The sequence below is a fragment of the Mytilus californianus genome, unplaced genomic scaffold (genome assembly GCF_021869535.1).
Source record: "Mytilus californianus isolate M0D057914Y unplaced genomic scaffold, xbMytCali1.0.p SCAF_8, whole genome shotgun sequence".
Lineage (NCBI taxonomy): Eukaryota > Metazoa > Mollusca > Bivalvia > Mytilida > Mytilidae > Mytilus > Mytilus californianus.
The window spans coordinates 35,726,285-36,012,905 of record NW_026262734.1 but is presented as its reverse complement, the minus strand read 5'-3'; the positions used below and the strand labels follow the sequence as shown (position 1 = coordinate 36,012,905).

The 286,621-nt window shown below is 32.6% G+C and overlaps 7 protein-coding genes, 2 long non-coding RNA genes and 1 pseudogene across 11 annotated transcripts; 8 read left to right on the top strand and 2 right to left on the bottom strand.

The window, feature by feature from the left end:
- Positions 1-32,709: 32,709 nt before the first annotated feature.
- Positions 32,710-57,591, top strand: LOC127712343 (thioredoxin reductase 2, mitochondrial-like). The gene is made up of 17 exons (XM_052218711.1): positions 32,710-32,807; positions 33,772-33,837; positions 35,242-35,298; positions 36,135-36,279; positions 37,481-37,555; positions 39,916-39,994; positions 40,592-40,654; positions 44,536-44,606; positions 45,202-45,221; positions 45,811-45,902; positions 46,778-46,949; positions 50,040-50,185; positions 51,253-51,348; positions 52,089-52,181; positions 53,885-53,956; positions 54,211-54,305; positions 54,865-57,591. The coding sequence occupies exons 1-17, from the start codon at positions 32,723-32,725 to the stop codon at positions 54,986-54,988; spliced, it is 1,551 nt and encodes a 516-aa protein (XP_052074671.1). The 5' UTR covers positions 32,710-32,722; the 3' UTR covers positions 54,989-57,591.
- A 4,989-nt stretch (positions 57,592-62,580) lies between these two features.
- Positions 62,581-69,764, top strand: LOC127710934 (uncharacterized). Of its 2 annotated transcripts, none has more exons than XM_052216889.1 (2): positions 62,581-62,822; positions 67,929-69,764. In XM_052216889.1, the coding sequence occupies exon 2, from the start codon at positions 68,078-68,080 to the stop codon at positions 69,749-69,751; it is 1,674 nt and encodes a 557-aa protein (XP_052072849.1). In that variant the 5' UTR covers positions 62,581-62,822; positions 67,929-68,077; the 3' UTR covers positions 69,752-69,764. The 2 variants fall into 2 exon arrangements, with proteins under 2 accessions (XP_052072849.1, XP_052072848.1); XM_052216888.1 differs by lacking the exon at positions 62,581-62,822 and adding an exon at positions 67,362-67,514.
- A 14,186-nt stretch (positions 69,765-83,950) lies between these two features.
- Positions 83,951-89,999, top strand: LOC127712005 (uncharacterized; annotated as a pseudogene).
- A 34,181-nt stretch (positions 90,000-124,180) lies between these two features.
- On the top strand, positions 124,181-128,892 carry LOC127711351 (uncharacterized). The gene is made up of 4 exons (XR_007986648.1): positions 124,181-124,822; positions 125,808-125,883; positions 126,935-127,019; positions 127,481-128,892. It is a non-coding gene; the product is annotated as an uncharacterized LOC127711351 (long non-coding RNA).
- Positions 128,893-129,962: 1,070 nt separating this feature from the next.
- On the top strand, positions 129,963-132,213 carry LOC127712004 (uncharacterized). The gene is made up of 4 exons (XM_052218161.1): positions 129,963-129,992; positions 130,768-130,906; positions 131,567-131,689; positions 132,191-132,213. Exons 1-4 carry the CDS (start codon positions 129,963-129,965, stop codon positions 132,211-132,213), a joined length of 315 nt encoding a protein of 104 aa, XP_052074121.1.
- Positions 132,214-159,889: 27,676 nt separating this feature from the next.
- On the bottom strand, positions 159,890-197,829 carry LOC127713083 (centromere protein J-like). The gene is made up of 24 exons (XM_052219679.1): positions 197,721-197,829; positions 195,127-196,051; positions 193,529-193,726; positions 193,063-193,214; positions 189,491-189,712; positions 188,838-189,068; positions 188,030-188,123; positions 186,568-186,623; positions 185,516-185,860; positions 184,338-184,811; positions 183,156-183,244; positions 180,991-181,769; positions 179,976-180,070; positions 179,013-179,168; positions 173,927-174,030; positions 173,605-173,698; positions 168,399-168,572; positions 168,059-168,170; positions 166,997-167,354; positions 166,433-166,577; positions 165,628-165,768; positions 163,874-163,947; positions 163,297-163,492; positions 159,890-162,453 (listed from the first exon to the last, which is right to left on the bottom strand). The coding sequence occupies exons 2-24, from the start codon at positions 195,992-195,994 to the stop codon at positions 162,325-162,327; spliced, it is 5,286 nt and encodes a 1,761-aa protein (XP_052075639.1). The 5' UTR covers positions 195,995-196,051; positions 197,721-197,829; the 3' UTR covers positions 159,890-162,324.
- An 80-nt stretch (positions 197,830-197,909) lies between these two features.
- LOC127710706 (uncharacterized) lies at positions 197,910-207,726 on the top strand. The gene is made up of 5 exons (XM_052216643.1): positions 197,910-197,952; positions 200,755-201,299; positions 201,938-202,052; positions 203,693-203,838; positions 206,390-207,726. The coding sequence occupies exons 2-5, from the start codon at positions 200,761-200,763 to the stop codon at positions 206,583-206,585; spliced, it is 996 nt and encodes a 331-aa protein (XP_052072603.1). The 5' UTR covers positions 197,910-197,952; positions 200,755-200,760; the 3' UTR covers positions 206,586-207,726.
- An 11-nt stretch (positions 207,727-207,737) lies between these two features.
- Positions 207,738-211,807, top strand: LOC127710707 (uncharacterized). The gene is made up of 2 exons (XR_007986290.1): positions 207,738-208,215; positions 208,528-211,807. It is a non-coding gene; the product is annotated as an uncharacterized LOC127710707 (long non-coding RNA).
- A 7,704-nt stretch (positions 211,808-219,511) lies between these two features.
- Positions 219,512-266,050, top strand: LOC127713020 (probable RNA-binding protein 19). 2 transcript variants are annotated; one of them, XM_052219619.1, is made up of 27 exons: positions 219,512-219,623; positions 223,545-223,727; positions 224,925-225,050; positions 225,538-225,597; positions 234,251-234,407; positions 235,394-235,449; positions 236,122-236,403; positions 237,982-238,050; positions 238,597-238,675; positions 239,136-239,207; positions 240,928-241,019; positions 241,683-241,721; positions 243,283-243,358; positions 243,655-243,785; positions 244,363-244,423; positions 245,208-245,262; positions 246,339-246,435; positions 251,019-251,129; positions 252,358-252,558; positions 253,493-253,603; positions 253,955-254,056; positions 254,393-254,459; positions 255,293-255,428; positions 255,687-255,803; positions 261,517-261,622; positions 264,811-264,934; positions 265,802-266,050. In XM_052219619.1, the coding sequence occupies exons 1-27, from the start codon at positions 219,588-219,590 to the stop codon at positions 265,867-265,869; spliced, it is 2,814 nt and encodes a 937-aa protein (XP_052075579.1). In that variant the 5' UTR covers positions 219,512-219,587; the 3' UTR covers positions 265,870-266,050. The 2 variants fall into 2 exon arrangements, with proteins under 2 accessions (XP_052075579.1, XP_052075578.1); XM_052219618.1 differs by having other exon boundaries at positions 234,251-234,413.
- A 7,697-nt stretch (positions 266,051-273,747) lies between these two features.
- Positions 273,748-282,341, bottom strand: LOC127712213 (14-3-3 protein epsilon-like). The gene is made up of 5 exons (XM_052218518.1): positions 282,168-282,341; positions 280,040-280,239; positions 278,411-278,517; positions 276,639-276,982; positions 273,748-275,380 (listed from the first exon to the last, which is right to left on the bottom strand). The coding sequence occupies exons 1-5, from the start codon at positions 282,229-282,231 to the stop codon at positions 275,325-275,327; spliced, it is 771 nt and encodes a 256-aa protein (XP_052074478.1). The 5' UTR covers positions 282,232-282,341; the 3' UTR covers positions 273,748-275,324.
- Positions 282,342-286,621: the final 4,280 nt, after the last annotated feature.

Genomic DNA, 286,621 nt, shown 5'->3' with positions numbered 1-286,621 from the left:
ACTATTTAATTAGATAGAGAAACTTTGATTATAAGATTGAGTTGAAGTGTAGTGCAAATATTTGAAAAGTCAATTTTGCTGTATATATAGAATGCTTAATAAAAATGGGATATCACATGCTAATTTTTCGGAGAAGAAATTGTCTAAAAATTATAAAATCTCCATCGATTTTTCTTTAGAATTGCAACGTTAATTTTCCGTTTGAAGGACATGAAATAATAATAGGGTCATTCACTCCGGTTTCTATTTATTTACGAATTTGTTAACTAAACGATAATGAAAGCGTCGAAAAACAAAGTTTTGTTTTATTAAATTACTTTGGAACGTGACGACGTTACGCTGATAAGGTTATTTCGCATTTTTCACATAACTTTGATTGATGTTTACCGAAAAAACGAAGTTAGTGACCTTTTATATCACATCATTAAAACGGAAACTTATCTAAGAAAAACCTTTGCAATGTGTTTAGAGAAAGGATTTTGTAAAGATAGATTTTACAAAGATCTTCTTAGGTTTTACGTATATTTGATACAAATGTTGAACTCTTTCAGGTTTTTTTTTATTAATATTTTGAAAAGTATTAAAGTTAAAAGATCTTGTATCAATTTTCGGTTGTAGCTCAACATGTTTTAAGTTTCATGGAAAACTTTACCAACATTTGAATGACAATTGTTACATTTGTTTTGGTTTATAAAAATGTTACTATAAAATCCTGAAAGAATTGTTTTCATATTGAACATGTTGAATAGTATGTTAATACTAGTTATTATTGACAGGTATTCTAATAACGTTTTCGTCCTCTACTTACTATTAACATATAACAGTACTGATTCTGAAGTTAGAGATCTATCGCCACATGTCCAGCGAGTTCCATGCAAGACATCTATATCAAACGAAGGTATAGTTAACGTAATTGTGCCATGGTCACAAAAACAACTATCGTTTTGATTAATTTTAAATATGTAACAGTCTTCACCATATCTCATATGTGCGAAACATTGAGGTTCATTATCTCTTGATATATTCACCAATGTACCATATTTTGGAGGAGAATTGAAGCATGTGAAGGTAAAGTCCATTCCAGTAGTAGCGCTATCAGATGATGTCGTCAACAGAAATGCTACAAACAAACCTTTTCAATTAGTAACATGTATACACTTTTTTTATAGTGAAATTGATTAAAACTGTAGTAAAAGTTGGACACTTCCCATGCGAAACTGTAAGAAGATGTGCTTGCCATTTTTCTTGAACAGCTGGTAATTTCATCATTTCTTACATTCACATTCGGTAATGTATAAGGATAGAGGAATTTGCATGTACCAAATATTTTTCAAATATGGCAATCAAAATAACTTCTAAGACAGACAAGATACATCGTCCAATTCTGCTATTTGTATGCCTTATTACCAATCACACCCTATCATTTATCAGGACGTTATCGGTAATGGAAGAAGAAGTGCTACAGTAACCCTTCTATTACACTTTCTTCAACCCAAATGTTGGTGAGTAGTCGCTGTCCAGTCATTGTTTCTGTAATTTGGTTTGTTGACTATTTGTCTTCTTTTTTTCTGTTCGATAAATTGTTAAATGTGCTATTTGGGACATTGAATTCAGTTTTTAATGCTGTAATAGAAGCTTAGACAAAAGTTGAAATGAAGGTAAAAGACAAAACATACTGAAGTAGTGTGCACAGTATGGTTGTGTACTGACTAGTCTGTAAATATTTCATGATGTTTCCGAAAGTTGACTTACATTTATTATCTTCTTCGTTACTTTCCCCTCTTTTGTAATTTCCCCTTATTTACATGATCACGTTAATAATTCAGCATCATTTATTGACATATCTGTCAGATTCCGGCACAGTGTAAGTTTATAGCATATTGACAATTTGAAGAACTGTTTATTGTAAGCATACATAACATGTATTGTGTTTTGATGACGTATAAAACGTAGGGTAAATGGCAATGATGACAAAATATGCCACGTCACCAGATCATTTGTTTTATTGTTTCACAACCGTTTGTTATTACTTGTAAACACACAGAGACAAGATTACACTATAAAAATGTTCTATAAATATTCAAATACCCGTTTTGGTAATTTTTGTATGATTCATAGCACCCCCCTCATTTCGATATTTTTAAAGTATGGAAAGCAGTTTGTGTCATAATTTGCATACATAATTTTTGATACTTGTAGAGTTTTCAACACATTAAAAGCTGTACACACCAATTTTGACCCACGATTATGTTACCAAACTTGATATATTATTATTGCTTTTATTTTTTTATGTGAATGTATGGAACACAATTAGTGTCATAAGTCAACTTTGTATTTTTGTATGTTTTGGCAAATTGTTTTGATTGATAGGTTTTATATTGTGTTTTCATTTGTTCTTTCAGCTTTTTACCGTTCACTTTGGAATTATACTCACCTGTCATCATTTGTAATCATTCATTGAACACCAGCATACCTTTGTTATTCATGCTACCTTGTGTTAATAGAGTGGATTATATGACAATAAATATAACGGTTATCTTTAATGAAGTCCATTATTCAATGCCCAGCAAAAAATAGATGGGAGTCATTACAGTAAAAAGACTAAGGAGATTTACCTGGCTAGTGATGTAACTTACCTGGCATTCAAGATGGCTGGTATAGAAGACAATATTGACTCTGCATCAAGTACTACATCCGAGATGATCAACACTGCGGATACAGATAAAAGATTACGCACACTTACCGAGAGTGGTAAAGAACTTTTTGAAAACAAACAAAGAAAATTTCTGTTAAAAATGCAAATCGTTAAAAGTGACCTTCAGCTTTTAGCAAGAAACATCGAGCCATATTCTAATGAATTAACATCATTACAGGAGCTAAAAACAGAATTTATGAGTGGAACTGTCCGTTATGACACAATTTGTAAAGAATACTTAGATTTTCTTTCGAGGAATAACACTGCTGAAGGCATGAATGAGGTTCATAAACTATCAGGTGAAATGCAAGATTTTACATACTTTGTGGAAACAGAAAGTAGACGTATGAACACATTCATTAATGAGTTACGTGCCATAGAGAGAGAAAATTCCTTAGCTAGCAAAAGTTCTAGGAGAAGCCACTCATCAAGAAAAACACATAGTTCCTCCTCTTCATCAGTTCTTGCAAGAGAAAGGGCCAAAGCTGAAGCTGCAAAGGTGAAAGTTCAATTTGCAGAGAAAGTAACTTTGTTATTGAAGGAGAAAGCACTTCTTGAAGAGAAAAAATCAATAGAATCAGCAAAAGTCGAACGCACGAAAGCCGACATTGAAGCCGATTTAGACCTGCTTTCTCGACAGAAGGAAGCAGCAGCAGTTGAAGCAGAGGCTGAAGCCTTGCAAAATGAATGCGATGAAAATATGTCACAAGTGTTGCCTGATCAACCACCGCTTGATTCGAAATCAAAAACTGCCGCATATATTAATCATGTTCAACAACAAGTTAGTTCAATTCATATCGACAAAGAAAACACACATTTAACTCATATCGATCAAGAAAACACACATGTCAGTGGAACATTAGACCCACATGCCAACTCGTTCATTCCCAGGAAAAATGGTAGTGCAGAGACACATGTGTCAGATAATCATCCATATCCGAGTGATAGAACTCTTGCTACTGATTTCACACGTTTCTTGTTAAAACGTGATCTCTTAATGTCAAGGTTCAATATTTTCAATGATAAACCCGAGTATTATCCATCCTGGAAGGACAGTTTCAAGAAAATAGTTAAAGAGATTGATGCAGATTCAAGTGAGGAAATAGACCTCTTGTTAAAGTGGACTGGTCCTAATTCTAAAACACAAGTTCAAAGTATCAAAGCTGCGAACACTAACAATCCGTCAAGAGCTCTGAAGCTAATCTGGGAGAGATTGAATGAAAGGTATGGTAGCCCAGAGCTTATCGACAGTGCACTCAAGACAAAGCTTGCAGCTTTTCCTCGCATTACAAACAAGGATTATTTTAAGTTGTATGATCTGTCAGACATCTTGTCAGAAATATCATCTGTGAAAGAAAATGACAATTACAAGGTTATATTTTCCTATTTTGACTCGTCAATTGGTGTAACGTAAATCGTTGCTAAGCTTCCATATCAGCTTCAGGAACGATGGACTACTATGGCCGTCAATTATAACGATAAACACAAAACAATATATCCGCCATTTCATGTATTTGCTCAGTTTATTCAGCAACAAAGCAAAGTAAAGAACAATCCGAGTTTTTTATATGAAAGTCAACAGGCAAACACTGGTTTTAAGGATAAACTACCAACAACAAAAGGGAAACTTAATGATGTTCGTAGCAAGAAAACAGACTTTGCTGAAACAAAAAATGAGAGAAGTCATCAAAGTGTGGATCCGAGTGAGAAATGTTTGATTCATGGGACAAACCATACACTTAATGATTGTAGAACATTTAAAGCAAAGCCAATACAAGAACGTAGGCAATTTTTAAAGTTGAACAAATTATGTTTCGGGTGTTGCTTGTCGATATCACATTTTAAACGGAACTGTCCTAACGCATTGAAATGTGGGGATTGTGGAAAAACAGATCACCCTACAGCACTGCACATAAAAAATCGAGAGCAACAATCTACAGAGCCATCAGGTCATGGCGGGGAGCGTTTTGATGAGGAACACCAAGTTCAAACTCCTATAAAATCAGCCTGCACACAAATTTGCATGGATAAATTTGGTGGCAAATCTTGCGCAAAGATCATACCAGTAGAAGTGTATCTTAGTGACAATCCGGATAGAAGGCTAAAAGTATATGCTTTGATGGACGATCAATCGAATAGGACTTTAGAAAAATCAGAACTCTTCGATTACTTATGTTCTACGAGTGTCTCTGATTTTATCTTGTCAACATGTTCCGGAAAATCTCAAGCATCTGGTCGAAAGCTTAGTGGTCTAGTCGTCGAGTCAATAGATAAACAAACTCAATTACATGTGCCTGACATTTTAGAGTGTAACCTCATTCCAGATTCTCAAGACGAAATACCGACTCGGGAAGTTGTTTTGTTTCACCATCATCTCAATGATCTCGTGAACTTAATCGAACCTCTTGACGAAGAGTCTAAAATCTTGCTCTTAATTGGACGCGATCTCATCTCTGCTCATCATGTGCTTGATCAAAAAATTGGCTCTGAGAATGATCCTTACGCACAGAAACTCCCTCTGGGATGGACAGTTATTGGCGAAACTTGTCTCGGAAAACTACACCATCCAGAGGAAACCCGTGTTAAAAAGACATACTTACTTTCTTCGGATAGGATATCAATATTTCCACCGTGAACAAATGAACTTAAAATTGATGAAGTGCGTACACTTGAAGTTAATGAAACTGCATACGACAACATTGGAAAAGATGTGTTTATTCGCCGTCTTGATGATGATAAACCTGGACTGTCACGTGATGACAGAGAATTTATTGAATCTATGGATACAAACTTTTGGAAGGACTCAAGTGGTAATTGGTCCGCCCCACTACCGTTTCGACAAGATCGTCAAGTTCTACCAAATAACAGGAATCTAGCATGGAAAAGAGCCAAAGGTCTAGATGCAAATCTTCGCAAAGATCTTCAGAAGCGTGAACATTTCTTCACGTTTATGAACACAATTCTAGAAAAGGGTCATGCTGAGAAGGCCCCACATATCAACGATGATCAGGAACAATGGTATTTGCCTATATTCGGGGTTTATCACCCCAAGAATCCTGGAAAACTTCGTGCTGTGTTTGATTCCTCTGCACAATTCGATGGCGTGTCTCTCAACAATGTGTTGCTTAGTGGACCAGATTTGACGAATAATTTAATCGGTGTTTTGCTCCGCTTCCGAAGGGAGCAAGTGGCCATTATGGGCGATATACAACAAATGTTTTACAGTTTCAAAGTGGATGAAAAACACAGAGACTATCTACGATTTTTCTGGTACACCGACAATGATTTTGACAAGCCTCTAACAGTGTATCGCATGTGTGTGCACGTATTCGGCAATAGTCCTAGCCCTGCTATTGCATCATACGGACTTAGAAAAACTGCCATGGAAGGAGAAAATGAGTTTGGCTCCGATATGCTTGATTTTGTCACTAGAGACTTCTACGTTGACGATGGGTTAACTTCAAAACCTTCTACCGCTGAAGCAATTGATCTCATGAAGAGAACCAAGTCAGCTTTAAAGTCTATTGGTAACATTCGACTGCACAAGATATCTTCAAATGTTGAGGAAGTTATGCATTCATTTGACAATGACGATCTTGCAAATGGTCTTAAGGATCTCGACCTTAGTTCCGATATTCTTCCAGTACAACATAGCCTCTGTATGAACTGGGACCTGAAAATTGATACTTTTATGTACTGCATCGATAGAGATATCAAACCATATACTCGTCGAGGATTATTATCCACAATAAACAGTATATTTGATCCACTTGGATACTTAGCGCCAGTAACTATTAAAGGAAAATTACTGCTCAGGTCAGTTATGACAGGACATATCATGTGGGATGAACCATTACCGGAAGAGATTTACAACGAGTGGGAATCTTGGAGAACGTCACTCTTCGATTTGGAAAAAGTAAAATTTAAACGGATGTTTGTACCAACTTCATTTAGCTCAGCGAAAATAAGGAAGATCCACATTTATTCCGACGCATCCGAGAAGGCAATAGCCGCAGTTAGTTACTTACAACTAGATGACAATACGAATTTTGGTTTCGTTATGGGGAAGGCCAAGGTTGCACCCAATCACGGCCATTCGATTCCACGCTTAGAACTATGTGGGGCATTGCTAGCAACAGAGATAGGACAAACACTATCCGACCAGTTAGATATACCTTTGTCTGATATTCAGTATTATACCGATAGTAAAGTTGTACTAGGGTACATCTTCAATTCATCACGACGATTTTACAATTATGTTTCAAACCGTGTTGCAAAAATTCACACAGTGTCAAATTCCGAGCAATGGTCTTATGTACACACAGATGGCAACCCAGCCGATCTGGCGACTCGATCAATAATTCCTTCGAAATTAGAAAATAGAATATGGCTATCTGGTCCGGTGATAAAAAATGATGTCGATCAAACTCTTAAAAGCTTTTCTCTCATTAATCCTGACACCGATAACGAAATACGTCCTGAAATTACAAGTAGAAAAACAACGAGTCTCGAGGAGTTCTCCTTAGGATCACAACGATTCGAAAGATTTGGAAACTGGAAGTCACTCGTTAGATCAATTACACTGATAAAAAACTTTCTTGTCAATAGAATCTCAAAAGACACTAGGTGTCGGTTCAGGTATGCGGAGAAGTTCGTCGTTGGAGTGGTGCAAAACGAAATCTTTTCAGATGAAATCGATTGTATTAAAAATGGCAGGCCGCTCGGTGGACATAGTGCATTGTTGCAGTTAAGTCCATTTATCGACAATGAAGGCATTCTGCGTGTTGGTGGGCGTATCAAAATGTCAAATGTACAACCAGACGAAAGGAATCCGATTATAATACCAAGTAGACATTGGATAGCAACTTTGATCATTCGTTTCTTTCATCAAAAGATACAGCATCAAGGCAGACAATTTACATCGGGAGCAATACGAACAGGAGGATACTGGATAGTAGGTGAAAAACGTCTAGTTTCTTCACTTATTCACAAATGTATAACTTGCCGTAAGCTTCGCAGACCTACCGAACAACAAAAAATGGCTGACTTGCCTAAGGACCGTGTGATTCCAGAAACACCATTCACGTCAATTGGTATCGATACCTTTGGACCCTGGTCTGTCATTAGCCGACGTACGAGAGGTGGAGTCGCAAATGCAAAACGTTGGGCAATCATCTTTACTTGCATGGTCACGAGAGGTGTACATCTTGAAGTTGTTGAGGAAATGAGTTCCTCGTCGTTTATTAACGCCTTCAAGCGATTCATAGCTATTCGAGGAGAAGTAAAACTTATCAGGTCTGACAGAGGTACTAATTTCGTTGGAGCCACTGACCAACTAGGTATCGATAGTATCAATGTAGAAGATGGACCTATTAAGGAACATTTATATGATAATGGCATAGAGTGGCATTTCAATTCACCTCATTCATCTCATATAGGAGGTATATGGGAAAGAATGATTAGAACAACGCGATCAATCCTGGACTCCATGTTATCAAAACTTCCCGGAAAAGAACTATCGCATGAAGTGTTAGTAACATTGTTAGCGGAAGTGTCGGCAATAATTAACTCCAGGCCTTTAACATGCGTACCTACGGACGCAAATGAGCCATTACCTCTCACACCTAATCTTATCATCACTCAAAAGCCTAGTGTATTGATTCCAAAGGATGTGTCATTCGATTGTAAAGACATGTATTATGTACAGTGGAAGCGTGTACAATACCTTTCGGACGTTTTCTGGAAACTTTGGCGAGTGGAATACTTGCAAACTTTACAAGCTCGACAGAAATGGACTCAAGAAAGAGAAAACATTCAAGAAGGAGATGTCGTGTTGCTCAAGGACAATCAAGTTAATCGCTTAAGTTGGCCAATGGGAATAGTCACTAAAACATTCCCTAGCGCTGACAATTTAGTACGTAAGGTAGAAATTCGTATAGTGCGTACTGTGGACAAAGACTGTGTCAAACCAGCTTTCTTTGTTAGACCAGTGACAGAACTTGTGCTATTGTCTAAGAACTGGTGAATAGTGTAGTGGCATAAATAACATGCCAGACGGGGAGTGTACTAACTTGTCCGTAAATATTTCATGATGTTTCCGAAAGTTGACTTACATTTATTATCTTCTTCGTTACTTTCCCCTCTTTTGTAATTTCCCCTTATTTACATGATCACGTTAATAATTCAGCATCATTTATTGACATATCTGCCAGATTCCGGCACAGTGTAAGTTTATAGCATATTGACAATTTGAAGAACTGTTTATTGTAAGCATACATAACATGTATTGTGTTTTGATGACGTATAAAACGTAGGGTAAATGGCAATGATGACAAAATATGCCACGTCACCAGATTATTTGTTTTATTGTTTCACAACCGTTTGTTATTACTTGTAAACACACAGAGACAAGATTACACTATAAAAATGTTCTATAAATATTCAAATACCCGTTTTGGTAATTTTTGTATGATTCATAGCACCCCCCTCATTTCGATATTTTTAAAGTATGGAAAGCAGTTTGTGTCATAATTTGCATACATAATTTTTGATACTTGTAGAGTTTTCAACACATTAAAAGCTGTACACACCAATTTTGACCCACAGTTATGTTACCAAACTTGATATATTATTATTGCTTTTATTTTTTATGTGAATGTATGGAACACAATTAGTGTCATAAGTCAACTTTGTATTTTTGTATGTTTTGGCAAATTGTTTTGATTGATAGGTTTTATATTGTGTTTTCATTTGTTCTTTCAGCTTTTTACCGTTCACTTTGGAATTATACTCACCTGTCATCATTTGTAATCATTCATTGAACACCAGCATACCTTTGTTATTCATGCTACCTTGTGTTAATAGAGTGGATTATATGACAATAAATATAACGGTTATCTTTAATGAAGTCCATTATTCAATGCCCAGCAAAAAATAGATGGGAGTCATTACAATGGTTTTATGGTTCATTGTCAAAGTCAATTTTTTTTTTCATGAAAAAGGAACAACAGTTATTTAACAAATACAATATAAGATGATACCGTTTATCATTCGTTAGTCGAGGAGGATCAGAGCAGTTCTTATTATGAATATTTCTAATACGGAAAACCTGGACGCAGACAATGTCGGGTAATATTGTGCTCCGCGCTTTTTATGAATGTGCACGTTAATGTAGTCCTATTTTGAGTACCAAAATGGTAATTTGAGTATCAAAATGGGTAATGTCAATGCCCCTTCTCCGCTCGACGTAATTTTCCTAAAAGATCTAGAACATTAACAAGGTGCGCAATTACAATTGTAATTATCGTTAATAATAATAAATGATTATAATAATCAAAAAATATTAATAGAGATAAGAATGATAAAGGAAAATTTCCAATTTTGCTGATTGATTATTTATTCATTTTCGTATTCACAGGAAATTGAAATTGATAAAGTGTTTGACTGAAACACATATATTATCTTCCTTGTTTTCTAAATTGACTTTTCTTTCGAATAGATTTTCACATATACTAGTACGTGTACTAGCCGTTCCATACGAAAAGGTACAACGAGTGTTGTTAGCAGATAAATAGTGAAATGTTTTTGAAAAAGGATGTTATAAGGTTAACATTGTTGCTATTATGAATTGTCATACAATCGTAAATTCTGAATCGAATTCGTTAGTAAAACTGAAGTACGCACGTCCTCGCTGACATTTGTTAATTCAGCAAGTGCTAATTCGTAAATTAAACTAGGCAATGTTCGACTGGTCCAAAATCAGAGCATTCACATGTATCATACAAAGAACATATTATATGTATTATATGTCTCTGTTGATACCAACGCTATAAAAATTATACATTTCCAAAACACGTTTCACTGTATTTTTGCATTTCATGCATAGAAAATACGTAAAGGGAATGCATTTGAAGGTGAGATGGTATTGTCAGTTTGTTTTCGAATGATGAGTTTGAATATCCCTTTGGTATCTTTCGCCACTCTTTTCCATTTTCTATTTCTGGTTACTTGAATAAAGTGTTTCCATAAACGTCACTTAATAATTTTCCCCCTTTTTTAACCTGTGTACAAGCTTTAGTAACCATGTAACCTCAAGTTTCCAAAATATTCTATAGAAATCTCAAATAAAAAAATAATGGTGCTTTCAAATACCCAAGATATATGTTAATGACCCAGAAATGTTTTACTGTAATGAAATGTAGGATCAATTATCTACAACTGTCAAATTCAACGAAATATTTTTGTTCGACCTATTTTTGTATGCAACCGGATGTGACGTACTATGATTTGGTGGTATTACACCTAAAGGGAGATTTTATTTGGGAAATATCGTCGTAACTTTTAACTTTCATATTTGCAATTCATAATTCTGTCACCATTTAAAGGAAATTTTCTTAATTTCCTCAGTATCTTAACTTATTTTCCCACTTTTTAACGTTATCTTGCAATTATCTTCACAATTTATATAAAAAAAGTGTTTGCCCTCTCTTCTTATTTTCCATAGACGCTTGAGAAATGGACCCTTTTACATTTTAAATTCATTTAAAATAAATTAAAATAAATGCATGGACAATTGATAATGTATTTTAAGTCATTGATTACTAATTATGAATAAAAGAAACTTAAACTAAACAGATACAAAGCAACATATTTGAAGGCAATGTCATTTTAATAGCATCCCTCCCTTAACTTCACAATTTGGATAATTTTCTGTTTATCGTTTCTTTGTTGATTTTTTTAAAGAATAACATAGAATATAATTTGCATATTTGTTTTTCTTTGTATCCATAAATAATACATGGTCTTAATTATTCCAGAAAGATGACCCTTTTAGACAGTGGTATATTTTTAAAATTACTGTTTATTGAGCGAAGCTATTTGGTTTTGAAAATACATTCTATGGAAAGTGCGAATCGAGAAACCGTTTCTTGTGTGGAGTCGCGATGTTTTCTAATTTCTTTTTCAACAAATTGTTGGCATTCCTATGGGAACGAACTGTGCGCCTCTCCTTGCCGACCTCTTCTTATTTTCATATTAATCGGAGTTCCCTCAGACACTTGTCAAAAACAAGAAGATCAAAGAAGCTAGATTATTTAATTTTACTTTCAGATATATTGATGATGTTCTCTCCATTAACAATCCGAACTTTTCTGATTGGGTTCCATTAACATATCCCCCAGAACTAGAAATTAAAGAAAAAACAGACACGGCTTCCTCCGCCTCATTTTTAGACTTATACCTCGAATTTGACATACACAGTCATCTCAATACCAGAATCTATGACAAACGAGACGATTTTAATTTTAAAATTATCAATTTTCCCCACCTTAGTAGCAATATACCAACTTCACCTGCTTACGGGACATATATTCCATATCAACTTCACAAATAATACATGATGGTCTTGAAGTATAGATTCTGCGTACTGACGCTGTTGATCATCTTAATAACGTTTTAAAGTGTTCTTTTATTTGTCATTATTAATAATAATTTTACTGTTTGGTCTGTTTTTGTGATATACATTTGACGTGCCTCTGTACTTATGCATCCCGTCATTGTGTTGTTTGTATTATTTTTAATTTTGACTTGTGTGCTCTGTCCGTGTGACTTTTTATGTTTCTTTGATACATATGACGTGTCTCTGTACTTTAATCATCCCGCAATTGTGTTATTGTTCTATTATAATTTTTGCATACTTTGAACGACAAAATTATTTTATATCTCTATCTGTGTGACGTTTAAACTCTGACGTCAAACACGCTATTTTACGCCAGAGTTACAATGTTGAAATTACGATTCGGTCCCAGAGCTTAAAATTCCTCGATCCTTTATGAGTTGATTTGGCATACATAAATAAAATACAAAAATAAGTAAGCACTGAACGAGGTTGTTTTGTGCTTCTTTGATAAATATTTGTTCGTTTTTGTTGTGATTAAGATTGTGACACGGTGTTGACTGCTATACATATAAAAAAAAAGAAGATGTGGTATGATTGCCAATGACACAACTACCCACAAGAGACCAAATGACACAGAAATTAACAACTGTAGGTCATCGTACGGCCTGCAACAATGAGCAAAGCCCATACCGCACAACTAACGGGCTTATTTATGTACAAAAAATGAACGAAAAACAAATATGTTACACATAAACAAACGACAACCACTGAATTACATTTTTACCTATTATGACTGTTTGTTTTATTCACGCATCGTTGTCAATATAATGGAATTTGATGCGACTGTCCTAAACACAATTCCAAATACATTTTTGTACATTTGTGTGTGCATTTTTTAAAGATGTTTAATTTCGAAGCATGGTTAGATAGAAGAAAGTGTTTAGGATCATGTAAGCTTAGAAATTATTGTTTTTAAGTCCATAAAACTTTTAATTCTAAATAACAATTGTTGTATTGAAGACATGTATGTTTTAATGTGTTTACTTAGAAATGAGTTTTGATAATATCATAATTCTAAACACGAGTTTTCGGGCATGTCAAATACATGATCGCTGGAAAATGAAACTTACTTTAAGTAATGGAAAAGAAAAACCACCGAAAATTATATTTTTAATAAGCCTAGGTGGTCGAGTGATCTTGGGCGCTGGACAGGGTGCAGGCGGTGATGCCGCGATGTCACATAAGCAAGGGTTTGCTATCGCAACAGATCTAACATTGTTGGACTAAATTTGAGACGAAATATATACATATTATGGTGTGAGCCCTGTATAACCACGTGTTATCCGATGGATAATGTCTGTCATAATATATATATAAAACGTCTAGATATAAGTCAACGATCTTTCGTACGAGGGCGCTGAATCGTTACGAGTAACGATATCTATAGGTTGCACTTTGTAAATACAGCTGTCTCACAAACCACGCCTCTTTTGGGAGATATATAATATTCATAGATATTTTGTTTTGTTTACGTACTGGTTCCCAGGTATGATCTCTATGTTGCAAATCATAGAGACATAACTTGACCGTCTGTCATCAAATTTAAACGCAAAATGAAAACGTACAGAGCAGCTACGTATACACTACATGGAAAATTAATCAGTCTGATAATTTGCCTTTCAATAACGATTATTTTGATATTTTAATTGGACCAGTTTTTTTTATATATATATATACTTTTCTATGCTTAGTTGAAGTCATGTCAGATTGCTGCTTTGGTATATTTCGCCTCTCTTTTGTGTGCATCCTATAACTATAATATACACAGACTTTGCAGATATTCGCACATTACAATATTTTGGCCGAGCTCTACTGAAGGGACATGTAGTGTCGGAATGATAATCTGGTGCAGAAAAAATAGACTCGTTAATGTTATTACAATAATATCTTATTCATAAGTGTGCCAATCATAACCACAATACTAACAGAACATAAAATTATCACGTTTTGACAGAACTTTTTTTATCTAATTTTGATTTTAAATCAATCTTTGTCTGGAGATAAGACGGCTTGCTAGAGTCGTTCATTTGACTGTGTGAGGTGTATTATTACCTACGTATGAAATGCCAACTTCGGTCGGAATTTGGACGGTAAATCAAATGCTTCATGTAATGAAAGTATCACGTTCGCTGCAAGTTAAAATATCATTTTAACAACAACACTTTGAGGCGTGTGTAGATTGCCCATTGAAAGGTACAATGTGTGCCCTCTCATCCTTTTCCAGTGCCAGTTCAAAATAAAGTTCTTGCCTATAGACCCACTTTGCCTAGCCTTTTTATTCGATTTATTTCTAATTTTGTAAACTGAACATTTATCAAATATTCGTCACTGGACGTTACGCTTACAACAATCAATCAATTAATCAAAAAAATTAAGCTTTTATCTTATTTAAATGTCTACGGAATCCTGTTGGTCTCATATAGATAAAAAGTTAAGTTTTTAAAGTCTAGCCCTATAGAGATGTCAAGTCCAGCTATTAAGATATAAAGTACAGCGCTGAAGATGCAAAATCCAGTGTGGTAGATCTACAGTTTATAGCTTGGCATATAAAGTCCACCGACGGACATGTAAACTCCAGCGGAGCAAACGTAAAGAATAGCGCTGTAGATATATTAAAATCTAGCTGCAGATATCAAGTCAAGCGCTGAAGATATACAGTCGAGCCTTGTAGATATAAAGTCAAGCGCTGGATATGTAAAGTCCAACGTTGATGATGCAAGGTCCAGTACTGGAGATGTAAATAATTAAAGTCCAACACTAGAGATTTATAGGAAAGCGCTGCATATATAAATTCAAGCGCTGTAATTAAAAAGTCGGGCGTTGTATATATAAAGTCAAGCGTGTGAGATGTATAATAAAGTTCTTTAGATATGAAGTCAAGCGCTGAAGATGTTAACTCCAGAGCTGCAAATATAAAGTCTAGCGCTGTAGATGTATTAGAAATATAAGACTCGAGATGTAAATTTTAGCGCTGGATATGTAAAGTCGAGTGCTGTATCAACAACGTCGAGCGTTTTAGATATAAAGTCAGGCGCTGAAGGTGTAACGTCAAACGCTGGAGATGCAAAGTCCAAAGCTGTAGCTCTCAAGCTCGTCGCTAGAGACGTATAGTCCAACTCTGCAGATATAAAGTCAAGCATTGTAGATGTAAACTACAGCGCTATAATTATAAAGTCTAGCGCTGTTAATATAAAAGTCTAGCACTGTATATGTTACTCGAGTTGTACACTTTAGCGCTGGAGATTAAAGTCCAGTTCTGTAGATCATGAAATAGGCAATACTTGTTTAAGCAAAGCTACTCAAATTCATTAGGTATACATTTTCTTAAATTGTGAGACCGGGAATTAATGTAGGATGTGTTCTCTATAAATATAAAGTTGTGTTAAAATCGTAGTACATTATGTATTTTGGCGGTCATTTCGTAAATGGTGAGCAACAAATATTTGTTACACAGGAGATCAATTTGTAATAGCAAATTCGACTTACAATATTTTCATTGAAATCCTAGCGAAAGCAGATAATTCTCAAAACTTGTCATTTTCAACTTAAATTAAGTTTTACCACAATGACATGGGGATTCAATGTAGAAAGCATACTATACCTATGCTTCAACTTCGGTGGACAAAATTAATGAGTTTGTTTTCTGATATTTTCTTTTTACTTATCTTGCTATTTGTGTTTTGTTATTTTTATTTCTGCTTTTACTATCAATGTGCCGCCCGATATCATTTTAGAATAGCACAAATTCGCGTAACAAATGAAATTTTCAAGTTAGCAAGTTTACTTAAATTTTAAATGTTAACAAACTGACTTAAAACTAAAATTTCACTAAATATTGCTTTTAATCCTATGAAATCAAATCACAGTGGAATAAATAAATATTCAGTCACCTTTTCGATCAAATTTTAAATTAGTATATCTAAAATCAAAATCGCATTCCAAAAATTGAATAAATTAAAATACCAACGTGAAAACGTTTAAAATTGAATTTTAAAGGCGAAGTCATGAGTTATATGATTAAAACATACATATACACGTGTACGTCAGAGCAAACTCAGACTAAAACGTGTTCCGTATGAAAAGGTCAAAAGAGTATTTTAAGGAAACTGTACGGGATAAATAATAATTGAAAAATGATTCTGAAAAGGGATGTAATTCAATAAACATTGCTGTAATTATAAACTTTAATATGACAGTATATTTTTCATGAACATGTCAGTTAAAACGGGAGATAACACAGTCGTATCTGGAATCTGATATTTCTGATAATTCAGAAATGAACATTTGTAAATTGTAACAGACCATTTTTAAATAATTCGAAACAATTGCATTTATTTACGTGTATGATACCGAAGAGACAAAAATTCAACACTTTTAACAACTCTTTTCATTATCTGAATTTTTGCATTTCTTACAGCAACAAAAACGTAAGGGGACTGCAAGACGATTTCATTTTCTAGTTATTTTGTAATCGTCACGAATTGTCACTTAAAACGGAAACAGACACTTTCTGAACCGTTTCATTGCATGTAAAGACTTTTTATACGACAGTACAACCTTAGACTACTATTAACACATGTGGTATAGTAGTCTTATGTAAACGTAGAAGTTTACAAAAAAAAGGATAAAATCTGGTGTTTTTGAAATCGAAAAAGTTACGTTTTTATTATTAAATATAGTATAAATCAATTGCCGAAAAAAATAATCCGTTACTACTCTGTATGATTTGTGCAAGCTTTGTTCTTATTTTCGATACATTAACATTCTGGATTTATGTACGAAACTTAACCTACTCAGTGATAAATCAATATATTTGACAGAAATATGAAATCCCTCTCACCCTCTTTCCTTATCTAAAATAAAAATGTGGATTTTTTTCTAGTTCGTTTGATAATTTTATTGTATTTTTTGTTTGAAATGAGTACAAGAAAAAATACTATTTGCATATTTGATTTCTTGTATCCCACAACAAAAATGCATGTTATCACCGAACTGGGAAGACATTGTAATAGTTTGTAATTATTGTAAATAACATTTTGCTCCTCAGCTCCTCCCCCTTCCCCCCAAACCATAAATTAAACTGAGCAAGACCATTGTCGAAAATAATTCACTGATCAGTATTCATGACTTTATGGCGTATTTGATTGATTTTTTCACATTTGAAAATAAAAAAAATAATGTACAGTGCTGTAGATTACTTAATGTCATCCAATCAAACTACAATACCTGATACATTGCTGCAATGGAAAGAAAAAGTATGACAAAGCTGCTTTGACAAATGTCCAGCTTCTGCTAAGATGTAAAAGAAACTTCCTTAAAATACGGATGATGCATGTAAAATGTATTACTGGTTATAATCGTTAAGGTTTTACAATTGAAATAAAAATTTTCGTTACGTTTCAACAGCCACAAAATCATATAACTGATTTGTGTTGATGGGTGGATTTAAGGTAGCACTACTGTCAGACATTTTTACTCCAAGCAACGGTCTTTAAAAGTAATTTCTCAAAAACTAATCTATGGATTTTTTTAAATCTTTAGCTGTTTTTAAAATTGAAATATTACTATGTCTTCATCTATAGATAAAGATATTTTTGGTATGATCAAATTAAAAATATAGCTCATATACTGCATGCCAAAATAGTGTTCCTCAAACTTGGATGAAAATAGCACATTCCCGGTCAAATTGAAGTAAAAATTTATTTTCATCCCTTGAATTGACCATACACAAGCTACAAAACTGTGTTTCAGATTTTTGATAAATGCCTCGTTAGATGATATATTGATTTAACTGCTGGGTGCCGTACCTCGATTCACCTTTCATCTTAGGAGACCTATACATTCATTCAGAAACAAATTATCAAAAACCTGGGACACGGTTTTGTAGAAAATTCTCCCTTTGATCACATATATCAAATCCAAACCAAATAGGGTACCATAAAGTTCCTATTTTCATTCTTTGATAACAATTCTCATAAAAAAATGTTAGGAAAAATCACCTTAAAACTGATTATCCCCCTTTGAATCCCTATAAATGCAATATAAATATTAACATTCCTCTGGGAACACACATCGGTGTGTTCTGACACCATTATGTTATCAATAGAACCACACAGTTTTGTGTCTTTTACACACTTAAACTGTAATTTTACATTTTGTTGCACTGTGCATCCCTTAACAACACTAATTTAGCATTTGGCGAAAGTTTGACGTCACAGATTTGACCAACATCTGTAATGTAGTAATTAGATATGGTCAAAGCTATCTCCTGTCTAGACAGTCTAAGATAAGAGAATATGAAGAGTGACCAGCTGCATGTAATCAATATTTAAACATTATTCTCACTATGAAATATTAATTTTTTATTCATATTTAAAAAAGAAATATATTGTGAAATTAACTAGGCCACAGAAACTTAAGGAATGTGTACTAAAAGATATTTTCATACTAACTACTGTCCTCTACGAAATAGAACAGTAAATTGTAGTTATTGTAAAGTTTTAACCACATGTTAAGAATAAAAAACACTTTCAAAACTATCCAGGTGATTTGTCTAGAATAAGGATTGTTGTGAATGTCCCTGTTGCTACTGTCAGATTCAGAATATCAGATACAAATTATATTTGTCTTGGTAAGAACATTTTCAGATGCTTTCAAAGCTACTCTTACACATTAAGATTAATCTATATATGTGTTAGCTTTAGATTTTGTTCTCTTTTATATTTTCTTTGTTTACCTCAATAGTTATTATATAAATTACTTTTGATTGCAATATAATACGATAAGACCACATTATTTATCTTGTGGTCAGATATTAACAGCTGGACAGTTGGTATCAAACGATGATTAAAGGTTAGCTCCTCCCATATGCTCTTGTATGTAGAGTATTTACTTTGTGCCTTTATTTACATATTTTAATTATCAATGTACTTCCTGTTGTGACATGATAATGACTATGGGATTTTTACGAAATGTTCAGATGGACAAATACTTTAAAATAATATGATAAAAAAAATCATTAAACAATCTTTACACGACTGTATTGCTACCTTAATATAATGATTTAAACTATCATAGGGATTTTTTTATTTCTGCTTCGTCTGCAACTGCCATTATATTATGTGTTAGCAATTATACCATGTTTAAATTTAATTTCCCATTCCGGTACACATGTCTACACTTTTTTCTTATTTATCAACTACATTTTATTTTTTTTTTTTTTATTTTTTAATCAGAAGAAACTTACAGATTTTAAAATATTCAACATGACCGTTAATCTCTTTTATCTTTACCCGTGATTTGTTAGAAGATATCTTTATGGTAAGAAAAAGTATGACAAAGCTGCTTTGACAAATGTCCAGCTTCTGCTAAGATGTAAAAGAAACTTCCTTAAAATACGGATGATGCATGTAAAATGTATTACTGGTTATAATCGTTAAGGTTTTACAATTGAAATAAAAATTTTCGTTACGTTTCAACAGCCACAAAATCATATAACTGATTTGTGTTGATGGGTGGATTTAAGGTAGCACTACTGTCAGACATTTTTACTCCAAGCAACGGTCTTTAAAAGTAATTTCTCAAAAACTAATCTATGGATTTTTTTAAATCTTTAGCTGTTTTTAAAATTGAAATATTACTATGTCTTCATCTATAGATAAAGATATTTTTGGTATGATCAAATTAAAAATATAGCTCATATACTGCATGCCAAAATAGTGTTCCTCAAACTTGGATGAAAATAGCACATTCCCGGTCAAATTGAAGTAAAAATTTATTTTCATCCCTTGAATTGACCATACATAGCTACAAAACTGTGTTTCAGATTTTTGATAAATGCCTCGTTAGATGATATATTGATTTAACTGCTGGGTGCCGTACCTCGATTCACCTTTCATCTTAGGAGACCTATACATTCATTCAGAAACAAATTATCAAAAACCTGGGACACGGTTTTGTAGAAAATTCTCCCTTTGATCACATATATCAAATCCAAACCAAATAGGGTACCATAAAGTTCCTATTTTCATTCTTTGATAACAATTCTCATAAAAAAATGTTAGGAAAAATCACCTTAAAACTGATTATCCCCCTTTGAATCCCTATAAATGCAATATAAATATTAACATTCCTCTGGGAACACACATCGGTGTGTTCTGACACCATTATGTTATCATTAGAACCACACAGTTTTGTGTCTTTTATACACTTAAACTGTAATTTTACATTTTGTTGCACTGTGCATCCCTTAACAACACTAATTTAGCATTTGGCGAAAGTTTGACGTCACAGATTTGACCAACATCTGTAATGTAGTAATTAGATATGGTCAAAGCTACTCCCCTGTCTAGACAGTCTAAGATAAGAGAATATGAAGAGTGACCAGCTGCATGTAATCAATATTTAAACATTATTCTCACTATGAAATATTAATTTTTTATTCATATTTAAAAAAGAAATATATTGTGAAATTAACTAGGCCACAGAAACTTAAGGAATGTGTACTAAAAGATATTTTCATACTAACTACTGTCCTCTACGAAATAGAACAGTAAATTGTAGTTATTGTAAAGTTTTAACCACATGTTAAGAATAAAAAACACTTTCAAAACTATCCAGGTGATTTGTCTAGAATAAGGATTGTTGTGAATGTCCCTGTTGCTACTGTCAGATTCAGAATATCAGATACAAATTATATTTGTCTTGGTAAGAACATTTTCAGATGCTTTCAAAGCTACTCTTACACATTAAGATTAATCTATATATGTGTTAGCTTTAGATTTTGTTCTCTTTTATATTTTCTTTGTTTACCTCAATAGTTATTATATAAATTACTTTTGATTGCAATATAATACGATAAGACCACATTATTTATCTTGTGGTCAGATATTAACAGCTGGACAGTTGGTATCAAACGATGATTAAAGGTTAGCTCCTCCCATATGCTCTTGTATGTAGAGTATTTACTTTGTGCCTTTATTTACATATTTTGATTATCAATGTACTTCCTGTTGTGACATGATAATGACTATGGGATTTTTACGAAATGTTCAGATGGACAAATACTTTAAAATAATATGATAAAAAAAATCATTAAACAATCTTTACACGACTGTATTGCTACCTTAATATAATGATTTAAACTATCATAGGGATTTTTTTATTTCTGCTTCGTCTGCAACTGCCATTATATTATGTGTTAGCAATTATACAATGTTTAAATTTAATTTCCCATTCCGGTACACATGTCTACACTTTTTTCTTATTTATCAACTACATTTTATTTTTTTTTTTTTATTTTTTAATCAGAAGAAACTTACAGATTTTAAAATATTCAACATGACCGTTAATCTCTTTTATCTTTACCCGTGATTTGTTAGAAGATATCTTTATGGTCAAAATAGTCTGTATGCATGCAGCTTCTCTCCATAACGTTATTTATTTAAAGTTCTTCATTTCAGGATTGTGTGTTCATATAATTATTAGTATTGCTATAGTACTTTCTACTGAAGTGATACATCAAAGCTCACATTCGGTTTGTTCTGTGTTTTTATGCTAGTTTCTAGGCTAACTTTCACCAGCAACTCTCAAAGTGAAAGTTTGGAAATTCAACTGTACTTTTGGTATTTTTATTTCAAGTTAAATTGGGAGAGTCAAATTCAACATGGTCATCAAACTTTAAATTATTCAGTGAGATGACATCAAATACATGTTTATAACAGAAAATGAAGTTACACTGGACCTACAACAGAATGCAACCAAAACATACGTCCCTCATAATTTCTGAGACTAACTTTACCTTAGTAAGTTAAAACCTTACTTTTTTTAAAACTACAGAATTTTGCAGCAAAAAAAAATCTCAAAATGTACGTACCTCGTCAGTGGCTCTTTTAGTTATATATCTATACAATATAATGGTTTGTCCCTAATGAAGACATTTGGCGTTGACGACATATCTTTGATTGGCTCTTCGTATGTTTAATTCAGTGATTTGGTAATATCTAGATCAAATGTAACATCCAGGAAATTTGGGTCCTCAATGCTCAACCTCGTACGTTCTTTGGCCTTTTTTAACTTGTTTTATTCGAGCGTCACTGATGAATCCTTTTTAGACGAAACGCGCTTCTGGTGTACAAAATTTCAATTCTGGTATCTATGATAAGTTTATTTATAACCACTCTGTCGATGCCACTGCTGGTGGATTTTTTCTCACCGATGGTATCACCAGCCCAGTAGTCAGCACTTCTGTGTTGACATGAACTATCATTGATGTGGTCATAATCATAAATCAACTGTTATCAAAACTCTGAATTTTTCGAAATACTAAAGATGTTCTACCCCAGGAATAAATTACCGTAGCTGTATTTGACAAAACGATTAGGAATTTTAATATCTATATTCCAGCGATATATTTATAGGAAAGCGCTGCAGATATAAAGTCAAGTGCTGTTGATACAAAGTCAAACGTTGTAGATATAACGTCAAGCGCTAGTGATGTAAGTCAAGCGCTGTAGATGTTAACTCCAGGGCTGCAAATATCAAGCTGTGCTGTAGATATATTAGAAATACAACACTCGAGATGTAAACTTTAACGCTGGAGATGTTAACTAGAGCGCTGTAGATATAAAGTCAAGCGCTGTAAATATAAAGTTGTGCGTTGTAGATAAGTCAAGCGCTGGAGGTGTAAAATTCAACTCTGGAGATGCAAAGTCAAGTACTGGAGATGTTACGTCCAGCGCTGTAGCTCACAATATTATCGCTAAGAACATATAGTCCAGCGCTATAAATATAAAGTCAAGCGCTGCTATAATCGGTTGTGCTCATGCCACCGTGTCCGTTATACTGCTTCGTCAGTTAATAACACTTGGTTTTTAGTTGGATTATCAATCTTAGCAAGTGATTGATTTACCCATCATCCTCCTTTTGACGTCGACATTTGGGAAAAGCAGACACTTTTTAACCATAGAAAATATCTACATCAAATAAACATCAATCCGACACCTACATGTAAGTTGTTAGAAATTTTAAAAACTGTTTCAAATAGTCTTTATCAGGCATTTGATTATCGTTTATTTTGACTCGATGGTAACAACTGTGGAAGCATCAGGGAAACTTGGATTTTCAGCAGATGGCATGGTCAGGCTTTGTCGGCGTCCTGAGAGAAATAGTTTATTTCTAAATTTAATTATTTCTAAATTTCATTTTCGATATTCATTTTTGACATTTTGAATTAGTTTATATTGAGCACAAGACTTTTTATTCAAATTTAAACACTATTTTGGATAAATATAGACAACGCATTAAATTGTTAAGAAAGCTGGATTATTGAATACAGAATACAAAATATTGTTTGTATAAGGTGGATGGCAAATCTTATTTTTATTTTTATTTTTATTTTTTGTGCTTCGAGACTCGATCGTCCACACCAGAATCAGCAGATGTCTGTTTGTTTCTTTTGCATTGTTTTAAATTATATATGGTCATATATATATATTTATACATTTTATAATAGCTTGTCTTTTCTGTTTAAAATGCTAAGGGCTTCTGGTAGGAAGAGGGTGGTGCCTAAGGAAAGAGGCGACAATGTGGCTCCGGCGGCTAAGAGAACTGTTTTGCGTCTGAAAATTGGTGGAGATGCGGGTGTTAGGAGCAGATCTAAAGAGAGTCCAGTAGCAACCACCTCACTCAGTTCAGAGGTTGTGGCTAGGCTCCGGACACCACAACCACTACTTCTACTCAACCCATTACCCAATCAGGTAGTGTTCCAGTTTTTCAAACCATATCTCCGTGCAGTAAGGCCAGTGATGATTGCAGGAGAATATATTGATCTGGCCTTACTATTAGTTAATTCACAAGCCTCTTCAGGGGATAAACATAAAGTCGTTATTTCACAGGGAGAACTTTAAATACAACCAAGGCAGCAACAACTAAAGAATGAAACCTTTGGTAACTGGACAGATGCATTTTTGGTCTATATTAGTATATATTGTACTGCACACCAGCAGAGAATTACTCAAGTACCTGCATAGTATACGACTAGGCGCTTAGCGATGCGCACTATGGTGGTAATCGTTCGATGAACTATTTCGCCTCAAAATGTCGCAGGATCCAGCTGGTTCTTGGGCTGTTGTTGACCCTGAACTATGTCTGCTCTATATGATCCTCCGTCTGCTATTAGTGCGCCATTACGCACGGGGCACTTTAAATGGTAAGCGTGCGAAAATCGGAAAAAATCGATATTCGCCAAGCCTTCAGACTTTTAATCATAAATCCTGCAGATTTTGATCTTATGTGTATAATTATTTATTATTTAGATGATTTTACATTTGCTGGACAAGAGTCAAATAGTAATTGTGAGGTGTTACTGGAGACTTTAATGGAAGTTTGTAAGGATTTATATGTGCCATTGGCAGACAATAAAACAGTTGGACCTTGACGAACTTGACTTTCTTGGTCTTGATATTGATACTTTACGTATGTTGGTAAAAATTCCTGAAAACAAGGTAGTTAAGTTAAAGTCTAGTATTCAATACATGTTTGGTCGAAAAGGGATAAAATTGAAGGAACTAGAGTCAATTATACGGCTTAAACCTTAAGCTTGGAAAATCGTATTATTATGTCAAAATTAAGAGTTGAGATAGGATGATTTATTTTGGTTAGAGTTTTTGGAAAATTTTAATGGCGAATGCTACCTGCCAGAAAGTCTCTTGTTGTCAAGTGATACGCTTGAGCTGTTTACTGATAGTTCTGGAAATGCTTCTCTTGGTTGTGGTTCTTATTTTATAGAGCAATGGTCCCAGTTTCGATGGCCTGTCGAAATGTGGGAGAAGGGTTTCATGTCTGATATATCCTTTTTAGAGCTAGTGCCTATATCACTGGCCATGTTAATTTGGTTCCCTCAATTTATCAACAAGAAAATTTTATTAAGAATAAATAACTAAGCACTTATTTCGATAATTAACAAGCGAACATCAAAATCAAAGTACGTAATGAAGTTAATTTGTTCTCTAGTATTGCTATTAATGAGTAAAAATATTCGGGTAATAGCGTTTCATATTCCAGGCGCAAGTAATGCAATTGCAGATTCTTTGTCTCGTTTTTAGGGGATCCGTTTCCGTACATTGGCCCCAAAAGCAGATCAAACTCCATCAAACATTCCTGTGGAGTTTCATATGGTCATCTCGAATTTGAAGTAGACTTTCTAATAAACGATTCTTTGGCTCCTAGTACAGCAAAATTGTATACCAGGGCTTTAGAATTTTTTTAACAGTTTCAGGTCTTGCAAAAGTATGGCTTGCGCCCTTGTATGACATTATTGTTTTTATTGCATATATGCATAAATCGGGATTAGCTCATTCAACAATTAATTCGTACACATCAGGCTTACGATTCTACAATACGCTAAATGATTATGAAGACTATACTCAAACGTTTATCGTAAGGAAAATGATCGATGGGGTTAAGCGTTCAAGGTCGCCTCAGATGGACACTAGGCAACCTATTTCAATGGAGTTATTGCGTCGTATTTTCTGAATATTATCCTGTATCTGCAGTTCTGCATACGAGGCTAGGCTATTCAGGACGGCGTTTACCTTGGCCTTTCGTGGTCTTTTTAGTGTTGGTGAGTTGACAGTTAAAAAAATTAGCAATACATGTTCTGTTAATCATACTTTAAACAAGAATGATGTCAACACTTGCCAATTATTTAGAAGTTCATTTGGTTTCATCTAAGACCGATCAGTTTGGTAGAGGGATACCTATACACATTCCGAAGCAAGCAGACAAATGTATTTGTCCAGTGGTTGTATTGCCTTGCTATTAACGAAATAGACCTGTAGTAGAAGGACCGCTATTTTGTCATTTTGATGGTAAGACTTTGACTAAATACCAATTTTGTGCAATACTCAAAAAGTCACTACACGCTTTAGGTATTGAACATTCTCCATTCTCGTTGGTCGTATCACTCATTCAGAATAGATATGGCGACAGCTTGTGCCATTGAATGATTATCCGATTAAAGGATTAAAAGTTTAGGTCGTTGGAAATTGAGGGCATGTTTGCGTTACATAAAAATTCCCGTTTAATTTGTTATATATATTGCTGTAAGTTTCAGATTCTCTTATAAGTGTTTGGATTGTTGGGTCGTCAGTTATTTAGACTGTATTTGTGGAAGCAAGGCAACGCCCGGGAGCAGCTAATTAGGCTTTGAATAGGTTGGGAGTGAACATTTTTTGGCACGGTACCGGTGGATTAACTCTCTCTAAGATGAGGAGTTGCATTAGAATAATGCTGAGATTTGAATACCTTCCCAGCTATATTATAGTGCTAATTGGGGGAAATGATATAGGTAATATAAACAGGTTATGTACATTACCAGCTTGTCAAATTTATGTCATGCTTATCTAATATGTTACCTGAAACATCTTTAATTTGGTCTCAAGTATTGCCAAGATTGCAGTGTTGGTATTCGAACAATAAAGTGCAGGCGTCGGTTAAACAGCTCCATTGGTGTCCACATGACAAAACATGGACTCCGAGGCTGTTACGTTCGATATCTTGACATAAAAGCTACACATGAGCTCCTAGCAGAAGAAGGGTGCATTTAACAAAGATAGGAAATGAAATTTGTCTGAACATTATCCAGGGAGCCCTAGAAACAATTATTTCTAGTAAAACGGGTGGCATTACTTTTCCAGACGACTATTCTACACTTTGAATTTTTATAGTTGACTCACTGTCAGTAATAACTGTTATGTTATGATCTTGGTGAATCGTTTTATTGAAACGTCAGCACGTCAGCATTATTGATGCTGTTTTATGAATAATGTAAATAATTGTTTGTTGTTTAACAATTTACACTTTGTTCATTTATCCAAATTTTTCAATCAAATTTAGCTTATTAAGGCACAGATACGCGCAGTTCTCCCCAATCTTATTGGCGGTTGACAGTTCTGCAGAAGGCTAAAATTGTCGCAGCACCGTCAATTTGGCAGATTTCGCTGCGCTTAGATAACATATTTGCAGTTTACAGACTTATTTAAATCGTATGATAGGATTAGCCTCTGATTTCTAGGGTTAATAGCTTATCTTGAACTCTCCCTTTTTAGAAATGGTCTGCCACCTCGAACATATTCGGCGATCATCATATAACATTTTCAAAGACACATATGCATTTTTCTCAGTGAATTTTAGTTCATATCACAAATTGCATTTCATATGATAGTACATATATCATATTTGTTAATAAATACTGTGGCCTTTTCCTGCCAAATCTAATCATGTTATTTTTTAATGAGCATCTAAGACAAATATAAAGTCTAGCGCGGTCTTGCGCTGTAAATATATAGTCTAGCGCTGTAGATATATTAATTTAACACTTGCAATGTACACTTGAGCGCTGGAGATAAAGAAAAATAATTAATACTCATTTAGCAAAGGTATTAAAATTTATTTGGTATTAATTTTCCTAAATTTTGAGATCGGGAATTAATGTAGGATCTGTTCACAATATAAAGTTGCGTTAAAATCAAAGTACATTGTGTTCTTGCGTTTAGTTGTAATCTATTTCTGTCACGTAATGTTGTCATTTTAGCAAAACATAAGTTTTACCACAATGACATGGGGATTCAATTTAGAAAGCATACAATTCCTATGCCTCAATTTTGGTGTTTCTCAAAATGTTTGTTTTCTGTATATTTTCTAATGTTTTTTTTTACTTATCTTGCTATTTGTTATTTGTTATGTGTTGCTTTTACTAGCAATGTGCTACCTGAGATATTTTCAGACTAGCAATTTTTTTTTTTTTAAATTAGCAAGTTAACTTGAATTATAAATGTTAACACATTTACTTGAAACTATAATTTCTCTAAATATTGCTTTAAATAAAAAGTTAAAAAAAATCACAGTGTAATAAATTAATATTTAACCACCTTTTTGTGTTAATTTTGAATTGGCATGTGTAAAAACGAATTCGCATTCGAAAAAACGAAATTGAACATACCAGGATAAGAACGTTAAAAATGGAATAAAAATACGAAGTCATGAGTTATAGAACTAAATCATACACATGATACATATAAACTGTACGTCGGGGCAATCTCAGACTAAAATGTGTTTGCCCCGTTCCATATAGAAAGGTCGAAAGAGTATTTTAGATAAACTTTACGGGATAAATAATAATTGTAAAATGATTTTGAAAAGGATGTAATTCAATAAACATTGTTGTAATAATGAACTTTTATATAATAGTAAATTCTTTCGTGAATTTGTCAGTTAAAAAAGGAGATAACACATACAGCCCTCTCTGTTATCTGATAAGTCTGATAATTCAGAAAATACGTACCAGACCATGTTTAAATAATTCGAAAACAAAAGCATTTATTTACATTGCATGTATGACACCGAAGAGATAAACATTCAACACATTATCTGTATTTTTTGCATTTCTTACAACAACAAAAACGTAAGAATGCAAAACGATTTCATTTTCTGGTTAATTTTGTAATTCCGTCACGGACTTTAATTTAAAACGGTAGCAGACACTTTCTGAACTGTTTAGTTGTTTGCAAAGACATTGTATACGTCAGTACAACTTGCGACTACTACTAACACGTGTAACACATGACGAATGCAAAAAGTGATACAATCTGGTGTTTTTGAAATGAAAAAATAACGTTTTAATCGTTAAATATAGTATAAGTCAATGGCCTAATAAACTACCCCGTTTCTACTTCTTAAGTTTTGTGCAAGTTTTAGTCTTATTCTCGCTACATTAATATTCTGGATGTATGTACGAAACTTAACCTACACAGCGACAAATCAATACATATGACAGACATAACCCCTCCTGATTTAAAATTAAAATGTCGATCTTTTTCTAGTTCATTTTATCTTATATTGTATTTTTTTTTTTAATTGTACAAGAGAAATTGCAATTTGCATATTTGTTTTCTTGTATCCCACAAAAAAATACATATTATACCCGAACTGAGAAGACAGTGTAAAATTTTGTAATTATTGTAAAATTGATATTGCTCCTCAACTTCCCTCCAACCATGAAATAATGTCTTATTCTTATATACAGATTTTACAAAGTGTATTTGATGATCAAAATTTAATATATTTTATTGAAAAGACCCGATGAAGCGGATAGAAATCACACGTTTGAGGTATTTTCTAAAACAACGACGACCATGCTATTTAACGTAGTTGTACTGAAAGAATCATAAATATATAAATACTGAGCGAGACTATTGTCGAAAATAATTTACTGATGAACATTCATGACTTCATGACGTATTCTTTTTACATTTGTTAAAAAATAAAACAATATATTCTACTTTAAAATTTCATCCCATCAGCCGTCTAAATAATAAATTAAATCTACAATACCTGATGTATATGCTGCAATGGAAAGAAAAAGTATGACAAAGCTGCTTTGACAAATGTCCATCGTATGCTAAGCTGTGCAAAAAACTTCCTTCTTATAACTTGATTACGAATGATGCATGAGACATGTATGAGTGATTTTGATCGATAAGGTTTTACCGTTTAAATCAAAATCTCGTTACGTTTCAACAGCCACAAAATTAAATATAACTCATTTCTGTTTATGAGTGGATTGATTATAATGATTTAAACTATCCAAGGTAATTTTTTTTATTTCTGCTTCGCCTGCAACTGCCATTTGGGACTTTTATACGTATAATAGTCCCAGCTGCCATTAAATTTTGTGTTAGCAATTATACTATATTTACATTTAATTTCATATTTCCCGATGACTTATACTCATATTTCCTATTTTATTTTCTTATTTATCAATTACATTTTAAAGTGTTTTTTTTTATTCAGAAGAAACTTGCAACAGATTTGATATTCAACATTACCGATAATCTCTTTTATCTTTACCCGTGATTTTTTTAAACTTTCTGTTGACATAAGATAAAATGGACAAGATATCTTTATTGTCAAAGTAGTCGGTATAGCTACTCTCCATAGCGTTATTTATTTCAAGGTCTTCATTTCAGGATTAGGTGTTCATATAATTATTAATATTGTTATAGTACTTTCTACTGAGGAGATACATCAAATGGCCCAATTGGTTTGTCTTTTAGGGTTTTTTATGTTAATGTCTAGGTTAACCTTCACCAGTAACTCTCAAAGTGAAAGATCTTGATACCAGTAGGCAAAATCAACTCTTTATCTGATATCTTTTATTTCCAGTTAAATTAGGAGAGTCAAAATCAACAATATCATCAAAACTTTAAATGATTCAGTGAGATAACATCATAAGTATTACATGTTGATAACAAAAAATGAAGTGGACCTACAACAGAATGTAACGAAAAAATACCCTCAAAATTTCTGAGATCAACTTTACCTTAGATAGTTAAAACCTTACATTTTTTTTTAAATTGAACAATTTTTTAGCAAAAAAAAAGTCAAAATTTACGTACAATTTACAAGTACCTCGTCAGTAGCTCTTTTTAGTTATATCTTAAAGGTTTGTCACCAATGAAGGAATTTGGTGTTGACAACAGATCTTTGATTGGCTCTTTGCATGTTTAATTCAAGAACTTGGTCATATTTAGATCATAATGTTACATCCTCTACACAAAGATATATAATTAAAACATGGGGGAATATAAAAAAAAAGTGGAATTTGTCAATTTTGTTACAATAAAAATTACAAGTAGTGTCCAGTCATATTTCAAAATTACCCCCACCTTTTCACATTAGAGCTTTCCCTAGTCAAAACAATGCTATGAAAATGAAAATTGCTTCCAAAAGCTTTCAGCAAAAGACACCATCATGACGTTTTTCTAAGAATAATGATCGATGGCCCAACAACATCATTTAAAACATTGATGTTATTGTAATAACGCATTAAAAGAAGTGTGACAGGAATTATCTGACTTGGTATACTTGCAGAAACTACGGTGGGGGTTAAACCAGTTTCACGTGCACACAAACCTCTTCCAACTGCCTATCTAGACCGTTTGTCGTCAACTTTTAACACACAATAAAAAAACTGTACAATTTAGCTACCAAATATAGAAAATTGTTCAATTACTTATTTTTCCTTTGTCAATTATTTAGGTATTTTTATTGGATCAGTTTTTATTATACTTTTCTATTCTTAGTTGAAGTCATGTTATAGATTGCGGTTACTGATATCTATAATATACAGGTTGTGAAGATATTCGCACATTGCAATATTTTGGCCTCGAGCATCACTGAATTAAGGGACATTTAAAATAAATGGTACCGTTAATGTTATTACAGGAATATCATATTCATACCAATCATTAACCAGAATGAATTCTAGTGCCATGCAGTCCAAATTTAAATCCCTTACTGCTTATAGGCCTACTTTGCATAGCCTATCTATTCGATTTATTTTTGATATTTTATCTGAATATTTAAGAAATATTGGTCACTGGACGTTACGCTAAAATTAATTAATCAAACATATTAAGATTAACTTTGGCAAATGTCGGCACAGTTGGTCCTATACAGATAAATATTTATGGTGTTAAAAGTCTAGCGCTGGCGGTATAAAGTACAGCGCTAATTAAGATTTAAAGTTCAGTGCATCAGCAAATAAAACAATTATACTATGCATGTTAAAAACAGGTGTTTGGTATAAAACAAATAATATTGAATCACCGTAGTTAAAACAAGGGGGTAAAAAGGAATTTGGTTCAAATTTAAAACTAAGCATTAAAACACTGATAAGCATAGCCATTAAAACAGTTTTAGTTTTATAAAAAGATATAATAAATCTATATCAGCATCTGCATATAAAATAACATTTACTATTGTTAGTATTGTACTAAAAGTAAAAAGTAGATATTAAAACACTGATAAGCATAGCCATTAAAACACTTACAGTTTTATAAAAAAATATGATAAATCTATATACGCTTATTTATATTTACTTACTTACTTATATACAATTTTGAAATCTAAAATATAAAAGTGCAACAACACTATCTACACACTTTAGATGTAGCATCGTACATATCCCCATTTATATTAAGAACAAAACAAGTAATGATTTTTTTTTTATTTAGGAAAACATTTATTGTTATAAAATATTATTTTATTCTCTCGGGCGCTTGTTTTTCTTCCCCGAGCGCTTTTTCTTTTCCCAAGCGCTCCCGGGCGCTTTTTAGTAGGACCGGATGGTTTGCATGTTTTTTGTTTTTTGTTTTTTGTTTTTTCATCAAGGTATATTTTCTTTTAAATTGTATATGCGGTTTAACTGAATTTTGACATAATGCATAATTTCTGTGCAATCGTTGGTATTAATTTAAGACAATAATAGTATTATATAATTATAATCGCCTCTGCCATGATCAGCTGGCGATCTCATACCTACCCAAAGTTTTGGCATCATTAATAGTCTCATAAAAAACAGATGATTTGTCTGCTTCTTGAGAATATGGTTTTTAATTATTGTTAGTCGATAGAAGTTGCAACATAGAAATTCTTGTGGACAAAACTGTGCGAATTGTTGAATTTCGCGGACTTTTTTCAGTTTGGCATTGGGTTGTCTCCCATGTAAGATGTCTGCGCCCATAAGACGATGTTGCAGAATAATAAGAATAGCTGTAATACCAAAATCACGACAATATTCATCCACAGTTTCTGGTATGTGCCAAATATTTCACTATGTTGTAATACAAAATATTGTGCTAAACAACTATTGCGTTATGTAATTCAGACGAACTATTTAATTTGTGTCAAGGTCAACCCCCTTTTCCCTGTTAATTAAATCGGTCCTTAAAAATGGGTTTTATCTCCCTTTATGTAAAAAAAATAAAGATTAGAGATGCGCCAAAGTTAACTACTTGCCATCCTTATGTGAAAATGGGGGTCTTGGTTTTTTGGAAACGTGCCAAAACTGCATTTTTTAGCAAGTTTAGATTAAATCATTAATGTTCTTCATAACCAGGAACATATATATTGACTTAGATATATACTGTTCCCAGATAACCAAGAACATATATATTGACAGATATACTGTTCCCAGTTCATAACAATTGGACCAAAATGGATTTTTGTGCATTTTGTGTTTTAAAAAAATTGAAATCTTCTTTCCATTTTGAGGTAAAATGTATTTTTCATCGCTGCAGAAGATGAACACCTATTTAGTGGCGGATCCAGAACTTTTTGTAAAGGGGGTCCACTGACTGACCTAAAAGGGGGGCCGGCTCCAGTCAAGCCTCAGTGATTCCCTATATAATCAACCAAATTTTTCCCACAAAAGTGGGGCCCGGGCTGTTGAAGAATGGACATCTGCAAAAAGATATATGTATCAGATATCAGAATGTGAGTTCTTATTATTGCGATACTCATCCAATTGCATTATTTGCATTAATAAAAACCTCGCAATAATTTCTGAATTTACAGAACTCTGCAAGTCAATTAATTTGTATAATAGTACACATAATAGTACACATACGTTTAAGTAGATATAAGATAACACATACTACATCAGATAATACTCTTTCAATGGTAGTTTTATATGTGGTGTATTACTTAAATGTTATGCATGTTATGTCGTTGTATGTATATCCTTTAACTTTATGCTCTAGATGTTATTACATTGTAGGTAGAGATGTGTATGATTTGGTAGTTATAGGAGGAGGATCTGGTGGATTAGCATGCTCTAAAGAAGGTATGGTTCCAAACAGTTCAATTAACAATTTATTACCGTTATCCCAACTGTATTACATTGTAATTGGAATTTTATTATGATCCCAAGCAAATGAGAAAACTTATTTACAGCATTTAAGTTTTTAAATTGTATGCATCATTCAAAAGAAACACACTTACACAAACCTTCAAAATTATTGGATGAAGGCATGCATATATATATATATATATACGTAAGAATTCCACTAACAATTATGCTGCCATCATTTGTGTGAATGAAATAAAACAAATTTTGATATTGAAAATGAAAAATCATGAAAATTTTATACTGTCATAAAAGATGAATATATTTGACTTGGAGAATTCTTAATTTTTTAGTCCCCTACCGACAAAGTCAAAGGGGACTTTAGGTTTGCACTCCGTCAGTCTGTCCGTCTGTCCATCTGTCCGTCCGTCTGTCCATCCGTCAGTCCGGCAAATCAGCTTTCTTCACTTTTTTCTTCGTTCTTGAAGATATTGATTTGATATTTGGTATATATATATAGTTTTATCATGACAAGTTATAGATCAAGTTCGAATATTGTTCCGGTCTGATGATTTAGTCCAGAGTTATGGACCATAACTCTGGACCATATCTAATGTTAGAGTACTATGTTAAACCATATTTCTGTACAAAGGGAGATAACTCATTTTTTAAAAGACATTCTTTGTTAAATTATTTGAAGAATTTTTTGGCAGGTTTGTTTCTTATTTAGTATAAATTATTTTTCTGAATGCTATATACAAGATATATATAAAAAAAAAATGATGAAGAGAAATCCTTTAATTAGATAATAAATCATTTTTTATTAATGTATATATTTCAATACTTTACATTGTGTAGATAAAAGTTGTTGACATTTTATAGATAAGTTACAAATCTATATTAGTTTGTGACAAATGAAAGAAAAAATATTTGGAACTATTAATTATATTTGATTATAATTTGAAAATAGATATACACTATTAATCATATCTAATGTTTTTTCGCTCATATAATCAGTTTTCCACACTTTTTAGTCATGCTTGAACATATTGACATGATATTTACTTTTTGTTTACACCATGACAAGTTATAGAACAAGTTAGCATTTTGTTCCAGTAAAATGAATTTTTACCCGGTAGGGGACTATGTATTGCCATGCAATACTCTCAGAATGCTTGTTACTCCACATTGTTGATGCACTTTGATTTTTATGTGAAATTAATTTCTAGAGACTGTTAATTGGATATACTTAAATCAGTTACAATAATTTTTTTCCTAGTTTCCAAATCTTGAATGGTAATTTTGTTGTAAAAGTCTTTTGAACAGTTAATTTGTTGGTATTTGAAAATGTTCAAACCTCTACAAATAATTGAGTTTTAATGATATACTTTATTTTTGTAGCTGCCCATTTTAACAAGAAAGTTGCAGTATTGGATTATGTAAAACCTTCTACACAAGGTAATATTGATAGAGGCTTATCTCAGAATTGTTACAATTTTCATAATTTAATCATCTGTATTAAATTGTAATGATTTTTTCTGTAGAAAGTGGACGGGTTGTTTGAAAATTTCAATATTAAGTGGAACGCATATACTTAACTATATGACCATATAATGAGATATAAACTTTCATCTCGTACTCTGAAAGCCTTGTTAGATTCTGCTAGCTATATGAGTTTCATTCAACATTCAATAAATTTTATTAAGGCTGGTAGTTCCATGGTTTGTTGGATTTTTTTTTTTTTTACATAACAGCCTGATACTTTCCATGGTACAGTTCACTGCAACAAACAAGACAAATGAAATACAAAATACACTTACAATTGTACCTCTAAATAAAGTTGTTAGTCTGTGAGTAGAGGGGAAATAATTCAAGAAAACAACAAAAATAAATGGACCATACATATACATGTATAAGTGGACCATACATATACATGTATAAGTGGACCATACATATACATGTATAAGTGGACCATACATATACATGTATAAGTGGACCATACATATACATGTATAAGTGGACCATACATATACATGTATAAGTGGACCATACATATACATGTATAAGTGGACCATACATATACATGTATAAGTGGACCATACATATACATGTATGAGTGGACCATACATATACATGTATAAGTGGACCATACATATACATGTATAAGTGGACCATACATATACATGTATAAGTAGGGAAATATTCACTGATATTGTCTAACATCTTGTTTATTTTATGTTTTATGATACTAAACATCTCACCATGTTCACTAATTTTATCATCTCTGTTTCAAGGAACAAAATGGGGTCTTGGAGGAACCTGTGTAAATGTGGGATGTATACCCAAAAAGTTGATGCACCGGGCTGCATTGTTGGGGGAATCAATCCAGGATGCCAGTGTGTTTGGATGGAATGTTCCAACAGATGTACAGCTTGACTGGTAAGTGTTAACATAGGACCATATGAATGGAGGAGTCCATTAATGAACACTATTCAAAGATAGTCTATTCAAGATGGTTGAGTGTACAAAACTATGGGTGGAATGTTCTAACGGATGTGTAACTTGATTGGTAAGTTTATACATGGGGCAACATTGAAAATCCCAGAACATTTTATCCAATATATATATTTCTTTGCACCGTGCTGAAGGTCTCACTGTGACTTTGAGATGATGAACAGCAATAAAAGCGCTGTTACTTTGTTTTTTGTGTGTTTTTTTGCTGTGCATGTACTAATTTTGCGTCACGGATGGATATCCCATATTCTTTGTTTTTCTATTGTATGTATAAAAAATATCCAAATATTCAGTTTTGCTGAGTATTTAATTTTACATGCAAGTTATATACAGTATGGATTGAATATATTACCTTCTGGTGTCATGCAAATTACTTAGTCAATATTACATAAGGGCACACAAAATAATTCTTAGCTGCTCGGGCTTGTAAGCTGCTCAGGCTTGTTTTCAAATGTTCATACACACTGTATGGAAGCGACACAGGATATTAGTACTAGCTATGCGTAAAGTGGAAGTAAAATTTTGTAATCACAGGTAAGAATTTTTGCATTTGTAATTATTGCACATGTCTAAAGATTTGTAAAATGATATGTTAGGAATTGACCTGTTTTCATAAATCATTAAGGAATGTTAGACATCAGCTTAAATTAAATCTGGAGATAAAAAACTACCATCTAGTACCTGAAAAAGAAGAACTGATTACTACATATCAAGAAAAGTAGTCGGTTCAATGCTTCTAAAATTGGATTTTTCTTCCTTTTCAATTATTATCCGCTATATAAATACACAAGACTATAATTTTCCTAAAATGTTTTAAAAGTTATGTAAATCACAATGACAAAGTTTCAATAATGTATGGCAACTTATATATTGATATGTACAGCAGCTTGCATTTTACAACCTCTCTACACTTCAGCTAATACCAATATCCCGTGTTGCTCCCATATGCTGATACAAGGTACCAAAAATTACATCAGAACATAGGATATATTTTATAAGAAATGTTGAATTCTTTGATTTTGAAAAAAAATAAAAAGGTGCATATTTGCAGATTTTGAGTTGATAAGGGAGGGCCTGACAAGCTTAATAGTTCTTTACATTGCCTAAATTTTTACTGTTTCAACAGGAATAAGATGTCTGAACTTGTACAGAATTATGTCAAGTCTTTAAATTGGGGCCACAGAGTACAGTTGAAAGACAAGTGAGTAAATTGTTTCCATCTTTTCACAACAAATACCATGGGTTCATTATTATTCATGGGTTCATACATTGACTATGTTGACTAAAACACAAATTTAAATGTTCATTGAAGTATACTTTTTCTATAAGCTTGTATGTAGACTTTTGGCAAATCCACGAAATCAAATATCCACGAAAATGTGATTTTTTCACAATCCACAAAATTTTTACCAATAAACAAAAATGAATCCACTGTAATCGAGATAAATCAATAGTTTTTTTCTCATTTTTCACTTATTGAAATCAACCAAAACTGACCCAGTGACTGCTTGATTCACATGATAATTGTTATTGCCCTTAATAGATGGTTTTGATGACCTTTTATGATATTATCTTGAAAATCTTTAAATTACTGAGATTGTTTAAGCAATTTTTTATTTCAACAGGTAGTAAATTTTTGAATAGCTTATGTATCAGACTACATGTTTGTAACTGGTAGTAGGACTATTGATTTATAGAGGGTTGGACTGTGTTTATGTCAATGGATGACTTGGCAATAAAATGATGTTCGTTTGGAACAAAGTAATTTGTATTTACACTGTCAAAAAATTTTTTTTTTCTGTCATTGTAGACTTTTATTTGCAAAATCACTACCATTGTGAGTTTTATCAAAGGTTTCTTCTTTTCCCTTTTGACCAATTTTGCTTGTATGATGCAAGAGTTATGTCTCTCTCAAGTAAATATATCTCCCTCAAGCAAAGCTCTGATTCCTTGTCCAGATTTAGCTATACTGTAGGTCCTTTTTGGTTTGATCAGCTCTAAGTTTTAGTTTTTCAAATATTTTGGCCTCGAGCATGACTTAAGAGACATTAATTGTTGATGTTATTATGGATCTTTTTTGGTTTTCTATGAAAACAAATTATATGACTTCTGTGTGCTCTGTTTCTTAATTACCTCAAAAGCAAAAGTTAAAAAATTTTGAAATCATCACAATAGATCTTTACTGGGTAACAGTACCCTATAACTAGGGGATTGATAATCCATTAGCACTTAACATCTTAATTTTGGCTGGGTTTGACAAAGTCCAAAACTGGCTTATAGTATGATGAAGTCGGCTGATGATGTCAGACTAGTGAATGGTGGGTCACTTATTTCTGCAATCAACATTACCTTCATTTTTCAACCCAGATCCCTGAAACTTCACAGAAAGTTTGCATGCACTTTGATTTTAACACCTGTTGTTATGAAATTGTTTGGGGAAATATTTTTCCACTTTCCAGACTTTGGAACTAGTCTGTTGTCAGCAAAATTTACAAAAGATGGTACATGTACCAGTTTTTAGAAGTCAAATCTTCCTACAGTATTCAACTCAGATCCCTGACACTGCACAGAATGATTGCACACATGTTAAGTTGTGTGCCTGCTATTATGGAACTGTTTGAAGATTTTTTTTTTCATATTTTCCTGAACTTGGGAACTTACTGGTTAACAAAAGAGGATACTAATTTTGTGTTTTCAACACCTTCTACAGTTTTCAACCAAGATCCTAAAAATACATTGTAGTTGTGCACCTACTAAAATTGTATGGTGATTTTTTCCCCAATTTTTCCAGACTTGGTTTTTCAGGTTTTTGGTTGGGTTCGTGTTGCTCAGTCTTTAGTTTTCCATGTTGTTTTTTGTGTACTGTTGTTTGTCTTTTGGTCGTTTTTCGTTTTTTGCCTTGGCATTGTTAGTTTATTTTTGACTTATGAGTTTGAACATCCCTTTGATATCTTTCGCCTCTCAATGGAAAATTATTTTTTAACCAAGATCCTTGTTACTTTACAGAAAGTTTGCAAACCAATTGAGGTTTTGCACCTTCCATTTTGAAGTTGTTTAAAAAAAAATCCATTTTTTCTATTTAAAGTTTCCATATATTTAAATGTTCAATATAGATGGTTTTCCATTGTTTAAAAAAAGACATTCTGCACAACCTGGCAATTCCAGTCTATGATCCATTTTTATTATCAGAAAATGTTCTGAAAAGTAAGACATACAAACTAGACAAACTACAATGAACAACACAATGCACAGATAGCCCGACTTCGTACAGACACAGAAAGTGATGGGATTAAATCAGTTTTATGTGGGCACAAACCATCACTTTACCTTTCTAGATCTTATTGCCTAAATAACACAATAAAATACCTGCACAGTGGAGCTACCAACAGGATCAACACTAATTTGAACAAGAAAAGAAAAAAGGGCTCATAATTTTAAAAGCAGGGTCAAAATGTGCTCAATTCTAAAAGAAGCTCTAAAAGATGTGTTTTTTATATATAATATTCGTACATTGTATATGTACACAGAAATTTCGTTTTAACAAAAGTAATTTTATTGCAGAAATGTAGAATACATCAATGCTTATGGAACATTATTAGATGCCAACACCATTAAATATGTAGATAGTAAAGGAAAAGAGGTAGGTATAAATTTATCTTGAATATCTTTTTAAAAGTACCTATTGTGTCTGATATGTGATAGTCACTGTTCAGTGGTTTCAAAAAAGAAAGAGCATTAAAAATCTGCACGTCGTTGAAAAACAGACAACACAATGACAAAAGGAAAAATTACAAAAAGACAAAATCTACATATATTGCCATTTAAGGAAAGTTTTCCCACTTATTTGTGTTTTTGACATACAGTATTTCTTTAAAACCATAAAAGTTGAAGAGGAACTGTAAACAACATATTAAAATGATCAACAAAAAAGATCAACATAAATAAAACTGTCCATTGATTCCTTTATATACTTTATCCATGAAATGATTTTCTGAATTATCTTGAAAAACAATAATAGAGATCTAGAGAAACTGATTCTTGCAAAAATTATCAGCAAAATAAGATCTATAAAGAAGTCAACATAGCTGAAATTGTCAAAAATCAAACTTAAAATAAGTACTGGTACTATGTGAAAGATGCCTGCCACTGTTACTAGTTATTTTATTGATACCCATTTTTACCAGGTGAGTGATTCAGGTTACTATAGTCATTATAATAATTTTTATTATTATTGTAGAGGCTGTTGACAGCAAAGAATATAGTGATAGCTTCAGGAGGAAGACCACATATTCCAGATGAGGTGAGTTATAACCAACATGACCAAGGTAGAAATAAAAAAAATGATGCCAAGTAGTTAACAAAATTTTCTTTTTAAATATAAGTTTTGACAAAAAGGAGTTTAGTCTTGTTTTTATGCGGTCGTATATTGGTATGACGTTGGCGTCGTCGTCGTCTGGCGTCGTCCGGCGTTGTCCGAAGACACATTGGTTTTCGCACTCTAACTTTAGTTTAAGTGAATGGATCTCTATGAAATTTTACCATTAGGTTCAATACCACAAAAGGAAGGTTGGGATTGATTTTGGGGGTTATGGTACCAACAGTTAAGGAATTAGGGGCCAAAAAGGGGGCAAAAATAAGCATTTTTGTAACTTCCAGACATAACTTGTGTGTTAGTGTATGGATCTCTCTGACATTGTTCCACAAGGTTCCATATCACACAGGGAATGCTGGGATTGATTTTGGGGGTAATTGCCTGAAAATATTAGGAATTAGGGGCCAAAAAAGAGGCAAAAAAACAAGCATTTTTCTAGTTTCATCACAATAACTTGTGTGTAAGTGTATGGATCTTTCTGAAATTGTACTACAAGGCTCCATATCACAAAGGGAAAGCTGGAATTGAGTTTGGGGGTAATTGCCCAAAACGTTTAGGAATAAGGGGCCAAAAAGGGGCCAAAAATAAGCATTTTTCTAGTTTCCAGACAATAACTTGTGTTCAAGTGTATGGATCTCTCTGAAATTGTACCACAAGGTTCCATATCACACAGGGAATGCTGGGATTGATTTTGGGGGTAATTGCCTCAAAATATTAGGAATTAGGGGCCAAAAAAGGGGCAAAAAACAAGCATTTTTCTAGTTTCATGATAATAACTTGTGTGTAAGTGTATGGATCTTTCTGAAATTGTACTACAAGGTTCCATATCACAAAGGGAAAGCTGGAATTGAGTTTGGGGGTAATTGCCCAAAATGTTTAGGAATAAGGGGCCAAAAAGGGGCCAAAAATAAGCATTTTTCTAGTTTCCAGACAATAACTTGTGTTCAAGTGTATGGATCTCTCTGAAATTGTACTGCAAGGTACCATACCACAAAGGGAAGGCTGGGATTGAGTTTGGGGGTGATGAATCATAAGGGGGTTCAAAAAATTTGGGGGGGGGATTTTTTTTTTTTTTTTTCCTTTTTTTCTTTTTTTCCTTTTTTTTTTCTTTTAAAATTTTTCATTTTAAGTTGGTTATTTCTCTGTTTTATATTTAAAAGCAAATAATAATGATATGGTCGGAGATACACACCAAACAGGATGTGTAAATTATTATATAATAAGTATTGTGCAATAGCAAGAAATTTTCAATTGCACAGTATTGCACAATAGCAAGAAATCTTCAATTGCACAGTATTGCGCAATAGCAAGAAATCTTCAATTGCACAGTATTGTGCAATAGCAAGAAATATCCAATAGCACAATATTGGGCAATAGCAAGAAATTGTCAATTGTACAGTATTGCGCAATTGCAAGAAATATTCAATTGCACAGTATTGTGCAAAAGAAGATACTTCGTATAAGTTGCTTATTTCTTGACCAATTTCAATGGGGTTTTATTCTTGAATTCTTGGGGTTCTTAAATATGCTGATTCTAACCGTGTATTAAGTTTTTGGATTTTGGGCCCCGTTTTTAAATTGGTCCACATTGAGGTCCAAAGGGTCCAAAATTAAACTTTGTTTGATTTCATCAAAAATTGAATTATTGGGGTTCTTTGATATGCCGAATCTAACTGTGTATTTTAATTCTTAATTTTTGGTTCCGTTTTCAAATTGGTCTACATTAAGGTCCAAAGGGTCCAAAATTAAACTTAGTTTGATTTTAACAAAAATTGAATTCTTAGGGTTCTTTGATATGCTGAATCTAAACATGTATTTAATTTTTGATTATGGGCCCATTTTTGAAGTTGGTCCAAATCGGGGTCCAAAATTAAACTTTGTTTGATTTCAACAAAAATTGAATAGATGGGGTTCTTTGATATGCTGAATCTAACCATGTATTTAGGTTTTTGATTTTTGGGCCCCATTATCAACTTTGTCCACATTGAGGTCAAAAGGGTCCAAAATTAAACTTTGTTTGATTTCATCAAAAATTGAATTCTTGGGGTTCTTTGATATGCTGAATCTAACCATGTATTTAGATTTTGGATATTGGACCATAATAGGTGAATGTCCAATTTAAAATTTTTAAGTTCTTAGACCACATTCATTCTGTCAGAAACCTATGCTGTGTCAAATATTTAATCACAATCCAAATTCAGAGCTGTATCAAGCTTGAATATTGTGTCCATACTTGCCCCAACTGTTCAGGGTTCGACCTCTGCGGTCGTATCAAGCTGCGCCCTGTGGAGCATTTTATTCTTAGTTCGATAAACAAATGTGTAAGTATTTTACGAATTGTATGTTTGCCTATCGGATCTAGAATATCTTTCATTTATGTATCCTACCGTAGTCTATAATCGGTCATAACGTTGGTTCGTTCGGATTTTGTAATTGTACTTATCATACGGGAAAACTTAGCATTGACGTCACTACGCTAATACCAGCGTATAAAATTAGTGCAGAATACATTTTTTCTACACTTCTAAATAAAATGATATTTCTAAAGATATGTTTTCATTATTATTCTTAAGTATTGTACAAAAATGCAGATTTTCTAATGGTCATTTCAAACCTGACTTCCGAATGACTGAAAACATTTCAGAACTTAAGAAAACCCCTCTTCCGTCCTCCATTGCTTTGTTTACATTCCATTTAGCGTCATCAATCTTAATGGCAGCCCAAACAGGCAAAGAAAAACTTTGGGAAACAAACGATAATCATGCCATATTTTTGTTCAGGAATATAGAGTAGGTTAATAAAAAACAATATACATATATTTTTCATAAAAAAAAAATTTGGTTCATTATAAAGAGATCGATATTCTGACCATAAGTAAATATTCATATAAAATTCCATTGATGTCAAATTTCATGGCTAATAATGAGGTTTCCGATTGAATAAACCCCCAATTTATTGCAAACTATTTCAAAGCAATATCATACAAACAAATAATATAATTGCCTTGTACTAGAAAATCACCTAATTGACAGTAGAGCAATTTGATTTTATATAAAGATTCAATGTGTCACGTGGTTTTGAAGCCATTAGAATTTGAATGTAAACAAACCGGGTCAGCTGCCCCAGTATGGAACAACATCGTACATTCAGTGACTGAGAAACAATTATGAGTAACCATGTTTGACAATACACAGTAATAAAAAAACAAAACTAAGTCTACAGAAAAATAAAATAAAAAATGGTCTTAAGTGCACGACTTACCACCATTGCGGGATAATAAATGCAATATTTCTATCATTTTAATTTTAAGTCAGTATCATTATCAAAATGAATCGACAAGACTTGCACTGAATTTCTTAACATTCTTTTCCTAAACAGTTCAAGTTTCTTGTAGGTTTTGCCTTTACTTTCACTTTCAACTTCTATTTATAGCCTCATTAAGTATTAATATAAAACTTGAATTGCCATTCTTTCTATGAAGAAAACACTTAATTTCATACATCAAAGAATGGAATTGTTTTGAGACCACATGTATGCATATGTTGCATTAAGTTAGACATGGAATTGTTTGGAGACCATATGTTGCATTAAGTTAGACATGGAATTGTTTGGAGACCATATGTTGCATTAAGTTAGACATGGAATTGTTTTGAGACCACATGTATGCATATGTTGCATTAAGTTAGACATTTGTTAAGAAGTTATTTTTTCTTATAAAAGCTTTCATCTTCATGTTGTTCAGATAATTCAGTAATTTGGACCTCTTTGCCACAACACGTCAGTGATTAACTGTATACATTTTTCTGTAGATTCCTGGAGCTTTAGAACACAGTATCACCAGTGATGATATATTTTGGTTAAACAAACCACCAGGAAAAACGTAGGTACAAGTTACTGTGCATTCATTATTATTAATGGGGTATTAATTTCTTTTTTTTTTTTATGGGTAAAGGGTTAACTATGAATTGTTGTTTTCACACTTGTATGCAGTATTCTTCAGTACAGCAAAATAAATGAATCCACAGTGTTTGTTGTTTTTTTTATATTATATATATTTGTACCATTTCATAGTGAAATTTATCATTAATTTGCTCAAGCTTATCACATTTACTATGACCATGATGACAGGGGTGGATCCAGGTTAGGGGGGGTGCAAACTTAGATATTGGCCGAGCGGAGCGAGTTGAAATTTTTTTTGAGGTAAAAGTATCGAAATATTCTTTATTAAGCTGAGGACAACCCATGCTTTGCAAAATTTAGGGGGGCGAACACACGCCACACCCCCGCCTAAATCCGCCCCTGTATGAAACTACATGGAACAATCTCAGCGTTTCTCACTGTATTGTTAAAAAAATTTAAGAAATTGAATTACAAATTATGATGATGTTCATTACTTTTAATACTTTAATCAGTTATATCTAGTATAAATTTCATTTTGCAATTGCCTTGAAATTTTCTTTTTTTATATTTTGCAGATTGGTAATTGGTGGAAGTTGTATCCTTAAATTGTAAATTGTTGATGTGTTGTGGATTTTATGACCATATAATTTACAATTTTTCTGTTTGCATAATATTTATCATAAATTGATATGTTGATAATATCTTAATGTATACATAAAATAGCTGTTGTTTGATTTCCTTACATTGGGTTGTCTTGAAAGTAAAAATATACCAAATACAATATTGGGTGAACTGCTACCCTGCCTTCTAACCAAACTATAGCATTGTTCCTTCATTTAACCAGATCATTAAACAGGAGATGGCAAGTTCATATATATGTCCTGTTGAATATGTATGTGAAATAAGAGAGCTATTGATTGTCATTGTTGGACAAATATTACTGAAAAAACATTTAGATATCTTTTATTGATTCACAAATTCTTAAGATTTTAGGTTTTTGTTTCTGAGAATGATTGGTTAACATATCTTTGAGAAAAAAACTATATTTTAATTATCTGAATATCTCTTTGAAAATTAGTACTTTTTTCTTTCAAAATTGTAAGTCTCACCTTTTGAAATACACATTGTTTTTCCTATGAATAAATAGCAGTACAGTATGTGTTATAACCTTGACATCATAATAGATATTGCTTTGGAGTGTGGGGGATTTCTGACAGGAATGGGCTTTGATACAACTGTAATGGTCAGATCTATATGTCTACGACATTTTGACCAGGTATGTTTTTTTAGTAAATTTTTTAGTGTTATTATTAAGCACCTGTTGTTAGACAATTTAAATTAAAAATTTTTATCATATCTTCTGAAACCACAAGACTAATTTGAACCAAATTTAGCAGGAATATTATAAAGAAGGTCTTTATAAAGGTTTCTTATTTTGTTTCAATCAGATGGCAATATGGCTAATCAAGGCAATCTTTGATTCATATAACCTTTTTTTTTTTTGGAATATTCTACTCTGAAACTAAAAGGAAAAAATTGTTCAAACATAAAAGGGATTGATGATTGGAAGATTCTCTCCAAAAGTTTTATTCAATGAAGATTGGCAGCAATAGGCAGTAGAGGTGGCACAAAGTCCCCTTGGAAACCCTATGGAAAAATCCCATTTCACTTTCTCTGAAACAACTTCACTAATTTTAACAAAGCATAGAAGGTCATTTATGAAATTTTACATTTGATTTCAATTGGATTTAAAGCATTGCCACCTAAGGTACTTTTAGATTCTGATTGTATAATTTTCTTCATCTCCTTTCAAGCTACAGAGTCAATTGTTTTGAAACTTTAACATGTATAAGGGATTGATGAAAACAAAACAATCCAAAGCTTAATTTGTCAGAAATATTCTTTTTTTTTAATATTTCAAAATCATAAAGGAGCATAAGTCATTTCCCCAGTACAACATTTTCTCATTACCCTGTTTATTGAAACTGCCATGTTGTATCGCATTTCTCGCAAATTTGTATATCTGATTACCAAAATGTATCGCCAACATAATGTCCTCTTTCACATGTTACATCTGCCTCATATTTCTTACCAGGAACCTCAATTGAAAACTGTTAAAATATACATTTGAAATTTTTCCTTTTATTATAGCAAATGGCAAAGCTTATAGCAGACTATATGGAAAATCATGGAACAAAATTTCTGAAAAAGTGTTGTCCACAAAAAATAGAAAAATTAAGTGATGGTAGATTAGAAGTATTTTACACAGATAAAAAAGGAAACACATGTTCTGATATATACGACACAGTATTAATGGCTGTAGGTATGTATAAGTGATATATATGACACAGTATTAATGGCTGTAGGTATGTATAGTTGATATATATGACACAGTATTAATGGCTGTAGGTATGTATAGGTGATATATATATGACACAGTATTAATGGCTGTAGGTATGTATAAGTGATATATATGACAGAGTATTAATGGCTGTAGGTATGTATAGATGATATATATGACACAGTTTTAATGGCTGTAGGTATGTATAAGAGATATATATGACACAGTATTAATGGCTGTAGGTATGTATAAGTGATATATATGACACAGTATTAATGGCTGTAGGTATGTATAAGTGATATATATGACACAGTATTAATGGCTGTAGGTATGTATAGGTGATATATATGACACAGTATTAATGGCTGTAGGTATGTATAGCTGATATATATGACACAGTATTAATGGCTGTAGGTATGTATAGGTGATATATATGACACAGTATTAATGGCTGTAGGTATGTATAGGTGATATATATGACACAGTATTAATGGCTGTCGGTATGTATAGGTGATATATATGACACAGTATTAATGGCTGTCGGTATGTATAAGTGATCTATATATGACACAGTATTAATGGCTGTCAGTATGTATAAGTGATCTATATATGACACAGTATTAATGGCTGTCGGTATGTATAGGTGATATATATGACACAGTATTAATGGCTGTCGGTATGTATAGGTGATATATATGACACAGTATTAATGGCTGTCGGTATGTATAGGTGATATATATGACACAGTATTGATGGCTGTCAGTATGTATATTTGATATATATGACACAGTATTAATGGCTGTCGGTATGTATAGGTGATATGTATGACACAGTATTAATGGCTGTCGGTATGTATAGGTGATATATATGACACAGTATGAATGGCTGTAGGTATGTATAAGTGATATATATGACACAGTATGAATGGCTGTAGGTATGTATAAGTGATATATATGAGACAGTATGAATGGTTGTAGGTATGTATAGGTGATATATATGAGACAGTATTAATGGCTGTAGGTATGTATAGGTGATATATATATGACACAGTATTAATGGCTGTAGGTATGTATAAGTGATATATATGACAGAGTATTAATGGCTGTAGGTATGTATAGATGATATATATGACACAGTTTTAATGGCTGTAGGTATGTATAAGTGATATATATGACACAGTATTAATGGCTGTAGGTATGTATAAGTGATATATATGACACAGTATTAATGGCTGTAGGTATGTATAAGTGATATATATGACACAGTATTAATGGCTGTAGGTATGTATAGGTGATATATATGACACAGTATTAATGTGTAGGTATGTATTAATGGCTGTAGGTATGTATAAGTGATATATATGACACAGTATTAATGGTTGTAGGTATGTATAGGTGATATATATGACACAGTATTAATGGCTGTAGGTATGTATAAGTGATATATATGACACAGTATTAATGGCTGTCGGTATGTATAAGTGATATATATGACACAGTATTAATGGCTGTCGGTATGTATAAGTGATATATATGACACAGTATTAATGGCTGTAGGTATGTATAAGTGATATATATGACACAGTATTAATGGCTGTAGGTATGTATAAGTGATATATATGACACAGTATTAATGGCTGTAGGTATGTATAAGTGATATATATGACACAGTATTAATGGCTGTAGGTATGAATAAGTGATATATATGACACAGTATTAATGGCTGTAGGTATGTATAAGTGATATATACGACACAGTATTAATGGCTGTAGGTATGTATAGGTGATATATACGACACAGTATTAATGGCTGTAGGTATGTATAGGTGATATGTATGACACAGTATTAATGGCTGTAGGTTTGTACAAGTGATATATATGACACAGTATTAATGGCTGTAGGTATGTATAGGTGATATATATGACACAGTATTAATGGCTGTAGGTATGTATAGGTGATATGTATGACACAGTATTAATGGCTGTAGGTATGTATAAGTGATATATATGACACGGTATTAATGGCTGTAGGTATGTATAGGTGATATATATGACACAGTATTAATGGCTGTAGGTATGTATAAGTGAAAAAAAAGTACCTGTTTTGTGTGAAACATTGTTTTTTTTACAAAATGTTGGACTTGTTGAACATTCTATTTCAGTGGGAAATTTGAATAAAAAATTTGAACAAAGCATAAAGCTGTGCATCGTTTATTTTCTACCATTAAACCCAGCTATATTATTTTTATACTAATATGTATTTTATTGCCAAGTTTTGAGTTATTACTCTTACAATGTTCACAATTCATCAAAACTTCAAAAACTGCTTATATATACAGATAATTGTAAACCAAAAATTTAATACACTAAATTCTGAATTTTCTGTGTACATTTATTTTTTATTGTAATTGTTGAATGCTCCATACAATAATGCTATCAAAATTTAAAATGAGAGTTTATATTTTTTCAAAACCTTTCCCATTGCAATTTTTGCATTAATAAAAGCATCCCACAACTGTCTGAATAGATAAACAATGGATTCTTTAAATATATAACCCCTTTTGTCTAATTTGAGGTTAAATGGCACTTAAAACACATGCAAATAGCAAATTTTTAAATGTTCTTATACCCTACATGTTCTTTTACTCACATATATTAACAATGGAATGTTGCAGTCACTCAGAGAGTTATATTAAAAAGTCAAGTAATTTTTTTAGAATAGATTCAGTTAGACCAATGGTCTTCAGTGTTACAGATAATTTAAAAACAGTAGAGGGCTGTTTTGACCAGTAATGGCGTAATATTTTCCAGTTTATTTGAAAAAAAAGTCTTAGATTATTGAAATCATCAACAAACTCAGAAAAAAAAGACAATGTAAAATCTTGACTTTGAATCAGCAAGCAATATTGCAGATAAACATAAGAAATGACAGAAGAGAAGATAACTTAAATGAGTAGCATCATAAAAAGAAAATCATCTAGAGTGGACTTCTGTTCATCAAAAGCTGATATATGTGACATAGTTCCTACAATAATTTGTTTTATTAATCTACAATGGTGTTTTTTTTATTGTAGGCAGAAAACCAGAAACCTTAGGAATAAATTTAGAATCTGTTGGTGTTGTAACAGATCCAGACACCAATAAAATAGTAGGAAACCATGACAATGACCATGAAAGAAGTTCTGTGCCAAATATTTATGCAATAGGAGATGTCTTACATGTAAGTTTAAGGATTCACATTGGCAAACAGCATAATATTTCATTGATAGTGGAAAATGATTTAAAAAAACTTGTAAAAAATATTAAGCAATTTTATGTAAGATATCTTTATAGAATTGATACACTTATATATCAATTTTCAGTACAAGCAAACAATTATTTTTTACTCGGATAAAATTTAATGAAGAGAGATCAGATATAGGATATATGTTCAGACAACTACACAACAACAGAAGAAAAGAAAATATGTTATGCCAGACTCAGTTTTATGGTTAAATGTAGCATTGTGTGTTTCTAATATTTAAAGGCGACAAAAACCAAAGGTGTGATAGGGATTGTACAACAGTGAGTGTAATTTTCATGAAAGACTGTTAATTTACTGTATACATTTAATTTTTCATGCTGGGGTTATTTCCCTTATTTTGAATCTTGTAAAATGCACAAACATATCCCCTGCTCAATTAGTAGAAATCAACACAGTATTAATGTGAAAGTCAAAATAATCTTTTAATGCACTAATTTAACACCTATGTGAAAAGTTTAGGCATTGAAAACATTACTGTAAAAATAGCCAGATTCTACTACTTCATCCAAAAAATTTCAAAACATAAGGATTTCCAAATATTTAAATCATTCGAAAATTTAAAAGAAAAGTAACATATTCCACATGGTACAGCGGTAAAAAAAATTCCTTTTAATTTTCAAATGTTATGAATTTAAAAGCTCAATTCCTTTTCATCTTCGTCAATTTGTGTTCCTTTGTTGTGATGCCATGAGACATTCACAGTACCTCTTTTACAACAGCTACAAAGTTTACTATCAGCAGAGAAACTTGATTTAGTTTCAGAATTTCAATCAATAATTTTGTCAGAACAGCTGATTTTGGAAAATTATTAATTAGCATAGATTTGAGTTCAGGTCAATGTGTGTTCTCAGCTGGATAACACAACATACAAATCAAATATTTAATTATTTTGTATATTACAGAAAAGTATAACAATTTGTTTATGAAGTAAAATGACATAATATTTAAGTTTGAAATATTTGATAGTAAACATACATTTGCAGGACAGACCAGAATTGACACCAGTGGCCATAAAAGCTGGAAGATTGTTGGCTGAGAGGCTGTTTGGTGGATCCAAAGTGAAAATGGATTATGATAAAGTATGTTACTTTTGTTGCCTGCAAATAAGAAAAGATAAATTGTAATCACTGTAACAATTATTGTTGAAAGTCAGCAAGCCTAGTTACCCCCATTAGATAAAAGTTTCATATTTATCAAAATAAGGGCTAAATTAAACCAAATTTTAATTTGTGAAATTCTACATTTGGAAATTGCTTAAAGAATTGATAGATAACTATGACTCTTTAAACATGGCCAACTTTTATACTTGTAATAGCAAATATATATTTCACTTTACCTATATGAACCACATTTTGAATGAAAGATTTTAAGTCTAAACTATTTTATTAGCAAGCATCTGTCATATTTATATGCTACCATATTGGAACCTTCTTTTACTTATGACCTTGTGGGGAAATACATTTCAAATTTCTTATTGGTAGATAATTGGTCACATTAAAAAAAATTGCAAAAATTTCTGAATTAACAGTAAAAATAAGAACAGTTTTTATACCCCCGGTACAAAGGAGGCATATAATGGTTGTTCCTCAGTCTATGTCTGCATTTAGGTAATGGATTGCATCATGACTTACCTTTATTAAATATGCCACATCATTTCCTTTGATATTATATTAACAGAAGTAATCAGTGCACAGTAGCTCACAGTATATCTTGTTTGAACTATTGGTTTAGTTTGTAATTCAAAAAATAAAATTCAATTAGAATTGCATGCTTACATATTAAAAACGAAATTAGTGTTAACAAAAAGGTACATTTTTAGATTCCTACCACTGTGTTCACACCATTAGAATATGGTGTTGTTGGTTTATCTGAAGATGAAGCTATACAGAAGTTTGATGAAGATAGTATTGAGGTAATTCAGGAATAAAAATATTTTTGGCAAAAGTGAAATTTATGTTTTGTTCCTCTTTAATGCTCTCAAAAATATTTTATAAAATTACTGAGAATCAGAAATATTTGACTCAATTCTACCTTGTAAATATTTCAGAGAATTCAATTGGTCGTGTGACAGCATGGCTGACCATATATATTAAAACGCAGCTTTTACAAGAGTTATTGTTCTTGAAATGCCTTCATATAAGCAATATTCCAGTGTCAAATTAAAAGCTTATTCAGGACAAGCTAGATTTTTAACATGCTAGTTCACAAAAGGAAAAGTGGGCAGGAAAACGGGTAACCCTACCCAGACACATTATTCCTGACGAATGGTCTTTGCTCTTACTCCTAAATGCCACATGCTAGCAGCAAATACCATTTTTCAAGTCTTTGGTTTGACTCTGCCACTGTTCGAATTGACAACCTCCTGCACTTGAGGAATGCACACTACCACAACTTGAAATAAGATAGCATCCTTTTAAAGGTTAAAGTTCGTAATAGATCATATGGTTTGTTGAAAGTATCAGATAGTCAGAAGGATATAATTATTACACAGCCAATCAGATATCTGATGTGATATATACATGGTCAGTAAATTTTAAATGGGGACTCCAGCTACACTTTAATAAACACAATAGAGAGATTATGGTAGAAAGGAAAACAAATTTAATTGTAAATGTTGATGTGTTGATGCATTAACAGATGTTGAGCACATAGTATAAGCAATCCTTCCACCATATTCAGGACAATAATATCTTGTGGGATATACATAAAAAAGGATTACCAATCCATATGACACATTATTCCAAAAGCAAAATTACAGTCAAACCTGCCTTTACCGTCACCTCGTTTCAGCAGTCACCTGCCTCTAATGGTCACTTTCAGGCCCTCCAAAAGTTTTCTCTATATGATTTAACTCATTTCAGCGATCACCTGTCTAACGCAGTCAGCGGTAACCTAATTTTTGCACAAAACTTTAACAACAGTCATTAAAATGATTTTCGTGTTTTTTAACAACCAAAATATAATCATGACAAAAAATATATGTGTTCAGTATTGAGGTAAAAATGAGATTCGGAACCCGTTTGAAACTGAGATCACCCATTAGGGAATGAATTTGTGAATTTATCGTGTTCCACTCCTTTTATGTTCTTTTGAAAACCGTATCATCCCCTAATTTCTCCACAAATATTAACTACCAGTATTTTGAATGTTTTCTTTAAATTTAGGGTGCTGGGATCCGCCAATTTTTTATTTGTCTGCTCGCATGAATGATAACTCTACTGCTTGAAAACACTAAACAATTTTCCCCGATACTGGCCATGCGCGATGTCAGAATCAGATTTTTTTTTCAGAACCTCATTTAAAAGGTCACCTCTCTTGGGCGGTCACTTTTGATACTTCCCATGCGTGACTGCTTAATACAGGTTTGACTGTATATTGTTGTGGGTATGTTAATCTTTGATCTAATCTTACATAAACGCATAAACAAAGTTAAAAAATTACAAAAATAAATCATTGCGAAGTCATCTAGAAAGAGTTTAACACCTAAAAACAGTATCTGTGAAAAAGTTTGGTTTACAGTAACTGATTTATGGCTGTAGATAGAAACAGCATAAGTGCACATTTTGCAAACTAACAAATATCTTCAAATTTTCAATACAGTTCTTTTGATTCTAGGTTTATCATGCATTTTACAAACCACTTGAGTTTGCTCCAGTAGGGAGAGATGTGTCACAGTGTTATATAAAGGTATGTTGTATAATTAATGAATTAGCTGTGGATTTTAAACCTTTGCTATTCAAGCTAATGCAATACAAATGAACAATTAAGTTGATTACAAAATATACTTGTGTATACATATTTATGTGAATCTAATGTTGTTTTCTTTATTTATGAAGAAGTTTCCTATAGATATTATGTATATCATTATATTGTAAAATTAATAAAATATCAGTCACCAATTATAAAGTTTTATTAGCCATAATACCATGTTTCCATTTTAGGTAATATGTATGAGAGATGGAGGAAAAGTTTTAGGTATACATTTTCTGGGACCTAATGCTGGAGAAGTTATACAAGGTTTTGCTGCAGCAGTAAGGCAAGTAAAATATTATAGAAATACTCATTTATACTAAAAGTCTATATAAATGTCTTAGTAACATTAGAATTAATTTTAAAAAGTATCTGTTTGGCTCATTTTAGATAATAATTATAAGGTGCAGAGTATTTTCATTTTGAATACCATAATAAGATATGTGCTGATCTCCAAGTCAGGGGTCAAAAGCAAGCTTCCTGAAATGTGCCAGAAGGTCTGACTAGTCTAGCAATTAGTTGTTGGGTAGACAAATATATGCAACTCACCGGTCAAAAATGTCTGTAAGCATGAAGTGTGGTTCCATATTTTGCAGCCAAAATCCTATTTAAACATATTAGATACAGTTTTTTTCATTCCCATTATGGAAAAACAAAATATGTTTAAACTTTACAAGTTTTCTTTCCAATAATAAGGACAACAGGAAATCTCATTTCTTTTAGTTTTTTTGGAGAGAAAAAATTTGCAATAAAATTGATAAGTATTGGAACTTAAAATCATGCTGCAACTTTGTAAGATGACTATAATCTCTTAAAATACTTGTAAAATCAGACTTTGTTTTCAGGTGTGGAATTTCTTGGCACGACTTGTCCAGAACTGTAGCAATTCATCCAACTAGTGCTGAGGAAGTGGTTAAAATGACTATTAATAAAAGGTCAGGCCTTGACCCTACTGTTACGGGATGCTGAGGTTAAAGTTCACTCCTTTTACTATTTACTATCCTCTGATAACGTGAGAATCTCCTAAGTATTGCGAAAAATATTTTGTAAGTATTTTTGTATGAATTATGAATTTTTTTTATATATGTGCATGAACAAGAATTAAAAAGGGATATTTTATGAATTTGAATTAGAGTATGAAAGTGATGATGTATGTAATGTAATATTAATAAGACAGAGTAATTACCTTAGTTCTATGTAAGTTGCTTCATAGCCTGTGATAAGTTCAGAGGAGGCAATTGACCTTTACTTGCCATCTGCTATTTTTTTTTTTTATTATTAAGATTTTATTTCAACCATTAAAGATAGCACAATCTGATTAAAACCAGATTTTTCATTTTCTTTTTTTTTTTGCATGTGTAAGATCTGAAAACAACCAATATTTGAGCAAAAGCAATCATGTAACTTAAAAGAAAACTGGTGCTAAAATTTGTGTCTACTACTCCTTTTATATTTTGTTGTGTGTGTTCTCTTTTACACTGAACATTTGAGTCACATATATATACCGCATCTGGGACATTGGAAGACCGTTTCTTTTATTTATAGTGCTACGGTATTTGCTTGCAAAAAGTCTAATTGCCCTCAACCTTTAAAATCCCATGTAATTTTATAACAAATAGTACAAACTCCTTTCTTTCCAATTTTGTGTTCTGAAGAATTATGACTTTATATTTGATGAGGGTCTTTAGGGGGCCTTTATTTATGTATTCTTATTTTTCCCCATTTTTCTCTATTTTGAGCACCTCATTATTATCTATTCTTTATTTTGTTGCTGCAATTTTCTTTTATGAAATTGATGTCTTTGTTTTTCATTTCTGTTATGACTTTTGAAAACTTAAAAGTTATACATGTTTAGAGTTAAATTTGTGAGTATGTAGTAGAGGAGAAGTGACTTTTGAATAATTAAAAAAAAACAAATAAAATGTTCATTGTACATTAACATTAGTTAAAACATTTTCTTACTGAGAGAGAAAAGTAGAGTTTTGTGTGTTTTTTTCTTATATATAATTGAGAACATATGCATGCATGTCTGTTTGTGTGATAAAAAGTCAAAAACTGATCTTTTGTATTAAAATACTACTTTTCTTTCACTGATTCTAAAGAGCAGGATTCTTGTATTGCAATTTTGTATTTGTAAATATTTTGTATACCTTGTTTACTCTTTGTTATCAGAGGATGTGTATTAGGAGTGTATTTTTATTATTATATGTTTATCCTGCATGACAACTTTACCTTAAGGTGCTGCCATAGCAACAGGTATAGTTTGATGAAAGGATAATTCAAATTCAGCCAATCAAAATGTATATTTTAATTCATTACTAAATTCCTTTATTCTACATACTGTGGATTCATTTATTTTGTAGATTGAGGTCAACTTGCATTTTCGTCGATATTTGATTTCATGGCTTAACCAAAGTCTGCATACAAGCCTATAGACAATTTGTAATTCTTTGAAAAGTTAAATTCGTGGTTCACCTTTATCAATAAAATGTACGAAAAAATTGGGTGTCCCAAGAATAATGATAAATCCAGAGTATGGAATTTTCCAAAAGTTGCAATTTTTTGAATTCAATGAACAAATGATGGATATAAAAAGGTTCACTGTTGATTATTGGAAAAATGTCCTAAACAACTGATATTTATAACCCAATGTATCATTTTGCTATATTTAGGTTGTAATCATCTGTAATTGTCAGGTGTATGACCATTCTCATTTTACTGTCTCTAAACCCGATATTATGACATTTGACTGCATATAGTTATGTTACATTGTATTATAAATGTTTTGTAATTTAATCATGAGCAAATTTGAACATTGTTTGATACTTATTTAAGCATGACAAAATTGAGTTCTATTCAGGATTGTTATTGTTAAGTTGTGACTTTTTTTTCTTTCTCAGTGAAAAGACACTACATTTAAATATGATATTTTGTTTATTCATGTTTTAATATTTAATTTTATGTCTACTGCTGAATTAAATATATATATATATTTGCAAGTTTGAGATTAAATTTGTTACATTTTGTTAGCATTTAGATTATCTCATGCAAAGATTCTGGCTAAGAGATAAGAGCTTAAATATCTTGTGGTTTAAATATCGTTCCTGTTAGAATTTGGCTGGATGTATTTGTCAATTTATACCTATCCTTTCTTAAGACAATAATTAAATAAACATGATATAAATGCTTTTAAATTAAGCCCTCTGGTCTCAAAAACAATTATCTTTGTTGTTTAATTTATCCTGCTTGTTTAATATATTGCTTCTGTTATATCAATGTATTAAGGATTTTCTATTGTTTTTTTTTCAAATATAGAAGTAAATTTATACAATTACAAATATTTCTAATAAGAATTGTATGGAAAGTAAATTTGAAATACTTATAATTTTTTCAGAATATGTATTGTTTTTATGAAAGTTTTTTCAGTGCAAATGAAATATTTTTGTTTATGACTGATTATTATTGTCAGTGTCTGTTGTACATCTTTTTATACCTCTTATCTTTTCTTGAGATGATATATACTATTAAAAAGACTCTCTGTTTATTTAGTTTTATTAAAAGGTACATTTGTAGTTTCTGCCTTTATTGCCATCTAGTGACCACACATTGAGTGGCATAATACATTCTTGTACTGGCTTCTGTTCTTGGCCAATCTGTGGTTTGCGTCATAAGTTAACTAGGATATCAGTTTTATTCTTGCTTACCGATTAATTGCCTTGATCATTGTTTATCTGGAAATCGTGATGAGCAAGTTTATTTTTTCAGTGCTATTTCATCCAAATTTATTGTGATTGAAATTTTTTTATTATTTAAATGGATTGAATTATAAACACAGTAGTCCTCCAAATGACCGACTTACATCTTCGTGAAATAAATTCCAATGGTTTACCATTAATTAAATACAAAATACTGGTCACCAGAGACATGTATAGTATATATATATCTGTGGTAAGTGTGTAAATCTTTAACAAGGTATTTTATTATGTAATTATGTGAACCACTTGTTACTTTTAGAGGCAAGTGGGAATAAAGTTTTGTCCCTTGCAAGGAGGGACATGATAATGGTCTCTGTTTGTCCCTCCTTCCATCCATCCATTCGTCAATTCGTCTATCTTTTTTTTTAAAACATGTCAATACCTCTAGGCCATTTGACATACAGCTTTGATACTTGATAGGCTTATTTGTCTTCATATTCTCTTGGCCATACAGCTTTGATACTTGATAGGATTATTATACCCCAAACAACAAAGTTGTGTAGGGTATAATGTTTTTGTACTGTCTGTCCTTCAGTCCTCTGTTAGTCCCTCAGTCAGTGTTATCACAACTCCTCTGAAACCATATAACAGATTTTCATTAAACTTTGTAGATAATAAGGACATACTATTTAGATGTGCATATCTATACAACATTATGATTCAATTTTTTTTTTTCTCGGAGTAATGCCCCTTTCAACTTAGAATTTTGGCCTCAATATACTACTGCAACAGTTTGTCATCGCAACTCCTCTGAAACAACACAACAGAATTCATGAAACTTTGTAGATAATAGGGACATACTATGTAGATGTGCATATTGACAGGAGTTTATAATTTGATATTTTTTTAGGAGTTATGCAAGGGGGGGCCATAATGATAAACCCCATTGAACTTAGAATTTTGGCCTAAATATACTACTGCAACAGTTTGTCATCGCAACTCCTCTGAAACCACACAACCGAATTTCATAAAACTTTGTAGTTAATGAGGACATAAAATGTAGATGTGCATATTGACAAGAAATTTTTAAAAGTTGACTTTTGTAGGAGTTATGAGTCTTTGAACTTAGAAATCTGGTGAGATTTTGTTTGCCCAGTGGGGATTTTGGGTAAATGAGCGTGCTCACAAAGGATCTTTATTTGCCTTCATATTCTCTTGGCCATGCTCTGTCTTCAATTTGATTTGAACTTTATGATTAAACTGTGCCAGTTGTTTTCTTAAAAATACTTTTCAAGTATCAGATATATGAGTTTATATGTATCAACATATATGTCAGCGGTCAGTATATTTGCAGGTCATCTATTTTTTACCACTCATTAGCTTGAAAAAATAAAAAGATATATAAATTTTATAGAAAAAAAAGAAAGACTCATAAGTTCATCAGCAGTGTAAACCAAAAGAAAAGATATACAATTTATGACACACATTCTAAAAGAAATTAAACATGCAAAGATGCTGCAAAAAATTGCATTCCTTTAAAATGTCTTCCCATTCACAATCCAGATGAACCCAAAATGGTTAATTTCAACATTTGACAGGTATATTCGTTTGAAGTTTATAGATAAGTTTTATTCACCCCTGCAACATATGCCTCTAGGAACATAGTCTTTCTGTCTGAACCAAACATGTTATCATGTTTATCTATTATATAGTCATTTTTATAAATTTACTGTTTGCAAAAGTATGAATTATTCTAAATACTAAGGACTTTCTTATCCCAGACATATAACCTTAGCCGTGTTTGGCACAACTTTTTGGAACTTTTGGTCCTCAGTGCTCTTCAACTTTGTACTTATTTTGGCTTTCGAACTTTTTTGATCTGAGCGTCACTGGTTAGTCGTGTGTGGACGAAACGCATGTCTTGCATATTAAATTTTAAACCTGGTACCTTTTGTTAGCTATTATTCGTATGTTTCTCAGTCCTATATGTTCTCCCATTTATTTGTATTGTAGTCCTGTCATGTAATGTTGTCATTTTAATGTTATGTTTAACATTGCCATAAAAGCGGGAGGTTTGGCTAGCCACAAAACCAGGTTCAACCCACCATTTTTTTCTTAAAATGTCCTGTACCAAGTTAGGAAAATGGCCATTGTTGTATTAAAGTTCGTTTCTGTGTGTGTTGCATTTTAATGTTGTGTTTCTGTTGTGTCGTAGTTCTCCTCTTATATTTGATGTGTTTCCCTCAGTTTTTAGTTTGTAACCCGGATTTGTTTTTTTCTCAATCGATTTATGAATTTCGAACAGCGGTATACTACTGTTGCCTTTATTTAAAAATCATTACTCAACAGACTGTTCCAAAAAGCTTTTATACATGGTAGAATTTATTTGTTAATATACTCTCATATAACCACATACTATACCGTGAGTCATTTAAATTTCTGCATTTTTGGAAGAGTTCCAGGACTTGTAACATTTTTTGCCATATGACCTTTAAGCCAAAGGAAGAACCTGTCTACCTGCTTTTTTCGCCTTGTAGAAATAATGAATATTTGACATCGAGTCAGAAGGAATATTTTTACAATGATTGTGTTTGCAATTCCTAGATAGAGGCAAATGTAAAGCAAATCTTAAAAACAATAATTATTTTGTTCATTTGTAAATATATTTACAAGAGAGATTGGTAATTTTTAAAGTTGAAAACCTAAATTTAGAGTGAATCAAATAGCAAATACATATGCAGTTGAAATATTTTTGAGAAAGATTACTAATAAAAATGGAAACAATGGCGATCACATCCCTCAGAGCAATCAAGCTCTTTGATTTTGCACTTTGGTTGAAACCTGAAGGTTTATTTAACAATTTTAAGATAAATGGGTTTGCGGTTTAAATAAGGGATATTATCTAATGCATGGTGTTGACTGGCAGGCTGAATTACAGAACTTTCTAAGTTCCAGTATAACACTTATGCAATGTGTTGATTAAATGATTGATTGTTGGTTGCTTAACGTCCAGTGGCAAATGTTTTATGCATGTTCAGGACGATGTTGACTATACGTTCTACTACTACTATGGGGATGTTTTACAACCTTGACCCCACGAGGGCCTTACACTGTAGGTATGCACATTTTGTCTGTCATTAATAAAAGATTATTGCTTATTTATATCCTCCCAACAAAAATATACTGATTTTTTCACTAATGAGAGTTCAGTAATGTATAAATACTTTACTTGCTGTCAATAGTCGAATATACATTGATATACCGTGGTAAACAGTACCATCTTGACACACTTAACGTTGATTATGCACATCTCATCTGACTTTAAATTGTATTCGAACATGCGAGTACTGAACCTGAAAATTCCTCATTGTTAAATCTAAAACATTGTGGTTAATTTAATGGTTTTTACACTAAAATAAGATTAAAAAACTAATTAGATATTTCTTGCCATTTATTAAAATTTAACCATATATTGTTGCCATCAATTAAAATTTAACCATGTATTGTTGATATTTATCAAAATTTTACCATATATTGTTGTCATCAATTAAAATTCAACCATATATATTTGCCATTAATCAAGATTGTGTGCAAGTCAAACTTAGCTGAACTACGTTTTACATAAACGAACTATTGAAAAAAAAGAGTTATCATTAAAGGTGTTTATGTCTGTAGTAATATAAATACATCATTATTAGATATATTGAGGTTTACACTTTAAATGCTGCTCCACACAGTCGATGTTAAATTGCTATACTGTCTTTTAATGATCTGCAGTATATGTTATCCCAATTACATGATTCTAAAAAACTTTATAAAAAAGTGAAAGAAATACAATGCAGTTTGTGTTCTTATGTTGTGCTGTCACACCACCGTTACAGGTTAAAGGAGACAGTGAGCGCTCACAAATTTCTTAACGAACCTGTCCAAAGTCAAGAGCCTGTAATTCGGTGGTTGCTGGTTACCGTATTTGTTTTTCGTTTATTGTTTTAACATTAACCTATCCGGTGATTTTTCGTTTGAGGCGTTTCACATTTTGTCATGCCAGTTACTTTTATAGGTACGGTATTGGGTTTCCTCATTATTGAAGGCCTACAGTGACCTATAGTTGCTTACATCCTCGTCCTTTGGTCTCTGGATGATAGTTATACGCAACCATACCACATCTCCTTTTTGATAGTTGTATTATAAGATTGCAGTCGAATAAATGAATAAATCATGATAAAAGATATAAAGCTGGTTGATATATTTGTTTGTTAAAGTCCCAAAAAAATTGAAAGATTTGGCATTTGGTTATTTCTTCATTATTTAAAAAAACAAATGGAAAAAAATGATACATCCACAGACTTTCTATTTTGTTCCAGAGATCTGAAACTATGATTGTATAAAATATTATATGTTTCTGATGGTTCCTATCAAATAATGCATTGATTATCTGATTACTCTTTAAACCTATTAAAAACAATCAGAGACATAAATACATATCTCTTTAACAATAGATATAATCATCAGTCAAATGATTCATACTGAGATATTTTTACAAAATATGTTGACTGCTGTAATTCTTTTTATGTCTTAGTCCATGAATGCAATAGAGATTTGACCTACAGACCTGTAATTTCTTTACATGTTCATCATACATAAAATCCTTACAGTAGGTCTACAATAGAATTACTGATTTAATATGTAATGTGTTTGTTATACTTATCTGATCACGGATTTACTATTAAAATCCTTGATCTTATCATTATTTTTTAACAAGGTCACAAGCGATATAAATGCAGTTTCAAATTACTGACGTCTTCTTTAAATGATTGAAATGCTTCAATTACTTAAAGGGGTTATACATGTTCACTTTACTTTGGTGAAAACATGTTAATCACGAGTTGAAATAGTTTTCGTGGAATTTGCTAATAATAAAAGGAAATAAAAATATTTTGTGATAAAAACTTTCTTCTTCCTGTTAAACAAAGGTTTATCTGTTGATGAGGATTTTCAAAAAATACGTCCTTGGTTCAAGAAATGTACTCTAGTAGTAGATGCCAGTACTTGTGGAGACTGAAATATTAAACATGCTCAGATGAAAGTGTTTTTTTACTCTAGTGAAGGTAATGTACGAAATATAAATGTTCAGTTACATATCAAAAGTCAATGAATACGCCGCTTATCTTTACTCACGTTAGATTAAAGTAGATCCACAATGTCGTACGAAAAATTGAACTAAAAGGCACAAAAATAATAAATACAATGTTACTTTGTATAGAACCACACTGATTCAAACAACAAATACACTGGAAAAGATGTTTCACTTTCTGATCGACAACATATTTGTTGAGTATTGGGGGTTGGTATTTCAACAGATAGTGTGTGTTCCAATGTCTACTTATTGTGCGCCACTCCTGGTCGACTTGTTTTTATACTCCTATGAAACAGAATAACCACAGAACCTTCTTAAAGACAAAACGAAAAAGAAACTTAATAGGTTCTTTAATTTCACTTTTATACATATTGATGATGTCTTGTCACTCAATAACATATATTTGAATGAGTGCTTGCATCTTATATATCCAAGTGAACTTGTGATAAAGGATACTACCGAAAACTAAAAGATCTGCTTCTAACTTTGATATTTTCATCGACACAGATAGACGACTTCAAACTATAATCTATGACAACTGTGATGATTTCAACTTTCCAATTGTCAACTTCCTATTTATCGGCCATAATATACACTCTGCCCATCGTATGTCGTTCACATATCTCAATTAATACGCCACACCAGTGAATGTTCATATACGGACTTCATTAACATGATTGTGCTCTTTACACAAAAGCTGCTCTAGCAAAGTTAAGAAGAGGTCGACACTAAATAAGTTTAATGACCACCTTCACGAATTGATTGAGCGAATCGATTTTTCTGTGCATCAATGGTAACGTGGTCTTAGATCTTTAGATACCAAAATAGTCGTCTGATCAGTAATTTAACCGATGGTGTTCTATTGCCGATTGAGACATTTTAACTGAGTGTTGATTCGCATTGCGGGTGATGCACCCTGTCTCGCTTTTTTTGGAGTTCACGCGATCTCCTCAGTTTTTGTTTTCACCTGGATTTGAACCTTGATGTATTTATGAGAATTGAATATCGTTAAACTACTGTTGCTCGAAATTACCACATAAATACAAACCCATTGATACCAAATGTGTCGACAGAGTTAACATCTTATGTTGTGCACGAATTACTCGTTATTTGATACCAACGTGTTATCCAGAGGCAGAGTAAACATTTTATCTAGTAAATTTATGCACTAAGTACGACATTAGTTATCTTGTTAATGCATATGAATCATCCTTTTTGGAAAAATAAATTTTGATCTTTTGTTAAACTTCTTTACACGTATTGTTTTCAAGCTATATAACATATACGATCTACTTAAAAATATTAGCATTCTTTTATCATTAAAATATCATTACTATTTTATGGAAGTTATGTTAGTCAAGTTTACATCTGGTGCAGTTAAATTGGTACCGTTTAATGTGATTACTACTACTGGGTCGATTGTTTGTCCCCAAGGGTTATCACAAGCCAAAAACTAGTACTTTGGTATTGGCATGATCATACGGATATTATTTTATTCAAATTTGCTGTTGTAAAACTTTGGAAATCTTTGGAAATTAAGGAATTGGTCTCCCTTATGCAAGGTCATGAGTCATTCCTGGTTTGGCAATACTTTTGGTCCTTTTACATTATATCATAACTTCAACACTTCTTTTAAAATATTTATATATACATATATACATATATACGTGTGTAATAAATGTCACTGAAAGGACAATAATTGTCGAGATTCGAATCTGGTGTAGTAAAATTGGTTGCATTTAATTTTATGAACAGTAAACGAGTGAATTGAAGAAACAAATTGAATGCAAATATATATGTTCTTAATCTGTATTTTACTTTCGTAAGACCAAGTTGATGTTTATGAGTTTTTTAGTACAAGTGTACACCGTCAAAATGTTTAATGTCAACTGAATGAACTTTACAACAATCGATTAATATCTGTTCCTAGAAATGCAGGTTAGAATTTGAATCTAAAAGGGAATATATAACTTTAGAAAACCTTTTGCAATTGGGCGAGTTTATCTTTTCAAATTCCCTATATATACCATTTATAATTCCTGTAATATTTACAACAAAAAAGGCTGTAGAAATAGTAAATAGAATGTTGATCTTCTGAACGGAAATCGTCATTTGTACAAGATTTGCCTTAGAAAAGGACTGTATATTTTTAATAATTCTTAGAAATATTTTTCTGTAGCGACTCATTTAGAAATGTAAATTATATCTTGATTGCAATATAAACTTTTTATACGTGTTTTTATCTCTCTTTATATCTTGCAATGTAGCTGATAAAGCGCAAGTCCTGTTTTGTACTGCTGTCTTGTAATTTAGATTAAAGCTTCAGTAGTTTACGGATGTTCAAATCTCGAAAATCGATTTTAAAGAGACAATCCAAGGTAAAAACATAAAATGAGGGAATCACATGAACTTCAAAAGGAACGAGAACAGGTGCGTCGACATGCAGGTAAGCGTCTCCTGCTATACATGCATCATCCGAGGAGAAACTCATTACCGAGACAAATAAACCGTATGATTTTACACTTTATTGTTGTTTCGTCTAATTAATATACAAATGTTCAGTTGCTATTAGGTACACGATTCTGTCAACAGTAGTTTACTTATTTTTCGATATTGTAAATAGCATCAGCAAAATAATATTTTTGAGGAATAATTTTGATTTCAACATAGAAGAAAAAAGATGTGATCACATTGCCTACCCGATCAATTTAACATGTTTCTGTGGCCGTTAGATAACAGTTGCTACAAAATTAATTTCCTTTCTTTGTTGGAATAGTCAAGTAAATCTTGTTTTTTTTTTCTTATGTTGTCAGTCAGTCAAGTTCGTTTAGTAGTTCTATGTTCACTATTTGTATTTTTAAGCGGACGGTTTATATTAAAAGAGGAGTCGATTCGTTTGTCATTTTGTCCTTCTTTTGCATCCGCTACCGCTCCTGAACCGTTCAAAAGAATGTTTTGATACTTTCACAGAATCGTCCTAACACTACGTACTTTTACACCTTCAATTCTTTCTTTTCATTCGTTTTCCATTTCTTCATTCAAATAATTTTTATGGTTCACTTTGGAATTAGTTGGAATTTTCATATATGTACACTGCAGTACAAACTTGTATCCATGTTTCCTAATCCCCTATTCAGAACTCAGAAAAAAAAAGATGAGAGATATAAAAGGGAAATTCAAAAGTCAAGTTGAATAAAATCTGACATGGAAAAAAAGAATAAACGACGAAAAAACAAACCAGTCCACAATGCACTCTTTGATGTCTCAATGAGGAAAAGAGGACGGGAGTGTTGTTACGACAGTTGGAACATTCTCGTGATTATCTGTGACACAGATATTGCATAATGGTCAACCCACTTGTGAGAATTTTTAACATATAATGCCATTGTGCACCTCTCTTTGATTTCTTATTCGAATTACTACTCTCCTAAGCTTTCTTGGTTTGTCATTTGTTTTAATAGATTTTTTTTAATTTTTCATCTTTTGTTTTAGTCTGATCATACTACTTGAACTTATAGTACTTTGAACTTCAGCATCTACATTTGTACTTGTTTTTCCAACATTTCATAATTCCTTTCCATGAGTAAGTAATATATGCAAGGCGAGTTAGAACACTTACTTAAGGTAATGAAAACTTCTTTTCTTATTTTCCTTTTACTGTTGGTTAAAGTCTGACTGGATGTATACCTTTTCTTTGTGTTAATCTTACCGTTTTTAGTCTGGTATTTAACTGGTCTCATTAAAGGTTCAAGTTCTTAGTGCATTACATTTGTACAGCTTTCCCATGTATGAAATGAATATTGTGTAAACATTTTTTTTTTTTGTATTGGATTTTGGTTTAGATTTATGTTTGATTTTGATGAAATAAACAATTTATCAACTAATCTTATTTTTGGTACATTGTATATAAGTGTAGATTTCCGAAAATCTAAATGATCCACATTTGATATGAAGAAGTTATTATTTAGTTCTCTATGTAAGAGTGAGCAAACTTGTAGATTGCAATTCAGTTTACATTCTTTATTAAACGCTTCAGCGTTTATTAAAGAACAGCTAACCTTTTAACAACACTTTTTTCAGACAGGCACCTTTAATAGGTGATATGATTTTTAAGAGTTTAAAAAGTAGATCGTTAATTTACAAGTGAAAAGAATGGAAGAAGACAGAGCAGACAGTTAACTAGACTTTAAAATTATATTTTGTGAAATTATTTAAATGTAAAAGGTTTTAAGACTGTCACGTATTTATTTATTTATTTATTTATTTAATGAGCTTTCTTTAATAACTTCCTTATTATCCGATTACCTTTTAACCTTATATACATTCACTACATTTAAAATACAGTTCGAATAAATTCAATCTTACAGTAATGAGTGTATTGATTATGCGAACTCGATTAAATATTTGATCCCTTTATCCAATCGTCATTGGAGACGAAGACGGATAAGTAGTGTGGTTCAGGAGCCTCAGTAGTATATCCGTTTATTTTTGTATCGTCTTTTCCCTTGATTAACTATATAATAAACAAACAACAAGTAAATCTATTGTGCTAAGCCCACGTGTTGATACATGTAAATCACTTGAGAAACAGATGTGTCATTGTCGACAATCATGGCGTATTTTTCTCCGTCCGGATATTGTGTAATATTAATTTTCCCATTTGGTAAGTTAAAAGTTTAAAAGAAGTGTATTGATAAAAAAAATGTCATTGATTTGAAAGTGTCAGACTTAAGTGTTTGAGTTGTCTCACTTTTATTTTCTGTTATGTCAATGCCGTATGTACTCAAAAATAAATATATATACAAATATAGATAGATGCGAACAAAAGAATCTCGATTTAAGAACTATATGAATGGATGTCAAATTATTACTTTGATATCTCATGAATGTATAATTTCTATTAAAATGATACCTAATTAGTATGTGAGAATGCGATCCTTTTCCTATTCACAAAATTCACTCTATTCAAAGTACATTGAAAGTAAAACCAACGGTATTCAATATTGTTTATGAAGTTTGAGTTACGTTTTATGAAAAGGTTGTCACTGATTTGAATTTCAAATACTATTTTTTTCAGTTGAAAGATAAACTGGTATTATATCTATTTTGATGAGAGGTTTATTAATCAACAATCAGGCATCGATGAAACTATAAAATACCTACCAAGATATCATTTAAGTTTGATGAGGGAGGAAGTTAACTCGTTAGGTTTTCGTTGAACATCAAATGAAAATATTAGTTTTATCCCTCACTCAGATATGGATTATATTTTATTTGGTTCATGTTACAAAACCTTCAGTTATATTAAACAGACTTACAAATACAACGAAAACAGGTGTTATCGATTCACAAAATAGTTCAAAACCAGTGTTTTATAACCTTGACCGATGGCTTGCTAACCAAGTATCAAAAGGAAAGACTGTGCAAAGTATTACGATTATACCAGTTCTTGCTATTATTGCTTTTGTATGGATTATTTGCCTGCGCGTTTGCAAGTGGATGAGAGAAGACTCTAAATTCCATGAAAGAGGATGTAGTTATGACGTCACATCTTATGTTATTGTGACGCAGGAAGATCAAGATTTTAACGATTTGGATATATCGACCTCGCATCTGGTGTATGATACTGTTACTTCGAAGAAAGGGTTGCAAAATCGAATCGATCATAAAATGTACGATACGGTGACCTCGTATGCTTCGTTATTGAAATACAACACAGCTATGAATGCGCGAAGGAGTCCGACACCAGAAGTTCTAAAACCGGAGGTAACAAAAGGAACTGTTCAGAAAAAGGGCCGATTTTATATTGCACCAGTAATTGATAATTATGTACGCTTGAAAAATAGTTTGAACTCAAAAAAGTTGAAACACTCTCTGAAACAACCTAGTTTACAAATGAGGAATATTTCAGATTTAAGTTCATCAATGTCTTATGAAAACAGACAAATGAAACGTTCCCCACGACGTTCAGTGTCGGACAGTCGATTGTTTTCAACAGGTTCAGGAATTGATAGAACGAACAGACGAAATGTTTCAATTCAAGTGAAAAAAGGTGTCAGTAAATTGACATTCGAATCAGTTATTTTACGGGAAGATTATTCAACCAATAAACCTACAGAATGTTCAACTGTAAACCCAAACGTGGGAGACGTATACATACTTAATGATATTAAGGATTTAAATGAAATTTGTGACTGCCCAACCGCGATGAATAATAATAAGTTTCATACAACCGCTATGATACATGCGAATTGTTTATCTAACGAAGAAGAAATAAATCAAAATAGCAACATATCTGTGACAGAAGCACATAAAACATTAAAATCTCTTGGAAAGAAGAAAGAGAATAATAATGCAATATCACTCTTGGCGCTTTCCACAGACCTTGATAAATATAATGAAAACATTCCATCAAAAAATGGACGACAGTGCAAAACATGTAAAGAAAATACAGCAAATCCGAATGCTTGCAGTATTAACGTTAATAATAACCACCGAAACGAACAAATATATACCTCAAATTCAGAATTGTCTTCCGGATGTAAAACCACTGTCACAAAAATTCGTGACCATGAACATGTTGAGTGCCAATCATGTACAACGAACGATAAAAAGAATTCATATCGGATTTGTGAAAATTGTACTCCTACGTCTTCCAAATCTCTAGCAAAGGAACATTGTTATACAGGATCTAACATGCCTGATCAGTTTGATGGTTTACAACAGCAACCGTGTTCGTCAGGAAAAGTATTAAAAGAAGATTTTAGACGCAATGACGAATTTATTATGCAGAAACAAACCTCAGCTCCAAAAAATAACCATATTTGTGATGAATGCTCACAGCATAAGAATTACACACTTTCATCGACATTCCAAAATAATTCATGTCCATGCAATTAAATATTTTAAAGATTTTGAGATATTCATTTGCATATTTATTTTTTCATAAGTGACAACTAATTCTGTTCATCTTTCTAAAGGCGAAATAAGTGTTGGCCTATTGTTTTTTTTTCAAAATTACAATACATTTTTCTTTTATTGACCTTTTTTCTATCGTTTAACAAGCATGACCAGTTAGGTCAAACTTTGATTGAGTTCTTATTTGTGTAATTTCCAGTTGCTTAAATTGTATGCTGATCTGGACAAGAACATTAATTTTAAATCCAACCAACTTGATAGATTCTGAAGAGTATGAGGATGCTGCTACATATGATAAGTTCACTACTTCTTGATACGAAGTTTGTTTGCTTAACGTCCCAAATGAAAAATATATAATGCCTGTTCAGGACGAATTCAAATTAAACAATACTTTTATAAGTAGTTTCTTTAAAGTATGTGCAATTTGATGATGGTTAGCAAATTTACCGTTTCCCAGGGTCTTAGTGGGTAGTTGTTCAGAAAACACAACACTCTTAGCATCTGTTTCAATAACATCCTTTCGACCAGACAAAAACTTAATCTTACCGAAAAGCTCATCTAAACTTTCATTCAAAATGTTATTGTCTAGTACGATAGCAACTGTGTTGCAAGGAAAAGCTAAATATAAAAATCCACAAAAAATTCAAGACCCACCAAAAACAAATACTGACACACAACTACGTTACACACATATGCATATGTTAAATATGAGGCAGATTATCAGATGGATATTCAAAGTTATGATTCGAAGATAAAGACAACGTCAAGACCAATTTAAAAAAAACGCGAAAAAAAAACGACAAACACGAACACACTGCCCAGAAACCTGAACATTGAACACTTATTTACTAAATACAAGGTGAATTCATGTGGTCTGGAAACGTATGAAGTACATGTTCTACTAGTGGCACCCATCGTGTTGCTTCCTGCAAGTAAAAATTAGATGATATCACAATTGAGAATTGAGAACAAGTGCATGATAATGTGGTTATAAATTGAAAATATCTGTGGTCATCAGTGACAGAGGTATTCCCAAAACGGTCATGAAGGCGTCCATAAAAATAATCGAACATATTTTTTGAACTTTTCCACTACGATCAATTCGTTAAATAGCTTGTTAGTCCTCTATCAATGAAATTATGACAGGAAACGCGAGATATATACTCCATATGTAGGAGCTGCTGAAATGATACAATAGGGAAGCTCGCAACACTTCTTAAACCACAGACAACATTGAGAGATAAAGCGTGGCAATGCGAACTTGTTTATCTCTTAATTTGTGTGAAAATCTTTTCTTAAATCAGAGTAGACTTTTTATCCTTAATATGAACTTTGGATTACGACTTACCAAAAAAATATATGTAATTGCGACGAAAGTCATAGATAGAAGTCAAGAACAGTTATATAATTTGTTGTGGCAAGCAATCGTTGTTATATCTATTATTTATTTATTTTCTACTTCTTACATTGATTTGATCAAATCTTAATGATCAAATAGACGACTTCAATTTCCTTAATGTGAAGTTTTAACTATGTATAGCAACATATGAATAGAACTTAATTTCATATTGGGTATACATCTCCTAGTTAATGAAATATTCCAGAGCCAGTGTTTTCTATGTAGATTTTTGTTTTGCAAAGGGTTGCTTGTAACGAGAGAGAAAAAAAACTTAACCAGTAGTTCGTTATGGTAAAAATTGAAATCAACTCGTCGAAAGTTTTACCTGTACCATCATTAAGTCTTGGTCAAACGTCATAGATGACCACGAATATGATTAATTCGTTTTAATCATAATACAAGTCTTTTCCTATTCTGTTATTGGTATTTAACGACTTGTCGTCGATTTTGAACATCACTTTAAGTTTTAGATACAGCACAAAGGTAACAAAAAACTGACCGGTAACAACCGTTGCCGTATAGTTTTTTTCTGCACGAGTAGTCAGGTCAAGTCCGAGGCGAAAGCCGAGGACCTTGACCTGACTACAAGTGCAGAAAACTATACGGCTGGTTGTTACCATCCCGTTTATTTTGTTACTTTTGTTTTGTATATGACTTGTACGACGTTTTTAATTAGAAAGAAGTACAAATTTAAGACGATTACATAATTAAATGATTGAACACAAATAAAAAATATGCAGACGGGTTTATGTACCACGATGTTTGGAGATATTTAGTCTTTAATAAAATAGGGATTTTGCGTTAACACTAGCGCTTCTCAATTCTATCAGCTGTGTGCGAGTAAAATTATTGCTTATTCCTTATATACATATCAGTGAAGTAGGAGTAAATTGAAAAGTTGAGAAAAAGGGGCGACTTCTTAAAGTGACAAGCAAAAAAAAACCTTTAATCTATATTTTCTATCATAATAGTCTAATAGTTTAGAAATAAGGTACTGTCCTCTTTCGTAGCCACTTTATATTTTAAAAACAAAATAAATTGCCAAAAGTGGAAGAGAGGGGGGCTTATAGTTTTGCCCCTCACCTTTGTGTGTAATGCGGGTATAGTCCCCTTTCCCGGTTCCTATGCCCCTCGACACCAGGAAAAAAGCATAAATACGTACCCCCACCCCTGGGAAAAAAACAACAAAAATAAAACAAAAATAAAATAAACAACAAAAATATGAATAACAGATTGAAGACATTTGAAAAAATTAACGACGTATGCAAATGAAATAAGAAAGAGTAATCAGACAAACGTAAATACAGCATGTATTGTATAAAATCAATAAAATAAAGAACAAAAAATAGAAATATAAAAAAGCTGTTTCTCTTTTTTTATGAGGGAATAACATGTAATGACAAATAATTGATTTTGTTTCCGTTTAAAATTTTTGATCCACTTTTTTTTTTGCAGGTTTTTTTTTTTTCTTTCTTTTTGCTCATTACAGTAATGTGATATCGAGTAGACCCACGTATTGATCACGTGACAAATTTTTTTTTTTCATTTTCCATCCCTATATCCAAAATGGTGGTAGTTTATTGACGTTGAGACTGACTTTGTGCTATCACAATACGATGTAAGCAAATTCCTTGAACATGAAAAAAAGAGGGGAAATCCTCCGTACAGTTAGATTTAGACGATTTAAAGATTTCAGCTAAACTGCTAAGCAAACCCACGAGAGGTTTGTACATAGAAATATTTTATGGTTGCAGTTACTCTTGCAGTCAGTAACTTCGTAGACACTTTATTTAATTTCACCATAGTATGCTTTTTTATAAATATAATTTTTATGAACACTTTTCATATAAATTATACTTATAAATCAAGGTAATTAGGTCACAATGTGTACCATAAAGTACCTATGAACTCACTGAATGCACGAGTGACTCTATTCATAAAAAGTGTCCGTGTATCGTCATAAAATGTGTCCGTGTAACATTCGTTATTGTACTGTTTTTCTATAGCTATGCCGGGGGCAAAGTCGTACGACAAGACGATGGGTGATAAGTTGAATTGGATCTAACAATAGCATTCCCATTAACTACAAATAAAGGCAACGTTTCATATGGATTGTTAAATTATTAAAAACCAAAGACATGTATTTTTTGTCATTGCAGTAGCACTGATAATTGAAATAATGAAGCCGAGAAACTTTTTCTTCTTCACGTATTACATTGCAATATTTAGATAGCATTCTTATATTTCAGTTCAGATGTGTGCATTGATTTGTCTGTTGTTTATCAGGCGGCATGTTTTTGTGTTAAATTGCTTGCTAGTTTTTGTCTCATCTTGTTTATATCGGTCAGTTAGTGCTCTGTTTTTTTACATTTTTGTTTCCAATGTAATTTTGTTAGTCTGAGGCTGCCTTTAGGGAACGACCATTTAACTCCAAATGGGGTTATGGTTTTCTCCTAAAAAACTATTCTGATCCCCAATTTGATGAAGAAAAAAAATATTGTGGTCAAGCAGATGACAAAAAAAAATATTCTGAATCCAGATTTTCAGATAACCCTGGCCGTGTTAGGCGCAACTTTTTGGAAGTTTTGGTCCTCGGTGCTCTTCAGCTTTGTTCTTGTTTCGGCTTTCAAACTTTTTTCATCTGAGCGTCACTGGTTAGTCTTGTGGGGACGAGACGCACGTCTGGCGTGTTAAATTCTAAACCTAGTACCTTTTGTTAGCTATTATTCGTGTGTTTCTTTGTCCTATATGTTCTCCCATTTATTTGTATTGTAGTCATGCCATGTAATGTTGTCATTTTAATGTTATATTTAACATTGCCATAAAAGCGGGAGGTTTGGCATGCCACAAAACCAGGTTCAACCCACCATTTTTTTCTTAAAATGTCCTGTACCAAGTCAGGAAAATGGCCATTATTATATTATAGTTCGTTTCTGTGTGTGTTACATTTTAATGTTGTGTTTTTGTTGTGTCGTTGTTCTCCTCTTATATTTGATGCGTTTCCCTCAGTTTTAGTTTGTAACCCGGATTTGGTTTTATCTCAATCGATTTATGAGTTTCGAACAGCGGTATACTACTGTTGCCTTTACTTTTCCCCATACCATATTGTTAAATTTTAATTAATTTAAACTTTCTTTCTAGCGATAATCTGACGATTTCAAATACTTACTTGCCTTTCACAAAGACTTCATGAAACCTATTAAGTTAAGAGTGTTATTTCTATGTTGTTGTTTTGTTGTTTTTTTTTTTTTTTTTTCCTTCATTAGTTGTAGATTTAAATTGTGGTCAACCAACAGCTGTGGTAACCTTAGCTAGGTTCCTGTGTTATGAAGCACATTTGACCGTCCTTTCCAAATCATGTAACTTTTATTTCCGTGTTCAATTGTTAGTGGTCGTCCTGTTGGCATATGTACATTTGTAGCTGAACTGTGTAGGTTTTTTATCATGAGTTTTATCTTAAAGACAGGTAAAGGAATGACTTTGTGTGCATGTTAAAAGCGGATTTGTGAAGCATGTGTTGTTCGTTGTACGTCATTTTTTTTTAAATCTCACCTATCTGAAGTGTGTGTTATATAATGATGTGGGGAGTTCATATGTTCTTCCGTCCGTCTGTCTGTTCCACTTTTGTGAATTTTGTGAAACTTTCGCAATTTTTTACTGACATGATGCACTTTCACGCCTATTTAAATTTATCATCCAAATGGTTGTTGCGGGTTTTTCTTTGGCATTAAATGAGCTTGCTATATCCGTAACTACATTAAATATTTATATTCGTTTCTACTCTTCGTCCCCTAATCAGAATTAATGAAACTTTCTCAGAGCCTTCACTATATAATGTCAATCCGCACCCATAATTTTTTATCAAATTATTTTTGGGACCTTGCTTAGCAAATCATGGACTTTGTCATTGCTTTATCATCAGGAACTCATTGTGTATCCACAACTTCTCTTAAACCCCTTATTGAACCGTTCTCAGTATCTTACCCACAGACTGTCATTGCGCACCTATTGTGTGTTTTATCCAAATTACTTTTGATGTCTCCTTTATCAAATCGTTGCCTTTGCCATAATTTGAAAATAGGGGAATGTGGATATTATTTTGTGAGTTTGCTCGCAATACCTCCATTTTATCGGAGGAGTCAGTGGTTGGTACTTTTTGTGGTCTGGTGTACTGTCCAATAGTTTTAGAAATTCCTGTTATCCTTTTGATGTATTATTGCAGTTCCACATTGAACAGGAAGCAATACCAAATGTCATTCTACCGATGTTAGCTTGATACAATAATTAGGTATCAGTTTTGATAAGTATTCGCAAATGTTTTTTGGTATTACATGTAAGTCAATGCAAGAGCACTTAACTGTTATCTTTTGAATATGCATGAATGATACAAGAAAATTACACAGCACGAAAGTGACAGCTATATTTTTATTTGTTCTATTAATTGACAATTATATGTAAGGAGATCATACGTTCTAATTGGAGAACTGCCACCAATGATGCAATTGTTACATGACATGTATCATCATAGCTTCATGTAAAAATGTTTCGTTTGCATCAAAAGTATTTGACATTTACTAACGTCTTAGCTTATCGTCAGTCGCATTGTACAGTATATGATTTGATAATAGTTATTATGAAGGAAGTTAATCTGGCAAACTACAGACCTTCGTGTACAATTGAATACTAGTAACTTGAAATGTAAACTTTACATCATCAGTCCACACGTTGTTTGAAAAAAGAATAAAAAACCAAAGGGTAATGAAAAACCTTAAGTGTAAGAAAGACAGACACACAAACAGCTATCTACAAAACGATACAAAAAGCTTTAAAATTGTGCAACTCGAACCCAATAAAAAAAAACCTGTGGTAACCTTAGCTAGGTTCCTGTAGTAGAAACGAGTATTGGAATAAAATTGAGAATGGAAATGGGGAATGTGTCAAAGAGTCAAAAACCCGACCAAAGAGCAGAAAGTACCCGAAGGCCTCCAATGGGTCTTCAGCACAGAGAGAAAATCCCGCACCCGGAGGCGGGCTTCAGCTGGCCCCTAAACAAAAATGTGTACTAGTTCAATGAAAATGGACGTCACACTAAACTCCAAAACATATAAATGAACTAAAATCAAAAAAACATACAAGACTAAGAAAGGCCAGAGGCTCCTGACTTGGGACAGTCGCAAAAATGCGGCGGGTTAACCATGTTTTGTGAGATCTCTACCCTCTCCCTATATCTTTAGCCAATGTAGAATAAACAAGCACACAGCAATACGCACAGTAAAACTCAGTTTAAAAGAACTCCGAGTCCGATGTCAGAATAGGTAACAAAAGAAACTTAGCAAAATGACAATCATACATAAATGAACAAAGGACTACTAGCAGTTACTGACATGCCAGCTCCAGACCTCAATTAAACTGACTGAAAGATTATGTCTTCATCATATGAAAATCAAGCACAATCCCTCCCCTTAGGGGTTTAGTATCATACCATCATAAAATCTATGAGAAGAACATAACCCGTATCATGCCAACAACTGGTTTAAGAATAAATGAGTTTATTTCCGATGCAAAGACCCTATGAGTGAATCAATATTAATACCACAATATGCCATCTTTAATGACCTGACAATAGTATCGTAACTATATCCCTTCTGAATAAGTCTGTGTAAAGGTTTGGATAGCTTTAGAGGTGAATGTCGACATGTTTGTGCTTTGTATAGAATAGTACCATAAAATATTGGATGTGAAATACCTGAACGTATAAGATGTCTGCATGTTGATTTATATTTACGAATGATGTCCTCGTACCGATGATAAAATTTAGTAAATGTTTTGACTAGTTTGTGATATCGAAAACCCTGGTGTAATAATTTTTCAGTAATACAGAGGTTTCTTTCGTTGAAATCAAATACGTTGTTACATACACGAGCGAATCGAACAAATTGAGATATATAAACACCATAAGATGGTGACAAGGGAACATCACCATCTAAAAATGGATAATTAACAATAGGAAATGAAAAATAATCTCTTTTATCATAAATTTTGGTATTAAGCTTCCCGTTAAAGATATAGATATCAAGATCCAGGAAAGGGCAGTGTTCATTGTTAGTATTAGCTTATGTGTAAGAGAGACAGAAACGCAAACAACAATCCATTAAACGATACAAAAAACTTTAAGATTGCGCAACTCGAACCCAATAAAAAAAAACTGTAGGTGGACTCAGGTGCTCCGGAAGATTTAGCAGTGACTGCTCCGCTAGTGACACTCATTGCGCTGCTCTACTAGTGACACTCATTACGCTGCTCCTCCTGTTAGAAAACGCTGAATCATAACCAGTGAAAGCGTATTATACAGTAGTAGACTGGTAGAGGTATTTTGTCCAAAGTGAAGACATAAACAAGTTAATAATTAATGATCGGTACATGTAATCATTTTATCATGACCGAACGTGAAGGTTTGAAATTAAAATCAAGTTTTCACGACAAAAGGTCGATAAGACCGTTACATATAGAAACAGCACAAAGATTGAAAATATACTGACACTAAGGTTGCATATGCAATGCCCAAAGGCAAGGCTGACGTCAGACGATATTGAATGTCATAGCTGTTTATAATGTTTAGGTCTTGCTGTTTTGATGTTATGGTGAAGATTACTTTTTATGTCAAATTCATATATGCTCTGTACAAAATTAATGCTCAAAAATCGCATAGAATCTCAATAAACAAGGTTAGTGTCGTTCTTATAGAAATCTTTTACACATTTTTACTGTTTTAAAAAATAGTTACTTTTTTGACAACTGAATTCTTATCTATTCAGAGTGCTCATTTAAACTAATGATATACAAATATCTCTTAAAGTCGTCGGCAGACCTTAAATCTGAGAGCGTTTTGTGTTATAAACTTATCCATCATAAAGACAGTTCAGAAAAATGTTTTAAAACTTTAATAATTTTGTATCTTAGATTAAGGGCTTGAAATGTGTGGTATTCTTATGTTTAGAAACTTGTGGCTCCACTCCGGAAAAGGGTGTTAAACTATCTTTTTGTTCTGCCGCATTTAACATGAAAATATTACTGCGCTTTGGAAGACTATTTTCACTATTCTAAAAATTAAATGTTTACTTACGCGTATGGTTTTGTGATTAATTGAGTACTGGTTCGGAAAATATTGATTTATTGTTGTTTGCTTAACGTCCAGTGGCAAATATATCATGCATATTCAGAACGAAAACAAATTAACAATTAAAGCAACAGGTGGGTTCTGAAAAGTAGGTCGACCGGCCGGTAGAAAAAAGAATGGAAAGAGAAACTTTACCTTGCAACAGGCCACTCACCGATTCCTCTAAGAACTTTTATGGCGGATTTAGGAGGGTGGGGTGCTTTAATGAAGCTACATGTATGATTAATGCATGTAATTTTTACAAGACCCACTTCTAACGTTGTCTCGCCAGGGGGAACCTATTTTTTTCAAAATCCTGAATCCGCACCTGCAAAGAGCGTGAGACCTTCTGAACACGGGCATAATCTTGAGTAACCTTAAACTAATTTCAACAGGTGTAGATAGGGAGAGATGGAATTTGAGATTGTTGCGATTGAGACAAAAACATATAAAAAATATAAAAATATAGAAGAAATAAATTCGGTTCATGACAAAAAAAAAACCAAAAGTGTTACTGTTGTCCTTCAACAGTTATTATATGCAGTGAAGATCAAAATACTCATATCATTGCATCACAAACAAACACGGCCTTGTATGGAGAAACCCATGGTATAGACGGGAATCTGTTTAGCTGTGTAGAATGTATAAATTAACATTCTTTCTGAATGGGGACATTAAATCGCTAACTTCATACTAGTCATTACATATGATGGCCCTATCAAACATACCTTAATTTTAAGCAGCAGTCGAATTCCTGTCCTTTATACGGGGTCATCCAATGCAGAACTTATCTTTGATTTATTTTCAATTGGTTCTCGTCCTGAATATGCATGAGATATTTGCTACTGAACGCAAACATACAACAATCAGTCAATCAAAATTCGCCCTTCTTTTTCTCTGCTATCATGACCAGAAGATCATAAAATTACTATCTGAAATACAGAGTGAGTACATACTTAATGTAGTCTCACTAAGAACTAATTATTGACAAACAATCTCTCCCATGGCCAGCTGTTATTTGAAGAATAAACTTTATTTTACCGAACCATTAAATATTTCCTTTGCAATATATTGTGTTTTGGTCTTACGTATCTTAATGATATCCTTTTTCTACAAATAACTAGAAACTGGTCAGGCAATTTGTTGAATTTTGTTACGAAATTTAAGTAATTTTATGAAGTGACTACGTATTTTTAGGCATTTTATATATATAATGTCTGCCAAGGTTAGGAATTTTTATAAATGGTTTGAAAAATTACAAAATGTCTATATCTAAAAATGCCTGTAAGAAATCGGAAATCATTCTAAACTTTCAAAGATCTTCTCCAAACCAACTGTACTGGCTTTCCGTAGAGCAAAAAGCCTTAAAGACTTGCTGGTGAGAGCTGGGTTCTCCTCAGGCTCTTCGTCAGTGGGCTCTTGCAAGGGGTGTGGAAACAAACGATGTCTGAATTGCAGGCAAATACTGAATACCCAGACTTTTAACAGTCACTCCACTGCTACGGAAACCACCATATTTTGCGATGTTAATTGCAAGACTACAAATACTGTGTATCTTCTAAGTGTAAATGTGGTAAACAGTATGTTGGCGAGTTAGAATAGCCATCTCACAAACATATGAACGTCCGTCGTAGTGACTATGAATGTAAGCCAGACATTCCTCTCAGTCTACATTTGAGATCCCCTGGTACACTAAGGCAGATCTCAATCGACTGACTATTACCATCATAGACCACAACACTGCTTGGTCTAGGGAGGACAGACTCACTCGGGAAAGATTTTGGATAAGGAAATTAAAAACGTTGGCACCTAATGGGATCAATGAAAAGGTGTAGTTCTATTCGCGCAGTGCTTTTCATTTGCGTTGCATTAATACTACGCAGTCTCTGTTGTTATTCATTTACCTTCGTCAACTGAAATTCTAGTATTATACAAGTTTAAATTGCATGGTGCTATTCATTTGGGATGTATAAATAGGCAGCCACGGTATAATTACTTAACCTTCGTCAAAATTTAAAATTTGAAATTTTGAAAATTATACCAGTTCAAATCGAATAGTTACGCTATTCATTTGGGATGTATAAATACGTAGCCTCTGTTGTAATTTCTTAACCTTCGTCAAATTTGAAATTTAAGTATTATACCAGTTCAAATCGGTCAGTGCTATTCATTTGGATTGTATTTCTACGCATTCTCTGTTGTAATAACTGAACTTTTGTCACCTGTGATATTTTAGAATGGTACCAGTTCATATCGCACATTACTATTCTTTTTAGGGGTATATCTATGCAGTCTCTGCAAATACTTAACCTACGCAATTTTGAAATTTTAGAATTATACAAGCGTTGTTCGGTTTTTAATTGTACAACTGTAAAGATTGCTTTAGTTAAATCAAAATAGATCGATATTGTTCATTTTACATCATCGTAATCATACGAATGAAGGATGTGTTATCCGAAATATTTAAAGATACTTACATTTATCGTTTCCTTTTAGCTCACCTTCAAGTGAGCTTTTCTCATCACTTGGCGTCCGTCGTCCGTCGTCGTCGTCGTCGTTAACTTTTTACATTATGAACTTCTTCTAGAGAACCATTGAATGGAATAAAACCAAACATGGCATGAATGTTCCTTATGAGGTGCTGACCAAGTGTTGTTACTTTGTAGCTGATCCATCATCCAAGATAGCCGCCAGCGGGGGACTTCGTTTAACATAGGACCCTATGGACAATACATACAAATGTTTTCTTTTAGAGAACCACTGAATGGAATGAAACCAAACATGGCATGAATGTTCCTTATGAGGTGATGACCAAGTGTTGTTACTTTGAAGCCGATCCATCATCCAAGATGGCCGCCAGCCGGGGACTTCGTTTAACATAGGACCCTATGGACAATACATACAAATGTCTTCTTTTAGAGAACCACTAAATGGAATGAAACCAAACATGGCATGAATGTTCCTTATGAGGTGCTGACCAAGTGTTGTTACTTTGAAGCCGATCCATCATCCAAGATGGCCGCCAGAGGGGGACTTAGTTTAACATAGGACCCTATGGGAAATACATACAAATGTCTTCTTTTAGAGAGCCACTAAATGGAATGAAATAAAACATGGCATGAATGTTCCTTATGAGGTGTTGACCAAATGTTGTAACTTTGTAGGCGATCTATCATCCAAGATGGCCGCCAGCGGGGGGACTTAGTTTAACATATGACCCTATGGACAATACATACAAATGTCTTCTTTTAGAGAACCACTGAATGGAATGAAATAAAACATGGCATGAATGTTCCTAATGAGGTGCTGACCAAGTGTTGTAACTTTGTAAGCGATCAATCATCCAAGATGGCCGCCAGCGGGGACTTAGTTTAACAAAGGACCCTATTGGAAATATATACAAATGTCTTCTCCTAGAAAGCCGCTTAATGGATTGAAACCAAACATGGCATGAATGTTCCTTATGAGGTGCTGACCAAGTGTTGTTACTTTGTAGCAAATCCATCAACCAAGATGGCTGCCAACGGGGGACTTAGTTTAACAAAGGACCCTATGGGAAAATACAAATGTCTTCTTCTAGAAAACCGCTAAATGGATTGAAACCAAACATGGTATAAATGTTTCTTTTGAGGTGCTGACCAAGTGTTGTTATTTTGTAGCTGATTTGGCATCCAAGATGGCTGCCAGCAGGGGGAGTAAGTTTAACATAGGACCCTATAGGAAATACATACAAATGTTTTCTTCTAGAAAACCATTGAATAGAATGAAACCAAACATGACATGAATGTTCCTAATGAGGTGCTGAACAAGTGTTGTTACTTTGTAGCCGAACCATCATCCAAGATGGCCGCCAGCCGGGGACTTCGTTTAACATAGGACCCTATGGACAATACATACAAATGTCTTCTTTTAGAGAACCACTAAATGGAATGAAACCAAACATGGCATGAATGTTCCTTATGAGGTGCTGACCAAGAGTTGATACTTTGTAGCTGATCCATCATCCAAGATGGCCGCCAGCGGGGGACTTCGTTTAACAAAGGACCCTATGGACGATACATACAAATGTTTTCTTTTAGAGAACCACTGAATGGAATGAAACCAAACATGACATGAATGTTCCTTATGAGGTGCTGACTAAGTGTTGTTACTATGAAGCCGATCCATCATCCAAGATGGCCGCCAGAGGGGGACTTCGTTTAACATAGGACCCTATGGACAATACATACAAATGTCTTTTTTCAGAGAACCACTAAATGGAATGAAACCAAACATGGCATGAATGTTCCTTATGAGGTGCTGACCAAGTGTTGTTACTTTGAAGCCGATCCATCATCCAAGATGGCCGCCAGAGGGGGACTTAGTTTAACAAGTTCAAGAAAAGAAGATCTACACATAAGTCAACATGAGCAAAATTGTCAATTGACGCTTTGTTGGAGTTATTGTCCTTATAAAGTCATTTCCTACAATTTCAATGAATTTATTGGTAATTTCTGTACACTTTACAATCTTTAGAGCCTCTAGTTTAATATTGGTGTTGTTTTGTACACTTTTTCAGGCGTATATGTAATTTATTTATTGTGACAAAATCGTTTCTCATAAAGATCAAGTGCCCTCGTAAGAAAGATCGCTGACTAATATCTAGACGTTTTATATATATAACGTAACTATATTCTTGTTTCTCACGATGAAATGAATCCATTCGAAGCAATTGCCTCTTAGGATTATTCCCATTCGAATTAGATATTTCTCAATCCACATTTAAAAAGTCAAGACCCCTGTCATAAACCTCAAACGTTATCATCTTATCTCATATACATTTCTAGGAATACCATTGGTTAAAGGCGACCGCGTGAAGATCCTGTATATTTCATATGGGGTTAGCAGGACGTGGTTTATTTTAATACACAGTAAGTAGTGATGTTACGTCCCTTTATAAAAACAACACGGCGCTGAGGAAAATCTGAAACGTTTCGCCCGGACAACAGATGAAGAAATTGATGATGAACTATTGAAATAAATGCAGAAAACACATTAAAAGCGAACAAGTTGTTATTGTTTGCATTTTTTTTATAGACCAATGGAAGTAGGTTCTTTATATTGAAGACTTGGTCACTTTGAACGGCCACTAGTCTTAATGCCACATATGTTAATTAAGATAGTCGGTAAGATAAATTCGTTACACAGTGTGCTAGTGACCTAATACGATATATATGGGGTCACTAGCAGATTATGTAACTTATAATATCCCAGTGACAAGATTGTCAATGACCTAATATTTTTAATCTTTGTAAGTATCAGGTATTACGATACAAAATACGTGATAATAAGTATTTTCTATCATGAACACTATAACCGAAATAAATATACATGATTAAACGTATACATGTAATTAAGATCTATATTTGTATTTGAGTGACGAATCACACACCGACTATGTCCGACAACGAATCACTTATTCCAAATGCGTCTGATCGGAACAGTCACATAGGAAAAGCAAAAAGTGGAAAATGGTCGTTTGTAATTGTCGGTTCCGTTTTGATGTTGCATATGTTTTCGTATATTCTAAATATGTATGTGCTGAACGAATATGTTTACGTCACTATAATGAAAGAACAATATCCGAATGGAATGGACGAAGACACCGGAAATGGAACAGGGTGTGCAGTAAATACTAGTACAACTGCTTACAAGCAACAATTAAAAGTTCAAGAACTACAATCAAGATGGTCAATTTATTGCACTCTCGCATCAAATATCCCATCCATTTTCGTCAACATAAATATCGTGTCGTATAGTGATGTGTACGGGAGAAAATTATTTTTCCTGTCACCTCTTCTAGGAACAATGCTATTGGGATATACTTTGAAATAACTATGAACTGGTTTATTCCCTTTTTCATGGTTGAAGGTTGTGGTGGTCTGTGGATTGCATTACTTGCTATGACTCTTTGTTTTATATCTGATCTAACTGGAGGAGGAAAACAGAGGTCTTTTGCTATAGGAGTTATGGAGAATAGTTTTGAAGTAGGATCCTTATTATCTTCATTATTATCAGGGTAACTTATAAAATATACAAAAGGATTTCTTATTCCCGTGTTATTATCGGAGATCGCTACTATCTTTGGAATTGTTGTCATTTTACTTCTACTTCCGGAAACTCTTCCGCTTTCAAAGAGACGACCCGCAACTCCAAATTATACATAATATGAAAAAGATGACAGTATTTTACACGTCAAATATATCCTCTATGGCAAATAAATGGCTTTTTATCCTTGCGATCAGTATTTTTATACTAACAGATTTCGCACTTGGAAGCACGAACGTTACCATGTTATACGAGTTAGGTTCGCCATTCTGCTGGAGCAATGTAAGAGTGGGAAATTTTGGAACCATTGAGACTCTAATTGGATGTGTGGCCTGTATTCTAATGATTAAGCTGTTTCATTATTGTACTACGGATCAAGTCATTGCTCTTAGCGGCAGTGTGACCTCTGCATTGTCGCTGATATGGCAAGGGATTGCCTATACTAGCTTCATGTTGTATTTAGGTGTGTACAGCAAATGCTACAGAGTTATTGCTTTAATATTTATCAACAATAAATGTAAAAAGTACAATAATATATATTCCTAACCATTCTACTTTCTTCGGTTTTTAGCTGGTTTTTTTTGTTGTTTTTTTTTTGACCAAATTGTATTGTCTTAATATTATATTTGCGAAAACATATTGATTCATATGTAGGACTCGGAGATGCGATGGGGACACTGAAGTGCGATGGTCACACTGAGGTGCGATGGTCCGTTCGCTGATGTGCAATGGTCTATATTACACGTGATGGCTACAGATGTTCAATTATTATGAGCATTAAATAGTTGGTATATACATTTGCATGCGTTATTGTGTATATGTCCTAAGTTACAGTGGCATACTAAATGAGAGATCGTCCTCTTTGGGCGTTAACATGATTCATTTTATCATTACTTGATTTCTCTCATGCGTTCATCGTTTACCGTAATATTATAATACAGAGAGTCCGAGGTTGTCTGCGGACCCGTATGCATTTAGAGAATGCTACGCTCCATCGTACGTAAAAAAGAACATTTTGTACATTTCAAAAAAAAATCCGCTACAGAAGGTTAACTTTCCCCTCTCCTCTCTTATAGTATTAAACGTTTATAAGCCCCTTATTAACTTAAAAACCAAAAAAAAAATGCTTCTAACAAACAAATTGACTTCTACATTTATATGAAAAGCATTGGAAAAATAGTTTATGTAGTTCATCGCACTTCAGCGTTACCACCATCGCACTTCGGCGTAGCTATCAAGAAGATAGCGTCAAAATGCCACCATCGCACTTCAGCGTGATCAAAAACACACTTCAGCATCATCCATCACACATCAGCGTGACCATCGCGGTTCGGAGTACCATCGCGGTTCAGAGTCCTATATATATAATGGGGTTTTTATTCGTTTTCAATAGACACGAAAAGATGTTTAAATTAAAAAAAACACACAAAAGCCAAGCGTTGTGATTGTAGTCTCAAAACAATGACTTTTCTGTGAAGCAATATACTGAAACCACCAGCATAAGGGTGTAGATGGGATTTACAGAGTAGGGAATAATGGGTAAAATGTCCAGAATAAAGGTAAAAAATAAAGATAACAGAAAAATAGGCAAAAATAATTAAGAACAGAGGATAATGGTTTACTAAAATATACCGAATAGAGAATAATGTGCCAAATAAATAAAGAATAGAGAAAAATGGTATAAAAATTAAAGAATAAAGAAATAAGAAACCCTCATACAAATCCGGTTCTCATTTTGATGGCTAGTTTCCCCTTTAGCTACTCTCACACACACTATTCAGTCAGTGTTATATTCAACTTAAACCACAATTGTCATCAGTTACGAAGTTCTTCGGCCGCCATGTGTATGGACAAACTTAACAGGTGTATGGACAAACAGAACAGATGTATGAGCAAACAAGAAAATTCAAAAGGGACGAAAACCTTAACTTAACTTTTAGGTACTGTTGTTTGTCTGATGGTCTTTTCTTTTTTTTTTGTCATGGCGTTGTCAGTTTATTTTCGACTTATGAGTTAGAATGTCCCTTTGGTATCTTTCGCCTCTCTTTTAAAGCTTTTAGCCATCAAGACACGTAGTGATGTTACATCCTCCGGTAGTGCGAAGAGTTAATTACTTTGCATGTGGCATGCATTGTGTTGTTAATTGATCAAAATTTAAACAAAAATGAGATAAATTCGATGTAAAAAAATGAACAATTATATATGATATCATTTCCGTAAGCAAGACAATTGTTTAAGGGGGAAAAAGTTCATCAGTTACGATAGAACTCAAAAGTTTTGAAAGACAACAATACAAAAAGTTTGAGATCATACAATGAGAATATTTGTCTAAATTATATTTTAGTAAAATATGTTGGTTTTTTTTTTAATTGTTGTACCTGTTTTTGGTGTAGGTAGATTCTTAGCCATGCCAATGATGAGAGGTACAATGTCTAGACTAACACCAGCAGATCTGCAAGGTAACTTTAGCATTCAGTTCCTTCAAAGAATTCAACTGACTGCACATTTTTCAACCTATATGGGCAAATTCTTTTTGGGTACCGCTCAGTTTTTCTTGAAGATTAGAGCAAGCTGTAGATAGTTTGGTTTAGTGTTGATGTTACAATTACGAAACTGTTTCGAGATGAAATATCTGAGATGAAGTTGAAACATACATTGTGGCCTAAATGCATGATTAAATATATAAAAAAAAAATACAAAAATAAAAGAAGACCATTGTCAGTAAGACAACAATTAAACAATAAAATTCTGAAATGTGAACATTGACTATTAGCAGAAATTTGTTAAGGATGTTCGCTCCTCTATTTCAAATTAACAAGCTTTTTAACAGACTGTTATAAATTGATAGTATATAAATAATGGAACTTAAAAGGAAGAAAAAAATGACAGGTCCATGTCCTTGTTTTTGAGATATAATCAATTGAAAATTTGGCGTGAAATGATTCTCTCTAGATTTTTCATACATTTAACATTGGCACCTTTTTTCTTTCAAAAATTATGAAAAAAATAACAAGGATTTTATAAGATTTTCATAAATGGCTTTTTAAACTATATGTTATAAAATTATGAAAAGAAAAGTAGGGGTTTGCGGGCAAAATTTTTAATGGCACTACATGGATAAAACAAGAGGATTCCGAACATCTGGCAAAAAGTCAAAAACAAGAGTAGCGAACATCCTTAAAAACAAAAGAAAGCTAACGCTGCTGACTCTTTACATAACGTTAACTAGTATTGTCATTCTCTAAAGCCACTGATATATATTGGTGTTTACATGTATCAGGTAAACTGTAGGACAAGATAGTTTGTATTGCAATTTTACAGGTTCCTTATTTGGAAGCATTGCAGCAGTTGAAGCCACGGTAAATATGACTGGTTCAGTCACTGCTAATGCAGTGTATGGTGCAACAGTTGAGGTTAATAGGGGAATTGTTTTCTTTATGAACGCCGGGTACAATGTAATAGCCATTATTCTATGTTTGTAAGTATATATTTAACAGATGTTTTCAAAATGTGATCGCTAGATTTTGAGTGACATAAGTATAAACACAACTACAATAGGGTGGGGATGGGGGTTTTCAGAATGGAAAATAATTGGCAAAAAAATATAAAGAATATTGAAAAATAGACCAAAAAATAAAGAATAGAGAATAATGAGGTGCTAAAATATAAAGAATAGAGAATAATGGGCAAAAAGTATAAAAAATAGAGAAAATGGCCTAAAAATTTAAAGAATACAGAAATGAAAGACCCCCCCCCCTATCCAGACCATCCTACAAGTGCATGAGAATAAATACAGGAAAATATATAATATTTAACGGTTTTACTCCAGACCAGGAATCTGTGCTCTTAACGAGAGCTTTTAAACTGTCTATTTTACAGAGTTGTGTATTGCAATATGTCAACTATATTATTTCATTTTTTTGTTTCGTGAGTTCCAATTATTGAAATCACCCAACATCTCATTTTATTAATTATAGCAGACATCTAGAACGGTTAAATCTGTTTAGCAGAAACATAAAAACTATAAACAGCTTACAAAAAATTAAATGTCAGTTTCAAAACACTTCTATAAATGTAGTTCTAAGAGTTTTGTTATCGAAATATGAAGATAGCAATGGATAATAAGTCACCAACATAAAGAAAAGACAATGTCACTGCCGAAAAATAGTTAAATTTGATAAAAAGCTGACAAAGAGCCACCAGAACACTAAAGACGAGAAAACGCTAACCCACTTACTTCAAAAACTATACTCCCGTCGAGTAAGCAATTCCTGTTTCAAATAGAACAACTGACGGGTAACTCCAAATTAAATCCAGTCTTACTTAAAACCAGTTGTTGGCATGATACGTGTTATGTTCTTCTCATATATTTTATGATGGTATGATACTAAACCCCTAACGGAAGGGATTGTACTTGATTTTCATATGATGAAGACATAATCTTTCAATCAGTTTAATTGAGGTCTGGAGCTGGCATGTCAGTAACTGCTAGTAGTCCTTTGTTCATTTATGTATCATTGTCATTTTGCTTAGTTTCTTTTGTTACCTATTCTGACATCGGACTCGGGACTTCTTTTAAACTGAGTTTTACTGTGCGTATTGCTATGTGTTTCTTTATTCTACATTGGCTAGAGGTATATGGGGAGGGTTGAGATCTCACAAAACATGTTTAACCCCGCCGCATTTTTGCGCCTGTCCCAAATCAGGAGCCTCTGGCCTTTGTTAGTCTTGTATGTTTTTTTAATTTTAGTTCATTTATATGTTTTGGAGTTTAGTATGACGTCCATTTTCACTGAACTAGTACACAATTTTATTTAGGGTCCAGCTGAGGACCACCTCCGGGTGCGGGATTTTCTCGCTGCGTTGAAGACCCATTGGTGGCCTTCGGCTGTTGTCTGCTCTTTGGTCGGGTTGTTGTCTCTTTGACATATTCCCCATTTCCATTCTCAATTTTATTAAAAACTTTGAGACGTTATCAATCAATATTGATAATTGCACCAGATGTATGTTTCATTAGAATCCGTAATTTTGATTGCCTGACAACAATCGCGAAGCACTCCAATATCATATTTTATTTCCGTTTAAATTCCAACAGATATGTTTGCACGTGCTGTCCGTGACAATGTAAAAACATTGCATAGAAAAACAAACAAAAACTTGATTTAAATCTTAATTTCATGGTTGTAGCATAACAATGTAATTATAAGAATTGAATGCTTCTTTTTATAATTTTATAGGAGTGTGAAAGCCTTGATCGTGTGCACATTTTTTGTATGAAGCGCAGAATGAAGCGCTTCTGCGCTTCATACAAATTGTGCTTCGGTCTACCCCAATAAAATTATAAGAAGAAACATTTAATACTTATAAATATAAACTTTAAAGATCATCATGAATATCAACCATTCAAAATATTTGAATATGTATACGATATGTCAAATATATCAAATGTCTTAAATCGAATTTTCTGTTAACTTTTGATGATAAAATATGATATACAATTAAAATATTTCTTTCAGAATATTGATACGAAAAATGAATTCTTCAAAAGAAATGGCTCTGAAAGAAGTGTCTTCTTAAGACCAACATGATAACAAAGACTTTAATGTTTCTTTTAGCGGTTCATCATTGAGGAATAGATTATCAATGACGTTATTAAATAGAACGGATCATTTTACATATCAGCAAACATATCGAACTCCGAAACAGTGGTAACTTCATCTCTGTATATGTAAGTTCAGCAAAACACGCCACTGTTTCGGGGTTTGCAAACATATATCATTCATCCATAATTTTAGCTCATTGTGTAAATGTTGTGATGACTTCTGAAGTTCGATTAAAATGAATTTTCCAGTATATATCGATAGTGTTTATCAAAATCATTGATATATTATATCATGGAGATATGATATCCATAAAAAGATGTGTACGTTAGTGAGACGTCAATGAGACAGCAACCAAACCACAACGAAAAACTTTTTCGTTTAACCTCTTTCGTCTTTTCTCGATATAACCATATTGTGTATGTAGTTTGTTTGTCAGTATTGTTTGTGCATTTAGTTTCTCTTGAAATACAAACCTTTGAAAACAGTAGGATTGTGACAACTTTTTCTACTCAAATATTCGTCCTGAACATACATGAAATATTTGCCACTGGACGTTAAGCAACCAATAATCTATTAATCAATCCATTCACATTTCGTCTGCTGTATTTGCACAGTCGAGAAATTATCAGTTCATCGCGTAAAAGCTGTTGTGAGAGAAACATACGCTCATAATAGTAAATTTGCCGATCTTATAGCGAGACAGTATATATATATCAATGTTTTGTACACTGTATTAGCTTCAAGATGAAGTGTATACAATTGGTAGGAAACAAAGAATTTTGTGATTCTTCTCATATTTGTCAGCCTGTGTTACGCATCAGTCAAGGAAAAGGAAAACTAATTTGCAATATGTGCTAAAATAGCTCATAACTATCTAAATTTATTGCATCTTATTGAATGGTTCGAATACCAAAGCAATGACGAGTGTAGATAAAGTACTGGTATCGCTTCAACAAGTAAATGAAGATTCATTTGCAGTATTAAATCATTATGAGAGAGAAGGGATTGCAATACGTATTTCATTTCCAAGAAAATTGCTTGGTAATATTGACCGCGGTTTCACACCGCATATTAAATGGCATTACCATCAAAAGTATCCACGATGAACAATTCGCAGTGTATTCATGCAAAGACATTTTACAAGGATTCGATTTTGTGGCGTTGGTTGAATTTGACGATTACATTTTCCATGCAAATTTCTCAATATACAAAAATATACTGTCAGAGTTGTTAACAGCTTATCCAGATGCTGCTGCTTTCACACTGAATGTATCATTCTTCATAACAGATTGAGGAGTTTCGGGAGTCGAACGTCTAATAACTAGTAGATACATTAGAAGATCAAAGCCCCTTTTTCGTCGATATAAAAATATTTGCCTAACAGAACTGCTACCATGGATACACATCTGGTGTGGCCAAGGAAAGAATATCGAAGGATTAGGCTACAATCGCACAATGTAATATTGCATCACTACAGAAAATGTAAGAATTAACTCAGACAAAACTACTATTATTTTTTATCAGCCAATCGATATCTCGCACGTTTGAACTTTCCCACCAGTCTAAAATGGAACTGGCCCGGTAAATATATTGATTGATTGTTGATTTATTAACGTCCAGTGGCAAATATTTCATGCATGTTCAGGACGAGAAAAAAAATTGCAATAATTACAATAGGTGATGGTACAGTATAGGTCCTGTAATAGGGTCGTCCGGGATGAAGGTCGGGAAATTTAGACTGCCACTGGAAAATGAGGGTATATTGGGTAGGGTCATAAAGTTTGCTTTGCAACAGGTCAATTACGGATCTTTCAAAGAGTTGTTGCAAGGGTTCTTAACGTGCAGAGAGCGTGGCACTCTTTTTTTTGGACTCTTTAATATTAGAATTATACCGCATCTCTTTATTTTTATATTATGCAAATGTTTGTACTTTTCAATTTTATTTTTATATGAGTGGGAAACGTCTTTGTTTCAGTTATAACTATGTTATTTACCTCATGAATTGGAAAGGATAAGATGATTAAACAAATATTAAATTGTTTTGTAGTTCCAGTATAAAAAGCTACAAAACAATTATGGAGTTTAAAGAACCTTCTTGCAAAAGAAAAAAATCATAAGCATTTATAAGCAATGAGTTAAAATATCTATTTACATTATTATAATAACTATATACGGAAATTCCTCACAGAAAGATTTGCTGTTTTATATCTTTGTAGATTTCTTTTCTACACGTGAATATTCTAGTCAGCTGTTAGTTGAATGTCCTATGATCTCAATTCAAACGCGTTAATTAATGAACCCCTACATTTCGTCAATGTTTATTTGTTGCGTGAACCAAAGCAATGACGAGTGTAGATAAAGTACTGGTATCGCTTCAACATTTCATATTAATTGATGCTGTAGTCTTTCGGAATACCGGAAATGCCTACTGTTCTTTTCTATGGCCACCTGCGTAATAGGTAATGAATTGATCTAATGAAGTAACCCGAATAATTCAGTCCCTCCCCGTGATCGACTCTCCCACTCGCGAGGGCCTGAACTCTTTATACGAAAAAAACGCGTCACGAATCCAGGATTTTGATTGGTGCTCTCTGTGAGAGAGAGCCAATCAGCTAATAGCTCAATGTTATCGAGATAGGTAAATCCCGAGCTAATTCCGAATGATTTTTTGACGATTTTTCATTGACTAGGCCTTCAGGCGTTAATGTAGCCATCGTAGTGCAGTGGAATATAACGGCTGAATTATTCGGGTTACTAATGAAGATGTATTAGCGTCCAACAGTTGCTATAGAGATAAGTGTTCATCGAGACTGATTGATATCGTACATCAATAGTTATTTGATTATGGATTTTAACACCAATCAAAGTTTAACAGATTTAGGTGTAGGTTTTCTTTGTAAAATCAAATTGTACTCATGTATATGGCAAGGTATTTATAAGAAAAGTATAAGAGCTCTCTTACATAAACATAATGCGGAAAAGAAATATATGCCTAAAATACTACATAAAAATAACTGATAAAACTATTGAAACAAAAGTTCCATGTTTTCGAAATAGTTGTATTGCTCAAGATAGATTAAAACAATGCAAAAGTTGCCTAATATATTTATCACATATAGATGGTATGAAAATCAATAAATGTTTAGAATACTACATATACATCTATTTTCAAAATTATCTGATATTAACTACATGTATAATCAGGATAAAAATATAAATGTCATATCAGAAATACATTGAACATGTATTAGGAAAGCTACATGTATATGAAAAACAATAATATCTTTAAAATACTACTATAACACTAAACTATGTTCCGTATAAAAACTTTGAATAACTTGCATTGAAAAAATCCTGTCAGCAAGTTATATTAAAACAATTTGGGAGCTGCCTCATATATTTTGTAATTGTGTCATTATTAAAAAGTGACATATTACTGAAATACTACTTATGCATTAAAAACCTACAACAAGATAAAACAATAATATATGTTCATAGGATACTATACCCAACTAACAATATCCTATATCTTTGTTCAGTGAAATTGAAATTGGGGTCAAAATCACAATTTGTCATATAATTTTAAAGTTCACCTGACAATGATCATGTGTACTATGTTTCAAATTGGCAAACTACCTTTACCTTAAACTTTAAGCTCATATGGGACGGACAAAATCACAAGCCGGCAGACAAATGGACGGACAAACTAACCAGAAAACATAGTGCCGTGTTACTATTGCAGACAACCCATAAATATAAAATTGTGTGATGTACAGACCTGTACCACTAAATGACTAGATATATAAAGAGAGTATGCTCTTTCATATTGCACTGTTGAGTAAGCTACCTTAACCAAAAAGTTTAACTTGATATGGGACAAACAGAAAAACAGGTGGATGGACAAATGCCAATGGACAGACGAACTGACCAGAAATATTAGTGCCCCTCTACTATTGCCAGCAGTCCATAAAAATAAAATTGTGTGATGTATAGAGCTGTATCAGTAAATGACTAAATATATAAAGAGCATATGCTGTTACATTTTGCACTGTTAGGTTAACTACCTTTATAACAAAAAATAATTAGTCTGATAAATATAGTGCCCCTCTACTACTGAAGGCAGGCCATAAAAGTAAAAATTGTGTGATGTGAAGATGTGTACCAGTAAATGACTAGACATATACAGAAAGTGTGCTCTGACATTTTGCATCAATGAAATGAAAATATAGTATAAAATACTACTTATGACAAATGTATGAATATAAGTATGAACTCCAATCTCAGCATGGACAAAGATAAGTTACATTCATAAAAAATATATGAAATTGACAAAGTATACTGTTGAAGAGTAGCTTCATACATGTATTGCTCTTAAATCATTAAGAATAAATGTGGATAGTGTCCACATGTGGACACAGATGATGCCCCCGCTTGCATATCATATAGTTATAAAGGGACATAACTGAAGAATGGTAAAAGTGATGCTACCCAAATTTGAACTTGATCTGAGTTTTGTGGTAATAAGCATTGTGTTTAAGATTCATAACATTTGGTTGAGGCAAACTTAAGTTGAGAACAGAAACTAAAAATTCAGCAATTTTTCTATTTGTAAACACGCATAACTCTAGAACAGTTGTGTATAAGTTTTATAACATTTGGTTAAGACAAACTAAAAAATTCAGCAATTTTTATGTTTATAAAGGGACATAACTCAAGAATGGTAAAAGTGTCACCGTCTTATTTCTTACTTAATCTGTATTATGTAGAAATATGCATTGTGTATAAGTTTCATAACATTTGGTTGAGGCAAACTAAAGTTAGAAAACGGAAACAAAAAATTTGTACTTGATCTTACTTTTGTGGTAATGAATATTTGAATATTGTGTATAGGTTTCATAATGTTTGGTTGGGGCAAACTTAAGTTACAGAATGGAAACTAAAAATTTTGCAATCTTTCGATTTATAAAGGGGCATAACTCAATAATGGTTAAAGTGACACTACCCAAATTCAAATAGATCTGTGTTTTATCAGTGGAGGTCAAAATTAAACATTGCATTGTATAAAGCATTGATTGTAGTTGATTCAACTATAATCATGGACAAAGGAAGATAACTCCAATTTTAAAAATAACTTGATATTAAGAAGAAAATGAAAATTTTGCAATTTTTCCATTTATAAAGGGGCATAACTCTAGAACGGTTTAAGTGACGCCACCAAAATTCAAACTTGATCTGTGTTTTGTGGTAATAAGCATTGTGTATAAGTTTCATAACATTTGGTTGAGGCAAACTTAAGTTAGAGAACAAAAACGAAAAATTCAGCAATTTTTCCATTTATAAAGGAGCATAACTCTAGAACAGTTAAAGTGACGCCACCAAAATTCAAACTTGATCTGTGTTTTGTGGTAATAAGCATTGTGTATAAGTTTCATAACATTTGGTTGAGGCAAAATTAAGTTAGAGATCGGAAACTAAAAATTTTGCAAATTTTCCATTTATAAAGGGGCATAACTCTAGAACGGTTAAAGTGACGCCACCAAAATTCAAACTTGATCTGTGTTTTGTGGTAATCAGCATTGTGTATGAATTTCATAATATTTGGTTGAGGCAAACTTAAGTTAGAGAAAGGAAACTAAAAATTTTGCACTTTTTCCATTTATAAAGGGGCATAACTCTAGAACGGTTAAAGTGACGCCACCAAAATTCAAACCTGATCTGTGTTTTGTGGTAATAAGCATTTTGTATAAGTTTCATAACATTTGTTTGAGACAAACTCAAGTTAGAGAACGGAAACCAATTTCGGGACGTAAGGACGGACGTACGTATGTACGTACAGACGCACAAGGGTATAACTTAATGCCCCCACCGCTACGGCGGGGGCATAAAAATGAATTGATACCTGTGAAATTGGCAGAAATAACAATTAATGTTTTTCAATGCAGTTAGTAAGTGATGAAGTTGTTTTTTCCAAAATCAGATAAATTATCATAAGCTTTTCTTACTTATATAAAAGCATCATTACAATTAAGAATTGTAAAAAGAAAAGTTGTTTCATCTTTGGAGTGATTTTTTTTAAAGTTACACATGCTACTGTCTTTTTATTTTTGACACTGTGTTGTCTTTTTTTGGGCTTTCAATATATTTGATTTTCATTGGAATGCAGGATAACAAGTTGTTTTCAATATGTTTCTTTTCTGGAGATATTGGTTCCTGCAATAGCTCTTCCACCTGTGGAGTAAACAAAGTGAGTTCTTTGAATTCTTCATCTTTGTTGATCAGAACACTGCACACTACTGATGTATTATTATTTTGTTCATCATTTGCTTGAGAGCATGTGGGACATATGTTGTTTACCAATTTTTTTTTTTTAGCATCTTTTGTTGTTGCAGGATTTGTAAGTCTCTAGAGATGCAATCCCGATAATCTCTGCTGTTTCTGAAAACAAATCTTCGTGTGTCACTGTGACAACATCAGATATCATCTCTGTTGGAAGAATCTACAAAAAGAAAATCCTTTGAGTCCAATAATTTTAATAATAGGTTATAAATTCAATATTTTATAAATATTGTTAGAATTGACTTATTGGACAGAAGCTGTGATATAGACATAAACATAAGATATTATTAAGTTACAATCTGTAATGAATAACAAACTTGAAACAGTTTAGAACCATGAAGAAATGTCAATTATAGCTACATGTCAAGCACAACTTTAACAATTAGAGATACAACCTATTTCGGTGTGTATATCGGGGACGGACGGACGCCAAAGGAAGATGATCTATATAATACAGCTTTAGACAAGTATTTAAATTTGCGATATATGTATTTTGAAATTCTTTATTTCAAGTATAATATTTTGTACTCTTTGAGATTATTATTATGCCTTTGAAGTTTTAGACTGCAAATTTTATAAATATTGTTAGAATTGACTTATTGGACAGAAGCTATGATATAGACATAAACATAAGATATTATTAAGTTACAATCTGTAATGAATAACAAACTTGAAACAGTTTAGAACCATGAAGAAATGTCAATTATAGCTACATGTCAAGCACAACTTTAACAATTAGAGATACAACCTATTTTAGTGTGTATATCGGGGACGGACGGACGCCAAAGGAAGATGATCTATATAATACAGCTTTAGACAAGTATTTAAATTTGCGATATATGTATTTTGACATTCTTTATTTCAAGTATAATATTTTGTACTCTTTGAGATTATTATTATGCCTTTGAAGTTTTAGACTGCACTTGCAAGTACACAAAGTCGATAAGATATTTATAGCACTCGAGCTATTAATAGCCTAATTGACCAGCATTAGCTTCAATTGTAGATCTAATGAACCTGCCAGTGATATTTACCTGCTCAAGTATTAAAGGCGAAGCCTACAAAATCCAAACAATTTGAAAGTGGTGATAATGACACCATCTTTACCTAAATCTATTTTATTTATCTGGATAATTTCATTTTTGAGTTTGATTTTATGTCCATAATGTTTTTCTTTGATTGTAGCATATATCTTTTTTGTTGGTTTTTGTTCAATTCCGTAATTTAGTCCAATCAGAGTAGATATTGGTGACATCATGCATGCCGAACCAAAACTATTACTGACGCAAAAAATGAGCAGTTGTTTCTCATATATTGGTTCATGCTGCTTTTTGAGTAGAAATAGGCTAATTAAATCACTAAATTGTAACAATCTTTGTTAAGCTATCAATAGACATTAAATATTATTAGACTTTAGACATGAATGATAGTGATTACTATCATAAGGTGTAATCAAATTTAACTAACCTCTATAGCTGTGTATCTTCCACCAGTGATTTTTGGCAGGTTGGAACTTGTTTTTGACATTTGACCGTTAGTGATTTTTATTACTTCCCCTTCTTTTATTGGAAAATCAGCCAAATTTCGCCAAAAGGCAAAATCGATTGCTGCCGTATTATCTGCTATTTTCCCATTTCTTACGTCAACCGTGGAATTCCACTGTGTTGTGACATTAATTTTCTTTTCCAGCTGTAAAAAAATCCAAGATTATTATACAATGTGCAATAATTGTAGAACATACAATGTGCAATAATTGTAGAACTTTAGGATATTCATATTATCTAATATATAATCAACTTTTCCCCCCATGTAGTACGAAAATATCGACATGTTGTGTACAAAATCAAATGATGTTTGACTGACATGAATTTAATTTACATGTATTTACTTATAGATTTTTTGGTATGTTGTCATGTTAGGGTCTTTTATAGTTTACTATTGGGTATGAGTTTTTCTCATTGTTGCAGGCTTTTTCATGAGCTATAGTTGCTTACATCTATATCATTTGGTATTTGATGAATAGTTGTCTCATTGGCAATCATGCCTTATCGAAACAGAACATAGAAGTGTTTCACATTAACTCAGCAATCTTTCATTCTAAGCAATAATGTTTTAATATACCGGTATATGTACATGTACAAATATACTTTGTAATTGGTCTTCATAATAGTGAAATCACACAAATTATTAATTTAATGGCAGTTAACGTTACCTCAATCACTTTTCCAATAATATTAAAAACAGTTCCTTCTTTTTCTTCCAAAAGTTGCTCAATAGATGTAATGGTTTTTGCAGTTGTGATATTTTGTGTTGTCAGTGCAGAAGAAATAATTTCTTCCGACACTCTCACATTCGGAATCATGATAATTTTGCTGTCTCCTGTTGCTACAATTTCTAGTGTCTTTCCAATGATATTCAACAGCATAATAGAATTGTCTTTCTTTAAGAAAGGAAATGCAACTCTGTTGTAACAGGACAATTTCTTAAATCCAGAGTCATCTGCAATTACTTCCTAGCTCCACTACAACCATCTTCTTATTGTTAGCATTGGTGTATTCCCTTGGAGGCTGTGCTGACACTATCTTAACTCTGATTGGTTTCGTACTTCTGATTCCCTCACGGGATGTCTGCAATTTGGCGATCTCCTTTAATAATAATAGTTTTAATTTGAGTAAAGTTAAAAATATTGAAATTTTTAATTTGAGTAAAGTTTAAAATATTGAAATAAGATTAAAATGTGATTGAATTACAATAAATAACAGCATATATCTTAATTTCAAATAAGTATACTTTCTATCCCATATGTATACATATACAGCTTAGTATGCGGTATGGGTTTTGCTTATTGATGAAGGCTTATGTTGACCTATAGTTTGGTCATTTGGTCTCTTGTGGAGATTTGTCTCATTGGCAATAATACCACATCTTCTTATTTTTTTTATATTTGAAATTAAGATATATGCCAATTGAAACTATAGATGGATAAATTAAACAGCTAGAGACGCAAACTCTTTTTGAATATCGCCAAAGGGAGATGCTGTATTACAATTTTTTTTTATGTACTTAAATTTGCTACTTAGATCATGTACATATTTTAATTTATTTTTTGTCAATCTTTAAATTTCAGAAACACTTTAAAAGTCTTAACTTTTCATTTCTTTTGTTATTTTGACAATAAATTTCAATACTGCCCAAAGCTTCTACAATTAGTGTAATATTTATAATCGAGTGTGCATTAAAATATTGTGTAACACAAGGTCATAATTCTACTCCACTTGATCCAAGATATGCTTCTGAATCCAACACCTTTGAAATTTATCATTATCTATTTGTCATCTAGTATATATTATACTTTTAAACTCATATACATATTTGAAATAAAGATATGCCAAAAATAATTATAGTAGGATAAATTTAACAATTAGAGACGCAAACTCTCCTGGCTAGTATAACATGTATAACATTGTATAACGATTGACGCCGAAGGAAGATGAATATTACACATAAACTTATAGAAGAACAAATTTTTTCCAGCATGATACTGAAAATAAGTTTGTTAAGACCATGGAAGCTTAAATTTTAATCATAGGTATTTGGGAATATATATGCAACCTTCATTAAAACAGCAAAAATTTAATATACATGTATGTTGTTAATCATGAGTTTGTTTTTAGTGGTGATACAGAACTGTACAAATTGAGAAATTTTATATAAATGAGTGTGAATGTTGTTAATTATGAGTATGTGTTTTCAGTGGTGATATAGAACTGTAAAAATTGATTACTGCTTGATTTGTCTTAATTTTTGTTGGATCAAATGATTCTTTTCCTAATCCATCCAATGATTTAACTCTTGATAAAGCTACAACCAAATGTACATAGGACTGGCCTTCTGCAAAAACACTTTTGCCCAATCCAAGTACTATTTTATCGCAAGTTATGCCCTGAACTTTATGAATAGTTGATGCCCAAGCTGGAGTAATAGGAAATTGAGTTCTAGTAATTGATCGTCCTTTGTAGTAAAATTCCTGAGAAACTTGTTCAATTATAGTGGCATTGTGACCGTCATCGTAGAAAAGACGCCCTATGGTATTGTTATCAAAACGTACATATACTCGAAAAGGTTTGTTTTTATCAAATTCAATATGCTGCACAAAACCTAGTGCTCGATTGACTAAACCATGTTCAGTTGCAATATTGCGAATTAGCATAACTCTTGTACTGAGTGATAAAATTAATCTGTTAGGTAATCCTCCAGCATTTCGATCATCGATTGGTATAAAATTACAAATACCTTCATCGTGTACAGTATCACTTGTGCTAAATTCATGGATAGCATTAATTTCTAAAGCATTTTCTAACAGTCTATTTTGTTGTTGTTCATTGTATTCTTTTACTTCTTTCAAAGTTGGATATACTCTTAAAACACCATGAAATCTAGGATCATTTTTTTTCTATTAATCTTGGTATCAATATATCAATATCCTCTGATGTAAATGTTCCTACTCTAATTCTATTTAAAAGTTCACTGTAGCCATCATAGGAAGTTTGTCTCATGTTTGTTTCTAAAATGTATGTGTCAAAAAATTCAAGAGAACAATATTTTGAAATGCAAAAGTTCCTCTTACAGGTTTGAGTTGGTGGAAATCACCAATTAAAATAACATTTACACCACCAAAATAATCCTCATTTCCCTTAATTACTGATAAGCGTCTATGGATATAAAGTAATGTCTGACTTGAAACCATTGAGATTTCATCAATTACAATCGTGTGTACTGAACGATAAACTGTACGTAATTCCTGCAGTGTCCTGCTACTTAGTTCTTTATATGTTGGTTCAGAACCATGTTGTACAGGTAGTTTAAATGCTGAATGAAGAGTCTTTCCATGAATATTCTTAACACTCATACCAGTTGGTCCACATACTAGAACTGGATTGGAGCCAATAAATGGTGCTGTAAATAGTCTTAACCATTCAACCAATATCTTAATAAGAAATGATTTGCCCGTTCCTGCACCACCACTAAAAAATAAATGTAATGGCTTTTTACATTTATTATCAAAATGTTTTTTTATAACTGTAAATACTGTTCTTTGATCTGATGTTAATTTGCTAATATCGTTATCTAATTCTTCGGGTGATAGCATATTAACCTGTAGCGAGTGGAAAGACTCATTGATGGAATTATTTGTCAGATTTTGATCACAACACCCAGATATTTCAATATTTTCTGCATTAATAAAAGAATGGTCGTCTGATATTTGGTCATGACTTTCTTCATAATCATGAGTATTAGGTGCAACTACAGGACCAATATCTTCTTGCATAGCACTCAACAGTCTAACTGCTCTTTCAATATCATGTAAATATGCTTCAAATTGAATATCTGCCAAGTCAAACAGATGATTTTTTTCTACAAATGCTTGTTGTGCTGATAAAAAGGGTTGAATCAGTTTACTAACATTGCGAAATGGCAAATGTAACATGATAATTGAGTAATAATATTGTTCACTGTTGCCTTGACATTTTGGTGTTTTTATAATAGCAGACTTACTCCTTTTTTGCATTATTTTCTTACGAGTCATTAATTCAATTCTTTCATTACATCTAGATGAAACATGAGTAGTTTGAGAAGATGACATTTTGTACCAAGATGCAAACTTAAAAAGAGATATTTTTTCCATATCAAGTGGACGATCAATGTAATAATCTATTATATTTGAGCAAAAAATGTCTGTGCTATTATCAGGCAACTGGTTTCTAAGCTGCTTTGGCAACAATACTTTAAAACGTTCTTCTTTTGGCTTAGTATTTAAGAAAACAGTTGTCCTTGATGACCAAATCAATTGTAAATGCCCTACCCTTGCTGCTGCTTCCTTAGCTGACAAGCGTCTTGTTTTTAAAATGCAGTTTCCAATAAGATGCATCTGTTTTTTTGCAGTATATTGGTGCAGACTTGAATTTATATCTTCATAAATTTTACTCAATGCATGCTTTAAATCATCTGGTTCAGCTTTGGCTATATAGCTGCATACATAATATGCCAATCCATGGACACAACTTACCATTTGTATATCCATGTTGGCTCTCCATTTCATAAGGAAATCTGGATTGTAAGCGTTTACATATTGATCATTAAGTGATCTTTTGGTTTGATAGAAATGTCCCTGATTAGATGGGCTTGTTATATTCACATTTGCAAGTATTTTTGTTTGTGTGCTAGGTAACTTTGGAAATCCAAATCGACAAGCATTGTTTCTTTTACATGAATTTGTATGATGATGTATTTGTAAGCGATTGACTAAGAAATACAAGTCTGGTTCTTTTTCTTCTGATGGTATTGTAGTACAAATTACCTTATCAATAAATTGTTTAATTTCTGATGATGTACTACTTATTAATGTTGGTGCATGTGTAATCCATAAAAAAATATGCAAATGTGGACTACCTCTGTTTTGGTATTCAAAGTAATCTTCAATATTACCTAAAGGCTTTTCTTTTCCCATCAAGACGTACTTAAAGAAAGCTTTCCGCCTTCTTTCAAAATGTAGAGATGAAAAAAGAGGGTCTTTCCTCATGTTTTCATTGGGACATTCAGGTATGTTGAATGATTCCTCTTAAGATATACCAGTCAATAACATTTTCAACTCTGGCCAACTACAGTCATCTGCTGATAAAGTAAGGAATAATGTTGGTGGTCCTAAACTTTTAACTGTTGCTAAGAGATTTTGTAAGACATCTGCCCAGTAAGCAACAGTGCCCCGAATGTTTTTCATAAACATAAATGAATTTTGTTTTATATTTGATAAATTCGAATTTTGCGAGAGAGTTCCTGCTGTCAATTTACCATCTGATTTCTTTAGACGCATTTGTATTTCAATTTCATTACTTAACTTTGACTGTTCCATATGATTTACTGCATACATCAAATAAGTAATGTTTTTTCTCCACCGTGCATCTTTATTGTATAGGCGATATTGGAAATATTCAAGAACAGATAATTTTGTTGATCGCGAATCATAAATGCCACCTTTCCCCTCTGGGAAAAGCCATGGGAAAGCTAACTCTTCCCCATGTGGTACCTGTGATAACCAAGTTGGTTTATTAAACTGAACTGGAATTTGAAATTGTTGACGGTCCCTCAACAAAGAATCAATCTCAATATCTGGTAATGTGTAATCTACAGGGACAGTTGCAGATTCATGACCAGTTTTGATCAATTTTTGAACCTCATTTTGTATATGTGTATCTTCACTATTGGCCTGATTTTCAATTATATCACCAAGACATGTACTTGTATGCAAATCGGGAAAACCACAGTAAAGTATATTGTTTTCTTTTAACCACAAAATGGCTGTTCGTACACTTTCATAATTCACCACTTTGGCAACTGGGATGCTTTCAAGTTGAGGTCGTTTATTTGAATAGGCAACAAGTAAAACATTTTCATTTTGAAATGTTTGTAAAGATTTAAAATATGATTCCATATCTAACGGGAAATGAATAGCTAAACCTTTTTCTGCATATTGCCCACCTGGCAATATGATTATTGTCATAAAGCTTTGTATTTGACTTATCAATCTGCGTTGTATTATGTCAAGACTTTGTAAACATTCTGGAACAAGACCCGCACTGAGATTGTTATCTACATATTTGTTTGGTTGTTTGCTTTGAGTCAGCTGACTAGAACATTTGCCGCAAATAGCAGAACAATCACTAATAACTTTGCCATTTGATAGCCTAAATTGAAATGAATGTGGCATTTTTTTAATTTGGTCTTCAAACAATATCTTTTCACAGCAGCAGCAATAATTGTTGCCAGTTAGTCTTATCTGTTGTTCATACTTCTTGTAATCACTATTCAAGGCATCAATATTAATGTAGATATTTTTTTTGTTATTGATTTGAACATATTGGGGATTTTCATGTGTACCTTGAGGTTCTGTTATATATTTTACATTGTTGTTTTCTTCATTTGTCTCAATTGGCGCATCCATTGATTCAATAAGATTATTTTCAGGAGCTGAATAATCAATCGATTGAACATCTTGTTGTTCAAAAACTACTGGTGTGATTTCAAAAGGCTTCCCTTCATAGTTTTGTCTTAAAAATTGTACACATTGTTCATAATTAGACAACTCAATAATTGTGGCAGATCCAAATGGATTTGTTATGCCTGTACTATTACGTGAATGAGAATCAAATATAAACCACTGCTCAGACCTCTCTAAACGAAAGATTGCTATGGTGCTATCACCAAATGTACATATAAAGTAGTTAGATATTGAGAAGGCCATAGGTAAAGCTTCTTCAATACTAACTGTAGTAAACGGGAAATTAGAATCCATGCCAACAACTCCATTCAGAATATTTTCATATCTATGAATTTCAATGCTTTCATTGTTCTGCTGTACATAATGGGGCAATTCCCAATGTCCCAAAAATCTTGGTGTTGGGTTGTTTGATTGTGATATTAGCTGATGATACATTTGGTGACCATTTTGTACAATGTAATCAATAGTATCTGGTGTAAAAAAACGCAGGATTTACTGAACATACGGTAATGAGTGCATAAAGGGCGATTGCAGTGCACTGAAAACCTGCATAGTTTGACACAATTTGTCCTTGGTGGCAACGCCCGTTCACTACCTTCATCTTGTGAACAACAATGCTCTAACTATCTAAAAATCAATAAATTACCAACAAAAGAACGTTACAAATTGTTTTGTGAATATTCCGATTATATTTTAATAAGTGATTTACCATTTAAATAACGTTTTCTCTGTTTGTGTTCAGTATTCTCCGTCCTCGTATCTTTCTGTTTACATTCACCAAAACCCCGCGAAAATCTCACATGCGTAGGTGCGTTCTAAAAGTGATGTACGTTCGTACAACAAAGTTTACATTAAAAATTATATAACTGTCCCGAATAAACAGCTTTCATTGATGCAAAAAGCTATTGGAGAAACGATTATTTTAAAACGTTAAATCTTTGTAAGATCTAGTTCAAATGTTTATAGTTTTTCACTTGCTTTCCATCACGATATAATCAACGAGACGTTTTTTCAAACACAACCAAATCACCCACCTTGACAGCATTTTGTCCAATCACAGAAAGGATTTTCGAGCATGCGTATTCTGTTGCCATAGTTAAGCGTCCTTAAGTTCAAAGGGCTACGTCGGAAAAAAGTGACGGTCAATGGATAGGGCGTTTTTGCGATTTTCAAACTGAGCCATTTTAGCGAAATTGAAAAAAGATTAAGTCCATTTTTAAATAAAAGCAGCAATTAAAATTCTACGTCCAGAAAGGATGGCAACAATCAAAGGGTTTCTTAAATTGTTTCTATTTTGATTAAAATAACAAAAATGGAATCATTATAGTCACATATTATTTAACTGGTAAAATATTGGAAAAAAATATAAATTAAAACAAAAAGAAATTAAATTAAAGAAAAGCAAACTGAACCTTAAAGAATCGTTGAGTTGTGTAAAATGCAGATATAAGATGATACAACATTTTTTTTATTTTTTAATATATTTTAGCGGTATGTTGAATGACAGTTCTGTAAGAATAATTAAATGTTTGGGCTTGATGTTTGTGATGTCGTATAACAGAAAAAAAGATTATGCATATGCAATAGCAGTGGTGAAATACTAATACAGAGTCAGAAATAAAATAACGAATGTCCTTCAAGAGACTGAGTGATGATAGAATGATAGATACAGTCAGAGATAAGATAATGAATTTTTATTTATAGTAATTAAGGCTCTACATTTTTATCAAACTTAAACATAAATAAGGAAACAAAAGCAACAATTATAATAAATGACAACGCTATGAAATCAGATAGTTAGTTTTCTCGTATGAGTTGTTTAACGTCGTCATTTCGGGGCCTTTAATAGCTTACTATGCGGTATGGGTTTTGCTCATTGTTGAGACCGTACGGTGACATATAGCTGTTAACTTCTACGTCACTTGGTCTCTAGTGGAGAGTTGTCTCATTGGCAAACATACTACATCTTCCTTTTTTTACTTAAAGAAACCATACTTAATCTTATTTGAAAATACAAGTTAACTCTGGAAATTACGACGAAATTTAAAGGCACCTTTTTATGTGTGTTAAATGCAGAAATTACACGTCACATCGAAACAGTTCATAAATGAATATGCGTTTGAGTCCTTAAAATAATTCTAAAGATATGAAAAGATTTACAGACACTGAGTGATTTTCTTTGGAGTTGAGGCGATAACTCACTATATTTATTTAAAACTTATGGTCAATGAAATAAAACAAATTGAGGTATGATATATTCCTCGATGTTTGGCATTGAAAACTATCATAAATTACTACCGGTATGTGGTTTGCGAGGATAGATTAGCAATTGTCCAAAGACTTAAAATAACTTGAAGATGAGTATTATATATTCATGATTCTTTTATGAAATTAGAGATGCGTATGTTAATTTTCTTTAGAAAAATGTGTGAGTTTTCCAAAGGGCACGTGTGTCGACTTCCCTCTCCAAAACATATAAATGGCAAAGTTAATTCTTTTGTTTTCGGTATGTGAAACAACCCACCTCCCCCTCAAAATAAAATCAGATTAAAAGGTGAAGCAGCTGGTGCATAACTTCATTTCCCACCTAAAGAAGAATCAGTGCAAATTTTTGGGAATTCCGTCAATTTGTTTTCAAGGAGTCGAGCCAATATGTAGTCATAAGCGAATTTAGAGGGTCTAGTTGACAAAGGTCTAGAGCGTGTTTGGCGACAACTTAGTAAAAAAAAAATTTTTTTTAAATCAATATCCGTATAAAACGAAATGTTTGAGCACACTGATTCAAGTATAAAGTTGAGGTTTCAAATTGTTTTTACTCTAAAAGTCTGTTTTGAGATTGTTGCCTGGGGTATAAATAAATTGAGATCAAGCATATCTCGAATATGATAGCCAATGACCAAACCATATAAACCAGTGTAATTGATTTTCCAAAACGGTCTTAATTCGGAATAATTAATTAACAAATATGAATATAGCTGAGGGTTTTGAAATATTTTCAAACTGGCTACAAACAAATAATCATGATTCATTTCATAAACTTCTTCAAAACAAAGACTGTTTTCACATTTACATTTCGACTTTAGCTAGGAATCTACCTCTAATTTCCAAAATAGCACCTCAGAATGGAACAAACAGTGGTTGCCTCTTATTTAGCATGTTGAAAAATCTAATCTAAATATAGAGATGTGTTTTCGTTATCCTCGTATGCTTATATGTACGAGCACGCGAGTTAAGATAGATCTGAATTTCAATCAGATTGCATGTTGTAATGTTATCTATCGGAAGAGAGAGGGATGGGAGAGAGAGAGAAATTATTTCTTTAACAAGAAAATTATACCCCACGTAGAAAAGCAGCTTCATTAAGAACCCATATCAGTTTTTCTACATTTTATATTAAAAAAGGTAAAATGATGATTCTTTATGTACCAATTATCTGATCGTTCATGCCAAACACGCATTTAGGTTCACGATTGCATTTCTTTTTTTAAAGAAAGCAACTTGTTTTATCATTTATTTATCTACTGATTGCCAATGAGACCACTTTCCTCCTGAGACCAAATGACGTAGAAGTTGGCAGTTAGGTAAGCGTACGGCCTTCAACAATGGCAAGATTTATGTACAAAACAATAAATGAAAAAGAAATTTGCTATACAGCAACAAACGACAATCACTGCATTAAAAGCTTCCATCTAGTGATAGGCACATAAAGAATGTCGATGGGCTAAACGGGCCCCGGTTTGCACGCGACCTACACTAGAATTGAAAATGGAAAGGGGTAATGTGTCAAAGAGACAACAACCTGACTAAGTGGCAGAAAACACAAAAATTGATAAATAAAAGAAAACTATTCCTAATGGAAATCTTTCTCAATAAATGATGTATGACAAATAAAAATTGTCGACATAAGAAAGATAGTGACGTGTCCTTTATTCAGTTAAATGAAAGCATTTGAAAGAAAATTCGGGAAAAGGATTTCCCTGGATTTTATGTATTGGAAGAACTTAATGTTACACTGTATGGCAAATATAGAAGCTTAAATAGATTTCAAAACCAATCCTCAAAAATGAATTTGGGTTGTTTTAAAGATTTTGTCATGCATTTCTGAAGGAAAAGACAAAGAAATTACAAACTATAGATTATGGAAAAAATAAACACGTTCGAATCGAACATCTTAAAGCAAATAGTTCACATGAAAAAGAAAGAAAATTGCTGAGTCCAGTGATTGGTTGTCAGTTAAACAACGTTATACAACGTTCAGCAGCAAATATTTCATGAATGTTCAGGACGAATTGTGTAGGTAAAAATGAAAAATATTCAATATTGATGTAAATATGAAAAACATTCTGGTGTATACCTTAATAGTTTATCCGATTTAAAAAACTTAAAACTGTTGACTAACTCACTACGAAACAAAACGTTACAGTTAATTTTCTGTGAAAATTGTTTCTGAACACTTTTTTATGTCGAACTTTTAGTTCCCATTGGTATAAGAGTTTGGGCGAATTTTCCCTGAATTTATTTCGCACAGGGATATTTGAATACGTTTTTGAAATTGTATTTAAATTCACAGTATCCCGGCTTCATGTACAGTATCCAGTTTGAGGTTCTAATAAATATTTACAACTTATCACCAAACTTATATTATAAATAGAAATTCTAATAAATACAAGTTTGATAAATTTTGAAATTGTTTTTATCATTTATAAACAGTGTAGTGATAGGACATTCTTAACAAAACAAAAATTATATAATATTGCAAGTTTGGTTGAAATAGTTCTAGTGGTTTCAGAGAAGATTAAAGTTTACGATGATGGAAGAAACGACAAGTAATGGCAAAAGTTTACAAAATATTTAAACAAAATTACTTAATTAACATACTGGATAACAAAATATTAAATTTTCAGTCCACCCCGCGTGGAAGTAGTCAAGAAGACATTATTATTTTTTCAGGGGTTGACAGGATACACGTAATCGTTATAAATTTTAACTTCACGGTTCTTATGCGAGCAAATTTAATAAACAATGATTTTATACAGTTGTTTTTTGTTTTTTTTTCACCTTGCAAAGGGCTTTATTTCTGATCTTATTTCACCGGGCTGAAGTACGTTCACTATTCACTTTTCACTTTTCACTATTCAAAATTCATGAATAGTGAACTGTGTTTTTTTGCACTATTCACTATTCAAGTTTATTCAAATTGAATAACTTTGATATCTACTTGTATATATAAAAAAGGAGATGTGGTATGATTGCCAATGAGACAACTCTCCACAAGAGACCAAATGACACAGAAATTAACAGATATAGATCACCGTGCGGCCTTAAACAATGAGCAAAGCCCATACCGCATAGTGCAGCACTAAAAGACCCCGAAATCATGAATGTATAATTAATTCAAACTAGAATACTAACGGCCTAATTAATGTACAAAAAAATTAACGAAAAACAAATATGTAACACAGAAAAAAACGACAACCACTGAATTAGCGGGATCCCCCTAACCTGGAACAGTGGTGCAACAGTACAACATAAGAAAGAACTATAAAAATCAGTTGAAAAAGGCTTAACTCATCAGATGGATACAAATAGAAATACAGATAACAAAAACATAGAGTGAACGCGGCCGGGTATTTGTACATCCCAACAATAAAAAGACACTACTGAGAGTACTTGCAGTTATTGACAGTTAGTTTAAAGCCAATAACAACTAATAAGAAAATCATGCATCTAAGACTAAACTGATTATCAATCAGTACACATGAAACATGGATTTAGTGTTAAGACGTCATAAACAGTCAGAGAAAAACATTGACTGTGCAATGCCAGGATACAGGAATCGACAGATTGAAGATCCATACAAGAGGGGCGAAAGATCAAAATCAATCATAATATACAAAAAAAAATATTCAAAGATCTATTGACAATGTTGAATTTTTTATCTTTTAGAATAAGTTTATTTAAAGGATCGATAGGTTGGTCTTTTTTTTTGTAATATTTTTTAGAATTCGATTAAAATTCTATCAGCTTAAAACGTTGAGGCCTAGTATTATATAGTATTATGGTTTAAAGAAATAGGCTTTTTGTTAGCCCTGCCCCTTTTACCTAGAATTATTTATTTTTGACGTAAAATTGCACTTGATCACTATCAATTGCATCTGAAATCAACTTCGGTCAATGATACATAAAATATTTGATGTATATCTAGAAGCTTACGGTACAATTGTCGCACTTAATATGTTACATATATTTCAAGGGGGTGGGGTCCAACTTTTATTCATCAAGCTTTAAAGTGAGCATTCATTTCTTCCAGCATTCCTATATCGGGATGTCCATACTAAATGAAATCCGCCGGCTAAACGGTACACGTTGTGCCAGGGGAGGGTAAAAGAACTATAATAATTATGTTTCAAAGTGACAATAATTCTTTTCTAAATCTCATTTTCCAATTTATATTACTCACATATTTACACACTTAAACATAAAAAACAAACAAAAAATATGAAAAGGCTAGTATAAGAATTGATATACACTAGTAACGAAAGTTTCGTATAAAAAACTAGGGGTGTTTTCCTCAAGAAAAATCTAAAAAAAGCACTAGGCTAGCATATAAAGGATCTATGTTATAGAACGCCCGGATAATAAAAACGGCCGAACCTAAGAAAAAATACTTCAACAAGCACGTTACGATCGATTTTTGAACCGTTGAATCCCCTAATTACGGGTATATCCTATATATCCTAAGAAAGCTAATAGAATGGTGAACAAAACCTATATAGTGAATATAGGGCACAGATCCGGTTTAAGGGGTAATGGAGCACCCGAATACCAAAAACGGCCGAACCTAAGAAAAAATACTTCAACAAGCACATTACGATCGATTTTTGAACCGTTGAATCCCCTAATTACGGGTATATCCTATATATCCTAAGAAAGCTAATAGAATGGGGAACAAAACCTATATAGTGAATATAGGGCACAGATCCGGTTTAAGGGGTAATGGAGCACCCGAATACCAAAAACGACCGAACCTAAGAAAAAATACTTCAACAAGCAAGTTACGATCGATTTTTGAACCGTTGAATCCCCTAATTACGGGTATATCCTATATATCCTAAGAAAGCTAATAGAATGGGGAACAAAACCTATATAGTGAATATAGGGCACAGATCCGGTTTAAGGGGTAATGGAGCACCCGAATACCAAAAACGGCCGAACCTAAGAAAAAATACTTCAACAAGCACATTACGATCGATTTTTGAACCGTTGAATCCCCTAATTACGGGTATATCCTATATATCCTAAGAAAGCTAATAGAATGGGGAACAAAACCTATATAGTGAATATAGGGCACAGATCCGGTTTAAGGGATAATGGAGCACCCGAATACCAAAAACGGCCGAACCTAAGAAAAAATACTTCAACAAGCACGTTACGATCGATTTTTGAACCGTTGAATCCCCTAATTACGGGTATATCCTATATATCCTAAGAAAGCTAATAGAATGGGGAACAAAACCTATATAGTGAATATAGGGCACAGATCCGGTTTAAGGGGTAATGGAGCACCCGAATACCAAAAACGGCCGAACCTAAGAAAAAATACTTCAACAAGCACATTACGATCGATTTTTGAACCGTTGAATCCCCTAATTACGGGTATATCCTATATATCCTAAGAAAGCTAATAGAATGGGGAACAAAACCTATATAGTGAATATAGGGCACAGATCCGGTTTAAGGGGTAATGGAGCACCCGAATACCAAAAACGGCCGAACCTAAGAAAAAATACTTCAACAAGCACGTTACGATCGATTTTTGAACCGTTGAATCCCCTAATTACGGGTATATCCTATATATCCTAAGAAAGCTAATAGAATGGTGAACAAAACCTATATAGTGAATATAGGGCACAGATCCGGTTTAAGGGGTAATGGAGCACCCGAATACCAAAAACGGCCGAACCTAAGAAAAAATACTTCAACAAGCACATTACGATCGATTTTTGAACCGTTGAATCCCCTAATTACGGGTATATCCTATATATCCTAAGAAAGCTAATAGAATGGGGAACAAAACCTATATAGTGAATATAGGGCACAGATCCGGTTTAAGGGGTAATGGAGCACCCGAATACCAAAAACGACCGAACCTAAGAAAAAATACTTCAACAAGCACGTTACGATCGATTTTTGAACCGTTGAATCCCCTAATTACGGGTATATCCTATATATCCTAAGAAAGCTAATAGAATGGGGAACAAAACCTATATAGTGAATATAGGGCACAGATCCGGTTTAAGGGGTAATGGAGCACCCGAATACCAAAAACGGCCGAACCTAAGAAAAAATACTTCAACAAGCACATTACGATCGATTTTTGAACCGTTGAATCCCCTAATTACGGGTATATCCTATATATCCTAAGAAAGCTAATAGAATGGGGAACAAAACCTATATAGTGAATATAGGGCACAGATCCGGTTTAAGGGATAATGGAGCACCCGAATACCAAAAACGGCCGAACCTAAGAAAAAATACTTCAACAAGCACGTTACGATCGATTTTTGAACCGTTGAATCCCCTAATTACGGGTATATCCTATATATCCTAAGAAAGCTAATAGAATGGGGAACAAAACCTATATAGTGAATATAGGGCACAGATCCGGTTTAAGGGGTAATGGAGCACCCGAATACCAAAAACGGCCGAACCTAAGAAAAAATACTTCAACAAGCACATTACGATCGATTTTTGAACCGTTGAATCCCCTAATTACGGGTATATCCTATATATCCTAAGAAAGCTAATAGAATGGGGAACAAAACCTATATAGTGAATATAGGGCACAGATCCGGTTTAAGGGGTAATGGAGCACCCGAATACCAAAAACGGCCGAACCTAAGAAAAAATACTTCAACAAGCACGTTACGATCGATTTTTGAACCGTTGAATCCCCTAATTACGGGTATATCCTATATATCCTAAGAAAGCTAATAGAATGGTGAACAAAACCTATATAGTGAATATAGGGCACAGATCCGGTTTAAGGGGTAATGGAGCACCCGAATACCAAAAACGGCCGAACCTAAGAAAAAATACTTCAACAAGCACATTACGATCGATTTTTGAACCGTTGAATCCCCTAATTACGGGTATATCCTATATATCCTAAGAAAGCTAATAGAATGGGGAACAAAACCTATATAGTGAATATAGGGCACAGATCCGGTTTAAGGGGTAATGGAGCACCCGAATACCAAAAACGACCGAACCTAAGAAAAAATACTTCAACAAGCACGTTACGATCGATTTTTGAACCGTTGAATCCCCTAATTACGGGTATATCCTATATATCCTAAGAAAGCTAATAGAATGGTGAACAAAACCTATATAGTGAATATAGGGCACAGATCCGGTTTAAGGGGTAATGGAGCACCCGAATACCAAAAACGGCCGAACCTAAGAAAAAATACTTCAACAAGCACGTTACGATCGATTTTTGAACCGTTGAATCCCCTAATTACGGGTATATCCTATATATCCTAAGAAAGCTAATAGAATGGGGAACAAAACCTATATAGTGAATATAGGGAACAGATCCGGTTTAAGGGGTAATGGTTTTCGGTCGCTCGTTACCCCTTAAATCGCATCTGTGCCACATATTCACTATATAGCTTTTGTTCTTCATTTTATTACCTTTCTTGTGATATATAGGATATACCTGTAATTAGGGGATACGGGGGTTCAAAACTCGATCGTAACGTGATCTGTGGTGTATTTTTTCTTAGGTTCGGCCGTTTTCGGTTTTCGGTCGCTCGTTACCCCTTAAATCGCATCTGTGCCACATATTCACTATATAGCTTTTGTTCCTTATTTTATTACCTTTCTTGTGATATATAGGATATACCTGTAATTAGGGGATACGGGGGTTCAAAACTCGATCGTAACGTGATCTGTGGTGTATTTTTTCTTAGGTTCGGCCGTTTTCGGTTTTCGGTCGCTCGTTACCCCTTAAATCGCGTCTGTGCCACATATTCACTATATAGCTTTTGTTCCACATTTTATTACCTTTCTTGTGATATATAGGATATACCTGTAATTAGGGGATACGGGGGTTCAAAACTCGATCGTAACGTGATCTGTGGTGTATTTTTTCTTAGGTTCGGCCGTTTTCGGTTTTCGGTCGCTCGTTACCCCTTAAATCGCATCTGTGCCACATATTCACTATATAGCTTTTTTTCCTCATTTTATTACCTTTCTTGTGATATATAGGATATACCTGTAATTAGGGGATACGGGGGTTCAAAACTCGATCGTAACGTGATCTGTGGTGTATTTTTTCTTAGGTTCGGCCGTTTTCGGTTTTCGGTCGCTCGTTACCCCTTAAATCGCATCTTTGCCACATATTCACTATATAGTTTTTGTTCCTCATTTTATTACCTTTCTTGTGATATATAGGATATACCTGTAATTAGGGGATACGGGGGTTCAAAACTCGATCGTAACGTGATCTGTGGTGTATTTTTTCTTAGGTTCGGCCGTTTTCGGTTTTCGGTCGCTCGTTACCCCTTAAATCGCATCTGTGCCACATATTCACTATATAGCTTTTTTTCCTCATTTTATTACCTTTCTTGTGATATATAGGATATACCTGTAATTAGGGGATACGGGGGTTCAAAACTCGATCGTAACGTGATCTGTGGTGTATTTTTTCTTAGGTTCGGCCGTTTTCGGTTTTCGGTCGCTCGTTACCCCTTAAATCGCATCTTTGCCACATATTCACTATATAGTTTTTGTTCCTCATTTTATTACCTTTCTTGTGATATATAGGATATACCTGTAATTAGGGGATACGGGGGTTCAAAACTCGATCGTAACGTGATCTGTGGTGTATTTTTTCTTAGGTGCGGTTCGTCATTGTTGGAGATGTTTTTGGTATTCGGGCGACGTATTACATAGATCTCCTATTAGTGCTATTATTAGATTTTTTTTTTTTAGGAAAACACCCTTAGTTTTTTATACGAAACTTTCATTACTTGTGTATATTACCTGTTCTAGACTTTTCATATTGATAATATTTTTTATATATAAATGTGTAAATTTTTGAGAATTTGAAAAGAATTATTGGCACTCAAAGACGTATTTTTTTTTAACTCCCCTGACACAAGGTGTACCGTTCAGTCGGTAGATTACGTTAAGTGTGGACATCTTGATATTGAAATGAGTCTGAAACGAATGCTCATTTTAATGCTTTATGAATAAAAGTAGACCCCACCCCTAGAAATATACGTAACAAACTGAGTGCGACAATTTTACCGTAAACTTCTAGATATATGCATAAGTTGGTTTTAGATGCATGATCAAATGTAATGTTACGTAAAAAATAAATAATTCAGTCTAAATATTAAAAAGGAATAGGCCTAACAAATATCTTTTCTCGTTATACCTTAATACTATATAATTCTATAGAGATTTCTACTTACGTTATTTTCGTTTTTGACTGCAAACCTATCTAAATTATCGTTTGCAAAATAATATTTATTTATTAAATGGTTACTCAACTCATAAAAATATTTTATTTTATGATATAGATTGATAATATGAAAATATTGTGTCGTTAGAAATATATATATATAATATAAGTAAAAAATCATGGATATTTTTGCACTCGTTTAGAAGAATAACAATTATCCCATTAGTTTTCTCTTTTGAATTCCTTTTACATTTATTATTTATGCGGTATGGGATTTGCACATTGCTGAAGCCGTACGGCGACTTAAAGCTTGTAATGTCTGTGTCATTGGCAATCATACCAATTTTTTCTAATTTTTATATATACAAGTAGATACTACAGTTATTCATGACAATTTAATAAACTTGAATAGTGAATAGTGCAAATAAACACAGTTCACTATTCATGAATTTTGAATAGTGAAAAGTGAATAGTGAATAGTGAACGTACTTCAGCCCGGTTCTTTTCTGTGTACACAAATCTGAATCTACATATTTCACCTCTATCAATATTAGGAAATCAGTTTGGACGATTCCATAAGTCCACCCCGCGCGGAAGTAGTCAAGAAGACATTATTATTTTTTCAGGGGTTGACAGGATACACGTAATCGTTATAAACTTATGCAAGCAAATTTGATAAACAATGATTTTATACAGTTGGTTTTTTTTGTTTTCACCTTGCATAGGGCTTTATTTCTTATCTTATTTCTGTGTACACAAATCTGAATCTACATATTTCACCTCTATCAATATTAGGACATCAATTTGGACGATTCCATATACCATTATGTTTTAGGGGTTTTAGCTTCAGTGTCGAGTTGGTGTTTACTAATTTAGTATTAAGGGTTGTCTGCGAGAAATAAATCATTTTTCTGAGAGATTAACTAAATTCAAAACCAATATAAATAAAGTTAACATATATATTTTATTTAATTGAGTAAATTGATCAAAATTAGAATGATACATAGACCTAAAATTCTTTTTGGTCTATCCCAGTCATGACATTTGCGCGGGAATTTCTTCCATTGACATCGTAATATAATTTACTTTGGATTACTGTTATCTTTAGATGTAATGTGATAGGATTTAATGTGATATTATTTGTCTCTTCTTCTAAAGTACATAGTTTGACGTCAGGTTTGTAGACATGAAGTCTCTAGTCTAGTCAGATCTGAAGTATAGATATACTCATTCTCAATGTTATGTACTGCTTATCCCATCCCTTCCCTACATCACCCTGCTCAGTCGCTCCGTAATTCTCGTATCACGGCTTTGACACGAAAGCAGGCATTATCAGCAACGTCATAACTCGCATCATAATGTCTGGGAGATGTAATCAGCGACGTCACAATGTGTGAGGAGACGTTATCAAGCTTGCTTTCGTCTAGCGGACGTAAAAACTGTCTTAAGGCCAAATTAGGGAGGTGAAAAAGCCATAATAGAACGATATACAGATAATCAGGTTTTCTTCGTATTGATATCGTAAAATATCACCCACTGAGGGCACAATTTGATTCATTTTAGCTCGTTTGCTGCGCTCACTCGCCAAAAATGTTCATTGCGGCTTGCTGGGTAATATTTTAGGATATCAGTGTGTAGAAAAGGCGATAATCTATACATATATGGTCAGATCATATGTTTTCGTACGTCATATGAATTCGTACTATGCATGCTTTTTCAATGGAAATTGTGACACCACAATACATTCTTAATAGCACGAAAACCCATGAGAAGAGGATATATATACATATGTCAACCAAAATTTTTCAGCAACGTCATAATGTGTGAGGAGACCCTATCAAGCTTGCGTTCATCTAGCGTAAAAACTGTTTTAGGGAGTCCGTTCAACTGGCAAAATCAAAGGCATCGGTGTTATAAATGTATGTTACTTAGTGGGTTTATTTTGCGAAAAAGAACTCAATTTCCTGATAAACTTTCTTAATACAGAAACATTATATATCATTCAAAGTCGAGTTATAAATGTATGTTACTTAGTGGGTTTATTTTGCGAAAAAGAACTCAATTTCCTGATAAACTTTCTTAATACAGAAACATTATATATCATTCAAAGTCGAGTTATAAATGTATGTTACTTAGTGGGTTTATTTTGCGAAAAAGAACTCAATTTCCCGATAGTTAACGTTTTCTTTATATTTTGCTGTGTCAAAATGACCTAAATATAAAGGACAGTATATAGTCTTAAATGGTATATCACGTTCTACACATGACATTTACGCGGAAAAACTGCCATTGGAGTATATCACCACTGCAAGTTTTTAATTTGATCTCATCCACTAAAGACGTTCATGTAGAACATTTGATGTCAGGTTTGTCCACAATTTGGAAGATATACTGTTGAGTCTGTTACAAAATGCCTCCACAATTTGGAATATATTAATACATGTATAGATATCCTGTTGAGTGAGTGTTCCCAGATGCCTGAGATAGACTTACATATTTATTATTTATTGAAAATAAGTAGAATCATACTTTAGAAAAGTTATTCCTATGGTAATGAATCCCCTCCCCCCCCCCCCCCCTTTTTAAGTTACAAAGGCTACATCTTTTTTTCCTTTTTTTAAAACTGCAAAATATCCCTAATTTTTTACATGCCCGTTTACGGGACGTATTATGGTATATCGTTGACCGTCTGTCCGTCTGTCTGTCTGTCCATCCGTCGTCAACATGTCGGACATTAACTCAAAAATGCTTTAACCAATTTGCATAAAACTTTGGTGAATTGTTTATATCCATTTATGTGAGCTCCCTTTCGTTTTTTTTTTTTAATTTTATATTTTACGTTTCCGAGTTATGGGGTTTCAGTATTCATTTAAAAAAGGGGGATTTTCCTGTTTTCGGACAATAACTCAAGAAAATTTTCACCAACTTGCAAGAAATTTTAGTGAATTGTTTATATCTATTGACATGAGCTCCCTTTCGATTTTCATAAACTTCTGATTTTACGTTTCCGAGTTACAGGGATAATTTATTCATAAAAAAGGGGGATTTTCCAGTTTTCGGACAATATCTTAAAAATGCTTTCAGCAGTTCTCATGAAACTTTCGTGAATTGTTTATATCTATTAATGTAAGCTCCTTTTAGAATTTTATAATAATTAGATTTTACATTTCTGAGTTTATATGGGATGTTTTCATTAAAAAAGGGGGGATTTTCCAGTTTTCGGGCAATAACTCAAAAATTCTTCCAGCAATTCTCATGAAACTTTGGTGAATTGTTTATATCTATTGATGTAAGCTCCTTTTTGATTTTCATAAATGTTTAATATGACATTGAGAAGTAATGAAACTTTATTCTTTGAAAATGTGACGAGCGTATCATGCACTCATGGCGCAGCTGTTTATTTATTTTTTTTTTGTGTGGGGGGGGGGGGGGGGGGGGTGTTCCCAACCTGTTTATTAGTGGAATTGTGAATCAGGCCATTACTCTTCTCAATACATGTTGCATAGTTTTCATGTCGGGACAGTTTTCCTCATTTTTGAAGGCTGTATGGTTGCCTATAATTGCTTTGTCATTTGAACCTCTTTGGATAGTTGTCTCATTGGCAATCATACCACATATTCTAATTTTTATATGGATCCATCCTTTAGAAAAGTTGTTCCGAATGTAAAGAATCCCCTCCGGATCCCTCTTTATAAAAGGCTACAACTTCTTCTTTTTTTTTGGGGGGGGGGGGGGGGGGGAGGGGGGGGGGGGTCCCAACCTGTTGTTTATAAGGTGTAAATCAGGCCATTACTTTTCTCAATTTAATTGTTGCATACTTAACATGTCTGGACTTTTTTTTCTCTCATTTTTGAAGGCTGTATGGTTGCCTATAATTAGATATAAGAAGATGTGGTATGAGTGCCAATGAGACAACTCTCCATCCAAGTCAAAATTTATAAAAGTAAACCATTATAGGTCACAGTACGGTCTTCAACACGGAGCCTTGGCTCACACCGAACAGTAAGCTATAAAGGGCCCCAAAAAAATACTAGTGTAAAACCATTCAAACGGGAAAACCAACGGTCTAATCTATATAAAAAACGAGAAACGAGAAACACTTATGAACCACACCAACGAACGACAACTACTGAACATCAGATTCCTGACTTAGGACAGGTTTGTTATTTGAACTTCTGTGGATAGTTGTCTCATTGGCAATCATACCACATATACTGATTTTTATATGGATTGCAGACCTGAAAAAGATGTTCAAAGTTGAATATTCTGCAAACTTCAAACAACCTGCTACTGTACCAACTAATTTATCATGAAATTGTTGAGCAGAACTATATATATTTGATCTCATCCCAGTCCTTATACATGTACCACTATCAATCAACAGAACAAATGAAAATAATTATGATGTCATGAAAGGTTTTTTAATAAATCTCGAATATTATCAATATAAACTGTATCCCAATATAAACATGTTGGACTCTTTTACAGCATACAGTATGGGGTTTTCTCATTTTTATACGCCCGTTTATGGGACATATTATGGTATACCGTTGTCCGTCTGTCTGTCCGTCCGTTCGTCGTCAACATGTCAGACATTAACTCAAAAACGCTTTAATAAATTTGCATAAAACTTTGGTGAATTGTTTATATCTATTGATGTGAGCTCCCTTTTTTTTATGAATTTTAGATTTTACGTTTCCGAGTTTATTCTTAAAAAAAGGGGGATTTTCCAGTTTTCAGACTATAACTCAAAAATGTTTTCAGCAGTTCTCATGAAACATTGGTGAATTGTTTATATCTAGTGATGTAACATGCCTTTAGAATTTTATAAATTTTACATTTTACATTTCCAAGTTATGGGGTTTTATATATTAAAAAAGGGGGGATTTTCCAGTTTCGGATAATAACTTACAAATGTTTTCAGCAATTCTCATTAAACTTTGGTGAATTGTTTAAATCTATTGATGTAAGCTCCCTTTTTGATTTTCATAAATTTCAAACATGACATTGAGAAGTAATTGAACTTTATTCTTTGAAAATGTGACAGGCGTATCATGCGCTTATGGCGCAGCTGTTTATTGGAGGTGGTATGCATATGGTTGCCTATAATTTCTTACATACATTTTATTTGAATTTAAGGGAATAGTTGTTATTTATATAAACAAATCCTACGTCGATATATTACATGTACAACAATCAGACACCAACCCATGCCAAACTGGATGTAATTGAAAGACATCTAGAGGTCAATATACAGTCTCGAACAATAGACAAAATAAGGAAAAATATAGCAAATTTTGGAGAAGAATTATTAGTACATGTATTTGCAAGATTTAAAATATATCTTTTTTTAATTTTTTTTTAGTTTTAAGTTCCACCTACCATTTTAGAAAACTGGGATTTCATTGCGGCTAGTCTATAAGAGGGTATTTCATTGGATGTAGATATGGAATCTTATTTTATTATGAAGTCAGATTTGAACATCAACTTGAGGAAAGAAGGTCGAGTAAAGACCGAATGTCAGTTTTAGTCTTATATATGTACGTCAATTTTAGTCTTATATATGTATACACATATTATTGATTCAGTGGTGATGGTAAATAGACACTGACAAGTCTTAGACAACATTTTATAGTTTTGAATGTTTCTTCATCAGTTAACTAAAATTAGGTGGAGGTATGTTCTTATTTCCGACAGAGGGGGCACTCAACCTATATCAATTTGTGCATGAAGCGATTGATACTTGCTAGATACTGAATGATTTTACCACAAATTTGTGAAAGTTTTAACCGGTGTATATACTTAAATTACGATAATAAAATTCATGTCTTTTTCCGGACTTCTGATCCAACCATGTAGTATGGCGTGTTTGTGAGATATGGGTTTGGCCGATGGATGTTCATGAAGGACCTGCAGTACAAAGTATATCACTGGATTGAGCTCTTTGTCTAAGTGTATTATTTAAGTGCTTTGCTTTGAGCTCAGTTCATTGTTATGCAATTGATTCTTTGTGAAATAAAGATTTGACAGACAACTCTCGTGTACAATGAATTGTCAAAGTAGTATCCATTCTATGTACAATGTAAGAAGTATCAAATAGGGAGATAAAAGCATTTTGTTGAGATTTGAACCAAACATTTTTTGTCCATTAGCCAAATTTAAAAACAAAAGCACAAATTTACCAAACAATGCTACTCGTGCTACTAGCAATCTGATGCTAGGTTATTTTGTTACACTTTATTTTATGCATCTGTTCTGCCTACTGACGACTCAGTCCCGAGTGTAAATGGTCATTCAGTATGTTAAAAAAAAGACCAAAATTCATAAGGCCTATCTGGCCTAATTGATTTCTAGAACTATATTTCATTGTACATGTTCAACATTTATCATTCATTTGTTTATTTCTTAATTTGTGTGAATTAACAGTAAATGTTAATTACAACACTTTCATATTACAACAAAACTGCCTTACTGTACTGGTATCACTTATATTTGTATCCATATAACGAAAAAAATTGAAAAGAGAATAATTTTGCAATACCTTTTTCATATTGAATACTATAACTTTTTAGATATTTAGACATATTGAGTAGATGTTCATATCCACTTGAAATTCTATCAGATGACTTCTGTAGCAGTTATGAGTCTTTGAAGCATACTCACAAAGGTTCTTTTGTTGATATCATTTTCATACTGGTCAAAACTTTTTTTTGCTTTGACCAGCTTTGGAGGAGATATTTTCGAAGAATTAATAAAAATAACACAGAAGTTTACTTTCTATCTCATCTAGCCCCAAGCATCATGTCGGGCATTGTCATTACTAAAAACCATTAAATGTCTTTTAATCTGAGAAACAGTTTCGACATTTAAACGAAATCTTTATTTAATGATACTGACGATCCACCACAAAGTAACATAAATAGAACCATACAAATAGTAAGCAAATACATGTTCTCAGATACCATCTCCCATATAAAAAAATCACATCATGAACAAATGAACCTAATATGTGTTCCTCTCCTAGCTACAAAATGTATCCAAAATCAAAGATGTGGAACATATTCTATCATAATCATTTGGTAAAAAATGCAATTAGTGTCTCTTCCATGCCAGTCTTGAACAAAAAAAAACTAAATATTAAATAAACAACACTCCTAATGCTCAGGTTGGCTGTCATTGTGCAACAGAGTTAATAATATAGAACCCTATGGGAAAAACATAGAACCCCCATTTGTCATAAAACACTGTCAAACATCCAAACATACTATCCACACTGATCTGTGTCCACACTTGTATTCAATAACAATAAACAATCCACTACATAAAGCTATAAGTGATCATTTAGGCAGTGAGAATATGGTTTATCAGCGCATTTTAAAAAATTATTTCTTAAATAACGACCGAACAAATATTAATCATACTATAACGCGCAACTGAGTTATCTACCTTTATTTGATCGTATCTGCACCACGTTTGATCCAAATTTTTATTTTTTTTTTAGTTTTAGATTTTAAAACATATAAGAGGGTGGTAAAGGGTTATTTTCGTGCAACGTGTTTTGCCATTTTTATTTCACGTGCAGCCGTGAAAAAGGTTCGTTATTCACCGTGTTTCGTGGAATCGGTAAAAAGATCACGTGCAAGAAATTTTTAATTGTTCGTTCATCGTGATACCCCCCTTTACGCCCCTCGTATAAAATTTTAGCAACCACTCGTGAAAGGTAACTCCTCTCGATCGATCCTGACAATGGTAAACCATAAAAATATTTTTTTTAAACAAATGGACACTTAATTAATGTCCTATAAACGAGTTATATCTATTTTAACATGATAATGATATTTTTTAAAAGATCATGTCAGATCAATATGCACAGTGTAAATAAATCTTTGACTTTTTGTTTTATTCTAAATTATTTAACTTAATTTAACATAGGAATTTTGACAGTAAAAAAGCATATACGAAAATGATTTTAATGCCGGCTCTGTTGAAGATCCAAAAGAGGAGAAAGAAGTAGAAGATACGACGAAAGAGGCGAAGAGTCCGCTGCCTCATAGTACTGTTCAGTGGCGGATCCAGAGCCTCCCACCTTTGATCGCCATTTTTTTCCTGGGTCCGCCCCTGCTATTTGGTTAGGTTCTAATAATATATTATTGTGTCGAAAGATATGTGTATATATACGTATCAATGCCATTATATTTTGATTTGATGCCAGTATTGTATTCATTATAATTATGCACAATACATTATAAGGTTTAAAATCTCGTACATTTAAAAGAATAATTAGGATAAGAAAAAATATAACAAAGGTATACTATTTTGAATACTTACACACATATGTGCTTCGCTAATTGACGCAAACCCGTTTTCCATACTTTAAAATATGGAGAATGTTGCAATTTATGTTAAAACTTTGATAAATGAGAACATTTTGTGCATTTCCGAGTGAACAATGACAAAACATATTATGTACATGTAGCACGTTAAACAAACAATTTTAATAAGATCAATTAACTGTACTTTTACTTAGTTAAAGAAGTGCCTGTCGGCCGACTTGACCTTCTAATAACTTGACATTTCTTATTTGTTTGATTTTGAAATGGAGGTATTCGAAGTGGATGCTGACAAGACAATTTCAAATGACCAGTATTCTAAGCACGAAGTGTCCAAACCACATGACAAAGTAATCAATTTAAAAGGACAAACAAAATGTAAGAAAAGAATTTTGAAAACTCAGATTTCTCGGCAAACTAATAAATAATGCATATCATATTAGAATGATGTTTTCGTTGGAATAGCTTTATATAGCATATCGGAATTTTAAGTGATCCTCGGTTACACATTAAATTCATATAGGATGTAAGCACCCAAAGAAGAAAACATTAAAACCTCATACAACTGTGTGGAAAGTCGTTGTAATGTCTTGCACATACGGAGAAGAAAATGGTAAACAAAATTGCTATTTTAGATATTATCTCACGCTAAGTTTAACGAACAACTAAAAGGCATACAATTTAATTCTCTAATAGATTAAGTGGCAGGTTTAGCACATCGTGAAACTTGGGTCCACTCATCACCCAAACCGTAAAAGTTTGTGAAACATGTAAAAAAAATGGCCATTTTTTTTATTTTAATCATTATCTTTTCCTTCTTTTGCCGTTTATATTTATACTTCTTTGAAGTTTAACGCTATATTCTATTTTTTGTATAATGTTTTGAACTTTAAAATAGTTTTGCCTCTGAGAGAGACAATAATTGTCCAGATGCACATGTGGTGCAGTAAAATAGGAACCGTTTAACGTTAATGCCACTGAAAGTACAATGTAGTAATACTTTATACAGTTGTAACGGTCATATATTTCTAGCAAAACATGTCTGTATGCTGTTTGTATTATTGGTTGTTGCATGTACCAATGACATATACCCCTCATTTCGTTTTATTAATAAACAAACAAGAAGAAAACATTATGTAGTAAATGACGAAACTAACACATCAGTATTCCAAACAGCTAATATTCAAAAGTTGTCCTGGTACTACGTGCGACAATAGCCATACGTGGTATCATTCAAATTTTCTTTATATCTGGATCTATATCTATTTATAAGTGCGATTATAAAAAGTTTAAACTTGTCCTTTCTCGAGTATGTATATGCGAAAAAAATTCATTGAAAATATTTCTAACAAATCGTTTCGCTTTTCGTGAAGAAGCGCCTAATAACTATTTTGTATAATTGATATTCACATAATTAAATACCAAACAGAGATAGAATAATGATTACTGTAATTATATTGTGAATCTTTTATGTTAAATTTGGCACACTGCCGTTACAATAAACCAAAATTGCATAAAGTTCATGTATATTTAAACTTTGATCTAATTTAGACCAATCAATGTCAATTGATTATTGTTAATTATTGTATTTCTTTCAGACAGGTATAAGACCAGACATTCGTCTTATATACATATCATATCAAATGGATTTCAAACAGTTCTATAACTTTGAATGTAAGTATCTTATATAACTGATTTAATGCATCCCCGATTAGTTAAGCTGCGGAATGTTAAAACCGTTGTGCCCTACCATTCGTTTGTTCGTAAGTTCAGGGTTCTCTTCCGGAGCACCTGAATTCAACCTCGGTTTGGTGGGGCTCGTGATACTTCGTTTTTAGTTTTCTATGTCTGTTGTTTGTCTTTTGGTCTTTTTTTAATTGTTTTTCTCCCTGGCAATGTTAGTTCGTTTCGACTATTGAGTTTGAATATCCCTTTGGTATCTTCCTCTTCCTTTTTTTTTTATTTTTTTTTTTTTTTGCTTTTGTTTATCCATCTTAGCCCAGTGTGGATTTCAATGAAACGTACATAGAATCTTCAGTATCTATTCTCAATTTCACTTTTTTTTTCGGAACGGGGGGGGGGGGGGGGTGATAGCAAAGCACAGACTTTGCCTCGTCTACAAAAGGGATCGTCAACCTTTACATTTGTATCCGCTACCCCTCCTTAACAATGACTTTATTTTACTGAAAATTCCATGATAATTTCTTACATAATACCATTATTCCTTTCTTATTCTATTTTTCAATCCGAACAGTGTGTACGGGTTTACGCTGCAAAACATTGGCTTTGCCATATCGATATGAATGGTGGTTGCATGTGTGACCCTTGCTCATAGGTTTTCTAGTTTTAATCAGTATTGTCCATAGTATTTAAAAAAAAATAATAAAAATTGAAGATAACAAAGTCAATGCTGATGAATGTTATCTGACAGATGGAGAAGCAAAACACAAAAATAGGTTTACCAATTAGCACCATAGTCATAGATGCATATGTTCGTCAAGTTCACTTTTGAATCTGCAATTAGCCGCCAATGATCCTTCTTACGTCTTGTTTTAAAGACCATATAGAAGTGCACTATTGGATAACAGATCAAATCGTGTGGATGCATGTTTTTTTTTTCTAGTTTTTAATTTTCTAATTTACTACAAGATGTTCTTACATACTGCCTTAAGAACCACGTCCTCACATTTCCTTTGTTGATCCGAATGATTTTTCGATTTTCCAGAAGCAAAACATGACCCTCGCCATTGTTAGTATGGACTTAAAATGTGTATCTCCAATCACGTGAATTTGTCATATCTATAAACAGGGTAAGTATTTTTAATCCAAAATTCCTCTTAAACCATTGACTGGATTACATTGAAATTTCAAAGATAAAATTGAGAATAGAAACGGGGAATGTGTCAAAGAGACAACAACCCGACTAAAAAGCAGAAAACAGCCCAAGTCCACCAATGGGTCTTCAACACAACGATTTTCCCTGTTTTTATCTTTTGGTTTTTTATCTTCTTAATAAGCAATCATACAATATATCCTTGTTTCATTACATATATTTTGCTGAATTGTATCAATGATTACTTTGCTTTATAAATATTTTTTTGTTTCATAACGTTTTTATTTCCATCAGAGTTATAGCTTTACAGCACCAGTAGTATAAAACAACGTATATTTGAGAATCCGAAATGTTTCTTTTAACTGAAATTTCATGAAATTTCAGTTTGATATTTGCAATAAATTAAAATGGTTCCTTTTTTTTTAGCTTTAATTCCAGAATAATGGTTACAAATGTATCCATCATCGAAGATCTAAATGAAGTGCAAAACTCTACTAACCAAACAGCCGTACCTCGACATGACAATGGCTATATCGATCGAAGTATTCCTTCCTGGATATTGGTTTTGGTAATACCAGTTGCAGTTACTATTGTTGTTTGTTTGTGTGTGCTTAAATTTATTAACTCGCGATTAACTCATTGGCAGAAGTTCAATGATCGTGGATGCAGTTATGACGTCACTACTTATCTTGTAATTGAAAACGAATATGAGCATGTGCAGGATAAAGAACCGGTAAAAAGTGGAATTCAGAGAAAGATTGACGACAGAATATTGAATGTTACAAAACAATATGCAAATGATGAGTGTTGTCAGAACAATAAATCTAAAGGGAAGGTATGCAGGCGAAGAGCGGAAAAGTTCAGAAAAGTAGATATGAAAAAGAAATTCAGCAAAAATCCAGGAATTCTTTATGCCGTTAATTCCTTGCGGAGCCATAAAGAAATACACCGATCTTCTTTGAAACGTAAAGTGAATGATTCATTTCCGGACAGTACACATACCTACAAATCTGCTTCAACAACGAGCTCTGACACGTCTGACGATTCATCGGTCTTTTAGCGAGAGTTTCCAAGACACCACGATTGTTGTGATATCGGGATACAAACGACAAGTATTTTTGAACATTTATAGAGTGCATTTGATGTCGCAACATATTGATTTTTAAAACAAATTTATGTTCCTGGTTGTTATTCTTTAAATAGTTTGTTTCTAATTTAAGTTAAAAAAAAAAGATTGTCGAAAGAAAAACTCATCCCCAATAAAAGATAAAAAGTCGATGACCAATACGATTACACAAAAATAATCATTTTAATTAAAAATGTTTAGACAGTAAAGTTATAAATCCGCCATATTGCGTCAGAGGACGACATTTTCGATTCATAACATGAAAGGTGCACGCATTTGACATTAAAAAAAATCTCGAGTTGTATATGCATTCATGGAATTTAATCAGCCTTAGCATGGAGTTTCTTATTGTGTAATATTAAGGCCTCGTTCGAGGTGTCGTGATTTTAACAATAATTATAATTTTTGCCGAAATAATTAATCTGATCCTTAATAATATGTTGTTATTGTTGTAGATATTTTTAAACTATGCTAAAAGTTGATGTTTTCTTGCATGGCGTCAACAAATAATCATTTCACAAATGGTTTGATATCGGGGTACATTACCTCAGTCTAGAGATCCGATTTAGGGTTTTTGGATTATTTTTAACCATCTTATTACAGATGGGCCTTTAATGGCTTATGATTAGCAATTGTAAGTTGCGTTACCTAGTCTATGGTTTTGATTTTTTTGTTATTAATTTCTATATTAAAAATATTTTCAATAAAGTTTCTTCTTATTTCAGCTTATGTGCCTTAATTTATCATACCCTATCTCATACAAACGCATTTCAATTTTACATTGGATTGATTGATTGTTGTTTGCTTTATGTCCAGTGGAAAATATTTCAGGCATGTTCAGGGCGAGAACAAATTTATATTTAACACAATAGGTCCTGTAAATGGGGGACTACCAGGAGGAAGTGCAAGAAATGTTGAAATACCATGGATAGGGACAGAAATTTAACCGTGCAACAGGCCAACTACGGACCCCCTAACACCACCACCACCACACTACCACCAACACCACCACCAAAGAGTTGTGGCAGGGGTTCTTAACGCCACACTTTGACAATAATTTTACTGCCGGTCGGAAGAAGTCCAAGGATGCATTTTACACTGTTAATACCAACATTTCTTCACTTTACAGTTGCCAAATGTGATTCATGTATATTCTTTTTAATTTTGGCGCTAATAATGTTATTAAATTCTATAAAACAATAATGTTTAGCACTGAAAATTTCCATTTCATTGATATACATATAAGCGTTAAAAAAAACCATGAAATATATAAATATCATTGTGGATTTTTGATATTCCAATGTCTGGTTGGTTTGATAAAAAAAAATCCCTATTTCAAGGAAACTAATACAGTGAAAATTGGCCATGCATTTTATTTGCCTAGCTTCTATTTGTATAGGCTGCTTTATCTATTGCACTTTGCTCTGTACGATAGATGTTAGTGTCTTGCTTGTACAAAGTAAGAACTAAATGTCATAATATTGTAATCCAAGCCTAAGATCCTCATGTATGCGAAAAATGTAAAAGATCAGTGCTCCACTTTCTTCAAGGAAAAAACTGCAGCCACGGGTGTAAATAAAACGAAGTCATAACCCGTTAAAACTCATAGAAGATACAAATGGAGCAAACGTAGAAAAAACATTTAAATTTAGTAATCGAAAATGAAAAATGGCTGATACATTTCTAACTTCGAAAAGATATCTTGTCGTTGGTTGATGTCTCCCATATTTGTTTTCGTTTATTGTTTTAACATTAATCAATTGGTTTTTTCGTGTGAATTGTTTGACATTTGTGATGCCGGGACCTGTTATATCTTACTATGCGGTATGGGTATTGCTCATGGTTGAAGGCTATACGGTGACCTTTACATCCACGTCCTTTGTTCTATCATTGGCAATCATACCACATCTTCTAATCTTTTTATTGGAACGTAATTGTTAACGACATGTCCATAGACAAGACCAATTATTTGTGTCAACTGACCTTTCTTATCTATTATTTCTATGTTATAAACACAGTCACGTTTTATTGTTATGGAGCTCAAAACTTTTCTTTATATATTTTCTGTTTGCTTTTTGACAGTGGTGAGTATCAACTTAAAATTTTCATAAAATAAGTAGTGAAATTCCTTGAATAGGTATCAATACACGTAAAGATTTTAAATTCAACAAAATTAATCGGTCACATTTGAAAAATAAAATTGAGAATGGAAACGGGGAATGTATCAAAGAGACAACAACCCGATCAAACAGCAGAAAACAGTCCAATGCCACCAATGGGTCTTCAACACAGCGAGAAAATCCCGCATCCAGAGGCGGGCTTAAACCAGTTAAATAATAAGATTTTCGACGAGTCACATAGTAATGTTATTCCAAATTAAGCCGATTTGAAAAGATTTAATGTAGAACTACAACTATAAATTGTACAGAGAATTACAAATATATGTTTATAGTCGACTATACGGTATGGGTTTTTCTCATTGTTGAAGGTCGTACGGTTTGCGATTATTCCTTACATGCACTTCATTTGAGTTTTAGTGGATAGTTGTCTCATTGGCAATCATACCACATCTCCTTATTTTCATATTATGTCATAATAGTTGGCGGTTCCAACACCATGTAATTCCCCAAAGGACTGTGCTGCCAATGAATGTTGTATAAATAAAGTTAGACCTATAGGAAAGAGAAATGTTGACCAATCCTATGGATACTGTCAACCACTTGGGACTGAAAAATCAGGTAATATACTATATCTGTATATAATTTGTGTATACTTACAAAAACATTTGATTTTAAATATGTAATTTTACGTACGATATATAAAATATATCAACAACCCTTTATTGAAGAATCGTCCCGAATATGCATGAAAAATTGCCATTGGACATGAAGTAAGCAACAATCAATCAATTATTGAAAAATATTCACTTCCGTATATATATATATGTACCAGTGGATTTTAAATTTTTTTTTTAAATAAATGAGAACTTTCTTAAAGATAGTTTAATTCAGGGAATTAAGAAAACAATTAATCGATTCTATTTTTTTTTCATTAATTAAGGTACATGTATATACTTGAAACCAACTAGGCGTCGGGCCGGTTATTAGCACAAAAGTATGGCGTCTAACTGCAATGCAACTTGGCCTTGTTAAAGTCAGTCGCTAAAGATATTTTCTGAAACTGATATACATATTGATGTATTTAGTTTACAAAATGTTCAAGTTTTTGTAATTTATTATACTTTTTACACAATTTAACACGATCAAATGCATACCATAACGTACATTTAGTTTCCCTGTTTTTTTCCATTTACTTCTTAATTTAAAACTGTTGATTAACAGACAGAAATATACATTTATCAGATTTATTCATGTACATTTACAATCATGTCACTTTAGGATGTTATGTTAGATATGGTTCTGCATCACAGCCACCTGACCAGTTGGTATTTGGATGTCCATGTAGGTCACCATTAATCTGTAAAGGAAGGGGTGTTTATGATGTTCCACTCGGAGAACTAGGTGTGTATATTTATAAACTGAAGCAAAATGTAAAGCTCTGTTTTCAAATATTCGGCTTTGAGCGTTCCTGATGAAGGTAAATCAAGAAAAGCGCTTCGGACGCATGCAATTATTTAACGTGTTGTTTTCATTTTCTGCTTGCTTTGAAAGCCATTTCCTGGCTTAAACTTCACAAGGGCTGCCAAAATTATAAAAATAAAATATATTGGCTAAAATACATAATCAATTTGATAAAGGGGAAAAAAGCCAAATATGTGTATATGATTTATATATGCCATCAGGGACTTTGTATACTAGTTATAGAAAGTTCCTGATGCCATGTTCTTGATGAAACTATAACTTCTTGTTTTTTCATGAAAAAAATATTTTCAGTATTTATTACTTTATTTTTTTGCTTATCAAAACTACCTTCTAAACTAGCATAATTCATTCGGTCTATTTTTTTTTCTTCAGAAATAGGTAAAATGCTCAATATTAAAACGTCATTTTTTTCTGTTTTAGGTTATTGTACAGATCCGCAATAACATCGTGTGTCGCAAGCATGCAGTACTTCATCATATTTAAATGTTGTTGAAATATAATTATTTCTCATTTCTAAGAATAAGTTTTAAATGGTATATGGATCTTAGTTTAATTATTTATAATGACGAAAAGCCTTTAATTGTTTTGCATTCCGTATGATAATTTATTTCTCTGACTTTTTACCAAAATTTCGTAAATTGAGTTATATTGCATTTCTAAAACTAGTAAACTGAAATGTGGAAATAATAATTCTATACATGAAAACATGAAATATACTTATACTAAATACGTACAGTTAAATTTAGATAAACAAAAGTTGAAATAAACCTACAATTGGCATATACGAACAAAATCAATGTGCACATAATTACAGTATGTCAAAGGGTACGTATTGAAGAGATGTTCGTTTGAAAAACCTTCAGACCATATGTAATTTTGCAGTCTCCATTGGTTGTTTTTATTCGTAAGTACAGATGTGGTAATGCAGATAAGGTAGATCAACAAAATAGGACTACTTCATTAGAGAGAAATCGCAAAAGCGACATTTAAATATACAATTTACATTTAAGATACTAGACACGAAAATGAACTTTACTTAAGAAGTACAAGTATTTGATTACGTTTCTCATCTTACAAAAAAATAAGTAATAATCTTCATTAAAGATTGAAAAGGATGTATTCGATTACCAACATGGAACTTCCAGAATTCTCGTTTGTTTTTAATGATGTATTCTGAATGTATGGAACCGAAAATAACGAATTTTGGTCACTACCCCTTAAATCAAGGAATTGTATTTTGCTTATTATGACCACTGCATGAAAGCCGAGGTGACGATACAAACATATAAATGTTGAATATGTGTCTTAAACTAAAAATGTTAACATAATCATGCATTGGGTTTGCATTATTAAACCATAGAATAAACACCAAACGAAAAATCGTCACCTGGATTTCGTCAATACGCCTGTAAATCCAATGTCTAAGAGTGGCGTCCGTTTGGCTGTATAAGTATGCCACCGCGTCCTGTCGGAATGTAGCTGTTATATCCGATGCCTGTCTTAGGGAGAGTGGCCCTTCCTTTACACACAGATGATCCCCCGCATCAACTCTTTCAAGGTTCCATGGATGGCCTGTTGAAAGCAACTATTTCCGCCCCTATCCAACATACACTCTGATGGGTATATGAATTTCCGCCCTTCATCCAGGTCGGCCTGCCTCTCTTGGATTTACTTTTAATTTGTTCTCGTCCTTGATAAAAAAAAAGATATACCACTGGAAGTTAGGCTTATTATATCAAACAATCCAAAAATAAAATGTTTTTTTTTGCTCTTTCATATGTTGACAAAAGAAAGCGCTGTGTCGTTCCATAATACAAACAGATCTAATGAACAGACTGTGCACGACACGTCACACTCTTATTTCGACTGCAGATATTTTTTAATCGGTAGTAACTGTTAAAATATGAAATTTTAGGCTCCAAAACATATCACAAAGGACTTTTGAGAGATCTAATCATCCAGTGTTCTCCATTTTTCACAAAGGTAAGGTGGGTCTTTTGAAAAAATCACTTTTCGTACCGGTCGTATTATTTTTTTTTATACTTTTCCAACCGGGTTTTTTTTACTGTGGGTGTTGTCACAAAAAGAATGGTTAGTATTGTATTAACATTTAATGGAATTGAATAGCAGATGGCTTTTGCAGGACTCCCTCCTCCTGCCAAGTTTCTGTCCTATTCCTTGCTTTAGTGCTGTATTTTTGGTACACAGAACAGTAACATCCTTCTTCTGTTACGACTAGCCATTTAAAGTCCTGTTCATATTTCTCAGCTTGGGAACCTCTCAATGTAATGACTATCCCTTTTATGAAGGATACTTTTCAAGAGATACAAATAAGCACATATTTATTTCATTTACAGAAACTTTTTCCAAAGAACTATACATCTATTTGGTATTATTAGTTTTGGCTTTCGAACTTTTGTATCTGGGCGTCACTGAGTAAGTCTTGTGTGGACGAAACGCACTTCTGGCGTATTTAATTTTAAACCTGGTGCCTTTTGTTAGCTATTATTCGTGTGATTCTTTGTCCAATATGTTCTCCTATTTATTTGTATTGTAGTCCTGTAATGTTGTGTTGTCATTTTAATGTTATATTTAACATTGCCATTAAAGCGGGAGGTTTGGCATGCCACAAAACCAGGTTCAACCCACCATTTTTTTCTTAAAATGTCCTGTACCAAGTTAGGAAAATGGCCATTGTTATATTATAGTTCGTTTCTGTGTGTGTTACATTTTAATGTTGTGTTTTTGTTGTGTCGTTGTTCTCCTCTTATATTTGATGCGTTTCCCTCAGTTTTAGTTTGTAACCCGAATTTGTTTTTATCTCTATCGATTTATGAGTTTCGAACAGCGGTATACTACTGTTGCCTTTATTTATATGGTCAAAACATGTCCAAGAATTTTGTAATAATCCTGGACTTATATCTACTTTATCATTAAAAAAAAGGGACCCTCTTTTAGAAAAGTTGTCCCAAATATTACATAACTGTACAATGTCTCATGTTTGTTGCTTATAGTTATACTATCATAAATTATTTAATATTGTAAATGCCCCCTGTGGGACCCTGATTGGAATAATAAACTATTTGAATTGATTCGATTTTATAACGAGTTTTCCCCCTTTTAAGTTAAAAAATCTTAGTTTTTCTTTTTTCTTTTCTTCAACAATAAGACGACCTCTTGTCACTCATTTAAGGAATATCCCTCATTAGGGGATTGTTCCTAACCTGTTTACCTTCGCGATCGCTCGCGTGCCTTTTCCGTTGTTTTGATACTTTTTTTTTCAATTTTAACAATTTCAATACCACTATCCGTTTTAGTTGACTTATTTTGCCTAAAGTTTTCCTTATCACCATCGTCATCTGCCTTTCTCCTCCCTCGAATAATAAAAGAAAACATTGAAATTTGACGATCCGCCATTTTTTTCAATGAAAACAAATCAGCTAGGCGCGATTAGTATTCAAATTTTTACGGTGCGGAACCGATAAAAATCCGGAATTTGAAAAAAAACCGACCACCTCCTAAAATAGAAAGGTGGTCGGCTTTCAAAAGAAGGTGGTCGGCACACCCGGCTTAAATGCCGAATGGAAAACACTGAATCATCGTGACTTTCCGTTATGAATTTTCTTTGGAGTTCGGTATTTTTGTTATTTTACTTTTTAATTCCTATAATAGAATGAGAAAAGACCATATCTAAAAGATCAAAGTGCATTTGCACTAATAATAAGCTTTGATTTGTAGTTACAAGCAGCATTTACAACAAATAAAGCAGAGTTTGAAGACATGATTAATAGCTTTTCAAAGATCATTATAAAAATAAGGAGATGTGGTATGATTGCCAACTATCCACCAGAATTCAAATGACATGATGGTAAGCAATTATAGGTCACCTAACGGCATTCGACAATGAGAACAACCCATAATGTATAGTGAGCTATAAAAGGCTTCGACATGAAAAAATGTGAAACAATTCAAACGAGAAAACTTGCGGTCTAATTTATAACAATTCAATATACGAACAACAAATATGATAGACATGAACCAACGACAAATATGACAGACATGAACCAACAACAAATATGACACAACAACAAATATAACACGACAACAAATATGACAGACATGAACCAACGACAACAACTGAATTACAGTCTCCTGACTTGGGACAGGCACATAAAGAATGCTAGGTTTCCGAGAATATCTGAATTAGAGCGGACATGAATGTTATTTGCAGAGATAATCCTTCAACATCAATGAAATTGCTTTGTCAAATTAGTTTCATGGATAAATTTTATTATCCTTATTGAATGTTTTGAATTATATTTTTTTTGTTGAGGAAAGTTTCTGCAGATATTTTCAGGTTTGTTTGAGTAATATGCTCAGATGGGATACATTAGAAGTTTCAATTTTGAAAACTATCAGACCAATCTATTTGATGTTTGAGGGTTTAAGCTGTTCCCCTAATGGATCGGTAGCTTCTTTCCGAGATCCTTTATTGTAGGATTTTCGGCTTTCCTCTATCAGTAATACAGCTTGGCATTTAGTGGTATCCGTTTGGAATCCAAGTTTGTCCTTACAGGTTTTCCGTTCGTTGCCATGGCATTTGTGCGGAATTCGGTGTGACCTATTCCTTTATTTTGTATATAATTGTTTTGATATATATTGAATTTTTTATATTTTGAGGATGAGAGAATCGGGTGAGTGTGTTTGTATGTTTTATTGCATTGTTCTCAATATTTGGGATGGGTTTACTTTCTGGAAGTAAGACCCGTCACTGCCAGGCCGAGTAGCTCGATAGGCAAAGGCTCAAATTAAATCTGTACCGATACAGTGTATGAAATGTCCTCCATTACACCATTACCAATGATGGTTCTCCTATTAGAGGAGGAAGTTACAGAACATACATACATGTGGCGGTGTTAAGCATATTTGTGAGCACTCATTAGTGGATTAGTGTCTTATACTCCATGTGGCGTGAATAGGATTTGAGAGGTGCGGTCATTACATTCTTTTGAAGAACAACAGAGTGATATCGAACCATTTAGTGGGGAATCAAAAATGAATCAAGAAGACAAATAATCTAAAGAGACATAAAAAGCAACGAGACAGATTTCAGGACAGGCAAGCAAAGAAGTATATAAACAGCGAAAACCGGGATAGATATACATGTATCAGATGTAATGGAATGATGAACGAATATGGCAGACATCAACCAACGACAATCTCTGGCTTGTGACAGGTACATGCGGCGGAGTTTAACATGTTTGCTAGCGCTCAATCCTCCCGTAAAACAGAAACAAATAACAGAAAGACACAAATTACCGATATAAGAGTACTCGAAGATACTAAAACAGAGTTCAAAGACCAATTTTAGCTATAAATAAACCATGTTCTCCACCTCTAAAATGTATCTAACGGGTTCCGGAAAACTTTGAATTTCAAAGTAAAGTTCACAAATTTGAATATTGTGCACAGAACTTTATAGTTGTGCTGACAACTCGTGTGCCAACAACTGCCAATGACATACGTAGACATCAGATATTCAAAGAACATGCATGTTAAAGATAGTATTTGGAGGTTGCATGGAGATGTACATATCCTACTGCAAGGAAGAAATGCATAACATTTTTTGGCGAAGACTGTAAACCTTCTGCGTACTTATTTTTTTTATTTTTCCTGCTGCATTAGCTGTTAAGTACGTCAACAAAATCTCCTGGGAACGAAGGCATGTTTAAAAAAATATTTCTCGTGGAATTTTGTTCACGCTTTATCTCTCCTCCTGGCCTATGGAACCGCATGAACAATTGACATCCTTTGGCATTCATCGTCCGTAAAAACTCATCAAAGATGTCTGGCTTATAATTGTAAGTAAGGCAGACATGTAGTTCGTCTACATAAGACTCATTAGTGGTGCTCTGATCAAACAACTGGAAGGACAATCAACTACGAGGATGAAGAGCATTAAAAACCAAAAACAATTGTGCGAAATACGGCTATTCCTGAGGGTAGAACTTTCACAATTCAATGTTCCTCTCTGAAACCTTTTGCTTAATTCATATTTGACAATATTTCCTATACATGGTTGTTGCTAATGCCTTGACTATTTTAATGTAAAACATTCTATTATAGGTTTTTTCGATTTATTTGGTCAAAAACGTAGCTGCGAAGTAGTGAATAAAAGCAAAGTTATTGATTACTTAAAATCATCCTGAGGTTGCAAGTATCTGCCTATTTCTATGTTAAGCGTTAATTACGAAATATCATGGAATGCATACCCTGCTACCCTTCATATATTCGCTTAACACAAACAAATTGGATGCTCCAAGTAGCCTTTATGACTCAGCTTGCATTTTAGCAGTTGAATGATTCAAAGTAACAAGAATATATAATCATTATGGTGTTTAATGAAAGCTATGTGGGCCAACATATTGTTTTGCTTTTCATTTTCGCTGAGCCAAGTTGTTTTTTTGTATACAGACAATATTTATCTTTGGAAGTACACCATTTTTATAGATTATAGCGGAATTTTTTTTTAATTAGCCGGATACTTCTTTATTTCTTAGAACTAAAAGGCATAAGCATAGGGTATTCTACACCGGGGTTTTTTTTTTGTCGATCAAGCACCTGCCAAATATATACACATTTGTTTATTGCAAAATTTTTAATTTACAAAGTAAACTTAACTTTAATAGAAAAGAAAGGAAATGGGTTTCCATCCATGACACAAGATCAGTATATGCACGGCAAATAACACAAAAATAAAGGAACAGCACTCAAAGTCACAATGAGGCCTTCCACACAGAGCAAAAAACCACTAAAACAAATACACTCTCACTTCACTGAAAGCTCATCTAAAATAATACAACCACCAATTGCATTATAGGTGTCTTTTCTGTCAATTTGAGGTATATCTAGAAAAGCGCTTCGGGCCATAAAATTCATAAAGTATAATTTTTTTTACACAAATTTCCTCCATCAACGATCTTAAATTTTTACCACTTTTTATTTAGAAATATGTATCGCAGGATGAGAACATTGTTTCTCATTACCAGCACAATTTCGTCTTACGAATTTGCACGACTTTTTAAATTAAAAAAAATATCGTTGTAGTGTTTAACCATGGAAGTAATTTAAATATTACTTCCATGGTTTAACGTATTAGTGAAAACATTACGTAACAGGATAGTTGTTTTATTGCCGTTCTAATAAAATGTAAACAAACCAGCACAGACACAGTACTCAACAGAACCGACCAGAACCAAATCACCAGCACAGAACATTTTCTCGCAGATTAACCTTACCGGCCGTGTACCTGATAGTATTCTCTACCAATTTCTGTAAAGATAGTTGATATGCTGTCATGTGAAACAAGATAGTGTTATTTAATATACTAGATAAATGCATTCTCCCCAGATCTAAGTTCTGGAAAGTCCATAACTGAACAGACATGCTTAAAAGAAAGGTGGAAGATACCAAATGAGGGGTATTCAAACTCATATGTTGATAACTAACTGTCAACGCCATGACGAAAAACGAAAAACGACCAACAGAACAGAGTTAAGTATTTGATTGAACTGATATCTTCAATTTATTAATATAAATTAATTTTTTATAGGTGCGAGACAGGTTAACCATCAAGTGGCTGTTTTTCTTTGCCTAGCGGAAGCAATTACTAACAAATTAATTTCTAGGAAAACAATGATACATGTATGACACTAATCATCATAAAAAGTGTAACCACTTTGTCTAGCGGGAGCAATTATTACCTGCTTTGTTGGAAAAAAGGATTTTCGGTCATGAATATTTTGCGGCAAATATAATGAATTAGACCGAGTAAATCCCAATGCAATATTTCTATTCTATTCGAAAGTTGAAAGGCAATCTATTTTTCAATTTAACCTGAATTAAATTGTCGTGATTTCCTCGACATTGAAAGAGATATCGAATTGACATAAGTCAGAACTACTATAAGAAGTTCCCTTGAGGCTGCATTGATGATGTTGCTTATAGCATAAACCATTTTGATATAAATATAGAATCTCAGTCATTATTCTAAAAGTTTAGAAAAAAAAAATCCTTTCTACTCTCACATTGTATGAAAAATTCCTAAATTTACCTGTAAATATGGTAGCTGTACATCTATTACTAAGTAACTTATTTTAAATGCTATATTGAGATGAATGTTAACAGTTAGTGGCATTACTTAAACAAGTAAGTAACTTTCAAAATTACTTTGCATCTGTGTTGCCGAAAAAAAAGTTAAGCTTCATGTCCTTTAATCACTGGTAAGTCATAATAAAGTAGGATTCCAAATCGACAGCCGTTTTTATGTCCCTCTGAATAAAATTCTTTTTTTATGTTCTCAAATCGACATCCAAATCTTTGCTTCCTTAATCGACGTTCTTTATATGGAATTGCTGCAATGACGTCACAACCTTATTGAATACGTCATTGGTGGCTTCAACAATGGAAAAAAAACACAGTCCCTGAAGATGGATTTGTTTTGGAGAGAGAAAAACAGAATTTGCAAAGATCCAAACACTTATTAAATAGTTTGGACCGACATGTCGTTTCATATGGAAATAACCAGAGCATAGGTACGAACAGCAAATTGGGAAAATCATCCCCAAATTCAAACTTGGATTGTCCCAGAGAGATGAGAAGACTATTTTTATCACCCAGCTTCATAATCAATGTTCAGGAAATCAGTTGATTTGAATTTTCACCATAGTAAATGCGTGTGTAAGAATGAATAAGTGCACATGATAAAAGAATACCACAAGAAAGACCTCATAAAGGCTAATACAATTATATGAAGCGTTACGGACCTCAGTTTTCTAAGTGGTAAGAGAGACAGTCAAAATTCTTATCAGAACGAATGTTGAGTGTCAGTAATATAGCAGTGCTATTTAATTGCCTAAAACTACAAAAAGAAGACCAATTCCAGCAACGTATCCAAACAGTCGCTGGCAAGTGTATTTGAAGAAGATGCAAGTCCTAACAGGTTTTTCATATGTATGTCATAACTGAAAGTTTATTTTGAAGGACCTATAAAAACTAAGATTGCAAAAGAAAAAGCAGATTAAATTTTAAAGTTCCTTTATTTGTTATGATCACCAAGGATTTTACAGTCAGACAATGTTAAAGAGTTCAAATTCTGACCTTGCAGATGTAATCGATGGTTCAAAGCACGACACATCCATGGACTACCTGAGCATCCCTATAGCCAGGGTCGGATAGAAAAACAATAATATAATTTATTAGAAACAAGATGTTGGAACACAAAGATTTGCCGTCTGAATTCAGAAGTTTCTCTATAACTACAACAGCCACAAAGCCAGTAACGCTTTACGAGTTATTTTTCAAGCAAACAAATTTTGCTCTTCCTGTAAATGTGAGTTTCGTTTAAAGCAGATCTTACATTGACGAGGTTTATACTTATGACGAAATACATACTTACGCTTTTTGTGTTTGAATAAAAATGGAAATTGAACGCCATATTTATAAAAACAATGAGAAGATGTGGTAGGATTGTCAATGAGATAACTTTTCACCAGAGCCCAAATGACATAGAAGCTAACAACTATAGGTAACCGAACGGCCTTCAACAATTAGCAAAACCCATACCGAGTAGCAATTTTTTAAAAGGCCCCGACATGTCAAATTTGCATGTTTTCATTATGAATGTGTCGTTTTTTAATACTAAGAATTAACATTTAATTTCTGTTATTTAATTTACAAATATTGCCAAATTTGTCAGTCAAAACGAAAACGTAACCAGACTCCAAAAAAGATCGAACACTTATATCAAACGAGACTTGTTTGGCACAATTTTTTTTTTTTTTTCATTTCGTAAATATTTAAAATCGATTCTCTTATGGTTGTTGCCTGTTATCTTTTTCTCGCATGAAGAGACATTTCTCGTATCACACTGCACGCAGTGTGATACTAAAAATGCTTTAACTTGATTGGCTTATCCAGCATCATGAGACGATATTGTTACATTTTAATTGGCTATTCGTTGGGCCATTAACGACTTTCAAAGGCTAAGTCAATGTACATTTCGTCGATGGCAACCGGGAAATGTGATTTTTTCAATAATATATAAAACACTTACACTTCTCACCTGCAAATCGTCTTTAAGTCAAATTGTATTACATTCTGAAGCATATCCCAAAAGTATACAAATGTCTGATGTTAAAGTTTGACGTGGAAACAGGACATATGATGTCATAATTGTACGTGAAAAAGACTAGATCAACGATTGTCGGAATTTTCTATTTAACACAATGAGAATGTTTACCATAAGAGAAATAGAATTCTCGTATGGTTATGACCAGCTTTCTATTTCTTGCATGAAAAGATATTTCTCGTATCACACTGCACGGATTGTGATACAAAAAGGTGATACGAAAAATGCGTTAATTTGATTGGGTTATCCAGCATTACGAGACGATATTACCACATTTCCATTGGCTATTCGTTAGTTCATTGATGACTTTCAAAGGTTAAGACGATGAACATGCCGTCCATGGCAACATAGATATGTAATATTCAATACTACACAAAACACTTACACTTTTCACCTGACAATCTTCTATTGGCAAATTTTATCACATTCCGAAGGGTACAAAAAAATAATGTCTGATGTTAAAGTTTGACGCGCGAACAGGACAAATGATGTCTTACTGGTATTGTAAAAGATAAATCAACAATTCGCGGAATTTTTTATTCAACACAAAGAGAGTGTATTTGATTATCTTGATATCTTGAATTTATTAATATTAACTAATTTTTGATAGTTGCGAGACAGGTTAACAATCATTAGATTGTTTTCCTTTGACTAGCGGATTCAATAACTAACAAATCAATTTGTAGAAAAACCATGATAAATGTTTCATACTGATCATCATAAAAAATGCAATATCTTTTTCCAGCGGGAGCGATTATTACCTGCTTCGCAGGAAAAAAGGATATTCGTTCATGAATATCTCGCGGCAAGTATAATGAATTAGACCGAGTAAATCCCAATGTGACTTTCTTATTCAATAGACAGTTGAAGGTCAAGCACCTTTTAAGTTTAAACTGAGTTAAGTTGTCGTGATATTAATAGAGATAGCAAATTGACATAAGTCAAAATTGAAAAAGAAGCTCACCCGAGGCTGCATTGATGATGTTGTTTATAGAAAAATGACCAGTTTGAAATAAATATAGAATATCAAAGTTTTGAAATAAAGTTTCCTTGTACCCTTAGATTTTACATTTTGTAACTGTACATATATTAAGATATTGTAAAAGCTATATTAATATAAACGTCAACAATTTGATTTTCAATTTTTGACCCGGAGGTGGTCCTCAGCTGCCCCCTAACTAAAATTGTGTGCTAGTTCAGTGAAAATGGACGTCACACCAAACTCCAAAACATATAAATGAACTAAAATTAAAAAACATACTAAACTAACAAAGGCCATAGGCTCCTGACTTGGGACAGGCGCAAAAATGCGGCGGGGTTAAACATGTTTTGTGAGATCTCAACCCTCCTCCTTTACCTCTAGCCAATGTAGAATAAAGAAACACATAGCAATACGCACAGTAAAACTCAGTTTAAAAGAAGTCCGAGTCCGATGTCAGAATAGGTAACAAAAGAAACTAAGCAAAATGACAATGATACATAAATGAACAAAGGACTACTAGCAGTTACTGACATGCCAGCTCCAGACCTCAATTAAACTGATTGAAAGATTATTTCTTCATCATATGAAAATCAAGCACACTCCCTTCCATTAGGGGTTTAGTATCATACCATCATAAAATATTAGAAGAACATAACCCTTATCATGCCAACAACTGGTTTTAGAATAAATGTGTTTATTTCCGATGCAAAGACCCTATGAGTGAATCAATATTAATACCAAAATATGCAATCCTTAATGACTTGACAACAGTATCGTAACTGTATCCTTTCCGAATGAGTCTGTTCAAAGGTTTGGTTAGCTTTTGAGGTGAATGCCGACATTTTTGTGCTTTGTAAAGAATATTACCATAAAATTTTGGATGTGAAATACCTGAACGTATAAGATGTCTGCATGTTGATTTATACTTACGAATGATGTCCATGTACTGATGATAAAATTTAGTAAATGTTTTGACTAGTTTGTGATATCGAAACCCTGGTGTAATAATTTTTCAGTAATACAGAGATTTCTTTCCCATACACGAGCGAATCGAATAAGTTGCGATATATATATTTGAGACTCAGATCGTCGCCCGGTCCCTTATCGATGTCCGTTCCTTAAATTGACGTCAAATTTGACGTCATAATAATGTAAGATTCCAAATAGATGGTCGATCTTATGTCCCTCATAATGAAGACTTTTGTTTGTTCTCAAATCGACGTCCAAATCTTTGCTTCGACGACCTTTTTATGGAATTGCCACGATGACTTCATAACCTCATTGAAATACGTCATTGATGGCTTGAAAAATGGAACAAGGCACAGTCTCTGATGATGGATTTGTTTTGGAGAGAGATAAACAGAATAAGCAAAGATCCAATCGTTTAAACATTTTGGGCCGTTATATAAGGAAATAACTAACGCAAACAGGGGAAGTCCATAAAAACTGACAAAACCAAACGTTATCTACCAACGGAACGAGTGGAAAACAACTGTCATAATCCTGACTTTGTACAGGCATTTTCCGAAGACAATGGTCATTCAAACCTGGTTTTTAAGCCAGCTAAGCCTACAACTTGAAGGACAGTTGTTTATAGTTCCTTTGCGAAGACCGAATTTCAATGACCCAGCTAAAGAATCAATGTTCAGTAACTTTTTATGGTAATGCCTTTGGCGTATCCTTTTTGGCATAACCTGCAAATGTAAAGTCGCCGCATAAAGTTTTCTACAAACCGAATGCTCCTTACTGTAGTCGAATTCCTAGTGATGTCATTCGGTATTCATTTTGCAATTCGACAGTTTCTGCTTTCCTACATCCAATCTGACGAATGATTCGAAGTCAAGCAAAAATGAAATACAAAAATCTCAATTTTTTTTAATTATGAAACTTTTAAGGAAAAGCTTACTTATTAAAGTACAACAAATGAAAATGATAATTTCAGTGTATTTATGTGTTATAATTATAAATTGTTTTTCAATTGTAACTCAATATCACTATTCATTATGAAAAAAATATTTTACTGTATTCTTTCATCAAATTCTGAGAGCTTCACGAAGATGGTATCAATACATAGATCAATTTGATTCTGGCGGAAAATGATAATTATATATAGTATTCACCACTGCAATAGGTGTGTTACGATATTTCTCCAATCGAGACATTAAATTTTAACATTTAAAGCGCGAGGCTTGCCGAGCTTATAAATAATTAAAATTCAACTGTTGAGAGTGGAGAAATATCGTAATACATGAGTTTAATATAGTAGTGGAATCTGTTTCTCTAATGATTTTTATCCTTCCTTTTCACAAGGAAATGCCTGTACCAAGTCAGAAATATGACAATTGTTTGGCATTTGATAAGGTATTTTCCGTTTTGAATTTTCGTTGGAGTTCGGTATTTTTGTTACTTTACTTTTTTCAAAAATTTGCAGAAAGTTGTGGTCTTTAAATGGGACGTCATCAGGCATTGTCGCCTTTTTTCATGACGTCACAATACGAAATTCGGAAGAAACCAAGAATATTTGACGTCATAATTGGATTTCGACCAATCATTTGCAAAGAACAGAAATTTCACTCCTAAGGAGAACAATTGTTTCCTAATCGGTTAGGGAATGTGAAAAAGTGAAAAAATTAGAGAAAGAAACATATTGAATTTGTAAGTGTTATTTGTATATGCATTAATGAAGATGCGTGGTTTAATTCAATTAGACAGAAGCCAAACGACACAAATTACATAGACATCTAGTGCAACAATATACAGATGCTATCAACTTTTTCTACTTGTAAATGGATCCGAATCGGATTTTTTTCTTTTTCTTTACCAATTGAACAGAAACTATGAAATATCAATTATCAGTCTAATATGATAGTTACATAAATGGCGCCACATGTAAAACAAGAAGGTGTTGATCAATCTTTAGTTTTCTATGTAGCGTATATTGTGGATTTGTTCGTCTTTTTTTAACATGGCGTAGTCAGTTTTTCTTCTACTTTTGAGTTTTGAATGTCCGTTTGGTTTCTTCTGCCTCTTTTTTTTACTAATTAATATACTTAAGATAAATATCTTGATATGAAACATTTATTTCAATGAAACAATTATATACATCTATATACTACTAAAATAACGAGGTCCAATTTGTTAGCCGGCATGATGTAAAACCAACGAATCAAAGAATTCTACTTTATATATAACTAATATAGGACAATAGTGTTGATTAAAAATTACACCATTCCAGGCCCTTTTGTTTCCCACATAATTGATATAACCAATAATTAACAAGTTCTGGATCGAATCCGATACCGATACCGATAGTTCCTGTTACCTAATCTGTACGTTCCGCCTCTGTCAGGTGCACCACCAAATGATGTATTCGGGATTTGCTATATACACGGGTCATAATCACACATGAACTTCGTCATTATACAGGGATTGACACTACTAAATTCAATCATTGACCAAAAATATATCTACAAGTAGTTTCCGGTTGTAGCAAGAAAACCAGGACTCAAACAGAAAGATTTTGAAAGCAGAGAAAACTGCACCTTATAATCAGCATAACTATTTCGAATGACAATACGAATACTAAAAATCCAGGCTGAAAATAAGGCATAGGTACTTTAATTCAGTCATGGACCCGCGATGTCGCGGTGTGTTCTCGTATGTGGTAAGACTTTTCCTCGTGTACATTGTTTACTAGAATCAAATGATGCACGCAGAGCAATTTGGGTTTAGCACTCACATTTTAGGCAGTTAATAACTCTCTTGAAGCTTTTGTAAATTGTCTCTCTCAATTGTGTACCCATAAATAAGTAAGCAAAGAAATTACAAAAGAATCCAATGGTGATACTCAATTGTTGATATGGATATAGCAAGTAGAAGAAGCCTTCGTAAAATTTGTCTACCTGTTCAGTCGTCGCAAAAGCAAAAGTTAAAGTCATTATTGATATAACTTCAGATAGAGTACTGATAATAGAGATAATAACAACAATGAAAGCTGATCTACGATTTCTTTTCTGTACTTCTTGGCTGTCAACCCATGTAAGGTTTTTCCTTAAAAGCGTAAGTTTGCATGCAATGTAGAGAGAACATACAACCATTAAGATGCAAGAAAAAATATAAGATATGTTAACCACAAGGTATGTGTAACTTTCTATTTCTAATGTATCTACGCGTTCATAGTCTGAGCAAAGTATACCCTCTATATTCAAAGACAAATTCATATGACAAATGATCAATGCTATATTCAAAAGCAATGAATATCCAAACATGACCATTGAGGTGTACACACATACCTTATTGGTCATGTGTATTTTACTCCATATTGGAAACAACATTGAAACAGCTCTCTGGACACATAAGGCTGTTGTGTTAAAAATTGATGCCATGTGAAATATATTACTTATTTCAAAGCTTAGAACTGTCCATGAAATAGATGTTAAATAGTCATAACTTAGCCATACCCATGACTTATCATATGAAAAACGCGTTACCTGGCGATCATACAACAAATATGGTATTGTCATAGGAGTGCATACAAAAACTGCAGTAAGCATGTCGGTCAAAGCAATTGCAGATAACATTATTACTATTGGTGATCGGTTTTTCTTCTGTAGAAAGATGGACATAACATACGTATTAACCACTATGATTATAATTGATAGAACTGAGCCTGCAAATGCGGCGGGTTTTGGTGGTAGGAAAATGAAATTAACTTCATACCTCTCTCCAAAACACGGAATACGGAAATCTAAACATTTATATTTCCGATGAAATTCATTAATGTTAGATGGACTGACAATAAAGTCTTCATATTCTATGTCTATGTATCCGTACAAAGCAACAAAGTCGATGAAATTGTCTACACATGTATCATCTTCAAAACTAAACATTACTGTTGATTCTCCAAGAGACGTTATGCCAATTTTTGATAGGCCTATTTCCTCATACACATTAACACGAAATATATGTTGGTTTGCCAATGTTACGCATCGTAAACAGTCTGTCCAGTTCTTTAGAAAGTAGTGTATTTCTTCATTGCTTATTTTGACATTTCCTTTGATAGATAAAAACAGTTTAAAGTCATCAATACACAGTTTGTCAACAAATGTTATACCAATGTCTTCAAATAACGGAATAATACCGGCATCTTCAAAAGTTACGCTATGAGTATCATTTACATCATCGAATAATTTTGAGATATGTACATTTTTCTTACATTTTTCATTTTCTAGCACTTCATAGATATTAAAAAAATCTATGTCTACACCGGAACAATTTCTGTCAATAATGTTTATGATAAAGAGATCATTTGTATGATGAAGGACAAAATATAGTCCAGTGTTTCCGAGAGGATGTACAGTTACATCATCTGCGTAAACTGAGACTTCACCAATATTGTCCACGTGAAAGGAAATACTTCCAGGAGAAGAAAAAGTGTCCTGTGGTTTGATCATAGGCATAGCACTCAATATCAAAAATGTTAAGTAAATCATGATGATCGTTCAGTTTGAAATTATTGTCTGCAAAGTTCGAACAAGCATATATATCTGTATTAAAAGATGACATTTTTCCATGTCATTGGAATATCATTAGAAAACTATCAAACAAGTTTGATAACAGAAATGGGAATACTTCAAATTTGATGTTAATGATTCCCGTTAGAGATTGAAAAACGTTTTTCATATCTCATTTAAATGATTGCTATCACGAACAGAAGTCTCATTTGACATTTAGAATTGCCATGATAAGTAGAAGCTACAGAGACATGGTACTATTTTTGCTGGTATCAGTTGTTGTAAATAAACTTGTCTTTCGGTTCTTATGCATCCTTGGCTTTCAAATATTCGGCTTTGTGCGTTCTTAATGAAGGAAAATCCACAAATGCGCTTCGGACGCTGTATTTATAAAGTGTTGTTTTAATCTTTTACAGCACGGAGTCGATAAGTGGTAAAAGAGACAGTCAAAATTCTTATTAGAACGAATGTTGAGTGTCAGCAATATAGCAGTGCTGTTGAATTTCTTAAGACTACAAAAAAAACCCAATTCCAGCAACGTATCCAGACAGTCGCTGGCAAGTGGTTTGAAGAAGATGCCAGTCTTAATAGGTTTTTCATATGTATGCAATAACTCAAAATTCGTTTTTTGAGGACCAATTAAGATTGCTAAAGAAAAATCAGATTTAGTTTTATAAAGTTCCTTTATTTGTTAAGATAACCAAGGATTTTACAGTCAGACAATGTAAAAGAGTTTTCAAATTCCGATCTTGCAGATGTAATGGATGGTTCAAAGGACTTCCATGAACTACCTTATCATCGCTAGAGCCAATGTCGGGTAGAAAGATTTAGCAGAACAATAATAGCATTTATTAGAAACAAGATGGTTGAACAATTGAAAGATTGGCCGTCTGAACTTCAGAAATTTTGCTATAACTACAACAAAGCCAGTAACGCCTTACCAATCATTTTTCAAGCAAAGAAAACTTGCTCCATCTATAAATGAACAAGTGATTTTCGTTTATAGCAGATCTTGCATTGGATATTGAACGCCTTATTTATTAAAACAAATAAGAAGACGTGGTAGGATTGTCTATGAGAAAACTCTTCACCAGTACTCAAATGACATAGAAACTAGGAAGTATAGGTAACCTTCAACAATGATCAAAACCCATACCGAATAGCAATTTATAAAAGACCCTGACATGCACATTTGTATGTTTACATTATGAATTTGTCGTTTTACTACGAATTAACATTCAATTTCTCTTATTTCCTTTGCAAATATTGCCAAATTTGTCACATAAAACGAAAACTTAACCATACTAAAAAAAAAAAGATCGAACACTTATATCAAACGAGACTTGCTTGGCACAATTTGGTTTTTTTTCAAAACACTTACACTTCTCAACTGCAAATTTTCTTGAAGTTAAATTGTATTACACATGTTACATTCTGAAGCATACATTTCAAAAGAATAAAAATGTCCGTTGTTAAAGTTTGACATGGGAACCGAACATATGACGTATGGTATGTGCAAAAGACTAGACCAACGATTCTTGGAATTTTTTATTTAACACAATGAGAATGTTTACCAGTGGAGAAATATACTTCTCTTGTAGTTATAGCCAGCTATCTATTTCTTGCATGAAAATATATATCTCGTATCACACTTTACGGAGTGTGATATGAAAAATGCGTTAATTCGATTGGCTTATCCAGGATCATGAGACGATATTACCACATTTCCATTGGCTATTATTTGGGTCATCGATGACTTTCAAAGGTTAAAAGATGTACATTTCGTTCATTGCAACGAAGATATTAAATATCCAATAATATACAAAACACTCACACTTTTCAACTGAAAATCTTCTTTTTGCAAATTTTATTACATTCTGATGGGTACAAAACAAATGATGTCTGATGTAAAAGTTTGACGCGCGAACAGGAAATATGATGTCATACTGGTATTGTAAAAGACTAGATCAACAATTCACGGAATTCTTTATTCAACACAATGAGAGTGTTAAGCATAATCGAAATAGCTGAAATAACTCGCGAGAGTTGGATATCACTTGATTTCAACTCTCTTTATTTAATTTAAATAGTAATAATAAACTCGCCGAATGTTCATTTATTATTGTATTGAAATCAGTTCACTCATCAGTCGATGACAAGCTGTCAACGCCATGGCAAAAAACTAAACATCTGTCAACAGAGCTAAGTATTTGATTATCTTGATATCTTGAATTTATTAATATTAACTTATGTTGCGAGACACAATCAATAGATTGTTTTCCTTTGAATAGCAGGACCAATTAAAAACATATAAATGTGTAGGAATACAATGATAATTGTTTCATACTAATCATCATTAAACTGTAATCTCTTTGTCTAGCGGGAGCAATTATTACCTGCTACGCTGGAAAAAAGGATATTCGTTCATGAATATCTCGCGGCAAGTATAATGAATTAGACCGAGTAAATCCCAATGTGACATTTTTTTCTATGGTCAGTGAAAGTCAGGCATCTTTTTAGTTCTAACTGAGTTAAGTTGTCCCGATGTTCTCCATGTTAAAAGAGATAGCAAATTGACATAAGTCAAAATTGAAAAAGAAGCCATTGCAAAATGATCAGTTTAGAAAATATAGAATATCAGTCATTATTCTCAAAGTTTAGAAAAAAAGTTTCTTTGTACCTTTAAATTGTACATTTTGTAACTGTACATATATTAAGATATCGTTAAAGCTATATTCATAGGAACGTCAACAATTTGATTTCAAAATTGCCAAATATAAGTTATGCTTCATGTCTTTTAATTCCTTAATATACCTAATTAAACAAAGATAATTATAATTGAAAGTTACCGATGTACACCGAACTTAGTAATCAAAGACAAAACATAGTCCAACCTAGAATAGTTATGCGCTTTGATGTGTTTTTTTGGTTTTTTTTTGTAAAAAAAATATAGGTTGTGCATTGGCGTTAAGTTGAAGTAAATATGTAAACGTTTATTATAATTGCGCTTGAAAAGATGTTATGGATTCATGAAAAATCTCCATAACTGATATATATTTCACAAATGTTTACATGTAAACAAAAACAAACTATATATATATTTGAGACTCAGATCGTGGCCCGGTCCCTTATCGCTGTCTGTTCCTTGAATTGACGTCAAATCTGACGTCATTATGAAGTAGGATGATTCCGAATAGACGGCTGATTTTATGTCCCTCATGTTGAAGTTTTTTGTTTGTTTGTTCTCAAATCGACGTCCAAATCTTTGCTTCTTTAGTTGACGTCATTCTTATTGAATTGCCGCAATGACTTCATAACCTCATTAAAATACGTCATTAGTGGATTGAAAAATGGAAGAAGACACAGTCCCTGATGATGGATTAGTTTTGAAAAGAGATAAAAAGAATAAGCAAAGATCGAATCGGTTAAACATTTTGGGCCTGAATATCGTTTTATTAGGAAATAACTAAAGCAAAGGAATCAAACAGCAAAAATTCATAACAAAATTACCGAACTCCAAGGTAAATTCAAAAAGCGGAAGTCCATCAAAATTGAAAATTTGAAAATGAAACGTTATCAACCAACGGAACGAGTGGAAAACAACTGTCATAATCCTGACTTTGTATAGACATTTTCCGAAGACAATAGTGATTCAAACCTGGTTTTATAGATAGCTAAACCTCCAATTTGTATGATAGTTCATTTGTGAAGACCGTATTTCTATAACCCAGCCAAAGAATCAATGTTCAGTAAATCAGTTGATTTGAATGTTCACCATAGACGATTCGTGAGTTAGAATCAATGAATATTAAAAAAAAAACACAAGAAGGACCTCATAAAAGCTGATACAATTTATGAATTTCCCAGTTGTAAGAGATACCGTCAAAACAAAATTCTTTTCAGAAGTGTGTACCAGTACCACTGAATTGCCAAAAACTACCACAAACTGTACCAAGTCAGGAATATGGCATTTGTTATCTACAGTCTATTTCTATGTTTGTTGGCTTTTGCTTTTGTTGTTGTTCAGTGTTTCTGTTGTTCCGTTGTTTTCTTCTTGTAGTTGATATTTTTCCCTCGGTTTTAGTTTGTTACCCGGATTTGTTTTTGCTTAATCGAATTATGACTATTGCACAGCGGTATACTACTGTTGCCTTTATGTAACACACTAGCCGGTTACATAATATTACGTAACGGTACTTTGACCCACGGACAAAACGTCCTTCTCTATACTACTGACAATCACCGATCCGATTAGGTCCTTACGTCAAGTAACGTGCGTATTTCATTTTATTGAAAATCTCTAATAGACTTTATCTTTACTTATCAACTCGCCATTAATAAAACTTTTTATGGTAATGACGTTTGCCTATCCTTTTTTTAACATAACCTGCAAATGTAAAGTCACCGCATAAAGTTTTCTACAAACCGAATGCTCCTTACTGTAGTCGAATTCCTGGTGATGTCATCCGGCATTCATTCGGTTATTCGACAGATTCCGCTTTCCTACATCCAATCTAACGAATGATTCGAAGTCAAGCAAAAATGCCATACCAAAATCTCAATTTTTGATAATTATAAAACCTTTTAAGGAAAAATTTACTTATTAAAGTACAACAAAAGAAGATGATAAATTCAGTGTATGTATGTGTTATAGTTATAAATTGCTTTTAACTATCTTTCAATTATAACTCAATATAACTATTCATTATGAAAAAAAATATTTATTTTACTGTATTCTTTCATCAATTTCTGAGAGCTTCGTGCAGATTGTTTCAATACATAGTTTAATTTGGAAAATAATTATTACAGAAACATGTTGAATTTGTTAGTGTTATTTGTATATGAATTAATGAATAAAGATGTGTGGTATAATTCAAATTTACAGAAACCAAACGACACAAAATAGATAGACCTTTAGTGCAACAATAAACAGATGCTATAAACTTTGTCTATCTGTAAATAGATCCGAATCGGATTTTTTTTTACAAATTGAACAGAGACTATGAAATATCAATTACCAATCTATATGATAATTACATGAATGGCGTCACATGTGAAGCAAGAAGGTGTTGATCAATCTTTAGTTTTCTATGTAGCGTATTGTGATTTGTTCGTCTTTTCGTCGTTATTCGTTTTTTATCATGACGTTGTCAGTTTTTCTTCGACTTCTGAGTTTTGAATGTCCCCTTGGTTTCTTCCGCCTCTTTTTTTCTAATTAATATATTTAAGTTAAAATATATTGGTGAAAACATTTATTTCAATAAAACAATTATATATATATATGTGTGGTAAGACTATACCTCGTGTACATTGTTTACTGGAATCAATGGATCCACGCAGAGCAATTTTCGGTTTAGCACTCACATTTTACGCAGTTAATAATTCTCTTGAAGCTTTTGCAAATTGTCTCTCTCAATTGTGTACCCATAAATAAGTAAGCAAAGAAATTACAGAGGAATCCAATGGTGATACTCAATTGTTGATATGGATATAGCAAGTAGAAGAAGCCTTCGTAAAATTTATATTTCTGTTCAGCCGTCGCAAAAGCAAAAGTTAAAGTCATTATTGATATAACTTCAGATAGAGTGCAGATAATAGAGATAATAACAACGATGAAAGCTGATCTTCGATTTCTTTTCTGTACTTCTTGGCTGTCAACCCACTTTTGGTTTTTCCTCAAAAGCGTAAGTTTGCACGCAATGTAGAAAGAACAGACAACCATTATGACGCAAGAAAAAATATAAGATATGTTAACCACAAGGTATGTATAACTTTCTATTTCTGAAATATCAAAACGTTCATAGTCTACACAAAGTATACCCTCTATATTCAAAGACAAATTCATATGACAAATGATCAATGCTATGTTCAAAAGCAATGAATATACAAACATGACTATTGCAGTGTACGCACAGACCTTATTGGTCATGTATATTTTACTCCATATTGGAAACAACATTGAAACAGCTCTCTGTACACATAAGGCTGTTGTGTTAAAAATTGATGCCATATGAAATATATTACTTATTTTAAAACTTTCTGTCCATAAAATAAACGTTAAATAGTCATAACTTAGCCATATCCATGAATTATTATAAGCAGAAAAAGTAAGCTGGCGATCATAAAACAAATATGGTACTGTCATAGGAGTGCATGCAAAAACTGCAGTAAGCATGTCACTCAAAGCAATTGCGGATAACATTATTACTATCGGTGATCGGTTTTTCTTCTGTAGAAAGACGGACATAACATACGTATTAACCACTATGATTACAGTTGATAGCACAGAGCCTGCAAATGCGGTGGGTTTCGGTGGAAGGACAAATATATCAACATCGTACCTCTCTCCAAAACACGGAATACGGAAATCTAAACATTTATATTTCCGATGAAATTCATTAATGTTAGATGGACTGACAAGAAAGTCTTCATGTTCTATATCTATGTATCCGTACAAAGTAACAAAGTCGACAAAATTGTCTACACATGTATCATCTTCAAAACTAAACATTACTGTTGATCCTCCAAGAGACGTTATGCCAATTTTTGATAGGCCTATTTCCTCATACACATTAACACGAAATAAATGTTGGTTTGCCAATGTAACCCATCTTATACAATCTGTCCAGTTCTTTAAAAAGTAGTGTATTTCTTCATTGCCTATTTGGACACTTCCTTCAATGGATAAAAACAGTTTAAATTCATCAATACACAGTTTGTCAACAAATGTTATACCAATGTCTTCAAATAATGGAATAATACCGGCGTCGACAAAAGTTACGCTATGAGTATCATTTACATCATCGAATAATTTTGAGATATGAACATTTCTCTTACATTTCTCCATTTCTAGCACTTCATAGATATTAGACAAATCTATGTCTACACCGGGACAATTTCTGTCAATGATGTTTATGATAAAGAGATCATTTGTATGATGAAGGACAAAAGATAGTCCAGTGTTTCCGAGAGGATGTACAGTTACATCATCTGCATCAACTGAAACTTCACCAATATTGTCCACGTGAAAGGAAATACTTCCAGGAGCAGAAAAAATGTCCTGTGGTTTGATCATAGGCATAGCACTCAATATCAAAAATGTTAAGTAAATCATGATGATTGTTCTTTTTTAAATCATTGTCTGCAAAGTTCGCACAAGCATATATACCTATATTAAAAGATGACATTTTTCCATGTCATTGGAATATCATTAGAAAACTATCAAACAAGTTTTATAACAGAAATGGGAATACTTCTTATTTGATGTTAATGACTCCCGTAAGAGATTGAAAAACGTATTTCATATCTCATTTAAATGATTGCTATCACGAACAGAAGTCCAATTTGACATTTAGAATTGCAATAAGTAGAAGCTACAGAGATATGGTACTATTTATGCTGGTATTAATTGTTTTAAATAAACTCGTCTTTCGGTTCTTATGCATCCTTGGCTTTCAAATATTCGCCTTTGAGCGTTCTTGATGAAGGTAAATCCACAAATGCGCTTCGGATGGAGTATTTATAAGGCGTTGTTTTAATCTTTAACAGCACTGAGTCGATACTGCTGCCGATGGACTATCAGTCCCCGATGATATCATCAGCTCAGTAATCAGTACTTCGGCACTTACATGATTTTTAACAAACTTTTTTAAGCTTATAAATTTAGAATTATAAAGATATTGAGAAAGTGTAATAAAAATACCTTACACCAAGGTTTCAACTCAGTCAGGCAAAGTTGGCCTGAGATGGATTTGGCTCTTATTTTTAGGTCCTTTTTGGTCATTTAGCTCTTCATCTGTTTTGGTTCTAATATATCCTTGGTTTTCAAATATTCAGCTTTGAGAGTTCCTGATGATGGTAAATCCAGAAAAGCGCTTCGGACCGGCATGAAATTTATAAAGTGTTGTTTTCATTTCTTTGCAATAGCACTAGAATATAATTGTGCAAACAGCCAACCATGCGTTCTCAATGCATAATATGAATTTAATTTATGAAATATTTTTCATGAAGAAACTGTTAACATGTTTTAACGTTGGTCTTTGGTCAAACTATGTTAACAAAAATCTCATCAAAGATATCAGGCTTATAACTTGGTACTCACAAGACTCATTAGTGATGCTCTAATAAAAAAAGTCGCAAAGCCACATCAAATATTCCGAAGATATAAAGCATTAATAACCAAAAATTCCAAAAAGTTATGTCAAATACGGCTACGGCAATCTTTACCTGGGGATAGAAAAACCTAGGGGGGTAGGGCCTCGAAATAGCCGTCAAACTGATATGTACTGATAGTAATGCAACTTTATATAGAAAGTATCATTGATCTTCCACAAGTAGTTCCTATCAAACTGACTTTTAAAAACAGAAAACTTAACAATTATTGACACATCCTCCTCTGTCGTCGCAGCCTCTGTAAAAGCAATACAAATGTCTCGCTTTCCATGACTTTCATCGCAGGCGAGACAAGTCTTCCGCCAGCAGTCGGATTGATCTACTGGTTGTAAAAACACACCAAAGATACCAGGCTTATAATTTGGCACACCAGACACACGTTTCATCTACACAACCGTCACTATTCCTATCTGACTGGATCAAATGTCCTTTATTTGACAATTTTGGATATTTACCATTTCAATAAGCCATAATTGTATAATATTATGTCATGAATATCTATATATTCCACATCCATTGTTTTCTGCTGAAGTGATACAGAAAGAAACATCCTCTCTAACGAGGACAAATTCTTGGTAACCTAAGAAAATGAATGTACTACAATCATAAGGTTTATATGACCTTATAGCATCTAAAACATGAATAAAACAAATAAAAAAATATGATTTACCTATCTTTTATTACAAATATAAGAATTCAGCACTAAAAACTATTTACTCAGATCTTAAGCACTAAAAAAACTACATTTTCTGTACATCTAATACTAATTTTACATCTCTTTAAAATACTAATGATGTCAAACAAAATACATTAAAACACTAAATACTGAAATTTGCCAGATCTACAATAAATATATGATAAACAATAAAACAGGTGGAACAATGTGAAAAACTTCTCTTGGTCTACTGTTCTTAAAGTACGGTAATTTGGAATTAGTTTATTTTTTATTCACAAAAGTGCATCTAAATTTATGTAGAAGTCAAAAACAACAAAAAACAACAAAATAACATTGTTCAGAATGAAAAAATTGTAATTACAGAAAGTTTTCTGGAATCTATATGGATAAATATTTACTACCATATAAACAAATAAAAGATGTAGTTAAATTTTTTGCTCATGTTTAAGATAACTTATTATGAAAAAGACATTCAAGATTCTTGCATACATTTTAACACCTAATTCAAAATGTTGAAACTATATATTTCATTGTCAAACAACAAATTGTGTAGATCAACATCATTAAGCACTGAGGACGGATTCAATCGTTCCTGATGTTTTACAGTGAAATAATAATTACCATATTCAAAAATATAATTAAAAGAAGCTTCAGATGTTTTACAGTGAAATGATAATTGCCAAGTTCAAAAATATAATTAAAAGAAGCATCAGGTGTTTTACAGTGAAATGATAATTGCCATGTTCAAAAAAATAATTAAAAGAAGATACCATGCCAATAAATATGAAAAAGAGATGTTGGTGTTCATCAATGAGACAGCAATGCAACAACACAATGAAGCCAAAGATATCTAGCAGTCAACAAAAAGTCTTTAACAATAGACAAGAGAACTCTTAATATCTCACTTTTGTAATACATATTATCTATGTAGTATAAATCTATTTAAGATAGTAATATGTGGTTTCTGACTGCAGAAAGACAACAAAAATATGTTATCATTTCATTTCTTTAAGTACTGATGTATTATATTTACCATAAAGTTGCTTTGTTGTGAATTCATCTTTTAAAATTATAGAATAACATTATGTTATTTTAACATCAGAAATAAATTTTATTATGTAGAGACTCATATTAAAAGAATTAGGTTTCTAGGAAAATTAAATTAAATTAAATTTATATGACACTCAACATTTAAATTTATAATGAAATAAGGACAACTCATCAATTTTAAGTATGTCCACCACAAATACAAGTGACTTCACAAAAAATAAAAGAAGAATGTGTCTATGGACATGAATGCCCCCACTCAAGCTTGCTTTTCAAACGAAAATGGGACGGATGGAAGGACGGACGGAAAGATGGAATGACAGATGGACGGTCAAGGGTAACACTTAATGCCCCCTTCGCCTTGCAGCGAGGGCATAAAATTTGCAAATATCAAGGCCAACCTGTGGTAATTCATAGTAGAGTCCTAGTACATGAAATTGGTGTAATCTAGTTTGCTACAACTATTTTATCCAGTAAAATTATCAGATGCAAATTACCGTAATAAGAATTTTGTTTTTTAAATTCTTCAAAAACAAGCATTTAAAACAAAAGAATATTACAAACTAAATTAAATGACTTTTACTTCAGAAAAAGGAATCTTGAACTTTTCATGCAACAAATGACAAATAACTTAAGAAAATATATTCAGAGGTGGTGGTCCTTTCGCATTCATCATTCATTCACACAATTTTTTGGTGCAAAGCATTAACAGAAAGGCTAATATGGAAATGTTAATGTTCTAGATACCATCAGATATTGAATAAAACCTTGAGCCTAAAGCCATGAGCGCATGATAAGCTGTCATCTTGTGTGTGAATTTTTATGCAATAATCATAAATAGTTTCTGACATACGGCGCGACATGTGAAAACCCCCCATTTTTTTACAAAAAACTCGTTATCTCTAAAATAAAATTTTGAATCAAAACCAAAAAGTATACAGATCTTTAGATTAATATAACTAAGAAGTGTGTAAAATTTTAAGCAATAATCATAAATCGTTTTTGAGATATGGCGTGACATGTGAAAACCCCCCTTTTTAAAAAAAAAAATCAATATCTCTAAAATAAAATTTTGAATCAAAACCAAAAAGTATACAGATCTTTAGATTAATATAACTAAGAAGTGTTAAAAATTTTAAGCAATAATCATAAATCGTTTTTGAGATACGGCGTGACATGTGAAAAACCCCTCCCCCTTTTTTTACAAAGTACTCAATAACTCAAAAACAAAATTTTGAATCATCACCAAAAAGTAAACAGATCTTAAGATTAATATAAGTAAGAAGTGTGTAAAGTTTTAAGCAATAATCATAAATTTTTTTTGAGATACAGCGCGACATGTGAAAAAAAACACACATCTGTTTTAGTTACTAAGTCCTGTAACTCAAAAAGTTTTAATCTTATTTTCACCAAAAAGTATACAGATCGTTTGACCATCATAAGAAACAACTATGTTAAGTTTCATGAAATTTGGATAAGTCGTTCTCAAGTTACGGTGCGACATGTTTACGCCGGACAGACAGAGGGACAGACGAAATTTTGACAGGCGTATAAAAAGTCAAAACTACAGAAAACTATTCTCAACATGAAAATCTAGCCAAAAAAAAATTTAGACAACTCTGTCTACTTGTTTAAAATTTTTACAGCACCCAAGCAATTTGAGGCTACTGTGTAAATGTATATTATTTTGACTACCGGTAAATACATAATGCAATTGTTTCAAGTAGTTTCTTACAAATACACAAATGTATTCTTAACATTACAGACGCTTTGGGGTTTCATTTTCAATCAATATGGCTTACATGTATTCCTTTTTAAAGTTTTGACAAGAAATGCATGTATTTGACAACAGATTAGTGTAGAAACTAGAGGTTCTAAAGAGCCGGTGTCGCTCACCTTGGTCTTCTATGTGCATATTCAACAAAAGACACTCTCCAACAGTGTACTGTCTACTGCTGATCATTTAGTCTGTTTAGTTTCTCTCTATCTTCTTTAGTTTTTGCTCAAAAAACAAAAGAGAGTAAAAAAAAATTCTCATTTAAGGGCAATCGTTTCTATAAAGAGTGACAGTCTACTAACTATATCAGCAAAATTTAACTTGTTAGTAGATCTTGCCTTGCTGATAATTTTTGTCATTTAAAGTGTCTATTTATCTATTATAATTTTTATCATATAAGGCAAAACGCAAAAAATTGGTAAAAATCCTCATCAAAGGGCAATAACTCTAATAAGGAGTTAGCTGAAGATTTAAATCATGCAAAACTTATTTGTAGAACTTGTCTTGCTGATCATTTTTGCAATTTAAAGTTTCGCTCTATCTATTATAGTTTTCAAGATAATAGGCAAAAATGAAAAAAAAATGGTAAAATTATGTCATTTAAGGGCAATAACTCCTATAAGAAGTTGTCTGACAGTTTTAAAGAATGATGACAATTGGTAGAGCTCAAAATTCTGAACATTTTTGATTTGTCAGATTTTCTCTATTTATAATGGTTTTCAAAATAATAGACAAAACTTGTATTTTACCCCTATGTTATATTTTTTGTCATGTCGGCCATCTTGGGTTGGCAGGCAGGGTCATCGGACACATTTTTTAAACAAGATACCCCAATGATAATTGTGGCCAAGCTTGGTTAAATTTGGCCCAGTAGTCAGAGGAGATTTTTGTAAAAGATAACGGACATCGATGGACAATGGATGATGATGGATGCCAAGTGATGAGAAAAGCTCACTTGGCCCTTTGGGCCAGGTAAGCTAAAAATAAGGCATAAAAAGCAGGAACAACCACAAATTATGGATAGTCCATCATACCGCACAAAAACCACCAACACCTGGCTCTCTGAGAAAATAGAATTATAACAATGACACAGTGTCCATAAATACCTTAATCCAATGTATAATTCACATAAATTGTCTACCTTTACATTTGAATCCATGAATATAATACATCATGAGTCTTGTTTCTCCTTTGATCAGCATTTTTACAAACACTTTTCACAAAAAATTAAAAAAAAAAATGTTTCTTGTACAAACAATATTATCTTTAAACGTTCAGATGAGAAATGAAAATAAATAATTTGTGATGAAATAGCACCAAAATAGTGGAACAAATTAAACTTGACAGGCACCTTGTGATGTTTTATATGCATGTGCTTTTATATACAGGTAAAATGGCTGCCTCCTTTAAAATTATGTACCTGAAAAAATGACAACAGTTACAGCAAGTGAAAAAATGTGCATGTGCCAATTACAACAGTTACAGCAAATGAGAAAATGTACATGTGCAAAATACAACAGTTACAGCAATGCCAGTATAATGAGAAAATACACATGTACCAATTACAACAGTTACAGCAATGCCAGTATAATGAGAAAATACACATGTACCAATTGCATATTTACAATATTTCAAAGCTTGAAAGACTCTGGGTTTTAAAAAATATATGCAGATCATGAAGCATGGCAATATTTCATGTTTCGAGATGACATAAAAAATTTCAATAAATAAATTTTTTTATGCATGTCTCTTTTTGTAGGAACAGATCTATGGTAATTTAGATCTGTATTTATAGTATTAAGATATCAAGAACAAGGCTATTCAGATTTTCATTTTATATCGTTTTACATCATCTTTTACTGTTTATCTATCAGCATGCAAGATTAAACAGATGCTATTTGATAGAAGGTGTAAACTTAATTAGAATGGTTTACTTAAGATTTATTTCTCCTGAATAAAATATTGTTTTCTCATAAAATAAAGATTGTATGTGTCCATTCATTTACTTATTTATTTAAAGCTTTTCAATAAATACACAACTTCTTGATTAAAGAAAAAATCGAAAATAAATATTGGCCTTGGGTCACACTTGCCAAGACAGTAACACTGCCTGAGTATTTTTCTATGATACAATATTTTGTAATGCTGCACATTTTATATTTTGTAATGCTGCACATTTTATGTTCTGTCATTTAGTATCAACATCGTCTGTCAACAATAACATTCCCATCTCTGTCCTTAACACGGATTCTACCATTGGAATATCTGGTTTCCTGTCTGCCGTCTGGGTAAACAGTTTTAACTGTGCCATCTGGGTATTCTCGTTTCTGTAAAATAAAACATCACTTATATACATGTAACAATATTAAAATGACCCAATGTAACAAATGCACAAAAACTGCTCTTTTTTGTTTCCTTTCACAGGTGATTTTATTTTTATATTTATTTATCTTTAAAGAAAAATATTACACTAATTATTTAATTTTTTTCTTTTATAGTTCAATTTCTAAAGGTCTATGATTTCCTGATAATTTTATTTTTTAATGATCTTCCCTTATGATGAGAATCCCAAGATTAAAAGGACTAAGTAAACTCTGCCACAATCATCTAAATGTATAACTTAAAATGAGATGACCAACATAACATGAAGGTCAAGATGAGAGAAGGTCTCAGAGATGTCTTTAACAATCAAATAGGAATGCAGTGATTATATCACTGATGGTAGAATCTCTGGTAGAAAAATAACTCATGGTAAAATTGGACTAAAATCACTGATGGTAAAATCATTCTTGGTAAAAATTACTGATGGTAAAAAATACAGAAAGAACTGTAAATTAATGTGGACTCATTATCATTCATGGGATACCAATTTTCAAGGATTTCATGGGTATTAGTGAATCAATATATACAATGTAATAAATTTAAATGTTCAAAGAAGTGTAATTTTCTAATGCTTGTATGCAGATTCCTGCAAAACCATGTAATCAAATCTCCACGCAAATACAATTTTTCCTCAATCCATGAAAAGTGATACCACCAAAATAAATGAGTCCACAGTATACTATTTAAGCAAATTTGAACAATTAACATCTTATACCTGAATGACAAACTGTGAATTAACAAACAAACAAAAAGAAGAGAAAAGTATGCCTTATAGACTACAAACTCACTTTATAGTCATTTGTATGTATTTCTCTTTGTCCATTAGGAAACTCCATGGTTTTATCCCCATTCTTATCTACTCTTATAACAGTTCCATCGGAAAAGATGCTCTCCTCTGACCCATTAGGGAATAAGTATTTAATGGTCTGATCTGCAAATGTGATTTCTTTGGTTCCATCTGGATAATGTTTCTCTACTTGATTGCTGAAAATATCATCAAAAATTGTATTTCATTTTTTATAAGAAAAATAATGCCAAAAAAAACAAAGATTTAATGGAGAGTCCTATTCCAAGTCAGGAATCTCATCTGTAAGAGTTTATATCCTTTGTGTGTCTTTTTTCTATTTTCAATTTAGTGTTGTGTAGATATTTGGGCATCACTGTTGATTTCATTTTCATTATGTTTCAAAGTACATGGACTATTTATAGTTCATGTTTATCCATCATTGGAGACAGTATGGTGACCACTAGATGTCCTTGTTGGTTGACTTACACTTTTTGGTCCCCCTCATTTACCCTACATTTCATTTAATTCTTATATGACAGGACTATTTGGCAATAAAATGTTTTAAAAACTGTACTTACTTTGGAAACTGTAGAACTTCTAGGCCATCAGGATAATGAGAGTGTGTAGTCTGAGCTTCAGCATAGTAATATACCTAAAAATAAAATTAAGTCTGCCACCATAACACAACTTGATTTATTTTTTAAACCAAAATTATGTAATTTTCTTCATAATTAAGAATTAAAAAGGTTATAGCTTAAATATTGACAATAATTTGTGTACAGATCATCTTTCAGGTAAAGTTTTTGTTGGTTCACTGATGTGACAAATATATAATATGTTTCATTGATTGATAGTTGGTGTTTAATGCCACTTTCAGCACTATCAGCTAAATTGTGTCTCTCAGTATTTTTGGTGGAGGAAGCCAGACTGCCCGAAATACATATGTTTCACATGACCTATGATAAGTCCAGGCATGGGGTAATGCAAATTTGTAATTGTAATGCATGGTAATGCATTACATTTTTCCAAGTAATTGCATGTAATGTGTAATGCAGCAATTTTTGCATTACATGTAATTGTAATTTAATGCATTACTTTAGCAAAAAGTTGTGTAATATCATGCATTACATTGCATTACATGGCATTACTTTTTTCACATACTATATATCTTTAACAGATTGTTGGAGATTAAACTAAAGCAGAATTTAAGATTTTGTTATTAGCTAAAAACATAATCATTTGAATATTGATTTTTTTATTTTCTATTTATTGTTTACACTTTACACAAATCACTAGAGGGAATTCGGAAATTAAGCCTTGCCCCAGGTAGAACTTGAAAAGAAAAAAATAAAGTGGTATAAATACTAGAATGACCAAATTACAATTCTATATGAATAACACAACACTGTATATCAGATTGAGCTCTTTTTTCTTTTTTTCATTTTATTTTATACATTTTCCTGCATAAAAAGATTAATATTTGAAAAGCATTACTGTAAAAGTGTTCCATTGTTGTCAAAACATCACATGACTAAGTAACACTAATTAGTTTGTTTTACAATCAATCTTTTCATCATTTTGTCACTTGGTCATAAATTAAGCTCTATGTTTATTTTATAATTAGGAAAGAAATTCTCAGTAAATATTTTGATTGAAATTAAAAAAACAAATGTATATTTATATAATTAAAGTTGACATTAAAACCAAAGATAGAAGAGCAATCAACTTTGATAGGTTTTGTGAAACAGTCAGGTAGTCAGAAATATCATTCTGCATGAAACCTTCGAAATCCTTATGATGTTAAAATGTAATAATCGTATTGAATAGACTTTTTACATGTATACTTAAATTCAATACACGGAACAGTTACTGCATATGCTAGAATCTATTGTGACTTCGTGTTGTTTTTCAAAATGCTTGATTTTTCTTTTCACTTGAAAATAAAATTTACAAATGTAATGTGTAATTCAATGCATTACTTTGCAAAAGTAATTGTAATTTAATGCATTACTTTGATAAATGCATGTAATTGTAATTGTAATTTAATGCATGGTTTTGTCAAAGTAATTGTAATATAATGCATTACATTGCAATGTAATTCGCCCCATGCCTGATGATAACATATACAGGCCATCACACACACCAAGATATAGTTACAAATTCCTTCCATGTCTTTCTACACACAGGATTTGGACATTTAAGATGTCATAATATGAATAATCGTTTTTTTTCTGGTTTTAAAATAACAGTGTACAATGTACATATATGAATCCTTTAGTCACAGAATATTGTTATTCTATTAAATGCTGAAACAGTACAAAGTTCAAGTTACCACTCTTTGATCTGGCATGATCTGTTTTATGTCTCCATTGAAGAATGATACTACAATTGATTTTCCATCAGCTGATATCTCCTTCCTGGTTCCATTACCGAATAAAATCTCTCTGGCACCAGTCTTATATATCCTCTCAATCTGTAAAACAGTTTATAAAATCAGTGTAATAAAAAATTGATCCAGAAAGACATTTTTTGCTATCCATTTTTTTTTAAAATCCTGTTTAACAGTAAATTTTGAAGGTAACTACCAGGGAACCCATGTCAAGAACTTTGTCAAAAAATTTATATTTTTTAATATTTGATACAGTTTCTATTAACAGACAGTAAAGTCTGCTATACATATGATCCATATCTAAATATAAGGATTCTAAAACAATAAAATAAAATGAAGCTTTATATAAAATATCAGAAAAAGCCTATTTTAAGAGAAGGGAGCTAAGATATGGATGTTCCAAATAAATGTTTGATTAATGCTCTAAATATTTAAGCCATCCAAAATATTTTTAAAATATTGAAAGTCTTCAGTAAAGCATTAAGCCAGTAACACATCTACATTTTTGTAAAAAGCCATTCAATGGATGCATTTTACCATCAAATCATTGATGATGCTTCAAAATTAAACATTTTAAGTCATTCAAAATATTGAAATATTCTATTTTTATCTCCCTTTGCTTAATTGAGACTTTGTCATTTAAATGTAGCTTTATCTTATACTATTGTATCAAAATCATTTTTCTGACAAATGTGACAGTTTTTGTATTATAAAATGTTAACTGGTATTGCGAGAATTGGCGACCAACCTTGCCATCATTGTGCTGAAATTCATCGTAGCCACTATTGCCTTTATCGATCATAGATCTATCTACACTATATTTAGATGCTCTCTTCCGTGGTACATTAGCACTATTTGTTGTATCCCCTTCTGTATCTGTATATAAACTTGTACTGAAAAATATATCAAACTTGTGATAAAATTATTTTAAAAGACTATTTTGTATTACTAAACATGTTAAAAAATGGTAGTGAGGAAAAACTTTCTGAGTCGTCTTAGTTCACTACTGATTTGGAATGGGGTTCATGTTACACTTTGTATTTTCCATGTTTTTGTGAATTGTGGTTTGTTACTGACCTTTTTTTTCCTTTCACAATTTTCTTCCCTTTCACAATTTTCTTCATAGTCCTTTGATATTGTTTTTTTTTATTCTATTTATTAGAATCTTGTAATTTTTCTTCTTATTAAGGTACCGGACCGGTAAGGGTTGTTCTGCATACATTTTTTTAATTTTTCTCAAAAATTGTTGAAAGTCAGAAATCTAACAGAAAACAAATCAGCGTGATCGTTTTAATAATATTTATATACTTACTCTTGTGGCATAGCTACCACTGCTCCACCCCGGGGTACATCTTCCATCAATGACATCCTCAAAAGGTGGTCCTGTGATTTCTGTTGGGCATTACTAAAACCAGGCTGAGGTGACTTAGCTGGACCAGGTTGACTACTAAAATTGGAAGTTTTGGATGGACCTGGGTGGCCAGTGAAACCTGGCTGTACTGTCTTTGAACCTCCTGGAAGACTGGTATAATTTGGTTGGGCAGTTCTGTTAGGCAGTGAAGGTTGTGACGATGATTGCTGTGTTGGAATACCTGGAACTCTGACTTGTGTAGCAGACTGTGTGGCTCTAAGTGACATTTGAGAGTATGATGTCTTAGAACTAGAGGAGTCTAAAAGAGTATGTAAAATGTCAAAATATCCTAAAAACATATATTGTAAAAATGTATTTAAAACCAACAAATGAAGGAGAATTACTTACTCTTTCCTTCCAGGGTAGAGGGATTGATCAGTATGTATTACTGCATAATATTTCTTATATCAATGACATTTACTACAATTATAGATGTTATGTCCCAATGCATTGTAAAAATATTAATTTATCAATCAGTATAGTCTAATCAACCACAGAAAGTTATATTTAATAACTGAATATGAAAAATTAATTCTTAAACTTTACAGTGGCTAATCATGTGTGTGTGATAACATAAATTGTTATATTTATAAAAATATAGCAAGGTATTTATTATTGCGAATAATGCAACTTGGTGAGTATCGCAATAATAACAACTCGCATTCTGATATCTGATACATAAATCTGTATCCATATTTTCCTAAAATCGCAATAATTAATCTCGCAATTTAGTCCATTCTTCAAAAATCGCAATAATTTCTAAATTTACAGTAACCAAAATAATTTCTAAGTATTTTAAAGAAAAAAATCTTGATATTTATTTAATTTTTGTTCTAATTACAGTACTTGTAGGTTTCAATTTAGTTTTATCCAATTTGAAGTCATCAAAATAAAGATCTCACAAAGATAATTTTACCCAATTAATGCTTTTAAACTTCAATACATTGAAAAATTAAAAAATACCTCTAACAGGGTCCTTCTCTTCATCCGAGTCTGTGGTCTGAAAGTCTGCTGAGTTTTGTGTAGGGACTAGCTGAGATGGGGTACTACTTCTTGGTGCTGATTTAGATTTTCCCTGAAATTTCAAACATTCAGCTAATTTTATTTTTAGCACAGATTTTTGAAGTAATGCTTTCAACTCATATTTGTAAATATAAATTTAAACCAATCTCAAACACAATTAATTACTGTATAGTCTTACATGTACTTCAGTGAACTTTACCTCAAAGACTGAAAACCATAAACACTTATTGAAATGAACATTGGTGGCAGCAAATCTGAATCATAAAGACATTGGTTATACCTTATTATTTTGTTCTTTCTGAAGCCATTCCAGCCTCCTCTTTTCCATTAGTTTTATTTCTTCTTTTAACTCTGTGTTTTCCTGTTCTAACTGTTCTATCTTACTCCTTAGTCTGGAGTTACTGGAGGTCCATCTTGTCTCTTTTCTCTTCATTTCCTCTTGTAAGTCTGTCATCTAAGTGAATAACAATTAACAAATTAATGACCACAGTAAATGTATTAAGTTCACTTTTAAAGCCAATAGAAACAGAAGTAAACAATTCAAATATACCAATTTGGCTTTTTTACCTTCTCTAACAAAGAGTTCCATTTCTTTTGTTTAATTTCAACTGGGTTTCCGCCTGTGAAGATAAGTAGTAACTCCGACACTAGATAAGTTAACAGTATATGCTAAGGGAAAAAAACAATATCACTTTAAGATTCTCACTAATGGACAATTGCAGTCATATTTTTAATTAAGAAAAACAAACAACAAAAACAACACATTATGCTCATATATTTAACAATAGAACCATTTGCTACAGCCTTTTCTATGAAAGTACCACTAACTTTTGTCTTAATTATTTAACGGTATATGTTAAAAGCTAAAGGAAAAGTAAGAACAAAAGAAAATACAATATCTCTTTCAGAATTTCACAAACTGACAGTCATATTATTAGATAAATGTGGATAGACAGAAAATGCCCCCTCTTGCATATCATATAGTTATAAAGGGACATAACTGATCATGAAGAACGGTAAAAGTGACGCTACCCAAATTTGAACTTGATCTGAGTTTTGTGGTAATAAGCATTGTGTGTAAGTCTCATATCATTTGGTTGAAGCTAACTTAAGTAGAGAACAGAAACTAAAAATTCAGCAATTTTTCTATCTGTAAACACGCATAACTCTAGAACGGTTGTGTATAAGATTTTTAACATTTGGTTGAGACAAACTAAAGTTAGAGAACGGAAACGAAAAATTCAGCAATTTTTATGTTTATAAAGGGACATAACTCAAGAATGGTAAAAGTGTCGCCACCAAATTTCGTACTTAATCTGTATTATGTAGTAATAAGCATTGTGTATAAGTTTCATAACATTTAGTTGAGGCAAACTAATGTTAGAAAACGGAAACAAAAAATTTGTACTTGATCTTAGTTTTGTGGTAATAAATATTGTGTATAGGTTTCATAATGTTTGGTTGGGGCAAACTTAAGTTACAGAATGGTATTTTAAAATTTTGCAATCTTTCGATTTATAAATGGGCATAAATCAATAATGGTGACACTACCCAAATTCAACTTGATCTGTGTTTTATCAGTGGAAGTCAAAATTAAACATTGCATTGTATAAAGCATTGATTGTAGTTGATTCAACTATAATCATGGACAAAGGAAGATAACTCGAATCTTAATAAAATGCTCCGCAGGGCGCAGCTTGATACGACCGCAGAGGTCGAACCCTGAACAGTTGGGGCAAGTATGGACACAACATTCAAGCTTGATACAGCTTTGCATTTGGATTGCGATTAAATATTTGACACAGCATAGGTTTCTGACACAGAATGAATGTGGTCTAAGAACTTAAAAATTTTAAATTGGACATTCACCTATTATGGTCCAATATCCAAAATCTAAATACATGGTTAGATTCAGCATATCAAAGAACCCCAAGAATTCAATTTTTGATGAAATCAAACAAAGTTTAATTTTGGACCCTTTCGACCTCAATGTGGACAAAGTTAATAACGGGGCCCAAAAATCAAAAATCTAAATACATGGTTAGATTCAGCATATCAAAGAACCCCATATATTCAATTTTTGTTGAAATCAAACAAAGTTTAATTTTGGACCCCGATTTGGACCAACTTGAAAACTGGGCCCTTTGTGGTATGGTACCTTGCAGTACAATTTCAGAGAGATCCATACACTTGAACACAAGTAATTGTCTGGAAACTAGAAAAATGCTTATTTTTGGCCCCTTTTTGGCCCCCAATTCCTAAACGTTTCGGCAATTACCCCCAAACTCAATTCCAGCTTTCCATTTGTGATATGGAACCTTGTAGTACAATTTCAGAAAGATCCATACACTTACACACAAGTTATTGTCATGAAACTAGAAAAATGCTTGTTTTTTGCCCCTTTTTTGGCCCCTAATTCCTAAAATTTTGAGGCAATTAACCCCAAAATCAATCCCAGCATTCCTTTTGTGATATGGAACCTTGTGGTACAATGTCAGAGAGATCCATACACTAACACACAAGTTATGTCTGGAAGTTACAAAAATGCTTATTTTTGGCCCCTTTTTGGCCCCTAATTCCTTTACTGTTGGTACCATAACCCCCAAAATCAATCCCAACCTTCCTTTTGTGGTATTGAACCTTGTGGTAAAATTTCATAGAGATCCATTCACTTAAACTAAAGTTAGAGTGCGAAAACCAATGTGTCTTCGGACGACGCCGGACGACGCCGACGACGACAACGTCATACCAATATACGACCACAAAAATTTTTTTGCGGTCATATAAAAATTACTTCATATTAAGAAGAAAATATAAATTTAGCAATTTTTCCATTTATAAAGGGGCATAACTCTAGAACGGTTAAAGTGAGGCCACCAAAATTCAAACTAGATCTGTGTTTTGTGGTAATAAGCATTGTGTATAAGTTTCATAACATTTGGTTGAGGCAAACTTAAGTTAGAGAACGGAAACTAAAAATTTTGCAATTTTTCCATTTATAAAGAAACATAACTCTAGAACGGTTAAAGTGACGCCACCAAAATTCAAACTTGATCTGTGTTTTGTGGTAATAAGCATTTTGTATAAGTTTCATAACATTTGGTTGAGGCAAACTCAAGTTAGAGAATGGAAACCAATTTTGGGACGTACGGACGTACATACAGACGGACAAGGGTAAAACATAATGCACCCACTGCTACGGTGGGGGCATAAAAATAAGAAACATACAAACACAATCAATAAGCTCATATATTTCAGAATAGAAACATGTGCTGAAATTTCTAAACAACTTTATGATACCTATCAGTTAATAATTTACATTTCATTAGGAACTATCAATTTTCCTATAACATTTTTTTCAGTGTTTTTTTTCTACGTATAAATACTTTATTATAACACAGTCAACCATGTTCGTCACAGTTTCATATAATTACTCGCCAAAATGTAATATTAAAAATAAATTAAGGACAGAGTATATACATAATATTTATGTTATATGAATTTAAGTTGCAATTACTACATAAGTAAGCCGCCTACCAAAACCAATAACAACAACAAGTTCATTTCTTTTTCCTTTGTGGCATAGAGCTTACAGAAATATGTGTATCTACTATCATTTGCATAATTAAGTGTGAAATACAATTTGAGTACGACAATTCCAGTTAAATGAGATTTTCATCTAATAATATCAATAATCCTAAAGATGCTGGTAAAACAATTGTATAAATCTAATGGCATACTGCACTTTTTCAATTTCTTTTCCAATATGAATGTAATTTAGGGTTTCCCCATCACAAAATTGACTTTAGTTTTCTTGTTTAAATTGTTTTACAATGGAGCATCTTGTAGCTTGCTATGCGGTATGGGTTTTGCTCATTGTTGACGGCCGTACAGTGACCTATAGTTGCTATAAACTTCTACAATACAGGGATCTCCATGGATGAAATTTAACGATGGAGGAACTTTCACCATGACAAAACCCTGTGTCTATGGCATGGCATGATCAAAAGTATTTCATTCCTCCATTTCCATGTAAGGAATGGTGAACAGACTGATATACTGCTTAATATATATTTTATTTCATTATAGAAGGGGAGGGGGGGGGATCTTTTTTTCACTGTCAAATTCAGAAGTCATGAACCGGTATCAACAATTTGCAGCATCAACAACATGAAGCTTCGTATCCGTTTTGTAAAATATTGAAGAAAGATTTGGAGGACAAACACTTACAACTTTAAAGATTTTTATGACTTTAAATTGCAAATTTCATAGTAATATACTATCTTTTGATTCTGAATGTAAACCGGGGGCATCAATTCTATTGTAAACTATGAAATGAATTTCGAAATTATGATACGAAATTTCTCTTCAGATTATCAAGTTGCAGTTTATCAATTATTGCTGTACTCGTGTTATTTGGCATGAAATTATGTTCTGTTTAATGTCATTTGTTCTCGTTTAAAAAGGACGATGCTGATTGCGTAAGTCAATATAAAACAAAAATATATGTTTGACTTGTTAAACTTTTTTATTTGTAACTGGATTTAAAATATATAGTTTAATCTAAATTTTCATTGGCATTTGCTGAAACGTAATTAAATAATGCAATCAATCTTTATCAAGTGATCTCCTGACAGGTTTGTGGATCTACCTGTACAAGTGATTAGCAATCTTTAGTCTGATATCCCAGAGGGCTTTAAAACTGTAATCAGGAGGGCCCTTTGGATTATAATACAATAAGCCTAAGAGTTATGCAATCACATGCAATTGATTATAATTGCTAAAAAAAAAATGGTGGGCGCTAGCGAAACGAAAACAAATTTTGACAATGGCAGGGATCATTTGACGATGGCGGAAGATAATTTAACGATGGCGGGAATCATTTGACGATGGCGGAAGATATTTTAACAGTGGAGGTGCACCATCATTAAACAGGTCATGGAGATCCCTGCGTCATTTGGTCTACAGTAGAGAGTTGTCTTGTTAGCAATCATACCACATCTTCTTATTTTTATATGTTTGCTATATATCTATATAAAAAAGAGGATAGGATAACAAGAACTTTAAAATTGGCTCTTATTTTTTTCTGGTTTTAAGTAGTAGGCATATATTATTTGAGGTTCCAAAAGAAATGGTGGTTCAATGTCACTTCTTTGCTGATACTATGTCATGGAACGTAATCTCATAATTGATAACTTAAAAATGACTTAGGCTAATGTAGGGTTTAAATTGACTAGGTGGTTACAAAGTATATTTTTTTAAATTTGCATAATGGAGTAATGGACAACAGGTGGACAGAGCCAATGATAATTGGCAATATCCTTTTGACATGGTACCTTAGAGTGGCCATATAATTTGACCAAACTGACTTGATTTCGAAAGTGGCCATATAACTTGACCATACTGACCTGATTCTTAGAGTGGCCATATAACTTGACCAAACATACCTTAGTCTTAGAGTGGCAATATAACTTAACCAAACTGACCTGATTTTTTAACATTTCTATTTCTTCTCTTTCCTTTTTATTTGGTATGTCTCTAGCTGCCTTCTGATACTTTTCAAACATTTTCTTTTCATGCCTATAAATAAAAGGATCAAATCTCAAACTCTGTATTTTCTTGATTCTTATTAGATCAAACAAAAATCATATATCACTTATGTTCAATCAAATTCAATAGGACACAAAACTCAAATCAATAGGAAACAAAAGTCATATGGAAATTTTTCATTTGTTTTTTCATATAGCAAAAAATTCACACTAACTACAGGTGAAATATAATTCTTATATCAGATTCATAGTTACTTACTTTAATTTCTTCATTTCTTCAGTCTTATAGTCCTGTATTCTAATCAGTTCCTTATTTTTCTCTTTTTCAAAGTCTGTTATTTCTTTCTTTAAACGTGAAAGACCCTAAAATAATTATTAAAGATATCATATTCTGTACTTCATGTGTGTTGGTGATGGTAGTGCATCACAGGGTAATGATATGCGTCTAGTGTATGGGACTGTCCTATGGATGTCTTATGCCGCTGGCTAGCAATATTTTTTGCGAAAAGAAAGCAGAGTGAGTAAGTCTTTCCTGCCAGTACATAGCCTCTGCATTATCAAGACTTCAGCAGTAGCCTCCCCGCGGTAGCACACGGAAACTGATTGCATAGATCAGGCGAATCTGTTGGGGATCTCGGAGCAGCAAGGGCCCCAGAAATGCAGTGTGTAGGCCCATTGGTATGTGGACATGCCCTAGCACTCATTAACCTTGCCCCAACTATGGGTGAAATAGTCGGCCAGGAGAGGGTCGCAGCCAGGTTACAGCAATTTTCCTAAGAGAAGAAAACTCTAAAATCAAACAACGGGTAGATCAGACTCGTAAGCCTAGGAAGGCATCTATTTATTGGAAGGAAAACCATAAACAAATAACCCTGGTCCACCAGGTTGGAGGTTGAGCTAGGGGGTAATCTCCCCTACTCATAAAACAGCATCTGATTACGGAAACAAGGATTAGAAAAAATTTACCTCGTCTCGTAACATCAGAATACCAGCAGAATTCTGCGCATATGAATGGGACTAGTGAAAGCCGACAGGAAGCTAGTCACACGAAAAGTATCCTGAATGCGAGAACCAAACTTAAACAGGGCTTTTGGAATGTCCGTACCATGTACGAGACGGGAAAACAAGCTCAAGTGTTAAGAGAAATGAAGGAAAACAAGCTGCACATACTAGGTATAAGTGAATGCAGATGGACAGGGTTTGGAAAAAACTTGACAAATACAGGAGATACAATCATATACTCTGGTAGAAAAGATGACAAACACCAGGGAGGAGTTGCCATCATCCTCAACAAATCAGCATCTAAATCACTCATTGAGTACAATCCAGTCAATGAAAGAATAATAACAGCAAGTCTAAATACAAAACCTATAAAGACATCAATCATCCAAGTCTATTCCAAAACAAATGAAGCTGATAAAGAAATAAAGATGGTATTCTACAAAATGCTCCAAGTTGAGATAGAGAAAATCCCCAAAAAAGACCTAACAATCATCATGGGAGATTTTAATGCTAAAGTGGGACAAGATAACAGTGGTTTTGAGAGAATAATGGGGAAACATGGCTGTGGAATCATGAACGAAAATGGAGAACATCTAGTAGACTTCTGTGGACTGAACAATCTTGTAATAGGTGGAACATTGTTCCGACACAAGGAGGTCCATAAGCTGACTTGGGTATCACCTGGAGGCAGAGATAAAAATCAGATAGACCACATAGCAATTAACGGTAAATGGAGGAGATCCTTACAAGATGTGAGAGTAAGGCGAGGCGCTGATGTAGGAAGTGACAATCATCTTGTCACAGCAAACATCAAACTCAAACTTATGAGAGCATCAGAACCTTGCAGGGTACAGAGATTTGACACAGGAAAACTCAGACACATGAAAACCAACCATGACTTCAAATTAGAACTGAAGAACCGCTTTCAAATATTAGAACAACGTAAAAGTAACAACATGGAAGAAAGTGAAACAGTAGATGAGCAATGACTAGAAGTTGAAGATCTGTTTAAAAAGACCAGCGAAAAAATCTTGGGTTTCAAACGCCAAAAACACAAGGAATGGATCAAACCAGAGACATGGAATCTGATTGACAACAGAAAAGAGCTAAAGAAAAAGATATGTAACACTCACTCTGATAGACTAAAAGATAGACTAATGGGTCAATACTCCAACTGCAATAAGGAAGTTAAGAAAGCCACTAGAAAAGATAAAAAAGAGTTCATCGAAGGAATGGTTCTAGAGGCTGAAAAAGCTGCTTCAGAGCAAAGAATGGGCGACCTTTATCAAATTACAAAGAAACTTTGTGGCCACAAAAGAAACACCAACATGCCAGTAAAAGACAAACAGGGTAATCTAATAACATCTGAAAGAGAACAAGAGAGTAGATGGAATGAACATTTCAAAGAAGTACTAAATAGGCCAGAACCAGCAAACATACCCATCGCAGAACACGACCTTGAAGTAAACATAGAAATTCCATCAAATCAGAGATTATCAGAGCAGTAAAGAGCCTTAAAAACAATAAAGCCCCCGGAAATGATAAGCTATCAGCAGAACTATTCAAGTCAGATCCAGCCTTAACAGCAAACATTCTGCACACACCATTCAAAAATATTTGGCAAAATATCAAAATACCTAAAAACTGGTCAGAAGGTAACATCATAAGACTGGCTAAGAAAGGCGATCTCACAAACTGTAATAACTGGAGAGGAATCACCTTATTACCAATCCCAAGTAAAATTTTCAGCAAAATATTAATAGATAGAATTAAAACAGCAATTGACAACAAACTCAGAAAAGAACAGGCAGGCTTTAGAAAAGGAAAGAGTTGTTGCGACCACATATTTGTGCTACGAAACATTATAGAACAGTGCACAGAATGGCAGAGGCAACTGATAATAAACTTTATAGACTTTGAAAAAGCCTTTGACAGCATACACAGAGAAAGCTTATGGAAGATCTTACGAAGCTATGGAATACCCGCTAAAATAGTACAACTTATCAAAATGTTTTATACAGAATTCAGATGCACTGTAGGAACATCATCAGACATCAGTTTTCTAGTAAAATCGGGAGTTAGACAAGGCTGTGTTATGTCTTCCCTTCTATTCATAATAGTTGTCGATTGGGTAATGAAATCCACCATAAGCATTAACAACACAGGCATCAGGTGGACTCTCTTTAACTACCTAGAAGATCTGGACTATGCAGATGATCTGGCCTTACTGTCACATCTAGAAACACACATGCAAGACAAAACCACTAAGTTACAAAAGAATGCAAGTATGATTGGATTGAATATCAACATTAAGAAATCAGAAGTCATGCCTCTTAACATCTCAGAGCCTCCTGTAATAGATTTAAACGGGACACACCTGGATTGCACTTCATCTTTCACCTACTTGGGCAGCATAGTAACATCTGAACGAGGAGCAGACAAAGACATCAGAGCCAGAATAGGAAAAGCAAGAACTGCATTTTTAAAACTAAGTCACATCTGGAAGTCAAGCAACATCAGTAAGAAAACCAAAATTAGACTATATAACAGTTGTGTACTAGCAGTGCTGCTATATGGGGCTGAATGCTGGAGAATGACAGAAAAAGACATCAACAAGCTCTCCAGTTTTCACAACGGTTGCCTTAGAAAGATCTTAAGGATATTCTGGCCACGTAAGATCACCAACAAAGACCTCCATGAAACAACAGGATCCAACAGCATGGAGACCTTATTGACGCAAAAAAGATGGAGATGGATTGGCCATGTTCTTAGAAGACCAGCAGAGGACTTGACCAGAGTTGCCCTAAGATGGACACCTGAGGGGAAAAGAAAGAAAGGACGCCCCAAAACAACTTGGAGAAGAACAGTTGAAGCTGAAATGAAAGAACATGGAATCAGCTTGGGCGAAATAGAAAAGAAAGCACAGAACAGAGATGAGTGGAAAGATCTAGTCCTTGCCCTATGTGCCTCCGGGCATAATAAGGACTAGGTAGGTAGGTATTCTGTACTTCATAGACAAGATTAAACAACAATCATGACTATATCTGAATGATTATATATTGATAAGGATGGGATATGAGGGGAATGCTCACAAAAAAGTACTTTCAAAAACATTTCTCATTATCCTATGAGTTACTGCAAGAATTTGTTAAAAAAAAGTTAAATTGATTGATTTGTTTGATTGTTGGTGTTTAACCCTACTTTCAGCACTATTGGCTATATTGTGGCGGCCAGTTTTTGTTTGTGGAGGAAGCTTGAATTGCTATAGAAAACAACCAACCTTATGCATGAAAACTGTCTATCCTAGTCAACAAAACAAATTAAAGATCCAATAGGGAAAGTAAGTAGAAATTGAAAAACTAAAAACTTAAATCTTTGAAACCTCTAACATTTCAGAGATTTATCAATAAATCACTTATTTGCATGTAGAAAAACAAAATATTGGAAGTTCTACATGAAAAAAATATTAAACTAAATACAAAGACCTGACCATTTGTCAGAAAAAAAAACATTGCTTTTAGTTTTACTGTTATTCTTCACAATAAAAGGTACAACTTTTTGCACTTTCTGCAAAATTTGCTAACATAAAAGCTTTCAAATCCACCAGAAAATGTTTAAGTAAGCATTAAATTCTTAAAAGATATGGAAACTATGTATTAAGGCCTATTCACTTAAAAGATATATGTGAAAGAGAAGGAAAAGGCTTTCATCTCTTTCCTCCCACTACCACACAACCAAAATACTTTTTTTAAATAATTTGGCACACATCAAATAGACATACAACCAATAACATGAACAAGCTTTCTGAGAATATTGCATGGCAATACATAGTCCCCTACCAGTTAAAAATTCATTGTACTAAAACAAAATGCTAACTTGATATATAACTTGTCATGTTGTAAACTATATAAGAACTATCAAGTCAATATCTTCAAGCATGACGAAAAAAAAGTGTGGAAAACTGATTATTTGCATGAATTTTCTAAGTCCAAGGACCATAACTCTGCACAAAATCATCAGACTAGAACAAAATTAAATCTTAATCTGTAACTGGTCATGATAAAACTATATACCAAATATCAAATCAATATCTTCGAGCACGAAGAAAAAAGTATGGAAAACTGTCCTGCTGGACTGACGGATGGACAAACAGACAGACGGACAGAGTGCAAACCTATAGTCCCTGTCCACTTGTCGGTAGGGGACTAATAAGGACCCTCAACCCATTTCCAAAAAAAAAAACTTCCCTTTCTACCCTCCCACGTTCATTTAATGGACTAGCCCTAATCTTCTAGACAACTACAATTCATTTTTTAAACTTTTTATTACTTAAAAGTAAATACCTCCTCTCTTTCTTTGCGTAGTTTGTCTAGGTTTACATTTTCACTTCGGAACTTCTCTATCTCTTTCTCCAGCTCAGCTAATTTCTCCCTTAAGACCTTTGACTGAACACCATCATTTGCTGCTGTATGGTTTACTGTCTGTAGTTTTTGCTGATCCTAAATAGGAATGAATATGTCAAATGCATCAATATTGAATTTGTTTGTTGATTATTAACAGAATGACATGACTAACACAGGAACATAACAACCAAGAAGAATCAATAGATAAAACTTTTCCATTCGTTACATTTTTTTTCTGCTTCTTCATTGTCTTGACAAGATTTAAAAAAAAAAGATTGACGGCAGAAATTATTGACTTCCACTGGGACAAATTTCACAATTTCCCTCTAGACTGTCATGACTGTTGGCCCAGGCTGGTGAAAATGTATAATAGGGCCCGTAACAAGTTTCTTCAATAGTTAAAGATATTAGAAATTTTGTGATACATTTGATTTTCAGGCCAGTAAGCTAAAAAGTTTTTCATGAAGACTGATATTTGTTTTCTTTGTCAGATATAAATTATAATTTGTTGATATAACCCAGCAGCAGTGTAACCTCAATGTAGCATGCAATTGATGGACATCTAGCAAAGGGTTCTGCTCAAGCCTGCGCTGGAGATTTCTTGAAAACAGGTTAGAGTTTTTGCTCATTGTTGAAGGCATTAATGTATCTTTGAGATGAAGAACAATAATAAATATGCTATTCTTTCGCTTTTGGTTTTTTCATGTGCGTGTTGGGACTTTGTGTCATAAATTTCCATGATGGGAGGAAAAGAAATTGCAAAGCATTTATGTATTTTTCTTTTACAAATTGTGAGCTTAACTTTGACAAATGGTATAATTGGGTTTTCACTCTTATCAGTTGAAATAGTCTAGGTTTGAATTTTGATAATAATTTTGTTGCAGTTTTTGTTCCCATACAAACCTTAATCTGTTGTTTAGATGGCTGAGGTTTCAATTTAGGAAATAATTTTGACACCAACTTTGATGTTGGAGGTGTTTCACTTCCATTACTGGTTTCTGCAAGAAAAAATTTAGTTAAAATATCAATAAACGAGTAATATTTTATATCACATAATTATTGTACATGTTATATATTACAAAATATTATGACAAATTTTTTTCAGTTTTCCTTAACAATGATTGATTGATTGGTGTTTAACACCACTTTCAGCATTATTGGCTATTTTCCTTTGGTAGGAAAACTGACAATCTAAGTCAATTAAGATTGGAGTCGAGCACACCTGCCACATGAGTGGCTATTTAATAGAAGATGCTTTGATAATTTGTCAATTGATAACTTGATACTTTGTCATGAAAGCTATGAATCTCGATCAAATCGACAATCATGCAGAGTGATTCATAAAATAAAGTACCTAACATAGACAGCTCTGTCACAATGAAGAAATCAATTTAATTTTACAAATTGGAAATTTGATAAGGAATTTTCTTAGTTAGGAAAATAAATTAAAGACAGTTTTAACAATGTGTTGATTAAATATTTTGAAAAGAATATGTCACATATGCGCACCAATTTGACTGAATATTTGTTGAGATTTCATACGCACAATATACCTTTATCGACTATTGGTGGTTCTTCAAACGTTAGGGAGTTTCTCAGCTACAATCTCATCTAAGGGTGATAGCCCTGAGATGATATACAGCTGAGAAACATCTTCATCTTTGAAAGACCATTGATATTCTCTTTTAACTCAACTAAGAAGAAGCCAAATCACTCGGGTACTGGTAGTGTGATATAGAAAATGATCATTCAGAAAGATCAAAGATAAATTTGAGAAAATAGAGAGAACTATTTTCTGATCACAATCCTTTCTGTATGTTTTAATGTTTTCGTACAGCTCATATCGTTTGCAATGATCACTGTTCTGGGCTACTCCAACATTTTCTACAAGATTTATTTCAATCTGTAAAATTCTCACCTTCTTGGTCATTACACTTCTCCTTAGGAGATTTGGCCTTTAATGTGGTGTCTCCCCATTCCTCTTCATCATCAAAATCACTTGAATGTTTATCATCTGATTCACTTTGAAGCTTATTATCTGAGTCAGAGGTAAATTTACTATCAGTCTCACTACTATCATATTTTCCAGTCCTTTTAGGAAGAATTTTCAAGTTTGAATAAGAATTTTCGCTATCGTCACTGTCATTTTTCCCATCGTCAGACGTAGAATCTGTTGATTTTCTTAGACTAGAAATTTGACTATGAATTTTAAAATCTGTAGAATCAATACTTTCATCTAGACCATTAAATCCTTGAGAATTAGTATCTGACTTAGATTTACTTGCCGTAGTTACTTCTTTAGATATAACTAAAGGAGATTTAGGGTTCGGTACATATGAACTTGTATTCAGACTAGCTGTAGAATCATTATGTGAATTTATTTTCAGTTTTTGTAATAAATTTGATACAGTGTTTTGAGATGCCACTTTCCTTGTCATGACCTTTGTAGGAGATTTTGGCAGCTCTTCATCAGAATCATCACTATCACTATCATCTTCACTCTCAGTTTCATCACTGCTTTCTTCCTCACTATCCTCTTCCTCCTCATCTTCATTTTCCTTATCGTCATCATCCTCTTCTACAGAACTTTCATCCTCCTCATCGGATTGATCTTGTGGTTTTATCACTTTCAATTCTTGTTTCTTCACCTGTTCAGGCTGAAGTACTGGTTGCTCAATATTTTCTGACTCCACGTTCCTGCAAAAACATATATATTGATAATGAAATGAATTCAGAATTATAATGCTCTTTTCATGAATCTGAAAAAGATGCCTTCATGCTTTTATTTTGTAAAAATAAAGACCAATGTAGAGTTGTTTTTTATGAATGAGTTACATCGGTTGACCTGAGGTCAATCAGCATAAACGATGTCATTGAACAATTGGTTCTTTAATACTGTGATGTAATAAAATAAGCATTTTGACATAGAAAATGTACAGGAAAGGGAACAAAAGTTGTCTTTTTTTAAATACAACTAAATCATACATGCAGTATACATGAAGTTCTAATAAAAAAAAAATGGCTTCATTAACTACCTTATACCTAACAAAATTAAAAGTATGTCCATTTTATGTTTTATACCACTTTCCACCAGTATCAAGTTTGAATCTATAACATCAAATGTTTTCTGTTGTAAACTTTCCGGAAAAAGTATTTATTTCCTTCAATGTGAACAAACTCTATATTAGTGCATTTACTACTTCTGCAAAAAAAATAATTTTTGATGCATTTACAAACAAGAGGGTGTCAGAGTGACAGCAAACCGGATTTTCCACAGGAAACAACATATCTAAATTTAAAAATATTTCTTCACAGCGTTTTCATGTTAATGAATGGACACTGTTTGGCAGCTGCAAGTCCGCCCGCCCGCCTTACATTCCCAATTCAATAACCGATTTTTCCTTCGAAAATCCGGTTAAAAACTCACTTTCAGTCTGTGGCACTAAAAATTTGTCAGAAAATGTTATTTCCTTTAATGGTGAAACAAACTCAAAATTGTGTATTCATAACTAATGCAAATATGTTAACATTGTCAGTTTAACTTTCTAGTCAAAGATACTGTACCACATCTTAGCTTTTTAACAACCAACAGAGATATTAAACTACTGTGGATTCATTTATTTTCGTGGGTACCAATTTTCGTGGATGAAAGAAAACTTATATGTTAGTGGATATTTAATTTCATGGTTTTGCCAAAGTCTGCATACAAGCCTTAAGAAAATTTGTCATTTGTTGAACATTTAATTTCGTGGTTTAACTGCACCCACGAAATCCACGAAAATTGATATCTAACGAATAATAATGAATCCACAGTATTCTGTAAAAAATCTGGTATCCACCATTCAAACTCTTGTATTGCTCATTGTTACTTGCAACAAGTGTCCACATAATATTCTAGACTTTGAAGTAAGGTTCAATAATTAAAAAAAAAACTTTCTAGAATTGATCAGAGTGCTGACATGTTAATACAGTTCTACACCATTTATGTGCAACTAACCATAGTTCTTTTCTACATTTTATTGGCAATAAACCATACAGTAGTTTTATACATTGACAACAAACCAATTTTTCAAATCAACTAACCTGTGAGCATTTTGCTGTAAACTCTGATGTTGTTGTGTAGCATTTTTTATTGTAGCTTGAAGCTGCATGGCAACTGATGTTCTGGGAGACTACAAATAAGAAAGAACAAAAAGATAACTATTTATACATTATTTTGATTGGACAAAAGAAAACTACTTAATTGGCAATCATACCACATCTCCTTATTTTTATATTGTCAATTTTCAATGCTTATCTGAAAAATATAATCTTAATATTTTATAACTCAGTCCATCAGTGACCTTATTATATGTATATACACAGTTGAATTAGATATGGTGTGAGATCGCAGCTTGAATCCTAATATAAAATTTACCAACCTTGTATCTACCATAAAAGGTCACTGACAGACTGTGTAATATTTATATCATACCCACGCCTATCTTCTACTAGGAAAAATATGTGTATCTATTACTAAATCTGAATATCTAACTGATGCTGTCTTGTATCGGGCATTATCTTACCTCCTATACATTTCTAGGAATATAATTGGTTAAAAGCAACTGCGTGGAGACCATGTATATTTCATATGGGGTTAGTAGGCGTGGTTTATTTCAATACAAGGTTAGTAGTGGTGTTACGTCCCTTTGTAAAAACAACACAGTGTTGAGGAAAAATCTGAAAGGTTTCAACAGACAAAGAAATTGATGATGAACAATTGAAATAAATTCATAAAACACATCTAAACCTAACAAGTTGTTATTGTTGGCATTTGTTTTTCTATAGACTAATGGAAGTAGGTTCTTAATATTGAAGACTTAATCACTTTGATAGGCCATTAGTCTAAATGCCACATGTTAAGATAGTCGGTAAGAAAAATTTGTTACACAGTGTGCTAGTGACCTAATACGATATATATATTGGGTCAGTAAATTCCATATGGGGATTCAAGCTTCGCTCTCACCCCATATGGAATTTACTGATCCCATATATATCGTATTAGGTCGTTCGAATCTTCATATGGAATTTACTGACCCCATATATATCGTATTAGGTCACTAGCACACTATGTAACTAATATTATCATGAATAATAACTCTTGTACACACCTTGTATTAACTATACACTATTTGTTGCACAACCAATTGAATTTTCTGAAATCTTTAGAAGGTAGGATATAAGTTGATATTTCATTTGGTATGAAAAATAAGATTAAAAATTTACCTGTTGTAAAGGTTTTAAGGGATCATGTTTCATTCTATCTTTCTGTAATATTTTGGTAACAAATGATGACTGACTACAGAATGACATATTGTCTGCACAGTTCTCTAGATATTCAAATTCATCAACCTCCTCTTTTTCTAACACATCATTCTTTGCTCTTTGATTAATCCTTGCAACAAATGAATCATTATCAGAAATGAAATCAGGGGACTTTGACAGTGTTTCCCTTTCCTCAATTCTTTGTTGCTTATTTACATTTCCACTTGGTTTCTGAATTTGTTGTCTCCCTTTGGGAAGTTCTCCTTTTGCAGGAGGTTTATTAAGTTGTCTTTTATCTTGTACTTTTTGATCATTGACATTACTTGCTTGCTGATATTTTGGCAGTGTATCCTCTCTGGCATTTGGAGATTTAATTAGTTTCTGGTTCTTTGCTGGTGAGGTCTTCAAGTTCAGTTTATTTCTGTCTTGCCAGGTCTGCAAATAAAGAAAATCAGAATAATCAATTGCCACAATTAGATGATGATGATCATCATCATGGATGGCTGCTTAATGTCCAGTGGTAAATTAATATGCATACTGAGGACGAGAACATGTTAATGTAATATGAATATTAACCCTGGTTTGTACTAGACCGACACGATGAGCCGGATTTTTAACGTGCTAGTTCACAAGGTAACAGTTCACAGGAAGACATGTCACCTTACCTGGACACATTATTCTGACTCTGACCCTGGGTTCAAACTCACGACCTCCCACACTTGAGGCGAACATGCTACCACGAGACAACCGAGGTGGTGCCAAAATTAGAGGTGTCAGCTTCATTTTCATAAATAACTTATAAAATTAAAACTAATCAAAAATGATCATTTATAAATTCTAGAAACACAAAGCTTACAACTTATTTATCACTCTGTCCTTTTTCTTAGTTGACAAAAAAAGAAAACAACATGTCACACTAACATCATCTCACTTGCCAAACTATTACTTAAAAACATTTTCAATATGTCTTAGAAGCTTTTAAATATCTAAAGCACAAGTATTCAAGCATAAAAGTATCAAAGCTTGTCTGGCACATCAGCAAATCATGTTTTAAATGATTATCTATTAATATCTTTTATATGTTGGCTGATGCAACATTTTATAATAAAATTCATTCTAAATGTTTAAGATAAATTTACCGCTCTTTTCTTGGGTCCTTGACCATCTTCTTTTCCTCCAGCCTTCTGAAGTTTTGTTAAATTGTCTCCCTTTGACATTTTATTCAGTCTATTATCTCCCCTTGCTGCTTTATTTTGCTGACTTGAGTTACTGTCTTGTCTGGCAGACTTATTTTGTTGAGTATCAGGTTTTGATGGTCTATTTTGCTGTGAGGAATTACTATCCACTTTAGGTTTTACAGATTTCAAATCTTTTATTGGTTTGGATTTGGATGGTAAACCATACCTAGCAATACCTTGTCCCTTCTTCAAAAAACATCTCTTTGGACTGTCTACGTTTTCTCCTTTTGATGATTGTAACCTCATCTGTAGACAAAAAAGCATCAATATAAATGTGATTCTAGTTCAGATTATGTTTAATAATTGCCTTTTTTTCTGAGTGTTAGGAGGTAAAGGGAGTTATTTGTTTGTACTTAAAAAAAAAAATAAAACAATGTGTGTCAATCAAAGTTGTCACTATTACAATGTGTTGAACACCTTTAACACAACATCATCTGAATCTGAAAAAAATTGTGAGGTATTACTTGCCTCTAAGATTAAATGTACTATCAAAGAATAAAGATCTATGATGAAATAGTATCAAATACTTTGGTGAAAAAATGTACGAAGAACAGAAAATTCATCTTACATAGTGTTTGATGATTGACCTGCACATGGAAATTCATACTCAAAACATGTTACATAACTGTAATAAAACAGCTTACTGCTGACAACAAAGATCGTTTACTGTGGATTCTTTGATTTTTGTGGGAACCAATTTTTCGTAGATTGAAGAAAAACTATTTTCTTTAAGTGGAAACTCAGTTTTGTAGTTTTGCCAAATTTGACAAACAAAGCTTAAGAAAATTTATACTTTAATATTTAAATTGATGGTTTGCCCCTACCCAACAAATAATAATGTCATCAGTACAGTGAATCTAGTTGATTTACCACAGTAAGTGAGTAAAACCACTGGTAAGAATCAATGATCCCTTGGACAGTTTCTTATAATAGATATGACAGAAAATATATACCCTCTCCTCCTCTGCTCTTAGTTGTTCTTCTAGTAATTCTTCAAAAGTCTTTTTCTCTAAAAAAAAATACATCTCGATATTACATATTTACATATACAGAAAAATATCACCACCAGAAATCATTGAAACCTGCCTAAAATATCATCTACATTGTATATTAAGCCACCTGATGCAACCACTTTTCAATGCCAACAATAGATTTCCCTGTATATTTTAATTTATTAAGCAACCAAATACTTGATGTGACCAGCCATCACAAAAGTTTGTTTGAAACAACCACAGATCACTCAAAGGATCAACTGCTATTGAAAAAGTATTTTATTGTACTGCCACCACTTGAGAACTGAAACATCTTTTACCCAATTAAAGAGTAATAAACTCATGGAATGGCAACTCATGCCATTGCATTGCATGTGCTTAGTATTTATTTTTATGTTTTATCTTACAGCTTTGAAACATAATAGTGCTACTTATTATACTTCCACTCTTTTTGTGTTTTATTTGCATAGCTTTTTATAATTTGTGATTGCTGTGCTTTAGTGTTTTATGTTGCTGCTTTAATGTTGCTTTTAGCTTAGTGCTCATGCATGTATATAATATGTAGTATTTAAATTAGTTCAGCCTTGCCTAACTGTGAATGAAATATATGTTCTATGTCTTTTATGTTTTAATATTAGTATTGTGTATGTGTATTGTGTATGTTTATTGTGTAAATGTATGTATTTGTTAGTTATAAAAGCTCAAAGAGCTTATGTTAATGTTATGTGACATGCCGACTTTAAATAAAGCTTTTGATTTGCCATTATGATAGTCCCTGTTGACATTCTTCAAACTAAAAAAGTGGAGTTTCTTTATCAATAATGCTTTTTTTCTGCCATTTTTGCCTTTTTTAAATTGTTTTCTTGTTTGACAAATACATTTTTTTTTTAAATATCTATTTTTTGTATGTTTAAGTGGTTTATGTACGTTATAATTTGCATTTGACCTTTATATGCAGTTATGATCTCATTATTCATACATTATAACGTTGATAATGTTGACACATTTTTAGGATTATACTTGTATTAAATTCAGTAAGAAGGGTAAAATAATAGCATTGTTATGTTGAAAACCTTGATGACTACAGGTAAATTTCAATCATCAGTGATTCAGAATAATGTTTCGAGAATGATCAAATCTTACATGTGGGTTGTACAATTGTGCAATATCACACTATCATTTGCTTTTCACTGTGCAAACCTGAAATTTGTAGTTTCTTCAAACTGTGTTGATCTGTACCACAATTTTTCTATTTATCTGAATTTTCAATAGAAAATCCTTCTCTTCAGAGAAAGAACAATTATAGATCATAAGATTTTTTATTAAGTTACAATAAAAAGTTCAATCAACAGACCAATACTCTTATTGACAATAACTTACTTCAGGATTCATGACTGACAAATCTATTATGAAGTAAGCTAACCTCCTAATCCAATTACTGGTCTGTCATCTAGTGTAGCACCTGTCACTGGTCTATCTTCCTCTTCTGAGGTCACATGATCTTGGTCCTCCTCCTCCTTGTAATAAATAATTCAACATTTGTTATTCTCAGGAGTGATCAATGTACAAAATCCTATAATATTGATCAAAGTGGATAAAGAATGATTACACCTTATCGCTGTTTGTCTGCCATTACTGGCCATGACAGACATTCCCGTACAATTTTGACATCATAAGAGAAAATGTCTGTTGCAGCAATGCAAAAGTGATTGTTTTACAATGTTAATAGTTCAAATGTCGCAGATCTTGGTTCAAGTGTCTCTGATTCAGAAATAGCAATAGGTCTATGTGTAGCATATTGAAATTTCTGAGGGAAGTTTATCAAAGATTTATCTTAGTTTCAGCTTTTACTTGACATGATCAATATGAATGTGCCACATTTGGAGCAGGAATTACTTACTCTTACAGATCACTAGAGATAACCCACAATTATTGGCAGGATTCATGTTGCTCAGTCTTTGGTTATGTATTTAGTATTTTGTCAACTGTTATTTGTTTTCTCATTGTTTTTTGCAATGGTGTTGTTGTTTTTTGCTTTGTTTTATATTGTTTTTTTATTCTCTGTTTGGTATCTTATGCCTCTTCTTTTTCAACAAAGCAACTTGGATTCAATATCTAATATTTTTTAAACATCTCTTCATTTAACTAAAAATGGACTAACCACTTGCATTACAATAGATTAGAACAAAAAATGATTTATATGGTAACAATAAAAAACAATTGTTGATTACATCAAAATCCTCCTCCTCCTCCTCCTCGTCATCATCATCATCGTAGTCTTCTTCCTGGTCAAGGTTCTGCTCCTCTAACTGGACACTGTCCTCATCCTCATGATAAACTTCTTGACCATTCATCATGTCCATTTGTCTATTAGGCCTGAGGTGATCAGTCTGACCTGATGACCTGAATGACTGAGTACCAAAACCTTCATCTTGCTCCAAATCTTCCGTTAAACTTTTCTTCTACAATATAAAATGTATTATTATTCAATTACTTAAAAAGTATTTACTGATGTTAGGGTTCATATGTCTTAACAAGACAATTGAACTCAGAATTCATCTAATATTTACTATGATTGTTTCTAAAATGAATAAACTGGAATTTCGTTTTCATTTGAACAACTACCCTGCCTCAATATTCTGTAGGGAACAAATCCTTACGGTCATACCAAAAGTACAGTAGCGTCATCCTTTTACAGTCTTGTTCGAAAGATGTCTGTATTTTGTTTTTTATTTGGGGGTAAATTTGAGTTGTCAGGTTGCTACATCCTCTTTATTAATACAGATGCTATGAAAATAACTTTTCTTTTAATTGAAATTCATATTTTTCTGCATGTTATGATTTTCCACAGTTTTTATTATCAAAATCTAACATATTATCATACCATAGACATGTGCATGGTTGAAACTCTACTGACTGGTTTCTTGCTTGGTAGCTGTGGGATTTCTCCAACTTCAGAAGCAGAATCTGGTAACTGTCTAAATCCATCCTCTGTACACTGGCTCCCTACATGAGAATTGGTATCACTAAACAGGTCAGGGTTGGTCTTGATCTCATCATTTTCATCATTCAGTGGGACATACATCACTGGGCATGGCAAGGCAGACTGAATATAATATTATAAATTACAGGCAATTTTTAATTTAATATTTTCCTCATATACAGAAGTAAAATGTTTCAGATCTGCACCATTTTTACTGTCAAAGTCACTTAAATATGAAAAGGATAAGAAACAAGATTTCAATAGTGTTACCTGTAAAGTATTTCACTAAAGTACACAGAGTTGTTTTGCTTATTTGTTTAGTAAACCATTGTTTAATTATAACACATTGTCATAATAGCCATCAAATACTAATTTGAAGTTCTACCTAGAATAAAATGCTTCACTGGGGCGCAGCTTGATACGACCGCAGAGGTCGAACCCTGAACAGTTGGGGCAAGTATGGACACAACATTCAAGCTTGATACAGCTCTGAATTTGGATTGTTATTAAATATTTGACACAGCATAGGTTTCTGACACAGAAAGAATGTGGTCTAAGAACTTGAATTTTTTTAATTTACCTATTATGGTCCAATGTCCAAAATCAAAATACATGGTTAGATTCAGCATATCAAAGAACCCCATATATTCAATTTTTGTTAAAATCAAACAAAGTTTAATTTTGGACCCCAACTTGGACAAACTTGAAAACTTGGCCCATAATCAAAAATCTAAACACATGTTTAGATTCAGCATATCAAAGAACCCCAAGAATTCAATTTTTGCTAAAATCAAACTATGTTTAATTTTGGACCCTTTGGACCTTAATGTAGACCAATTTAAAAAACGGGACTTAAAATTAAAAATCTAAATACACGGTTAGATTTGGAATATCAAAGAACCCCAATAATTCAATTTTTGATGAAATCAAACAAAGTTTAATTTTGGACCCTTTTGACCTCAATATGAACCAATTTGATAGCGGGGCCCACAAATAAAAAATCAAAATACATGGTTAGATTCAGCATATCAAAGAACCCCATATATTCAATTTTTGTTGAAATAAAAAAAAGTTTAATTTTGGACCCCAACTTGGACCAACTTGAAAACTGGGCCCATAATCAAAAATCTAAATACATGTTTAGATTCAGCATATCAAAGAACCCCAAGAATTCAATTTTTGTTAAAATCAAACTAAGTTTAATTTTGGACCCTTTGGACCTCAATGAAGACCAATTTAAAAAAAACGGGACCCAAATTAAAAATGTAAAAACACGGTTAGATTTGGCATATCAAAGAACCCCAATAATTCAATTTTTGATGAAATCAAACAAAGTTTAATTTTGGACCCCAATTTGGACCAACTTGAAAACTGGGCCCATAATCAAAAATCTAAATACATGTTTAGATTCAGCATATCAAAGAACCCCATATATTCAATTTTTGTTGAAATCAAACAAAGTTTAAATACTGGACCCTATCTTGGACCAACTTGAAAACTGGGCCCATAATCAAAAATCTAAACACATGTTTAGATTCAGCATATCAAAGAACCCCAAGAGTTCAATTTTTGTTAAAATCAAACTAAGTTTAATTTTGGACCCTTTGGACCTTAATGTAGACCAATTTAAAAAACAGGACCCAAAATTAAAAATCTAAATACACGGTTAGATTTGGAATATCAAAGAACCCTAATAATTCAATTTAAGATGAAATCAAACAAAGTTTAATTTTGGACCCTTTTGACCTCAATATGAACCAATTTGATAACGGGGTCCACAAATCAAAAATCTAAATACATGGTTAGATTCAGCATATCAAAGAACCCCATATATTCAATTTTTGTTGAAATCAAACAAAGTTTAATTTTGGACCCCAATTTGGACCAACTTGAAAACTGGGCCAAAAATCAAAAATCTAAATACATGTTTAGATTCAGCATATCAAAGAACCTCATATATTCAATTCTTGCTAAAATCAAACAAAGTTTAATTTTGGACCCTTTGGACCTTAATGTAGACCAATTTGAAAACTGGACCCAAAATTAAAAATCTAAATACACTGTTAGATTCGGCATAACAAATAAATAAATGTGATCAAAGATTTTACAAATCTAATGCGCCATACTGTGCAATTAAAGATTACTTCTTGAAATTTTTCAATATTTGAAATTTGAAAAAAAAATAATATTTGAAGAGTAATTCTTTTTAATTTCTGAAATCTGAAATGAGAAAAAATTGACCCCCCACAATTTCTTTTTATCCCCCCCCCCCTTTTTTCCCCCAAAAAATTCTTTCCCTCAAGATATGGTCAAAATCTCAATTCAAATTTCCAATGGAGTTGGCAACCATAATTACCCATTTAAATTTACCATAGTGCTGACTTAATCTATTTTATAATAGAATTAAAAATATAGTGTCAAATCTTTCATATGGATTTTTTTGTAAAAATAAAGATGCAACATTTGCAGATATTTTTACTGGTCTTCCTTTATAAATATGCATTTCTTTAAACATAATTTAAAAGCAGTGTAAGGGAAGTAACCAAAACGTTGTATTTGGATTACCTCCCTTACACTGTTTTAAATTATCTTTATTGTTCATTAACCATTACTTTATACATAATTTAAAAGCAGTGTAAGGGAGATAATTTCAATGATGTATTTGATTTATCTCCCTTACACTGCTTTAAATTATGTTTTGTTCTACAGTATTTGTCCATTAACCAGGACAACCTTGTTTTTCCCCCTTTTTTGCCCCTAATTCCTAAATGGTTTGAGCCATAACCCCCCAAAGCAAATCCTAACCATCCCTTTGTGGTACGGAAACTTGTAGTATAATTTCAGAGAGATCCATACACCGTTCCACAGTTATTGTCTGGAAACTAGAAAATGCTTATTTTTGGCCCCTTTTTGGCCCCTAATTCCTTAACTGTTGGTACCATAACCCCCAAAATCAATCCCAACCTTCCTTTTGTGGTATTTAACCTTATGGTCAAATTTCAAAAAGATCCATTCACTTAAACTAAAGTTAGAGTGCGAAAACCAATGTGTATTCGGACGACGACGCCGGACGACGACGACGACGCCAACGTCATACCAATATACGACCACAAAATTTTTTTGTGGTCGTATAAAAATGGGCTATAGTGAACCTTATCATTATGCAGACTTGACCAACAAATATGACTGATTTAGAAACTATGAAACCAAGAGCAATTTTCAAATAACTCATGAAAGTCTACAATTGTAATTAGAAAATATGGTCAAATTTCCATTAGTCATTTTATTTGACAACAGTGCTCAGAAATGCATTCTTAAACTTGATTATTGTCTTATATCTCTGAGTTTTTCCAGTGATAAATATTTTTTTAAACCTGCAGTAGATTTTCAAACATGCACGTTTTGTTTCTTGTGTTTTTGTGATTGACTGCTGTTTTTGTATTATGACATAACCAAAATCTAACAAATTTTACCTGATTAGCATAGTCCACGTAACTTTGTTGTGATTGTTGTGATTGTTGTGATTGCTGTGTCATGCTCATTGCTTTAGCCAATCCACTGCCTGGTACTTTCTGTCGTTTGGGTGGTGTTCTTGTTTCACCTAAATCTGTATTTACCTGGCCTCCTGATGAAAATATAAGAAATTTAAATCTTTAATAACTGAAATCCTCTTGCAATAGCAAAATGTAAACATTAAATATACACACAGCTAATTTCAAAATACTTCAAATTTTAAAGCATAAAAATATAAGACAGTTCAAAAATCATTTGCTTCATGTGAGGATTTCGAGATAGTGTTTCTAACATGTCATAATCACTAATTATAAAATACTGCATACAAATTATTCTATCAAAATTTAAAATGCAAGTTCCCATTACAAATTTTTCACAAAAATAAATGATTGCATTTTTTTTATTTACAGTGTCTGAATATCATACCCCACTGATTTTTCCGTTGTTTAGCTATAACAGAATGTACATTTTGTTGTTCAAATCTGAGTGACTCTAGTTGATCTTGCTGTTGTTTCATTAACATTTCTTGTTGTTGTATCTGTAACTGCCTGAGTTCTTTAAATCTGTGTAACAACTTGCTTTGTTCCATGGCCTGCTGCTGTTCCAGTAGATCCATAGATGTTTCTAAAATGGTGTAAACCAATTGTATTATTATTTAAACTACTAACTAAATGTCCTATTTAAGGATTTTTTTTTAAATCAAAAGAGAAAAAGAAACTATCAGTTATCAGTTAAAATCCAATGAGGAAACTATTCTGTTGATGATATTCATTGTTTCTCATTAAAAAGATATATAAATTTAATAAAATTAAGCAACTTAAATCAATAAATTGAAACAATGCATTTGCATTGAAATATATACATTTAACTAAGGGGATCCAAACAAATTTCTGTTAATGCATGTGGAATGCGTATTTTTCACTTTTGTGATAGATATTCTTCTGTCAGCAGTGCCATTCATGCGTCTGTAGTTATTATCGTAAGAATACGGATTTCGTTCATAGTTGGTCCGTATCCGATGCGTGATTCAAAAATATTTCAATGGCGGACGAAGGAAAATTTACAAAAATAAACGATGTTTGACAAGCGAAGTTTGGAAAGGAATATGACGTTTTTAATGCAATAAATGGATGAAACATTAACTGAAGGCAATTTTCATTACGTTCTAATGTAGTAACACATTTATTTTGCGGAAAATCAGGATCTTTTGATGTACGCTCTCGAGAAACAAGTGTCGGAAGTGAAAGAAAATACTTCATAAAAAGTTGTTTCTTTGAAATAACATACGATCAATCTATAAATCAATGCTTTCCCCACGTTTTCAAAAGAAATAAATTGTTTATGTCTTTGAATTTTTTATTTATAAATGAAAAATTGACGTTTCAACAACTTGGTGAAAATGGAAAATTGCCGATGACCATGATGACGAAAGCGACTATTGTGAACACCCGGGCGACTAGATATCGCTTTTGACGTTCGGGCAAAGCGAAGTGACTGACTTGAAAGCGACTTCTTCGCCCCAGTCACCTGCTAGCGTGAGCCCTGATTATTTCTTTTAGTTACTTGATAAATATGTGTAATGAACAAAACACCCTCAGTTTTTAACTAAAAGAAGTTGTATTTCAGTAATAAGACCCTGTTCCAAAACAAGTGTAGTTTGATCATGTCTATGAACTCCTGTGTAATATAATTTTTTATCTGCAATGGAATATATATTAGCCCAGGGGTCAATATTCAGTGTTGTTTAAAATACCATATGGCACCGTGTCAAAATTCAATGAGGGACATTGAGGGTAAGAATACCATATGACACACCTTCATTTAAAATTCAAGTATCAGGAATCTCTTTTTTTTTATATCATGGTGTAAAACTGTCTTGTTTTATTATCTGTATTGCAAACATGATAGCTCAATAATTTACATAATATACATTGTACATGCCGAAAAGATAAGGATGACAAATGTCCTAACAAAATTATAATGCTTTCAGAAAAAGGTTGTATTTTTTGACAAGTTAGACATACCCATAGTTTTATTCATATCTTCTTGGTTCTGTGAAGAATCAAAGTTTACAGTCTGCATAAACATGTGAGATGGTATATTGGCATTCATCAGAGGTAATCCTGTCATATTGTTGTATCCTGTGGAATTCATTGTTGAAGTCATTGTTCTTCCCATGGAATTCACTGGTGGCATATATTGACCACCCATCATATTATTCATTGAAGTCATTCCTTGACCACCCATAGACACAGAATTCATTGTAGAAGTCATAGTTCTTCCCACGGAGTTCACCGAAGGCATACCTTGACCACCCATCATATTATTCATTGAAGTCATTCCTTGACCACCCATGGACACAGAATTCATTGTAGAAGTCATAGTTCTTCCCATGGGGTTCATCGGCGGCATACCTTGACCACCCATCATATCATTCATTGAAGTCATTCCTGGACCACCCATGGACACAGAATTCACATCTGATGCACCTCTATCCATTAAATTCATTACAGAAAAACCTCCTGACTGAGGTGTCATACTGTTTGGAATCATATTTTGATGAATTCCTGAGTTTGAAGCAACCATGGTTTGCATGTTTGAGTTGTGAACAATACTGGCATTTTTAAAATGAGGACCATTTGACTGAGATAAGATATTTTCACCAGATGATGCCAAGCCTACATTTTGACCATCTCTCTGTGATTGTAAATTTTGTCCAATATTGTGTGGTACACTCTGTTTGTCATCAAACCCCATGTTCACAGCCTGAGACATAATCATGTTTATATTCGGGGCTCCATTGAAGGCCATTGGACCATTTTTCTCTGGGTCTAGAACCACCCCAGATCTTGCAGTCCAGGCTGCAGAGTTTGGTCCAAAGTAATTGGCCATATCTGTAAATAACGATGTTTTTCTTCTACATGATGTTCCAATTTACCGGTAGTATACCTAAAATTAGAAAAAACAAAAAGATACCATCCTTACTATATTCATAAAGTCTGACATGCTAATATTCAAAGTGTCATGTACTCAATCATTTGTTTAATCCTTTAAATTCTAAATTTTCTGGGAATATGAAAATGTTAAAAAAAACTGCTGGACTGTGATATCTTTCTCTAAACATGCTAAATACATACATATTAGTTGTGACATACTTGTTCAAAATCTTTGTAGATTGAAAATTATTCATGACTTCAAATTCTTTGCCTTTCTCATATTGATAGTATGGTACCATATGAAAAAAGATCATGAATTTTGATGAAATTACTTTTACTTTATTTAGTACATATTTCGTATCACTTACAAGCTAATTTGATGAAGATATTTTTATTTTTTTTGCTATTGTACATGATGTAGTTCATACTTTTCAGGATGAACCAGATTTTACTGCTGTGAGCAGCTAATGATAAATACACTTTTAGCATGTAGAATAAGTAAAATTATTTTAGTTCTGATTTTTATTTACACACAAAAGTCATGTGATAATCTTTGTATCTTGGGGATCAATACAATGTGTATTGTGAGAAAATAAACTGTATCCACCAAATTAAAATACAGGATAATACCAAAAAACTGTTAATGAAATATTTTTTTTTTAATCAGGAGTAACTACAGGCATGCCACTTGATTAGAGGTGACGGAACGGCTCCCTCATGAGCACCTGATATCTTTTAAGTATTCTGTGTAATATTTGTTGTTTTTATAATCTATTGAACATTATCATGTTGTTCTTAAAACATATTGTGATCAAAGTGAACCTTTGAAACTGTGGTGAATTACTCCTTAATAAATGTCATGAATGTGTGTGGAACGAACAAGCAACGGACCCACATCACAATATACTGTGTGTTTCGGAAAACAGGAGTGTAAAAATAACAGCAAATAAAGGATGAAATCAAATGTACTCAGACATTTGCAAGGGTGGTGGCAAGAATTAGATATTTGTTAACAGTAACAGCTACTTTTTTGCCAGTGGTGGAGTAAGTAATTGATCCAAATTGAGTTAGTGGAGGTAGGCATGTAGGTACCTTTTGCATGCTGCATATTGATATGTAATCTTAATGATTTCATAACAAATAAACGATTTGAATGAATAGACCACTTTCAAGTTATGTTCTTCACCGAGAAAGTTCGTCAATTATGCGTGCCTTTATAATGGCATTTACCAGATACTGAGATAGAGGGGACCCCCTGTATCCCTGCACTATTAAAGTTCATCAAGTGTCTTCATCATTATGCAGGTTAAACTAGAAATAATGATTGTTCCGTAGGTACTCAATCACAATTCCCTAATAAAAGCTGTGCTGACTATCAATTATAAGAATTTAATTTGCCAAATAATTTGTGCAATATAATAGCATCATATTTTTCAACCGCTCACTCAACCTGGGAAGGAAGTGAAGATGCTCCTTAACGCACGAATTTGTTCACTAAAACCAAACTTTTTGACGGAAATGCAACGAACTCGAAAGTGGTCTATTGGTGGATTTAAATTTCATACCAAAGATTCAATTTTATGTGACAAGTCATTGCATGACATGGTCTTTGTTTTGCACCTAACTGAAAATTGATCGTTACCAAATGTAGTTTGTTAGTTTCAGTATTTAGGTCAATTTACCATTAATGGTTAAAAGTTGATCATTTGGTGAGGATTAACGACTTGAACTCAAAAATAGGCTAGATATGTTTATCAACAAGCCTGTTCTTATTTACCGGAAATGTAAATGATCAAGGTAGTTAAAAAGCTTTGATTTATGAAGGAAATTTTGGGAAAATTAAAACGCATACAGGACTGTTTTGAAGCAGACGGAACGACAGAGAAGTGTCGAGAGAGCTATACATTCTGAAATGTAATAAGTACAATGACTTTTATACTAGGTGTCGATATTCCACATGCTTTATCTTCTCATGCATAATTTGATAACCTGTAGCACCACAAAAAATACGCATAATTTCCAGTTGTCTCATCAAATCTACCACGTTCTCTTGTTTCTATTCTATCATTATCAATGGGAAGGTCGACTATCCATATATAATATATCTAGATAGTCGACCTTCCCATTGATAGAAACAAGTGCGTGTGCACTGGTATCTGCATGTATCTTTCAGTTACGGTCATAATACATGTACACTGAGACTGCTTAAACCTATATAGCCTAAAACTCAGATGTACACTATAAGAGCTTTCCAGACCTTTAAAACTTTTTGTCATTTACCACTTCAGTCATTCATGTATGTCATTTTGCTTGGTCATAATTTTTGACCTTGGTCTATTGGTTGTTTCATTAGTGGATACCATGACATATAGATAGGTATAGATTGACACAATTTAAGCAATTCATTAAGTATTCATCAGAAGAAGAAGAAGCAAGTGTTACTTTCCTTTTGACAATGTTGCCATGTTAGAACTTAGAGGTCTATGTGCTCAAATTCCGTATGAGGGTCATTAGGGGGTATGCACACGGACAAATGGGAAATAAAATGGCCATTTCACGATGAAAGAAAAGTAAAAAATAAACCTTTGACCATCCTCTTCAATATAATGGTTGAGCACTAGTGTTGTCAAGGACCAGCAAGTCTCCTAGCATTTTACATGTAATCATTGTACATGATTTGTAAAAAATAAGTATTTTTTCTTTTGATAAGACAGGGAAATAATGTCATGAATGTGTTTTCTGGTTGTTGGTTATGAGTGCAGGATCATGAAGTAATCACTTATGACATCCTCCATTTTAGAGAAGTTCACATTTTAAGAAAAAAATAGTATACATCTAAGCTTGCTTTAGAAAACGTATTTCTTTCAAATATGTGAACATGATGAATGAGGGTTAAGAAAGCACTTCATTATGCTTATCATCAAGTGTCAAACACCTCCTTTTCACTACCCTTAACATCAAAGGAACTTAAAATTTAAATATCATGCATCAATGATCTACTGTTAGCATGGTTAGTGTCAAGCAGAGGTAAATGTTTATCATTAATGTTATTTCAGCTTAAATTTTAGATGAAAATAGTTACATAAATTTTTTCAATATATTTTTTGCCTAGAACATGTAGAGGAATCTCTACAGTCCAGTACATTTTGTTGATTTCATTTGGTACTTTCTTTATAAAATGATATTTAAAGAAGGGATTTAAAGAGAGAATGACAATTTTGTTTAGTTCATCTCAATCATTCTGGCATGATATGTCTTCTTTTATTCTACATGTACATGTAGCTACAAAGTAGCCAAATGTGATATAAAATGAAAATTTCTAAAATTTAAAAGATAAGATTCCTATAATAGAGGCGAAGGATACCAAAGGAATATATATATATATTCAAACCCATAAATCGAAAAACAAACTGACAATGCCATGGCAAAAAACGAAAAAAAACAACTAAAGTGAAGGTTCTCTTATCCATAAAATATATCATCAAAATTTATACTCTTTTGGCTCTCTTTCTGTGAATAATTTAGAAGTTTAAATACACTGTCACAGATTCCATAATACTAAAACTATAAAAAGATATTTGTACAGTCGCTTTTGATTGTGAACATATTGGGAGATCTAATTGTAATTTGTAGTGTCTTGTTATGCATTAAAATCACATTATATATGCTGTAGTGTTTTACTGAAATATTCAGTACTATAATATTTTGTTATAAAAGAATGATGGCTTACAAGGAAGATATTCCACCAAGGGTTCCAAGTGGTAAAATTAAAGTCAGTTTGTCTTTAGTGCCGTGTGGAGACAGTAGAGTGCCTCCCAGTGCTTCAAGTTTATGCTCTTATACATTTTTGTAATATACTAGTTAATGGAGTGTGTGTCCGAGCGAGAACATCTCTATGTTCATTAATTTAGGAATATTTATTTAAAACACAGTTTTCACTATTTAGGGGCCAGCTGAGGACCACCTCTGGGTGCGGGATTTTCTCGCTGCGTTGAAGACCCATTGGTGGCCTTCGGCTGTTGTCTGCTCTTTGAACGGGTTGTTGTCTCTTCGACATATTCCCCATTTCCATTCTCAATTTTATTAACCAAGGTTTCAAAGTGGTAAAATTAAAGTCATCAACTAAGGGTTCCAAGTGGTAAAATTGAAGCCATCCCTTCGAAAGTTTAACAGACGCCATCACCAGTTGGTTAATCGTTATAGAATATCTGTGACACAAATAACCATAGATATGTTCCAGTTGTTTTAACCACAATCCTATCCTCTTTTCCTTTATTGTGGCATCACAGAATGAGACTAATCACCAGATATATACTTGCATGAGCAACACAACCATTGCCACATTTGGAGCTGGTACTGCTTACCATGCTTACCCTTCTGGTGTACCTGAGTTCACCCCTGGTTTTTGGTGGGGTTCATTTTGCTCAGTCTTTAGATTTCTATATAGTGTTTTGTGGACATGTTCTATCTTTTTTCTTAGTTTTTTGCCATGATGATGTTAGTTTTTTGCCATGATGATGTTAGTTTTTCTTTGACTTATGAGTTTTGACTGTCCCCTTGGTATCTTCTGCCTTTTTTCATAATTTTGCTAAAATATTATGGAATTAGTCTGATGTTGTATGTTAAGTCTCGTTTCGTTGGTCAGCATCATCAAATAATCATAGCAAACAAAAATGTATTACTATAATATGTACAATGTCTGATGTTTTATTCCAGAATGTCATGGCTGATTACCTATTGTATGTTGTGATTGACAACAGGATTTGTGACTACTGGTTTTATTCACAAGAACTAGCTGATACCAATTTTGGACCTGAGGAGATAGGTGTTGCCCTCATTCTGAACAATTTCACCAGGCAAATTCATCCATGTCTGCTTAAGATTGTGCCAAACATTTATGGACCTTGCGAATCTTCACATGTAAATAATAGTTGTATAGACAACAATGTTGGTAAACACTATAATGAAATCAACCTAACTCCGGGAGTGTGCTGTGCTGTTGGAGCCACAGAGATTTGTCCGATTCTCAAGGCAACTGTCAAATTAGAAGCTCATTTAGCTTCTTGCGTTACTTCAGAACTGAAATGGTCATATAAGTTTAGACGAAGATTTTTTAGGAAGCTAAAGAAGAGGCATTCATTTAATTATGAATATCATCCAAGTGATGGAGATTTCTCTGACATATTTGATGGATGTTTGGCAGTGCCTTTTGTCATTGAAATACAGCCAGAATATCCACCACAGAAAATAGATTTTGCTTGGTAAGGTTTTTTCATTCCACTTTTCATGCTATTATACATCTAGCACTAGTACAAGTATTGTCATGTTTCTGGCCACAACACTTGCTATTGGAAATTATATTTTTGAATTTCATGACAGTTGATGAGACGCTTAATCTGTTAACAAACCTGGTTTAGGTTACTTTAAATATAAAGTTAAGAGTAACAGAATAGGATTTCACTGTGGCTATCCATCTAATTTCTCATGGAAAATAATACATATAGTGTATAAAATCATGACACAAAATCCTACATGCACTCAAGTCTTGAAAAAATCCAAAGCAAAAGCATGCCACTTTGATTACTGTTCTATATCTAAAAGTCACAGTGAGGCCTTAAATATAGAGAAAAAGTTCACACCTCACTGCAAGTTCAAATTATCATGATTATTCTGTTTTCTTGAAATGATAAAAATGTGTCATTATTTAGTTACCGGTATATCTTCTACAACTACATGTATAATAGTATATTAGTGAGTTTCTACAATCCCTATGGCTATAGTCTCTCTTCAGACAGGAACATCAATATATGGAAGGAATATTTACATGTAGATCACAAACCACCTTTGGAGTTTTTTTTTAAATTGATAATGTAATTGACATTTTATTTAAACACCATAGGTATTACAGAATGCAAGGATTATTGATAAAGAAAATGCATTCAGAAGATGCCATGGCCTGGTTATCTACATTAGGCGGAGCTTACTCATCATTAGGGGACTATTTTGAATCTCATGTAAGTACTGTTACAGGGACTATTGATAATGAGTCCAATCAGAAGATGCCAAGGTCTGGTTATCTACATTAGGTGGTGCTTACTCATCATTCTGGGACTATTTTGAATCTCATGTAAGTACTGTTCTTCTCATATATGTTTTGATGGTATGATACTAAACCCCTAACGGGAAGGATTGTGCCTGATATTCATATGATGAAGACATAATCTTTCAATCAGTTTAATTGAAGTCTGGAGCTGGCATGTCAGTTAACTGCTAGTAGTCTGTTGTTATTTATGTATTATTGTCATTTTGTTTATTTTCTTTGGTTACATCTTCTGACATCAGACTCGGACTTCTCTTGAACTGAATTTTAATGTGCGTATTGTTATGCGTTTACTTTTCTACATTGGCTAGAGGTATAGGGGGAGGGTTGAGATCTCATAAACATGTTTAACCCCGCCGCATTTTTGCGCCTGTCCCAAGTCAGGAGCCTCTAGCCTTTGTCAGTCTTGTATTATTTCTAATTTTAGTTTCTTGTGTACAATTTGGAGTTTAGTATGGCGTTCATTATCACTGAACTAGTATATATATTTGTTTAGGGGCCAGCTGAAGGACGCCTCTGGGTGCGGGAATTTCTCGCTGCATTGAAGACCTGTTGGTGACCTTCTGCTGTTGTCTGTTCTATGGTCGGGTTGTTGTCTCTTTGACACATTCCCCATTTCCATTCTCAATTTTACTAATGCAGGAACGTTTGATAAAGATCCTATTCAGAAGATGCCATGACCTGGTTATCTACATTAGGTGGTGCTTATTCTTCAACAGGGGACTACTTTTAATCTCTGACATTTCTAAAATAAATATCCATAAAAATATCTACCATATGTTTACAAGACGTAGTCAGTTAAGAAATGCAACTTTAGTAAAAACATTGATAGAGTCAGAGATTCATTATATTTAAAAAGAACAGTATTATACACTTATTAACTGGCTATGAGGACAATAACAAGTTCATTGTCCCCCAAGACAAAAACTATTTCATGACGCGAAGCAGAGGGAAATAGTTTGTGTCAAGGGGGACAATAAACTTGATATTGATATTATACAGAAAGAAGCCAGTATATATTTCAGGACAATCCAGGGTTATTCTTCAACAAATGTTCCAAATGATATACTTTTGGTATACAATCAATTTTGAATGAAGCGGACGACATAAAAATTCCGTGAACCTTTCCTCAAATAAAGTTTCCCGTAAATAGACTATTAACTGGTTTTTGAAACTATTAACCGATAAATAGTCTTTTTCAGACAATTTCATAAAATAGTAAATTTATTTGTCCATAATTTTATAATGAAAATTCAAACTGCATTGAACTGAGGTAAAATAGTTTGATCTATTTTGTTAACACCATTAATGAACTGAGATACAATGTTTTGTACAAAGTCATTCATAACCATATATGTATTTATCAACAAAGTTATCAAAATTTAAAACAATTTACTTTTTTTTTTTTACTGAATTTTGTTTTCATGGGTTATACAATGAGCAGTGAGATAGGCCCCAAAACTAATTTTAATCTACCTAATACAATTTTTTTTAAAACTGAATTTGTCTGCACATATTGAAAGTTAAAAGTAAATAAATGCTTCTTTTTTCCAGGCTGTTATTGCAGGAAAGATTTCATTTAGGCAGATGGCCATAGCTATGGAAATGGCAGATCCAATTACAATATCTAGATGTAGACTTTTCTTTGCTCTCAGTCTGATGCAGAGAGGTCACTTTAAGGACAGTAAATCTATAATCAGGTAATATGATACATGTTGAATTTAAGGAGTGTCTCTATATTATTCTAACTTAGTTTAAAATCATCATTGAAATAATGGTAGGATATTGGGGACCAAAGAAAACCTTACCACACCTCCTTTATCAATTTAAAATAGTATGGAAGCCTTCCACCATCTTGAATCGTATAATATCAGAAAATGTGTGGTTTGGATTTTTGTCGAGCCTTCGACTTTTGTCGAAAAAGCAAGACATAGCGAGCCTTTGACTTTTGTCGAAAAAGCGAGACATAGCGATCCTACATTCCGTCAGCGGCGTCGTCAACGTCGGCGGCGTCCACAAATATTCACTCTGTGGTTAAAGTTTTTGAATTTTTAATAACTTTCTTAAACTATCCTGGATTTCTACCAAACTTGGAAAGAAGATTGTTTATGATCATAAGATAGTATCCAGAAGTAAATTTTGTAAAAAAAATTTCAATTTTTTCCGTATTTTACTTATAAATGGACTTAGTTTTTCTGACAGTTAACATTACATTCACTCTGTGGTTAAAGTTTTTGAAATTTTAATAACTTTCTTAAACTATCCTGGATTTCTACCAAACTTGGACAGAAGCTTGTTTATGATTAAAAGCTAGTATCTAGAAGGAAATTTTTTTTAAATTTTGTTCCATTTTTTCCGTATTTTACTTATAAATGGACTTAGTTTTTCTTCCAGTTAACATTACATACAGTCTGCAGTTTAAGTTTTTAAAACATTTATTAGATTCATAAAACTATCCTGGATTTTTACCAAACTTGGACAGAAGCTACTTACAATCAAAAGATAGTATTGAGAGGAATATTTTTATTAATTTTTTTCCTCATTTTTGTTGAGCCTGCAGTTAACAGCAAAAGTAGGCGAGACACTGGGTTCCGCGGAACCCTTACGAATTTTTAATCAAATAAGCAAATTTTGAGTTCATTCTTGAGACTTTCATTGTAATGAAAAAAACTGTGTCATTCCATCTTATTATTTCAACAGTTTGTACAAATAAGGAATATATCTGTACTATTTTTGGCGGAAGAAGACTTGCAAGTCTTCTGAAATCCTTTACTGTCTGCTGTTTCAAGTCTGAAATCATTGAACCATTAGTCCATTACCAGGAGTGTTACCATATCTCTTTCTGTGCTTTACAATTTTATAACTTCCATGCTTCATTCTGAGACTTATTTGTACTCATGATCAGTTACAAGTTTGTAAAATAGTGTCTGCATCATTTTATCAAGGACGTATATAAGTAAGAAAAGTCCTTGATTTTATAAACCAACAGTTAGGCTTAAAAAAAACAATCTGTAACGTTAGCGTTCTAATTTCTCATGTTATAATGTTTTAATATCTCCCAATTTATTCACGTTAATTTTTAGATTCCATCTTACTTATCTTCAATATTACTTAATTGGAAATATTCTATTTACTGTGACCGGATGTATTTAAAGTATATTTGGCAGAACACATGTGTAAATTTAATTCGAATAACGAGTATCAAGCAATCAATTCAATACAAACCTTACTCGATTGATTCAGCGCCCTTTATCTGCTGCAGTTTCGAATTGGAGTGATCAATATACAACATATGGTTTATTTGGGTTAATCAAAACAACGTTGGCTACATAAATACAAGTCTGCACATGTGCACTGATGGGAAATTTAATTGTGCATCCGAATTTTTCAAAATGATGAAAAATTTATTTTTGAAAAACCAAGTAATTGTGAACAACTATAACAATTTATGATTAATTGGTTGGAGTTGGTGTTAAACCCCACTTTCAGCACACTTGACTACAATCATGGTGGCCAGGTTTTTTTATACAAAGGAAGTCAGAATACACAAAGTGAACTATCTACCTTTGACAGAAAAAACTTTCAAGTGAATCCTTATCAATTCCTGGTATAATTGCTTCCATCAAGTTAACCATGCTGAGATGAATGTATGAAATTATAGAAAATTTAATTTTGAATTAACAATACAAGTAGATTTTTATGTTTAGTATAGTCTGTTTTGGTGGAGAAATGAGCATTTTAAAGTATATTATTTTTGGAAGAAAAAAATATGTTGAAAGCAATAATGGCACAGATCAGGCTGGGTTGGTGCAGTCTGCTTTCATTGTAACTCAAGTTATCCTTCCATGTATCTTCTTCCACCTCAGAGCTATCAGCTCTTTGATTTTTCTAATTAAAGAAGGCATATATGGGGAGATAACTCAGACAATCTAATTTAAAAACCAAATGCATAGTAAAAAAAAAGTGTTTTCCATGTTTTTTCTTTTCTAAAAACATTTTATACGAGCTATCTTGTTTATTTTATTTATTTTACAATTCTGTTATTGAGATTCTTTTTATTTACATAATGTATTTTCCCTGTAAAATTCTTACAAAATGTGTCCATTTTTCACAACCTTATACCTTGAAAGCAAACTCAGTGACCAATAATTTTTATCATATTTATAACAAAGCATAAAATAAAGTACATTTTAGCATATTATGAAATCATCTATATATTTTAATATAAGTTTTCCCATTCTGTATTTACAGGAAACAGCTCAGGTTTGCCAAAAAAGTAGTTAAAGATGTTAAACTTGTAGCCATGTGTCGTGGTCTATGGACTAAAGTTTGTTATGGAATGAACAATAACCAGATCTTACCTCTCACATCTAGTAGTGACAGGAAAAAAAAGTCTCAACAGTTGAACTTTGTGACCGGTGCCAATTATGATGTAAAATTAAGATAGCTTATAGTTGATTAGAAATGTTCCAACAAAACATACATATAGTACCAAGGGAAGACATTTTGAAATGGGGTTACCACCTATAAGGACAATTTTAAAATATCACTTATATTTTCACAATACACAAAAGTATTTGACACCCACACCTAGGTAAGATTTTGAGGTGTCTTTCCTGGGTCTCATTTATATTTTTTATTGAACAGCCCTTAATATCAATATTAATGGGTACTTTTGCAAATACTGTAAATTCAGAAATTATTGCGAGCATTTATTATTGCGATTTCAGAAAAAGCTGCATACAGATATATATGTTTCAGATATCAGAATGTGAGTTATTATTGTGATACTCATGATCACCCAGTTACATTATTGGTATTAATAAAAAACTTGTAATAATTTCTGAATTGATGGTAGATCATTTATTCTTCAAAAATAATTGTCTTATGTCTTCCAATATTTGCCACTGAATGGTAACAACCAGTTACTCTTTTTATTTTTGTGAGTGACCTTCTCATTCATTGCATAATTTTAACAAGATGGTTAATAGTATCTAATACATTTAGATCACCAATTGATGTATTAAGACTAAAAAAATATACCCGTGCTTCATCTAAAATGCTGAATAAAATAGTCGGTAGGTAGGAAAATCTTTTTATCTGTTTACATTTTTTGACTGGTTTAAAACAGTCAAAACAGTCTGACTTTAATAGTGCTTGTTTGCAAATTATGAAAACATATTAAGGGTAGGAAGGGTTAGCAGAAACGCCAGTATTTATGGAGGCCTTACTGATAACAGCCTGCAGTAAAATATTCACCATTTTTTTCCCTGTGACAGCTGAGGTGTTATAACAGTTGCTTTTTAAGTATAAATGAAACCTCATTGTTGCAATAGAAATTGAAGCTATGAACAAAGTATCGAGATTCATGAAGTACAAGGTTTTTTTTAGAATTGAAGATCTCTAACGTATTCAGTTATATGTTTATTTGATCTCAAAGAACATCTTAATATTGTAAAAACATACAAAGCATTATGCAAATTACTTATGGTAGCTAAGTTATTTAGTCATAGAAAAGTCAAAATAATAAAGTATTTGGCATAGTTTTCAGATTCCTATTGTTTTTATACGACCGCAAAAGTCGTATATTGGTAGGTTCAATACCACAAAAGGAAGGTTGGGATTGATTTTGGGGGTTATGTACTAACAGTTAAGGAATTAGGGGCCAAAAAGGGGCCAAAAATAAGCATTTTTGTAACTTCCAGACATAACTTGTGTGTAAGTGTATGGATCTCTCTGACATTGTACCACAAGGTTCCATATCACAAAGAGAATGCTTGGATTGATTTTGGGGGTAATTGCCTCAAAATTTTAGGAATTGGGGGCAAAAAAAGGGGCAAAAAACAAGCATGTTTCTAGTTTCATGATAATAACTTGTGTTTAAGTCTATGGATCTTTATGAAATTGTACTATAAGGTTCCATATCACAAAGGGAAAGCTGGAATTGAGTTTGGGGGTAATTGCCCAAAACGTTTGGGAATAAGGGGCCAAAAAGGGGCCAAGAATAAGCATTTTTCTAGTTTCATGACAATAACTTGTGTGTAAGTCTATGGATCTTTCTGAAATTGTTCTACAAGGTTTCATATCACAAAGGAAAAGCTGGAATTGAGTTTGGGGGTAATTGCCCAAAACATTTAGGAATAAGGGGCCAAAAATAAGCATTTTTCTAGTTTCCAGACAATAACTTGTGTTCAAGTGTATGGATCTCTCACGAAATTGTACTGCAAGGTACCATACCACAAAGGAAAGGCTGGGATTGATTTTGGGGGTAATTGCCTCCAAATTTTAGGAATTAGGGACCAAAAAGGGGCAAAAAACAAGCATTTTTCTAGTTTCAGGACAATAACTTGTGTGTAAGTGTATGTATCTTTATGAAATTGTACTACAAGGTTCCATATCACAAAGGGAAAGCTGGGTTTGAGTTTGGGGGTGATGAATCATAAGGGGGTTCAAAAAGTTGGTGGGGGGGGTTTCCTTTTTTTTTCTTTAAAATTTTCCATTTTAAATTGGTTATTTCTGATTTATATATAAAAGCAAATAATAATGATATGGTTTGAATAGGTAAATTAAAATTTTTTAAGTTCTTAGACCACATTCATTCTGTGTCAAATATTTAATCACAATCCAAATTCAGTGCTGTATCAAGCTTGAATGTTGTGTCCATACTTGCCCCAACTGTTCAGGGTTCGACCTCTGCAGTCGTATCAAGCTGTGACCAGCAGAGCATTTTATTCCATGATATTATGTAAGAAAATTAATCAAAATATGTTTAAACAATTCAGTTAAAACTATTTTCTTAATGCTTGTAGTTTAAAGGTTTGGTTGGCTTACTTGCTTTGTTTGTATAAATGTTTGCTCAAGCATTGTAATTAAGATTGACATCTGCAATCAATAGATAGGTGGGGCTTCAGCTTGTATACATTATACTTAAATGTAATTGGATGTTAAATATAATTTAGAATATATTTGAAGACGCACAAGTATCACTATCCTTCCTACTTTTTTCGTAGTCTGCAACTTCTGTTGTCCTCCAAGTTTGTTGATCAACAACTTCTAGTTAACGATTCGATACAACCTACAAACTTCTTCTACATCAAGTGATATTGTGCAACTGCTAATTCTTTTTTTTACTCACACTCATTGGTTTCTTATAACTAATCAAGTGTTTCCAAGGTGGTGCAAAGAGGGAATAAATCTGTCCTTCTAAGCCCTAAATAGATCAACAGCAATTACGTAGAATTGCTCCAATTCTTGTATAGAAAGTGAGTTGTCAATAATATATTTAATGTGAATTGTTTATTATTCTTTTGGAATTAATTTTTGTTGATTTTTTTGGGGGGTAAATTGAAAACCACAAATTAGAGTGTTAAATCAAGTACATTATACATGGCTTGTATAGATAATTAGCTAAAATTACAATAGAAAAAATATCCAGGAAATTACAATTTTTTACTATCCATGAAAATTGGAACCAACTATAATAAATGAATTCACAGTAACTTTTTTAGGAATTTTATTTTTGCACATTCTAACGAAACCAGATTTAACATAGTATTAATTTTCAACTTTGGACAAAAGAAGGAAATCATTGAAGTAATACCTAAAATGCATCGCCATAAATTCTCATCACCTACAATTTTTCCAAAAAATATTGTGGGGTCATTTCTAGTTGGATTTTAATCAACTTGATACTAATAGAAGCAGAATTGTCATGAGTCTATTTGTTTGTTTGGTTATATTCTGGTTGTGAAGCGTTCAATAATTTATTTATTAACATTATATTAACATATTTTATCTTTTGTATTAAGCATCAACTCAGTATAATTTATTTAGTTCTTTGAGCTGATCTGCTTGTTGTATAAAAATTAGACATCAAGTAAAAATGTATAAACCACCTTAGAAATATGAAGAGGGCTTGTGATCAGAACATAGGAAGACAGCCATTTTCAGAGAGGACTTTCCCATTGTTTAAAAATATTGTATGCCTGACTAGTCACAGTGTTAACAAGAGATATGTACAAATGCAACGAATATATTCATTTATGCAAATAATGTTAATAACTGTTTTTATATGGCTTTGTAAGAATCGTAAGAAGCTTTTTTGCTGTACAATGTACTAAGCTTTTTTCCTGTACAATGTATTAAGCTTTTTTCCTGTACAATGTATTAAGCCTTTTTCCTGTACGATGTATTAATTTTTTTTTGCTGAACAATGTATTAAGCTTTTTTTCTGTACAATGTATTAAGCTTTCAGATATTTTTTTTGTTTTTTTGCCTTGTTCAAAAATACCATTAAAATTTATTATCTGATTAATGGTCAACTCAATTAAAAGTTCTCTTGGCCAATTATTCTCACTGTAAGATGACTAAGCTTTTATTGTTTGTAATTGGTTAACAAATTTTCTTTTAGAGGCTTCTGGATTTTAGACATTAGTCATACCTTTCTTACTTATCTGAACGACAATGGGACATGATTCAAATTGAATTTCCTCCTGTTTACCAGAGAAAAATCTAAATTGAAAAGATCTCAAATGATCCATCGCCCAATACAAATGCATTATAAGTATGTCTGATAGGTCCGATACTTTGGTAATGTATGATTAATGGCGAAAGTCTGGACATCTCTTTATGAGGGAAATTAACCTCAATAAACATCTTTCAATCAATAACACATAATAGACACTTTTTCAATGCTACCATATGAACTAAAAGCAAAAAGTACAATTACACATGCTAGTCTGTATTCTGATGAAGAAATTTCAATGGTATTTTCATTTGCAGTGTAAAACCAATATGCGTCTTTGTTTTTTGTTATAATTTAAGTGTTTTTGTTGAAGTGTTTGATTGTGTTGTTGACAATCTTGTATCTGTTGCAGAAGATAATGTGGAATCATTTAGTTTCTTGCATTTTCATGGATATTTGATTTTGTGATTTTCCAAAAGTCTCCATATAATCATACTGCAACTTTGTAATTCATTGCACATTTAAATTCATGGTTTCCCTGCCCCACGAAACCCACGGAAATTGGTTTCCAATGAATAATAATGAATCCACAGTAATGTAATTATATATAATCAAAACTAACGGACTTTATATACTGTGGATTCATTTATTTTCTTTTTCGTGGATACCAATTTTATTGGATTAAGGAAAAATTGTATTTTCATGGTTTTAACAAAGTCTGCATACTAGCCTATAGAATTTTATACTTCATGTATACCCACAAAAATTGGTACCCCCTCCAATTTATAATGGCTCCATGGTATAACATTTCCCTGTAAGAGTAATAATCGAATAGAGGTTATCTCCTATTTGTTTAAATTATGTTCCAATCAATTCTTTTTCAAAAGTTTTCTGTACAAGTTTCTTTTATTATTCCTTGAAGTTTTGACAAAGTTATTAAAGTCTAAAAAAATAACCCTAATGTTGATGAGGACCATGACAAATGAATTGAAAAATTAATATGGAGACAGATGTAGCTTGAAATTATTTAATTATCAAAGGTACTAAATAAATAAAACAGCAAATGGGAAAATATTGGTGGATTGTTGATTTAACTAATATATATTTATATGTTTTCTACTTTTATTGTTATGCAATGCATGTATTCCATCAAATTAGTATGGTTGGATAATTTTCAAAATAAAATTATTTTTTGTTATCAAAAATCTGTGTAGTAAATTATTGGTATTATAGTCTCTGAATAAAAATCTAGACTCTGAATGGACATTGGAAGAATCCTAAGAGGGAAAACTAAGACTTGAACAACTAAAGACAGATCATCAGTTTTACAGCAGAAAATAATACACAATGTTCACTACAACAGATACATGTAAACAAACAACAAGACACACTAGAAAACAAACCACTAAAAGGCATTATAACAGAAAAAAATTACAATGATCAGACAACAGATACTGGACAACAAACAACAAGACACACTAGAAAACAGACAATAGGCATTATAGAAGAAAAATAATACACAATAATCAAACAACAGATTCCTGTTAACAAACAAGAGACACAATAAAACAGAACATTGCGGAAGAAAACTAATACAAATTAATCAAACATCAGACATGAAAACAAACAACAAGAGACACTAGAAAAACAGACCATTGCAGAAGAAAACTAATACACAATGATCTGAACAACAGATTCCTGTGAAAAAAACCAACAAGAGACACCTGTAAACAGATCATTATTTACAGACAGACATATAACATACAATAATCAAATCAACAGGAATGTGTAATCAAACCTCTTCAACAAAAGACATTAGAAAAACAGCCATATACAGAAAGACAAAAGAATCCAATTGAATCGAAACAACAGGTACTTGTATGATTTATACAACAAGAACAACAACTCTAAAAATTGAATATAAGGTATAAAGTCTTGCATTTATAACAGATGCTATAGGGATATTTGTTTTATCAGAGTCCAGTACTTTTAATATGTGAAAACCATAATAAACTAGGGGATTGTCAGAATGATCACAATCTATCCACACTTTTATATCTACGAAAATTAGCAGACAACTCCTTGTAGCAGTAATAGATTAACAGACCACTCCTTGTAGTAGTTATTGATTAGTAGACTACTCGTTGCAGTAGTTATTGATTAGCAGAGGACTCCTTGTAGTAGTTATCAATTAGTAGACGACTCGATGCAGTAGTTAATAATTAGCAGAGGACTCCTTGTAGTAGTTATAAAATAGCAGACAGCTCCTTGCAGTAGTTATTAAATAATTCATGATTCCTTGTAGCTGTTATTTATTAGCAGACGACTCCTTGTAGTAGTTATTAATTAGCAGACAACTCTTTGTAGTAGTTATCAATTAGCAGACAACTCTTTGTAGCAGTTATTAATTAGCAGACAACTCCTTGTAGCAGTTATTAATTAGCTGACAACTCTTTGTAGTAGTTATCAATTAGCAGACAACTCCTTGTAGTAGTTATTAAATAGCAGACAACTCTTTGTAGTAGTTATTAATAAGCAGACAACTCTTTGTAGTAGTTATCAATTAGCAGACAACTCCTCAGAGTAGTTATTAATTAGCAGAAAACTGCTTGTAGTAGTTATTAATAAGAAGACAACTCTTTGTAGTAGTTATTGATAAGAAGACAACTCCTCCTAGTAGTTATTAAATAGTAGACAACTCCTCGTAGTAGTTATTAATTAGCAGACAACTCTTTGTAGTAGTTAATAATTAGCAGACAACTCTTTGTAGTAATTATTTATTATCAGGGGACTCTTGGTAGTAGTTATGAATTAGCGGAGGATTCCTTGTAGTAGTTATTAATTAGCAGACAACTCTTTGTAGTGGTTATTAATTAGCAGAGGACTCTGTAGTAGTTATTAATTAGCAGACAACTCTTTGTAGTGGTTATTAATTAGGAGAGGACTCCGTAGTAGTTATTAATTAGCAGACAACTCTTTGTAGTAGTTATTAATTAGCAGAGAACTTTGTAGTAGCTATGAATTACCAGACAACTCCTTGTAGTAGTTATTAATTACCAGACAACTCCTTGTAGTAGTTATTAATTACCAGACAACTGTTTGTAGTTGTTATAAATTAGCAGAGGAATCCTTGTAGTAGTTGTTAATAACGGGTAGTAGACAACTCTTTGTAGTAGTTATTGATAAGCAGAGGATTCCTTGTAGTATTTATTAATTAGCAGACAACTCTTTGTAGTAGTTATTAATTAGCAGAGGATTTCTTGTAGCAGTTATTAATTAGCAGAAGACTACTAGTACATGCTACATGTACATTTTACATAGTGTTTGGTAAAAAATTTTATCAGCTAAGACCTTACCCAGAAAAATATAGTTAAGGGATAGTTTGGCAATTTTTGCAGTTTTGAATCCGATGAAAAAAGTTTCAAGCCTTCATGAAAATATGTACAATTCAAAAATTTAAATACTGATATCTTATAAACCAATACCGTATGGACATCGAAAATGTTATTTGGAAGATTTATTTTCGAATTTAGGGTCCAAAAAGTGGCCTTATCATACATTCTTAGATTTAAACTGTCCTTGTGATTACAGAGAACAAGACGGGCATAATTCCCCATGCATATAGTGTCAAATAAAAACATGCTATATCATTGTATGCTAAGCCAATCGAATTGTTCGAAATGAGAAATCTTTATTGGTTCTCCCCGTCTTCATTCCAAAAAGATTTTCAAAAAAGATTTGCTCCTGTACCTTTAGACGTGAAGAAAACTTAACGGTTGTAGGTCACCGCGTGATGCCGTACTTCACCATGTTCACATGCATTGGCCTAAGCGCCTATAGTAAGATAAAAAAAAAAGATTGTTAGGAAGGTACATGGGCATATCTGCGATCATGACACCATCTCACGTTTATTGCTATGTTGTTTTTGCATGTTTGAGAATATTTTCTAATGATCATACACTAGTTGTCCTAGGAAAATTAAAGCTATATTCACTTTTATTTATTCGGACAATGCAACTCATAACTAACACTATAATTGCCTTGGAGTCAGTCTGATTGCTAAAATCGAACGTTCTTTTGAATTGTTTTCTGTTGGTATATAAAAATATGCTACATAATAATTCTAAAAGCTTCGATATTATTGACACATCAATTCGAGTTTAATCTGTAAACCAATGACATACAAACAAGTCGGGAAAACTAAATTTAGAATATTTGTCAGTATTGAATAAAAGTTTAGATTTAACATATTTTACAAAGAAAACAAAACCTCAACATTTTGAATTATTATCAGAAGTCTATTGAGTAATAATGAACTTGTGGTGTTATCGAAACGTGCGTGGCACTCTACACTTTCGCTGACAATTCAGTCGGAAGAATGAAAAGATTAGTCCTTAGGTCAGCGTACCAAATATTTACATGTTTAGTTCTAGCAAGTCACAACAGGATGAAATCATTCTGTCCGACTCAACATAGTAAAAAAATCAATATGGGATCAAAACTGTATCGTATGCCCTTAACAAGGGTTTCATTCAATTTCATCTTGTAGTTTTCGATCTATAATGCGCTGATGTAATTGATAAAAAAAATGTTTTAAAAGTAAAATTTGAAAACGGAACTAATAACGGGAACCTAAGCTTTTGAAGACAATAGACAATATTTTATTAGCACAAACGCAATTATAACAATTGGTAAAGGCTCAATTTAGTACATTGTATAGAAATACATAAAATACAAAAATACAAAATTACAACAACTAAATAATCAATACTTTCTAAACAGGATATTGATATTTAATACCATTAATGGTTTTGTAAAACATTATTTCTAACTTTCAACAATTCATGAATGTAATTTGAACATATCTTTGATATTTTTACTGACACACTAGCTGTTTAACAATAGTTTTTACTTTATGCTATCTTTATGTATATTTCTACAATTTGGGTAAGATTTAGACAATTTTGTCATAAGGATTTCTCTTTTCTTCTTATATTTAAGGCAATGCCAAATAAAGTGATTTTCATCTTCAATTTTGTTGTGTGTACACACTTTACAAAATCTTTAAGTTCTTAAGTTTAAGGCTATTGATGATAATAAATATATTGCTGCTGTGTTGATGGACCTCTCGAAAGCCTTCGACTGCCTTCCTCATAATTTATTAATTTTAAAACTAAAGGCATATGGATTATCTGAATCAGCTATAAGCTTGATAGACAGCTATTTAAGTAAAAGAAAACAATGTGTAAAAGTTGGTATAGATATAAGTACCTGGAAAGATATATATAAAGGTGTGCCGCAAGGCTCTATATTAGGACCTGTACTTTTTAATATTTTCTTGAATGATATTTTTCATTTTGTATCAAGCAGTTCATTGTATAATTATGCAGATGACAATACTTTGTCATATTCACATTCTGATATAGACACTGTTGTAAATATTTTAGAAAAAGAAAGCTTAGAGCTAATTAATTGGTTTAGTTTAAATCATATGAAGGCCAACCCTGACAAGTTTCAGGCAATAGCCATTGGCAAGAAAACTGAAAATAAAAATATTTCTTTTAATCTAGATGGTAATATCATACACTGTGAAAAAGTAGTGAAATTACTTGGTGTAACAATTGACTATCAGCTTAAGTTTGATGCCCATATTTCTAACATTTGTAAAAAGGCATCAAGACAGTTACATGTACTTAAACGAATTGGTAAACATTTAACAAAATTAGGTAGACTTACTATATATTATTCATTTATCATGCCAAATTTTAATTATTGTCCTGTAATATGGCACTTCTGTGGTGATTGTAATACCAGAAAAATAGAGAAAATACAGGAGCGTGCCCTAAGATTTATATATGAAGACTATTGTAGTACTTATCAACAACTGTTAATTAAATCAAAATTACCAAGTTTAAAATTCAGAAGAATTAGAATGATAGCAATAGAGGTGTATAAAATGATTAATAAACAGTGTCCATTATATCTACATGAATTTATTGAAATTAAAAAATGTAATTACTCTTTTAGAAATAACAACATAGCAGATGTTCCCAGGGTAAGGACAACTACCCATGGGCTACACTCATTCAGTTATGCAGGAGCCAAACTCTGGAACGAACTGCCGAATAAGATGAGGGAAGAAATGCCTTTGGGTCAGTTTAAAAGTTTGGTTGGTAATTGGGAGGGCAGTTCGTGTCAGTGTTCCTCCTGCAGATCTAAGTGAGTTGTAGATCATTTATTTATTTATTTATTTATTTATCTTGTATACTCTGGCTTTTATATTTGATGCATAACTTTTTATTTGTGTTTTAAATGCTTGAATTACTTTTAGTGCTTTATATAATAGCTATTGCATGAATGTTAGTTTATCTGCATTTTATGTTTGCTTTATATGCTTTAATTTTTCTTACAAATTGCTGTGCTTGAAAACATTATTATTTATGCTTTGCATGATGTGCTTACTGTTTTATGTGTTTTATGTATTGTGCTTGTCATATATGTATGTCGGATAAAAGCTCTACAGAGCTTATGTTGTATTGTTATATGTGTAACCGACTTTAAATAAATCTTTTATGCTTTATGCTTATGCTTACCATTCTGTTATATCTCCCTCTTTCTGTTTCAATGGAATGAGCACTTAATCTCATTTTAGCTATTATAACAGAACGATCAAACTTGAAAGTAAGTTGATCAACATATATGATGTACGTTCTCCTACCTTTGAAATATTACGAGAAAAATCTAATTTTTCAGAATAAAAAAAAATGGAGCGTTAGTGATCTTGTAACATGAAACAATATAAGTGACTCAAGGGTTTTCTTTCTAAGTTGTAAATCATGTTTTATGGTATGTTCAGACATTACCAAGAGGTCCAAAAATTTATATAGGACAAAAAATATGTTGATTTTTGTGCTAAGGTGCAGTCTGGTTATTTCTGTTCTCGCATCATTAGAGGTTTTTACAATGTACCTCTAGGATGTCTTCAATAAAGATATGTATTATAGTTTATAAGAATCAGAATCTCGTCTCCTAAACGCATACTCCAGCCCCACACTTCACAACAATATACCATTATAGCTGATATCAGCTTATCAAAACGTTTCTCTAAGAGTTTACTCGGTGAGGGATTTTAAGTACAACTAGGTTTTTAATCTTGAAATAAATGTCTCCATCATTTTCCATCAATTTGAAATCGCCACATTAAAATTGCTATTGCACTTTAGCATTATACCCAGGTAACAGTGTCGATTAGCAGTTTCTATGATATAAACCGGTATCCATCATAACGAAAATACTTTTAAAATGATTTTCCGTTTGAATTGAAAACCATGGCAGTACCTTTTATTTTACCAAATTAACTTCTAATTTCACGAGGTTATCACCAGCCCAGTAGCCAGAACTTCGGTGTTGGAATGAAAGTATAGATATTGTTTTAATGAAATTTACCATAATACAATTTTGAAAAATCATTTTAAATTAAGGAATATAATAAATTCTCACAAATACTCATATATACTGAAAGTGTTGCAAACATGCTTAACACACATCACTGGTCATCATTACAAGAAAGAATACTTAAAACCAAATAAAGCATATTTCATAGAATCACCATCTTGGCAACAAAATTTCCATATCATATGATGCCATCCTAATTAAAAGCAAAGCAAAAACCAGGTCTAATCACGAACAAACATATAGACCGTGAAATTCGATGCAGCAAAGACAGTTACACATTTCTTTTTTTTTTCCAAACTATAAAAGATTGGAACAAATTACCCGAACCAATAGTCTGCAGCACCACTACTGAGTGCTTCAAGGCGAAACTCACCAGAGAAATTCTCCTTGATACTTATCCATACCTACATGTATAATCAATAATTTGTTTTTATCTTATACAAAAAAAAAAACAAAAATAAAAATTGGAAAATTGTACATATATATTAACACAAATATGAAAATTAGAAAACTATATTTTTTTAATTATTAACAACACTGTGAAACAAGGCATGCGCCAGAGAGTATTCATCAACCAATTGCTGTTTTTCTACATCTTAAGTCCATTAGGACTGTAAGATAAAAGTGTAAGATAATCTGCATTATCCATATACTAAACAGCATCTAGTAATCAGTAACAGTTAATTGTCAGACAATTGTCGTAACTACATTCCCGTCCCCCGGGGCTTTTCCCCGAATGTGACCTACTGAATTAGACTTATAACTTTGTACGTGCTGCATGTGGAACAGGATCTGCTTAGCCTTCCGGAGCACCTGAGATCACCTCCAGTTTTTGGTGGGGTTAGTGTTGCTCAGTCTTTGGTTTTCATGCTATGTTGTGTTTTGTGTACTGTTGTTTGTCTTTTTCTTTTTTAGCCACGGCGTTGTCAGTTTACTTTCGACTTATGAGCTTGAATGTCCCTTTGGTATCCTTCGCATCTCTTCTACTAGAGGTTTCACTTATGAGGGTGTGGATGGGGTCCGCTTCATTTCTGTATTTCAGGCTTTATCATTTCTTTATCTTTAAAAATAATGGCTATTCTGTAATTACTTGATAACTGTATTCTGGACATTGTTCTTTTCTGTAATCAGAATATTTTTACCCAATTCTTTAATTTTTGCAGTTCATATTTTAGCACCCCATAATTCTCTTTTTTTATTTAGCCCCCCCCCCCCTCCCCCCCCTTTTTTCAGGGGCATGTTTTTGCCCATTTTTCTCTTTTCTTTAATGATTTTTGCCCATTATTCCCTATTCTGTAAACCCCATCCACACCCTCACTTTTCACAACCGTATCGGCATAAATTTCATCCACAACATAAAAATGAATGATGGCGAAAGAATCTACTCTCAGGGGCGGTGGAATTTAGGCCGAATTTATATTCTTCTCTAAGGGAGGTAAATTTTGCATTTCCGGTAGATTTTCACGTGTTTACAGGTTGTAAAAAGAAAATTTCATCTGAAAAGGGAGAACAGGTCCCCAAAAGAGTTAAATGTCTCGTTTGATTGTAAAAAATCTTCCTAACGGGGTAAGAAAAATAGTGGGATTCGTATCTAAATGCGAGCTAGCCCAAAATTCACGAATAAAACATACATTGTTATTTTTTAGCTCTCTCTGACTGTGGATATAGTCTTATGGATATCTCGTTCTTTTATAAACATTTATTCATCAACTGTTATCGGTTGTTATGAGCAATTGCTGCCTGATTTCTTTTGACTCAAATTATTATACATGAGGGGCTGGATTGTTTGAAGGGGTCATCATTTCTGCTTTCTATAATTTTTAGGCCATATTTCTATATACATGTATTCAATTATAAATCAATTTTGAATCCTTTTTAAGAATGAGCTGAGCTGGTTGACTTGATGATCAATCTGCTTAAATGGCATCACATGGTGAAAAATATGCTGGACCTTGTGAAACTGTCCATCCTGTTGTCTCTTCACATTTGAGCCGGTCCTATTTTTCAACTTTTTCATACAGTCAAAACCTAAAAGGGTCATTGTGGTTCGTTCCATCAACGTTGGTAGTTTGTCAGTTCATTGGACACTGGTTTCCTGTTTTACCTTAAGTTATTGCAGTCTGTGCCAAACTCTTTTGGTTTCTGTCTGACTTTTGGTTAGACGGTGTTGTAAGTTTTGTCTGACCGAACAGATTTTGGTCTGTCTGAAAAAAAATCAATTCATTAAGCTTATTGTGTTGTTTATGTTGTTAAATGTATTGTGTTGCTTTATGATGATATTCATGGTAGAAATTGCATTTTGTCATGATTGCTTCCTTCGTCAGTCATGTCACGTTTCAAGGGCTTACCGGCATAATGAGACGATTTTAATTTTGAAATTATCAATTTAACCCACCTTATTAGCAGTATACCAACTTCACCTGCATATGGGATATACATTTCCCAACTCATTCTGTATTCAAGAGCTTGCAGCTGCTACTCAGACTTTATAAAACGTCACCAGTGTCTGAGCAAAAAGTTGATAAACGAGGGTTATGTCAAAGAACGTCTTCATTGGAAGATGCCAAGACCTTGTTGATAAATATTTTGTATCAACTTCACAAATAATACATGTCAGATGGTCTTGAAGTATAGATTCTAGGTACTGACGTTGTTTATCATCTTAATTACTACGTTTTATAGGGTTCTTTTATTTGTCTCTGTAAATTATTTACCTTTACTGTTTAGTCCATTTTTGGTAATATCCTTTTGGCGTAGCTCTGTTCATATACATCCATTGTGTTATTGTGCTATGGTCATTTTTTGTATTCTTGTCTTTAATTTTTGCTTATGTGCTTTGTCTATATGCCATATTGTTTTTCTTTGTTGACATATTTGTTTGTTTTTATAGTGATTAAGATTATAACACAATGTTGACTGCTGTACCATTATTTTTGACATTTTTACCTATTTTGTCTGTTTGTTTTGTTCATATATAATATAATGGAATTTTATGCTACTGTCATACAAGTGATAGGTTTAGCTAGCTATAAAACCAGGTTTAATCCACCATTTTCTACATAAGAAAATGTCTGTACCAAGTCAGGAACATGACAGTTGTTTTCTATTCATTTGATGTGTTTGAGCTTTTGATTTTGCCATTTGATAAGGGACTTTCTGTTTTGAATTTTCCTTGGAGTTTGGTATTTTTGTTATTTTACTTTTTTCAGTGGTGGGTTACATGTACCTTTGTTGTAGGCACATGAAAATGAAAACAGCTGCAATAAGTTAAAAGGGCTTTAACATTGATAAGGTAAAGAAAAATCGTGTGTCCATACTACCATAGTGATTTTTGTGAAGATTTCTTCAAAAACCTTTTGGTAACGAATCATTTGTTGTAACAACTATTTAATAGAAAATCATGCCATGTGGCTAAAATTGTGTTCATTTTATTCATTAACAAATTGCAAATGGTGAACATTATATTAATACTTGTACAGGACTCACAATTTTTTCGTATTGAAACAATACTTTCCAAATGTTTTCCACCATAACATCTAATATTAAAATTAGGTTATAATTTCAAAAAAGATGAAGGACCACCAAATTATTGAAAGTCCTTGGTCTGACAGAAAGAAATGAAGTTTAGTGAACTCTGATGTTACCTATTGTAAATTTAACTAGTTTGCATATTTCAATAAATGGACTTATGAAGTTCTTTTATTTGCAGTAAACATTTAGGCAGTGATTCTGCTAGCGCTCGTCATTTTCGTCATTTACCAAACGTTTTCAAAATGACGAAAGTATTCCAAATCAATTTTGTCACTTAAATTATTGTTTCTGACAAGTTTATGGCCCTCAGCTAATTAACATTTACAACAGGTGTTATAAGTTGTGATTACAGATAATCCGCTTATCACCATCGGATGGGTCACTAATCCGTTAATTATTTATCAACCTCAAAATTGATCATCAATATAATTATTTTCCCCAGTAAAATCAGTCAGTCGGCATTTCAATTTCAATATTTATCAAATGAGCACAATTTGCAGTTCGTTTGTCGTAGTTTTGTCATTCGAGTTTTCCCTCGGACAGTTCGCATGTTAATCTCAATATTTCTCAAACGATCACAATTTGCAGTTAGTTTGTCGTAGTTTCGTCAAATGAATGTATTTCGTCATATTTGATATAAAACTTTCGACAATTTCGATTAAAAAGATAGAACTTTAAGAACTTTATTCATAACATTCAGAAATGTTTTCACGAGTCAAACAGGTGCTTCCTTCATGATGAACTGCGCATGCGCGTAAGTATTCTTATGAATTTTAAAGACCCTAAACCGTAAAATACAAAATAATTAAGTATCAAACTAAACAAGAGAGACAAATATAGTTCTTATTTAGCAAATTTAATTTAAAAAATGATAATTTCCTGCCTTTTTTAAACACGGACCAATCCGTCGATGAATCCGGATTCATTCTGAATTTATTATCCACTTGTCACTTCCCGTTTTCATTTCATTTGGAAATCGAAGGTAAATGTGATCTATTCATGATAAATTTACAATTTAAAGTCATTAGAATTGTTCCAATAAGGATTTACAAATCCTTGGTTCCAACTTTATAGAATCAATTCTAAATACTGTAAATTCAGAAATTATTGCGTGCATTTATTATTGCGATTTTGTCATTTTAGACTAAAATGCGATTTTAATTTTTGCGATATTGAGAAAAATCCTGTTTAATTCATATAAAAAATTTCAAAATGCGAGTTTAAATTATTGCGATTATAACCCTGTCGCATTTTTCGCAATAATAAAACATCGCAATAATTTCTGAATTTACAGTATCGCTTTAAAACATTTTTAAGGATAATGAGTATGAATAATACAGTGAAATAGTCCTTACAAGTTCATTTATGCTGTGATTCCTGGTTTAAAAAAAATGGATCCCAACTTTTGCTGATTAGGAATGTACCCTGAAACTAACTGAAGTGAAATTGTGAACTAGATTTCTAGATCTTATATCCTAATCTTTGTATTAAAGTGCCACATCAGTCAAATCGTGCAGTAACTGCCTAGTATGCCTAGTCCTTTAAAGACAAAGTCTGACAAAGATGTATAGATAGTAATATACATCCTAGGTCCCTTGCTGCTACCCAAAAAAAGGTTGATTTTCATCCCGTGCAAAAGTGACTAAAGCCCTCAAAATCCTAGCTTTAACCCTGTTTAGTTACATTTCATTGGTGAAAGATTGTAAAACCTGAATCCTACATGGAATTTTACAAAACTTGTACAAAGCTTCTTCATAATAAGAGATAGAACCTTGAGCCAAATTTAGATTTTTTTTCTTTTTTCATTTTCCACATTAATCTGATAAATAGACTTATTTTGGAGCAGTCAACATTACACTTTAAGACTGGCAGTAGCAGACTAGACATAGATTTCCATCAAACCCTTTATATATTTTCTGAAATTATGACGTTTATTCAATGGTATTATAATTTTAGATAAAAGAAGAGCGGTTGAGGACATTATTTAGTACAAAAGGGGAGATAACTGATTGTACATTGAAGTTCACTAAAGATGGTAGATTCAGAAAATTTGCTTTTATTGGATACAGTAGAGATGAAGAAGCTAAAAATGCCATGAACTCTCTAGACAAAACATTTATTGACACATCTAGAATACAGGTATGTGTACATTTTACATTAATAAAAAGTTGCCATGATTTTCCTTAAAGTGTTGTTGTTACAGGACCTTCTACATTTTATGTTTTTATTGTAATGACCCTGCATACCCGAGGTATCCACTTTATGGAATCTACTGACAGAAGATTTACCAGGCGTTGGTTCACTTGTGTTTAATTAGTTTTTAATGTTCTGTTATTGGTTTTTTTTCTTGAAAAGTTGAGAATAATCCAGACTGGATAGATATGAAATAAATATTAAAATGCAGGGTTCACACTAAGGCGAGTCCATGAGTCCTTAACTCATGAAATCTGTGAGTCTGAAGATTGTAAAATGTTACATTAACTGATCCCAGATTTCATAGTTCTATGTCCTTGCTTTATTTTGTCACTGAGACTTGTATAGTAAATTATATAGCAACAACATTTCTTCATTCACTGTTTGATATGTAATGGCCAAAAATAAAAATTACAAAAACCGTTAGTGAGAACCCTGAAAATGAAAAAAATTGACTACCAAATGGTGACCTGGTAACCATTTTCAGGATAAGCCCATGGCCAAATAGATGTTTAACAGACAAATATTTAGAAGTATGTCTTATATTATAGCATATGGAAAATGGAAATGACATGTATTTATGTACTATCAGCTTTCCTTACATAGATAATTTTATAAAAGATAAATGCATATATATAACATGTATAAGATTGACTTCTATGTTTATGCCACCCATGCTAGGCGTTACTTTCATTGTTCTCGAGTTATATCCCTTTATAAATGGAAAAATTGCTGACTTTGCCACATATTTACAAGCGGGGCATCTGTGTCCATGGACATATTCTTCTTTTATATTTAAATTATTATGCATGTAGTGTGAGATGTAACAGTTACATTATTATAGTTTTGGGGTGTCTATTTTCAGTATTGAATTTGCATTTAACAAAACTATGTTTAAATTTTTCAGTAAAAGTTTGTTATTTTTAACTGTTCTTTTCCAATTGAAAGTTCAGATCACATAATGAATTACATATGTACATGGCAGCTAGTTTTCATATGAACTTTACAATAATGACTTAATGTAATGGACCTATGGACCACTTCTCAAGTAGGAAGAATGCATGAAAATATTGAGAACTAGTGAATACTTACTGCCATGTTTATACACTACAACATAATCTTACTGAAGTTCTGTATTATAAGGTGGAATATGCCAAGGATTTTGGAGATCAGAACAAACCAAGATCATGGAGTAAATATTCTAAAGATAGTTCAGCTTTCCAGACCAGATCAACAGTTGTCAAAACAGAGGAAAAGTCTGACAAAACTGTAAGTGCTATTGTTCTTTTTTTTAGGGAACACGGGGGTTTTCCAGTATTTTTGTCCAATCATATAGAGTTTCACCAACAAATTTGCGGCTGAGGTTAGGGACTCATCATTTTTTACCCAGGAAAGTGGATAATTCTGGAAAAAATAGATATTCATGTAAAAGCTGGGAGTAATTCAGATTCAGATTTTTATTTTCATTTTTGTAGAATCTCAGTGCAGCTTGGGAAATGCTTATACATTCTGTAATTCAGTTAGCTACCTTACTGCTTGCATTGAAATGTAGCAAAGCAGTCGATGCCAAAACTGTCCATATAATTCAACTTTAAATCACAATTTTTAAGAACATATGCTCAATGTCTAACCAATTTTTACTGTACACAAATTTACATGTATACAAAAACCAATTTTGATACTTAATTTAATCAATGAACAGTTCAACCAATTGAAAATTTAATGTGTTAATTTTCATTTTATTGAAAATTTGCAGTCCAAGTCTGAAAAAAAGAAAACAGCCAAAGACAAAGCATTGGAGGACATGATGGGAGAGGTAAGAAGTTTATATTGATTCTACTTCTGAATTCTTTAAGATACATGTGCAACATTTTTTCAGTTCAATGCTGATACATCTCTTTTTCAGTCTTAATCATGTTAATGGACCTCTTTATACACTGTGAGCTTTTTATGATGTTAATTGGAATTATCGCCTATTTTATGATGTTAATGGAAATTATCGCCTTTTTTATGATGTTAATGGAAATTATCGCCTTTTTTATGATGTTAAGGTGCATGTAGATAGGGTTTCTTTTTCTGAGCATCCCTTCTAGCATTGCCTAGGCATGTTGCAAAAAATTCTTTTTTGGTTTGAAAATATTTTACCAAGTATCATTCAATATACAACAGAAACATCTAAAACTTGAAATTTAAAGATTAAACTATAAAAAAATTAAGTCTGGTTGAGTGTATTTAAAATTTTCAGAAAAAATCCTTTTAAAATCAAGTACCAATAATTATACTGAATTTGATAGGAAAATTTGTGTTCTTTTTATTTTTCAAGAAAATAAGGCCCATGACCCCTATTTCTATTTTATATTTCTTAAGTATCTATAAAGAGCAATTCTCTCATTGAATTTTAACCAATTCTATCGTTTAATGTTTAATCAATAAGGAAAAATTAATTTTCCCCTATAACCCATATAAGATAACTGTGTTTTTGTTAATTTTAATGTTTTTGACAAAAAAAAGAAATCTTTTACAGAAGTTTAAGAAAAATCTAAAGTCAAGCATTTAGACACTTCAGCTACCTTAATGGGAATTATTGCCTGTTTATGATTTTAAAATGGGAATTATCACCCTTTTTTATGATGTTAATTGGAATTATCATGTTTTTAACCGGATTTTCGAAGGAAATATCGGTTATTTAAATGGTGATGTACGGCGGGCGGCCGGGCGGATCTACGGGCGGCTGCTAAACAGTGTCAGCACAATAACATGAAAACGCTTTAACAATTTTTTTTCAAATTTAAATATGTTGTTTCCTGGGACTTAATGAAGGTCTAGTTCAATTTTCAAGATATTAGTATATCTCCTTTGTGAGTTATCACCATTTTTAATATCCAGAAGTGGAATTTTTTAATATTTTACTCTTGTTATCTTTTTTATGACTAAGCATAATGTCTTATCTCACAATAAAAATTGGCGTGACAGATTTATTTGAAAATTATCTATTTCCTTAGTGGTAATGATTATAAGCTATATTATTAGACATTTTGAAGTTAATTACATTATTAATTAGATCTGGGTTATATCTTAGCATATAATATCATTGGAGTGACAGATTTATTTGAAAAGTTTCTGTTTCCTGATAAGATCTGTAGGACTGTTTATATAAAGTTTGAAATTTACTAGTAGGACTGTATAAATGAAATTTGAAATTTACTGTTCATTATTAGACATTTTGTAGATAATTAAGTCTCCCTAAACCATATATATTCTTACCCCCACCCCCTTTCAATTTAAGAATGTGCTTTTATCTTTTAAACGGTTGAGATCCCCACCCCTAAACCATATATATTCTTGTATGGACAATAAAGCAAATCAAATGAAATATTTGGGGAGTCTCTGGGTTCACCCCCACCCCCTACTTTTTAAAAACTTGTAAACAGTCAAGATCCCAACCCTGAAACCATATATACTCTTGTATGTGACAATAAAACAAATCAAATGAAATAAAAGGCGAGTCCCCTGGGGTCACCCCCACCCCGTCCTGTTTGAAAACTTGTAAACAGTCGAGATCCCCACCCCTAAACCATATATATATATTCTTGTACGGGACAATAACACAAATCAAATGAAATATAGGGGAAGTCCATGGGGGTCACCCCTCTTCTTTTTATACAATCGTATTTTGGTATGACGTTGGCGTCGTCATCATCCGAAGACACATTGGTTTTCGCACTCTAACTTTAGTTTAAGTGAATGGATCTCTATGAAATTTTACCATAAGGTTCAATACCACAAAAGGAAGGTGTTGATTGATTTTGGGGGTTATGGTACCAACAGTTAAGGAAATAGGGGTCAAAAAGGGGCCAAAAATAAGCATTTTTGTAACTTCCAGACATAACTTGTGTGTTAGTGTATGGATCTCTCTGACATTGTACCACAAGGTTCCATATCACATTGGGAATGCTTGGATTGATTTTGGGGGTAATTGCCTCAAAATTTTAGGAATTAGGGGCTAAAAAAGGGGCAAAAAACAAGCATTTTTCTAGTTTCAGGACAATAACTTATGTGTAAGTGTATGGATCTTTCTGAAATTGTACTACAAGGTTCCATATCACAAAGGGAAAACTGGAATTGAGTTTGGGGGTAATTGCCCAAAACATTTAGGAATAAGGGGCCAAAAAGGGACAAAAAGTAAGCATTTTACTAGTTTCCAGACAATAACTTGTGTTCAAGTGTATGGATCTCTCTGAAATTGTACTGCAAGGTACCATACCACAAAGGGAAGGCTGAGATTGATTTTGGGGGTAATTACCCAAAATTTTTAGGAATAAGGGGCCAAAAAGGGGCAAAAAACAAGCATTTTCTAGTTTCAGGACAATAACTTGTGTGTAGGTGTATGGATCTTTATGAAATTGTACTACAAGGTTTCATATTACAAAGGGAAAGCTGGGTATGAGTTTGGGGGTAATTGCCCGAAACGTTTAGGAATTTGGGGCCATAAAGGGGCCAAAAAACATGCATTTTTCTAGTTTCCAGACAATAACTTGTGTTCAAATGTATGGATCTCTCTGAAATTGTGCTGCAAGATACCATACCACAAACGGAAGGCTGGGATTGAGTTTGGGGGTGATGAATCATAAGGGGTTCAAAAAATTTAGGGGGGGGATTTTTTTTTTCCTTTTTTTCCTATTTTTTTCTTTAAAATTTTCCATTTTAAATTGGTTATTTCTGATTTATATATAAAAGCAAATAATAATGATATGGTTTCAATAGGTAAATTAAAAAAATTTTAAGTTCTTAGACCACATTCATTCTGTGTCAGAAATCTATGCTGTGTCAAATATTTAATCACAATCCAAATTCAGTGCTGTATCAAGCTTGAATGTTGTGTCCATACTTGCCCCAACTATTCAGGGTTCGACCTCTGCGGTTGTATCAAGCTGCGCCCAGCGGAGCATTGTATTGAAAACTTATAAACGGTCAAGATCCCCACCCCAAAACCATATATATTGTTGTATGGGACTATAAAACAAATCTAATGAAATAAAAGGTGAGTCCCCTGGGGTCACCCCACCCCATCCTGTTTAAGAACTTGTAAACCGTCAAGATCCCCACCCCTAAACCATATATATTCTTGAATGGGACAATAAAACAAATCAAATGATATATAGGGGAAGTCCATGGGGGTCACCCCCACCCCCCTCCTTTTTGATAACTTGTAAACAGTCGAGATCCCCACCCCTAAACCATATATATATTCTTGAATGGGACAATAAAACAAATCAAATGAAATTGAGGGGGAGTCCCCTGGGGTCACCCCCACCCCCCTTTTTTTTGAAAACTTGTAAACAGTCAAAATCTCCAACCCGAAACCATATATATTCTTGTATGGGACAATCAAACAAATCAAATGAAATACAAGGTGAGTCCCCTGGGGTCACCCCCACCCCCTCCTGTTTAAGAACTTGTAAACGGTCGAGATCCCCACCCCTAAACCATATATATTCTTGTATGGGACAATAACACAAATCAAATGAAATATAGGGGAAGTCAATGGGGGTCACCCCCACCCCCTTTCTTTTTATACGACCGCAAAAAAATTTTTGTGGTCGTATATTGGTATGACGTTGGCGTCGTCGTCGTCGTCGACTTTAAGTGAATGGATCTCTATGAAATTTTACCACAAGGTTCAATACCACAAAAGGAAGGTTGGGATTGATTTTGGGGGTTATGGTACCAACAGTAAAGGAATTAGGGGCCAAAAAGGGGCCAAAAATAAGCATTTTTGTAACTTCCAGACATAACTTGTGTGTTAGTGTATGGATCTCTCTGACATTGTACCACAAGGTTCCATATCACAAAAGGAATGCTGGGATTGATTTTGGGGGTAATGGCCTCAAAATTTTAGGAATTAGGGGCCAAAAAAGGGGCAAAACACAAGCATTTTTCTAGTTTCATGACAATAACTTGTGTGTAAGTGTATGGATCTTTCTGAAATTGTACTACAAGGTTCCATATCATAAAGGGAAAGCTGGAATTGAGTTTTGGGGTAATAGCCGAAATATTTATGAATTGGGGGCCAAAAAGGGGCCAAAAATAAGCATTTTTCTAGTTTCCAGACAATAACTTGTGTTCAAGTGTATGGATCTCTCTGAAATTGTACTGCAAGGTACCATACCTCAAAGGGAAGGCTGGGATTGATGATGGGGGTAATTGCCTCAATATTTTAGGAATAAGGGGCCAAAAAGGGGCAAAAAAACAAGCATTTTTACAGTTTCAGGACAATAACTTGTGTGTAAGTTTATGGATCTCTCTGAAATTGTACTGCAAGGTACCATACCACAAAGGGAAGGCTGGGATTGATGATGGGGGTAATTGCCTCAATATTTTAGGAATTTGGGGCCAAAAAGGGGCCAAAAAACACATTTTTCTAGTTTCCAGACAATAACTTGTGTTCAAGTGTATGGATCTCTCTGAAATTGTACTGCAAGGTACCATACCACAAAGGGAGGCTGGGATTGAGTTTGGGGGTGATGAATCATAAGGGGGTTCAAAAAATTTGGGGGGGGGGGATTTTTTTTTTCTTCATTTTTTTTCTTTTTTTCATTTTTTAAAATTTTTCTTTTAAAATTTTCCATTTTAAGTTGGTTATTTCTGATTTATATTTAAAAGCAAATAATAATGATATGGTAGGAGATACACACCAAACAGGATGTGTAAATTATTATATAATAAGTATTGTGCAATAGCAAGAAATTTTCAATTGCACAGTATTGCACAATAGCAAGAAATCTTCAATTGCACAGTATTGCGCAATAGCAAGAAATCTTCAATTGCACAGTATTGCGCAAAAGCAAGAAATATCCAATAGCACAATATTGCGCAATAGCAAGAAATTGTCAATTGTACAGTATTGCGCAATAGCAAGAAATATTTAATTGCACAGTATTGTGCAAAAGAAGATACTTTGTATAAATTGCTTATTTCTTGACCAATTTCAATGGGGTTTTATTCTTGAATTCTTGGGGTTCTTTAATATGCTGAATCTAACCGTGTATTTAGTTTTTGGATTTTGGGCCCCGTTTTTAAATTGGTCCACATTGAGGTCCAAAGGGTCCAAAATTAAACTTTGTTTGATTTCATCAAAAATTGAATTATTGGGGTTCTTTGATATGCCGAATCTAACTGTGTATTTAGATTCTTAAATTTTGGTTCCGTTTTCAAATTGGTCTACATTAAGGTCCAAAGGGTCCAAAATTAAACTTAGTTTGATTTTAACAAAAATTGAATTCTTAGGGTTCTTTGATATGCTGAATCTAAACATGTATTTAGATTTTTGATTATGGGCCCAGTTTTCAAGTTGGTCCAAATCGGGGTCCAAAATTAAATTTGTTTGATTTCAACAAAAATTGAATATATGGGGTTCTTTGATATGCTGAATCTAACCATGTATTTAGATTTTTGATTTTTGGGTCCCGTTATCAACTTTGTCCACATTGAGGTCAAAAGGGTCCAAAATTAAACTTTGTTTGATTTCATCAAAAATTGAATTATTGGGGTTCTTTGATATGCCGTATCTAACCGTGTATTTAGATTCTTAATTTTTGGTTCGGTTTTCAAATTGGTCTACATTAAGGTCCAAAGGGTCCAAAATTAAACTTAGTTTGATTTTAACAAAAATTGAATTCTTAGGGTTCTTTGATATGCTGAATCTAAACATGTATTTAGATTTTTGATTATGGGCCCAGTTTTCAAGTTGGTCCAAATCGGGGTCCAAAATTAAACTTTGTTTGATTTCAACAAAAATTGAATATATGGGGTTCTTTGATATGCTGAATCTAACCATGTATTTAGATTTTTGATTTTTGGGCCCCGTTATCAACTTTGTCCACATTGAGGTCAAAAGGGTCCAAAATTAAACTTTGTTTGATTTCATCAAAAATTGATTTCTTGGGGTTCTTTGATATGCTGAATCTAACCATGTATTTAGATTTTGGATATTGGACCATAATAGGTGAATGTCCAATTTAAAATTTTTAAGTTCTTAGACCACATTCATTCTTTGTCAGAAACCTATGCTGTGTCAAATATTTAATCACAATCCAAATGCAAAGCTGTATCAAGCTTGAATGTTGTGTCCATACTTGCCCCAACTGTTCAGGGTTTGACCTCTGCGGTCGTATCAAGCTGCGCCCTGCGGAGCATTTTATTGAAAACTTGTAAACGGTCAAGATCCACACCCTGAAACTATATATATTCTTGTATGGGACAATAAAACAAATCAAATAAAAAATAAAAGGCAAGTCCCCTGGGGTCACCCGCACCCCTTCCTGTTTGAGAACTTGTAAACGGTCGAGATCTCCACCCCTAAACCATATAAATTCCTGTTCGTAATTTCAAGAAGATTTGAATGACATACAGGGTCAATCCATAGGCGTCACTAATGCATATCATAAACCAATTTGTACTGGACATTGCCCAATGTCAAGCGACAATGGGAATGACGAATTATTGGAGCTTTGTTTGGGAGACATCGTAACAGCATTCTGTTACAATTATTTCTTGTTACTGATAAGTTTTATAGATTTTGAAATGACATTGTATTAATGATAAATAAAATTTTGGATGTTTTTCTTCTTTTCTTTGGTAAATTGTCTGTAGAATTTTGTGGCAAGTTTGTTTGTTATTCTGTAAAAACTAATTTTCTGAATGCTATACATATTTTTTTTTTTGATGAAGTAAACTTCTTTAAAAACTAAGCTTATATTGTCTATTAATAAACATATATTTAGATATCTGATTTTGGGCCCAGTTTTCAAGTTGGTCCAAATTGAGGTCCAAAATTAAACTGTGTTTGATTTCAACATAAATTGAATATATATAGGGTTCTTTGAAATGCTTAATCTAAACCTGTATTTCTTTTCATTATTAATAAGATAATACCACATTGAGGTCCAAAGGGTCCTAAATTACACTTTTGATTAATTTCATCAAAAATTGAATTCTTTGGTTCTTTGATATGCTGATTCTAGCAATGTTTGAGTGTTAAATCATATCTAATTTTAGAGAACTTAGTCATCACTGGTTGTTGTTATTATATTATTGATTATAATTTGAAAAATTGCATCATATCTTATTTTAGAGAACTATTTATCCAGTTTGAGTTTTTTCCCTTTGCACATAAAATATTATGGATAAAATTAACCTGTGTTTCATTTCAACATAAATTAAATATATATAGGGTTCTTTCAAATGCTGAATCTAAACCTGTATTTAAATATTAGATTTTTGGGCCCAGTTTTCAAGTTGGTCCAAATCAGGGTCCAAAATTAAACTTTGTTTGATTCAACAAAAAAATGATTTATGGGGTTCTTTGAAATGCTGAATCTAACCATGTATTGAGAGATTTTGGATTGTGGGCTCCTTTATCAAATTGGTCCACATTGAGGTCCAAAGGGTCTTAAATTAAACTTTTGTCTGATTTCATCAAAAATTGAATTCTTGGGGTTCTTTGATATGCTGATTCTAATATGTACTTAGATTTTTGATATTGGACCATAATAGGTATTTAAATGTCCAATTTCAAGTATTTCAGTTCTTAAACCACATTCATTTTGTGTCACAAACCTATGCTGTGTCAAATATTCAATCACAATCCAAATTCAGAGCTGTTTTAAGCTTAAATGTAGTGGCCATACTTGCTCAACTGTTTAGGGTTCGACCTCTGCAGGAAAATCCGGTTTGCTGTCACTCTGACAGCCTCTTGTTTATAATGTAAATTTGTATTATCACCTTTTTAGCCCACCTGGCCTAAAAGGTCATGTAAGCTTTACCATTACTTTGCATCTATCATTGTCGTAAACTTTTTAAAAAATCTACTCCTCTAAAACTACTGGGCCAAATGTTACCAAACTTTGCTTGAATGTCCCTTAGGGTATCTAGTTTTCAGATTGTATCCAGAGATTTTATACATCAACACATCAACAAACATGGCTGAACACACAAATATACCAAATATTACAAACACTCAATACAAAGATGCCAAACACAATATAGAAAAAAATAAGAACCACCCAAATACGTGTAAAACACATTAAGGGAAAGATAGAAATCTTGTAAGAATTCAAAATCAATTAAATAAAAGTATACACTATGCAACACATATATCTCAGTTTTATATAAGCTCGGCAGTTGTGTGCATTACATAAGCAAATTTATTCAATTCAAAACATTGCAACCTAATCGACATTTACAACGACCAGTAACATAAAAAAATCAAAAATCTAAACATGCTAATGATGTGATAGCAGTCTTTAAATCACCATGACAGGAGCCATGAGAAAATTGCTTTCCAAAGGTATCACTTCTAAAATATTTCAATATTTTTTGTTTTTTGTGTACTTTTCTTCACATTCATGATGGTATACTTGCTACACTTCAAACTGTTTTCAATGCATTACAATATACTTCTTTTTCAGTTAAAAGATGATCCAAAATTTGAAGAATTTCTTGATGCTCATATGAAAGGTGGGAAAAAACAAATCTGGAACAATGATGAGATAGTTACCACGACAACAAAAAAGACTGAATCAGACAGCAGTGATGACGAGAAGAATTCTGACAGTGGTGTTGAAGGTACTGGTAAATATCATCTTTGATTGGATAAACAATAATGACAAAACTTTCTACACACTAATATGATTACAATGTTCCTTGATGGTTCCTCCTTAAGGTCTTGTATCAAATGTTATATATATAAGTTTATCTTGTTTCCAAATCCCTATGTTTCTGTTGTATATTTTTCATTTGTGCACTTTAAGGGTGTACTCAGGTCAGGTTTATGATTATTTGTCAGATGTTTGGACTCCTTGGGTTTTTTCCTACGATACAGGGTAAAATATTTTGCCTCATATCACCCACTTTTCTTTTCATAGAAGACTTCAATAACTCATAAAGGTCATTACCAAAATTTAAGCAGATTCTAGATTTTTTTCTTACGATTTGAGACCCAAATAATGCCAATGCTAAATATACGATAAAAGTCCAAGTCAGCCTTTTCCCGCCATTTGAAAAAAATCAAATATCGCAATAAGGAGTTCCGTAACCTATCAATATTTTTAGCTTATTTTATTCCTTTACTAATGGTCTTCTTACTAATAGTATCAGTTTTAAATTCTAGATTTTTTTAATTTCACCTAACTACATCCTTAAGAAAATAAAATATTGTGTTAATTGAATGTGATATGCATATTCAGAACTATAAAAAATGTTAATGTAATGTGAATGTGACCTTATTTGTACTGGGTTGACATGTTGGGCTGCAATTTTGACCTGCTTGCTTATAAAGTATCAATCTGTAAGAAGCAAGTCACCAAATTGGGGCATTTTATTTAGATCAAGAGCATGCAGCTTTTGCTTTTACTCCTTAATTCTATGTGTTTAGTGAAGAAGTAGCACATATCAATTTTAGAGTCTGGTTTTAACCTGCCAAGGGTTATATCCATATCAAATGGACGTAAAGTAAAAAATCAAATTGAATGTTGATTTCAATTACTATATAAGACATAACAACCACATAGTGTTGATGAGTATTTTGATTTTTTGTTGTGTTTTTTCAACAGAGATGGAAGTTGATAAAACAGATGAAGACAGTCCAAAGAAAATGTCTGATCTTGATGTAAGTCTGTAAAAAAATCTGTGAAGAATATAGGGAAGATTTTGTCCTACAAACAATTGCATTTTTATATGTAATTTAACATGTTCTTCACAATCATTTACAGAAAATTGATCTCCAGTGACGATAGAGAAGATGGATACTTCATCAATTATAGTTCAAAATTGGCAATTTTTTTTTTCATTTATTAAATCTTCATCAGAAGCATTCCTTTCTTCTTGCTTTTTCTGGGGCCTCAGTGGCAGAGTGTTATCAGTAGTTCACTAGCCTATCAATGCTAAGGTTGGGAGTTAAAACCCACACATGGCAGGTAGGTTTCGACTCAAATCTAAATTGACTTAGATTGTCAGTTTTCCTGTCAAAGGTAAGTGGTTCTCTCCAGACTACCCAGCTTCCTCAATGAATAAAAACAGATCCCCACAATATAGCCATTAGTGCTGAAAGTGACTTTAAAACACCAACAATCAATAAGTCAATCTTCTTGCTTTTTACTCTAGTACTCATAAACATTTTTACCATAATTCTTCAGATTTGTTAAACAAAAGTCAAATACCTTCAGAATAATTGATACGTTTTTCAAGCAATTTACCTTTGTAGTGTATAAATGATTTGTATAACAAAAGCTTTGATTTACAAATAAAAGTTATATAGAAAAACATTACATGGCTTTTGCAGTACTTGAAATCTAAAATGGCCGACAAGGATTTATTGAGTGATTCTGATGACAGTGACAAGGAAGAAGAAGATAGTGGCAGTGACACCAGTGACAAGGACGGTGACAGTGACAGTGATAGTGACACCAGTGACAGTGATGATGAAGGTGACACCAGTGACAGCAGTGACAAAGATGACAAGGTTAATAAAGATAACAAATCTAAAAGTGAAGATAAAGATGACAAGTCTGATAGTGATGATGAAGAGTTTCTCACACTGAAAACAGAAGCAGTCATTGCAAATGTAAGTTAAGTTGGTGCATTTACATGTAACTAATGCTTGTGATACATGTAATATATAATTCTAATTTTATATGACCGCAAAAATTTTTTTGGGATCGTATAATGGTATGGTGTCGTCGTCGTCGTCTGCGTCGTCGTCCGAAGACACATTTGGTTTCCGGACAATAATTTTAGTTTAAATGAATGGATCTCTATGAAATTTTTTAAGAAGGTTCAATACCAATATAGGGAGGTTGGGATTGATTTTGGGGATGATGGTCCCAACCATTTAGGAATTAGGGGCCCAAAAGGGCCCAAAACAAGCATTTTTCTAGTTTCAGGATAATAACTTGTGTGTAAGTATTTTGATTGCTCTGAAATTGTACCATAATGTTTAATACCACAAGTAGAAGGTTGGGATTCATTTTGGGGGTTATGGTGCCAACAGTTTAGGAATTAAGGGCCAAAAAGGGGCCAAAAACAAGCATTTTTGTAGTTTCAAGACAATAACTTATGTGTGAGTGTATGGATCTCTCTGACATTGTACCACAAGATTCCATATCACAAAGGGAAGTCTGGGATTGAGTTTGGGGGTAATTGTCCCATACATGCAGAAATGAGGGGCCAAAAAAGGGCCAAAAACAAGCATTTTTCTAGTTTCCAGACAATAACTTTTGTTTAAGTGAATGGATCTCTCTGAAATTGTACTACAAGGTTCCATACTACAAGGGAAAGGCTGGGATTGAGTTTGGAGGTAATTGCTCCAAGGAGGGATTCAAAATGGTGGGGGGTTCCAATTTTTTTAAGGGCTTCATATTTTGTTTTCAAAATTTTTACAAATTTCAAATTTTTGAAAAGCTTCAAGAAGAAAGAAGAAACCTTATATTTCACAGTATTGCGCAATAGATTTGTAAGATCTATGACCACATTTATTTTGTGTCAGAAACCTATTTAGTATCAAAAATTTGATCACAATCCAAATTCAGACAGTATCAAGCTTGAATATTGTGTCCAAATTTGCCCCAACTGTTCAGGGTTCGACCTCTGCGGTCGTATCAGGCTGTGCTCAGCGAAGCATTTTATTACACTTATCGTGCTTCCTTGTGCCTATGTTACCCTGCTCAGTTGCTCCTTAATTCTCTTATCAGAGCTTATAGACATGAGTAGAACTTATCATGGACATCACAATGTGTGAGGAGAAAATACCAGTGATGACTCAATATGAGGGGACAATTTCTAAAGATTATTTTTGTTAGTACAACCAAGGATAAAACTGTCTAAGGAAAGGGAAAAAAGACCAGTATTGTAAGCAGATAATTGGATTTTCTGTGGATAGGTATTGTAAAATATCAGCAGCTAAATGCAATGTGAAGCTAGTATTTATTGGTTGCATTTATTAACCAAAAAAGTTCACATTGTTGTTTATGGCTGATACTTTTCAATATCAATTATACATTCCCTTGGGAAATTTTGATTTCTGCAAGAATTTTTTTAATAGATCTTGATAAAATTGCAATCAAAGTCACCAGTAAGAAGAAATTTTAGATACAGTTCAAGCGTTTTATTGATGATTCATTTATAGTTTGAATGTGTTTTGTAGGATGACAAGGAACCAGTCAAACAGAAGTATGTGATAAAGTTAAGAGGATTTACTGGTTATGTTGATGAGGTTAGTGCTGCTGTAAAGAACTATATGTGACATGAAATTAATAATTCTTTGTGCAACAGAAGGGGTCATTGAAATGATGTTCTTTTATATTAGTTTGACTATATTAAAATGAATGTACCACTTTCATCATTGATATAAATTCCAAATGAAGTGTCAAATAGGCAATAATTCTGACAAGAAAAACGAAAATTTGTCCTCTGTTTCATTTGAAAACAACAAAACATTTCTTTTATAACTCAATCAATGAATAATCTTATGCACACATTTTTCAGATTTCTAGTCTAGAAGATTAGATTCCGTTATTGTGACATCATCATAAACAAAACTAGTAACAACTGGACATTGAACGTTCATTATAGCATTAGTAGTTATCTCCCCTGAAACTGTATCAACTCCCCTTAAATTGAAAATTATAAATGAGAGTTAGAGAGTCTTGTTTAAATATTTAATACTTTCAATAAAGTTAATAATATTTAAATTGGTACATCATAATTTCTGATGAATTCTTAATTGTTAAGCATTAAATAGCACATTATGATTTTTCAGAAAATGATAAGAGAGTTTTTCCAGCCACTTGAACCGATTGGTGTAAGAATACCTAAGAATGCAAAGAAGAAACCATTAGGTAATTTGTGTAAAAACATTTAATGATCAAGTTTATAGAGTATGTGTTTCAGTTAAAATATGAGTGTTATTACTACAATGTTTTCTCTTTGAATAATCTCAATCTCTGAACGAAAGGAATTATATGAAACTTTGGGGTTTTAAATGTTTTAGATGAATAATTAATGATATTCTTTACAGTCGCAGACTGTTGCTTTTACTTTGATAAAAACAAAAAAGTTGCTTACACGCTAAACAAAAAAAAATCTTTTGCACTTAAATTTAAATTTTGTATAATATATTTTTTACTCAAAAATCCTGAACATATATGTTTTGGGCTATTCAAGAAATAAAAGATGGGAAATTTGGATGTCTGAGGCATTTTACACTGCCATACTTAACATTGGGATGATTTTGTTTACTTTTTCAGACAGATCTTCATACTTCATAGGTTTGTTGCATTTCTACATTGTATTTTGTAGGTGTAGCTTTTATTGACTTCAGTACAGAAAAGGAATGGGATGAGGCCATGAGAAAAAATAAATTGTTTATAGGTAATTAAGTTATATATAGGGAATAATTCTGCATGACTTGTTCTTCTTGAATTTTTTTTATATGTCAACAGTATTTTCTCATATACAGTATTGTAGAAATGTTCCAGTATTTTAACCACACATTTGAACACAAACCAATATTGTATAATCCAAAATTTTCAACTGATGAAGAGTGTATATGTATTACTATTTAGCAATCAGTGGGATATCCAGTGAACGAAAAACAAAAGAAAAATCACTCTTCTTATGGTAGAGTAGAGAAAGTCAATAATAAAACAATGCCGGTGACGATACTGATCAAAAGTTATTTCCAAATAATAATTGTTTATTTTAAATAAATTAATTGTTAAACTGTGTTATTAGAAATATACATGCAAATACACAATGTTTTATGTTCAGTATTTATTGAGATAATTGCATTAGAAGCATGTGAAACTTAAATTTATAAACTGCCTATCTTTGCTGCATATTGATAAAAAAAATTGGAAAAAATCATGAACATACAAAATCAAAGGATCTTTCGGGTCACCAATTTTTGGAGTGTTCCACAAAGTCCTTAGCATGTTACAAGTTCCCAAAGTATACTTATTTTACATCGAGCACACTGGTCTGCTCTTGTCACATGTACATTTAATAGAGAAATATTGTCTATTTGTGAATATAAAAATTTAAAAGTCTGTCTGTGCAGGTTAAGAAACTTAAGATAACTATTTTTATAAAGTAGGTATCTTTCTACTATTTTTTATACAATTTTAAGAAAAGGTTGTCATGTATTTGCAGTCTTCTCGATCTATTCACATTCAATGTTTACATCGAGATAAGGTCCGTTTGAATTGCTTAGTAACTTACTTTCAAAAGTGCCAATCTTTGCTGCATATCAATCAATTCCTTTGGAAGATTTTCCCCGACTTTCTCTGATCTAGCTGTATATATATTCGGATAATTAGCATGTTCCAGAAAGGTATACAGCCAGTAGAAAAATAAATTGAAGTTGGTACTCCAGGAATTTATTCGCATAGCAACATTTTAAACCAATTTTACATCAAGCTTCTATAGCCTGCTGTACTCTTCGTTTGCTAATTTAGGAGGGAAATGATAACATTGAATGGAAGTTTTGTTTTTATTTCAACTTATTTCTATTTTTACTATTTACCAGAACGTTTTCCCGCGAATCCATAATTGATAGCGTCCTTGCTAAAATGGGACAAATATTGAAAAGATCTAGTTTTCAATATTTACAGGGGAGGTAATATTTTGTCACTAGATTTCCCACTGCAATGGAATAGTGAACATGTTAATATTTCTTTCAATACCATTTAAACAAACATTTAAATAGATATAGTTCTAGCCAGTGGTGTCATCAGCTTTAAAACAACTTCAAATTGTTCTTTTGAATTATACAAGGTGTTTTTAACCACTGAGAAATGTTGATTGTCAGCAATAATGAGGGTTGAACATTATATAGTGATGATGTTTGTCTGTTTTGGATCATAAATATATGAATAGTTGTGTTGGTTGATAGATTTTTTATAAATAAGTAAAGGTTTATTCACTTCTCTCTAGTTCAGACTTGTGTTTGTTAATTTTACCAGTAATATTCTACATGTGCAAGAAATCTCCTTAGAATTATTCTCACGATCTTGTATTGTAAACCTCAATAGATACATGCATTTAAATCTTGAGTTATAGTACCATCAACATAACATTCACTTTATTTAAGGTGGTAAGAGGATACTGCTGAAGAAGATGAAAGAAGACACTGTTGACGATGTAACAGAAATTCAGGCACCTTCTGTAGATCTTGAGAAACAGGTGAGCAAAATTTAATGTTTTTTTTTCGTAAGTTCATTTCAATTAATGCCTTTTCAGTCAATAACAGATAAAATGAACACATATGATATATTTATTACTATTTATACATTTAAGTGTTTCAGGTAAATATGTTTTTACTATTTATACATTTAAGTGTTTCAGGTAAATATATTTTTACTATTTATACATTTAAGTGTTTCAGGTAAATATATTTTTACTATTTATACATTTAAGTGTTTCAGGTAAATATGTTTTTACTATTTATACATTTAAGTGTTTCAGGTAAATATGTTTTTACTATTTATACATTTAAGTGTTTCAGGTAAATATGTTTTTACTATTTATACATTTAAGTGTTTCAGGTAAATATGTTTTTACTATTTATACATTTAAGTGTTTCAGGTAAATATGTTTTTACTATTTATACATTTAAGTGTTTCAGGTAAATATGTTTTTACTATTTATACATTTAAGTGTTTCAGATAAATTTCTATTTATCTTCAAACTTGCAGATGCTGTTGTAGTACCATTGCTTTCTGAATAAGAATAAGTTATTGTTTAATTGAATTTCAGTGCATATTATCTGTTACTTCACAACTACAAAGTAGTTTAAAGCTATGTTATTTTATACATTTTTGATATTATAGTTATTAATAATTTTAGAGGCAAGAAACAGCAGAATCTGAAGCAGCCATTGCAGATGTAAGTTATTTTTTTACAGAAGCTTTCTTTAGGACTTTGTGAAATATTTATATCTTAGGTGTTAACTAGCTGCCAATTTACTCTTTTAACATGTAAAAACATTTTTTATGGCCCTGCCACAAAGTGGTTGATGCCATATCGTTTAACCCTTATCTGTCATTCTGTCATTCCAAAACAAACAGTTATAAGGACTTTTTATGCCCCCGCCGTAGCGGAGAGGGCATTAAGTTTTACCCTTGTCCGTCTGTATGTACGTCCCAAAATTGGTTTCCGTTCTCTAACTTAAGTTTGCGTCAACCAAATGTTATGAAACTTATACACAATGCTTATTACCACAAAACACAGATCAAGTTTGAATTTTGGTGGCGTCCCTTTGACTGTTCTAGAGTTATGCCCCTTTACAAACGGAAAAATTAATGGAAAAATTGCTGAATTTTTTGTTTCCGTTCTCTAACTTTAGTTTGCCTCAACCAAATGTTATGAACTTATACACAATGCTTATTACCAGAAAATACAGATCAAATTTGAATTTTGGTGGTGTTATTTGAACCGTTCTAGAGTTATGCCCCTTTACAAATGGAAAAATTGCTGAATTTTTCATTACCATTCTCTAACTTTAGTTTACCTCAACCAAATGTTATGAAACTTATACACAATGCTTATTACCACAAAATACAGATCAAGTTTGAATTTTGGTGGTGTCACTTTAACCCTTCTAGAGTTATGCCCCTTTACAAAAGGAAAAATTGCTGAATTTTTGTGTCCATTCTCAAACTTAAGTTTGCCTCAATCAAATGTTATGAAACTTATACACTTATACAACAAAACTCAGATCAATAACAAATTTGGGTAGCGTCACTTTTACCGTTCTTCAGTTATGTCCCTTTATAACTTTATATGATATGCAAGCGAGGGCATCATCGGTGTCCCTTGGACACATTCCCCATTTATTTCCTGAAATAACAGGCTTTAGACAATAAAAATTTTGTGAAAATAACAGTAATACAGACTTTTTTTCTAAACGTCTTCACATATTGAGGTGATTTTTAGTATGTGGAGAGATTTATGGTTATCTGATATGTTTTAATAGAAAAAACAAAGGATATGGGGTATCCATCCATGACACAAAGTCAGTAAATGCACAACAAAAAAACATACAAAAAGCAAAGGAACAGCGCTTTTATTGCTGTTTTTCATCTCAAAGTCTCAGTGAGGCCTTCATACACGGAGCAAAAAAACTATCACCTCACTGCAAGTCTGAGACTGCCCTAGCACAGGTTTGAGCAGAATTCTTTGCAAAATAATTTGGATAAGACTTTTTAAGTTGTAACACCAACAAATCAGGCACAGTCAAAAAAGAACATACTGGAAAGTAGTTCATATTTAAAACAAAATAATTCCTATGCATAGGTTGAATATAGAACTATATCCATATTAATATGTAAGCAATGGATTTAGGAGATGAAATCTGTAATCATAGGTTAAGTTTTAGTTTGCAAAGATGTCTGATCAAAATATTGGAACCTCTTGTTACTATAGGTATATATTTTCTGCATTGCAGACTGGCAGATTGTTTGTGAGAAACCTGCCATACATATGTAAGGATGAAGATATTGAAGCATTATTCTCAAAGTTTGGTAAGACATTTTACTTCAAAACTATTCTTAAGGTTCAAGATATAAGATATAAGTTAAAGAATTTAGTACCTAAACATTTTAGCTTATAACTGTCAACTTTATTAACTGTCACAACTAATGATTTTTTTTAAAGATTTTACTCTATATGAAATCTTATATTCATTTATAGTGATACATTTTAGAATATTTTTATAGCATTATCCAAAATTTTACTTTTGGACATGTCAATGAACATGTAAGCATGAAAATCATTCTTTTTATTTTCCTTCATTTTTATAAATATTTTATTTTGATAGGTCCTTTGACAGAAACACACTTACCAATAGATACTTTAACCAAGAAACTGAAAGGGTTTGCCTTTATAACATATATGATGCCTGAACATGCTGTCAGAGCTTTTACATTTCTTGATGGAACCAGTTTTATGGTAAGTCTGTGATTTTATCTCTTTCTCTGGTAAAAGGTCCTTAAACTTTGAATTTGTATATATAAAGATTTAGTTTATGATAACAGAGTAAACAGTTTGTGAACATGTATTCTTCAGTCACATGAAGCAGTAATTGGGATACCATATTTAATTCAATTTCAACTCAGGATCTGTAGGGTAGAAAATTGATTTAGTTACAGTGACTGAAATAATCTTAGTAAAATAGTCTTTATTGGTGGATGTTGATTATGGGGAGGGTAGGTATCTTAGAACTTATTTACTTTACTGGAACATTTTAGTTGACATTTGGCTTGATATAATTTTCTTTATTCAAAAGGATATTGAAAGAGAGGCGAAAGATACCAAAGGGACATTCAAACTCATAAGTCGAAAATAAACTGACAACGCCATGGCTAAAAAGAAAAAGACACACAGACAAACAACAGTACACAAAACAAAACATAGAAAACTAAAGACTGAAGTCCGTTGTTTTTCACCAGATATAGATTAAAAAAATTTCACAAAGATAAAAAAATGTTTAGCATCATGAGTTCTCAATGTATCCTTTTTTTTATAGGGGAGGATGCTACATATTTTACCAGCCAAATCAAAGGAAGATGAAGAAACTGCTGCATCAGGTTTGCATTTTATAGTATTTGTAACAAAAACATACTTAACATTTTACACACGTTTAATAATGCAACATGAGATGTTCGGTGTAGGTGGCTGGCAGACATACAGTGTCCATAGGAGACTTCTACTAAAGTCACGTCAGTCATTTTCTAAAAAAAAAAAATTGATGATGCACTTCAAATATTGGTTCGTTGAAGTATTTTTCAGTTGAAACCTTTTTGTGATTCTTGATTATATTCTCAGGTTAATTGTATGAGTGCATAAAAATAATTTTTAAACACCATAAACGATTGAATTTAATGCTGTTGCACCTCGATTCCCTCCAATATATTAACAAAAAAGGTTGCACTGCAATGTTTGAAGCTAAAAACACAAACTAAAGGATATGGAAAGAATTACATTTGAGTAGATAACTCACCATCAAATGGCTGAACCAGTTTGACAGTTAATTCCATGTTCACAGAGCTTTTGGAAAATACACAAACAAAACAAATATCACATTAAGAATAGAAGAAATTGTAGACAGAGTCATCAAGAAAAAAATGGCCACTTTATATATTCAACACAGAAGATTTGTAACTAACTAACACAGAAAGTGAAACTGCTGCAATTTAAACCCTTCCACACCAGCATTGAATATGTAATCAACCTTAGCATTGTTTAAAAGACTGTGTTAAAAATCACATTAGAGCTTAATATGTATCTATACAGATTTCCCTTTAGCATTTGGTAACTAATTTGATCAATTTGATTAGCTCTTAATAAATGTTTAAAAAAATATTATTTCAGAAGGTTCATCTTTTAAAACACAAAAACAGGCAAAACAGAAAGCCATGGCTGGCAGGTAGGTACTATTATAGCAGAATAAATCAAATGAATTCCAGAATAAGGACGTATGGTATGGTTGCAAATGAGACAACCATCCACCGAAAGACCCGTACAGCCTTCAACAATACGCTAAACCTATTCTATAAAGTAAGCTACTAAAGGTGGGGGGAAAAATGAGAAACATTGAAAAGAGTAAACTATCTGCCTAATTTAAGCCAATAGCAATAATGACAGACATAAGGGTTCATGACTTGGGAGAGAATATAAATAATTTGACATATTGAACAGGTTTGAGAGTGCTAAACCCTCCCTTAACGTGGGCCAGTGGTGTAACAGCACAGCATTAGTAACCTCATTATACAAAACTATATTTACTTTTAGAGCTATTTTCCTAATGCATGTAGTTTAAACGTTTGGTTGGCTTGCTTGCTTTGTTTTTATAAATGTTTGCTCAAGCTTATACTTAAATGTTATTGTATCTTATGTATAATGCAGAGTATAATGTATACAAGCTGAAGCCCCGCCTATCTATTGATTGCAGATGTCATTCTAATTACAATGCTTGAGCAAACATTTATACAAACATAGCAAGCAAGCCAACCAAACCTTTTAACTACAAGCATTAGGAAAATAGGTGTAATAATTTGAGCTTCTTGTGTTAATTAATGTTGCCTGTTGATTTCTTTAACCTTGTAGCTACTCTTTTCAAAGGAGACAACCTTGTAGGAACTCTTTTCAAGGGAGACAAAAGTTGTAACATATTTAGATTTTGTCAATTATTTTATGCAAACATATTGCAATGGTAGCAAGTGTGTGTGAACCATTCTCACTTATGATTGTTTGATTAATTGATAATTGCTGACTGTCACCTCAGAGCTTTCTTCATTTATAAAAAAAGAGGTGAACATACATAGACATGTATAATTATTCATGACCCATTCTCGGTGTCTTATTATAAATAAGCTGTTAAAATTGAATTCATATAAAACATAAAAAACTTTCTTGCAGCAAATTGTCAGAGTATTTTGAATGAATCTGATTTACAAGACAAAAAAGAATATAAGAATTGTAGTTTTAAATTTATCTTATCAGCTCTCACAACTGGAATACATTATTTATGGGTGCAAATGCTGTTGCTAATGTGATGGCACAAAAATATGGAACAGAAAAGAGTCAAATTCTAGATGCAGTAAGTTTTTTCTATTATATACTGACTTTTTAACAAGCACAAACACAAAAAATATTGTTGTCTAAGATATTTTTATACATAAAATTCTATGGCTTTAAAGGCATTACTATTTACAACACCAGATTTCTTAAAAAATGTGATTATTTTTCAAATGAGTACTCAATAATTGATAATATAAAAAATGTGATTATTTTTCAAATGAGTATTCGATAATTGATAATATAAAAAATGGGATTATTTTTCAAATGAGTATTCGATAATTATTTTTCAAATGAGTATTCGATAATTGATAATATAAAAAATGTGATTATTTTTCAAATGAGTATTCGATAATTGATAATATAAAAAATGTCATCATGGTTTGTTGCCTTTTTAAGGTAACACAATACAAAAGCAACTAAATTTTATCAAAATTTCATTTTCAGCTGTTTTTGTTACTTCTTAATATTACAAAACCATAGAAGAAAAAATGTTTCCATATCTTGCACTGTTAATGAGTTTTGATGATAATTAGTTTTATAAACAAATGCATGTGTCTGACTGATACAAATAAGAACATGTGGGCAGTACTTTGTGGTTAATTGATAGAATCATTTGTAAGCTTTATGACCACTGACCAGCTATAAAATTAACAGTCATAGAAAAGAGGTTGAATTCTGAGTTTTTAGAAGAAAGAAGATAATGAAATCCAAATAAAAATACATTTCTATATTGGAGCTGCCAGGAGAAAAAAACAAAAAAATGATTTGGAGCTATAGAGGGAATCAAATATAAATGTACATATATTAAACAAAGATAATTGTACAACAATTAATGTTGCTGATATTAATGCTGATCAATGGTTATATCAGATTTTCTTAAGGAGAATGTGTAAATATGAATTCTTTTTAAAAGAAAACACAAATTAAATATTTTATCTTCAAACTACAAAAATAGAAAATTCTACTTTGTGTAAAACACCACATTTTCATTGTATACAATTATAATTCTAGAAATCCCCCATAAGAATCCTCTAGACTGACCAACTGATGATTTTATGTACACATGCATAACTTACTTTTTAGGAAAATGTTAAAAACAAAATATATTGTTTCATGTACTAATTGAATAAAAAATCCATATTGAAAAAAGGAAATGCAATGTGTAATTAAACTTCTAAGATCATTAATGGTTGATGTTTATCCAGGTGGGGGGAGTTTTGACCATATCAGTAGCAACTGACTTACAGCAAGGTCAATAATGATATAAATTCTCCCGCCAGATCTGGTTTTTGATGCATATGGTGTGCATTTTCTTTATATATTTAGAATTGCTAAAATGGAATGATTTCTTACTTGTCAAAACCTAATTGATTTATGAGTAAAGGCCAATCTTGAAGTATCCCCATGGTACATGTGTGAATGATATTGAAGTTAATGAGGTTCAAATAGGAAAATCCTTATTTATTCAATTGTGACACATACATTTTCGTCATGAAAATGTAGTTTTAAATGAAATAAGCTCCTAGACGGGTGCCCCTATATGCCTGATTTTACCACATGTTGTTCCTTGACCAGTTATTTTCAAAACCGTGTCTCAGATTTCCAAAAACATCAATAGAACAAATTTTATACCCAATTAAATTGAGTGATTTCTTATGAAATACGTTTGCAAACTTAATTGAAGGGTTATGAGAGAATGAAATACAATAGGAAAAATTCTGGGACACGGTTTTGAAGGTCAAACTAAAATTTTTGGATGCTATAAATAACAAAGAAGCTAATTTCATTCAAATGTGGACATCCGAAACCTTGCAACTAATTACATAATAATCAATTATGTAATAATTATGTAATAATGAAATTATCACAATTTGAAAGATTAATCTTTCTTCTTCCTTTTGGTTCCTCATTTATGAATTTTAGAGCTGGATGAAAGCAATTACATCAGTTTAAAGTTGGCTGAGTAGGGGTGAAAAAATCTTTGTATTGTGCTACCTTTATAACTGATCTGTTGTTAAATTTATATTTTCCGAAATATTTATTCTGAAACAAATTTGAAAGGCAAACAAATCATATATTGTAACTTTTGAATTTGAATAAAAATTTTGCCAAATATGATCCCTGTTGTATCTTCTCCTATAATATGAAAACATGGTCATAAACCTATGTGTTACCTTCTTTAGATGGTAATAATAATTATTTATTTCTCTTGAAGAAGGAACTTGATGTAAAATCAGTGTTGGACTAATATTGACTGCAATGAATTTTACACATTGGATTTTTATACGACCGCAAAAAAATTTTTGTGGTCGTATATTGGTATGACGTTGGCGTCGTCGTCGTCGTCTGGCGTCGTCCGGCGTCGTCCGAAGACACATTGGTTTTCGCACTCTAACTTTAGTTTAAGTGAATGGATCTCATTGAAATTTTACCATAAGGTTCAATACCACAAAAGGAAGGTGGGGATTGATTTTGGAGGTTATGGTACCCATTGTTAAGGAATTAGGGGCCAAAAAGGGGCCAAAAATAAGCATTTTTGTTACTTCCAGACATAACTTGTGTGTAAGTGTATGGATCTCTCTGACATTGTACCACAAGGTTCCATATCACAAAAGGAATGCTGGGATTGATTTTTGGGGTAATTGCCTCAAAATTTTAGGAATTAGGGGCCAAAAAAGGGGCAAAAAACAAGCATTTTTCCAGTTTCATGACAATAACTTGTGTGTAAGTGTATGGATCTTTCTGAAATTGTACTACAAGGTTCCATATCACAAAGGGAAAGCTGGAATTGAGTTTGGGGGTAATTGCCGAAATGTGTAGGAATTGGGGGCCAAAAAGGGGCCAAAAATAAGCATTTTTCTAGTTTCCAGACAATAACTTGTGTTCAAGTGTATGGATCTCTCTGAAATTGTACTGCAAGGTACCATACCACAAAGGGAAGGCTTGGATTGATGATGGGGGTAATTGCCTCAATATTTTAGGAACAAGGGGCCAAAAAGGGGCAAAAAACAAGCATCTTTCCAGTTTCAGGACAATAACTTGTGTGTAAGTGTATGGATCTTTCTGAAATTGTACTGCAAGGTACCATACCACAGAGGGAAGGCTGGGATTGAGTTTGGGGGTGATGAATCATAAGGGGGTTCAAAAAATTTGGGGGGGGATTTTTTTTTTCCTTTTTTTTCTTTTTTTCCTTTTTTTTTTCTTTTAAAATTTTCCATTTTAAGTTGGTTATTTCTGATTTATATTCAAAAGCAAATAATAATGATATGGCAGGAGATACACACCAAACAGGATGTGTAATTATTATATAATAAGTATTGTGCAATAGCAAGAAATTTTCAATTGCACAGTATTGCACAATAGCAAGAAATCTTCAATTGCACAGTATTGCGCAATAGCAAGAAATCTTCAATTGCACAGTATTGCACAATAGCAAGAAATATCCAATAGCACAATATTGCGCAATAGCAAGAAATTGTCAATTGTACAGTATTGCGCAATAGCAAGAAATATTTAATTGCACAGTATTGTGCAAAAGAAGATACTTCGTATAAATTGCTTATTTCTTGACCAATTTCAATGGGGTTTTATTCTTGAATTCTTGGGTTTCTTTAATATGCTGAATCTAACCGTGTATTTAGTTTTTGGATTTTGGGCCCCGTTTTTAAATTGGTCCACATTGAGGTCCAAAGGGTCCAAAATTAAACTTTGTTTGATTTCATCAAAAATTGAATTATTGGGGTTCTTTGATATGGCGAATCTAACCGTGTATTTAGATTCTTAATTTTGGGTTCCGTTTTCAAATTGGTCTACATTAAGGTCCAAAGGGTCCAAAATTAAACTTAGTTTGATTTTAACAAAAATTGAATTCTTAGGGTTCTTTGATATGCTGAATCTAAACATGTATTTAGATTTTTGATTATGGGCCCAGTTTTCAAGTTGGTCCAAATCGGGGTCCAAAATTAAACTTTGTTTGATTTCAACAAAAATTGAATATATGGGGTTCTTTGATATGCTGAATCTAACCATGTATTTAGATTTTTGATTTTTTGGCCCCATTATCAACTTTGTCCACATTGAGGTCAAAAGGGTCCAAAATTAAACTTTGTTTGATTTCATCAAAAATTGAATTCTTTGGGTTCTTTGATATGCTGAATCTAACCATGTATTTAGATTTTGGATATTGGACCATAATAGGTGAATGTCCAATTTAAAATTTTAAAGTTTTTAGACCACATTCATTCTGTGTCAGAAACCTATGCTGTGTCAAATATTTAATCACAATCCAAATTCAGAGCTGTATCAAGCTTGAATGTTGTGTCCATACTTGCCCCAACTGTTCAGGGTTCGACCTCTGCGGTCGTATCAAGCTGCGCCCTGCGGAGCATTTTATTTAATGTTAACATGCAAGGGAACATTAAAACTTTATTAACAGAAACTGCTACAAATTGAAAACTTAAGATGAAATGTAATAAAGTTCCATATTTTTATTGGCTTCTTATAGTACTGCTGAGCACCCACATTTCAAAATTTTTATTTATATTTGTATACAATATTTTAGAACTAAAACAAAATTGATATGAACATAAAATCTATTTACAGGAGATATCTGGAAGTTTAGGTGTACGGATGGCTCTAGGTGAAACACAGATTGTCTCTGAAACTAGAGATTTCTTAATAGATAATGGTGTTATATTAGATAGTTTTAGTCAGGTAGTTATAAGATACCTATATATGGTAACTAATATAGAATTAACGATTTACAGAGAATTTAAAAAAAAACAATTATATATGTAGGTGACATACTACACTAATTAAATGGTCTCATAAAACTGTAAATTCAGAAATTTTTGCGATGTTTTGATATTGCGAAAATTGCAACAGGATAGATTTCACAAAAATTGAAACTTGCATTTTGTATTTTGATAGCATTATTTGTATGCAACATTTCCTGAAATCACGATAATTAATCTTGCATTTGTCCATTTTTCGACAATAGCAATAACAAATGCAGACATAAATTTCTGAATTAACAATACTTGATGTGACATTTTATAAAGTTTAGCTGTCTTCTGTCTACCAGAAAAAATGCAATACCTTATGTTATGTTTGTTTTGAAGTAAGTTAAGGATTCTCTATTATATTAATTAAGGTATACACTACAAAGAGTAATGTTGTTTCTAAATGGCTTTAAGTTCAGTGCACGAAAATTACAACATTCATGAGTGTAGCAATTTGTTTATTTAATAGCTGTAATTAGAAAAATGTTAAATAGCTTGCAAAACGAACTGGGTTAGACTTTCTAAATAATCTTAACTCATATGTAAGGTTACATACTGTTGAACCAGTGTTATGCTAGTAATCAGAACTGATATGTCACCTTTAATTCTGTCAAACCAGTCAAATTTTTACCATACAATTGATGAAGTCTTGAGTTATAGTTAGCACAGTGGCCCAAGTTATTATTATTTGCTTGATTGTCAATTGTTAAATATTTCCAATTATTAATGCACTGTTTAAATTATTGCTTTACATTAGCCCTGGATAATTTTGAATTGAATTGACTAAACCAAAAGATTGGTTAATACATGAATGGTTTCGGTTGTAACTTCTTGTAGTTTCCATTGTTATTAACCCCGGCTGGGTCAAACCAAAGACTTTAAAAATTGATATTTGCTGTTCTCCACTAAGGAAGCGACTTTTAAGAATAAGAGCAAAGCTAGCAGTCAGAATAATGTGTCAGGATAGTGTGACATTTCTTCTTGTGTACTGATACCTTGTGTACGCACATAATAATTGAAGCTTGGAGTGTCGATCTAGTACAAAGCAGTGTTTACATTCATATCACATTATCATGTTCTTGTCCTGAATATGCATTTAATTAGCCACTGGACATTAAACAGCCATCCATACATTTATCAATTATTGTTTCCTGTTACAGGCTGATGGTCCTAGAAGTAAGACAGTGATATTAGTGAAGAACTTACCTTCAGGAACCAAGTCAGAGGAATTACAACATGTGTTTTCTAAACATGGTACACTGGGTCGAGTCATATTGCCTCCATCTGGTATTACGGCTATAGTCGAATTTCTTGAACCTACAGAAGCTAAATTGGCATATAAAAAACTAGCATACACAAAAGTAGGTATACTGATGGTGAAAAAAGGTACAATTGTTTGATTTTTAATGGATTGCCTAAAACATTTTTTTATTTAGTTTTGATTATATCAGCAATTACATATATATCTACCAGATGAAATATTCTGCATTTTTTAGGTTTTATGAGTTACAAAATTTTTTAAAAGTCATTATTTTCAGTAAATTTTTTAAAAGTCATTATTTTCAGTGCAATAAAGATAAGATATTTCAATTCAATGTTTGCACTCATCAGTACAGATTTCATTGTCTCATACTTAGTAAGTGACATCTGCAACCATCAAATCTATGATTGTGATCAAATATTAGATACAATAAGGTATTCTCAAAATTCTTTTACAAAACCAGGCTCAAAATATATCCAAATTCTTGACCTGTAAATCTGCCTTTCTTTTCTAGTGGCAGTCAAAATAACTTGTTCACTTTTTTTGTTGTATCCCATTGTTGTCACCTTTTAATAGATATATTTTGAAAGCTGTCTAAGTACCATTTTCAAATTTTTTTCATAAGAACATAAAGTACTTTGGCACCCATGATATTTTCATAGCATGTCTACAAATTATCCAAAAAAATCTTTGGCTAGTTATACAGTTGATAAAGTGCTCACTTAATAAGATTTCATAGGACAGAAACTTTAATAGTTAATATTCTGTGTAACTTGAATATAATTGGATACTGTGGATAGATTTATTTTTATGGGTACCAATTTTGGCGGATTGAGGAAAAATTGTATTTTCGTGGATATTGGATTTTAATAGTGGTTTTGCCAATATCTGCATACAAACAAATAATTTTTTTTACTTCGTTCAACATTTAAATTCGCCTTTACCAACTAAATCCATGAAAATTGGCATTCCACGAATAATTATGAATTTACAATATTTAAATTCTAATAATAATCATTATTTTTATAATCCAGTTCCAGCATGTTCCATTGTATTTGGAATGGGCTCCAACAGAGGCATTAAAACCACTCAAGCAAGTAAAGGAAGACAAACCAGCTGACAAAAAGGATGAAGATCCCTCTCAGGTCAGTAAGAAAAAGATGGTGAACACACCAAAAAAGTTAAAAAGTGAGATAAGGTTCTGATTTCAAGCTTAACTATAATAAGGCATCTTTTGTCCGTCATTTAAAATCATCTATTATTTCATTTAAGAAAGTGTTTGTTTCAAGTTGTCTCAATTTGGAAAACATCCTGGTTAGTGCATTCTAATTTGTATTTGAAAGGCATCTGATGTTTGTAACAATTTTGAGGAAAGGATAAATAAAACTAAGTACCTGAGGGAAACATTTGGCAGAAAGTGATATAGCTTTAATTTTGTGTTCCTTCCAATGTTTATATAAGCGATATGAACTAGACGTTTAGTCTTTTATTTGTAGAAGTCAGAGGATGAGGAAGAAGAGGAGGAATCGGCAGAGCCAGGAAGTACATTATTTGTGAAGAATGTTAACTTTGATACAACAGATGATGATTTTAAACAGGTCAGTCTATTTATACATCAAATAGGAAGTAAATAATTTGATTTGAACCTAATGCTTGATACAACAATGAGTCTTTAAAATTACTTTGCTCTACAGAAATATAGACTCGTTGTCTTGTTCATAGCAAAAGTACCCAGATGAGATATCAAGACATGACAGCATAAAAAATTCGAAATTAATATCCCATTTGTTGTTAGACAGTACAGTTGACATAAATTTATTTCATATAAAATGTGAAAACTTCTTAGGACTATCTTGTTTTCTGTTTCATGCATCATACAAATCAATTTACATATATGTTATGGTTAATATTATGGTTTACTTTTTATCTTTCAGAAATTTGAGAAATGTGGCAAAATAAAGGCAGCTTACATTGCTAAAAAGAAAGATATGAAAAATCCAGGTAAAAGTTAAATTTGATTTGTTTCAATCTAATTGTTTCAATCTAATTAAAATTAAATCTCCACACACGCATTTTATTTATGCTTGTTTGCCATGTGGGAGCAGCAACCAAGCATAAAAAAATGATCGTGTGTGCAAATTAAATTTTAATCATTGATTGGATTTGTTTCATTATAAATTAGAATTTTAAGTACTTCTGGTAGATATGCTCTAAAATTTATGATTGATAGATTTTTCTTAAATGTTCCTGACATGGAAAAAAAGCTACTTCCATTTTAAAATTGAATTTAATAAAATTGTATGTTTTTTACTCATTTTCAAGAATTACAAGAATCTGGATTTTATTTTGTATAGATTTATATACATTATTTGGTGGGGAAAATAAAAATTAGTGGATACAGTTAGAATTTTATGATTTATTTGAAATAACTTATTTTGAGGAATTAAAAAGAAAATGGGGATACTTCTTCTAGATTTCTTGGTTTTTCATGAGTGTGAAAAATTGTATAAACACTTGTCTATTATTGACCCTTTGTTGACCTTTAGATGTGATTGATTGCTGGATGCTTAACGTCCAGTGGCAAATATTTCATGCATGTTCAGGACGATCCATTAGATGTGTAAAGGTACTTTGTGTGGTTGAGCTGCTGTGTCGTTGATGTATAACCTTAAGCTTCTGTTGTTCACATTATAAATACAACTGTTGTGAAAATAAAGAGAAAAAAGTATTTACTATAACTATGGTTACATGGCATCATATCAATTTGGCCAATTTTCGGACAGGAAAGGGAACAGCTCTTTTCATCTATTATCCAAATGTTTGTTTATTTTCAGGAAAATTTCTATCTATGGGATATGGTTTTGTGGAGTATATGAAGAAACAGAGTGCTGAAAAGGCCATGAAAACCTTACAACATACTGACTTGGATGGTCATCAGCTAGAACTGAAAATTTCAAACAAAGCTACCATGTAATATACTTATTATAATGGCTGATTTTTTACCAGCTCCTCATTACTATCAGTAATGTGTATTAAGGGATTTTGTGTCATGAAAAAATACATCTTCTCTCTTTCAAACACCATATACAAATTTATTTCATTTAAACATAGGCTCAATTACATTATTCAAATAGAGATGGAACTATTTTGATTTTATTAATAATTGCTAACAATAGACTTATTTATTATATATTCAAACTATATTTACACATATGTTCATGTTTGTAGTCAGCCAGGTGTAGAGAAGAAAAAGAAACAGTCAAAGAAAGAAATTAAAACTTCAAAGATTTTAGTGAGGAATGTTCCCTTTGAAGCTACACGGAGAGAGATATATGAGCTCTTTAAGTAAGTGTAGAATTTTATAAACATGACATGTAATGCATCAAGCAGTAAATATTTTTAAAGTATTCAAATTTGATTAATTGTTGAATAGTGCTTCACGATTCATTAACTTGATTTGATTGTTGGTTGCTTAATGCCCAGTGGCAAATATTTCATGCATGTTCAGGACGATTCATGAATCTGATTATTTAATAATGCAGTTTTAGTTAAATCTGGTCTAATTGGCAACAGTATATATTCAGCAGCCTAGGAGTTTTTTCACATGTTTATCAATATAACCACCCTTATTTAACCTTGCTGTTTAATACAAACGTATGTTTATTACAAGCTGAAAACACTGACAGATTACAAGTAAATTACGAAAGTAACTTAACTATTCAATATTGAATATCTCTGGAAGCAATTTTGATTTGCAGAGTTTTATGAAAGAAAATTAAGATACTGTAAAAACTTTAAAAAATCACTGATTTTTATACGACCGCAAAAAAATTTGCGGTTGTATATTGGTATCACGTCGTCGTCGTCATCAGCGTCGTCCAAAGACATTTGGTTTCCGGACAATAACTTTAGTAAATGTAAATAGAAATCTATGAAATTTCAACACAAGGTTTATAATTACAAAAGGAAGGTTGGGATTGATTTTGAGGGTTATAGTCCTAACAGTTTATGAATTAGGGCCCAAAAAGGGGCCCAAATAAGCATTTTTCTAGTTTCCAGACAATAACTTTGTGGAACGGTGTATGGATCTCTCTGAAATTATACCACAAGTTTCCATACCACAAAGGGATGGTTAGGATTGGCTTTGGCAATCTTAAAATAATTTAAAAAGTACAATGTTATGTTTGGATTACCTCCCTTACACTGCTTTTAAATTATGTATAAAGAAATGTTGTATTGTCTTGTGGTGATTAGCTGTCAATTTATTTTTAGAAGTTACTATTTAAAAATGCTGATTAAGGAATATTAATTTTAGCCATGATTATGTATGTAATTTTCTATTTTAAGACTTTTATGATGTATTTAAATGGGTAATTATGGTTGCAAACTCCATTGGAATTTTGAGTTGAGATTGAGGGGAAAAAAAATTGGGGGTGGGGGTAAAAAAGCAATTGTGAGGGGGGGACAATTTTTTTCTCATTTCAGATTTCAGAAATTAAAAAGAAAATTTCTTCAAATATTTTTTTGTTGTTGCAAAAATAATGGGGGGGGGGGGGGGGGGAGGGTTAATTCGCTACAGCATAGTGTATTGCACAAAAGCAAAAAATTGAATATAAATTCAAATCATATAACCAATTCTAATTTCTACAGTTATTCTGTGTCAGAAACCTATTATGTGTCAAATATTTAATTACACTCCAAATTCAGACCTGTATCAAGCGCGAATATTGTGTCCATTTTTGCCCCAACTGTTCAGGGTTGGACCTCTGCGGTCGTATCCAACTGGGCTCGGAGAAGCAATTTATTTTATTATAACATAAATGTGGTAGGATGCATGCATCTAATTTATTAGAAATAACATTTAAAAAATTAGTGCATCCTTCACATGTAGCATTGCCAGAAATTGCATAAACAAATCTCACACATTTGTCTATTGTTCACTTAAAATTCACCCAATTCTTTTCTGAATTTACATTTTCAAGGTAATCAAAGTTATTCGGAATACATGTGATGCATTTTTCCGATAATGTTGCCAAGTGCATAATCTTCTTGGTTATAGCTAGAAAGTACTAAAATGGCTTCCTTTGACTGCCCAGTACAGCTAATTTTCAACAAAATACACACCTTTTCAGTCATGTTACATGAGATGAATTTCTTTTTAATGTAGTTCAGGCGTCTTTCGTCATCTTGGATTGTAAAATAGCAGAACAAGACTGGTCTAGATTTTTAATTAAAAATGCAAATTTTGTGAGAAGAATGTAATTCATTGATTAGGCTTTTCATCTTATTAAAGAAAAATATGTGTTTTATTATATTTTACAACTGTTTTTATACGACCGCAAAAAAATTTTGTGGTCGTATATTGGTATGATGTTGGCGTCGTCGTCGTCGTCGTCGTCGTCATAATACACAATGGTTTTCACACTCTAACTTAAGTTTAAGTGAATGGATCTCTATGAAATTTTACCATAAGGTTCAATACCACAATAGGAAGGTGGGGATTGATTTTGGGGGTTATGGTACCAACAGTTAAATAATTAGGGGCCAAAAAGGGGCCGAAAATAAGCATTTTTGTAACTTCCAGACATAACTTGTGTGTTATTGTATGGATCTCTTTGACATTGTACTACAAGATTCCATATCACAAAGGGTCGATGATGGGATTGATTTTGGGGTTAATTTCCTCGAAATTTTAGGAATAAGGGGCCAAAAGGGGGCAAAAAACAAGCATTTTTCTAGTTTCATGACAATAACTTGTGTGTAAGTGTATGGATCTTTCTGAAATTTTACTACAAGGTTCCATTTCGCAAAGGGAAAGCTGGAATTGAGTTTTGTGGTAATTGCCCAAAACGTTTAGTAATAAGGGGCCTAAAAAGGGGTGAAAAATAAGCATTTTTTAGTTTCTAGACAATAACTTGTGTTCAAGTGTATGGATCTCTCTAAAATTGTATTACAAGGTACCATACCACAAAGGCAAGGCTGTTATTGAGCTTGGTTTGGGGGGGGGGGGGGAAGGGGGGGTGATGAATCATAAGGGGGGGGGGGTCAAAAAAGGGGTAATTATTTTTTTTCGTTTAAGGAATAAGGGGAAAAAAGGTTAAAAAACTAGGGTTTCCATTTTAATAGACAAATAATTGAGTAAAGAACATTATTTAAAAGCAGTGTAAGGTTGGTAATTCAAACTCATTTAAATATCTCACCTGCACTATGTTTGAATTATGTAAATTGGAAATTTGCCAATTATTTTAGTATAATAAACTTCATTGGAAATTTGCCAATATAAAATTTTGCTGATGAAGGTTTTTTGTTTACCTTTAGTCTGACTATGATGTCATTTTCTATTTTAATAGCCTTATGATGTAGTTAAATTTTTTTTAATACTTTTATGATGTATTTTAATGCGCTTTTATGGTTGCAAATTTATTGTTTTAATATAATAAACTCCATTGGAAATTTACCAATAGTTTGTTTATTTTTAGCTATGACTATGATGTCATTTTCTATTTAATTTTAAGGTTACAAATTAATTTCAGTTTTAAATATTATTGTAAAATGTTTGCCCAAAACATTTATTAATAAGTGGCCAAAAAAGGGGGCAAAAATAAGCATTTTTTTAGTTTCCAGACATTAACTTGTGTTCAAGTGTATGGATTTCTCTGAAATTGTACTTAAAGGTACCATACCACAAAGGGAAGTGGGTCAAAAAATTTTTTTGGGGGGGGGGGGATTTTTTTTCCTTTTTTTTTTCTTTAAAATTTTCCATTTTAAGTTGGTTAATTCTGATCACAAAGAGAAAGTTGGAATTGAGTTTGGGGGATAATTGCTCAAATGTTTAGGAATAAGGGGCTAAAAAAGGGGTTAAAAATAAGCATTTTTTTTTAGTTTCCAACAATTAATTGTGTTTAAGTAATTGGATCTCTGTGAAATTGTACTGCAAGGTACCATACCACAAACTGAAGGCTGGGATTGAGTTTGGGGGGGGGGGGGGCGTGATGTGTGAAAATTTTCCACTTAAAGTTGGTTAATTATTTCTGATTTAGATATAAAAGCAAATAATAATGATGTGGTTTGATTTTATCAAAAACTTAAATTGAAGTTATGTATATTGTAAATTTAGGTTACATTGGAATTTAAGAATTGGCTTTGGGGTAGGGTTATGGCTCAAACCTTTAAATAATAAGGGAAAAAAAGGTGAAAAAACAAGGGTTTCCAGGTTAATAGACAAATAAGTACAAAACATTATTTAAAAGCAGTGTAAGGTTGGTAATTCAAACTCATTTAAATATCTCACTTACACTGCTTTTAAATTATGTAAATTGGAAATTTGCCAACAATTTTAGTATAATAAACTTCATTGGAAATTTGCCAATATAAAATTTTGCTGATGAAGGTTTTTTGTTTACCTTTAGCCTTGACTATGAAGTCATTTTCTATTTTTATAGCCTTATGATGTAATTGAATTATTTAATACTTTTATGATGTGTTTAAATGGGGTTTTATGGTTGCAAATTTATTGTTTTAGTTTAATTAACTCCATTTAAAATTTGGTAATAAAAAAAAATTTTGTTTATTTTTAGCTATGATTATGATGTCATTTTCTATTTTACTTTTATGGTTGCAAAGAAATTTTTATTTTTAGATATTACTGTTAAATGATGCTGATTAAGGTTTTTGCTATGTTTAGCCATGACTATGATGTCATTTTCTATTTTAATATCTGTCATGATGTATTTAAATGGGCTTTTATGGTTACAAAGGAATTTTATTTTTAGATATTACTGTAAAATGTTGCTGATTAAGGATTTTGTTTATTTTTAGCCATGACTATGATGTCATTTTCTATTTTAATACCTTTATTATGTAATTTCCATTTTTAGATATTACTGTTAAATGATGCTGATTGAGGGTTTGAATGCTGGGATTGATTTTGGGGGTAATTGCCTCCAAATTTTAGGAATTAGGGGGCAAAAAACAAGCATTTTTCTAGTTTCATGACAATAACTTGTGTGTAAGTGTATGGATATTTATGAAATTGTACTACAAGGTTCCATATCACAAAGGGAAAGCTGGAATTGAGTTTGGGGGTACTTGCCCAAAACGTTTAGGAATAAGGGGCCAAAAATAAGCATTTTTCTAGTTTCCAGACAATAACTTGTGTTCAAGTGTATGGATCTCTCTGAAATTGTACTGCAAGGTACCATACCACAAAGGGAAGGCTGGGATTGTTTTTGGGGGTAATTGTCTCAAAATGTTAGGAATTAGGGGCCATAAAGGGGCAAAAAAACAAGCATTTTTCTAGTTTCATGACAATAACTTGTGTGTAAGTGTATGGATCTTTATGACATTGTACTGCAAGGTTCCATATCACAAAGGGAAAGCTTGGTTTGAGTTTGGGGGTAATTGCCCTAAACTTTTAGGAATTTGGGGCCAAAAAGGTGCAAAAAACCCAAGCATTTTTCTAGTTTCCAGACAATAATTTGTGTTCAAGTGTATAGATCTCTCTGAAATTGTACTGCAAGGTACTATACCACAAAGGGAAGGCTGGGATTGAGTTTGGGGGTGATGAATCATAAGGATGTTTCAAAAAATTTGGGGGGGGGGGATTTTTTTTTCCCTTTTTTTACTTTAAAATTTTCCATTTTAAATTGGTTATTTCTGATTTATATATAAAAGCAAATAATAATGATATGGTTTGAATAGGTAAATTAAAAAATTTTAAGTTCTTAGACTACTTTCATTCTGTGTGAGAAACCTATGCTGTGTCAAATATTTAATTACAATCCAAATTCAGTGCTGTATCAAGCTTGAATGTTGTGTCCATACTTGCCCCAACTGTTCAGGGTTCGACCTCTGCGGTCGTATCAAGCTGCGCCCCAGCGGAGCATTTTATTTACAAATACAGAACAAATTGTGTTTTGCTTCAATTTGTTTCAACTTTGCCATATAAGGGGAGATAACTCAGAAAATGTAACTTGTATAAATGAATGTGTTATGAATTTACCTATTTTGTTGTGTTTTTTTTTTTATATTGTAATATATATCTGCTACTACTTTTTAGAGTGTTTGGTGAATTGAAGTCTGTCAGGTTACCTAAGAAACTCAGTGGTACTGGAACACATAGAGGATTTGGCTTTGTTGATTTTCTAACCAGACAGGATGCTAAAGTAAGTAATTTATACCACCAAACAGTCAGTTTTTTGTTAATTTTATCAATTGAAAAATTGCTAGTCTTAAAATATATTTATTGATATCAAATTGCCTTAGGTTTACCACTGTTTCGCCTCAGTAGTTTTGGTTAAAACAATTTTTGCAATACCGTAGAAATGCTTGTATAGTCCGCGGTTTTATTCTCCAAAATTGGACCTTCCAGACGGGGTGCGGACTATAGAGTACAATAAGCAAGAAATAAGAGAAAAATTTCAATTTCGCGGGCGAGGTGGTTTGTTTACGTTCTGCCATCTTTGTTATTTATATTGTAGAGGGCGCTCTTACCATTTTTCAAACTAATAATTTTAACTCATCCATATTAATAAGTTATTTCTATTCAATATCAAATTAATACTGATAAATATAAAAACTAAACCTTTCATTACAAATTTCTCGTTACTTTTCAATGCATTGGTTGAAATAAACTGGTATCTGCTTGATTGAAACGATACAAACATAGTGAAAAAGACAACCGTAAACCAGATTAGAATTTGTAAACTACAAAACGTAATCGGTTATTGTTCGTTCCGTTTTGGTGTTTCATACTGACTAATATGGTTTGTATTAGCTTAAGACCCTTCAAACATTAATGATATAGATATATTAAAGACTGTTTTACAAAAGGATGGAACTACTTTACTTTCAAAGTCGTATTATAGTGATATCTGTTATGTACAGATTTCGACTCTCACCGGTTAGTTTCTTCTTTTACACATGCTTTTTAAACTTCCTGTTTAAACATACACAAGTTTCTAAATTGTTTTTTAAGTGAATTAAACTTATTTTAACAATCATGAAGCGTTCTAGAATCATTTACAAGCAGTTTCAGCTTCTGTTTGATGATGGAAAACAGGTTTTTCCAAGAAAATACTGCAAACGACCGCACAGGATTTGAAATTACCGTAGTTTCATTAGACCTTTTCTAACAGTTACAAAAAGTTTTTTTACCTAAAATTTCGTGGGGAGAAGGGGGTGCGGACTATGTACCAGTGCGAACTATACAAGCCTTTCTACGGTAGCCAACATTTTAATGGTTATTTGGGTTATTGTCTATTTGGAAAAGATGCAAAAAGATGAATTGTTAGCTATTACTCTCTAATAAAACACCAGCTCAAATCTAGCTGAAGCCATATATCAAGAAGCTGTGACTAGTTGCTAAAAAATTTGACAGAATGTCTTAAAGGACCTAAAGAAGTAAACCAGTATACTCCTCTCCTCTTGAATGGGGTATAAAAATTTTCTATTAGTAAAAGGATCAATTGCTTAAATAACATATTTGGGAGTAATTAGTTCCATTTTTGTCTCGCCTTGACGGAGTCTAAAAGTGAGACATAGGTATGCTATTTCTGGCGGCTGGGTCAACAATGTATTAGTTTGTGATTAGGTCTAGTTTAAGGTGAACCACTTGTAGTTGGTCAATGATATTTGGTATGCAGTTGTATTAGCACTGGCACATCTCATTTCCATGGAGATTATTTGGCCCTGCCCCCTCACTCATGGTCTATTGACTTTGAAACTTTTGCTTAGTTTACATGTATTAGTTTGTGATTAGGTCAGTTTATGGGGAATCACTAGTGGTTAGTCAATGATATTTGGTATGCAGTTGTATAAGCATTGGCATATCTCATTTCCATGAAGATTATTTGGCTCCGCCCCCTCAGTCATGGTCTATTGACTTTAAAACTTTTGCTTAGTTTACATGTATTAGTTTGTGATTAGGTCAGTTCAAGGGGAACCACTCGTGGTAAGTCAATGATATTTGGTATGCAGTTGTATAAGCATTGGCATATCTCATTTCCATGGAGAATATTTGGTCCTGCCCCTGCAGTCATGGTCTATTGACTTTGAAACTTTTGCTTAGTTTACATGTAATAGTTTGTAATTAGGTCAGTTCAAGGGGAACCATTAGTGGTAGGCCAGTGTTAATTGGTATGCAATTATATAAGCATTAGCACATCTCATTTCCATGGAGAATATTTGGTCCCACCCCCTCAGTCATGGTCTATTGACTTTGAAACTTTTGCTTAGTTTACATGTATTAGTTTGTGCAGGAACATATATATTGACGGGACTTGACACTACCTGATTGTAATCGATTTTATCGTCGTGCCATAGTTAATAAAGATACGATACAGAAACGGACATGTGTTAAAAACGGACTCACTATTATCCTAATAATTTCTGATATTATCAAAAAAATGTCATTCAAACTAGTTTTATAGTGATGCTAGTGCATCAAACCTGTATTCTGTCACTTCAAATTTGTTAAAATCGCAAGCATTTCATCACAGAATTGTGCAGAATGCAAACAAGGTAATAAAAAAATGGCGGCCATTGCCGCGATGATTTACAAATTCCCAAACTATTATAAAACACTTCACATCAAATAAATCAAACTTATTTTGGTAATTTTATATGACAAAATATATCTACTAAATGATAAAACTTGTATTTATTTACAATTAGAGTTATGTGGTTTATTTGTTGAGCAGTTCTGATAGTTTTTCAGTCAGACGCTTCCAAAATCCGTAAATCTAAGGAAGTCTCGGGGAGTCCGAGATTTTATCAATTTTATACTGAAAAGCGTATCAGATTCATTTCCCGTTAGATATACTGTTCCCAGGTTTGTGATTAAATCAGTCTGAGATGAACCTCTAATGTTAAGTCAATGATATTTGGTATGCAAATTTATTGGCATTTACAAGTCTCGTTTCCATGGAGATTATATAGCCCCACCCCCTCATCATGGTTTATTGACTTTGAAACTTTTACATAGTTTACAAGTCAATGTTTGTGTTTAGGTTTGTTGAAAGGGAACAACTTATGATAATATATGGTATTTGGTATGCAGTTGTATTAGCATTGGCACATCTCATTTCCATGAAGATTGTTTTGTCATGTACCTTCAGTCATGGTTCATTAAATTTGAATATTTGCATAACTTACATGTTAAAGTATTGCTATTTTAATTTCAACATTTGCATTATCAAAAGTACAAAAAGGCGAGACATATCTCTGTGTTAACAGTTTATTCTTTCATCTATGGCAAACAATTTTGCTTTTTGATTATCTTTGTCTTTTTAGGTCTGAATAATACACTGTTTATTTTGAATGGCTTTGAAAATAAGTATGTTGAATTTTACAGAGAGCATTTGCAGCACTGTGTCATAGTACTCATTTGTATGGAAGACGTTTAGTTCTAGAATGGGCAGAGAGTGCTGAAGATTTGGATGAATTACGTAAAAAGACTGCAGAACATTACCATGAAGGTATGTGATGAAAATTCTCAAGATACTAATGATGTGTTCCTGTCCTTTTCATATTTATATCTTGTATGGTTTACTGGTTCTTTCATTGTATTTCTACTTGGGTTGATTTACTTTGTGGTAGTACACTTCTCAAAAATCTATTGATATGACTTTTACCTAGTATTGGGCGATATAAAGACAAAAACACTATGAATATTCATTAATTTACACAAGTGTCACATATTTTGAAATACAACTAAAAAATGAAAAATGAAAAATGAAGGTTCATATTTGTATTCTTTTTCATTTATGTACTAGTATCACAAAATTGTACTTTAGAGATGATTAAAACAAAGGAAATTTGATGAATATAAAAATGATCAGTTCAAATTACTTAGCTTTTAAACAATATATCAATTTTTAATGAATTCAATTATTTTAAAACGTAATCTATTATCAGCATCATCTAACTTCAACAGGTAGACATTAATAATTAAGTTATTTTTGTATTTATGTAATATTTGAAATGATACAATGTTGATTTGATATTTGATATTGATTCTTCTGTTCGAGGGCTTGTCATGAAATATGCATGAGATATTTGATACTGGAGAGTTCAGCGAACAATAATCAGACAGTCATATGTTTGCTTAACTGATTAAATTATGCAGATCATCCAATTTTTAAAAAATGTAGTACAAATCAACATTCAGGTCATGACCACCTAAACTACATTTGCATAATTTTTTGTTGACAGTTCTTCAAAAATTATGGTGGTATATCAGTATGTTAAGTGATATTCATTTGTCATAAAAAAAATTGGAAATCCTACGAATTACATCAGTTAAAAGCATTGTACGTATTTTTATTTTCATTACTATTTTGCAGATGTTCCAAGAAAGAAGATGAAGAAATCAAGTATAATGGAACAGTTGGAATCTTCAGAAATGCAATAAAATGTTAATTGTAACATTTTAGAAAAACTTAACTTCAGTGCTACACAAAGTTTTACAAAAAAAGATATCATTATCTCAGAGTAGTATTGCATGTGTTCATGGACATTTTACAAGAATAACAAATTGTCAAGTGTAAACTATTGAATGTGGCTAAAACTTGTCAATAAAATTTGAATTTTAATTGCTTATTTTATTCTATATGTATGTTATGCCATGTTGAACCATGTTGGGAAGTAAATAGACTAAATGATGCCTTCCACCATTAGAAGACTCATTTAATTGTCGAGCCTGCAACTTTTGTTGCAGTAAGCTCGACCTAGGGATAGTGATCCGTCAGCGGTGTCGACGTTAACAAACTTCTTAAAAGCTTAATATTTCAGAAGCTAAAAGACCTGGATCCTTCATACTTTGTATAAAGATGCATTATATTACGAAGTTTCCGTCTGTCATATGTCCATTGTCCTTGACCTCATTTTCATGGTTCAGTGACTACTTGGAAAAAAAGATTTTTAGTATTCTTAATTTCTCTCTTATAATGAGTAATAGGATAACTATATTTGGTATGTGCGTAGCTTGCAAGGTCCTCATGCCCATCAGATAGTTTTCACTTGACCTCGACCTCATTTCATGGATCAGTGAACAAGGTTAAGTTTTCGTGGTCAAGTCCATATCTCCGATACTAAAAGCAATAGGTCTACTTTATTGGGTGTATGGAATGATTGTAAGGTGTACATGTCCAACTGGTAGGTGTCATCTGACCTTGACATATTTTCATGGTTCAGTGGTTAAAGCTAAGTTTTTGTGTTTTGGTCTGTTTTTCTAACACTGTATGCCATAGGTCAACTATATTTGGTGTATGAAAATATTTTACCATGTACATGTCAGTCTGGCATGTTTTATTTGACCTTGACCTCATTTTTACGGTTCATTGCTCAATGTTAAGTTTTTTTTGTTTTTTGGTCTGTTTTTCTAATACTATAAGCAATAGGTCAACTATATTTGGTGTATGGAATGATTGTAAGGTGAACATGTCTGTCTGGAAATTATCATCTGACCATGACCTTATTTTCATGGTTCATTGGCCAATCTTAAGTTTTCCTAGTTAAGTTTATATCTTAGATACTATATGAAATAAGTCAACTATATTTAAAGCATGTAATGATTGTAAGGTGTACATGTCTGTCTGGCAGAGTTAATCTGACCTTGACCTCATTTTCATGGTTCATGGATCAATGTTTAGTTTTCCTGGTTAAGTTTGTTTCTTAGATACTATGTGCAATAGGTCAACTATATTTAAAGCATATTTAGTGTATGGAATGATTGTAAAGGTGTACATGTATTTCAAATTTGGTTTATATGACCTTGACCTCATTTTCTTGGATCATGTTCAGTTTATGTGATAGTAAAGAAGGCATCAATTTCAGTGTAAGCACTCTTATTTTGACAGTATGAGTCGTCAGAAAGGGTTCACCTGACCTTGACCACATTTCATGGATAAGTGATCAAGGTAAAGTCAGCATCTCAGATACTATAAGCGATAGGTCAAATAATTTGGTGAATGGAATGATTGGAAACTAGCAATTTTCATATGACCTCATTTCCATAGGTCAATGTTAAGTTTTCATGGTTTTGTCGGTTTATAAGACACTATAGGCAATAGGTCAACTATATTTGGTAAATGGAATGATTGTAAGGTGTACATGTTTGTCTGACCTTGATCTCATTTTTATTGTTCATTAGTCAATGTTTGGTTTAAACAATATTTTATTCGATAATTCAAATCATATACTATACGCAGTAGGCAATCTATAGTTGGTATATGATATGTTCATGTCCGTTTGGCAGGATTCGTCTGACCTTGAGCTCATTTACATGGATTATTGATAATTTTAAGTTTTTGTGTTGCTTGTAATAAAACCTTCATATTAGACTTTCAAAATAATTCAATCATATTAGTAAAGCATGCGAGATTTCAGCGTGCGCACTCTTGTGATTAGGTCAATTTATCAGTTACAGTAAGCAATAGGTCAACTATATTGTGTGCAAAGAATGGCCTTCTGGCAGGTTTCATTTGTCAGTGACCTCATTTAACTTGTTTATATGAAACCTGTAGCAAGTGTTTTTAATATACACTTTAAACAAAAAAATATAATGATAATGAAAACCTGCAGTGCTATCTTGTTGCCAGTAAGAATTCTATCCATATGTATAAATTTATTTTTAAGACAAAGAAAACGGCAAAAATGTGTCAAAAAGTGTCATTTTTGTCACAGGAGACAAGACAGGGATGGGATAGTAATCCAGCAGTGTTAACTTACTACTAAAAAGCTTACTATTTCAAAAAGTAGACGACCTAGATGCTTCATACTTCATATAAAGATGCCTTATGTTATTAAGTTTTCTTCAGATATATGTGCATTGTCCTTGACCTCATTTTCATGGTTCAGCGACTAATTGAAAAAAAATTATTTTTGTAATGAAAATTTCTCTCTTATGAGTATTAGGATAACTAGATTTGGTATGTGCGTACCTTGCAAGGTCCTCATGCCTGTCGGGCAGTTTTCACTTGACCACTACCTCATTTCATGGATCAGTGAACAAGATTAAGTTTTTGTGATACAAGTCCTATTTTGATGTATATGTAAAACTGGAAGTTGTCATCTAACCCTGACCTCATTTTCATGGTTCATTGGTCAATAGTTTTCATGGTTTGGTCTGTTTCTTACAACTTAAAGTTACTTTCTTCAATATTATTTTTTTGAGAAAAGACAAATAAATGTGGATAGTGTCCACATGTGGACACAGATGATGCCCCCGCTTGCATATCATATAGTTACGAAAAATTCAGCAATTTTTATGTTTATAAAAGGACATAAACTCAAGAATGGTAAAAGTATCACCACCAAATTTCGTACTTAATCTGTATTATGTAGTAATAAGCATTGTGTATAAGTTTCATAACATTTGGTTGAGGCAAACTGAAGTTAGAAAATGGAAACAAAAAATTTGTACTTGATCTTAGTTTTGTTGTAATGAATATTGTGTATAGGTTTCATAATGTTTGGTTTGGGCAAACTTAAGTTACAGATTGGAAACTAAAAATTTTGCAATTTTTCGATTTATAAAGGGGCATAACTCAAAAATGGTTACAGTGACACTAAAATTAAACATTGCATTGTATAAAGCATTGATTGTAGTTGATTCAACTATAATCATTGACAAAGGAAGATAACTCCAATTTTAAAAATTACTTGATATTTAGAACAAAATAAAAAATTTGCCATTTTTTCAATTTATAAAGGGGCGTAACTCTAGAACGGTTAAAGCAAAGCCACCAAAATTCAAACTTGATCTGTGTTTTGTGGTAATAAGCATTGTGTATAAGTGTCATAACATTTGGTTGAGGTAAACTTAAATTAGAGAACGGAAACTAAAAATTTTGCAATTTTTACATTTATAAAGGGGCATAACTCTGGTTAAAGTGACGCCACCAACATTCAAACTTGATCTGTGTTTTGTGGTAATTAGCATTGTGTATAAGTTTCATAACATTTGGTTGAGGCAAACTCAAGTTAAAGAATGGAAACCAATTTTGGGACGTACGTACGTACAGACGGACAATGGGTAAAATTTAATGCCCCCACCTCTATGGCGGCGGCATAAAAATGGAAAAGAGAGTAAAAACTGTCATTGAAGGTCCATTACTCCTATAAAGAGTTGTCTGATAATTTTGTGGAAATTTGGTAAATAGACATAAACATTTTCACCATTTATAGTTTTTCTTACTAGACAATAGCATGCATTTTACCCGTGTGTTCTATTTTAAGCTATGGTGACCATGTTTGCTTATAAGCAGGAACAAATCATTTTAGTAAGGTTCATATTCAAATTTTAGTTGAATTGATGTAGTTTCATAAATTCAAAAAAAAAAATTACGAAAGACCCCAAGTGTTGGCAGAAGCTCTCAAACCATATGACATATACATATCAGATATGGATTTACCAGCTCTTTCTATAATCTGGAATATATTTAAAATTTCAGATGTAAAGAAACAGCCTCCATTGTACAAGCTTCCCTTTCTTGCATCCTTTACTGGCAAAACAAAAATCACCTGTTATTAAGAGGAGAGATATTATTTTTCAATAGAGGGAATATGAATAATGACTCATTTTAAGCCCCATTCACTTTCTGAAATAATGGTTTTCAAGAAGTTAGTTCATCACTTATACCTTACCCTTGTGCTTTTTTTCTGCCATGCCACTTATGTTAGCCATTGGACCAAAATAGAATTAACAGGTTCTGATGGTTGTTTTAAAGGAGAGTACCTTGGAAAAGTTTTACTGGCAACAAACGCCAAATGATAGTTAAGCTCACAGATCTTTAATAAAATGCGTAAGAGTTCGCGGAACCCAGTGTCTCGCCTACTTTTGCTGTTAGTCGCAGGCTCAACAAAAATGGGGAAAAAATTATTAAATATTTTCCTCTAGATACTATCTTTTGATTGTAAGAAGCTTCTGTCTAAGTTTGGTAAAAATCCAGGATGGTTTATGAATCTAATAAATGTTTTAAAAACTTTTAACTGCAGACTGTATGTAATGTAAACTGGAAGAAAAACCAAGTCCATTTATAAGTAATATACGGAGAAACAGGAAATAAATTTTTACAAAATTTCCTTCAAGATACTAGCTCTTGATCAAAAACAAGCATCTGTCCAAGTTTGGTACGAATCCAGGATAGTTTAAGATAGTTATTAAAATTTTTAAAACTTTAACCACAGACTGACAGAGTGAATGTAATGTTAACTGGCAGAAAAACTAAGTCCATTTATAAGTAAAATACGGATAAACAGGATTTTTTTTTTACAAAATTTACTTCTGGATACTATCTTATGATCATAAACAAGCTTCTGTCCAAGTTTGGTAGAAATCCAGGATAGTTTAAGAAAGCTATTAAAATTTCAAAAACTTTTTAACCATAGAGTGAATATTTGTGACTGATGCCGCCGACGGAACTTAGGATCGCTATGTCTCGCTTTTGCGACAAAAGTCACAGGCTCGACAACAAACGAGTAAAACACCACTATGTTACACATTGTTGAAACTAGATTTGCCATGTTTGTTCTCTACATTGTAGAGTGCACCCTCATTTCTTTTGACATAATCTAATAATTTACTCAAATACAATGCTTTATTACACGTCTCCTTTCTTTCCACAACATTGCATAAGTGTATAAACTATGTTTATAACTAATCAGTTATATGTTCAGACATGGGCGCTTCATACTGCAGCATGTGTTCTGTTTTAGCTAAAGGACCTTCAAAGGTTAATGTGACAAGTAAATTTAACAGTATTTTACTAAAAGATGGCACTTTTACTTGAGGTACATCTTAAGTGCAGAATGTGGAATTTCTACACTCTCTCACCATATTTTTTTGCCATTCATACACGCTTTTCCCCCGTTTCCAGTTACTGGAGAACAAAATTCCACTTTTTAGTTGTTGTGATTTTGGAACACTTGTAACATGTTCTAGAATCATTTACAAATATTTTCAACTTTCTATTCTTAGCTGAAAATAATGCAAGTGATCATACATGATTTGAAAATTCTAGTTTCACTTAACTTTTTAACAAGTGACACAATCTTTTGTCCTTGACTTCCAAACAAGGGTGCATACATGTGATGGACTGTGAAACTCAGATCAGGAGATTAGGACTCAGATCAGGAGGTTTTTAATCAACATAAATTTTGTCGTAAATGTAACCGTGTGCTGTATAAATTTTCTTTTAAAGTGTTTTTTCTTCCAACTTTCCATCCGAATGTATTTTGTTTATAGTACCCTTGTACTTATAAATTTTCTCTATCTATCCAACATGTTCAATCCAACATTCTTTTTTTTTTAGTATGTTTTGTTATATCTTTATTTCAGATCTTTTGTGTCATTATTCTATAGAACAATCACTGCAATCAGAACATTTGTCCATCTATTTGCAATTGGATCTTCTTTGCATGATAAGAAACACATTCAACCTAGTATCAAGGGTCAGTTATTATATAAATTTCAATTAAAGCCTTAAAAGGAAATATAGAACCCTCAAATAATTTTCAAATTATTATTTTTTTATTTGTCCTAAGACATTTAAAATCATTTAAGGTGGTACCCAACACCTTGACTAATATAAATTTGGCTCGTTTAATTTTCATAAAATTTTGACAAAATGTTTACTTTGACACTTTGACAAAAATATAAAAATTTCAAAAAATTTGAACCAACCACTTTATCAGAAAAATTTCATTGGTTATATAGCAGTTTGACAAACACTAATTTTGATCATTGAGAAGCTTAATATTTCCTTAATACAAAGTAATTAAAACGTTTAGCTGATTTTTACAGAGTTATCTCCCTGTAGTGTTAGGTACCACCTTAATTACCATCCTTTTATGATTATTTGTTCAATTTATATTTTATTTATATTCTTTTGAAAATTTACATTATTTAAAAGAAAGTAACTTAAAACAGAATAAATCAAGGGAAGTAACCCAAAATTTTTAAATACACAAAAAGTTTTTATTACACAACGGCAGTTAGCCTGATGTAATAATCGTTGATTACCAGTATGTTTGACACCCAAGCTGACAAGTGAAGCCATATAATTATGCATGTTAATTGATTTACAAGTAAAATATAACTTCAGGTAATGTCAGTGACACCAGATATGCTGGGCTGAAATTTTTATTCATGAAATATTTCATACACAGGATTTTTTTCTCTTCAACGGGAGGTCGGGAGGAGACCCCTGAAAACGGGATTATTGTACTCCTGTCGGGAGGTTCACATGTATGAGGGTGTGTGGATTATGTACCAATTAGGCAATACCAATTATACACAGCCAAATTTGGCTACAACTAGCGAGTGTTTCGAGTCAGTTCATCAATGGATTGTTCTAGTGAACAATTTTTCTTTTCTTATGTGGTGTTTATGTATTAAGGCAGCTTATCTTCAATGGAAACACTTTGTTTGCATTTTAATTCTCTTTAATATTTCTGAGCGGCAGGTTTTTCCTCATCATAAAAGACCTTACCAATATCTTAAAGATGTCAGTAATTTGTTATTTCCCTCTGGAATTTTATCTTTAAATTAAACTATCATTAAATTTCTTTTAGGCAGTGATTTGATAAAAATACTCAAATTCAAAAAAGATTGGCTAGATCAACAAAGTGAATTCTCAGAAACTCTTAACCCATCTGACAATCTATATCAATTAAATGATTATACCCAATTCAAAGAAAAGTGTCAATGATTCTGAACATCTAAAACATGAATATTTCTTACCAACAATGAGCAAAAATTTGTTTTACAGCACATGGACTTGAGTGTGTAGGTAAAGGTAGTATCTTTGGTTTGCTTGCTTGCTAAAATCAAACACACCTAAAAGCTGCTTGTGAATTAGCTTATAATTGATACAAAAATGAAACTTATTTTCAAACTGACTTATAAAACAGGTTTCACAATGTTTATATACAGTCTCTACTTTTAATTGGTTCTCCGTTTAACTATTGACCACGGCCAAAGGAAGGTAGTACCTTAGCTAATAATGACTTCATGGTTCAGCTAGCAAGCAAGCAAACCAAAGATACTACCTTTATCTACACACTCGAGCATATATGCTGTAGTGAATTAAAAATACTTTGTCATGGTAGCAGTCAATCTCAATATGTTAATCTTGCAGCAACATTCTGTAAGTGTTCAGTTTTTTGTGTTGCTCAAATCACTTTTAGAAATATCTTTAATATTCTATTGAATGCTGTTTCTTCAGCATCTATCCCATATTCTATCTTTTTAATTTTAAAGAATGCAACAGACAGACAGGACACAGTAATGATCAGCATGTTTTACTGTTAAAAGCATGACATTTTACAAATTTATCATATATAAATGTATTATCTAGAATAATCTATGCTTTGAAACTATCAATAATGGTGAGAGAGAGAAGATTGTGAGATTTGATCACAACACCAGACAGCCAGACTAAACAAACAATATAAAAAATAATCACAAAAATTATCTTCTCTTATATCAGATCATTTAAAAAATCACTCATAACTACAGTTAGCTTTTAATTAGTCCAGATTTTTTCATCAATAATTTCTACCACAAGAGTGAATTTCCAGATTGTCATGGTAATATTTCAAGAATATGTTTTTTTAAACCTTCCTTTTATAAATGTTGACATGTAAATTAACATTCAAATGCCTTTTTATTCAAAAAGCAGATTTTTGGTGATGTTTAAAAACGGACACTGTACTGCTGTTACGGAGAAGAATGAGGTACAACATTGTGTGCTGCTGTTTTAAGTAAACATCCAATACTGTTTCCTTTTCACACTTAATTAAAAAGGTACATATAAATATAATAAACTCCATCAAATTGTCTACACTATATATGAACAATAGATATTACAATTTTTATCCAGGTAAAGAGATATCTTAACTCTCAAGAAGGAATATCAATCAAATGCACAAGGATTTTGTCAAAAAACATGATAAAAATGGCTAACGATTTTCTTTCTAGGAGTACTGGCCTAATAAATTTTTCAACTGAAGTACATTTATAGAAACTGGACCAAATTTCACTGCTTTCCTTCTTACAAGCACTATTATATTCAATTTCAATATGGAGGTACAGATTTGGGGAAAAGATATTTGTTAAACCTGTAAAATTTAGTAGAACAGAGAATTTAAACATCAATTTACCTGGTTACAACTGTCTGAATTCTGATAATAAATAAATGGACACATATATATCATGCATTTTGACAATATCGCAATAATAATGTCACAGATATCCCCACAAAAAAAAGTTCAAATACACACCTGCTTTTCCAAATCTACGTTACATGTCACAATAGTATCAAAAACGTCACAGATGAAAGTATTTGGTCCTCTTACTAGTATACAACAAGTCACCATTTTTCCAAAGCACAATTACGAAAGCAATGAAAATAACCTACGACTGTTAAAGAAAGGTATTTGATAAAAAAAAGATCAAGAAAGAAGCATGGAATACTATGCAACTAAGATAGAGCACTTCAAATAGACACAGGGAATATGAAAATTATAAAATAAAATAAATGATAGCTACTTTTGAGGTGCTAAATCGACAACAATGCAAAAGTACATTGGGTCATGTGCACTGAAAATACCTATAGCTGACCAATATTCCATGCTTCACATACTAATGAGATTTCTGAACAATACAAAGAAAGATTACAAATGGGGGCAATACAGGGTACGTCACAGTTACAACCTGTAGGAATATGGTCTTTTTAACTATTCCATGTGACGTAAGCAGGTGACCTTTTCCTCATTTCCATACAGATGATGTCTTCAATCACACTAATGTGTCAATTTAATAAAAATTTGAATAATTCATCGTTAACTAGGTCACTACATTCCTTATGATGCATCCTCTCCTTCTAGGTCTTGTACTTGTTCCTGTTTCTGTTCTGTATCTGCAAAAAAATAGAAAAGTTTTGTTTTACAAAAATTGTTATATGATTTGCTCATCTACAAATATTTGATTGTGATTGGTATGTTAGAACTGTTTCCCTTTGTTTACACTTCTATAGGTAGACCATGCTGCCAAAACTACTTTCTATACCCATGTTAACACTTTCATCAATTGGTGTTTGCTTTACACGACCTCAGCATAAAGAATACACACTTTCAGGGTTTGACACAAAGTCAATTCCTTTACTAGCCAATAGGGCTAGTTAATTTTCCTTCTAAGCCCTCCATCAGCTTCACTAGTGATGTCCTGCCTTAGACACAACCCTTGCGAGGGAGTACAGGGGTCAATTCTAAAATAAATTAAGGTAAATCCTGTGTCATGGGACATTTCCATGAGCATGTTTTGTGTGATTAATGTTAATGAGATTTCACTTGTTTGCTGCAACTTTTATTCTAATTTTTAAATCATCTCAATCAAGAATTTGTATGACTTATTTTGAAGAGGTCTGCACCCGCTGCTTCTAGTTATAATTCTTAATGGACTCCTTTTTTGTCTCATTTGTTTGTTTGGATTTTTTTGTTTTGAGAAACAACAGCATAAAATTTGAAAAAATTGGATCAAGTGGTCGACAAAAAAAGAATCATCAATATCCAGTTTGACCTCCATTATGTCATCAGTAACAACATATTCAAATTTGAAAAGTATTGGTTGAAAAGTTCTCAAGTTATTGCATGGAAACAGCTGGAGTCGCATACTTCAACAAATCAATAACTGCATTTTTTTGTCTGACAAGTGAAAACTGGTTTATAATATGTATTCAATTTCATTGTGAACTGACGACAGTGAGATTTTCAGTTAATTCATTAAGAAGATTTGAAGTTTGTACAAACAAGATCAGGGCTGCCCTGGCCTCTAAAAGTTAACTTTTTTACTAGTTTAGGTCAGTAAATGTTACAACTATGACTATGACTTTGATTTGACTGCTTTCAACTTTTCAATTGAGGCTGGTGAAAAAGGGTTTGTTGTTTTTGGTTAGGCAACCGAGCACTCATGTGCACACAATACCTTATCTAGCCCCAGCAATTCTAAGAATATCAAAATTATTTTGACATTTTTTATATATTCAGAAGTCTTTCTCAATGTGCCATTGACATTCTGTTTTACCCCAGACTTGTTCTCCACTATAAAATGGGACAAGCTTCTTGTACATTAAAGAAGTGATTACTACTGTCAGAGTTATGTCTTGGTTGAATGCTTACCTTCACCTTGCATATCTGATGTCCAAAGTGTTAAATTATCTCTTAGCAACTGCATTATTAACGTTGAATCTTTATAGCTCTCTTCACTTAAAGCATCCAATTCTGATATAGCTTCATCAAATGCTGCTTTTGCTAACCTACAGGCTCTGTCTGGCGAGTTTAGGATCTCATAATAGAACACAGAAAAGTTCAGTGCTAAACCTAGACGTATAGGATGAGTAGGTGCTAGATCTGTATGAGCTGTATCACTTGCAGCTTTATAAGCAACTAAACTGTTTTCTGCAGCTTCCTTTCTATCATTTCCTGTAGCAAATTCAGCCAAGTATCTATGGTAATCTCCTTTCCTGAAAAATTAGAGGCAGCCTTTACAGTAAAATTCAAGTGCATACATATATCTTGATATATGTATAAACAAGGTGATTCAACTAGATACCAATGGGTCGATACCTCTGCTGATTGACTGTTAGTCCCTGGTGGTATCACCAGCCCAGTAGCCAGTACTTCAGTTCTGGCATGAAAATAGAGATTTGGTGTTTAAAATTTGCTGTCACAAAATTTCTGAAATTATTTTTAAATTAAGGAATATATCTCCATAATGCAAAGCATCAGTTTCTTGTCCAAATTTGGCTATACTTTCTTGTCTGTTTTGGGATATAAGCTCTTCATTTTTTTAATAAGCTTTGGAGTTTCAAAATTGTTTTGGCCTCAAGCATCACCTAAGAGACATTTATTGTCAAAATGCACATCTGGTGCAGAAAACTGGTACAGTTAATGTTGTCCATCTCTATATATATAAAATTTTCAATTGAAATATACAAACTGACAAAGTGGGAGTGTAAATCAGGCAAACATCATCAACAATTTCCATTTTAATGGGAATCAATGGACATTATACATAGTGATTTTAAAGGAGATGTATACTGTTATTCGGTTTAAAGATTTTTCACAAATGTTTAATATTCTATATTGTATCCATAATCAGAAAAACGTATTTATAAAAAACATGAAAAAGAGATGTCCAATCATGGTTAGAAATATTTCAAAAGAATGAACTTTAAAATTCATGAACCAACTGTAGAACTGGATCATGAATGTAGGTTCCCTTTCCAAGACGAGCACAGACTGTTTTAAAAGATGGTGGTTATGATGTTAATCGCTTACATTGTAGATCATTCTGTTTCTAGACAGATGCTGTCTGATAACACACATTTGAGGCCTGAATGATGATAGAAACGGACAATTGCCCCTTCCTTACATCAATCATATGGAAAAAACAAAAACAAAATTTGTCAGTAGTAGTGTTCTTGCAAATGTACAATTAATGGTGTATGGACTTAGTTTACATGTAGTGTCTAATGAGTGTGTTGCGTATATAAAAATGCCTTGTGAAATTAAATAAATTTGTCAAGTATACATGGTATATATCAAATTACTCTCTAGCATATATGGATCAGATACATTTATGAATTAGATTTTAGTTCCTTAAATCATAAATGTGGAATTTTGTTTTTTTGATTTAAAATAGACATCTTTTTCATTTTTTAGTAAATTGAAACCAACAAAATAACTAACTAGAGCTGTACTGTCAATATCCAATTTAGCAGATTTCTGATTTGTCACTATATATCATGGTTATTTTATGATTACATATAAACACTCCGTGTATTTCAACATGCAATCTGTCACTTCGATCTACCATAACAAAATATAATCCAAATGATACATTTGCAGAAAATTCTTAATCCATTACTTTAGTACTGTATCCTACTCACATTTTATAATAAAATACTTTTGATTCACCATTTGTTGCTTGTGGGATCAGATTTTTATCTAATATATCTAAAACACTGTTGCAAATGCCTTTAAGCTCCTCTTCAATCTATAAAAGAAATGAACAAAGTTCAACTTAACCTGGAATAATGTTTAATGAGCAAATTTTTAAAGCAATCGTATCCTTATCAGGCTAAACTAGAAATGTTTACATGTACAAAAAGGGAGCAAATGCTTCTAGTGCTCACTAGTCATGCTAATGAACCTTACTATAAGTTTTCATTAAACAGGAAGTAGATAAGTGATGAATTTGAAAATGCATCATACAGTATAGCATTACCACATAAAGCTTGTTTAATACCAAATTTTAGGACACTTGCTTTGTTGTTCCTGAGAAAAGTATGATATTTGTTTGTCTGAATTGTAATTTCAGTATTTCCTTGTATCAGAATTAGATTGAAGCAAAACACAGAGAAATAATAAGTCTTGGAACACGATTTAAAATTAAAGTTGAAAGGAAATATGCTTTGCATGAAGACTTCCCTCTTTTCGTACATTGGTCTTATATAAAGTAAAAGACACCCATAGAAAATAGGCTTCGGGTAATAAAAAAAATAAAATAAAATAATGATTATCTACACATAACCTTACCTATGCAACATTTTGGTAAAATCTCTTGAAACTTTATTGGAATGAAACAAAATGTTTCAAACATAAATCTTATGGCAAAGTTTGACCATCTTCAAAAGATCTGCACAACTATATCAAAATACACCATACTTTTCCTTTTTTACTCAGATTAAGAGAAAACTTGAAAAATAATTTCATTGAAATCAACAGGCCTCTACATTATCATTTTTTCTAACTTGTCCCTTGAGCCCTGATCAAGATCTTTTACTTTACTGAATTACTCCATATTTGTTTGTTGCTCACATAAGATCTGAAGACCATAAGGGATCATGTTCTGAAACTGCTGATCACCTTTTATGAAATTTGTTGAACAACATTTTTAGTGTCATATTTGCACTAAAATTATCATTTTTCCTGGCAAAAATAGATCAAATGGGTGAAACTTTTGCTGTAATTGTGATGTTATCTTACGTTTTTCTTATTTTAAAATATGAATATAACAATGAAGCTCAAGTTGTTGAATATTTTGGGAGGTCAGTGCATTAAATTGAAATCAAGTCAGGAAATTATCTAGTTAGATCATCAAATTTCCAGAGTATTTCTCAAGTTATTAATAGTTTACTGAACGATATTTGAGAGTGAAAGTCTATAGTAAATAATATGCTAACTGTTCTAAGGCTGAGATTTGATTGGATGCTTAAAGGTCACTTAATATCACTCCTTATGGGACTTCTTCAAACCTTCCAAGAGAAAAGTGAACGATCTGATTGGTGTTTCAAAAGACTCCTGTCAAATTGCCAGACAAAATATTCAAATATTTTTTTCCTTAAATTTCCATTTCACACTGTCAAGCTTTTTAATAGAATATAGTGTTATTTACTGTATGAATGTATTGTATAACTTCTATGTTGTAACACCAATTAGGTACAGAGTCTTCCTTTATGTGTTACACTACAGGGACTCGACATATTTGGTGTTCCAAAATTTTATTTCATTTTTACCTTAGTTCTATATTCTTTCATTTGTTCTTTCTTTTCACTCTCCCCTTTCGATTCTTCCTTTTGTTCTAAACTACTCATTATTCGCCATGATGCCCGTCTTGCTCCAATTACATTTTTAAATGCTACAGATAAAAGGTTCCTTTCTTCTACTGATAAATCTACATTCATTTGTGCAACCTTCTTCATACATTCAACCATTTCTATAAAAAAAAATGTTTCAATGCTAAGTCAGGTGACCACTACAGTTTGAAGTAAAACAAATTTAAAAATAAAAATAAATGTTAACAGTATTTCAGAAAACAAGTCCCTTGTTGGTTCTGATAATTATAGTGGGTGTAGTTAATCATTAAAATGTGTTAAATTATAAAAGACAAAGAAAAGAAACATCTTTGCCCATTAACAAACATGGCTTGTGCTTCTCAAGGACTACAGCGAAGTTGCTTTCCTGTAAGTTATATGAATGTCACCCAAATGTTCAAACAGTCACTTTTAAGTAAAAAAGAAATTGATGTATTCCATTTCTAATGTTACCTCACAAGATTCATCTTTTTGCATTGAGTACCCCAAAAAAAATAATGAAAACAACACTATAAATTTTTTAAATGAAGCAAGAGTTTAAGCTCCACAGACTTCCTGCCATTAATTTATGAAAGGTCTGTTTTAAGTTTATTTGACCAGACAAACTAGTACTGCAATGATTAATCCGACCTACCAAATATTTCAACAGACAATTGTGGAAAAATCTGCCCACCAGCACAGGCTTGTAGTAAAATTTCTACTGGGGCTTAGAATTATAACAACAGGACAATAGTGTACATTTTTTTCCAAAAACAAGCTTTATGCCTATTGCTGCAAAAGTGTATTGTGAAGAAAAAAATAGGTGTGGTTTCTGTTCATACCCTAAAAACTAGGGTCAGTTGGTCAGAATTTTTTTTTTGCCTTCTTGCATTGTTTTCTTAGAACAGTTGTTTAAAAGTTTTCAAGTGTGAAACTGTCCTTCATAAACGTTTTTCTCTGTTTTTCTATTGTGTTTATGGTTGCATTCCATCAACCACACAGCAAGCATTCTAGTTGCCATAATTTTTAACATTAGCTGGCCATATGGTTATCATTAACGGTTGAAAAAACGTTGTTACAAGAGCGCCAATTAGGTACAGGCGATTTTGAGACACTTAATAGGAAGATCTTTTTTTTATCAAAGCAAATTTTCAAAATTATTTTTTCCAAGGAAAAGTTTAGGGTTGGCTGCTATTAATTATAGACACATATTTTTTACCTTGAATTTTAACCAAAAAAGTTGTGACATGTAGATAAAAGAATTAAGGTGTAATCAAAACTATCAGACCATTTGACTGATGGCCATGGACTGCCAATTTTAGTCAAGACTGGCTGCACGTTCGAAGTTACCCAATAACCGGACATCACACAGATGCAATTGTAAATAAGCCCTATAAAATAGCATACATTTGCAGACTAGGTTTTTACTAAGACCACTCCTTCCAGTTTTATATTATACATTATTACACATACAAAAGTTTTATCGTGACTACAGGAGGATTAAACATAATCATATTGCACATATGTATGGAAATTCATTGAATTATAAGCATTCAGGACGATCAACCTTAAAAAATAAAACATTAATACGTTTGGGAGTTTCAAGTAGGCATGTACACTTTTCAAATTATGTACAATACATTTTCAATGATTATCAATGTACTCTGCTGCAAAACAAAACACGGTTGATAGATTCGAACTAAGAAACCAAACGATACAAGGACATATAGCATATTTTTCATTTATTTAGATCAGTAAACTGGCATTTAATATTTAAAACCTGCATTTAGAATCAACTAGAATCACCCAAAATGGCGACCGTCAGTGTCATGTCAATATCCATGGACACAACTGCAAATATTATCCGCTACAGACAAAAACAGTTTCAAACATAAACCAGTAAAGTATTTTACATAACATGCAATCAGAAAATCAGACAAATAGGTAAATAAGAGGCATACATTAGAAGTTTTAACTGCTTCCTCGTCTTAAATTATGCGAGAGGAAGTAATGCAAGATAGCCGACATATTTTGATTGAATCGTTGACATGTATCGTAAACGAATAAATACCATCATATCTCTCGGCCTGTTCAGCCAACTTGGCCATGTAAACTAAATCCTCTCTATCAGCCATTTCGATGACCACAATTTACCAAAGATTCAGAAAGATTGTAAATTACTATCGTAAACTGTTCTAAAATGGCCGATGCCGCCAATGAAAGTAGTTCCTTACTAACGGTTGTATCCATGCGCGGGAACAAGCCCATTCATGATTAATTCATTTACTCACCATTTGCACACGGACGTAGTACGATATATATTAATAATTTTACGATTGTCAATTTGACCTTGACTTTGATATGAATGCAAAAAATGTACAAATTTAGTCATAAGTCAACAAATCGTTTTCAAAACTACGTAAAAATTCACTTTGTTTGAAATTTTCTTGCCTAAATATAAAGGAACTGATTTTTTCGCCTATTTTACTACGGTTTCAAGAAGACTGCTGCTGTTCACAGTTTCTATTTTTTTTTTAAGGAAGGAGGTTGCGATATTTATGTTGTCAGCAAGAATGTCAATTTTGTAAATGGCCCTCTAAAAATATGTTACTTATGTGCAGAGGTGATGAAGTAAAAATTATAGTGATCCTTGTCTGATAGGCAATTCCGGTCAAAACTAGTCAGACTGGGCAAATGAAGTTTATTTCCTAGTCAATGATCGTCAATCTGTTTGATTCTTATGATATCCTCGGGTCACTTCAAGCCGGTATGAGCGTGTAATTGAACTTTTTCTTAGTATTTTCAGAGACATATAATAATCCATATGTTATATGTCTTTGGTATTTTATTCAGTTTTGTCCATGTTCTCAATTATGCGCTATTTCAATGACCTACTGAATAAATATAACCATGATCAAATAAATTCGCTGTGATTCAGGATTTTGCACCCAAAAAAGATGCACCAAGGCAACGTTAGGAGTTAGGCTTTTGAAAAAAATTATATGCATTAACAATATATAATTATGTAGCTCCTTAAGGGTTTTGGGCCCTCTGACCCATCCTAAATCCGCCTCGGATTGCAGAAACTGTTCCTTTTAACTTTTACTTTTATTTTTTCAATGATCGACCACCTTCAACGCACTTTTCATGCTAAAGTATAGGACATGTATAGCGGGAACCGACCATTCATCTTATGTGTGTTGTGTGATGGGACACATGTTTTGTATATCAATAAAAGGTTTGCTTTTGAATGTTTTGAAAACATAATTTTGTTTTAGAAGGCCGAAGCAGGGACTTTTTTTAGTATAAACTGTCCCTGGCCGAAGTAAATAGTTTGTTTCACTTGAAAAAAAAACTCCTCAATGATTAAAAATAATTATTTTGTACGCCAGACGCCCGTTTCGTCTATAAAAGACTCGTCAGTGACGATCAAATAAAAAATAACAAATTTAAGGCCAAATAAAGTACGAAGTTTTAGAGCATTAAGGATCGGTACACAAAATCCAGCCAAAAGGTTGTATCAAATCTGGGAACAGTATATCTAACGGTCAATATATATGTTCCTGATCAAATAGAGCTACGGTAATCTATTCCTTGGCTAGAAAATCTTTAGTACTTCGAACAAATCAAAGTCATTGTGTAAACAGAAAATTATTAATATGACCATATAAATAATAATTCACAGAAGTGCTGACTACTGGGCTGGCGATACTCTCGAAGAAGAACCCTCTACCAGCAGTAGCATCGAACCAATGGTTGTAAAAAAATATAACCACCGGTCTGATGCCAGGAATATAATTTTGTATACGCCAGACACGAGTTTCACAAAAGACTCCGGCATCAATGACGATCGAATCAAAAAATTTAAAAGGCCAAATAAAGTACGAAGTTGAAGGGCATTGAGGACCCAAAATTCCGAAAGGTTTTGCCAAATAGAGCTTAGGTATTACTAGAGTAATGGACTTCTGGTATTACATATATCTCCTGGGGTAGAACATTCTCATATATTATAATATTTCAAAAAATTAAAAAAACAGTAAATTTATAAATATGACCAGATTCATGTCAACACAAAAGTGATGACTACTGGGATGGTGATACCCTCGAGGAGGAAACCTCCACCAGAGTGGTATCGATCCAGGGGTTGTAAAAACTCACCAATGATACCAGGTGTCTAATATTGTACACCGGAAACACGTTTCGTCTACAAAAGACTCATGAAAATTAGTTAAAAATATCAACATTGATTAAGAAAACATTTTTTCGCCTGATTGTTATTGAAAAAAGCATCTTTTTCGTATCAAAGTTGAAAGGAAAAAGTCAATAAATACAAATATCAATAAATATTTCGGATTACAGATATCGTTATCAGTATGATGTAAAGCCGCGAGTCTTATTAATTACCATATAGAAAAAATAAGAAGATGGGGTATATGATTGCCAAATGAGACAACTCTATAACAGGACCGAATGACGTATAGAAGCTGATTTTCTTAAACATATTGAACATTATTGAAATTAAAGACAGAAGAACGTTTGTATAATTCTAGGAAATTCTAGGAAGTTCACGTAAATTTTGTAATGAGACGAGGCTGCGTATGTATACAGCCCAAATGAAACAACACACCCAGCACCTTTTCAATGATCCCGTTTGGTACTTTATGGGCGAAAAGAATTAAAAAATAAATATTTGAAGACCCTATTCACTCATACATGTAACCCGGTAACGTCTAAAATTGAAACATATTTGTGTGTTGACATTTCCCCCTACGTGTAGTACTCCAATTACTCAGACTTTTATTGACTTTGATACCAATCAAAATAAAATATACATCATTCAACATGCACAGAAAATAACGTGTATGTTGTTCTCATGTGATATTCTCGCTTCTTTAAATTCATAGTTTTGCACTATATGTCTATTATTTCATACAGATGTCAGTTTATATATTAAAAATGTTAACCAAATATTGTTTTTATTTATTCTGCATGCAGACTTCAGAATAACGTCTTTCCGTTAGTACTTCGCCGGTTGTAATTTTCACCATGGGAAAAATTTTAAAACCATGAAAGAATTTGAAGACCTTCCAAGAAATATCAGGGCGAAACACTCCAATAAAAGTGCCGTGGTGCACTTTACATGTAGCATCTGGTCCATGAATAAACGAATAAATGATCATCACTAAAATTATTTTAAATAAACATTACTCGTTTCGTTCGTTTTTGTGCATTGAAAATTATGTACCGGTTTCTTCTGGTCATCGAGCAATGTCTTGTCTCCCTTCTGGTATGACGTTAAAGCTTGTGTCACAGTGAGGTACAGCCATCAATATTAGAGTGTACGATGGCATGGAAAAATAACGGCAGATTACTGATGTATTTGAATTGGCTTTTGGGAAACTTGTCAGTAGTTGTCTTATGTGGTAACTTGACGTGCTTCGTATTCAGTCGCTCACAAACGAAGAGAAAAGTCAAAAAGTGACTTCGGAGCTTGACATATTGTAAGTACATATATATATATATATTGCTTGAGACCGTATTTCGACCTCTAGATGACTTTTGATTTTCTTGTATTGTTAGCTTGCTGTGTCATTGTTGTATACCTAATATCAAGGATTTGTATATTATTATACAAATCCTTGCTCGTATCCATCTCCTTTTATTCGCAATGAATTTAAAATCCTAGAAGTTCACTAAAAGGATTAGATTTGAAAAAAATATGTATTCATCTGAACATTGAAAATGACTCGTGTATGTACCAGTTATCAACTAATAATCTGTAGTATAACTTAGTGTAAGGCATACTAACAGTATTATGATGAAATAGATTTAAACAACCACTATCATTTTTAATAGATTCTTCTTGTTCAAATTGCAAAACATCTATAGCTTCTGGGGGGGGGGGAGCTGCGCCCCCAGACCCCCTGCCTCGGTAATAACAGAGGCCAAGCTACGCCACTGCAACAGAGACGCAGTAAATGGGTCAAGTCACAGATTTGTACAAGATTTTGCATACACTTGCATTAAAATTGAAAGGTTGTTGCTAACGGTAAATTTCCGTTTAATTGACATGCCATGGATCAATAATCAAGTTTAAGTTTGCGTGGTCAAGTCTGTATCTCAGATACTATAAGCAATACGTCAACTTATTTGGTGTACGGAATAATTGTAAGGTGTACATGTCCGACTGGCAGGTTTCATCGGACGTTGACCCCATTTTCATGATTGATCGGAGAATGTTTAGTTTTTGTGGTTTGGTCTATTTCTCTGATACTATAAACAATTGGGCCACTATAATTTGGTGTATGAAATGATTGAAAGGTGTACATGTCCGACTGGCAGGCCTCATCTAACATTGACCTTATTTCCTTTTGTGATTGGACAATGTGTAGTTTTTGCGGTTCTGTCTATTTCTCAAATACTATAAACAATAGGGCCACCCTATTTGGTGTATGGAATGATTGTAAGGTGTACCTGTCTCACTGGCAGGTTTCATATGAACTTGACCTAAGTTATATGGTTCAT

Coding starts and splice junctions, on each gene's coding strand:
- LOC127712343 (XM_052218711.1), top strand. CDS start 32,723: ATGTCTGCGCCCATAAGACGATGTTGCAGAATAATAAGAATAGCTGTA. Junction 33,838..35,241: donor ATTAGCATGCTCTAAAGAAG/GTATGGTTCCAA, acceptor TTATTTTTGTAG/CTGCCCATTTTAACAAGAAA. Junction 54,306..54,864: donor GGTTTTGCTGCAGCAGTAAG/GCAAGTAAAATA, acceptor CTTTGTTTTCAG/GTGTGGAATTTCTTGGCACG.
- LOC127710934 (XM_052216889.1), top strand. CDS start 68,078: ATGAAAATATTAGTTTTATCCCTCACTCAGATATGGATTATATTTTAT.
- LOC127712004 (XM_052218161.1), top strand. CDS start 129,963: ATGCCGGGACCTGTTATATCTTACTATGCG. Junction 130,907..131,566: donor ACTTGGGACTGAAAAATCAG/GTAATATACTAT, acceptor ATGTCACTTTAG/GATGTTATGTTAGATATGGT. Junction 131,690..132,190: donor TGTTCCACTCGGAGAACTAG/GTGTGTATATTT, acceptor TTTCTGTTTTAG/GTTATTGTACAGATCCGCAA.
- LOC127713083 (XM_052219679.1), bottom strand. CDS start 195,994: ATGGCCAATTACTTTGGACCAAACTCTGCAGCCTGGACTGCAAGATCT. Junction 167,355..168,058: donor AGAGAAGGACCCTGTTAGAG/GTATTTTTTAAT, acceptor ATACTCTTTTAG/ACTCCTCTAGTTCTAAGACA. Junction 163,493..163,873: donor GAAGTTCTACAGTTTCCAAA/GTAAGTACAGTT, acceptor TGATATTTTCAG/CAATCAAGTAGAGAAACATT.
- LOC127710706 (XM_052216643.1), top strand. CDS start 200,761: ATGGCTGATTACCTATTGTATGTTGTGATTGACAACAGGATTTGTGAC. Junction 202,053..203,692: donor GGGACTATTTTGAATCTCAT/GTAAGTACTGTT, acceptor TCTTTTTTCCAG/GCTGTTATTGCAGGAAAGAT. Junction 203,839..206,389: donor GACAGTAAATCTATAATCAG/GTAATATGATAC, acceptor CTGTATTTACAG/GAAACAGCTCAGGTTTGCCA.
- LOC127713020 (XM_052219618.1), top strand. CDS start 219,588: ATGTCTCGTTTGATTGTAAAAAATCTTCCTAACGGG. Junction 238,676..239,135: donor TGCAAAGAAGAAACCATTAG/GTAATTTGTGTA, acceptor TGTATTTTGTAG/GTGTAGCTTTTATTGACTTC. Junction 246,436..251,018: donor AGAGTCAAATTCTAGATGCA/GTAAGTTTTTTC, acceptor ATCTATTTACAG/GAGATATCTGGAAGTTTAGG.
- LOC127712213 (XM_052218518.1), bottom strand. CDS start 282,231: ATGGCTGATAGAGAGGATTTAGTTTACATGGCCAAGTTGGCTGAACAG. Junction 278,518..280,039: donor TGAAAGAATATAGAACTAAG/GTAAAAATGAAA, acceptor TTTCTTTTATAG/ATTGAAGAGGAGCTTAAAGG. Junction 275,381..276,638: donor ATCAGATATGCAAGGTGAAG/GTAAGCATTCAA, acceptor ATTTTTTTGCAG/ATACAGAACAGAAACAGGAA.